The 288,358-nt window shown below is 39.2% G+C and overlaps 1 protein-coding gene across 5 annotated transcripts; it reads left to right on the top strand.

Annotated features, from left to right (window-relative positions):
• Positions 1-92,469: 92,469 nt before the first annotated feature.
• LOC136857954 (uncharacterized) lies at positions 92,470-277,458 on the top strand. Of its 5 annotated transcripts, none has more exons than XM_067137090.1 (7): positions 92,470-92,815; positions 93,603-94,897; positions 145,227-145,304; positions 181,922-182,025; positions 219,969-220,461; positions 236,162-236,262; positions 255,210-255,385. In XM_067137090.1, the coding sequence occupies exons 1-7, from the start codon at positions 92,755-92,757 to the stop codon at positions 255,250-255,252; spliced, it is 2,175 nt and encodes a 724-aa protein (XP_066993191.1). In that variant the 5' UTR covers positions 92,470-92,754; the 3' UTR covers positions 255,253-255,385. The 5 variants fall into 5 exon arrangements, with proteins under 5 accessions (XP_066993191.1, XP_066993189.1, XP_066993188.1 ...); XM_067137088.1 differs by having other exon boundaries at positions 236,162-236,277; XM_067137085.1 differs by lacking the exon at positions 236,162-236,262 and adding an exon at positions 276,937-277,458 and having other exon boundaries at positions 92,476-92,815; positions 255,210-255,391.
• Positions 277,459-288,358: the final 10,900 nt, after the last annotated feature.

Below are 288,358 nucleotides of genomic sequence, written 5' to 3'. Positions count from 1 at the left end.
TAATATCCCTGGCCTGGGGACTGAGTGTTTGTGTCGTCCTTAACGTTTCTATCCTCACATTCAACACTCTACACTTCCACAATTACATTTACACGCAGGTTCCTCTCAAGTGGTGAAAGTAGTGGCAAATGATGTGTAGAGGTCGACGCCACGAACAAATATCATTAAAAAAGAAAACATCCCACCTTCAACAATCTTCTGTAACATCACATTCCAAAGCTTTTATTCTCTTCCTTTCTGAGCTACTTATTACCCATGTTTCACTTCAGTCTAATGCCGCATTCCAGATGAAAGCCTTCAAAAACATCTTTTTAATCCCTATATCACCGTTTGAAGTGAACAAATTTCTTTTCATAAGAAAGGCCTTTCTTGCTTGCTTGTGCTAGTCTGCACTTTATGTCCTTACTTCTGCCACCGTTAGTTATAATATCACCGGGCGAGTTGGCCGTGCGCGTAGAGGCGCGTGGCTGTGAGCTTGCATCCGGGAGATAGTAGGTTCGAATCCCACTATCGGCAGCCCTGGAGATGGTTTTCCGTGGTTTCCCATTTTCACACCAGGCAAATGCTGGGGCTGTACCTTAATTAAGGCCACGGCCGCTTCCTTCCAACTCCTAGGCCTTTCCTATCCCATCGTCGCCATAAGACCTATCTGCGTCGGTGCGACGTAAAGCCCCTAGCAAAAAAAAGTTATAATATACATCTCCTTCTTTTAAGACTTCATTTCCTAATCTACTATTTCCTGCGTCACCTGGCTTCGTTCGACTGCACTTACTTACTTTTGTTTTTATAATTATTTATTTTCATCTTGTACTCCTTCTGCCGGCTCTTAAAGGAACTCATGCGGGAGAAAATTTCTATACCACGACGTTTCCGAAGTCCGTAAAAGTAATTAGTGAGACTAAAACAAATAACGTAATAAAATCGTGGTAGAGCGGGGAATCGATCCCAAGCCTATCTAACTGGAAACCAACATCGTAGCGGTATTTGTCTGAACGAATAGTCCCTCCGTTGACATTCATAAAAACGGGTTTGATAAACCTTGGTTCAGTGCGCCTGCTTTACATTTGAACCGGTAGAGTAATGCCAGGGGTTCCTGGCTTCGTTTGATTGCACTCTGTTACTTTTGTTTTTGTAATTATTTCCTGTAATGATTCATCTTTCCTGTCCAACCACCCTTGGACAACTCTTGTTCTCTTCTGACACCGACGTTATTACGTTTGCGAGACCTAGAAAGTTGTTTTTTATTTTCATGCCCTTTGCTCGTTTTTTTTTCTTGTGCTGATACTTTCATTCTTCCATTTTTCCTGTAATTAGTGTGAAGAGAATGGTTACCCAGTTGTACTTTCTCTTAAAAAAATAAGAATCACTATCACCTAATCAACAAAGTATCTCGATTTGTGGGCATACTGGCGACTTTTACAGCCGTTTCTGAACTTGGTTATGGGTTTAATTTTAGTTTCAGGTATATGTTGGGATTATTTTCTCAAAGGCCACGGAACTACCTTCTGACTTCCCGTATCATGCAGAATACGGACAGCACACCAAGACAGGCATCACAATAGAGCAGGGTATTATATCTCAGGCACATGGGGAATACACGAGACTGATGACCATGAAGTTGAGCTCATAAAATAAAGCAACAATGATACTGTTCCCTACTAGTAGGTACCTCATAACGGACAGTATCAACGGGGAGAGGGCAGGTTATCGATTGGCCGTTACAGTGCTCTGCAGCAAGGTAAGTCATGAAAGGGGGAGGGCTGGGGCTGAAGATATCGTTGCGCTGATCACGTGTCACTCCAGAATCTCCAGTCAATCGAGCTGGGCAGCAGTTACCTTGGCGGGCGAAGGCCCGATTGGGCTGTTGATTGTTCGTTTTTATGATATTGTGATTGATGAGAATATGAGATATTTCTCGGGGTGATGTTAAAAATGAAACTAAGACTAAATCTTTAAAACATTTCTGAAGATACTAAAAGCAAAGTTATCTCCCTTCAAGCCACAAAAGCCCTTGGAGTACTGGAAGGTGACGGCAGTTGATACCCGTTAGGGTGGCTAACTTCATTAACAAGTAATAAAATATATATAGTGGTGGGGGAAGTATCACCAGGCAACCCTTTCCTTTTCTCTCTAATCAGAGGAAAATATGGAAGGGTTTTGATCCTTCGAAGAATGAGGGTATCGATGAAAGAAAGAGAAGAGCCGCGAAGGGTATGAAGTGTACTAGGCCTCGCAAATCTAATGCCGTCGGGGGAGAAAACAACTTGAGTTGCTCGAGGCCTGAGAGAAGTCAGATAGGAAATATCAAAAGCGAGGAGGCTAGAACAAGTAGTGGAAGTGATATCATAGTTAGGGGTCCCGTGGTCGCTACCATACATTCTCAATTGTAGAACTACAGTGGGTCACCCCTTTTTGGTCACTTCTTTATGATGGACTGGGGATACCAAGGATTTATTTCATGCTTCGACCCACAAGGGTAAACAATCTCTGCGAACTTTACGAATTGATTATTGTTTCGGAGATGCAACATTCGGGTTGAGGATTATCAGGGAAGTAATTATGCACAATGAATGCCATCAGTCGTGACATGAAGGACCAAAATACATTGCTACACGCCTTTGCTTTGACCAAAGAAGTCTAGCAACCAGCAGAATAATGTACACCATGTAAACCAAATGCCAACGTCTAAACTCGTCAATTAATAAAGAGGTGGGGGAACCATTATATGGCGTTATTTGGAGTTGGGTGGTAGTAACCTATTGTAGTTCATTCTGCAATTTGCATTTATTAACCGGCCATCAAAATTTTTTAAATATCCATTTTATTGCGACATATGAAGAATTTAAAGAGTAGGCTGAGCTAGAAATATGTGGTGGTCTTCCGAAGAACTCCGCCTAATAGAGAACGTATTCATCACTTAAAGGGAAGCTTCGGAAGAACAGGCCCAATCAGAGCGGATTGAAGCTTACCGAAGTGTTTAGTTCGTTCACATAAGCTTGCAGACTGAACACCGAAAACCATAATACTCTGGGATTGAGACAAATGTATGTACGCATGTACGTCTGTACGTAGCATCCGAACCAAGGCGTTGGCTGAATGCGCGGGAGTCCTTTGTTTCTTTGCTTTGGGTATTGTGATCCTGTCGTGCGGGTAGACTGCATCGCCCCCGCTTATCTGTTGGCAACGCAGCTGGTAAGGGGAATACGGGGAAAAGGGAGGGTTTCGTCCATTACGGCTGCAGGTTTGGGGGGGGGGGAGAAAAGAGGGGAAGTAGGCTGTCACGCCCCTTCGTGCTTGCAACCTTGCTTTTGGTACCCTCTCTCTCTCTTTTCCTCTCGTTCTCTCTCTCTCCCTCAGCTCGTGCAACTGCTGTCGGCCAGTATCTGGTAGCTGCCAAGCTTGCAAGCCTGTGCCTGTGGAAGTACAGACTCGGCGACGACCAGAAAGTGATTTTGAAGTTCGTACTTGGCGTCTGCTGATGTAATTTACAAGACTCCGTAGTTGATTAGCCTACTGAGAATGAGCGGACTCGGTTGCTGGCCAGATCTGCATTAAAGTTCTCACAAACGAAGGATTGTACCACCAAAGAGGCATATTAATCCTAAAAATCTCGTTTCAAAAGATCCGCTGAGTAGCTCAGATGGTGGATCGCTGGTCTTCTGAAATCAAGTTGGCGGGTTCTATCCCGGGTCGGTCCGGTGATATTTGAAGGTGCTCAAATACGCCAGCTGCATGTAAGTATATTTACTGGCACGTAAGAGAAATCCACATGACAAAATTCCGGCACCTCGGAGTCTGCGAAAAACCGTAAAAGAAGTTGGCGGTTCGTAAAACGAAACCAGTTATTCTAGCGATCATATTTACATTCTCTTCAATTGTTCTAGTAAACGATATCCATGTACTTCTTGTTCGGCTACTTAGCTGAATAGTCAGCATAGGTGTTCATCTGGTAGGGGGCCCTAGAGTCGATAAGGGTCCGCGCAGGAATTTTAACTGCATATGGTTTATTTTTCCAGCTAGGGTACTGGATGCTTGTGGTTGTCCAAATACACGCCTCTTCGTCTACACACAACACACCTCATTTCCGAAAAAACACAAACACGCAATAGTGAATACATTCCTCCAAATAGGTCTGGCATCAGGAAGGGCATCCAGTCCTAAAACTAGGCCAAAACCACACCAAGTGCCGACCCTCACAAAAAAATTAATAATAATAATATTTGCTTAACGCCCTATTAACTACTTTAACGGTTTTCGGAGACGCCGAGGTGCCAGAATTTAGCCCCACGGGAGTTCTTTTACGTGCCAGTAAATTTACCGACACGAGACTGACGTATTTGAACACCTTCAAATACCACCGGACTGAGTCAGGATCGAATCTGCGAAGTTGGGGTCAGAAAGCCATCGCCTCACCCGTCTGAGCCAAGAAAGCCAGGAGGATCTACCTGACTTCTTCAGACAGTATACAACTCATTACTACTTCAAGTATCCTCTGTTGATAGCTCTTCTTACAAATTACCAACATTCACCTAACCGATAACTGATTTTCATGAAATCAGAATCAAAATAGGTCTTTTACGACATTTACGACACCAGTAGAGCAAGGGTAAACAAATAAATGACAGACATAGAAGGATGAAACTTCCAATTCTTACGAGGGACTTGATATTGAAAAATGAAAATGAAAATCCACAACCTGTTTCCAGTCATTCGACCGGGTCAGGAATGGAATGAATGAAGCCCCCATCTAGCGGCGAGGATAGGAATTGTGCCGGCTGCCGAAGTCTGTCGCATTCTTCTGGGGCAATGATTAATGAATGACAGATGAAATGAAATTATATTGGAGAGTGTTGCTGGAATGAATTATGATAGGGAAAACCGGAGTACCCGGAGAAAAACCTGTCCCGCCTCCATTTTGTCCAGCACAAATCTCACATGGAGTGACCGGGATTTGAACCACGGAACCCAGTGATGAGAGGCCGCCTGTGCCATGGAGGCTCAAGGACTTGATATTGATAGATTGTTGAAAAGACGTAGATCTCTGAAAGCGGAAAATTGCACTAGAAATCGGAAAGGTAACCATGCAAGCCAAACAGTACTGTATGAAGATGTTTGGAGTCGACCTAAGTAGATAACCCAAGCGCTGGTAACGGAAGTGTGCAAGCAAATGGGATTTCATAATACAAATAAGTGGAATTCAACTTCAGGGATTGACCGAGCTCGATAGCTGCAGTCGCTTATGTGCTTCGGGAGACAGGGGCAGCCCTGAAGATGGTTTTCCGTGGTCTCCCATTTTCACACACCGGGCGAGTTGGCCGTGCGGTTAGAGGCGCGCGGCTGTGAGCTTGCATCCGGGAGATAGTGGGTCCGAATCCCACTGTCGGCAGCCCTGAAGATGGTTTTCCGTGGTTTCCCATTTTCACACCAGGCAAATGCTGGGGCTGTACCTTAATTAAGGTCACGGCCGCTTCTTTCCAACTCATAGGCCTTTCCTATCCCATCGTGGCCATAAGACCTAAGTGTGTCGGTGCGACGTAAAGCCACTAGCAAAAAAAAAAAAAAACAAGAACATTTTCACACCAGGCAAATGCTGGGTCTGTACCTCACTTAAGGCCTCGGACGCTTCCCTTCCACTCCTAGCCCTTTCCTGTCCCACAGTCGCCATAAGACCTATCTGTGTCAGTGCGACGTAAAGCAACTTGTAAAATTAAAAATAAAATAATCGGGGATTTAAGTTGAGTAATTTGAATCTGGGCTTCGTTGTCTTGTGAGTCATTTTAAGTGTTTCAACGTGGTTTATTTAGGCAGTTACTGTGAAAGGATGTTTAATACAGACTCTGCCCATTTCTTTTCGTTCTTAGACCTGTTAACATGGATTAATGCACACTAAAACCGTTCTAAACATCCGTCGTGTACCGAGCAAGTTGGCCGTACGGTTTAGGATCGCGCAGCTGTGAGTTTCTTTTCCATGAACTTTGTGCCCATTCCCTTTCTTTTGCCGATACATTCATTTTTCGAAGGGTGGCCATTACGTTTTCCTCTGATTAGTATTAAGTGGGGGATGGTTGCCCACTTGTACTTCCTCAATAACCACCACACCACCAATGTATTTATCTCGTGCGTTGGCCGTTAGGGTGGAACCGGTTAACGCACCTATCCGGAGAACAAGGCATTTAGGATCGATTCCCGGAACACACATTTTCAGACCTTACACCTTAGAATCACGACCTCTCTAAAGTAATTTCTAGTTACAAATATATACATCAGTAGGTACATACTCTAGATTATAACCTAATATTATAATACTATAAATTATTATTATTATTATTATTAATAATAATTTAAGCCCACTAAGGGGCGCTGATGACTAGTACTTCCTCGATGCTCTTTTTCGTTCCCAATATCTCTTGAGCCCTGCTGATAATTTCTCCTTTCTCTCCTGTGAAAGGGGCTTCCGACTTCTAGGGACTCTAGGTGGTGGGGTCCAAGACTGTACCATAGCAACAAATTTGAAACAATCTTCTATATCAATGTCTGAACTCCCAGCCAAATCTAAATCCTTCTGTACTTCATTGAAATGAAATGTCGTATGGCTTTTAGTGCCGGGATATCCCAGGACGGGTTCGGCTCGCCAGATGCAGGTCTTTCTATTTGACTCCCGTAGGCGACCTGCACGTCGTGGTGAGGATGAAATGAAGATGAAAACAACACATAAACCCAGCCCCCGTGCCAGTGGAATTAACCAATTAGGGTTAAAATCCCCGACCCGGCCGGGAATCGAACCCGGGACCCTCTGAACCGAAGGCCAGTACGCTGACCGTTCAGCCAACGAGTCGGACTGTACTTCATTAAGCCACCAGCTTCCAGTCTTGTAGCTCTTAACTAAGGAGAAGATATTCTTGGTAAGCCTGTTGCTGTCCATTCGTTGTATGTGTCCGTAGAACTTAAGCCTCCTACGTCGCATGGTGGTATTGGCTGATTCTACTGTCGATACAGCTCAGAGTTCGATTTAAGTCTGTAGGTTCCATCTGGGAGCAATCTCGGTCCATGAGTTTTCCTGGGGATACGTCTTTCGGCTTTCTCTAGATCATCCACGGTGCCTTTTTTTTTTTCATCAGGAGGGTCTCTGAGGTGTACAAAAAAACTGAGGTCTGACAACAGTTTTTTAATGAAAGATCTTAGCATTTTTTGAAATGCACCTCTTATTATAATGACTGTGGGATAGTTGATACGCTGCACTGAGTTTGGTACATCTTTCTAAGATGGATGTAGCGTCTCTACCATTGGGGTGGACCCATTCACCAAGATAGCGGAAGCGATTGACTCTCCCAATCGTTCTATGTATGGTCGTCAAAGGGGGGTTTACGGAATGCCGAGTCTCAAAGTACTTGGTTTTGTCGTACGGTATCTGTAATCCTGCCTTCACCGCTATCTCGTGCAGGGCTTCGATAGCAATGACAGCATCCTTAGAGTTGTTGGTTAGGACTGCAATGTCATCTGCGAATGCTACGCACCTGATCTCAATCTTTCGAGTCCCGGCTCCAATGGCGACTGGTTTGATTTCTAGACTCCCCAGTGTACATTCCCAGTTCTTGACGAATTTATCAAGCACTAGATTAAATAGGATGGGTGAGAGACCATCACCCTGTCGTACTCCAGTTTTTATCTTGAAACTACGAGATAGTTCTCCCCTGAACTTCACCTTAGATGTTGTATCCGTAAGAGTCTGTTGGATGAGGGTGCGTGTATTGTAATCGACATCTCGTTCTTGCAGTACGGAGAAGAGTGTCTGGCGGTCGATGGAAACATAAGCTTTCTTAAAGTCAACGAAAACCACAGCGATGTTCATACTCCTTACTTGTTTTAAGTTGGAGAATGGTTTTTAGGTTGAAGGTCTGCTCGGTATAGGACCATCCATTCCGAAATCCTCCTTGATATTCACCAATCGTTCGATCACATTGGCTTTCCACATTGTCCAGGAAAATCCTTGATAGCACTTTGTATGCTAATGACAGCAGATATATCCCTCGGTAGTTGTTGACATCACTGCGGTCACCTTTCTTATGTAAAGGGTGTATGATAGCTGATTTCCAGTCATCAGGGATCCTGCTAGTCTCCCAGCAGTTGACCAAGATCTGGTGTATGGCTTCTGTGATCTTATTTCCACCTGCTTTTAGAGCTTCTGCATTGATGCCATCTTCCCCAGGTGCCTTGCAGCTCTTAAGATGTCCGATAGCATTAGCAACTTGCTGCATTGTTGGTGGGTTAGATGGAAGGTGTATCTCTGGAGGATCTTCAACAGGTAATCTTACCGAGCTCGATAGCTGCAGTAGCTTAAGTGCGGGCAGTATCCTTTATTCGGAAGAGAGTAGGTTCGTATACCACTGTCGGCAGCCCTGAATATGGTTTTCCACGGTTTCCCATTTTCACATCAGGCAAATGCTGGGGATGTACCTTAATTAAGGCCACGGCCAATTCCTTCCAACTCTTAGCCCTCTCCTATTCCTTCGTCGCCATAAGACCTATCTGTGTCGGTGCGACGTAACGCCACTAGAAAAAAACAGGTAATCTTTCCGTGGACTCTTCGCAATTGAGCAACTGCTCAAAGTAGTTTGCCAAAAATTCCACGTTCCGGCGGTTACAGATGACCAACTCCCCGTCTGTATTCTTAAAGTGAAGACAATGTGTTTTATACCCCGAGAGTTCCTCTTTGAAGGCACGATAAAAGTTTCTGGTGTTGTACATTTTGAATTTTTCATCTAACTTCTCCAGTCTTGACCGATCGTAAGATCTTTTCACACGTCTGACGGTTTTACTCGACAGTTTCCGCATCATTCTGAAATTCTCCCAGTCTTCGTTTCGTTTAGTCGAGTACCACTTCGTCCAGCCTGCGGCGCGCTCATCAACTGCAAGATCGCATTCAGTATTCCACCATCTATGCCGTCTCTTCCTTCGAGGTTGTCCGAGGTTATTGGTCGTTTCGCATATGGTGGACTTCAGTTGGTTCCAGTCTTTCACATCTTTTTGCAAGATGTCAGTTGCAAAACGTTCTTTATTCTCCGACAGGAATTTGGGACCAATCCTTGGTAGAATTGTGGTAAAAGGTATCTTTCGTTTGGACAGTAATGTGGTCTTTATTTGTGTGAAGAAATTGTCAGAATCAACATTCCAACCTTTACGAACTCCGACAGTAATGATCTCTTTCCTGCATTTCACACTGATTGCAACATGATCGATTTGAAATGATCCTATAGCTGCGTTCGGTGACTGCTAGGTGGTCTGGTATTTTGCCTTTCTGGGGTAAACTGTGGACGTAATCTTCAACTGATATAACCTACACAGTTCAATTAAGCGCTTGCCGTTGGTGTTTGTTCGTCTATGTGCTGTGTAAGACCCCAGTATATCTTGGTACCGTCGTTCTTTTCCCAGTTGAGCGTTGAAGTCACCTACAAGGATTTTGACTTGGTGACCGGGGATCTTACCAATCTCGTCTTCCAGCATCTGCCAGAAACTTTGGACCTTGTCAGGGTTCTTCTTATTGTCATCATTAACTGGAGTGTGTGCATTTACAATAGAGTATCCCTTGTTGCCACATCTTAGAGATAACACGGAGATGCTTTTGCTAGCTGATGTAAATCCGATGACAGAATCCAATATATCACGTCGTATTAAAAAGGCTGTACCAAAAACGCTGGAGCCATGTGTGTTCTTAGACGCTGGTTTCCCCTTAATTTATTCTATAACCTTCTGACTCAAAAGCTACATCATCATTAAATCGGGTTTCTTGGACTGCTGTTATTGCAATTTTGCGCTTATGCAGGATGTCGGTCAATTGCTTGAGTTTTCCGGTCATACAGAGGGTTTGAATATTTATGGTTCCAAAGTGTGTGGCAGTTTTGGGTCTCAATAGGTTGGTGATATTGGAACTCCGACTTTCCTCGCACGATGAAGTTAGGCTCCCCAGAATCCGAAGGCCTGAATGCGCCACCATTGGTGACGGGAGTTTGGATACTCCCTGGGTCAGTGACATCTGCGTCGTTGTTTAACATCGTATGCGAACTGGTAAAGAAATGTACTAGGGGTGAAGACTAAACGCCTTCAGAGTTGGCCACTCCGAATCTTATTCAGGAGCGTTGATTACAATGGGGTCGCCACTCCCAAAGGCATTTTAGAGCTACTGCCAGCAATTATTTAGGCCACCCCTTATATGGGGAACAGACGCTCTTGCAGCCGCCCCTGACATGGGAAACAGACGCTGTTCATGCCAAGCGTATTCATATTATTCCCTGAGTACTGGGCTGTCTCTTCCGCAATCTCCACCGTTCAGAAGTCCATCTTCTCCGGTGTAGATTCCGTTGAGGGCTTCACTCGTAACCCTGAGCTGGGACCCTTACCAGATGCTACACACCGGGTCAGTGTGCTCTGGGACTCACACAGGCAGCGGTGCCAATCCCTGGGCAGGGCTACCTCTGAAGAGGGTCCCTACCTGCTACCTGCATTATTATTATTATTATTATTATTATTATTATTATTATTATTATTATTATTATTATTATTATTATTATTATTATTATTATTATTATTACAGCCGGTAGCCTCCAGAAAGGCTTGGTGAAGGTCTTTCAAGTTGACGACCTATAGGCAACCAGCGCGTCTGTGAAGATGGGGCCCTACCTAAAGGAATTCTAATGCTGAAGGCGTCACAAACACCCAGCAGCCGGCCTAACTGGCTCAGACGGTTGAGGCGCTGGCCTTCTCACCAACTTGGCAGGTTCGATCCTGGCTCAGTCCGGTGGTATTTGAAGGTGTTCAAATACGTCAGCTTCGTGTCGGTAGATTTACTGGCACGTAAAAGAACTCCTGCGGGACTAAATTCCGGCACCTTGGCGTCTTTTAAAACCGTAAAAGTAGTTAATGGGACGTAAAGCTAATACCATTATTATTAAACATCCAGCTCCCGAGCCAGAGGAATTAACCAATGAAAGTTTAAATCCCCGACCCTACCGAAAATTGAACTCAGGGCACTGTAGAGAGGATGGTTATCTAGTTGTACTTCCTCTTAAAACAAAAACACCGGGCGAGTTGGCCGTGTGGTTAAGGGCGCTCAGATGTGAGCTTGCATTCGGGAGATAGTATGTTCGAACCCAACTGTCGGCAGCTCTGAAGATGGTTTTCCATCATTTCCCATTTTCACACCAGGCCAACCAAATCAATCACTACTGATCTGCATTTAGGGCAGTCGCCCAGGTGGCAGATTCCCTATCTGTTGTTTTCATAGCCTTTTCTTAAATGATTGCAAAGAAATTGGAAATTTATTGAACATCTCCCTTGGTAAGTTATTCCAATCCCTAACTCCCCTTCCTATTAACGAATATTTGCCCCAATTTGTCCTCTTGAATTCCAACTTTATCTTCATATTGTGATCTTTCCTACTTTTAAAGACACCATCCAAACTTATTCGTCTACTGATGTCCTCCTACGCCATCTCTCCACTGACAGCTCGGAACATACCACTTAGTCGAGCAGCTCGTCTCCTTTCTACCAAGTCTTCCCATCCCAAACTTTGCAACATTTTTGTAACGCTACTCTTTTGTCGGAAATCGCCCAGAACAAATCGAGCTGCTTTTCTTTGGATTTTTTCCAGTTCCTGAATCAAGTAATTCTGGTAAGGGTCCCATACACTGGAACCATATTCAAGTTGAGGTCTCACCAGAGACAAATATGCTCTCTCCTTTACATCCTTACTACACCCCTAAATACTCTCATAACCATGTGCAGACATCTGTACCCTTTATTTACAATAATATTTATGTGATTATCCCAATGAAGATCTTTCCTTATATTTATACCTAGGTATTTACAATGATCCCCAAAGGGAACTTTCACCCCATCAACGCAGTAATTTAAAACTGAGAGGACTTTTCCTATTTGTGAAACTCACAACGTGACTTTTATCCCCGTTTATCATCATACCATTGCCTACTGTCCATCTCTCAACACTATCGAGGTCATTTTACAGTTGCTCACAATGTTGTAACTTATTTATTACTCTTAACAGAATAACATCACCTGCGAAAAGCCTTATCTCTGATTCCACTTCTTTACACATATCATTGATATACATAAGAAAACATAAAGGTCCAATAATACTGCCTTGAGGAATTCCCCTCTTAATTTTTACAGGGACAGATAAAGCTTCACCTACTCTAATTCTCTGAGTTCTATTTTCTAGAAACAGAGCCACCCATTCAGTCACTCTTTTGTCAAGTCCAACTGCACTCATTTTTGCCAGTAGTTTCCATGATCTACCCTATCAAATGCCTTAGATAAGTCAATCGCAATACAGTCCAACTGACCTCCTGAATCCAGGATATCTGCTATATCGTGCTGGAATCCTACAAGTTGGGCTTCAGTGGAATAACCTTTCCTAAACCCAAACTGCCTTCTGTCAAACCAATTATTAATTTTGCAAACATGTCTTATATAATCAGAAAGAATGCTTTCCCAAAGCTTACATACAATGCATGTCAAACTGACTGGCCTGTAATTTTCAGCTTTATGCCTCTCACCCTTTCCTTTATATACAGGGGCTACTATAGAAACTCTCCATTCATTTGGTGAAGTTCCTTCATGCAAACAAAAATCAAACAAGTACTTCAGATATGGTACTATATCCCAACCCATTGTCTTTAGTATATCCCCTGAAACCTTATCAATTCCAGCTGCTTTTCTAGTGTTCAACTTTTTTTTTTCTAGGGGCTTTACGTCGCACCGACACAGATAGGTCTTATGGCGACGATGGGATAGGAAAGGTCTAGGAGTTGGAAGGAAGCGGCCGTGGCCTTAATTAAGGTACAGCCCCAGCATTTGCCTGGTGTGAAAATGGGAAACCACGTAAAACCATCTTCAGGGCTGCCGATAGTGGGATTCGAACCACTGTCATTGCTGTCATAGGTAAATTTTAATACTTCTTTAGTATTAGTCACCTCCCCTATCTGGACATTATCCTTGTAACCAACAATCTTTACATACTGCTGACTGAATACTTCTGCCTTTTGAAGATCCTCGCATACACATTCCCCTTGTTCATTAATTATTCCTGGAATGTCCTTCTTGGAACCTGTTTCTGCCTTAAAGTACCTATACGTACTCTTCCATTTTTCACTAAAATTAGTGTGGCCACCAATTATGCTTGCCATCATGTTTATCCTTAGCTGACTTCTTTGCTAGATTCAATTTCCTAATAAGTTCCTTCAATTTCTCCTTACTTCCACAGCCATTTCTAACTCTATTTCTTTCCAACCTGCACCTCCTTCTTAATCTCCTTACTTCCCTGTTATAATATAGTGGATCTTTATCATTCGTTACCACCTTTAAAGGTATAAACCTATTTTCACATTCCTCAAAAATTGCTTTAAACCCATCCCAGAGTCTGTTTACATTTTTATTTACCGTTTTCCACCGATCATATTTGCTTATTAAAAACTCCCTCATGCCTGTTTTATCAGCCCTATCGTACTGCCTGACAGTCCTAATTTTAATCTCTTCCTTTCTTTCACATTTATTTTTAATTACCACAAAAACAGCTTCGTGATCACTAATACCGTCTATTACTTCGGTTTCTATATAGAGCTCATCTGGTTTTACCAGCACCACATCCAGAATATTCTTCCCTCTATTTGGTTCCATCACTTTCTGAATCAGGTGCCCTTCCCATATTAACTTGTTTGCCATTTGTTGTTCATGCTTCCTGTCGTTCACATTACCTTCCCAATTGACATTTGGTAAATTGAGATCATCCGCTACGATCACGTTCCTTTCCTTATCGTTTCCCACATAGCTGATTATCTTATCAAATAATTCTGAATCAGCATGTGCGCTACCCTTTCCTGGTCTGTACACTCCAAAGACATCTAGTTGCCTATTATCTTTAGAAATGAGCCTTACTCCTAGAATTTCGTGCTTGTCATCTTTAACTTTTTCGTAGCTTACAAATTCTTCTTTCACGAGAATGAATACTCTCCCTCCTACCTTTCCTATCCTATCTCTACGATACACCCTCCAGTTCCGTGAGAAAATTTCTGCATCCATTATATCATTTCTCAGCCATGATTCAACTCCTATTACAATATCTGGTAAGTATATATCTATTAAATTACTTAATTCTATTCCTTTCTTTACAATACTTCTACAGTTGAGCACTAACAGTTTTATGTCATCCCTACTTGATTTCCAGTTCCCTGTTCTCTTAACAACGCTGAGGCTGGGGCTGTACCTTAATTAAGGCCACGGTCACTTCCTTCCCACTCCTTGGCCTTTCCTATCCCATCGTTGCCATAAGACCTATCTGTGTCGGTGCGACTTAAAGCAAGTTGTAAGGAGAAATGAAAACCGAAGGCCACGACGCTAACCATTAAGCCAAGATGTCAGCCTATAACCTGGTAAGAATAGATTATTATCAGACAGGCGTCTACCACCATAAATAGCAAACAAACCCGTAGCGTATAGAGACCATTAGGAGCCTTTATCTACCTAGACGACTGTGCCCAGCGAGGTGAGCTGCAGATATTTGCAGTGTCACAACATTTAGTCGTACTGCTTGGCTTTCTTGACCTGGTCTAGTGGACTCCAAAGACTAGATATGCTCGCTCTCCATTTTGGTTCTTACCTGCTCTCCCTTGGAAAGAACAGTAATTCTCTTGTCAGGACCGTCTTACATATTGCTCTTTTTTCCTATTGTCTACGCTGGCAGATAAGTGCAAAACAATTATAATTTCAAATTACCCATTTTCGGTTTTAATCAAAACTTGAACTTGTATTTTTTACATTATTATGTATTACTTTTACTTTCGACGGTGGTTGTAAAAGCAAGGACTTTGCCAATTCTCGCTGAAGAAATACAAGAAAAAAAATGCTTACAAATAAAGCAGTTATGGTTCATGGTGTGGGTAGTTCGTAGTTCACGACATGGATCGTGAACTATGGGCAATGGCTGAGTGGGCTAGTAAGTGGTTCTGAGAGTCGGGATCCCAGTTGCTATGGAATGGGAGTGGGCATCTCGGACATATTCTGAGTCATGACCCTGCTTGTGCTCAGGTGGCTAGGACTGTACAATCAACCGTTGGCCCCTAAGCCGTTAGAAGAGAGATCCTCACTTGGACTATGTGTAAGTAGGGTAGCATCCTGCTTGACAGAATTTTCATCGAACACGCTCAGAGCGTTTTAAGCAAGTCTCGGACCTATGGAAGTAACGGAGTCCCATTCCTATTTGACAGGTGAGGGACTCCTTCGAAACAATCTGGCGAACGAAATGGAATTCGATGGGGAGTTTTCAGTATTCATGGAAATTACGGAAGAAAGAAAGTAGAACTGGCTGAGTCAGCAAACAAGATGCATCTGGATGTGCTAGGAGTAAATGATATTCGGGTAAGGGGAGATAATGAGGAAGAGATAAGGATATTATAAAGTGTAATTGACGAGGGAGGGCAGAGAGTGGGGTAGGGCTGTTCATCAGGTATACTATTGCTCGCAACATGATGGTGTCACTTTACGTACGAACTTGCTCTACTTAAAGCTTAATGAAATATAATTATAACATTGTCCGCGACACTGGATGCCGGAGTTCACCAAAATGGGCCTCTCGAAGTTAGATAAATAGATAGAGATTCATGATTTTCTCTTCTCTTAGGGTACATCTTATGATCCTCTGAAAACGGTTGAAAAGGGTGGTATCCGTGTTAAGAGAAGACTCCTCCATACTACTCTGAGAAAAAAAAAAACTGTATGCAACAATCATATAATACACGTAGAAACGCTTCATCGACACTGATATAGAAAGAACTTGATAATCAACCCTTATAGCCTACACATAAAAAAGATATACTGGTATGTTCTCCCTAAACTTTTAACATAAAAACACAACTAGATCTGAAATAAAGTACATGAGAAGTACAGCTAAAGGATAAACTGCCATTTGTGGCGAACATCTGGAATAAGGGCGAACATTTGTCACTCTTTGATTCTACTCGCACCTCGCAAAGGCGTCAATTTAAATTCTTTGATTGTCCTTTTAATTCATCAAACTAATAATAATATTCTTTCCGAAAATGCAAGTAATTGTGCGCCAGAGGTCACCGAGTGACCCAGTTATAATGAAGACTGACGTAGTAATTAGCAGTACCTCACCACTCTGGCACGTTTAACGACCGTCGAAATAGTCTTGATCACCGATGAAAAATTAATAATCAATGACCATAGTCATGAAAAGCGTCCACTCTCAACTGGCACTCATGACGACCGAAGAAATAATCAAGACCTGTACTGAAAAGCGTCCAGCCACAACTGGCACGCGTAACGACTGACTCATAACCACCTCATTTCCTTGTACATTCGCATTTATATACCTTTCTTTAAATTCAGATTTATTTCCGTCTACCGAACTATTCCTGGAGTAACGAGTAAAATGTTGCTTCATTTGAAAACAATACAAACCTTCACTGCACATATTGTCCAAATACTTCCTCCTTACGTAACTTAAATATTTTCCGTTTGCAATTAACTTGTGGCTTCAGGTAACTTACCTTGAGAATTCAAACTCAACGGCTGCGTATCAAAATAACTAGGTTATTTAAGTAAGTCATAATGACTTACTTATACAGAATGTCTGATTCACATCGTATGTACAAAATATAAATATATGAGGACATCATTTATTAACAAAATGAAGCTGCTTGCTTCTACTACCTAAAAATACAGCATAACATTTACTTACGAGAAAAACCTTCACATATTTATGATTTGCTACGAGATTAAAGATAAAAATGCCTAAAATAGCAGTAAATTGAGACTGATAAATTTAATTCACCACACAGTTCCATAAAAAATTAGTCACGCACAGATGGATGGTTAAACCTGTACAGATGGCGCAGCGAACGAGTCCTGTGCTCAACCGCACGCGCACTTCATCTACGTGAGCATAAAGCAGTAGCGATCAGTGAGACATTGACGTTTCAAGCGGACAGTGTACGTGAACATGTGTAACGGATCAAACACCCTATATAGATAATTAACAACAATTGCACGCTGGACGCCAGGCTTCGAAATTAAATGTAATTTGAAACCGAATTTAGATATAAAAAGTACTAAATATAATTTAATGAGACTATCTCGGGCGTGAGGTATAGGGATACTAACCATTAAATACCACGTGGAAAAACATAGGGAACCTACTAAAAAGTAAATTATTTAACGACGTAAAAAGAAAAAAAGTTTTATTAAAAAAAGATGAAATTACGTAAAAACGAGTTTTTACCAAAATTAAAAATTACTGACTGAGATTACAATTCATTACTACACGCGCGGACTTGCGTTAACAGGGATTACTAATGCTCACCGCAGGTTGATCTTTTCGTCGTCTGCTTCCGTGGTTGATCGTTGTCGTCCCTCTTCCACCAGCATCATCCTTGGCATCTGCTTCATGGAATGGATTCCACCCTGAATATATCACTCCCTGTTGTGCTGAGTACCAAAAACATAGTACCAGCCTTACAATGTGAAATTACACATCGGAATTAATTGAATAGAGAGAACGGAAAACATCCAGTCCTTCTATATTATACGAAAAGTCTTTCTAAATAATCTGAGTAAGTCTCACACAGCCGATAAGAAATGTTGAGTATAAGCACATCGTAAGCGATGCACTTAGAAAGCAGAGTGACTCTAAAAGCCTGTGGACTACCTGAGAATGGAGACTCAAGAAAGCAGGATGCAGAATGCAGAATACAGAATGAAGAAGAATCAGAAATCAGAATCAGAATGATCTTCATCACGCCGTGTAGATCTATATAAATCCTCTTCATATTCCCACTTTCACCCTTGGTGTCACTTGACATCTCGTTCCAATGAGAGCCGATATACGTCACTACCCTGTCGATATATAGATGAAGTGTCTGTCCTTGACAGAAAAAGCCCTCCTGATAGGAGCACGTGATATGGGGTAATTTAGCGTCGCAACAACGATGTTAGGTATCTTCCTCTTGCTGTTGCGTACGTTTCCAAGAACCATCCAAAATTAACCTCCCTGGACTATTGCGAAACACCAAGTAGCCTGTTAGCGCAAGACCTGTCTTGACATTACCATGGAATATTCTAATATATTACAATTAAAAATTATATCTTGTTCTTACGTACAATTACATAAATGAGGATGATGGACGTTAATAACGAATAAAATTACATATGATACATGATACATATATATACAATTAATTCGGGTGGGCAATCAAATTATGTAAATGTCGTGGCGACCACGATTATTACACATGGGTAGATGTAAGGATGTGACAGAGTGGCAAAAAGGGGAATCGTGTTTGACCGTGCCCATGGCCGTACTGTGCGTGAATTTGCTGGATTTGTTGGTGTTTCGCAGCAGATGGATCAGCGTGAACTACCTGTGGCCACGGAAGACAACGTAAGAATTGTGGTCGGAAAAAGATCCTGACTGAGAAGGACCGGAGACGCGTTTAACGGTTTGTGAATCAAAATCGCTTCCAAACCTGACAGGAAATGCTGCAGTTAGTGAATGAAGGCTCATCCCAACCTGTTAGCGAGAGAACATTGCGACGGGAACTGCATGCAATGAACACTTGGAGTCGGTCACCTCGCAAGAAGCCATGCTCACACAGGCACATAAAGCTGCGAGTCTTCAATGGGCTAGAAACCATCAAACGTGGACAGTAGCTGGCTGACGGAACGTAATGTGGTCTGACGAATCACATTTTTGCCTATGTATTCCAATGACGCACGCTGTCGAGTGCACCGAAGGCCAAATGAAGCATTTCATCCTGGATGTGTGCAAGGTCAGGTTCAAGCCGGAGGTGAGTCTGTGATGTTATGGTTGGTCTTTTGTGTGTGTGCGTTTTTTCGTATCATGGATTGAGCCCGCTCACAGATGTGACCCTTCAGTCAACATCTGCAAATGATGATTATACTATTGATATACCGATTTTTCAAGATGACAACCGCAAAAGTTCATTGGACTGGACGCATATGAGACACTCCTCCACCCTATTACATCTTGATTGGCCTGAAAAATCACCTGACTTAAACCCCATTGTAAATATGTGTGGGATACGTGGAATAGCGGGTAAAACGCCGACATCAGCATCCCCACAATTTGGTGGAATTGTGCTATCAAATCCTTGGCGAGTGGCTTAACCCGAATGCGACGTACCTGCGCAACCTTGTGGACTCACTTCCTAACTGAATCCAGGCGGCTATCACATCCAGAGGCGGAGTTAGATGATGCTTGTAATTATTTCTCCAGGGGTGACTATTTTTTGTACCGTGAGTTTATGAATACAAAGGTGTAACATTTATAGTGACAACCTTCACTTTGTTTAAGTACCATCCGCAAATTCCTAGACCTACACCACCAACACATGGCTTCCTGATTCAAAGCACATGTTCCATACTGTACTGTACCTTTACAACTTTTCACTGAATTTACCATTAGAGTATCGTTTAAAGATATTTGTTCACTTTATCAAAACACACATAGTTATTTCATCTATACCTTCAAACCGGTAATGAAATGAAATGTCGTATGGCTTTTAGTGCCGGGAGTGTCCAAGGACATGTTCGGCTCGCCAGGTGCAGGTCTTTTTGATATGACGCCCGTATGAAGACAACACGTACACCGAGCCCCTGGGCCAGCGGAATTAATCAATGATGGTTACAATTCCCTACCCTGCCGGGAATCGACCCCGGGACCCCTGTGACCAAAGGCCAGCACGCTAACCATTTAGCCATGGAGCCGGACTTTCAAACCAGGTCAAACTTCGAAACACATCTTATCTTAACACATAACAGAAGTGATCACCGGGTAACAACTAGTGTACCACAGTAAGCAAGACATGGTCATATGAGCAAGACCTAATAGTAAGTGCGAAACCAGAGCATATGTCAGCCCAATTCAGTATAAGACACTTTTCCTTAAAACTCGATAGAGACACACTCTCCTCGTATGAAGCACTCAAGATTATACAAGATATCAATGACCAAAGAGAGAGACAGACAGAAAGACACGCTTTCCTCTCAAGCCCATCCTAAGGTAGCTCTCTTCTGCCTCCCCAACTCGTTCTTGGCGAATTCAAATCTCTGCTGCTTGGCTGAGGCTGTTCAGCCCCATGAGAGAGATTTCCTTTTCTGACAGCCGATCCTGTCTGAACAACCTCGAAATCGTCGATCGAACTTCCACACCTTGAAATGTTCCTGCGTTTGAGCCACGCATGCCGGCGACTCATCCAAACTTTCCAGTGTTTATGTTCACCGTTCCTAAATAGCTATGAATTCCTAAGCACTTACACAATATTTAACGGGCAATATCCTATATAGAGAGCTTTCCAGCTTAAACTTCAACATACGAAATGAATTAATATCGAAGCGTTATAATATAATACACTGTCGGATGGTGATATGCATTATCAATCAATCAATCAATCAATCAATCAATCAATCAATCAATCAATCAATCAATCAATCAATCAATCAATCAATCAATCAATCAATCAATCAATCAATCAATCAATCAATCAATCAATCAATCAATCAATCAATCAATCAATCAATCAATCAATCAATCAATCAATCACCACTGATCTGCATTTAGGGCAATCGCCCAGATGACAGGTTCCCTATCTGTTTTTACTAAGTTTTTTCATAAATAATTGCAAAGAATTTGGAAATTTATTGAACATCTTCCCTGGTAAATTATTCCAATTCCTAACTCCTCTTCGTATAAAGGAATATTTGCCTCAATTTGTCCTCTTGAATTCCAACTTTATCTTTCCTACTTTTAAAAACACCATGTGTGTACCATTACAATGGTAAATGTGACTTCAATGCTCAGTTTCCTAAACTATTATCAAAAATAGTCATTCTACTCCTGCAAGATGGTTCAAGACAATTTAAAAACTCAGGTTAAATGCAAAACGGATAAAGTCCACTGCGTTTTAAAAGCAAAATGAGTAAAGTATGCTTCAACCAATCAGAACTGGATTCCTACAAGACGTGACAACAACATACAACATGGTTACCAATATGCTAAAGCTGCATGTTTTCTATTAGTGCGTTATTCTTTATATAGAATTTTGTCTTGTTTTCCATTTCTGAAAATGGAAGTATCATGTTCTGTAGTGTCTCCATCAAAGACGAGAAAGAAAAGGGTCAATCTCACGGCGACTAAGAGAGCTGTTGCAAAAGATTTGAGGTAAGTAGCTAACTTGCTTTCGTACAAGAGAACACGCTAATGTTGTCACTACATTATTTCTGAAAATGTAAATGCTGTGAATATGTTCAGTTGGTACTTTCATAATTGATTCCCTGATTATGTCAAGTATAGAACTTGAACTGTCATTTTTTATTGTTTTCAGGTACTGTATGAAAGGGGACTTAGTTTTCCAGAATGTACACATAAGAAGAAGGCATTTCTCAAATGTGAGACGTTAACTGATCAAGTTATCACCAGATTTCGAGACGCTTTCTGTACTACAAAGAAGAAATGTGATCGAGACGGTTTCACCATGAAACATTGTGTGCTGATTCATTGCAGTGGCCGTAAGAAAAGAACATGCGGCAACCGCCAACAATAACAGTTTACAGGAAAGTACTTTGTGAGGAATTTTGATACAGGCGAGGACCTACAAGTTTGTGGACAGGCTTTTTGCCGAATTCTAGGGATAGGAAATTCCAGAATACAGAATATTCTCCGCAAGTACGCAACAACAGGAAATGTCGTCCGGGAGAAAAGAGGTGGCGATCACACTTCTCAGAAAGAACATCAACAAGAAGAAAACAGTTGTTGCGTATATTAGTTCACTAAAGTGCCTTGAATCCCACTACTGTAGTAGTAACACTCGTAGAAGTTACCTTAGTTCTAATCCGAATATTCAAAAGCTGGCTAACGCTTACAACTTCCAAGCTGATGGCAGTATGAAAGTGAAGAACTCCTATTTTCGTTACGTTTTTAATCGTAAGTTTAACCTAGGATTTGGATCACCCAGGCTCGGCGTGTGCTCCACTTGTCCTGAGCTTTCAGAGAGAATAAAACGGGAAACTGATTCTATTAAGTTGTCTTCACTGGAAGCCAGCAAGGCAATTCGCAAGAAAAGGGCACAAGCCTTGTTTTCTTTACTCAAAGAAAGTGAACCAGGTTTACTTACACTGTCTTTCGATTGTCAGAAGATTTTGCCACACCCCAAAATTCCTGATCAGGAAACTTACTACCGACGCCAACTCTACCTGTTCAATTTCTCCGTTGTTGTTGGAAATTCTAAGAGCACAATGACACCAGATAACTGTTTCAGCTACATATGGGCTGAGGGGACCTATCCGAAAGGTTCGAGTGAGGTGGCATCTTGCGTCTATCGTTGCTTGCAGAACTTGGACTTACCGAAAATTAAGAAGATAAAGCTTTCCGCCGACGGATGTGGGGGACAGAATAAAAATAGAACGATGATAACTATGCTCTAAAGGTGGCTCCTGCAAGCACCAATGGACGTAGAGGAGGTACACTTTTTGTTTCCAGTAAGAGGTCATTCCTTCATTCCTCCTGATCGGTTAGTCGGTCTGTGTGAACAAGAATTCAAGGAGAGAGAAGTAGTCGAAGATACACAAACCTACATTAACATCATTGACAGATTTTCAATGATTCGTCAACCAGGGATTGACATGGATGTATTTGACTGGAAACAAGAGGCAACAGAGCGCATGAAACCTTTTAAAAATGGCACTTTAAATTCGAACCCGGCAAGCGATACTTTTTCATATGATCAAAAATTTCTCATCTCATGGTCCTTGTGGATGGGGAGCCGTTTTACTTTCATAGAACTGGAACCTACAGATCCCTGATGAAAACTTAGAAGAATGTGTCAGCTATGAACCCTTCACCTGTTCAAAAGAACACTACTTCAGTCCACAGGAAGAAAGTGTCAGGTGTGAAGAGGCTCCTTGAATTGCCCTTTGGCTCTGATGGGAAGTTGAGCCCATCACTAAAATTCCACGTTGACTCTGATACTTGCGATAGTCATCAGTCAGATGTCAACGAAAACGTCGACAGTGAACTTTGCAGTGCAACAGAGGAAGCTCGTGAACTGTGGGTTTGAATGTCTACCCAGGGCACTCCCATAGTGCCAAAAAATGTTATCTCCTCTTGTATTTCTTGTGTTTTTAATAAATAGTAGCAAAACGAATAAAATCCATACTGCTTTTTTTTTGTTTTTTTTTGTTTTACAATTGGCTTTACGTCGCACCGACATAGATAGGTCTTATGGCGACGACGGGATAGGAACAGTCTAAGAGTGGGAAGGAAGAGGCCGTGGTCTTAATTAAGGTACAGCCCCAGCATTTGCCTGGGGTGCGAAAATGGGAAACCACGGAATACCTTTTTCAGGGCTGCCGACAGTGGGGTTCGAACCACTCGACACTGCTAAAATGCAAAATGAATAATGTACACTTCTTAGAAGCAAAATCAGTAACGTTCACTTTTTAAACAACAATAACATTTGAAATAATAATACTACAAGTATATTACTTTGTTCTAATAATCAGGGCATTCTTTTGTGATTTTATACGTATATTTCGCAAGCAACAGCCTTAATATAAGGTGGTAGTGGTTTTTTTTTTCATTTTCTCGAAATCTGCTGGAGTGGACTAACCGTTTTGCTTTTAGGCGACTCATACATAACTAAATTCTCTCGTACAAGAACAGTATTTTCTAGTATGGATGGCTCAGACGGTAGAGCACTGGCTTTCCGAGACAAAGTTGGTGGATTTGATCATAGCTCAGTTCAGTGGTATTTGAAGGTGCCCAAATATGCCTGCTTCATAAAAAGTAAAAGTAGTTAACGGGACGTAACGCCAAAGGACATTCTTGTATTTTTAAAATTCCGGCTTTTGGTTTTGTCCGACTATGCAGCCAGCCTCACTTTGTAATTTTTGAGATAGCTCGATGGAACTGACTTTTTAAAATCTTATTTTACTGTGGTTGAAATAGGACTGGATGTAATGTACTTATATTAAGATGAACACAAACTTTCAGTCCCCGATCTAGAGGAATTACCAAAGAGTGTCTGTTTTCCTGCCCCGGAAATCAAACCTGGGGCCCTGACCAAGGAGCCAGACGTTACTATAATCCATCCAAACTATTCTTATTCTCACAGCAATGATTACCGAAAACTAAAGACGTTCCACTCCTAACAAACAAGAGCCGCAGAGAAAACTGCAATTTATTTTTCAGAAACGGCAGCATTCATCTCTGGTTTATTACATAAACTAGCTGATGTACCCGTGCTTCGCTACGGAATTCTAAATTTTATACAGAATTCTAGGTTAGGTAGTGTAAACGTTGTGAGCAAGATTGTATTAAGTTGCATAGCTCTTAACGTTGCCGTAGAAGCACGACGGGCAAGTCACCAACGTCTTTTCTCATATCAAGACTGGGTTAGGGAATTTTCATTGTAATGGTAGGCCACCTTGCCTACCGTCAGTCACAATCAGGTTGGGGAGTTTTCATTGTAATGGCAGACACTCACTCTCCGCCTGCCTTTATAGATTCTCAGAAAGACTCTCTTAGTGGTTTTCCAACTGAAATGAACATGGGTCATTACAATGACGTCGGTAGGAATGGCGCAATTAAAAGCAATGCCTTCATATGAAATACTCGATCAAATGATAAACCACACATTTTTTTCACTTTTAACGAACAGTACTATGCTGCCGAACTAACAGTCCAAAGCTACAGAGCTGGAATGACCAAGACGCTAGACATCCGTGATCCATGAACAACCTTCGTCCTTGGCTGCGTGGTTCGCGCCATGTAGCTGGTAGCTTGCATTTGGGAGATGGTAGGTTCGAACCCCATCGTCAGTATCCCTGAAGATGGTTTTCCATTTTTCCATTTTCCTATTTTTTCCTATTTTCACACCAGGCACATGCTAGGGCTGTTCCTTAATTAAGGCCACGGTCGCTTCCATTGGAGTTCTACCCCTGTCCTATTCTGTCACATTAAGGCCTGCTTGAGACGGTGTGAAGTAAAATCAATAGCTGAACTAAAAATATTTTCAGCCATTGGTTACATTTAAGATATACAGTAGAACTCGCTTATAACGACATCCAAGGGACCTCGTTATAAACGAGTGTCGTAGTAAACGAGATTCGTAATATCAGTCTAGTGAGGTGGAAAATGAAAAATACAGTGAAATAAACTTAATTTGGCTTCATCCGCTCGCTCCGTTCAGGTTTTCGTAGCCGCTTAATTTTTGAACTATTTTGTTCAAATGCGGCAACAATTTTATCCTTGCTCTTCCAAATCGTTTGGACTGTGTAATTAACAAGGCCAAACACACGAGACACGTCAGCTTTTAAATTCTATTCTCAATTTGGTGAATCACTACCTTTTTCTTCCATAGTTAAAACTTTTACTTTAATAGTCATACTGCGTTAAAATGCGTGCACTTAGAGGAAACTTCCAGTCAAAACCGACCGCACGTAGGTACCGCTAATACCGCAAGAATTTGGGCGAGTTACAACGCGGTAGGGAATCGGCCGACATTCCAGATGTCTATGACGACAGGGGACAGGAAAGAATTTGCCGGGTTGCCAGATTTCAACAAAATAGTTCTTAAAATATTTTGGTTCTTAGAAAATCTTGTTCCAAACTGAGGTTGAAAATGATGTTATATGCGAGGTAGACGCATATATGTTTGTCATATTAAGCAAGGCTGAAAAACATATTTCTTATGAGGAATATGTCCGTGCCACAGAGAACATGACGTTGCAGGCGAGTTGTCGCTGAAACTGATGTCGTTATAACAAAGTTCAACTGTATCACAATACACGGGGTGTACCTACAAAAAATGTGAACAGTAACAGGCTGTGATAACAATGAGGATAGAAACCAACCCTGTAACACGCAATTTTTATCCAGTATGAAACGAGACAAGTGATGTTGTTTCCGACGCGGTCTGCGGCGGAAATGTCACACAAGGAACTGCTCCCATGACGTCTTAAACCACAGTTGTGTTGCGAAACCCATGTTTTCGGAGTCTATTGGTACCGAAACGTCAAGATTTGTCAAAAACTGGATGTCGAATTTGAGCTTGAATACAATACCTCCCTTCACTCATACCGTCGTAAAAATCACTCCCACCCGATAAAATATGGTTGTAAAACTTCATTACCTTACTTTCTCCATTTGACTCTGGAAGAAAATTGCGAGTTATTGTGTTCAGTGTTGCCAACTTAGCGGATTTTCCGCTAAATTTGGCGGAATTAGAAGACTGTCGGCGGAGAAATATATCATTTAGCGGACAGCGGATTTTTTGGTGGAATTCTAGATTTATTATAGCGGAATTTAGTGTTTTATCCATTTACGTTTTTTAAAATTTGTACTCCAGTCTGTCTCCGAGCTATTCCGTATTTCTTGTCAGGAGCTAGCAGTCACATGAGGAAAACATGTTATATGGATCTGATGTTATGAGATCATTGTATTGTAATGCGTATTTATCTCTTAGTTGACGAATGACGACAGATAATGAAAATGTGAGAGAGTAGCATTTATATTTATGCTACGATGGAAGACCGTTTAATGAACTGGCCTAATTTGTGTGTGGTCCTTGAGGTAGGGGATTCACCTAGTTTGCACCCGGCAGTGAAACGCCTACACGTTTTAGCTCGCCGGCTCGCAGGCAGGGGGTTAATCCCAGTGAAACTCACAGATCAGATGAGTGCAGACATTTACTTTTATTATTATTATTATTATTATTATTATTATTATTATTATTATTATTGCTCATATTTATTGCTCATTATTTGAGATCGAATTTCTTGGCGGATTTTTGGTAGTATTTAGCGGATCTTGAAAATATAAGTTGGCAACACTGATTGTGTTGGTTCCGACCTCATCGTAATTGTCCTCATCGCTTTATCACCGCCGCTGATTACTGGACGACATTTTTCTTGTACCTTGTATATCTATAGCAGGGCTGAGTGACTCACACGTTAACAGCGTCAATATTCTGAACGTGAAAGTGAAGGTGTTGCGTTAGAGGTTATTTTCGGTGACATCAACACGAGGAAGCCCTTGTTTTCTTTACCTTGACCTGACGGCACCACATTTTGTAATATTGAGGATTTTCATCCAGAATGAAATGACAAGTGCTGTCGTTTCCGACGAGGTTCACTTTGGCACTCCTTTTCACTTGTACCACATGTCTCTGTGTGAAAACAATTGCATCGCCGAATGTGGCTGTCCACGAAGAACTATGTATAAGACACAAATGAGTACAGTTACATTTAAAGAAAGAAACGTGGTATCCCTGCCTCGGTACCTATTAAAATCTTATGTGGGCTACCCTCTATAACAACACCCGGAGTCTCCATTAATATAATCATTATAAGGGGTACCGTAGACTGCCGACGAAAATGCTCAAAAGACCATCGACGATCTGCATGGCTGCAGAGATATCGTCCGTCCATTAGATCAGTATACGATGAAGTGTGTTGGAAGAGGATAGTACTTTTTCCTTCAGTCACTGATAAACACATGTCATCTAGTAGACATTTGCCTCTCTGGGAGATGGTATCGTGTGTCCCTAACGGTGAAGTGCGAGACAGAGGCTTACTATCTGTCCTTTGCAACTAACTCTTCGTCTTCTATATAATCATCTTTCTGTTTGAACTTTTTGAGCATTAACGTGATATTTATTTCTTTTGTATCCCATAGGATATGTCGGGTTCAGTTTATGTTTTGTCTGTTTGTCTGTTACAGCATCACGGGAAAATACATCGGTGGATTCTTATGAAACTTGGTATTTAAGTTTATGATAAGGGCGAGTTGGATCTTAAGCTATAACGTGTTAAGAAAATCAGCAGGTCTATTAGAGGTGTCTAAAATATAAAGCTCTACGTATCTCTCTTACGGTTGATTTTACACGAAAATTACACGTGAAAAAAATGAATTTTAAATGTCAGTTACAAACTTGTTCCATACCTTTTTCCGATACAGTGGAAAAATAAGGGAAATATCAGTGGCGGTATTTTCACAATTTATGTCCAAGAGCTGGTAACTAACTCTATAGGACAGCGGGTTTAAAAATGGCGGACTCCAGTCTGGATCAGGAACCCGGCGCCTTTTTTGCAGACCTGCACGTCTTATACGATGTCAAGAGTAAGGGAAAAAATTAGGGTTAAAAACAGTAAAGATACGTTTGAGAGTAATGTACTACTTAAACGTTCCCTGGCCGAAAACAATATTTACTCCAAAAATTGCGGTGCCAAATTTTGAAAATATGAGATTGAACAGGTTTTCTATTATTTTGCTACCTCAGAATAAGAGAAGGCAACACAGGCATCTTTATATCCTGGATTTTAGTTAGGGCAGAACATTCATTTGTCAGCTCAGAAACCGTGAAAGAATATCTTGTTGGAACGGTCAGAATATTGTTATTTCCAAGTGATGTGAAAGTGATTCGAGTCGTGAAGAGTTTGCCACTATATGCTGCTACAAATGTGTGCAAAGTAGAATTTTTATCAATGTATATTTATACTAAACTTAAGCAGGAAATGAGGTGATACTTCTGAGTAGGCCTACTCTGCGGCTCTGAGCAAATCTTTAGATTGACTGCGCTCAAATGTGGTATTTTTTTCTTTAATGGTGTGCAATTTATGGAAGAATTGCTTGGCTTCAAGACTATTGAACGAAGTCGTTCGGAAGACGTACATCGGACACTATGCACCATTATGTCCGAGTGTGATATGAAATAGGAAAATCTGTTATCGGTGGCAGCAGTGGTTTGCAGCATGGTAGGAGATAAGAGTGGCCTGGTACATCAAATTCGAGATCAAAATAGGAATTTGTTTTGCCATTGCATAATTCACCAAACCGCATTATGCAGTTAAGTTGTTTCCTGAGTTCTCTGACGTTATGATTACAGTCAATCTTGTGGTTAATTTTTTACGCGAGAGATAACCATTGACACACGAAGTTCTCAGAACCTCATCGAGAAACCCGGTGCCATGCACACGTATCTTCTGCGTCACAACGATGTTCGCTGGCTTAAGAAAACACGCTTTCCAGTTTTTTTGACGTGAAAGATGAAATCATAAGTTTTCTCAAGGGGTGTGACGTTAAAGACAGTAACCAGAAACGTCAATTTATGAACTTTCTCGACGACGAAGAATCAATCCAGTAGGTTGCTTTCTGGAGTGACGTGTATTACCGCCTAGATAATATTACTAGCATTATTCAGGGACCAAGAAAATTGGTCCATGAATGTGTGACTCGTTCCAGCTAACAAAAATCTACTTATTCAAGACTTGAAAGAGGATTTTTTCCCCCAAATTACGTTCGTTATCTTGTAACGAAGACTTTTCGTGATTATTGTCATATTTTTTGTACCAACTGAATAGAGAATTTAATAAAATCGTATCGACAAACTGGAAGACATTTTCAAGATATGATGAAACCCATTTTCATCGATCCTCGAGAGAAGAATTGTGTACCAATGCAACTGAACTGTGGAACTTTGACGAGGCAGAACAGATGGAAATGCTAAAGCTGCAGATAACACACAAAAAGTAAAAAAGTGGAAGTTGATGTGCCGTTTTGGCACATTCTTGATAGAGATTCATACCCTAAATTGCGCAAGGTCCCGAAATATGAACTGACAATAATGAGGTTGGCATACGTGTGTGCAAGTATGATTTCCAACATGAAAGTTGTGAAACAAAAAGTCAGATCCAGAATAACTAATGAAGAGACTATTTAACCATTGCTAGAAAATGGTACACACTAGACTTTGAAAAGATTTTACAAAATAAGACACGTCATATTTCTCACTGAATCGGTTGGACGGGTGACTTAAATGATGCAAACGTGCATATTGTTGATCTAAAATTTTGTTTCTATGTGAACGTATTGAATGTAAAATACTCTACTGCTTGAAAATGTTTAAAATGCTGGAATTGCATTGCTAATTGATACTAAAATGCACTATAGCGGTAATTATTAACTTTAATCCTGTAATTATTACTCGGAGTAACCAATCACCGTAAGCAAGACCGACACCTGTCTACTCAACCAAATATTTGGACCCCAGAGGCTCTTCTAATGCAATATCACTATCAATCCGGACCCCAGGGAAAAATAATTGAAGACCCCTTCTATAGGTGTTGTGGATAATATTCCGGTAATATAATAAAGGCTTTGGACATCTGTATGTACATTTTAATATTAACCTGATGCTTGGTTTGTATACTGGAAGGGAGAGGTCAAATCAAGATCAGCAATAATCTAGAAAAGATGAAACTGCAAAGGGCCATAGAGAGCCAGGAAGCGAGTACGTTTCTACTGTAACTTTAACAACCGCTTGCTACTATAAATGGGTGCTGTATACAACTTTATTTGACTTGAACATGAAAATAATAATAATAATAATAATAATAATAATAATAATAATAATAATAATAATAATAAATAATCGTATGGGCTCAGCTAATGTGTGCAAACATTTAAATTTGATGCCATCTGGCTGACTGCTCGTCAATTTCGACGTACCGTTTTACTCTGGGCCTATTAGATGGCAGACCGAGTAAACCGAAACTCTCTTGTGCGCCTTTGGCTGAGATTTAATGAATTTTGTCGGGTAAACGCCAAAAGTGTCACCAGAGATCTTTTACATGCCGACATCGTACGACATGGAGTGTCGAACTGACATTTTTCCGCCTTCAAAAATCCGACTACCTCTGCCGGGTTTGAACCCGCTATTTTGCAATCCGGAGGCCGACACTCTACCACTGATCCGAGATCTTGGAGCAAGCCGAAACCTAGTCTCAACAATGACGCATGCATTCCGAGGCGCCTGAATCAGTACTGGCCAATCTCCGGATTGTCCTGTGAAACCAACGCAGTGATATTAAATAATAATAATAATAATAATAATAATAATAATAATAATAATAATAATAATAATAATTTGAAAAGTCCGTAATTTTGGAGCCAAACTGGTTCCCTCGAATTTAAATAGAGCATGGTACATTCCAAGGTACTATGATGACTGGACGAAAAAGATAAAAAGAAGAAAGAAGAAGTAGAATTCTATCCTGCCTATACAGTACTTATTTATTCCTTGCTAACTTAGTTCAATCACCACAAACGGTAGCTGTATACGTGAACAAAATCTGGAGACACTGGGGGGTATCAAATAGACTTTATTATGATTAGGCAAAGATTCAGAAATCAGGTGATGGATTGCAGGATCTTTACAGGAGCAGACGAGGACTCTGATCACAACTTGGTGGTCACAAAATGCCGTCTTGAATGAAAGATATTGAAGAAAGGAAGAAGAACTAGGAGATAGGAATTTGACTGGTTGAAAGAGAAGAGTGTGAGGGGATAATTTCAAGGACCATGTAGCATAAAGACTAAATACAAAGGCCAGAGAAAACACAATAGATGAAGAGTGGTCAGTCATGAAGAATGATATCAGTGGAGCTCCTGATGAATGGTTAGCAAGAAAGGCAAGATTAAGTAAGAATCGGTGAATCGGAGAAAACACAATAGATGAAGAGTGATCAGTCAAGAAGAATGATGGTAGTGGGGCTCCTGATGAACGGTTAGCAAGAAAGGCAAGATCAAGTAAGAATCGGTGGACAACTCAGAAAATACTAGACCTGATTGACGAACGGCGAAAGAATGCAAAAAATAAAAATTGCAAAAAAGAATGAAGTAGACAGAAAGTGCGGGACAGCTACGGAAGAATGACTAAAAGGGTGTTTAAAACTGTATGGTTGTAGGAAAGGTATATGCTGCATATAAAAAATTAAGGAAAGCCTAGGAGAAAGGAAAATTATTTGAATGAACATTAAGAGCTCAGACGGAAAACTACTTCTAAGGAAATAAGACAAGATAGAAAGATGGCAGGAACATATTTAAGAAGTGTATGAAAGAAAATAAGTGGATGATAAGTCTACCCCACCTGCGTCCAAGTCGGAGTGAAGGTAATCCCGGTAGCATCTCAGGAAGAAATTTATTTCAGCAATAATCTATTTATTATTATCGTATGTTCCGAGAAAGATCGCCTTCCAGTCCTCTAGGTTCGGTCAATAAATCTTATTCCTGTCGGTGGACGTCTCCATTCGACATTCAGTAGCAATAAACCTCAATGCAAATGAATATGCGACCTTAACTCTACATATTTTATCCTACCCTACATAAATAATATATACAATTTATCATTTATACTAATTTATTAGCATGCTAATATGAAGAAAAGTTAAACAAATACTGATAAGTACGAGAAAAGAACAATGTGTTTTCTTTCAAAGTCAAAAAAGAATCTCTATTATTATTATTATTATTATTATTATTATTATTATTATTATTATTATTATTATTATTATTATTATTATTATTATTATTATTATTATTATTATTATTATTATTATTTCCGGCTCCGTGGCTAAATAGTTAGCGTTCTGGCCTTTGGTCACAGGGGTCCCGGGTTCGATTCTCGGCAGGGTGGGGAATTTTAATCATAATTGGTTAATTTCGCTGGCACGGGAGCTGGGTGTATGTGTCGTTTTCCTCATCATTTATCCTCATCACGACACGCAGGTCGCCAACGAGCGTCAAATCAAAAGACCTGCATCTGGCGAGCCGAACTTGTCTTCGGACACTCCCGGCACTAAAAGCCATACACCATTTCATTCATTTATTATTATTATTATTATTATTATTATTATTATTATTATTATTATTATCATCAACATCATCGTAACTCGTATCCAAATGCACGTGAAGAGAAGACCGAAATAGTGACTACATGTCGATAACAGTAAAACTCGAATCGAAAAATCGAATGAATGAGAGTAAGTGAAATGTTTGCCATGTAAATGCTCTTTCTCTTCCAGCGCATTACGACGAAATTCAAGCAATACTGATGGAAAATAAATTACATAGGCTATCCTTTGAATTTCTGAAACCTGGGTGACTCCTAGTATCCCGTCCTCCATGGTTGAAATCGATCGATATGATCTAATACTTTTCGATCGATCGGATGGAAGGCGTAGAGGCTATTTACTGTGGAAATGACCTAAAGAAGCGAGTGATGTGTACATCTTCCCAGGATGTACGATCACGGCCGGAATTTATGTTCGTTGAAGTAAATATTAATAGACAAAAGGGTGGTGATTTCTGTCATATACAAACCGCCTGGTGTAACAGATGTGACAGAATTCGAAACGTATTTACTGCACTTCCAGACCGTTTATGAACATATAATTATTATGGGTGACTTTAACCCTAACCTTAATACAATCCATGACAGTAATCAGTTAGTATACTACCTGTATCATGACTATTCTCCCGCTACATCCCATGAACCACGTGTATGCAACCAGCCGTTCATCACACATACTAAGTACATAGCTGGCTTAAGTACGAAGGACATAAAATTGGATTACTTGAATTATGACGCTTATCAACTACCGTGGGACGATATACGGAGTCTAAACGGTACTGATGCTAAAGTTAACTTGTTTAATACGATGGTAAAGAACATATATCAGACATGGCCCTAAACGACGAATAAAGGTGTCTCGCCTTTCCTGTCCATGGTTAGATGATGAAATCAAGAGAGCCATGGCCCATCGCGACTCATTATTTCGACATTATAAACAAAACCCATGGTGTCACAGACATCGAATCTTACCGCATCTTAAGAAATCGCACAAAGCAATTGATCAGAGATTTTAAATAATTATAGATATATCCGGACTTTAGCTAACAACTTGTGATAGTACATATATCATACCCTCGCGCTGTAATCAGCAGTAGGAAATATTATTGCCATTATTCGTATTATCATTATTAGTATTATTACTATTATTATTTCATTTGTATTTTAATATTTTAAGCTGGAAAGTTTCCATACGTGATATGAGTAATTTGTTTTGTACAAACGGATGGGAAAACAGTGATATTTACAACTCGGAAGCTTTGTATGAGTCATGTGGAACAGTCCAGAGTCCGTTGAAGTTGTTATTGTCTTGGGATCCGGACGCGGTTCGGGACGTGGTTTTGGAATGACAAGAGGATCTTCCACTAGTGATTGGACGGCCAACAGCAATCTAGACGTATCATGAAAGAGTAGAGAGAAGTTGAAGTCTATATAGGCATGTATGAAAACATCAGCATCAGTCACTACTGATCTGCATTAAGGACAGTCGCCCAGGTGGCAGATTCCCTATCTGTTGTTTTCCTACACTTTTCTTAAATTATTGCAAAGAAATTTGAAATGTATTGAACATCTCCCTTGGTAAATTATTCCAATCCCTAATTCCCCTTCCTATAAACGAATATTTGCCCCAAATTGTCGTCTTGAATTTCAGATTTATCTTCATATTGTGATCTTTCCTACTTTTAAAGACACCACACGAACTTATTCGTCTCCTGATGTCATTCCACGCCATCTCTCCACTGACAGATAGGAACATACTACTTAGCCGAGCAGCTCGTCTTCTTTCTCTCAAGTCTTCCCAGCCAAACTTTGCAACATTTATGTAACGCGTCTCTTTTATCGGAAATCACCAAATCGAGCTTCTTTTCTTTGGATTCTTTCCAGTTCTTGAATAATCCTGGTGAGGGTCTCATACATTGGAACCATACTCTAGTTGGGGTCTTACCAGAGACTTACATGCCCTCTCCTTCACATTCTTACTACAACCCCTAAATACCCTCATAACCATGTGCAGAAATCTGTACCCTTTATATACAATCATATTTATGTGATCACCCCAATGAAGATCACTCATTATATTAACACCTAGGTACTTACAATGATCCTCAAAAGGAACTTTCACGCCATCAACGCAGTAATTAAAACTGGGTGGACTTTTCCTATTTTTTGAAACTCACAACCTGACTTTTAAATCCGTTTATCGTCATACATTGCCTTCTGCCCATCTCACAACATTATCGAAGTCATTTTACAGTTGCTCACAATCTTGTAACTTATTTCTTACTCTGTACAGAATAACATCATCTGCAAAAATCCTTATCTCTGATTCCACTTCTTTACTCATATCTTTGATATATATAAGAAAACATAAAGGTCCAATAATACTGCCTTGAGGAATCCCCCCTCTTAATTATTTCAGGATCAGATAAAGATTCGCCTACTCTAATTTTCTGAGTTCTGTTTTCTAGAAATATAGCTACCCTTTCAATCACTCTTTTGTCAAGTCCAATTTCACTCATCTTTGCCTGTAGTCTCCCATGATCTACCCTGTCAAATGCCTTAGATAGGTCAATCGCGATACAGTCCCATTTGACCTTCTGAATCCAGGATGTCTGCTATATCTTGCTGGAATCCTACAAATTGAGCTTCAGTGGAACAACCTTTTCTAAAACCGAACTGCCTTCTATAGAACCAGTTATTAATTTAGCAAACATGTCTAATATGATCAGAAAGAATGCTTTCCCAAAGCTTACATGCAATGCATGCCAACTGACTGCCTGTAATTTTCAGCTTTATGTCTATCACCCTTTCCTTTGTACACAGAGTCTACTATAGCAACTCTTCATTTGGTATAGCTCCTTCATGCAAACAATAATCAAATAAGTACTTCAGATATGGTACTATATCCAAGTTGACTGCATTGTTACATGATGTTCTCTTACTCTCTCTTTTTCTTTATTTGAATGAAGTGTTTCATTGTCTTGTTTCGTTATGGTTGCTGTAGCGTTATCAAGTGTAAAGTGGTCAAGTATCACCAATTCCAACTTATTTTTCCATAGTAAAGATCAAAATTGTAACAATAACCTCTCACATCACGCAGAGCCCAAAATTTGTAGCCAAAGCGTACGGACTTCTCCTTAGTAAATTGTTTCAAACTATTGTGCCCAAAATACATTACTGTTATCTCACCCATGGCTAATTTGTCTTGAAACACACCTAACTGCGTAACATTACTATTTATTTATTTTTTATTTATTTATTTATTTATTTATTTATTTTATTTATTTATTTATTTATTTATTTATTTATTTATTTATTTATTTATTTATTTATTTATTTATTTATTTATTTATTTATTTATTTATTGAATTAGTGGCCTCAATTTGAATCCTTTGTCTGATTTTTCTGATGACAGTATCAGCCCAGGTACAAGGGTTATAGAGTCTCTACGTAGTTGATGATCCGCTGAGCCTTGAACTGTTTATAAATAACATTTTACTAGCCTCGAGTTGTTACAGGAGTTACAGGAAATGAGGTTCCGAGCCACTGCGGCAATGAGGGGAAATCATCGGAAGAACTGCCTCCTAAAACGTACCAAAGGTATAAAAAAGGAAGGTAAAGATTCGCATGAATGTTGTTCTGATGTAAAAAGCAATTTTCCTTTGGTGCGCTGGAACAGTAGCTATGTAACTGTGACTAGTTATGACTCAGTCAGGCCCGATACAACAACCAAAAAATTATAAAGAAATACAGCCAGTAAGTAGGACGTGTAGATTTATACGACTGGTTGGCATGAACATATCCCTTAAAAATCAGAGGGAAGAAGTGGAACTGGCCAATTTTTATCAGAAATTTTGACATCCTTACTGTTAATGCCTGACTGTTATATAAACAATTTCACGACCATAACCCAATGACACTGCCGGAATTTGGAAGGTATATCGCGGTATCATCCTTAAAATCTTCAACTATTAGGCAAGCAATTGGTCGTCCAAGTATAACGCCTCGAAGTCAAGCACAGAAGCCATTTGATGATATAATTTTGTCGCCATAAGACCTATCTGTGTCGGTGTGACGTAAAGCCACTAACAAAAAGAAGAGATATAATTTTGATGGAAAGGATCACTACATATACACAAGAGACAAACATAGAAGATGCAAGATGAAGAACTGTTCTTCAAAACCTTTGACATTCTGCAAATTGCGCAGTGTGATACTATGTTCGAAGTGATTTGGACCTAGCCATTCAAAGTAGACTTGGCTGTGTGTTTTCTGAAATGATATTGTCACCTCATCCAATGAAACCACTATTTTCTATTGCGGAGTTTTCCAGATCATAGATATTGTCAATAAAGGAAGTAAAGCAAAAAAAGAATGAATGAAACTGAACAGTAGTCTAAAAGACACTGCTATTTATCACTATTATTATTATTATTATTATTATTATTATCATTATTATTATTATTATTATTATTATTATTATTATTATTATTATTATTATTATTATTATTATTATTATTATTATTATTATCACTGTCATATTTAAGGGACGGCATTTCATTATACTGAAATATAAAAATCGTGTTAATATTCACAAAAGTGACCTTATTTTGAGTAATAACTCCTATTTGTAATCACTTTCCTAAGGTAACATATTGGTAAATCAGGAGATAATAATACTAATAAAACTTTTGAGGGTTCGATAAATCAACTTTGGTTACTTTTCTTTGCATTTAACTTTCTTCGTTTCCAAACTTCCTTCATTTTCTGAGAATGTTGTTCCCTTTCCTCTTGAGTGCATTTTCTTCCAGTTGTTAATTTTTTCTGCCCTGAAATCCTGCCTTTCATGTTACTTCTCTGAAACGTGTTCTGTTTTTATGGTATCTATTTTAATGCCAGCGTTTCTCATATCCTTTTCAATTTCAATGAACCACGTTGGCTTGATTTGTAACTGTTCAATAAGTTGAAGATTTGTGTAGTTTGTTTATTGTTATTCATTTTATAAATGTGTCCAAAAAATTATAAATTCGGCATTGTTGTTTCTTATAGGTACCAGTATTTTTCTCAAAATTCTTCTTTCAACTTTTTCTCATTTTTCAAGATCCCAAATTCTTGTAAGGTTAAGAGTTTCTGCTGCATATAACATTTTGGCCGGTCCACTGTTTGATAATGTCTTAATTTCGAGTTCCAGGACAGAGATTTCTTATTGTATATATTTTTTTGTCATATGAAACGTCCTTTCCATTTTGTTTCCTCTTACATCAATAGCTACCTTTTCTTTTGTGTTATTTGTTATCCATTCTCCAAGCAATATGTCCGAGATATTATGTTATTGTTAACTGTGATATTTTGAGAGACATTATTGATGTTTGTCATTAACTTTGTTTTTCCAAATTATATTTGCAATCCTATTTTGGCCGCTTATTTCTTTAATCCTCGTATTTGTTCTTGAGCATTATCTAATTAGTCTGTAATTAGAGCCATGTCATCTGCGAAAGCTAAACAATCTGTTTTATTTGGATTTCTTCCTAGTTGAACACCTTTAGTATTGATGGTTTTCCTCCATACTCGAACTACCTTCTCTAATGCACAATTGAAGAGTATAGGCAACAGACCATCTCCCTGTCGTACACCTGATCTTATTTCAAATGGTTTTCAGAGTTTTCCCAAAAATTTTATTTTGGGTGTTGTGTTTATTAATGTTGCTTTAATTATTTCAATTGATTTATTATCAAGTCCAAATTCCCTTAAAAGATCAAATAGAGTATTTCTATCAATTGAATCATAGGCCTTTTAAAAGTCTACAAAAGTGATTACAAATTTAGAGTTTCTGATCCTCGTAGCTATTATGTTCTTTAGATTTTTTTTTCTGAATATAACCTTCCCTTTCTAAATCCAGTTTGATACTCTCCTAATTGTGGGTCTAGTATTTCTTCAGCACTTTTTAAGAGTGCCTTGGACAAAATCTTATATGTAATTAATAAAAGGGAAATTCCCCTATAGTTGTTGGGGTCTGATTTATTCCCCTTTTTGTGCAGTGGATGTATTAATGTTGATGTCCATCCTGCTGGTAATGTGCCTGTTGTCCAGATTTCTTCGAAGATTTCTGCTAAACATTCTATCATATTGTCACTAGAGTATTTCCACAATTCAGCAACTATATTATCTTCCCCAGATGCTTTATGATTTTTATGTTCTCTTATGATTTCTTTGATTTCCTCTTTTGTTGATGGTTTTGAGTCTGGTTGTATTGTTGTTGTATTATCAAAAATAAATATCTCTTTTTGTGGTTCGCTGTTATATAGGTCTTCGAAGTATTCTACAAGATCCTACAATTTTCTGTGTTATTATAACCAATTTTCTGTGATTTTGGAGCTCTGAAATGTAAACTCGGTGGTGTATAATTCCTTACGTTGCTTTTAAATGCTCTGTAAAAGTCTCTTGAGTTGTTCTGTTTGAAGTCCAATTCCATTGCTGTTAGTTGGTCTTTCATATGTTGTATTTTGATCTTTTTGAGGCCTTTTGATGCAAGCTTCCCGGCTTCTATGAAGCTGCTTCTATTTTTATCACTTTTATTTGCATTCCATATGTTCCAAGCTCGTTGTATTTTTAGTATTGCTTTTTTGCTATTTGTTTTACGTCGCGCCGACGGAGATACGTCTTGTGGCGACGATGGGATAGGAAAGGCCTAGGAAGTGGAAGGAAGCGGCCGTGGCCTTAATTAAGGTACAGCCCCGGCATTTGCCTGGTGTGAAAATGGGAAACCACGGAAAACCATCTTCAGGGCTGCCGACAGTGGGGCTCGAACCCACGATCTCCCGATTACTGGATACTGGCCGCACTTAAGCGACTGCAGCTATCGAGCTCGGTATTTTTAGTATTAACTGATCACATTCATCATTCCACCAAGCACGTTTTCTTTTCTTTTTAAGAAGAATAGTTTATTCTGCTGTCTGCAAAATATCCTTTTGATGTTGTACCCATGTTTTACGTGTCCTTTTCTTTTCAAGAGTATTTTGAAACTATTTTCTTTGGCTAGTTTTTGTACGATATTGATTCTTTTTTCTACTTATTGGTTTAATTTTGAGTTTAATGATTGGCAGATAATGGTTTGAATCGAAACTGGTACTCCTAGCAACCTTTACATTAAGTATCTCTAGTGCAGACTGTTTACTTATGGCAACATCGTCAAGTTGTTTCTCACCACAAATTGGATTTGGGGAGACCTATGTAGTCTGTTTTCTAGGAAGTTTTTTAAAGAATGTAGATTTTAGGACTATATTATGTTCTCTGTTCTATTAATGAGTCATTCTCCATTAGCATTTGTTCTTCGATGAGCAGGAAATTTATCTCATATACTGTAGATCGATGACAACATTGTTTGCCGATTTGATCATTAAAATTTCCAATCACTATTATTGTGTTTTTTGATAGAATTTAGTGTTTGAAATTTCTTGCCAAAATGTTTCTGTTTGTTCTTTCTAAGTTTATTTTTTCTTTTGTAGCTCCATGTACATTTACAATAGTGTAGATTTTATTCATTGATTTAAAGGTTAGCGTGGAAAGTCTTTCATTGGGAGATTTAAACTCTATTATAGAATCTAGTATATTCTTGACTACAATAAAACTTATTCCAAATTGGAGTACATAACTCTTCTCTCTGGTTTTCCCTTAAATATCCTGAATCCCTCTGAGTCAAAGTGACTTTCATCAGTTATCGAAATGTTTCTAACTCGTAGAAAATGTGTCAGTGTTTTAAGTTTCCCTGTCTTTAAAAGTGAGTTTATATTAAAAGTAACCAAATAATTTATGTTTCTGTGCCTAATTTTGTATGATTGTTGGTTAAGGCAGGTTTCAGGATGCTTAGACTCATCCTTTGCACAATGTTGTGGGCCTCCAGAATCCGAATGCCCACTTTTCATTTCCTTGGAAATGGGAGATTGGTTACTCCCTAGGGGTCTCTTACAAAGTGCATATCGTCGCTGCCGGGACAAAACCTCCTATGTGAAATATTTTAGCTTAGAACTTTGGTCGGTAATGTTCTGTTATCTAAGGTGCAATATTGTGTGACAGTTGTCAAGGCATTCTCGCTCTTCATAATGTATGTGCTGCGGGTCAGTATATCTCCAAAAATATTAACACATAGGAGGTTTCGTCCCGGCAACAACGATATCCATAGTTGATTGTTTGATGGGTTAAGGAAACAAGTCCCTTAAAAATTCTACTCGAGGTTGTTAGCTCCGAGGAAAGATTTTGAGCCGCACCTCTGGTGAATCAAACGCTGACCATTTAGGCGCTTGTTACAAGTCAGACGCGAAATGGATTTTGTTTTTAGCTGTCTCTTCCACTAGTTCCGCCGTATCCAGATCCATTCCCTCCGCCTTCACTACCGCTGATATTAGCGCCCTCCACATTTATAACCCTTGGAGGGAGGGTGTCTCAGTAGTTTTAAAGCCCCCAAGAATTGGGCTACCTGTTGGTCGGCGGGTCCTAAGACCATCCCAGCAGAAGTGTTAGGAACCCTCTATCCGCCATCTGGGGACGCGCTCTGAAGACTTATTGGAAGTTAACCCCACCCATAGAAGCTGGGGGTTATTTGCAGAGAATAATAACAATAATATTATAACAATATTATTCATGTTACGTCCTACTAAATACTTTTACGATTTTCGGGGGCGCTGAGGTGCCAGAATTTTGTTCCGTGGGAGTTTCTTCACCTGTCGGTATATATGCCGACACGAGGCTGGCGTATTTGAGCACATTCAAATACCAATAGATTGAGCTGGGATCGAACCCGCCAACTTGACCTCAGAAGGCCTGCACTCTACTGCCTGAGCTACTCAGCCCGGCTGTGTTATTATAGTTGTATTGTACTTCCTTTTAAAACAATAATGACCTCCACCATTAAATTTACAACTTAGAGTTTTTAATTTTAGCAAGCGCAAGCAGTTAATGAAATGCATATACCAATATTACAGTAATTCTATTAGAGACCAGCCATGTCAAATTGTATCCGCTGTGTGCATTTCCTTTGAGTAGATCAGCCTCGCTCGCAAGTACACCAGTACACTTCCATCTCTAGGCTGTAGTAGGGGAATGTAGCACGGAATAGATAAGTCAACTTTCACTCGTGGCCAGAAAATGAACACGGAAGGTAGTGCCACACCTTGTATTACCTGTGAGCGGTGCTGCTATATTCAGCACAAGTTTTCAGAATACGACTTTTGGCTTGGACACGATAGCGAAGCACAAGGAACATATAATTTATTATTTAACGTCACTGAGAAGTACAGGGTGGAGCACGAATAATTGATACGTTTAATCTTTGCATAACTACTTTATTTTGTGAGAGAAAAAATGTATGCTTAGCCCACTAGCACACTGGTTCTTGGAAATAAAGTTCACCTGTGGCCGCCATTGCGGCGTAAAATCTCTTCATGGCAAAGTCGATAGATGTATTCCTGATGACTCCCGGCACAGATCTTCATTAATCTCACTGTGCAACTGCACAATCCTGGCATATACGAGGTTTGGAACTTTAATAGTAGCAACTATTTAATTATAACTGATACAAAAGAGATACAAGTTTTACAGCCCTTCAAAGTATTCACCAGAAATGTGTACAACCCGTTGCCAGCGATGCGCGGATTGTCAGAATGAGAAACACATTCCTTGGCCCCCTATTTCACCGCATCTTACACCTCCAGCCATTTTCGTGTGGGGATAGATCAAGTCACACGTGTATGCCAAAAACCAATGGATCTACACACCAGAAAATTTCCATCCCACCTTTTCGGCAGGTGTGAAGTTTGCCGAGTCTGCCACGGTAGACATGTGAAGGATTAGACTGTTTCACGCAACTGTTGTGTCCTTTGCATGTAAGTATACCAAGTTACAAAGTCGTAAATATATTGATTTATGTTCTGCACATATTTCTGTGAACTCAAACGGATCACGCTGTAGTCTGTAGCCTAGAGAGACTACACAGAATTGTCGCTACTTGGTCGCTATAGGTAGGTGAACCCTGGCTATCTGGCACATATTTTCGTACAGTTTGCTTTACGTCGCACCGACACAGATAGGTCTTATGGCGACGATGGGATAGGAAAGTCCTAGGAGTGGGAAGGAATTGGCTATGGCCTTAATTAAGGTACAACCCCAGCATTTGCCTGGTATGAAAAAGGGAATCCACGGAAAACCATTTTCAGTGCTGCCGACAGTGGGGTTCGAACCCACTATCTCCCGGATGGGCATGTATTTTAACCCAGGATAAAATATAATATAAAATAGTGTGTACAGTAGGCTAGCTAAATATTTTCAATACATTCAATGCATTCACTTTAATCCTTACAGGACCAGCTGACGATACGTCACACCCTTGCAAAAAAGGCTAATGATATATCGCCAACGGTCGCACTAGCCAAAAAGACTAGATAGCGATATTTTGTGGATGGAGTAAATCTGAAACTTTAAAAATGCATGTTTATTCAAAGTGTCTGTTTCTCTTGCATTTTCTGTGGAAGAGCATAGTTATCTCGAAATTTTGGGAAAAAGATGATTTAGAAATGTTAATTACAACTATACTATTGATATATGTTCGTAGCTTCTTATCACCACACTACCTGAAAAACAACTAGATTTCTTTTAGTGCACTCTTCTTTAAGATGGTCAGTCCTAGTGCTAAAATCAGTTCAGCGGCCAAAAAGGTAGAGTATAACGAAGGATACCATGTGTCAGTGGAACAATCCCTGAAAATTGTGTGTGAAACACAAAGTATTGTGTTGCCGTTATCACTGTTCCCCGTTACCTACACGATTGCTACAAATAGATCGTAGTGCTTGATTTCTCATGAAATTATTTCAGCTGTAGACTTATGTATGTGTTAGGCGACAACTTTCTAGTCTTCCGTTTGTTTTTAAGTTTGTTGTTTTTTTTTTGTTGTTTTTTTTTTTTTTTTTTTTTGCTTTACGTCGCGCCGACACAGATAGGTCTTATGGCGACGATGGGACAGGGAAGGGCTGGGAGTGGGAAGGAAGCGGCTGTGGCCTTAATTAAGGTACAGCTCCAGCATTTGCCTGGTGTGAAAATGGGAAACCACGGAAAACAATTTTCAGGGCTGCCGGCAGTGGGGTTCGAACCTACTATCTCCCGAATACTGGATACTGGCCGCACTTAAGAGACTGCAGCTATCGAGCTCGGATTTTTTAAAGGGTTTTGTTATGTTTGAAACAAGGGTTAAATGAAACGGACCTCCGTGGATAATGCCATTTTAGAATATAACTCGTTTATTCCAAATCATTGTGGAAGTATTATTCAAGGTAGGTTACCTCGATGCAGTTCCCATCCGTTTAATCGTTCGTAGTGGATGTACCAGTACACACCCTCATGTACATGTCCTGGGAGAGAAGATGAGATTTATCATGTTCCATCTAAATTCGAGGAATCCATTGTGGTGAACTCTGGGAGCACAAATTACGGACCATCAAATTATTATAAATATTTATTTCAAGTAAATTCGAAATAAGTACAGATGTCAGAGTTACAAATGACGCCAACTGTGAAATAAGAAGAATTAGTAAAATTAAAACATGTGTCGAATGGACTTTGTTCTCCCCTTCAAAGATCCCACTACCTCTACCAGGTTTAAATCCGCGATCTTGGGATATGGAGGCAGACATTCTTCCACTGATCCACAGAGGGATATAATAATAATAATAATAATAATAATAATAATAATAATAATAATAATAATAATAATAATAATAAGGAGAAGAAGAAGAATTGAGGATCTTACGTGATGACATCTTGCAACGTGATCCTTTAAAGAAGAAACTTGTAGGTCTACAGAGTTTTCGAACAAAACTTGAAATGGAATGGAATGGCGTATGGCTTTTAGTGCCGGGAAATCCCAGGACAGGTTCGGCTCGCCAGGTGCAGGTCTTTTGATTTGACTCCCGTAGGCGACCTGCGCGTCGTGATGAGGATGAAATGATGATAAGACAATACATACACCCAGCCCCCGAAGCAGGGAAATTAACCAATGATGGTTAAAATTCCCTACCCCACCTGGAATCGAACCCGGGACCCCTGTGACCAAAGGCCAGCACGTTAACCATTTAGCCATGGAGTCGGACCTGAAATGAAGACAGGTAAAGACGTGGACCGAGGAAAGGAAGGAAGCTCACCGAAGAAGGATGCGGGAGTAGCCTACTGGGAGAGTGTTAAAGCTTAAGAGAGAAAACAGTTGAAATAGCGTAGTCCATAGCTGACCGAAACAAAACTATAATAAAAATAAATAAATAAATAAATAAATAAATAAATAAATAAATAAATAAATAAATAAATAAATGAATAAATAAATAAATAAATAAATAAATAAATACAAATAATAATAATAATAATAATAATAATAATAATAATAATAATAATAATAATAATAATGTTTCCTGCTTACCGTATATGACAGCAGGTGGTACTACCTGCGACTGTCTGGCCGAGGGTTGGGCGGCCAGTACCAAACCTGACACCCCATGAGAGAACCAGCGGCTTCGAGCGGAGGAGTTCTCTCATGGGAGGCTTAATGAATCCTTTGCGAAGGAAATGCCTCATAAATTCATTAAAAAGACCTCAACGGCAGCAAAGGCGGAGAAGATGGAGTTTGGTACGGTGGAACTGGCGAAGGAGGCAGCGTCTGTTCCACATGTTGTTAGTGGCGACTGATAAAACATACCTCAGGGCTAACAATCTTGAGAGTTAACAACCGTCACCCACTAGGGTGACCACACATATATACTCGTTGGACTCAACATGAAGAGAAATATCAACAAAAACATTACCCCAGGTGGTAACCAATCCACCCCCAGTCATAATGGGGCAAGCAGGTCATCGGATTCTGAGGAGCCTGCATCTTCATCTACTCCACACTACTGCCCTCACATAAACAGCAACAGAAAAATAAAGGGAACATTACTTACCTAGCTGCAGTGAATATAAACATAAGGTAAACTCAGACACACCCTTGATGTTTTGGACAAGTATAACATCAAGATAGCAGCATTACAAGAGACTCGGTTCACAGATGAAGACGCGCAATGGAAACCCAAAGATTCGGGATCTATAAAGAGAAACCGGGTAAGAGGGCGATGAAGATAGTTCCGCACCTGGGTATTGGCTTTGCTGTACACCATAGAATGATCGACCATATTGAACCCTTTGGTCCATACTGAAGGATACCTACCTTTCTTACCTATCAGCAAAAGTCTGTCTCTTGGGTCGTATCGGGTTCTTCGTCACTTGCTGAGGTAAAGGTAGGGTTCAGTAATTCTAATCTATCTACTCAAATGAAAGGTTTGTTTTTAAAAAAATGTTCCTATTTATTCAAGTAATTCCTAAAGCATTTATGATTTATCAACGGTATCATTGAACTCAATCGTGTCCACTGGACACCGCAATTATTTTTTTAATAGAGGGTCAGAACACTGGTGTGAGCCTTTGACGTAACTGCTGATGGGCATCCTTACAAGAAACCATTGTCTCAATTATTCATTAAAGAAAGGAAAGTCTGGAAATCCTTAAATTCGGCTTCCATGTGAGACTACATGTACCATCATAGTGATTCTTTATGGTCCAGCCCTCGTAACACGAACTCTGGACTCTGGGTATAATTAAGGCAGTCCAATCGGTGTGTGCCACACAGTGGTTATACGGCATGGGCCCTTAATTGAATCGATGTGACCTGCGACTAGGTCATGGACCGACATCTAAACTTCTAAGTTACTTTAAAGTCATTGTGGATGATGACCGCAAGAAAAATGATTCTACGGTGGCATATGGCCCTACTCTAAGTCACTGAGGTTGATGACCCCCTGACCATCCAAGTTTCTAAGCTGAAGGCTAAACACAATTAAGTTACATCGGTTGATGACCAAAGTTTCCACTTTACTATCCCCAGCACATTTACTGCTCCGTCAATCAAAGTAAAATAATGCAACAACAACAATGCTCACAATACTTTGTGGCAGTAAAATCCATTACCTTCGGATATGTCCCCTTAATCGTTACGTTAACATTTACATACACCCCAGAAAATAAACTACGATTTCCAGAATGTATCTTCAAGTTATTCGCTTGATTTTAAAGTTATTTCAAAATACGGTTTTCACTGAATTTAATAATTAAATAAATTTTAATCATTTAACGAAATCTTCAAGGACAACAAATTCTATTTCCAGGAACGAATGGTTTCTTCACATATCCCTACACAATTTGACGTAATTTGTTATCATGTTTGATGTTTATCTGTTGATTCCTGTAGCTGGAAAACAAATATTACATCATTCATGTCCAGTTTTATATCTTGTTTCATGACCTCACACTTTCAATCTAATCTAACCCTAGCCATTATTAACACTTGGATAACCCTAATAATTACGTACAAACCAAAAGCAACTCGCCGTATAATTACGATGTCATATCTCGTCATAACATTTTCTAAAGTTATGCGCACCCCTCACAGACAAAACAATCATCACGACCACCGCTCTATATTTTGGACAACCCTGAATTTGGCTAACCTTGCTCATTATACTCTAAGTTCGTGGTCTCAAATGTACATTACGTTCTCAATTACACAAATTCACAGTATCCAACTACTCGCACGTTATTCTCGGATGGAAATTTCAACTAGATTCCGTAATTATTTATCTCCGTCGCCACGAATGCAATCTCAATCCTACACGTAAACCACTACAAGTTCCATTATACAAACTGTTCCCCCTCGATCAGCTCCCGGTCTCGATACAAACAACCCTTCTCTGTCTGTCAGTCTCGATATGAAACATTTGTTCATCATGCCTGACTGACCTCAAAGAATGAAACGTTTAACTTCGCAAAAAGACTAATTACGAAATACGATATATTCTGACCAACCAAATATGCACATAGATTTATTTTAAAAGTTCCACAATAATTGTACACACCGCAAATTAATACCGGCGCGGATTCTCGTATTCTGCTTTCCATTCCCAACATTATAAAATCTTCCTCGGGCTTCCACAAGTCCCGGCTTCATTGACAGGTCTCCAACACCTGATTCACAAATCTCATCTCGATTCACACGGCAAAACTAACCTGTTTCCCAAACTCACGACTGTCACTGACAAAAAAACTGGAATAAAAATCCTTACTAGAATCCACGACGTCTAATAACGCACAATGCTTTAATAATGAATAACTTCGCCTAAAATGATGTATTTTAATAACTGGATTTTCACGAAAATGACTTAAAAATTTCCTGATATTATCGTCACTCAGACACGGCTTAAACGGACATAGAATATACTACACTCACGACAAATTCGACATGCGTTACTCAACACTACGTACAGCGCTTCCATCCTATTGAAAATGGGTAACCACGGATCCCTTTTGCACCAACTCCATCAAAATTCCAATTGAAATTTTTACATCGAATGAACTTAATTTGACATCACAAAATATCGGCAATAAACACACGGAAATGACGATCTACATTGGACGTGATATTACTTCGAAACCCTATTTAATAACTTTTTATAACATCATACGGCACTCGCAAGACTTCAAAATTTTATCCAAGTGAAAATAAAACAAATGACCCTTTTTCCTTGTATTCTGACATTTACAAAAATCACATAGGAGCGACCAACTGCGTCGTATATGCCCCATAAAATAAACTACGAGTTAGACATCATGAAACAAGATATAGTAGGTGGTAAGATGGTAAGTCACATACCTTAAGTCACGCCAGCATTCATCTTAGGGCTCACCTGTGACCCTGGCATTTTTATTTAGCCATTTTTTACATTTCTGGATGTACAGATCATCATATTCTTCCGGTTTCCTGGAAATAAAGCATAAAAAAAGAAAATGCCCTTCACTTGTCCTTGTTGATCGCACACGACGGACTGTAATTATTTCCCGCACACGAATTACTTTCTTTACCACACACAATTAATACAAATTTATTCGGTACCTTGACCGTCCTTTTTCTACAATTATTTTCAGTCAAGAAAAACTATCTCCACATGGAGTCAAGACCCCAGCCACATTTTTGCTCAAATCTATTGGTTGGACTTAGTCTACTTTTGTCGTTCGATTTTACTGAGCAGTTCAACCCTCCGTCTTCAGCCTCGTGATACAAAATGCAGGGGCTTCGTCATGGCGTCCCTCCTTATTTATAGAAACTACCCCCTCTCTCCGGGCATTTTACTTTGCCGCCAAGAAAATTTTCGTAACTTTTCTGACTTAACTGAACTGTAATTACAAGAGTTTTGAAGGTAACCACATACTTGCTACATCACCGGCGGTAGTGTTCGTGGACATTTAAAATGTATACGTATTCAATTAGCTGGATAAATGACCTCATTTGATAGGCACTATATTTTTGTCGCCTTGGCGTGGGTAAGCGAGACACCGAAATGACTTAGATACTTTCGCGGTCAACACGTGCGAATGACGTGACGTATCCCAGAGCGTGGGACAGAAGGTAGCCACCCCCATGCCACGTTTCACTCCCTGATATCGAGAAATCGAACTTCTTATTCCAATTGAGAATTTAATACATAATATTCTTAGGGCACAAAGGTCATGGGTTCAATATATTAGAATTATTCTCGCCCAATGGCAGAACCCCCTCAGTATCCTTCAAGTCCCACAACAGAGCGTACACCATAGTGAACTTCCATGCAGCTACAAACGACACTAATAGGAAAGATCTGGGGGCAGTAGAGTACTACTGAAACACCTTTGAAGGGACCCTAGATAAGATCCCAAACCACCACACCACCATACGCATGGGCGACTTCAACGCACAAGTCGGCAAAGAGAAGAAATACCGTAGGATAGTAGGCAGTTACCCAGCCCACAAACGAACCAATAGAAATGGCGAGCGACTCGTAGACCTTTGTGACAAATACAACCTGGTCCTAAAATCAACCGCGTTTAAGCGATCGCCTAGGAAGTGCATGACCTGGAAGAGTCCAAATTACATTCTGGATGAATTTCAGTTAGACCATGAGGCTATTGACAGGAGATGCCACAGGGAAATACAGACCTTCAAGGTCTTGAGAGGAGCCAACCTCGACTCTCCCCACTATCTCTCCCCACTATCTCTCCCTACAACCTACAACCCTTGAGGAGAGCACCCAAAACCCCAAAGGTCTCGAAGATACCTAGGTTCAACACCCATCGGCTGAGCGATGAGGAATGTGACTTCCATACCACCCTTGAGAAGAATGTACAGAAACAAGGGTGGCCTACTCTACAAAAGGCTATACTGGATGCTGCTCAAGAAACCAACCCTGCTTCATCCAACAAAGGCAAGCACCCCTGGTGGACCATAGAGTGCGATCAGGCTATAGAGGAAAGGCGCAGAGCCTGGATCAAGTGGAACCAGCGCAAGGATGAGCCCAACCACCAGGCTTTCATTGTGCGCAAAAAAAAAAAAAAAAAAAAAAAAAAAACAGTGGACATCTTCCGTAAATCTAAGAGGGACTACAATAGGTCTCAAATACAACAGGCAGAAGAAGACTTCAAGAGAAACAATTCAAGAGATCCCTACAAGGGACTAAAAAAACAGTCTACCTCATACACGGCCCCCACCCTACATCTCCTAGGGCCAGATGGGAAGTTCCAAATTAACAACAGAGTCTGCACCAACACCTTGCAGAGTACTTCCAGAAACTCCTGAACGCAGAAGAACCTAAAGAGAGACTGACCTCTGTCAGGAACCAGGACTTTGTACCATTCAACAGGGAAGAAATAGAGAAAATAATCAAATTCCTCAAGAACAACAAGGCACCAGGTGAAGATGGTATAGTTGTAGAGATGTGGAAGCATGTAGATGAACAGCCCCTGCAGAGTATCACCCAGATCATCCAAGATGTATGGAGAACAGAGGTCTTGTCAGAGGGATGGACCTCAGCCATGATTCATCCACTACACAAGAAGGGAAGTAAGACCGACCTCAGCAATTACAGAGGCATCTCCCTGTTGCTTGTAACATAAAAGATCATCTCTACAGCCCTGCTAACCGAAGAGCTGGACTCCCAACTAGGTGAATACCAGGCTGGTTTCCATGTCAGTAGGTCCTGCACAGTGCAGATAAAAAATCTCAAGACCATCCTCACATATAGGAGCCGAGGGGGACACCCCTGGGTAGCTATTATGGTGGATTTGCAAAAGGCATACGATTCAATAGATAGACAGACATACCCTCTTCTCTACCCTGCGGGAACTAGGTCTAGATGAGAAGACCGCCAGACTGATCCAAGCTGCCTTGACGAACACAACCTCCAAAGTCAAGTTCAGGGGTGAGCTCTCTGAGAGATTTCCCATCCAGACAGGAGTCAGACAGGGAGATGGTCTCTCTTACAACCTCTTCAACTGTGTACTAGAGAAGATCATCAGGGAATGGATTGCCACACACAGTTGTTCCTAGTCATTCCCTTGCTGTTTCTACTACAGCATCCTTGTATGCCACCCATTCTCTTTCTATATCCTGTATACTGTTCGAAACTTACCACTGATCATATCCATGTACTTCTGTTTTTTCTCGCCCTGGAGATTTTCTACCCTTATTCGAAAAATTCCAGGAAAACTCGTACATTCCTAACAGACTTCCTGAATTCGAAGTCGGTTAAGATATAGTCTATTATGGACCTGGTACCCCTAACCTCCCATGTGTAGCGGTGAATAGCCTTATGCTTGAAGAATGTATTCGTAACTTACTGCTAAACCCATACTAGCACAGAAGTCCAGCAAATGCTTCCCAGTCCCATTAGGCTCCATATCTTCCCCACATTTACCTATCACCCTTTCGTATCCTTCAGTTCTCTTTCCAACTCTCGCATTGAAATCGCCCATTAGAACTACCCTCTCCTTGTTGTTGACCCTGACTATGATGTCACTCAGTGCTTCATAAAATGTGTCAACTTCGTCCTCATCTGCACCCTAACATGGTGAATACACTAAGACTATTCTCGTCCTAATTCCTCCAACTGCCAAATCTCCCCCCTTCATTCGCTCATTTACGTGCGTAAGAAAAACTATGTTGCGTGCTAAAGTATTCATGATAAACAGCCCTACCCCATACTCTGCCCTTCCCTTTTTAACACCTGCCGGGCTGAGTGGCTCAGACGGTTAAGGCGCTGCCTTTCTAACCCCAACTTGGCAGGTTTGATCCTGGCTCAGTCCGGTGGTATTTGAAGGTGCTCAAATACGACAGCCCCGTGTCGGTAGATTTACTGGCACGTAAAAGAACTCCTGCGGGACTAAATTTCGGCACCTCGGCGTCTCCGAAGACCTTAAAAAGTAGTTAGTGGGACGTAAAACAAATAACATTATTATTATTATTATTATTATTATTATTATTATTATTATTATTATTATTATTATTATTATTATTATTAACACCTGTCAAGTAAACTTTATAATCTCCTATCTCTTCCTCGTTATCTCCCTTTACTCGAATATCACTCCTAGCACATTCAAATGCATCCTCTTTGCTGACTCAGCCAGTATTACTTTCTTTCTTCCATAAGCCCCATTAATATTGATAGCTCCCCATCGAATTCCATTTCGTTCGCCAAGTTGTTTCCAAGGAGTCCCTCGCCTGTCAAATGGGAGCGGGACTCCGTTACTCCGATAGGTCCGATTCTTGCTTAAAATGTTCTGAGCTCGGTAAATTCATGAAGCATGATGCTACCCTACTTGCACATAGTCCAAGTGAGGATCTCTCGACTAACGGGTTATGGACCACCGGTGGATTGTATAGTCCTAGCTGTCTGAGCACAAAGAGGGCCATGACTCAGAATATGTCCGAGATGCTCACTCCCATTCCATAGCAAGTGGTACCCCGGCTCTCAGGACCATGTACTAGGCCACTCAGCCGTTGCCCATGGTTTACGATCTAGGACGTGACTACAGTAACTCACACCTTGAACCACTGATAATAATAATCTACAGTAGCTCCTTGAGTGGGCTTCGGCTCAGAGGATTCCGAGTTCGATACCCAGCCGGACCGGGGATCTTGATTGCGTATGGTTAAATCCTTTGGCGTGGTGAATGGATGTTCATGTTCGTCTTAATACACATCTATTCATTTACACACAAGACACCACACTACCAACCACCACAGAGAAACGCAGTATTGAATACATCCGTCAACATTGGATTGGCGTCAAGAAAGGTATCTGGCCGTTAAACTGGTGCATGTCCACATAAAGAACCTACCCCAATAAAATTGGAAAAAGGCCAGGAATAATAATAATAATAATAATAATAATAATAATACCAAGCTCGATACTGCAGTCGCTTAAGTGCGGCCAGTATCCAGTACTCGGGAGATAGTGGGTTAGAACCCAACTGTCGGCAGCCCTGAAGATGGTTTCCGTGGTTTCCCCATTTTCACACCAAACAAATGCAGGGGCTGTACCTTAAGTAAGGCCACGGACGCTAACTTCCCACACCTAGCCCTTTCCTGTCCCATCGTCGCCATAAGACCTGTCTGTGTCGGTGCGACGTAAAGTAACTAGCAAAATAATAATAATAATAATAATAATAATAATAATAATAATAATAATAATAATAATGATAATAATAATAATAATAATAATAATAATAATAATAATAATAATAATAATAATAATAATAATAATAATAATAATAAGCAATTTTTAATCAACAGAAGTTTGTTAGTGTACTTCAAACTTTAACTAGCTGAAGTAGAAGCCAGCAACTTGCCTGCTAGCAGGCAGTCCGCTAGGACTGGGGGGTACTGAACGCAGCTGCTCTGGTGTGGAAGCCTGTAAATGCCCCATGTGCATTCACTTGGGCGCATTAGCACATGGAATGTCGACAACAGCTGATGGGTGTTTGTGGCTGAATTTTGCAAATTCAAGCATGTCTAGAGAATAAGGTTTTAATTTTCCGTCCACTTTTCTCGTCTTGTGTATTCAGTAAGAGACTACCGATCGAGAGACTCCGAGCTGAGTTCCTGGGGGTTGCTAAAAATGTATAACTATGTACGGTATGATTACTGGCTCAGCCTCGCGAGGACAATTGGGAACCTACCGGATGCTAAGGCAGATGGATTAGTGGAAGGGAATAACTATCTTACCGCAATAAAGTAGCCTATACAGTATTGCGTACAATACACGGTAACAATAGCTATTTTGCCGCAAGAAGTTCTAAGTCAAGTAAGTATACTGCATTGTGTAAGGTACTGCACGATGTTTGCATAACAATCTCATTGATTTTCCTTCGTACTACTTTAACGGGGTCCGCCTCTGTGGTGTAGTGGTCAGTGTGATTAGCTGCCACCCCCAGAGGCCCGGGTTCGATTCCCGGCTCTGCCACGAAAGTTGAAAAGTGGTACGAGGGCTGGAACGGGGTGCACTCAGCCTCGGGATGTCAACTGAGTGGAGGGGGGGGGGGGTTCGATTCCCTCCTCAGCCATTCTGGAAGTGGTTTTCCGTAGTTTCCCACTTCTCCTCCAGGCAAATGCCGGGATGGTACCTAACTTAAGGCCACGGCCGTTTCCTTCCCTCTTCCTTGTCTATCCCTTCCAAACTTCCCATACCCCCACAAGGCCCCTGTTCAGCATAGCAGGTGAGGCCGCCTGGGCGAGGTACTGGTCATCCTCCTCAGTTGTATCCCCCAACCCAGAGTCTGATGTTCCAGGACACTGCTCTTTAGGCGGTAGAGGTGGGATCCCTCGCTGAGTCCGAGGGAAAAAACTACCCTGGAGGGTAAACAGATTACGAACGAACTACTATAACGGTTTTTTGAGATGCCAAGTTGCCAGAATTTTGTCTCGCACGAGTTCTTTTACGAATCAATCAATCAATCAATCAATCAATCAATCAATCAGTCAATCAATCAATCAATCAATCAATCAATCTATCTATCTATCTATCTATCTATCTATCTATCTATCTATCTATCTACCTATCTATCTATCTATCTATCTATTTAGCGTATGGCTTTTAAGTGTCGGTAGTGTCCGAGGAGATATTTGGCTCGCCTGGTGCAGGTCTACGGGCTGCCTGGTTGAGGCGGTAAAGCCGTGCTCGGTTCGCCCGGAGACATGTGGGCTCGAATCCCCGTCAGGTGGTCGAAAAATTTAAGAAACGAGATTTCCACTTCCGGAGGTGCACATGGCCCTGAGGTTCACTCAGCCTGCACCAAAAATGAGTACCAGGTTAATTCCTGGGGGCAAGGGCGGCCGGGCGTAAAGCTAACCATTCTACCCCATCAAGTGCCGAGGTTACGGATAGTGGAATCCTGTACCTTGCACCGCTCCAAGGGCCTCCATGGCCTGTACGGAGATGACTTTGCTTTTTTTGAGTAGGTCTATCTATTTGACGTCCAGGGCAAACTGAGCGTCAAATGGGGATAATGTGCTAAGGAGAGGGTGAAACCTGTGTCGGTACATAGTCTACTTTTGTCGAATAATAACAAAGGATCTGCACAAGGCTTAACGTCTCCATCGGATGGGCGAATCACCATTAACAGCGTCATGCGCTCTCACTCCATATGAACGCTGGTGGAGAGGTTTAGAATTGAATCCAGGATTTTGGCACGCAGTCTGGTGATTGGACATTGTATACCACCACCTCTCCTACCCCGAAGACAAACATTCTGGTGGTGAATAGTTTTTCTATCAACGGGACTCGAACCGGCTACTCACGGTGTCAGACCAAGCAGACTACACGCCTTAACGATTATGACCACGAGGTGGTCCTGCGACGCAGTAGTGGGATTGGTAAGTGCAAGGACTAGGGAAATAGCGCCTGTAACATTACGACTCATTCTCGGCATTTTCCTGGCGAGGAATTGGGAAATTATGAAAATCATCTTCAGGGCTGCCAATGGTGAGGTTTTAACCCGCCATCTCTCCCCTAGTAAACTTTACCTCTGTGGATGTTGTCCGGCGGGGTAGGAGAGGTGGTGGTACACAATCTCTAATCGTCTGATTGTGTGCCAAAAGCCTGGATTAAATTCCAAACCTCTCCGCAGTGTTTATGTGGAGTGACGGCATATGACACTGTTGATGGCGATTCTGTAGGGGCATATAATATATCCACCGTATCTTCTACCTGTCGTAAGAGATGACTAAAAGTGGGCCCCAGGGGGTCTCAACTTGAGTACATGGGTTAGCAACTACATAGCCCCAGCTGATTCTGGCAGTTCATTCCCTTAATGTGCCAACCTTCTCGCTTTAATCTTTCTATTCCAACCCCCCTTAGCCTTTTTCATACCCGACGATATTTCGTTAACGTAGTCCCAGGGACTGTTAACTTGTGAGCATAGATTGGCAACCATGGGGCCCTTAGCTGAGTCCTGACATTACTTGCACTTACTTGTACCAGGCTCTACACTTTCATCTAATCTATCCTACCACCCGTGATCAACTCTTGTTCTTTTCCTGCCCCGACTGTATTAGAACATTCGAGGCCTAGGAAGTCTTTGATTTTCATGCCGTTCGTGCCTCTTGTCTTTCTTTCGCCGATATCTTCGTTCTTCAAAGGCCGTGCGGTTAGCTCGCATCGGGGAGATAGTGGGTTCGAACCCCACTGTCGGCAGCCCTGAAGATGATTTTCCGTGATTTCCCATGTTTACACCAGGAAAACACTGGGGCTGTACCTTAATTAAGTCCATGGCCTCTTCCTTCGCCTTTCCTGTCCCATTGTCCCCATAAGACCTATCTTTGTCGGTGCGACGTAAAGCAAATAGCAAACAAAAAAGTAGCATTCTTCAAAGGTTCGGACTCTGCCATTTCGTATGATGTTTGTCTAGTTATACCTCCCATTAAAACAATAATCGCAACCTGCAAGTAAATTAACAGTTATACGACTCGTTCCTCGCTCACAAGTAGTCACTGTATGACTTAAATACAGGTTCATCGGTTGAATGTTTGGACCATTTAAATATTACTTGCGGGTATGTACGCACGTTTGTCCCTTATATTACTCACGAGTATCATTTTGCTAAATCAAGATAAACTCTAGACTAGATTCATTATACTACATGTCTCATTCATAACAATGGTGACCATATGGATGAAGCCCGACTGATGGCCACGATCGCATTAAGGCGCCAGGTCTTGTATGGTCTAACATAGTGGTTAGCCGGTTCGAGTCTGGAAAAAAATTGCCACCATCAGAATAATGGCCTGAAGAGTAGGAGAAGTGGTGGTATACAACTCTTAATCACTAGATTGCGTGCCAAAAGGCTGAGTTCAATTCAAAATCTCTCCGCAGTGCTCATGTGGAGAGAGGACATGTGACGCTGTTGATGGTGATTTTTTTGTCCGTTGCCTCCGATGGGACGTTAAGCCTTGAGCAGACCCCTTAGTGTTTTTCGACAGGAGTAGGCAATGCGCCGCGTTTCACCCTCTCCTTACCACATTATCATAATCTTAATCACCATCACATATTACACAGGACATAGCATGCATTCATCATACCGGACACAGAAACATACACTCGTGTGATGAGCTTCGCCTCTGAGGCAAGGACCCAAGATGATTCGCTCAAATAAATTAAATTCTCCAAATTTTGCTCCGTGGTGGTGGTGGTGGTGGTAGTAATTATGTTTTTAAAGGACAATTTAAACAACATCCCCTGGCGCTATCTGCCTCGAGGGGCCATTGGCCTACCACGCAACCACTGTTTAACTCGAAGGTCTACATTTACGAGGTGCCGCGTGGTCACATGACGAATCATCTCGCCAAATAAACAAACCTGTGGCCCCATAAGGGACGTGGCCTGCCAAAATGACTGCTGCCCAACCAAATGACTTTTAAAGTATGGCTCGAGTGTCCGCGATGACAGCGCAGTCAGTTCGCTAAACCTAATAACTACAATGTATCGGCAGAAAATGTTGGGTAGCCCATAGTTTCCGAAAGAATGCCCGACTCGTTGGCTGAACGGTCAGCGTACTGGCCTTCGGTTCAGATGGTCCCGGGTTCGATTCCAGGCCGAGTCGGGGATTTTAACCTTAATTGGTTAATTCCAATGGCACGGGGGCTGGGTGTATGTGTTGTCTTCATCATCATTTCATCCTCATCACGACGCGCAGGTCGCCTACGGGAGTCAAATAGAAAGACCTGCCCCTGGCGAGCCGAACCCGTCTTGGGATATCCCGGCACTAAAAGCCATACGGCATTTCATTTCATTTCCGAAATGATATATGTACCGAGCGAGCTGGCAACGCGATGCCGATCTTGAGGCTGTAAGCTTGTCTTTAGGAGGTTGTGGGTTGGAACTCCACTGTCGTCAACCCTGAAGATGGTTTTCATATACGGCCATGCTTGTTCCCAGGAATTAACCTAGTACTCATTTCAGTTGTAGGCTGAGTGAACCCCAGGGCCATATGCCTCTCCAGAAGGAAAAGTCTCACCTATAACACTTTCAACTTCCTGATGAGGAATGAAACTAACACTGTTCGAAATGAAACGAGTCCGCTTCTCACGCATTTAGAGCTAAGCGTCACTCTGTATGTTGTGGAATTTTGTCTTCTACCAGCAAGTGCGGTACGACCTGTAAAACACGATAAATAATATCAACAGCCACATAACACTACAAACTTGCTTGTTTAAAACATGATCAAGGACATGCGACAATATAATGCTCCGTACGTGACCTGTCTCGGCAAAATACTGATTGCGGAATGTGATTTGATAAACCTGATGCACCCACCATAGAGTTTTGTCCATAAACTTATCACCTGTTCGTGCTCTCCCATAAACTCATTTTGCTTCATGTAATGGATTCGGGATACGCACTTAATGTGAATCCCGTTCAATTAAATGTAAGGGTGTGCTGCCTATTCTAATCTATACTGTATGTAATACACTGGGAAGATAGCGGCCGTGTTAGGTACCATCACGACTCTCGAAGAGATAATTCATGAAATATTATATCGGTATGATGAGAGAGTTAACTTAAGGCTGAGTGCACCTCGTTCCTCTTACTCAAACGAGCCATAAATTCATGGTAGAACTGCCCTTCCAACGCGGGTCATTTGGACAGAAAACTACTGCAGTATAATAATCCCGACTATGTTCGACTTGAGAAGTTCCTTTAAGGTTCCGGCCACATGAGCAACTTTTACTGCAGGAAATTTGCAACAAATGAAGCAGCTGCAGTTGCAGCAACTGTCGCAAATGAGGCGACGACACTAGATTCATAATTACTACTCTTCAGAGCGTCAAATGCTGCGGCTATATGGTAGCCACTAGAGTCCTGTAGAAATTGGTTTAGGTTCGATTAGACTTGGACCGGCCAGCGAACATGATGCGACAGTTGTACTCAGCCGAATATTTCATTATTGACCAATCTTGACCATGCCAATACCGTAGCTTAGAGCCAAACGCGACAGTTCAATATCGTGCAACTAACATGGGCAAATACGTACAGGAAGGACGTTTTCCTCTTCTGGACCATTTTATTTTATATATCGTTTCCTTCTGGTATAAAATTTGCTTTTTGTCTTCACGTGGTACTGGTTTTTAAGCGACGATATTGATGTGTTCACAGCAGTTTGCAATTCGTGACTCATAACTTTTAAGATTAATGCTACAGGCATTCTTGTTCTAAATGATTTAAATATTGCACAACTTATATTCTTCCAGTAATCTCATTGTGTTAACAACGAATATAATTATCTTAATTAATGACTAGTGTATCATAAATTGGAATAAAATGTTCTGTCATAATGGCAACTAAAGCAGAAAAAGCACCATGCCGTACGACTTTCTTGTTGTTGTTGCTGTGGTGGTGGAAGTAAGATTCTACGACAAACAAGGGAAACCAGAAGGGATACATTTCACACAGAGGACCGAATATAGACAGATTCGGTCGAATATTTCGTACTCGACCGAGCGAGTGGTTGCGTGGGTGGGGCACGTAGCGGCCAGCTTGCATTCGGGAGATAGTTGGTTCGAACCCCACTGTCAGCAGCTCTGAATATGGTTTTCCGTGGTTTGCTATTTTCATACCAGGCAAAACGCTGGGGCTGTACCTTAATTAAGGCCCGGCCGCTTCCTTCCTACTCCTAGAACTTTCCTCTCCCACGTCGTCATAAGACATATCTGTATCGGTAAGACGTAACGATCGGACGAGTTGGTCGTGCGGTTAGGGGCACGCAGCTATGCGCTTGCATTCGGGAGATAGTGGATTCGAACCCCACTGTCGGCAGCCCTGAAGAGGGTTTTCCGTGGTTTTCCATTTTCACAGCAAGGCCACGACCGCTTTCTTCCCACTCCTTGGTCATTCCTATCCCATCTTCTCCATAAGACCTAACTGTGTTGGTGCGAATAAAAAAAAAAAGAGAGACGTAAAGGAAAATGTAAAATATTTCATACTTCGTTATAGTATACAGTAGACCTACTGCTTCACAGAAACGTTTGGCGGTTTGCCGATATACCCAGGCGTCAGATTATTTCCTTTAATCTATGGTCTTCGTACAGTGCGTACACTATTAACTCTGCCTCTATGTAACGTCACTGGTTCTCGGAAAAGAATGAAGAGATAATGAAATTCTACTAGCCTCTACAGAAACGTTTCTCAGATCCGCAGAATGGCATCAAAACATTACTCTCTTGCGCCACTAGCAAGGTAGACCGTATTTTTTTTTTTCCGAGCCCCAGCTGCGCAGGAAATGCCATTCGAATTGGAATAGCAAGGATGCCCGTCGCTCGACCCTTCGAATTCTTAGAAAGGTCACGGCTACTCATAGGCACAGTGGCTATAATTACTCTATCAATATAGTGACTATAATATAAGTACTATATCAATATAGTCGCTGTACTGTACTGGACGACAGGCTATAGGCAGAGTTACTTCGTATAACGCGTCGAATGTACCCTGTCGTGCAGGACTCAAGTGGCCACATCGAGCCGTCCGCGCTATGTGCATCGAAAACCATTCCTGTTGCAGCAACTACCATGTCACAGTGTGTACGAGACATGGTGAATAGTAGGCTACTAAAGACGAGCAGTATCACCAATACATTTACTCCTAATCTATCGTGACGCAAATTACGTACGTATATCGCTTTCTTCCAGCTCCAGCTCCTCCCATTCTACTCCAACGAGCAGTGTAGAAAAAAAAAAAACAATTCGCGTTTAATTTCATACGACGAACTTTGCAAGGTTCACTCTTCATGCCGTAAATGCATTAGATTTGTGGAACTCCAGAATTAGAAGTCCAGTATCCAGTATTCGGGAGATAGTAGGTTCGAACCCCACTGTCGGCAGCCCTGAAAATGCTTTCCCGAGGTTTCCCATTTTCACACCAGTCAAATGCTGGGGATGTACCTTAATTAAGGCCACGGCCGCTTCCTTCCCACTCCTAGCCCTTTCCTGTCCCATCGTCGCCGTAAGACCTATCTGTGTCGGTGCGACCGATCGGAAACAAGATCCAAGTATCAAATAAAAGGCATGGCAAATGAAGCTCAAGAGGCCAGTTGAAACACCTACAGCCTGTTTTCCAGTCAGTGACCGGGTCAGGAATGGAATGAATGAAGCCCCCATCTTGTCACACTCCTCCGGGGCAATGATTAATGACTGACAGATGAAATGAAATGATATTGGAGAGTGTTGCTGGAATGAAAGATGACAGGGAAAACCGGAGTACGCGGAGAAAAACCTGTCCTGCCTCCGCTTTGTCCAGCACAAATCTCACATGGAATGACCCGGGATTTGAACTACTGCATCCAACAGTGAGAGGCTGGCGCGCTGCCGCCTGAGCCACGGAGAGGCCGGATGAACTAGCGACAAATACTGTTAGACAATGGGCAGAGACGCTTCCGGCTGCAACACAACCTTGAAATTTCTCCTTTCTATCCCACCCACCAAAAGAAACCAGCATTATTTACTACTCTGCCGCATTTAACTCCATGGTACGTACAGTATTTCTCGACCTTCATTTGTCGCTGATTTCGAGCAGTAAACGTTGCTCGTGTGGCCGACGCTAGGGACGACCAGCAACATGGACTGTTCAACATCTCCAGTGCTATGGTGAGAAATCTTTGAAATTAGTCAATGGGTAATAATAATGATAATAATAATAATACTAATAATACTAATAATAATAATAATAATAATAATAATAATAATAATAATAATAATAATAATTTTTTTTTTTTTTTTTTTTTTTTTTTTTTTTTTTTTTGGCGAGGGAGTGTGGAAAATCTTTCATAAGACGCTTGTGAGGGTCCGCACTCAACAAGTGTGTGGAGATTCTTACCCACTAAAAACCACACTCCCTTTTCCCACGACGTTTATCTCCGCCCCGGAACCGCTCTCGCATTACTTCAGGGCGGATGTCGTGCTTAATGCATCTTGTGCTTCATCTTCCTTCTTCTGCTTTACTATCTGTCGTAATCGTCCAGGTCCTTCTTCTTCTGACGCAGAATATTTTCTACGTAGACTGCCACCTGGTCCCAAGATTCTCGACTTCGTAGCATTACTGACACGACCCCTTCTGGCGTCAATTCTCCGTGCATAACTTCTAAGCATCTTCTTTGTGGCAGCCAATGAACACACACAAAGAAAGTATGTGATACGTCATCGATATCGCCGCAGTATATACACACCGGACTAGTTGCTAGCCCTAGCCTATGAAGAAATTTTCGGAAGTATCCATGACCTGTCAGGAACTGTGTGAGATAGTAGTTCACTTCACCATGATTTCGGGCAACCCATACGCCCAGAGAAGGTATCAGTCTTTTCGTCCATTTCCCTCTGGAATCATCTTCCCATCTTGTTTGCCATCGTTGCATTCTGCGACTATGAGCCAAAGCCTTTGCCCTTTTCCTTCCTAGCTCTTCTTGTGTGAGCCAAATTTCTTGTCTTTCGAAGGCCAACAAGTCAATGGGAGCTACTGCTGCTACTACTAGAATCGCGGGTTCTGATACTGTGCGATATGCGCAAGCAATTCGTAAAGCTGCTCTCCGTTGTACAGCCGCAATTCTTCTCCGATATTTCACAATTTTTAACGATTCAGCCCAAATTTCCGAACCGTATAGCAGTATCGATTGAACAATTGACATGAGAAGCCGCCTTTTACTAGATATCGGTCCCTTGATATTTCCCATGAGTCTGCTCAGTGCAGTCATGGTTTTCGCTGCCTTATCTGTTACCTGTTGGATGTGGTCCCAATATGTAAGCTTAGTATCAAGCGTTACACCAAGATATTTTGTGCTCCTAGTTGTTTCGATGGCTATCTGTCCGATCTGCATCGGTACAACAGTATTAATCCTTTTCCTCGTCAGGAGGACAATTTCCGTTTTGTGATCTGCGAGTTCTAACTTGTGATTTATCATCCATTCTTTGACACGTCGCATCACCTGATTCAATTTAAATTGAGCCAGCTCTAGGTTTCGGGTTACTATCACAGCAGCCACATCATCAGCATAACCCACAAGTTTTACATCTTCTGGCATCTCCAGCCGTAATAAATCATCATACATGATGTTCCAAAGGTGTGGTCCGAGAATTGAGCCTTGCGCTGCACCAGCTGTGAGCCGTTTTCTTCTCTGACCGTCTTCCGTGTCGTATAACAATGTACGGTCTTTCAAATAGTCTCGCAGTATATACATGAGATATTCTGGTACCTTGAAAGTTTCTTCTAGAGCTTCCAAAATATCACTCCATCTTGCCGAGTTGAAGGCATTTTTAACATCTAGAGTCACAAGAAGCGTCAGTTTCCTAGAATAATGATTACCCGTTTGAGCTCGTTCTGCTGTCTTCACCACTTCCTTCACAGCATCTAGCGTTGAGTGACCTCTGCGAAATCCATGTTGTTGGTCGGATAGGTCGCCAGCTAATCGGACTGCTGCTAGTATTCTCGGTTGTAGAAGCTTCTCTAAACCTTTCCCGGCAGTGTCCAGCATACATAGAGGTCTGTAACCCCCAGTTTTCCCTTTACTGATCAGAACCAATCTAGCTATCTTCCAACGAAAGCTAAAAATTCCCGCTTTCAAACAATGATTATACATTCTCAACAGCAGTTGAGGACATAATTCGGCTGCCACCTTTAGTACTTCTGCTGGAATACCATCTGGACCAGGGGCTTTCTTATTTCTAAGGGAATTAATTGCTGTTATCAATTCTTCAATTGTAAAAGGTGGTACATTGTCTAGTTCTTTCTCGGCCTCATCATCAATCCTCTCTGCATGATCAGGGAATAGTGTGTGTACTATTTCTTCCATGGTGCGTGGATCCATGATAGGGCTTGGTATCATCCCGAATTTCTTCATGACAATTTTATACCCTAATCCCCATGGATTTTCATCCACTTCCTTGGACATTTCCCACCACTTGTCGGCTTTACTCTTTTTAATTGTATTTCGCAGTCTTTTCTTCATAGTCTTATACTCTACTGAGAGAGCTGGGTCGTTATGTCGTGCTCTTTGTGTCCTTCGTCTGAGTCGCAGGCATTGTTTCCTCAACTCAGCAATTTCTTCATTCCACCAATATGCTGGACGCTTGCCTCTCCGTTGTTTGATTCTGGTCATTGATGCGTCGCATGCTTGCTGTAGGAGTCTCATGGTGTGTTCCACGCATTTATTAGCAATAATGCTTCTTTTGCCTCCGTGACATGTATCCGTCATACAATCCATTCCATTCTGTATTACTTCATGAAATTTTTCTCTGTCCATAGTGGCTATGTTCCATCTTTCTGACTTGGGCGTGGTAATCCTTAGATTCGGAGTCTCTTGAAGTACACGAAAAGTGATATACTGATGATCGCTTCCAGTATATTCTTCAATTACTCGCCATTCAGTTATCCTAGACGCAATGTCTTCAGAAGCAAAGGTTACATCTGGTATGGTTCCCTGACACCCTGGTCGCCGAAAGGTTGTCACATTACCAACGTTGATAACCATTAATCCCAATCTCGCGACCATCTCCATTGTACGCCGCCCTCTAGAATCTGTTTGAGGCATGTTCCATTCAACTGCTTGGGCATTAAAATCACCAGCAACAACTAGGTTAGTGTTCATCCCTTGCAGAGTATCTTCAAGCCCATCTAGTTTTGTCTGGAAGTCAGAAATAGCCTCGTTCGGGGTAAAATAACAGCTGACAAAAATTACCTTCTCAACTTGGACCCAGACGAACCCATCTCCGCATCCTTGATTTGTAACTGAGTATTTTCCAAGGTCTGGTACCCATATCGCAGCTGTCCCTAGATTGTCTGAAAACCAGCCTGGTTGTTCTCTGTCTTGATATTGTTCGCTGAGAATCAAGATGTCTGCTCCTATCTCATAGATTATCTGCGTCAATAGATCATTGGCAGTTAGACTCCTGTGTATATTGGCTTGAAGGATCTGTACCATTCACCACTGCTTTTTGGCCTTTTCTAGTGCTTCACGAAACACAATACACTTGCCTGAGCCAAGAGCATGATGTCGTTTTGGCTCTTCAACGCCCATATCTGTGCAAATTATGCATCGTGGATTCGTTTTGCATCCTACTGCCTTGTGACCAGCTTCTCCGCACTTAAAGCAGAGCTTACTTCTGTCCAATCCTTTACAGTTTCGTGCTTGATGCCCATATGACAGACATCTAAAGCACCGAGGAACTACGGCCCACCGTCTTACTCTGCAGTATAGCCAGCCTAGTTTAATTTTGCCTGTGTCTAACAGCTTTCGTGCCTCGCTATCTTCTATCTCCACGATGGCGAGTTTTTGTCCCCTGCTGTTCGGATTTGTGATTGAGACCTTCAATTCTTGATTAAGATTTTCTAATTCACGTCTTACAGCCTCCTCTACGTCGGAAATAGTGGTGGCACTGTCCATATCCCGAATTTCCAATGTAGTTCTAGGCGTTAAAACCTTTACTTCGCCATCATGTCCAAGAGCGCCTTTAAGTGATTTATTAAAATTGTCTCTATTCTCCTTTTCCGTGGCCTTATTAAATTCAAGAAGAACTGCTCCAGACATAGTTTTCCTGATCGATCTAACACTGGCGCCACTGTCTTCTGGGTTCACCTTGCTGCGGATATCCTTCACAACATCTGCAAAAGTCTTGCCATTCATCGGTTTAATAAGTACGGCTTCTGGGCGGCTTCTTATAGTTGAACGTTTCCGTTGCTCGTTCTTTTTAACAGTTTCACATACCGGTACTGGTTCAGGTTGAGTACCTTCATCTTCATCTGCCTTCTTCTGCCTCTGTTCCCTCTTCTTCTTCTTCTTGGATAAAGCTATTTCCCAGTTATCCTGTTCTACGTTTCTGTTTGCGGTGCTCTGTTCTACTTTCTCTTGATCGGTCAAATCCTTTTGCATTAATGCTCTAGTTGCTTTCCAGGCTTTTCTGTGCGTAGATCCCGCATCCAGGGCTTCCTCCAATTTCCTTAAACCTTGCTGAATTTCAATCTTCATATTTTTCTGCTGAATTGCAAGAATACTTTTCAACAGGCCCCTGGCGATTTCCAGTTGTTCTTCCTCTTTTAGCATATCCTCCATAATTTGTTGAGTGATATCAAGCCTCAGATTCGTTTCCGCATTCTGCTCAATACTTCTATTGCATGTATCATGCGTGCGCTCCACGTCCATGATATTGTGGCCATGTTCCATAGATGCTGGATTCAAATCCACAGAATCGCACTGTATTCCAGCTCCCGACATCGTGCCGTGAGTAGGGAGTCCAGCTGGCCGTGATTCAGGTCGCAGAGATATATCTATTCTCTGTTATTTTCTATGACGAAACTAGGTAACCTTTAAACGCATTTTCACTAACACACAATGTCAATGTCTTGAACTTTTCACCCACTACCGTAGTTTATCCTATTAAATATTGAAAGCACGGATATTAAATATTACTTACACTCACTTTCCATGTCAATATCCGGGTGATTACCAACGAAATCTTCGATCATTTCATTTTCTATGATGAAACTAGAACTAGGTAACCTAAAAACGCATTTTCACTAACACACAATGTCAATATCTTGAACTTTTCACCCACTACCGTAGTTTATCCTATTAAATGTTGAAAGCGCGGATATTAAATATTACTTATACTCACTTTCCATGTCAATATACGGGTGATTACCAACGAAATCTTCGATCATTTCATGCACAACAGACTTACTGATCTTGTCACTGCCAATGTATCAATAATATTGATAATAATAATAATAATAATAATAATAATAATTTTACGATTTTACGGTCATCTGAAAAGAATGGACGGAAGAAAGTTAACTAAAGAGATCTTTTACTTTTTTGATCAAACCCCGAAACCACAATTCCCTGGTTTAGAAATACCTAAGAAGACCTGCAAATGCTACATATCTCAGCTGAAGACGCCCTTAACAGAGATCGCTTCCGCAAGAAAATATTGACGAACGGGCTAAATCGAGACGAGCAACCGAAGAGAAGACACAGTGCCCCTTGGACAGAGGAGCGTAAGCAGGCCCACTCACAAAGATTGAGGGAAATTTGGGCTCTAAAGAAGGCCAAGTTCAGTGTCAAATGCAGCAATACTTAACGTGGTCCTTGATGGCCCCAGCGAATCATATAATAATAATAATAATTATAATAATAATAATAATAATAATAATAATAATAATAATAATAATAATAATAATAATAATAATGCTTTTCGCACACCGGTGGGGTCGCGGGTGTCGCACAAGTTGATTTGTCCCTGTTTTACGACCGGATGCCCTTCCTGATGCCAACCCTATGTGAAGGGTTGTAATCACTACTGCGTGTTTCTGTGGTGCTTGCCAGTAGTGTGGTGTGCTGTCTGAATATGAAGATGAGAGTGTTGGGACAAACACTAACTCCCGTCCCCGAACCAGAATAAATTAGACGCGATTAAAATCCTCGATCCGGCCGGGAATCGAACCCGGTACCTTCTGAACAGTAGAGGTGAAAGAGTGGAATAAAAGTGCATTTGGTACTCTATGTCGTAGGATACCGGCCATAGATACTCAGCCATAGATCTGTTGATCCGCTATCTTGTAGAGCAGAGGCGCTCACGCTAATCATTCCGTCCCGCGGGCGTCTGGCACAGTAAGTGGACGGACTGGCAGGCGATGAGCGCAGCGTATGCTATTCAACCACAGTGACTTCTCTACGTTACAGGCCGTGGAGGCTGGGCGAAGTTCTCCCAGTCACTCTCGATCACTGCTGCGATACCCGAGTTTGAAATGGAGGCAGAAAATAACGAAAGAAAGAGGGCAGAAATCCACCTCATTTTCAATTTACGTAGTAAGAACTACAGTGGTCCGCCTCTGTGGTGTAGTGGTTAGTGTGATTAGCTGCCACCACCGAAGGCCCGTGTTCCATTCCCGGCTCTGTCACGTAATTTGAAAAATGGTACGAGGGCTGGAACGGGGTCCACTCAGCCTCAGGAGGTCAACTGAGTAGAGGTGGGTTCGATTCCCACCTCAGCCATCCTGGAAGTTGTTTTCCGTGGGTTTCCACTTCTCCTCCACGCAAATGTCGGGATGGTACCTATCTTAAGGCCACGGCTGCTTCCTTCCATCTTCCTTGTCTATTCCTTCCAATCTTCCCGTCCCCCGCAAGGCCCCTCTTCAGCATAGCAAGTGAGGCTGCCTGGGCGAGGTACTAGTCCTCCTCCTCAGTTGTTTACCCCGACCCAATGTCTTTCGCTCCAGCGCACTGCCCTTGAGGCGGTAGAGGTGGGATCCCTCGCTGAGTCCGAGGGAAAAACCAACCCTGGAGGGTAAGCAGATAAAGAAAAAAAGAAGAAATACAGTGGCTCAAAGTGAAATTTGTACACTGAAGTATAACCTTGTATTGATCATGGCAATAAGGTAACTATGATGAAAAGTGAAACGAAATCTTGATTATCTAATGTCACAGACATTACAGATTATGTATTGAAAATACCGATCACGTGGAACTATTAATTATAAAATAAATAGTTTGTGTGAGTTGTCTGCATAACAGGTCAAAATGAAACTCATAGAGTACATTGTTGATGTCAATGTAAACAGTACACAGCCTATTCACTCCCTCATTCCTACTCAGACTTGTGCCCAGGTTAGACGTGCTTCATTCCGAGATCTGCTTACAGTGCATATGGTACAGTACAAATGCAATGGGACGTCAGAATGGGCAAACTTCACTGGAGGAACGTCAACGTACTATCCATCATCATAGACAAGGTAAATTTCTAAGAGAAATTGTCAAAGTCATAAATAGATCGCAATCCCCTGCACAGAATATCATAAAACGATTCAATGAACGAAAAGTGTTAGTCAACAAGGCAAGAGAGAGCTCGAGAAAAATCTTTAGTCAAAGGGATGAACGCTGGTTACTTAATGAAGTGAAAAAGAATCCAAAGTTATGCTTCTAAGTTGACATTAGAGGCTGAAAAGTGGTTAGGAAAGACATGTAATCCTGAAACAGTGAGAAATGTGTTATGGAAACATAATTATAACGGCCGAGTAGCTAGGAAGAAACCTTTCATTAGTAAAGGCAGAGAGTCACATTTGCTAAGGAACACCAAAATAAGGATTTTGAATATTGGAAAACAGTTTCTTCACCGACGAGTGTAAGATCAACCTTTTTGGATCCGATGGGAGAGGGGCTTGTGTGCGGCGTAAGCCAAATACCGAACTTCAAGAGAAGAATCTACGACCATCTATGCAACATAGTGGTGGGTCTGTCATGATACGGGGCTGTATGGCTGCTAGTGGGATGGGCAATTTAGAGTTCATGTTTTTTTTTTTTTTTTTTTTGCTAGGGGGCTTTACGTCGCACCGACACAGATAGGTCTTATGGCGACGATGGGATAGGAAAGCCCTAGGAGTTGGAAGGAAGCGGCCGTGGCCTTAATTAAGGTACAGCCCCAGCATTTGCCTGGTGTGAAAATGGGAAACCACGGAAAACCATCTTCAGGGCTGCCGATAGTGGGATTCGAACCTACTATCTCCCGGATGCAAGCTCACAGCCGCACGCCTCTACGCGCACGGCCAACTCGCCCGGTAGAGTTCATGTTATCGACCAACATGTATATTTCATTATCTTACAGAAGAATGTGGATACCCAGTGTTAAAAACCTGGGGTTGGTAGTACATTCACAGTTTATAAATGATCCGAAACACCAGGCTCTGAAAGTTCGCACCTGGCTTCTTTGCAAGTGCCGAAAGGTATTAAAAACTCCGCCCCAACCACCAGATATTAATTTAATAGAACATCTATGGTCTCACCTCCAAATTAAGGTACAGCAGCACTCTACCAAAAACAAGAATGGCTTCAAAAAAGCAATTTTAGAAGAATGGAACAAGATTCCTGTGTCTTACTGTGACAATCTGCTGAAATCAATACCCAGAAGATTGAGGGACGTTATAAACAACGAAGGGTTTCCTACAAAGTATTAATTATTTCGATTCGCATTATATTTCCAACATCTACTGTGGCAAAAGACAGTTCTTGTGTTATAATAAGAAAGTGTACGAGTTTTATTTTGAGACAGAAATTGTTCTATTGTGATAAAATGTAAATTTATGTTGCATTGTTCCAAATTATGAATTGCTAAGTATGGATTGTATGAAGGTTATACTCTGTAGTATTATCAAATATTCATTTCGTTAATGTACTGCATGTCGTTTTTCTTTATTTACTATTATGTTTGTCCAACCCTTGTCCCGTTTCCCTACGGGGTCGGGTATGAGGTGAGATGAATTTGTCTTGGCGGTTTTTTATGACCGGATGCCCTTCCTGACGTCAACCTCATCAGAGGAGTTAATGAGAGATGAAATGAATGACGTGATATATGATAGTAGGGAGAGGGTGAAACCCGGTGCCGGCACATAGCCTACTCCTGTCGAATAGCACCAAGGGGTCTGCTCAAGGCTTAACGTCCCCATCCGACGGACGAATCACCATCAACAGCGTCATATGCCCTCACTCCATATGAGCACTGCGGAGAGGTTTGGAATTTAATCCAGGCTTTTGGCACGCAATCTAGTGATTAGAAATTGTATACCACCACCTCCCCTACCCTGCCGGCCAACATTCTGATGGTGAAAATTTACTATTATACATGTCATTATATCACTGTACGAGTTTCACTTTGAGGAACTGTAAGTTATTTGTGTTCATTGCAGTTAATGTATTTTGACGGAATACAGTAAAGAGTTAGACCTACAACCTTAATTTTTTTGTAATGTACGTAATGAATTACAATTTTCACTATTACATTTTAAGAGGTGCTTTAGAAACAGTTCTAATATAATATAATACGGAGTTAAGGTGGATAAGCTGTGGCTTCTTGTTGTTTGGGTTTAAATTATCTGATAAACTTAAAAACAATCCAAACAAGCTTACCGGGAGTAAAATTCGGGAGGCTATTTATTCGAAGGCATATTGTACATCTGTCTGGTAGATATATTTACGTTGTTGTTGTTCTTTAATCTTGGATAGTAAATATCTATGTCCTCACTCGTGATGAAACTTCCTCTCACCATTTAGAGGCTAGCTATTATCGCCGGATGCCTGCTGAATTTTAAATACTATTTTCAGAAATTCATTGAACAGGTAAAGTCAAACAACACTACAACACTGTGCAAAATCATTGTTGCATTGTGTAATTATATGTCCTTTATTAAAAGGAAATGCTGTCATTCCCATCCATGGAATTGTAAATCGTAGCTTGTCCTCTAAAACCCTGTACCTTTGTAGTTAACGACGCGAAAATAATAACGTGTCAGTTTTCTTTGAATAAATATAAGAAAATAAAACGACTGTTTATATCGAGCGGAGTATAAATCAAACTGGAATATCTTGAAAAGGTCGGTTTTTTTTGTTGCGATTATAAAGTTTTTTTTAATAATGCACCCTAATCAACACTTCACCGAGTAGTGGAGAGCTTCCAAATCACAGTCGAACGCCAATGTCCCTCGCTTCCCTGCAAAGCGTGTCCGCCATCTTGCTTCACTGTGACGTATGCTCCCTACTTAAGCTGCCCGCATTTACGTCACGTTAGCCCGTCCGCACTGGGCTAGCCTCAACGGGTGCCCAGCTGAGCATCTCTGTGGTAAATTAAAACGGAACGTCATTTTTTTAATTTATTGTTTGCTATTTGCTTTACGTCGCACCGACACAGATAGGTCTTATGGCGACGATGGGATAGGAAAGGCCTAGGAATTGGAAGCGAAGCGACCGTGGCCGTAATTAAGGTACAGTCCCAGCATTTGCCTGGTGTGAATACGGGAAACCACGGAAAACCATCTTCAGGGCTGCCAACAGTGGGGCTCGAACTCACTACCTCCCGATTACTGGATACTGGTCGCACTTAAGTGACTGCAGCTATCGAGCTCGGTGAACGTCAAAATTGACATGCAGATAGACTAAATGGCGTCAATCAGAATGTCTGCATATGGTAGCTGAGGTATTATTATTATTATTATTATTAATAATATTATTTACAACTTGATTTACGTCGCACCGACACAGATAGGTCTTATGCCGACGATATTATTATTATTATTATTATTATTATTATTATTATTATTATTATTATTATTATACTCTGCTTCATTTCGGCCGGCTGTGGACTACGTTATTTCAACCGTTTGCATCCTTGAGCTTTAATTCTTTCCCAGTATTTCCGCATTCGCTTTCTGTGAGCTCCTTTCTTTCATCAGTCCAGTTCTTGTCTGTTTTCAGCTTCGGCCTTTCTTGGAATCGCTGGTATGCTCGAACTTTCTTCTGGAGAGGAACACGTTTTTGGATGTCTTCATGTGTGATCCCTATTTCTTTAAGGTCTTTTTCAACTTCAGTGAACCAGGATCCCTTGGTTTTCTTGTTTACAAAGAAGGAAAAGATGGTTAATTTCTGCGAGCTCATACGTGTTATTTCGCCATCAAAATTAAATTTCCGTTTCCGAATGGTGCCGTTATCCTTTCGACATGCAGGCACAGTTTTGTTATGCCATCTCCTGTACTCACCATTTTCTCTTCAGGATTTTTCTTTATTTGGCTTCTAACTTTTCAATTAGACCCTTCTTATTCAATGCAAGGCATTCTGCTGCATACAGTGCCTCTGGACGAATGACTGAACAATAATGCCTAAGTTTGGCGTTAATGGACACTGATCTTTTGTTGCAGATACTTGCAATTACTTGTATGCCACTTCTATCTTTTTGATCCTAGATATGAATGCTACTTTCGTAGAGTTGTTAGGTACTATCCATTCGCCTAAGTACTTAAACATTTCTGCTCGTTTGATTTCCCCCTCTTCTACAATTAACTCCCTAGGAGCTGGCTTGATATTGGCTATAAACTCCGTTTATTCAGAGGAGATCTGGAGACCAACCTTTGCCGCTTGGGTTTTAAGTTGGTTGATTTATTTTGCAGCAGTATGTAGGGAATCAGAGAATATCGCAAGATCATCTGCAAAAGCTAGGTAATTTATTATCATGCCAGTTCTCTTGTATCCGATTCGAAGTCCAATCTCGAACACTTCCTAGCACATCTCTTTGCACCATTCGCGAATTATTTTCTCCAGTACGTAGTTGAAAAGTAGAAATGATAATCCATCTCCCTGCCTTACACCTGTCTTGATTTCGAAAATACCCTCCGCAATCTCTCCCCTGAATTTCACTCTAGAGTTTGTGTTAGAGTCTGTTGGATAATTGCTGTCGTTTTGTTGTTCAAACCTATCTCCTTTAGAATTTGGAGGAGTGTATGTCGATCTATAGAATCATAGGCTTTTTTTTTTTTTTTTTTTGAAGTCGACGAAGGTAACCACAAACAGCTGTCCGCCTCCGTAGCGTAACGGTTATACTGAAATTCAACTCAAGAGCTTAGGAAAAGTATCCTTCCGCACGTCCCCTGTCCCTCCTTCCCGCCTGCGTTCTTCATCACCCCACAACCAGCGCATCATTAACTCCGTGCGTGTATCTGGCAAGTACTTCATTCTGAAATAGTGAAGCATCAAACGAAATCACTTCCTTTCACATAGCTGTACTTTGATTACGTGCCATACCTATTTATTCCTTTATTGACCATGTAAAACCTACAGATTACTGACAAATACAGAGGCAAGAGAAGCAAGGTTTATTTTTATTTCATAAAGCAATTTGTGTGAGGCACATGGAGACTTACAACATAAGTATACGATTTCGCTCTCGTGCAACGACTGTCAGTGGCAGTTTCTCACAGTTCAAAAAGCTGAAAAACCCGCCCGTGAGTGGGATTGCTAAATACAATGTTTCCAGGCATGTAAATATTGTAGTCTCGTCATTCGGAAGGTAAAAACGAACTCATGATCCCCTCATGACAACATTTCTGCAGGTAGAGGGCGGCAAAAATTATTATTATTATTATTATTATTATTATTATTATTATTATTATTATTATTATTATTATTATTATTATTAACGAATACGCCAAGGATCCTATTCCCACACCGTGTTAAGGTCCTTCCTGTTTTATTTACGGCGAGTGCATAGTTTGAACTGAGCTGACACATCGACCTTTCGCTGGAGACTTGGATTTTCCATGGAGTTTAAATTCCAAGCGAGCGGCGTAAACACTGTACACAGATACGCCGGTCAGCTGCGCGGTCTTTTTCACGTCTTCCACAGTCCATAGCGGATTCTAATCTCGTAGGCTACTGTAAACGTTTAAAACAATTTGGTTTAGATTTCCTACTTAATTTTTCTCCACTTTTGTTAGCTTTAAAGTATTTTACAGGGGACTCAAGCGTCACAGCATCACACACGTCTCGCTCACAGCTGGCAGCCAGTATTGCCAACAGTTTTATTGGATCCATCTTCAACGTCGCACATATTATGCGAACTTATCAGCAATGGAATGAACTCGAACAAAGCTTACTAAGTACACAGTGCAATAAGATATCAGTATCATATTAAATTATTATTATTTTGCTACATACACCACCGAGAACAATAAATATTCATAGCCATCTACGTATGAAATATAAGAGTTGGTAACGAACCCGAATAACAAACAACCCGTTATATATTTTCCATATTTGTACAGGGCAAAAAAATTTAATTCGTCAAGTCAGTTCACCAGAATATCGAACCAAACTGAAGAAAGCTCCTGACTTCAGGAACAAGTAACAAACCTAGAGAACTATTTGGCGCTGCGGAAGCCTTTTCACCGACAAGGTCTGATTAACATCAAAGGGACCGCTAAGGTCCTGAGTTGACTCTCAGTATAGTGTTATTAGCTGCTGTCCTCGGGGGCCCGGGTTCGATTTCCGGTACTGCAAGAAATTTAAGAATGGCAGGAGGGCTGGTATGTGGTTCAAATGGTACACGAAGCTCACCTCCAATGGGGGTGTGCCTGAAAAGAGCTGCACCACCTCGGGATGAGGACACGAGTTTACTTTATTATTATTATTATGTATTCGCGGCACTAATATCCACACAACTTAAAACTGCCGGCATATTTGTAAGTTGTGATGACATATTAACTGTGCTATTTTAACAAATATTTTTATAAAAATACTGACTTCCAACGAAGGTAGCCAGTAAGACTCGGTATATACTCATAAGTTTGTTTGTACCGAGCTCGATAGCTGCAGTCGCTTAAGTGCGGCCAGTATCCAGTAATCGGGAGATAGTGGGTTCGAGCCCCACTGTCGGCAGCCTTGAAGATGGTTTTCCGTGGTTTCCCATTTTCACACCAGGCAAATGCCGGGGCTGTACCTTAATTAAGGCCACGGCCGCTTCCTTCCAATTCCTAGGCCTTTCCTATCCCATCGTCGCCATAAGACCTATCTGTGTCGGTGCGACGTAAAGCAAATAGCAGAAAAAAACAACATTTGTTTGTTAAAGAATACATAAATGTACAATTTATAGCTATGCTACAATCAACTAAGATTAAAGATGAATAGAATTTAACATTTAAAAAATGCATGTAGATTTTCGAAAACCTTCTATTGTTACTAGAAAATCCGCCAGAAAGTCCACAGTGTATTGGAAGCATTCCTATAAAAACAGGTGTAAGCTTTACATTCTGGTGATCGAGCCCAACCATCGGCAGCCTGAATAGGGTTTACCATGGTATCCCATTTTCACACCAGGCAAATCCTGAGACTGTTGCTTAAGTTCACGGCTACTTTCTTTCCAGTCGTAGGCCTTCTCTTCATCATTACCACCAACATAATTAATTAATTAATTAATTAATTTTTATTTATTTATTTATTTATTTATTTATTTATTTATTTATTTATTTATTTATTTATTTATTCATTTACTGAATGTCCTAAATAGTTGAACCCCTATTTTACAAGATTATATTAGGATTGTAGTTTAACAACCAATAAATACGAATTCTGCCCAGATATTGATGTTTAGATACAGTGTCTCCTCGTACGGGCTAGAGTAAGTTTGTTATTTTCATTGTCTTTTTATTATTTCTATTTTTAAACTTAATTTTTGGATTTGTGCCCCAAGGAGCCATGCAACCTGCAATCCGCATTCATATACATTGACATAACAGATATAAAAAACTGAAAAACACTTAAATAAACAGAAAAGAAAACAATACCTTTGAAAAACGATTGTGAACCATTGCTCAAATTAAAGTGTTCTGTCAAAAATAGTCCTTGCAACGTTCTGCCAACATTAAATAAGAATAAACATTTCTCACAAAATTGATTTACGTCTGTAAATTAAAGCAACCCCATATAAAATTACTTACTGCAACAGACTTAACAATATTCAACAAACGAGATTTTAAAAGACGTGTAAATTAAACTGTATTAGGAAAGAAGCAATGGCATTGTAAACCTGAAGATGTTTCGAGGAAAGTAAACACTGAACGTTTACTGAGAACTGGAATCCAATCACATCCAAGCAATTAAACAACGACCGCTGTTGTTCTCGATAGAGGTCACACGCAAAGAAAATGTGATTTTAAGTTTGAATTGACAGATTATCGCTTGAACAGTAGGGAGAGTCAGTAACTCCAATGTGACGTAAGTGGCTTCTAAAGCTTCCATGATTGAGTCGCATACGTGTAACGAGTGTTATAATATTATTATATCTTCTATCGGCGTTCCATTTGGAGAATCAATGTTTCGTTGGCAGGGCTGGTTGACTTGAAGCATAAAACTGTCCTTTATCTCTTTGAATTTTTCTCCAAATTTGAGATTATTCTTTTCAATTGCGATGATGAAGCAGTGGAAAGAAGTCTCTGTATGGAAGAGCAACAGCATCAAAAGTTGCACCAGTTACTGCCTGTTTTGCCAGTTGGTATCACTGTGGATAATGCCAGCATGTCGTTTAATCCAAATGAAATGAACGTCAGTACTTGAAGATCGCGCCTTCCCGCACCATTTGCCGAATTTCTTAAATGTATCTGTGAAAATGTGGGGTTTGTAAAGATTGTGAAGCACTTTGTGAATCTGAGAGAATAAGACTTTTTCGAATTGGCATGAATGACCGTATGAAACAGCGGCCCTGATAGCCAGAATCTGAGCAGTGTACATTGATGTTTCCCCAGATAAGGAGAATTTGGCGGATATATCCAGAAGAGGACAGTAATATGCATATCCCACTTAATCTAATGATCTGGATCCATCGGTATGGATGTGGACAAATTGTAGCCACGTGGATTGTAGATATGACAACACTCTTTTTTAGATTAGTTTCTTTGCCTACAAAGTTGGGTAAATAATGCACTGGTATTTAACAGAGAGACGGTTCATAATGGAAGCAGAACCCGGGACTGATATATCACACAGCAAAATCTCTACAAATATATGCCAGCAGTGGAATCCTGTGTTTGCGTACTTTGCGCCATATGTCACAGTCTTGTAGTTGCTTCAGTATATTTAAAAGCGGAAACAGTGTTACCGTAGCATTTTTCAGTATAATCTTATTAGCCAGTAATTGGAATCGTAAATAGAGAGGCATTTCTTGCGATTTGATTAATAAGGCAGTAGTCGGTGTTAATGACATGGCTCCTAAACACACTCTTATTGCGCGATACTGTAGCACATTAAGTTTGCGAAGGACATACTGAGGTTCATTGCCATAAAATATATTACCATAATCCAGGACGGATTGTAGCAGAGCTATATACATATAAGTTATTGCAGGATCCACTCCCCATCACGTACGGAGATGCGCAGAAAACTGTCCCCCCTGCGCTTTGTCCGGCGACCGAGGTTTGAAACTGGGATACAACGTTGAGGGAACGTTGAAAGGCCGATGTCTAACCGTCTGATCAGCCCCTTCATCCTCAGCTCAGTGGGGAGCTTTTTTTTATATTTCACTTTCTCCCTCAACACTCCGCATAGTGAAAAGCTTTTGTTTTTGTTCCTAGTTATTCTTCATTGAACCCTGCTTGACAGGTAACGTAACACTCGTCTTCAAACATATTTCCACAGCGGTGCTGATTTTCAAAATGACTTAGTCCTTCGAATCAATCAATCAATCAATCAATCAATCAATCAATCAATCAATCAATCAATCAATCAATCAATCAATCAATCAATCAATCAATCAATCAACCACAATTGCTAGGTAGACTACACAGTACTCCCTGTCGAAATATCCCAGTCCTTTATGTGAGGTTGCAACAACAACAGCAGCAATATCTTTACGTAGGGATTTTCTAAGGGGACAGCGCTATTCTCATATCAGCTGATTACCTCCCCTCCTCATTCCTGCCAACAAGCGAAGTCATGCTTGGAGTACGCAACAGTTTCACATCATCGACCTTCCCTCACCTCAACTCACACTGGCTACTGCAAACGTACAATAGTTTGATGCTGCTGCCTGAAGAGTCTGAAAAGTAAAAGCATTCTTTTATAACTTAATTTTAAATTTATTGACAAAAATGTTTAGGATGAAATTTGCTTAGAACGAGCTAATCTACCACCAGTTTAAAGGACTTCATTTATTTCTATTACTCGTAGGGAGAGATAGCGGTGTTTATAATGTTCAAGACTTCCGAGCGAGATAGGTACACGGTATGGATCGTGCAGCTGTGAGCTTGGATTCAGGAGATGATGCATTCGACCCCCACCGTCACCAACCCAGAAGATCATTTTCCGTATTTTCCCATTTTCAAACATGCCAGGGCTATATTTTAATTAAGGCCGCGGTCGCTTACTTCGCCGAAAACCTAAATAGGATAGTACCCACGTTAAACAACTAGCAAAGAAAAAGAAAACAAGTTCAAGGTGTTAAGGGCTTGTTTCTTAGGATAAAAGTGGGAATCTTCATACTTGTGTTGATATGCTTTGTGTCCCTGTGTGTGACATCGGAATCCCGAGTATGTGTGTAGTGCTAGGTGGTCTAATGTGCTGTGAATCAAGGTCTCAGACACGATGAGCGTTCTCTTCTTTTTCTTCTTCTTCGACCGCTCTTCCTACACCTGTAGGGTTGCGGGTGCGAACTGTATAGAACATATTGATATTGATTTTGGCCCTATTTTCGGCCGGATGCCCTTCCTAACGCCAACCCTGTTGCGTGTTCCTGTAGTGGTTGGTAGCGTGATGTGTTGTCTGAATATGAAGAGGAGATTGTTGAAATAAACACAAACACCCAGTCTCCGAGCCAGAAGAATTAATCAGACGCGATTAAAATCCCTTACTCGGCCAGGAATCGAAGCCCGGGATCCCCTGAACCGAAGGCTTCAGCCACGGATTTTGAATTTATATTTCTGGTTGTTGTCTTCTATAAATTATTAAGTCAAGGAAGTTGGTAGATCTATTGGACTCACATTCCGCTGAGCATTGAAGGCTTTTGTGTTGCTTGTTGATAATATTAAATATCGTACCGGTGCTCCTAAATTGTCGTGTGAGCATATTTGTTGTATTGATGCTGTTGTTAAAGCCTTTTTATTGTGCAACATTTTCTTGTACTAGCTGTGTTGTAGAAATATGTTGGCAAATATTACTGAAATAGGTTGAAAGTAGTGCTATTGTCATAAATGAAATAACTAGCAAGATACCCGTGCTTCGCTACGGCTTTAAAATGAAAGTTATTATTCAAAGTTTTACATTTTGGAGAGTCCACTGTCAGCTGATCTTGTAAATTACGTCCTCAGAACGTCCGTCAAACGGTTTTGGGGGAATGATTATTTATTTTATAATCTACCACTCACTTGAACCACCTACGGAAGAATTTGAATGTTTAAAACCATATCTGATTTAACATCTAGGACATAATAGCGACCAATCTGTGAAATTTTGATTTTTTACGTCGAACAGTAATGGAGGAATGAATACATTTTTTTCTTTTTCTTTATCTTTCTTTCTTAATCTGTTTACCCTCCAGGGTTGGTTTTCCCCTTGGACTCAGCGAGGGATCCCACCTCTACCGCCTCAAGGGCAGTGTCCTGGAGTTTCAGACTCTGGGTCGGGATACAACTGGGGTCTTATGGCGACGATGTGACAGGAAAGGCCAAGGAATGGGAAGGAACCTGGTGTGAAAATGGGAAACCACGGAAAAATATCTTCAGGGCTGCCGACAGTGGGGTTCGAACCCATCTCCCGGATGCGAGCTCACAGCTGCACGCTCCTAACCGCACGGCCAACTCGCCCGGTAATTTAGTTTAGGGAGCTAACCTCATTTGACACTTTAGCGATGGAACGTTTAAAAATATTTTCTTTTTCACACATAGGATTTAAAATATATACCGCTATTTGGATTTTTTCTTCGTGCGTTAAACCGTTTCGGAGGAAGGAATTAATATATTTATTTTCGGATATCAACCCTCATTTAACTGTCTGAGAGGTTAAATTTGTTTCAAACCTTCTGTTATTTAACATATAGGATGCCGCTTGACATTTTAACTTCGTAATTCGAACGGTTCCTTATAAACGTATGTTTTGTCATCATACCTCATCCCCCAAACAATACCCCTTAGGGGTGTATTGTTTTAAATCCACTTCTTATTTGCATCTTCATAAAAAGAATTCAACTCCTAAATGCCCCCTTAAGTTGATCCCCCCCCCCCCCACAAACATGCATGTTTCTTTATTTTTAAACGAGATTCCAAATACCAATGTTCACGTCCATAACATCCTTCGTTTTTTATTTATTTATTTATTTATTTATTTATTTATTTATTTATTTATTTATTTATTTATTTATTTATTTATTTATTTATTTATTTATTTATTTATTTATTTATTTGGGAAACCAAAACAGCGAGAAGCCGAATTACAGAGTTCCGCAATGAAATACATATTTACAATAGAGTAGCACAAGGCAAGCATAAAGAAAAGTGGAAGAATAATGACGAAAAAACATCTAACGATAAATATAGAGGAAAAAATTAAAAACTAACATAATTAGACACAACATAACAAAAACAAAAAATAAAGGCTAAAGAAACGAGACAAATTGTTGAACGTAAAACGAAGAGAAGAACTTATAGCTAGGCACAGTAAGATAAATACAGACATAACACTTAAGTAATGGTATAGCACAGTAAAAAATAAATATTATATTATGTACAAAAGAGAGGACAGCAATGAGAAGAGAAAAAAGGAATATGAAGAAAATGAACTAGGTTAAGTTAAGGAAGAATCGATTAAAGGAGGCATACGAAGAAAAAACGTCCAAGTTCCTGTCAGAAGATAAAGAGTTAAGGAGGGTTGGTATGCGGATAAATAAACTTCTTTGAACGAGAGAGAGGCGGGAATACGGAATATGAAGGGGCGTATTAATCCTGGTTTTGCGAGTTGGAACATGTATGGAAAAGAAGGATGCAGGTTCAGGAGAACGAAATAAACCATTAACAGCGTTATATAGGAATCTAAGGTCGGCTACTTTCCTGCGACTAGATAACGGGTGAAGGTTTAACTTGTCTAGTATCTGATTACTGCTCAAGTTTAGACAATCAGATACTCTGGCTCTAACAATGGCACAGAAGAATGACTGCACGCGGTCAATATGATTCAGATTAGTGGGTGAAGAGGTAGACCAAATGGGAGACGCGAATTCAATAATCGGTAGGATGCAAGATACATAGTAGGCTCGGAGGGCGTGGATATCGGTGATGTCAGAAAATCTATACAACAAACCGAGAAGTGACATTGCTCGCGCGGTTATCTTTTGTAATAACAATTTACTGTCAAACATCACTCCTAAGTCATTTTGTTCTGCTAGAGTTGGGAACGGGTTACCGTGGAGGGAGTATTTACTGAGAATAGGGGATTTACGAAGCGTGATCGAAATAGAGGAACACTTGGCAGGATTAGGCTTAAGACGCCATGTGGAGCACCATTCAGAGAGTGAATTAAGCCCACTCTGTAATGTGATGTAAGTATCCTCATACAAAGAATTCGACTCATTTTTCAATTCATTTACCCACCCTTAATTGGATTTTCCGAAAACAAAAGATTGCGTGTTTCTTTATTTTTAAAGATGATTCCACAAACAAATTTTCAAATCTGTAACAATTTCAGTTTTTGAGATATAAGTATCCTCATAAAAAGAATTCAACCCCTTTTCAGTCCTTTTTACATCCCCTTTAAGTGTATTTTACGAAAACAAAAAGTACGTATTTCTTTATTTTTAAAGGAGATTCTAAATACCCATTTTTACGTCTGTAATATCTAAGATACCAATATCCTAATGAAAATAATTCAACCCCTCCTTCAGTCGTTAGGTGTGTATTGTTTTAAATCCACTTCTTATTTGTACCTTCATACTCAGAATTCAACTCCTTTTACACCCCCCAACAAAAATGCGTGTTTCTTTATTTTATACAGCCCCCACCAAATGATTTCCGAAAATGAAAAGGCATGCGTTACTTTATATTTTTAAAATTAAAAGTACTAATTTTCACGTCTGTAACATGTTACGTTTTTGAGATATACTCCATTTTAAAAATGTACCCCCTTTGTTAGTCTCGTTCACGCCCCCCTTTTAATAGGTTTTCAAAAAACAAAAGAATACGTGTTTATTTATTTTTAAAGGAGATTCCAAATAAAACTTTTCATGAATGTAACATCTTTAGTTTTTGATATATAAGTAAACTCAAAAAGGTATTCATCCATTTTCTCATCTTTTTTCACCCCTTAAGAAGATTTTTCCGAAAAAAAATTATACGTGTTTCCTTATTTTTAAAGGAGATTTCAAATACCAATTTTCACGTCTGTAATATCTTCAGTATTTCATGTATAAGTATCCCCCTAAAAAGAATTTAACTAAGTTCAGTTCTCTTCACTTTATGAAGAGAACCCCCTTAAGTAGATTATACGAAAAAAATAAATATGTGTTTATTTTTAAAGAAGATTTCAAATACCAATTTTCATGTTATTATTTATTAGACTGTTTATGTTGAATGTTGCCAAAAAAAGTCTTACAGTAGATATGGGTTTCAGCTTTCGTGACTGTTCAGGATTTCCAAGACGCTCCAACTCGTCTTTAGCATGATGTTGCATCCCCCCCAGAATCCGAACGGGATGCATGCGGCGGTGGATTTCTTTGAATAGTTGCCACCTGGGGTATTAACTTCATGTCTTTGTTTTACCATCAAGCTTGAGAAGTTTTAGCTTAGCTTGGAGCAAATTGCTCATTCTGAATACAACCAAGGTTGCTAGCCCTGGAGGGCCTCAAGATGTTCTCCGGCTGTGGGCAGGCATTTCCTTCTTACCCGAATAGTTACGGTTTTCCCGCCAATACTCGGGTGGCTGATTGCAGTTATTATTATTATTATTATTATTATTATTATTATTATTATTATTATTATTATTATTCACAATATTTCACGAATTACAATACCGAGTGGAGTGGTCGCGCGTTATTAACGCGCTACGGCTTGGAGCCATGCTCTGAATTCGAGTGGCGCGTGGATTTGAACCCCACCGTCGCACAGTGCGTCGAGGGTATGGGAGCAGTGGAGAAAATCAAAATTAAGCGTTGATTACGCGTTTTTTTTTCTCTTAAGACGCTCGCTAGCCTGTCAAATTTCACGACTGTAAATATACAGAAACTACTATTTCGTCCGATAGTCCAGTAATGTAAAATAAATTGCGTTATAAATTTAAAATTTTCCCAACACTAGCAAATATAAACACAAACGAAATAAAAGTACATAATACTAATACAATAGTAAAAATCAATAAAAAATAGGACTTCAATATTTCTAGATTTTTCTCGGATCTCCATCACAGTTTAAGAAATGGAGCTGACCAGCATAATTTGTAAAATAATTTTCCAGATCCACATTTTTGTTTTTTGTTTTACAATTGGCTTTACTTCGCACCGACACAGATAGGTCTTAGGTCGTCGTTGGGATGGGAGAGGCCTAGGAGTAGTAAGGAAGCGGCCGTGGCCTTAATTAATGTATAGCCCCAGCACTTGCCTGATGTGAAAATGGGGAAACCACAGAAAACCAACTTCAGGACTTCCGATATTGGGGCATCTCCCGGATGCCAGTTCACAGCTGCGCACCCGTAACCGCACGGCCATGCTTTTTTTTTTTTGAGGATACAATAGGGTCAGATACCATAAGCATGTGCGTTATCACGTTATCACTCTAAACAGGTGTTGGATCAAGAAGTTTTCCGTGTATGATTGAGCCTAGTGTGTCGGAAGGCTTTGTGGAGGGCTCCTAAAGCCTCCTCTGAAAACATTCCAACGGGTAATCCACTCTATGGACTAGCAAATTGTGTATTCTGCTTGACATGTAACACCTCTTGTTACAATTCTTTGGTACCGCAAAAAATAAGGGTTAAATAAATGCCTGCTAAGAAGGGTTTAATAAATGCCTGTTATTTCAAAAGACTTCTTACGATCAGCGAAGAATCTTGGGAGGACCACCCTTGTTTGGGTTTATCAACAATCATGCCCTTTTTCTCTTTAAACTCTGTTTGGATCGTCTTCTTTTTCTTTCTCAAAAACTTCCCTTTTTCTGGACACCTAACTTGCCAGGATTTGAAGGACAGACGACAGGGCCTACGCAATATGTAATATATATTCGAAAGTTCTTATCGTGGCGTGAAGGGGAGATACCGGTATATCAAATGAAAAGAGGGCTTCATTTGCAGGATTATCACAAGGTTTCGTTGATTTTATTTCCATGGTCCGCCTTTGTGTTTAGTGTGATTAGCTGCCACCCCCGGAGGCCCGGGTTCGATTCCCGGCTCTGTCACGAAATTTGAAAAGTGGTATGAGGGCTGGACGGGGTCCACTCAGCCTCGGGAGGTCAACTGAGTAGAGGGGGTTCGATTCTTCCAAAGCCATCCTCGAAGTGGTTTTCCATGGTTTCCCACGTCTTCAGGCAGTTGCCGGGATGGTAACTAAAGGCCACGGCCGCTTCCCCGCTTCCTTGTCTATCCCTTCCGATCTTCCCATTTCACAAAACCCCTGTTTAGCATAGCAGCTGAGGCAGCCTGGGTGAGACACTGGTCCTCTACCCCAGTTGTATCCCCGACCCAAAGTCTCACGCTCCAGGACACTGCCCTTAAGGCGGTAGAGATGGGATCCCTCGCTGAGTCCGAGGGATAAACCAACCCTGCAGGGTAAAGAAAGATTTTATTTCCATTCGTTTCGCACCACAAATGAAACAATTTGAGGTTGCGTTGGTTCCTCTTAGAATGTTACACACGGAGCCAATTATCATAGTTAACTGCAAATCGAAGGTTACGTCTAATGTTCAGTCGCCAAGGGTCAAGGTACAGTTCACAAGATTCTCTATACGAGTTTTCTTGTCAGATATTTCTCGTACAACCAACTCCCGCGATTCTTTAGAGGAAGCGAATCTAATAGATCTACAGTACGATGTTGATCCTGGACGATCGTTATACCATAGAACTGTTCTGAATATTGTATCAGTCAATTGAATAGGGACGATGGCAATAAAAAAACCTGTATTCATCTACATATTCGACATCAGAATCATTACATTTCTGCTTGTAAATTTTGTGGCTTCCACTGCCATCAAATCCCCACTTTCGCTCGGTCTTAAGATTGTTAATGCGAACGTTAAATATTTACTGATTTGTATACGCAGCTTGCGTATGTGGCTGAGTTGTCACTCTGCGCTCTATCAACAATTTCACGTACATGCAGAGGTGTTGGGAACTGGGTTCATACTCTTGCAGGCAGTGCTGGATTAAGGTGTTTGGGGGCCCTGGGCTATTTAAAAATGTGGGGCCCCTTCTTCGTAACATCACGTAAGACTAACGTACTGAAGTCATTATAGAACTACTTCCACTTAAATTGATGAATAGCGAAGTGTTGAAATAGACTACAATTTTTCTCTATTTTTCAGGTTAATATTTCATATTGCCAAAACATATTTTACATTTGTCTCATCATCACTATCAAATCGACATACGAAACAGAACTTACGTTTTTTGGCACCACTAGGATATTTTCTATCCATTTTACAAGAACATTACAGTTGTAACTTACGAATGGTTCAATAATAAGAGGTGAACTGGAAGTTCTCTTCCTGATGCAAAGATATAGTATAGCATGCGCATTCCACCGTGCTCGCCCAGTCCCCTCCCGCTCACTTTCTAGACCTCTTCCCTCCTTCCCCCTCTGCCCGTACTCGCAAGCTGCCAGATTTAAATTTTCGTCAACAATAACCTATACAATAATTACAGTGCGTAAGTAGCGAGGATTCGTGTCTCCGGGCGGTAATTGATTCTAGCAGTGACGAAATACTAACGCGGACAGCTGATAAGAAGGAAGGTAGAGTGCATGTTTGATATTTTGCGAGCGTAAATATTCATAGACATGCACGGAGGTGGAGCAGCAGGGCTTTTTGTACAATTTTAGGTCTGGCCAAGGGCCGGGGCCCCTTGGCACGCGGGGCCTGGGGCTGCAGCCCCTTTAGCCCCCTCCTTAATTCGGCCCTGCTTGCAGGCCAGGATCTTATAGGAGAAGGTCAACTTCTGCAAGGCAATAATAATAATAATAATAATAATAATAATAATAATAATAATAATAATGTTTTACGTCCCACTAACTACTTTTAACAGTTTTCGGTGACGCCGAGGTGCCGGAATGTTGTCCCGCAGGAGTTCTTTTACGTGCCAATAAATCTACCGACAAGAGGCACCTTCAAATACCGCCCGACTGAGCCAAGACCGAACCTGCCAAGGTGAGGTCAGAAGGCCAGCGCCTCGACCGTCTGAGCCACTCAGCCCGGTACTTCTGTAAGAGATGACCTGTTCTTGCACCTTCAAATTCTGCGTAACCGGTACAGTACTGCGGTTCCAGCCACAAGTCGGCTTTAACAGGTACGAGGTGTGAATATCAACCAGTGGACAGTAAATGGGAGGTTACGTGATGCTGAACTCTACTGCAGAAGACCTGCTACTGGCCCAGATCTGACGCGTCAACATCGACAGAGTCGCTTACGTTTGGCGGGAGATCAACGGGACTGGGTTGATGAATGGTGGGGAACAGTTCTATTCACGGACGAATCTCGGTTTAGTCTCAGATCCCCAGATGGACGAGAAAGAGTGAGGAGATGTGGATAAAGGTATTTGCCATGCAACTTTTCTTCACGGATAACTTTCAATGGCGGTTCTGTAATAGTTTTGGCAGGCTGTCCGAACAGAGCTCGTCTTTGAGGAAGGTTGGTGACTTACGGGCCATTGTTACACTGAAGAAATTCTGGAAGAACATGTTCTTCCGTTTGCAGCATTTATTCGTGGAGGTATCCCGCTAACGTAGGACAGCGCGCGCCCTCATGTAGCAAGATGCATTCTTCAGTACCTCGACGATGTAGAAATCTAACTGATGCAATGTCCTGCATCCGGATCTCAACCCACTTGAGTATCTATAGGGCATTTTGGGAAGAAAAGTGCGTAATCATAGTCCAGAAACTATGCAGGTGCCGCGGGAAGTCCTTCAAGAAAAATGTGAGTTCATTCCACAAGAGACATTGCGGCACTCATCAGGAGTGATTTTCCGTCGGATGGGGACGTTAAAATTCTTGAGCAGACCCCTTGATGATATTCACAGGAGTCAGCTTGCACTGGGTTTCACCCTTAACTCATCAGCACCATTGTCTCACACCCAGACGCGTAGGTCACGTCAAACAGAAAGACCTGCAACAGGTCTCTCCGAAGGTCACACACAATCAGCTACCGTGTGCAGACATTTTCATTTAAAGCAATTTAGGCTGCTTGAGTGTCAATTTCGACGTTTCGTTTTACTCTAACAGATTGCAGAGAAACGGATCATTGTTGGGCGACCTGTGCTAAGTGTTAATAAATTATGTCGGGTAAACTCTAAATGTGTCCCCAGAGATTGTTTACATACTGTACAGACATGGAGTATCGTAAGGATTTATCCGTCCTTCAAATATTCAGCTACCTCTGCTGAATTTGAATCCGCGATATTGAGAATTAATTGGCCGCTATGACTATAAAGTTGTCCCAAGACTTGAAATTGAGACAACATACTAGCATTTTTCTGGAATGGAGTTCGACAAACGCAGGAAACACATGTTCAGAATAAATATCGAAAATTTCAAGGCTGAGATCGAACCACGAAACTTAGACGTACGGGTCCTTTCATGCTAAATGAAATAACGCACGAGGCTAAAGAGGTCGCTTCTTATTGTAAATTCGTAAGAGACGATTGAAAGAGATGTCTCCAGAGGCATGGGTTGGCAACAATGGGCTCCTAGGTGAATTTGACACTACTTCCGTTTACGTGTTCTAAACTCCTCAACATTTGTTCTCTTTTTACCCTGATTGAATTGACTTTGTGAGGCCTAAATTGTGGTGGTGATTAATATTAAGAAGGGAAAAGTATCTAGGTAACACAGAGCGAGTTGGCCGTGAGGTTAGGGGCGCGCAGCTGTGAGCTTGCACCCGGCAGATAGTGGGTTCGAACCCCACTGTCGGCAGCACTGAAGATGGTTTTCCGCGGTTTCCCATTTTCACACCAGGCAAGTACTGGGGCTGTACCTTAATTAAGGCCACGGCCGCTTCCTTCCCACTCATAAGCCTTTCCTATCCCATCGTCGCCATAAGACCTATATGTGTCGGTGCGACGTAAAACAAATTGCTTGTAACAAGGTAACCATCCCCTTTTAACACTAACCAGGAGAAGAAGAGGTCCGACACTTCGAAGAAAGAAGGTATCGGTGAAAGTAAAAAGAGAGAGAAAGAGGTCTCGATCCATTTTTCAGACGTCTCCGCCTAACTGCAACTGAGTCACCTCCTTAAAAAACCAAAGAAAATAATTCAAGCAACTTATTTGGGTTAATCATATGCTAGTAGCAATGAAGATAATAATTTTTTACATCGGTACTAATCTTGACAGTAAAATTTACAGTCTCATATTCTTTTACTCATCCTCATTATTATTATTATTATTATTATTATTATTATTATTATTATTATTTGAACTTAGATTTCCTGGTTGTAACTTCTGCTTGCGAACGTCCTTCCCACCTGAACCATCCAGGCATCGGCTCAGTTTACGAAGGGGCTGCTGGTTACGGTCTCTCCTCACCACCCTCTTGTGGGTGGGGGTGGTAGAATACATCCACGGAATCCCCTGCCTATCGCAAGAGGCGACAATAAGGGGCCCCAGGTGCATAGATTCTACTTACATGTGCCAGGCTCCTCACTATACTATCCGACCTCCCTTGATTAACCCTTGTTCTTTACCAACCCCGACGGTATTCGAGAGCATTCGAGGCCTGAGTCTTTCATTTTCACACCCTTCGTTGCTCGTTTTTTTTCTTTGGACGATATCTTCATTTTTCGAAGTGTCGGACCACTTCATTTTTTCCCCTCTGGTTGCCCAGTTGTACTTCCTCTTACCAAGCTCGATAGCTGCAGTCGCTTAAGTGCGGCCAGTATCCAGTAATCGGGAGATAGTGGGTTCGAGCCCCACTGTCGGCAGCCCTGAAGATGGTTTTCCGTGGTTTCCCATTTTCACATCAGGCAAATGCCGGGGCTGTACCTTAATTAAGGCAACGGCCGCTTCCTTCCACTTCCTAGGACTTTCCTATCCCATCGTCGCCACAAGACATATGTGTCGGTGCGACGTAAAGCAAAAAAAAAAGTACTTCCTCTTGAAGCAATAATCACCACCACCACTACTTTCCTCTCCATCATTAGATGACAGCAATAACAACTAGGCCATCTACTGTAGCACTAATTGCGACAATATCCAATCTTAACCGTAAATCTCGTGAACTCGGTGATTAATCACGTCTAGTAGTGGCGCCAACTTTGGAGAAGGGGGGCAAGGCATTGTCTGCCCCCCTCCCCCCAAAATGATCTTAGGGGACAGAGTGTCATCCCCCTCCCCAAATTCTTCTCCTAGATCTGCAGTTCCCTTAAAATGTGGAATTTGGTAGTCTTCAGGAGCTGCTAAGGCGTTACATCTGGAGAAGGTGGTAGATGGTTTGTATCAAGAAATGAGATAAGAAAGAGGGAACTACATTTCCCAATGGAGACTGTTCGGGTGGAACAACTGGTGTTAAAGAGCTCTTCACATTTCTTATCATGAAATGCATAACATACATTACGGTAATAGGATATTTATTAAGAAAATATATTTATGAAGCAAGTTCTGTTTTTTTTAATACTTGTGATTATTTTTTATAGTTTCGAACGTTAAACATTCCTTCAAAATATTTGCTGTACTTATGAATCAAGTTCTATTTTTCTGTTTACTTGTGAATATTATGGAAAACTCCGTACATAACACTCGTTCAAAAATGTATTTTAAAAACAGGCTCTATATTGTTCTGTTTTTTTTCTGGTTGTTTGTGAAAATTGTTATTATATAGGAATGTTTGCATTAATAGTTGTTCCTCATTTCACATGCCTGTGTTCATGTTAATCATGCCCCCCCCCCCCTCCAATAATTACCCGAATTCGGTGGGCCTGACGGTAGTTATTTTGTTGCGGAATGGTCTTGATGGCGAAAAAAAAAAAAAATCCCGTAAACCCATCCGCTGTGACCTAAAAGTGAATACTTACTTACCTGACTTACTTATCTTGATTTTAAAACAATTGAAAGTCTTAGATTCCTTACACTCGTGTATGCGAAGTGCGAACCCAGACTAGAATAAATGGTAAACAAATGGGGTATTAAAGATTTTATAACGATAAAATCATGTGAAATGTTTATATAATCTGTACTTACCGTACAAGTTATTTGAGGAAGGCTTGCCATGCGGTGGTGACTACGGGAAACTGTAGCGCTAGAGACGTGATTAGCGTCGAAAGTGAAATCAAAATATATTGCGCGCGTCTTTCAGAAGACGTTCGGAAAATTTTATAAGTGCACGGGCAAGAATGGTACTTATCCTTCGACAAGCAAAAATCTTCAAACTTTTGGTACCGCTATTGTTAAACTTAAGATATGTTTCTTTTTTACGGTGGGAATGAAAAAACAAAAACAAAAAAAAAACAGGTGAATGCAAGTGTATCTTGAAAGTTCTAAGGGGTAGGGCTTGTGGAATGGAGTACACCACTCTCCTCCGCTCTTCGTAATTTTGCCACTTATAATCGCTTTGGCCACAGAATATTATTACTGCGGCAGTTAACGGCCATGATTAGAATCCAGCAGTGTTGCCAGCTGCCGTACGCGCTAGCGTCTGCAGCGGACATTTTGGTATCGACCTCTATTATAAGCCACACTGCAAGACATGATTCCCTATTTTAAGACTTCATTGTTAATGTCAGAATTAATATAATCAGGTAACGAAATATCTGGAATATTTCACTTGCAAAATTTATTTGGAATGTATAAAATGAGAAAATAAACCCTACACTTTTTCATCATTATGCGAAAGACGTCACAACAGCGCAATTTGCCCAGCGTACAGCATGGTAAAGCAATACATACGCTGTGGAAGAACTCAAGGTCGAATTGCAGGAGAGAGTGCTTGATAACGATGATAACGCGTTGTTATGTTGATGAGAGTTCTGTCAGCATAGTATATTATGGTCAAAAATAAGTTTTCGAACTTTCGCTATTCTTAAAATGTAGCGTTGTATTTGGCATGTTGAATATCAAGGGAAGGGGTCGTCCTTGAAGGTTGATATTAAGGTTCAAAGTGTTTATAAAGCGGCGGACCATTTTCACCCTTATGCACATGGGATATTAGGTCGAGAGTTGAAAATTTTGGCAACCTTCCCAAAGCTCTTATGTACATATACGCTTTTTCCGCTGAGTTGCGCTCGCTGTTGACGCTGCCAGTCGTGCCGTTCTAAAATCTATCCGAGACTGTTGGTATAGTACGGTCAACAATTATATACACTAATTGCTTCCAGGATGGTCACTTACCAACTTTAAGAAATAAGATACCTAAACAATAAACTAACATCTGAGGATGTTTGTTATGCACGTTATTTTTGCTTTAAGGAACAAAAGTTAATTGTTGACATATTACATAATAATTGCTAAAAATAGCTCCACAATAATGTATTAACTAGTCCATTGTTGTCTAGGCAACAATATCTTATCTATAACCTTGTCAATCTTTTGTTATAGAAAGCGAAATCTGTTTCAGTAATCTCCTATACTTCGAAAGACCTTGGAAATTTAAGCCCTAGCCTTCATCAGGGTAGGCAGAAAATATTGTGACGTCACAGAAATGAAGTTCTAGTCTTTTATTTGTATCCACATGGCATGCTGTGATTGGCTGGCTGGTCGCAATGACCGCCATTTGACGAGAATGACTCACAGGTGGAGAAAAACTGGCACCAGAAAATGGATGCCCTGTGTGCGAGGCTAGACGGGGCATTTCCCTTTGGCTTTGAAATCGACGAGAAGAAATGTGTGACGTTCTGTACATGAACGCAAAAAGAGTACGAAACACCAGTAGACTATCTACCATGTTCTGTGTTCAAAGAAACTTGAAGTTATTAGAAATGTAATTTAGTAAGTGTACACTGAAAGTTTAGTGCCAGGCTAGACTGTAGGGTTATACGCGCTCTTCTCATTTCAATTGTTACATGGCTGAAGCAACGTGAAAGTATAATGGCGTTATCCTCGGTTGCCGCCTTATCGAGCAATGCGAAGGGAGCCACAACAAAAGAAGGTAAGTCTAATACTACTAAAGACGACGTGGATATTCTAAAAACACTAGACAGAGAATATCTAGAAGATGTATGTTTTGTTTACTCACATCCTTTATAACCTCTGTACCAAGTGTTTGTTCGACTGGGGGACCGCTTGTAGCTCCAGTCTTTGCCACCGCGAAAATTAATGTTGTAGTCCTTATTTTATACGCGGCTGAGCAGTGTTTTTACAGTAGTGTATTTTGTTTTTCTCTTCCACCGAGAGATATGACGTCTATAGGCGGTGGTACGTATGTGTTTAATATTAGAGTAAAGTTGTATCGATAAATTAACAGAACACTGACCTCATTATAGCTTATAGGTTTTTGCCTACGATATTGATAAAAGTATGCTAAAATCGACGGAAAATGACTTGGAAGTTCACTTATGTGTTATCATTTGGATTTACTTTTTATGGGTCTTGTTGGAGATTTTGACAGTTGACAAATGTGTACAGCAGTGGCAAACGCACCTGTGTTTTGATGTGAAGTGACAGGAACCTAACCTAGAAGATTCTGTATTATCAGTGATTTACTTCATTTATCTGTAGAATCATTTTCTTCTTATTTTGTATTTTCTCATATATACATTTTTGGTACATCAATGTAGGCTTTATCTATATGGTGTTATTCAATTTAATATTGTAAATTATAGTAAATTAAATTATTAAATTGTTTAACAAGTTAGTGTTGAACTGTGTTAATCAATTCATTCATTCCTTCTTGTTTTAGGGAAGCAAACATGTCTAAATATAATCTTTTTGTTCAGTCATTCCAGGGTTTGAAAACATACGAGTGAAGCAGGAACATCCTGATGAAGCTGAAATCCGAGAATTGGCAGCAAAAATGGTGGAAGCGAACAAGGCGAAGATGGCAACTACAACACGGACCCCCAGTCAAGGTCCAGGGTCAACGCAACTTGTGCAGCCTGGTCAGCCAGGCATATTAAATTATTTCTCTCGAGGAAATGGTCAACAAAATAAGTCTGCTGGTGGGGATAAGAAACCTGGGCTAGCTGTGGATTCTGACAAAAAACCGCCTTGTGATGAGGAAAGTGTGAGAGGAAGGTTTGGATGGGTTACTCTCGGCAAGTGTCATGTTCCTTTTATATTTCGATATAGTGAGAAATATTGTGCAGTGCGTATGGTAGAATCGAAACTTTTAAGTAAGTACCTGAACTATCTACATTCAGATATTTATAGTTGTACTTGTATCCGAAGCTATTATATAACGGATGCTGAAGCAAGACTGCTTAATGAAGTTAACGTGAAGCATTGTGAAGGGCAGTTCGGTCGTGAACCTTTCACTACGAAGGATTTAGTAGTACGGTTGCAGGATGCGGGGGAGTTTTATAATTTTCTGGATGTTTGTTATAATAAGCTGTTACTCAGCTCAAATAATCCGAAAGATAAATGTGGCTTTATTCGTATTAATGGAGAATCGGTTGTGCCGTATACTGTACGTGATGGGTATAAATATGTCCCACTATTCTATTTTGAGGGTGAAACAGATAATTTAAAACTTAAAGCAGAAAAGTTGGAAGGTTGGGATCTGGCTTATCTCAAATTTTGCTGTAAAGTACAAGGAATTCGTAACGAGTTGTTTGCCAGTGAAACGTGTTCAGTTATAAGTTTAAATGATATCAAGAGTTACTTTCCTCCTGGAACTGAATTTGAGGAGTATTGGCCGAGTAAGGTGGTAGATTCTCAGCTCCTTTTGGCGAGTAATAAAGGGAGTGTGACTAGTGCGGGAATGTGGACGAAACAACCAGGTGTGCCTCCAGCCCAACAGCATTCCACGACAAACGCTGTTTCTCTTCATCAGACAGCAACAACCAACAAAGTAGTGACTTCTACCCCAGCAACTGCTCAGCCACGGACTGCTCCCATTCCACCAACAGCCCCTGTTGCTCCGCCAGTTAATATGAATCCAGTGGGTGTTCAGCCTGTATGTAATGGGTGGCCTGGCCTAGTGGGTGGCCAACCGACATTCCAGCCTGGCATCGTTCCACAGTCTGGTCAAGTCATCCGAATGACTCAGGCGGCTCCAATTTCAATGCATAATGTAAGTTGTATTGTATTGGTAATATCGTGTAAAATATTGCAAGTTAATTTGTTTTTCTTTCTTTGAGTTGTGAATGTGAGCACATAAAACAAGTACGGAATGTATTACTATAGATTTAATAGGCATCCATAAAATGACGGATTAAATTATACTGAACTGTGCTAAGACACCAAAAGGAAATTACAATACAAATTAGAGCGAGTTTAGGGTCACGTAGCTGTCAGCGTATAGTGGGTTTGAACCCCACAGTCAGCAGCCTTAAAAATGGTTTCTCATAGTTTCCTATTTTTTACCGGGCAAATCCATTTTAATGGATTTGAAATAGTACAGATCTTATGTGGAATACCTTGTAGAGAATAGAGGGGTTCACTGCGACGCCAGGGACCCACCCTCCAGCCCCCAGAAGTACGTTTACTATTATAACCTAATGTAATTTAGCATTCGCTATTCGGTTACATGAATGATGTTGATCCACGAAATATCACTGTAATATTTGTCACAAATGGAAGATAGTAATTTCTTTTACTCACATAAAGTCTTAAATCGAAGGTTGATTAAGAAATAATACAATATATTTTATTTTAGAGAATACATACTTTACTGCCTTACAACAACTATTTCTGCTACGTCGTAGCACTCCGTAAGTGTTTTGTTTGTCCAGCACTGTCGTCCAAAGAGAATGGGCTATCGTCTGTGATGTTGTCTTTGCTCACTGAAGTTTTTTGGTGTCGTTTTATTGATTTTTCTCATTCGATGTAATTTGATGGGCTGTCACTTCAAGTGCACTAACGGATTCATTAAACGATTTATTGGAATGCAAGACATATGGACAAAGATAACAAAAATCGCAGACATAGCACTCCCATTCATCGGTGCCAGCCCTGGACCTCAAGAAAGAAACATAAGATGGCGCAAGCAGCGGAATGTAACACCATGGACTTCTATTTACAGCCAGTAAATACGTATACGTATTTCTATTTTTTGCTAGTTATGACGGTATTTCTTAATCAACCTGGGATTTGAGACTTTATTTGAGTAAATCAGTGCCTTTCATTTGTGACAAATATTACAGTGATATTTCTGGATCAACATCATTCACATAACCGGCCATTCTTTATCGCTCATTCATGCAGTAGCATTTCCATTGGCTGAGATACAATTGGTTATGACGTCATTTCCACCAATCAAGTCAAATGCATTCTGTTACCAACCCGTGCATAATAAAAACACAACTAAATACAATCTGTAACTGAACAATGTACAATACAGAACAACAATAATTTTCTGTTACCTTAATGTAGAGGAGAATATAGCACGCTTGCAATCGACAGTTGTTGGTGGGCACATGTCACATCAAATGCATTGCGCTCTCAATCCTGAGACCCTTTCTACCCAGAACATATTATTAGTTTGACATCTGCTGCACGTAACAAACTGCTTTTCGCTACTGTCCAACACAGAATGCGCTTGTACCACTCCACGGAATTCTAGAGGCCTAATTGTATCACTAGTTCGTAAGTTCAGAAGTAGCACTGTCGCATTTAAGAATTTACCACTGTACCACTAGTTCGCAAGTTTAAAAGTAGCGCTGCTGCACCTAAGAGTTGGCAGCCATGTGCACTGCACAATCACGTCGTCGACCACGAGAAGTCAGCGAGAAAGAAACAAAGGGACAGTGCAATCATGCCTAGGTGTCTGTAAAATGCTGCGCTAACTGAACGTATGCCGCTCTTTCCTATTCCATCATCATCATAAGACTGTCTCCGTGCTATTTAAAACAAATTGCAAAAAAGAAAACTGTACAAATCTGCAGTTCTGGCTTTGTGTGTAAGGGGTGATATACTTCTAATTGGTGTTGCTTCGATACCCAGCTCCCATAGCAGGAAAGAAAAAGCATAGAAAAATGATGTGTAGTGAGACCCTGAGTACCAAGTTAATTATTGGGAAGAAACTTGATTGGGCATAGAGCTAATCAGTAAAACTTCCGTACCAGGTTTGTGAAGTATAGGTTATAGATCCAACATGGCGAAAGCTCTGGTGGTGGCTCCGACCACTGCCTTTGTAATGTACAGGCTGTACTGTAGAAAGTGCGCCAAGCCCATCAGCTGATCGATTAGGGCTGCTAAACGAATGTTATGAGTTATATTTGCGAATGTAATACACAGTGAGTGAGAGCATTCTTTGGATAATTGTTGCTGTTGAAAGACAGACCTTTAGTTTTAAGTATATTGCATGTGTCTTCTCTATATGTCTTTTCACGAGAGTTTAATCCTGATGTAAACATGGTATGTCAACATCTCCGCCAAAGAAAGAGTTGTGATTCGCTGAGCGTGTAGTACCGACCTCCACCCCGTCAACATTTGGTGTTATGACGTACAGGGCTGCGCATCGCATACGACGACAGTGCGAAGATATGATCTTCTGAATAAACGACTAAATCTGGATTTTTTTCACTTATTTTATTGAACACATTCACTTCTGAGTGGTTTTCCTCTTTTGTGCTTCACTACACGCGATATTCCTACCTCTTGCTCTATTTCTCTCACTATGAATACTCTCTGACTGCTGCTGCAAGATGTAACACCTTATCTCCACACTGTACAGCTTGGGACTTTCCCCCACTACGAGAAGTCTTCCTGTATTACACCACGCCTCGTGCCTTCATTTCTCGTTATTTAATCACTATTTTATATTTAAAAAAGCATATATATATATATATACATATATACACCGGTATATATGACAACCATATTTTAATTTGATTACGTACTCTTCCAAACTCTCTAAATGTAATAAACTAAAATTAATGCGACGTACTACTTTTCTTCGAGCTTGCATACAGTAGAGTGAGTGCGACTGTTGCTTCTCCAATCAACTACGTGTATGTCCACGTGCAAAGGCTAGGTGCTCCACCTATTTGTTTACATCAGGATTAAACTCTCGTGAAAAGTGGTACATATTTTTCACTTCAGCATTTACATAAACGGCTCTTATTGAGACAATGAGACCTCATAGTTTAGGTTAGGTATGTTGTTTTCACTTTGTGAGTAATGAAAATTCAAGGGACATAATGCTTCTCATCAGATTTATTCATTAAATTGTTATTGTTAAGCACGTTTTTGTGGAAATATAATGTGTTGCAAATTTAAATAAATTGTTACAATGCCAAGAAGTTATGTGCACCACGACATAAATCCAACTATACAAGTGACTATACACCATTATTCTCATTTTCGAATGAGGGCAAGAGACATAAATGGAAGACGAAAATCCTAACCGAAAATGTAACTATTAGGAGTTTCACTCATTTTTCCGAGCTGATAGTGAGTTCTACTTTTGACTTTCTTCTTATAGGTATAGATTTATAGCAGTGCTTTTTATTGTTGATACACAGCGAGTCTAAAAGTAGCCCAGATGATTAGTAACCAAATGAACCTATATTTGTGTTATTTCTGGAATTAGGTAATATTGAGAACGTGCAAAGTAAAAGCAAAATCCAATCTAAAATGTAGAACTAAATGCAATTTATAAAACCCAATCTTCTAATAAATGATTTTGGTATTATTATACATATGCTTTAAACAATTCAAATTAAACTATTGCTAGTAGACAGTATTTAGGTGTAACGAGCAATGCAACTTAATTCCTTGAAGGATACTGTCAGACATTTTTATTAATGCACAATAATTATGAATTGTTAGGTACATGGTGGAGTAAATCAATTGTTATGCATTGATCAATTTGATCACATTTTAAGTCTACTCCTGAAATTACCTACACCTAACTTACGAGATATGAAACAATTACAGGGGTTAATGATCTCATCTGTTATGTTAATATGGCATATGGGAATATTTCTTAACTATAAGGCACAGTCGTATTATATGCTTGCATTGCGCAGGTCGGATGGAGGAAACTGTTCACCTTTTTGTGTGATGTCATTGGAGTTACAGTACGGCCTGTACATCACGAAGGCATTGCTCCGATGAGCTCACAGGCTGGCCAATGCCTGCATTATATACAGCTACTGTCTGGCTCTATGGCTAAATGGTTAGCGTGCTGGCCTTTGGTCACAGGGGACCCAGGTTTGATTCTCGGCAGGGTCAGGAATTTTAACCACAATTGGTTAATTCCGCTGGCTCGGGGGCTGAGTATATGTGTCATCTTTATCATTTCATCCTCGTCACGACACGCAGGTTGCCTAGGGTCACCTACGGGCGTCATATCGAAAGACCTGCATCTGGCGACCCGAACTTGTCCTCGGACACTCCCAGCTCTTAAAAGCCATACGCCACTGTCGGCAGCCCTGAAAATGGTTTTCCGTGGTTTCTCATTTTCACACCAGGCAAATGCTGGGGCTGTACCTTAATTAAGGCCATGGCCGCTTCCTTCCCACTCCTAGCCCTTTCCTGTCCCACCGTCGCCATAAGACCTATCTGTGTCGGTGCGACGTAAAGCAACTAGCAAAAAAAAAAAAAAACTAAGCCATACGCCATTTCAATTTACAGTTACTGGATAACATGAGAGATTGGTTACAGCTTCAACATATTGATCTGGACAAGACCATTCGTTTGGATAGGTTAGGATATGGTCTGTAGAAAACCATAGGTCTGGCTAGTGACAAGGCCATTATAGAGGATGGTTGTCTAGTTGTACTTCCTCTTAAAACAACAGTCACCACCACCACCATCACCATCTAACAAGACCATTAGACGGGATTGGTTAGATCAGGCTAGTGACAAGACCATTGGGCTGGAGGCACGCAAATACGCTTCCAAATTGGGGCTGCAAAGCAGCCAGTAGGCTTCTAGCACCCCCTGGAGTCCAGCCAAAATGTGCGGTTATGGGCGCATGACATTACAATTTGAAACTGCACAGTTTTCCTTATTTTCAATGAAAGTGGCAGCCTTGTGGGAACACGTGATGCGAGTTCTGTCCGAGACAATAGACAACTTGTCCTCATAACATCTGACCAAAGTCAGCCAGTAGCAACATAGAAAATGGTTGCAAATATCAGATGTACACAGTCTCCATTTTAATTTCCTCTGTATTAGCGAAAATACTTCAAGGGACAGTTTGGTGGGTCTCTGGCAAGCATCGAGAAAAATCTCCCCACTTTGCTACTTCAGGTATTGTAAAATATTATTTTTCTGTGCTTCCAGCATCTGAACCTGGTATCGAAGTACCACCACCTTGAGTACTAGATAGGAGAGATCCTTTTTATGTTTGCCAGGGACCCACGACACCATCATCCACCACCCACTCAAGAAGTATTCTTGGTGATTTAGAAGGATTAAAAAGTGACCCAATGTTAATCTGCCAAATGCAATCATTTTCTGTATTTCTGTTGGCTGACTGATGAAAGCAATTTTCATATTGTCTATGATGGAGCTCACATTGTATGTGGCCACTCAGCTGCTACATATGGTGAAAAGGAAGCAGTGAAGTTTAAAATTGTTATGGTGTGTGGTAGATGTGATCGTTCTAACCTCCCTTTGCTTGCCTTGCAAATGTGGTCTGTCCAGATCAGTGGTCTAAGGCAGGGTCTTGAAATTCTAAAATATGTCCTTCTGTAGAAGGAAGAGATCTAGTAGCTCTAGATAGAAATACCATTTGCTGGAGCGGGGGTACTTAGTACCCACCACCTGCTATTTCTTCCTTTATTTCATTTAATATTTGAAATAAAAGGATGTGAAATTTATTTATTGTTACTAACAAGACACCGAGTGGTTTAGTTGGTCTGGTAATTGTCAATCTGAAGGTGGTACAGAGACATTCAAGCACAAGTGGGCACGAAGTCTGTATTTGACGTAACAAATTTCTTATTTTGTATTGGCAGCCATTTTCTTTACTTACAGTAGGCCTATTGTTGGCACATAGAGTAAAATTTAAAGTTTCATTGTTGACTGTTGCGAGGCAACTACAAATACCATGTGTATGCCAATCAACTCGGTGAAAGGGGACGACCATCAGGAGGGGTGTCAGTACTCGTCAAACCTCATCTAACCCCGTGTAAACAGCTGTTGAGAGTTGAAAACCTATTGATTTTACAAACAAAAATTTAAGTGATCATGGCAGTATACTTCAGCCCTGAACGCACTGCAGTAGACATTGTTGATACGCTTGGGAATGCGTTGAATGTGATAAATAAAGAAGAAAAGGTGTTAATTGCTGGTGACTTGAACTGTTCAGTAGATAAACACAGCTGGAAAACTGAAGGAGTTATGGATTTGTGCTGTTAAACAAGAAACAGGAATGGACATACGCAAGACCAAATGGTGGTAGCACAATAAATTTAATGCTTTCAAGGGTACTCAAAACATCGGGAACAACAAAGCTGATCCTCAAAGAAGGTGCCGTTGTAAGAAAGCACGTACCAGTGAGCGCAGACCATCATCACGAAGAAAGAAGCAGCAGCTGAACCAAGAGAAGGTAGTCAAAATCAGAAAGTGAAAGCAAAGACAAGCCAGATCGACCAGGTGAAGAAAATGATAGATGAAGGTGAAATAGATCCCTCAGCATGGTTGATAGCAAATTGCTATGAAAAAGCAGCCCCTGTAAGCCTGGGGACAACAAGGTCAAAACCTTGATTCGACAAACAATGTTATGAGGCAAGAAGAAGCACCTTAGAAAAACTGAACAGAGCAAGAGAAAGAAGGAACATGGAAAACCTGCAAGAGTACTGGCAGCAGAGAGCACAGTACAAAGAGCTCCTGAAGAGGAGAAAGATTCAGTACATGGATGAACAACAGAAAAGGATCATAGATGAAGCAAAATTGGACCCATACAAGACTCTACGACCGAAAATAAGCAAAATACATTCTATTATCGACATGGAAACATGGAAATCACATCTCAGCAAAACAATTGCTTCGAGAGACACGAGACAAACACTCAAGTATCCAGAACACAGAAAACCATCAGATATCATAACGGAAGATGAAATTGTTTAGGCCATCAACGAAGGAAGAAGCAATAGAACACCAGGACCAGATGGAGTCAGAAATGAGCATCTAAAAGAGACAGTGAGGGAAATGTTACTGGTGTGGAGTGCCTTACTAAACAAATGTCTTGAAAATGGAAGGGTCCCAACAGACTGGAGGAAGGCAACTATCCGAATGCTGTATAAGTGGAAAGGAGACTCAAATGACGAGTGCTTACAGAGGGATCGCGATGGAACAAACAGGTTTGAAACTCCTGAGGAGGGTCCTAATGAAGAGAGTGAGAAATAAATTGGATCCACCGTTACCAGCGGAGCAATTTGGGTTCAGACTGAAAAGACCTGCAACGATGGCACTGGAGAATTTACTGAATCACATTCGTCTTGCCCTAGAAATGCCAAGAAGTGAATTATTTGTGGCATTCATTGACTATTCCAGGGCATTTGATTGGGTAAACAGAAGGCTGCTTGTAGATAAGCTGGAGATGTTAATCGGAACATCTAATGTCACAACACACATATCAACCTGTTGGCTGAGAATTATATACAGATGGATGATGACACTGGGTCATCAGACTGGATGCCACAGACTGTAGTAGTTCTTCGAGGTGATCCACTCAGCCCTGTATTGTTTAACGCTTTCACCTCAGATGTAGTGTCAGATAAAAGAAAAGACCGACACAGTAATGTACTTGTATGCTGATGACATGGCAACAACGGCTAAAGTCAACAGAACTACAACGTGCGATGAACGTGCTAGCCGACTGGGCAAACAGGAATGAAATGAATATTAATGAGGAGAAGACTGAACTAGTCGTATTTAAGAAAGGAGGTAAACTAAATGAAGTAGAGCCAATATCGTGTAATAACGTCCGCCTTCACAGTGTTAGCAGTTTCAGATACCTAGGTGTAACCTTGCAGACCACATGCAGCAGTTTCAGGATCCATATAAAAGCTAGAATGATTGCAGCTCTGAAAGCGATGAATGACATTGAGAACATCACACAAATTGCAGTGGAGACAGCTATGGTCTTCTTTTGAGTAAAAGTGCTACCAGTGTTAACCTACGGGCTTGAGATCATAGGAGAATTTCTTAGTGTGTAGCAATTAGAAGATCTGGAAAAGATAAATTCAGGTACCTGAAGCGAGTCCTGAGTGTATCAAAGAATGTAAAATCTCTACTTGTATATGAGCTCGTGAGAGAGAGACTTTCCCGATTGAGGACCTGAGATGCAATGTTCTTTTATCAGGAGGCACAGCATATGATAAACTGATGCATAACCTAAGAGAAAAGAAGAGGGACATATAAGAAGACTTCTACTCAACGGAGGCCATGACGGATCGGAAAATGGATGGAAACGGGCTACCAACTGAGACATATAGTTATGAGATTGGCTGTTCACGAATTCCACTTCAAGATGTGTATTTCATGAGCCAAACATAAACTATGTGTGTAGGCTATGTGGCAAAGAATGTTAAAGATATATCCAGAAGTGTTCCTCGAGGTCCTGTTCGATTAGTGAGTTTATCAAGGACTAGTATTTATGCAGAGCTCATTAGTTGTCACGTTATTATATCTAGTTGTGATCGTTTATGCACATTGTGCACAATAAAATGATGATTATTATTAACTGGACAAAGTGCATAGTTGTGTGTCTACTCCAAGAGCATTCACAATGAGTGATTTGCACCTGACGGATGCTGAAATATTCTCCGAGCCAGCTAACTGGTTTGAATGTGATGACTGATATTACTGTAAGTGAAAATGGGACTGATTATATCAATTGCGTGAATGAAGATAAAAGTGATTGTTCCTCCTCGGAAAGTGAAGATACTTTTTCAGACAAGAATAACTGTTCTACAGACAGTGACGTTTCTAGGCTCAGGTATGTGACGAAAATTGTACAGAACCACCTTGAGTGACTAGACTGAAAGTAGAAAATTTGCAAATATTTGCATTTTAACAATAGACTAGTCAGCTGTTTATTTGTATTGAAAGTTTGACAGCTGATAACGTGATCAAGTTAAAATAAGCTCTCTCATTGTTGTAAGATCTCTTTAGTTGCTTGTAAGGAATGTTAAATGTTGACATTAAGTAACCCTCCCCCTGCCGTTAGTGCACAATGAAATAAAAAATAGTTTGGCATTCCTAGGGTTAAACTGTGTGGAGGAATCCTACTAAGTGGCATTTCTGTAAATGTTTATTATATGTTTAGAAACAAAAAAACTGGTTATGATACTCGGTTTTGTCACGGGAGTAGGTCTTGTCCAGGGGATATTACAGGCCTGCATGCTGTTTCATAGCATAACACACCGTTTACTTGCCATGCAAGTGTGGGTTCAGTGTTCTTTTTATTCAAGTTTGGTCCACTCTGATTGTGGAATGCTTGCTGTACTGTGAAGGTTAATGTGACTATGTTGGCAAGTCTACTTATGTCTTGTGACATCGGACAAGGGTATTAGCTTCCTCTGTGCATCCATGGCAGAGTGTTGGCCTCTGGGTCCCAAGATAATGGGTTTTAACCTGGTAGAGGTAGTCTCATTTTTGAAAGGTGGAAATGACTCCATTTTACACTTCATGCAGTATGATGCCAGCGTGTGAAATATCTCTGGTGACGCATTTTGTGTTAACAAAATTAACTAAAACTCTGCCATAGACGCCCAAGAGAGATTCGGTTTACTCTGCCATCTAGCAGGCCTAGAATAAAACAGATCATCAAAATTGGACACTAACTGAAGCCATACAATTATTATTATTATTATTATTATTATTATTATTATTATTATTGAAACCGACTTTCAACCTATTAGGTCGTGTTACGTACATTTAGTACGTATTGAAGAGATGTTAAGTACAGAACAAAAATGGCCAACCAGACACCAGTGGGATCCGAACCCACAACCTCCCGATTTCGCGTCGGTTGCTCTACCAATTGAGCTATGGTGGCCTAGGCCATCTTTGTTCTGTTGGAAAGGATCTAAGCTGCAGGTCTGGTACTACTACCATCTCACTGTAGAGTGCATTTAAGTTGCCCGTTGAGGGCCAAGTCAATGAATATTGAATTTTCACGACCGCATTGTAATCGAAACCGACTTTCAACCTATTAGGTCGTGTTACGTACATTTAGTACGTATTGAAGAGATGTTAAGTACAGAATGGTTGGCCATTTTTGTTCTGTACTTAACATCTCTTCAATACGTACTGTACTTAACATCTCTTCAATACGTACTAAATGTACGTAACATGACCTAATAGGTTGAAAGTCGCTTTCGATTACAATGCGGTCGTGAAAATTCAATATTCATTATTGTTATTATTTTTATTTTAAATATATTTCACTGAAGGCCCCCCATAGTTTCTAATATAGCTATAGGTAAATGAAGCTAATCTTATCTTGGATTGCATGTATAGGAGATGTGTTCATTATGAATGATAGGGACTCGCCAATCCACCCTAATGCAATGAAGCATGTGTCATTTTCCATGTGGCTACTGACACAATCATCGACTGAAACATATTGCTTGTGCTTATTGAAATTCACGCCATCGCATCTAGTCGATATCCTGGCAGGAGAACTTCCATTTGCCGAAGAGATGAGGCTACAGCTGTTACTGCCATCTAGACCTGGATATGAAGAACTGTTTCGGGATATGAAAAAGAAGAGGAATAGAGTTCTTTGCCACTGACACGATTTTTAAGGACTTGGCAAGAGGATCATACAAATTGGGACGTGGTCACAAGACTGGTTATGCACAGCTTTCATTATAAAATATGCATAAATAAGAAATACCATCAGTGCGTGTGTATCCTGTGTAATAGTGACATATGCCACATCTTGTAGTGCAAACAAAGAAAAACTTTCCTAGCGCAATTCTGTAAAGAGTGAATCTCTGAATTCTTAATAGAATGTAAACCAATTAAGGACAGAATCGCTAAGGTTTCTCTGCAGAGAAGTTTAATACTTTGTATCCATACACATTGTGTGGAATTAAATATTTATTATTAATAATAAATCCTAAGCAATGTTGGCCAATGGTTGACACGAAACAGAGCCATGAGGGCTCACTCTCATTGAGAGGCTTTCTGCTAAACAACCCTGACATGTTAGACCAGCATGTTGTGTGATTAGTCAGGATATGCAGACCAACGAAAAGCCCTAAAGAAAACTAGTGAATACCACTCGTCCAAACCATAGTTCTGGGGGTTGTATGGTTGGTAACATTTTGTTGAAGTAAAGTACGCTGCGGGTGCAGAGCTAAAAATAAAAATTAACTAAACACTTACATGCTGATACAACTGTTTGCTTTTAATATTATGAACACCAGCACTATTTTAACATGATTGCTTTGATAATTTATGATGAATACATGAAATAAAAGATAGTCATGCCGTGGTTAGATACATGTGCTGCAGGTGGAACATCGAGGTATTACTGTAATTTTGTAGGTCCTAGAGTGAACTAATGCCCATGTGAGCCCGACCATGTTGGATCTCTATTCTTTCTTGCGCTCACTGGGTATGGAAGCTGTACCTCACAAATTACAAAATAGTGTATTGTTATTTGAGCTTTGTGTGTTTGTAATTGTACCATGGACACCATCAAATTTCAAGTTAACAAGGACTTGTCCCCATAATTTGTTTCCAGGGATACTTTTTATAATAACTTGTTAGAGAATGCTTATTTATTGCCTGCCCTTAGTTGTTTACAGCAGATGTATACATTATTTTTCCAATCAGAAGGGTCATAGAATTTCTTTTGTGTGGTAGTTGAAATTTATTTTTCTGCCATTGGAGTAATAGGGTTGCAATTGTTCTCAGCATTGCATGAATATTACCTTGTTCTTAATTATTGTTGTAATTATGAACTTGTCAGATTTATTAATGTTTTTATCCTTTTGTGAATGATTAAAATTCTAAACTGCATCCTGTCTGTAGAAGGAATAAAACTATGTGGAGGAATTCTACCAAGAGGCATTTTTGTGCCACTTTAATCATAAATGTTAATTATACTGTCAGAAACATCAATACTGATAACGATACTGGGTGCTTACGTACAGGGCTTGGGGAGTGTTAAGTAATTTCAATGCTTTGTGGATGGCTATCATGAAATAGATTGTTTTTTGATTTGATAAGATACATTTAATTTTGGTGGAATTTTATTCAAATTTTTCTTTACGAAGGATTCACATGAACATTGCCCGAGAATGTGCTGTAGAATCCCACATAACTTCAAAAAAAATTTCTACCAGACTCGTGTAGCAGATAGACCTACCCTGCAGTTCAATCTTTTAAAAATGAGAGAAAAAAAAATTGGATTTGAAATATATCAACTAAACTAACATCGATGCTACTGTAGTCATTTTAAATACTACAGACTTGTCAACTAAACAAAATCAATAGGGAAGTGACTGAAGCAATCACTACCTAATTTGTTTGATTGGTAAATATCTATCTGTGAGTTTGTGTAGTCTTACCTCAACAAAGAACCCCATTTGGGTGGTAGAATACATCCACGTATCCTGTGTCCTTCGTAACGCGTCCAGGCGCTCTCAACTTGGGAGTGTGGGTTGGCAATCACTGTTCTCCTAGGGGATTCTGTCATTGCTTTCACTTGTGCCATTCTCCTCGCTTTCATTTTTCGTTTCTGACTTCACTTGGTAAGCTTTAGTTTTATTCTTACTCTGGTTATAGGTTTGCGAGCGTATGGAGACTTTAGCGCCCTTCGTGGTCCTTCCCTTTCTTTTGCGGTTACCTTTAATTTTTGGTGTCAGACCTCTCCCATTTTCCTTATGATCAGTTTCACGAGAGGTTGGTTGCCTACTTGTACTTCTCTTAATAATCACTACCACTACCTAAACAAAGATTGACCCAGATGGATATCTATAGAGCAGGGCTGGCCACAACGAGGCTCGCAAGCCGCATGCGGCTCTTGAGTCAGGCTCGTGCAGCTCTTGACACCAACCTTAGAGTAAAATTAAATGATATAATTAATGGAATGTAATGACATCTCGCGGCCGGCGGCAGTCAGTAGCTGCGATGTGCGGCCTAGTGTTTATTAGCGCTGTAGGTCAGTGGTGAGAGATGGAAGGTGAAGATAGTTCCGGGGCCTTCCATTAGATAGTGCTTTGAGCGGGAGAGTGTCAGTGAGTCAGTGTCGTGAGGTGAAGCCAGTCGCGTTCACGTACAGGCAGTAGCGAGTGCCGATACTTTTCTATGTGCAGTTGTGTGCTGTTTGAGTTCAGTTGTGGCCTGGTGTCCGAACAGTTGCGATCCTGTCTAAGAAGCATAAATATGAAGAGGAGAATCAAGCTTTTAATACCAACTGGGAGGAAAAATTCATTTTTGTAGAAAGAAATGGTACTGGTAAGCTAATATGTTTTTTGTGTCTAAACAACTTTGTCACAGTTCAAGGCCAGTAATCTAAAACGCCATCATGTCACTAACCACAGCAGTTTCAACAGAGTTTTTCCTGTTGGTTCTCAGTTAAGGAAAAGCAAACTGAAATCGCTAAAGGAAAAGCTTCATGGTCAGAGTAGGGTTATGTCAGTTTTTACCAAGGAAGCAGATTTGACAACCGAAGCTGGCTTCATCTTGGCTTTTTATATTGCAAAAGCAAAAAAGCCTTACACAGACGGGGAGTTTATTAAGAAGAACATGACACAAGTTATTTCTGTTTTAGAACCCGAAAATAAGAAACTACAGAAACTGATCAATGAAATACCCGCTGCTAGACACACAATAGAGAGGCGAGTTTCTGTTATTAGATGACAGAGATGTTGATTCCCTATGGGAATCAACATCTCTGTCATCTAATAGCCAAGCAGGCATCAATTTTTTATAATGAGACAAAGTCTCTTAGTGCATTGGCACTGCCGGTGGCTGCAGTTAGCCTACGCAGTGGCCTCCACGGTATGCACTAGCCAGCGTATTGGTAGGTGTGCTAGGTACCAGCTGATGAGCCCACCCTAGCACACGAGGGCGAAACGCTGGCAACCAAGAATGAGTTAGCTGGAAAAATTTATAATGTCCAATGACGGACCATTTATATTGGTATTATTTCTGTTATTAGTGCGGATATTTTAAATAATTTACAATAAAAGCTAAGCGAGTGCTCAGCATTAAGTCTGGCTCTGGACGAGTCTACTGATATCAAAGATAAACCACAACTAGCCATATTTTTGAGGTATTGAGGTATGTGTCAAAGGACTTGCAGGTGGTGGAAGAACTTTTGGACCTGGTTACTTTGAAGGATACTTCTGGTGGTTGTGACATTAAAGAAGACCTGGATGGTGTTTTACAGGAAAACTCAGTGCCTATCAGTAATATTATCAGCATTGCTACCAATGGTGCGCCATCTATGACTGGCACAAAACAAGTGCTTACCGTATTGGGCTTTTAAATACTGACACACCATTTCCTGATTTCCTACCTGTACATTGTATTATTCACAGAGAACATTTAGCAGCAAAATATTTTCAGTACCCACATATTATGCAGGTAGTTCTAAAAATTGTGAACTGTATTCACTCATGTGCCAAACAACACCTACAGTTCAAATCTTTTATAGAAGATATGAACAATGATGAGCTTCCTGATGATGTATCTTGGTACTGTTTAGTAAGATGGCTATCAGTAAGCAATGTTCTTGGCAGATTTTTTGAATTACTTCATCCAATCAAAAATTTATGGAAGAAAAAGGAAAATCATTCCCTGAACTTAATGACCCCCAGTGGTTGCTAGATTTGGCTTTTTTTACAGATATGGTCCAGCATTTAAAAACGCTAAAATTATCTTTACAAGGAAGAGAAAAACTTATTTCTGATTTGGCCCAGACTGTATTTAGCTTTCACAGCAAGATAAAGCCTTTTGGGAAAGATCTTCGGAGTAAAATATTTTCTCACTTCAAATGATTGAAGAAAATTACTGAAAGCCTTCCTGACGTTCAGGTGGAAACTGAAGATTACAGGAGTAAAATGTCTGGCCTTGCCGAAGAAATCAATGGCAGATTTAATGATTTGAGATCAATTAAACCTTCATTTCAATTCCTAGAAAATCCTTTTTCTGTTGATGTTGTTGGCGATGGCTGTCCTGTTTCCTCACCAATAACAAAGGATACAACAGCTGTAGAGTTGGAGCTACTAGAACTGCAAAAGGACAAACTTAAAGGACTCACAAAGTGGCGTTTCTACCATAGAATTTTGGAAGAATGTTCCAGAAGAAAAATACCCACTAACAAAACAGTGTGCCAAGAGACGTATCTCAATCTTTGGGACTACTTATGTGTGTGAATCACTGTACTCAACGTTTAAATTCATGAAATCTAAATATCGATCTGAACTAATCGATGAACATTTAAGTGAACTTGTGAGGACTGCACTTACCAATTATTAGCCAGATTTAAAAAAAAAAAAAACGAAGAGCAAAAATGAACACTCGAAAAATCAATTCTCAAAAGTAAAATCATGTTCCTTCATTTGTTATAAAATGAAAAACGTGTCTTCATTTTATAAACTCTTTTCTTAACATGCTCCCAATTTTGTCTCCTAAATTTGCGGCTCCCAGAATTAAGGTTTAGTGGCCACCCCTGCTATAGAGGCATCTTGTTGTTGGTGAAAAGTTTTGCCTAATTTTGTCATTTTCAGAAATTTATTTTGGTATATTTTTTTGCTATTTTCATTTTATTTTGTTAATAATTTAGCTAAGATTTTATTTCCACATTTTTCAGCAATAAATGTTGAACCAAAAGGTAGTTGTTAGCATATTTTTAGTAATACATTTTATTTTTACATATGTGCAGGAAACATGAGAGTTCAGCTTCTGTTGAAAACACATGTTATATAGGCCTATTATCAAAGCATGGATGTTTGAAAATAAACTATCCTGCCATTTTAACAATTAGGGCATTGCCTATGTACACAATTTACATATTGGTTTGAAAAAGACATTGATACCATGAGTTCCATATTACTGGAAGTGAGAGCTGTTCTATTGTGAGACATATTACAATACATTGAAAAATGATCTCTCACTATCAACGTTACTGACTGGGATCCATAAAGCTTTCACTTCAGCTTCAACAACATGCCCATATTCTGATTTTTCTGAAAAGAAGAATGACAAACTCGTCAATACTTTCGTCCAGCTCCATGGCTAAAGGGTTAGCATGCTGGCCTTTGGTCACGGGTCCCGGGTTCGATTCCCGGCAGGGTTGGGAATTTTAACCATCATTGGTTAATTTCGCTGGCGCGGGGACTGGGTGTGTGTGTTGTCTTCATCATCATTTCATCCTCATCACGATGCGCAGGTCGTCTATGGGCATCAAATCGAAAGACCTGCACCTGGCGAGCAGAACATGTCCTCTGATACTTCCGGCACTAAAAGCTGTATGCCATTTCATCAGTACCTTCAACTTCTCGATATGAACTACCAACTAGATTCCTAAACACTGTATATAGTTCTAAATATTCTTATATTGAAAGTTATCGTAGAATGGGAATTTGATTTAGATGAGAAAGACTTCCATCATTTTCTAAATTAACTTTCATTGTGCTGCTTGGATCACAGAGTGATTCACATAATTTTGCCATATTTCGCAATTTTGCTTAAAGATAAATAGTTTTATGTTTTGCACCAAATTATAGATGATTTTTCAGTAAATGGTGCAGAAGAGATTGCCAGTGCAACACACATTTTGCATAACAAGAAATTTGTCAAAGGAACCACAACATCCCTTGAATGTTTAACCGCCAGGTTGAGTGGCTCATGCGCTTGAGGCACTGGCCTTCTGATCTCAACTTGGAAGGTTTGATCCTGGCTCAGTCCGGTGGTATTTGAAGGTGCTCAGATACGTCAGCCTCATGTCAGTAGATTTAATGACACAAAAAGAACTCCTGCGGGACTAAACTCCGGCACCTCAGCGTCTGCGAAAATTGAAAAAAATAATTGATGGGATATATATTATTTATTGTTAATGTTTAACTATTTAGTTGGCTAATGGTCCATCGTGCATGATACTTCTTCAGCAGTCATGTGAACAGTTCTTGGTGGTGTCCATATGCTCCTCATTTAAGTTTTGTGGTGTGATGCCAATCCTGTTATTACCAGATAAGGATGAAATTAATAAATTATACACTGCTGAGCAATTGCATTAGGGATACAGTAGAACCCCTATTTAACATTTTGACAGGAACCTGATTCTTTTAACCTTAAGTGGGGGTTTACCTTGAATCGAGGTTTCGGTAGGAAGTACACCTTTTCCAGAGATCTTTGCCTATATTAACATAAATTGTTCCATCTTATATTATTTACACAATGACAGCAATAAACAAGGAGATATCCACCCTACACACTGTACTGTAGTTACGGTTTGTGCTTTATTTGACAAATTTTTGTTGATGAATGCAAAACTGCTTCAGTTTAAGGTTGTTCTTATAATGTTATATAGGATTTTCCATAAAAGTTGGGAAAGCTACCAAACTTGCACAAAAGCACATTAAAATCAGTATGAAATAGCAATCGGTTTGTTCAAACGTTTTTGCGGAAGTTTTCCAAGCAGCGGCTTACTCATTAACACTTATTTTCTAATTCCAGTGGTCTGAAAACACATATTCCGTTACATTTTTAAGAATTGTAATAGCATCAGTCCAGAGGATGTGGCAAATATTTCCATTTTTTATTTCAAACGGCATCACCTAACCTAGGTTTACCGCGCACGTATTATGAAAACATATTTCAAGCTCCCTGTAGAATAATGATAACATTTTCACTATAAATTTACATGAGAGCAGCCTTGCTGAAATTTATCAAGACGCGAAAGAACATAACCTAACCTCTGAAATTAGTTATGCACACCGCACACCACAACTGCTGGCATTGCACTTATTGCGAAGACATACTATCCCAATATTTGTTTACACGAGTCAGAGACTCGGAGTTGTCAGGAGACCTCAGGCTCGCTTAAGCTGTACACCGTACTTTCACATATTAAGCATAATATACGGCAGAATTAAGAGCACCACTTACAAAAAAGGATAGACATTTCCATATCATACTGAAGAAAATCAACGAATGCAAGACCGGACACTTATTCCAAAAAATTGTTTCCTATTTATTGTAACGGATCTTACATGAACTGCATATTTTAAGATGACATTCTACATGTACTATATATATTTTTAAAAGTGTTTATGTAACTGTACTTTTAATAATAGTCCATTTACACGATTTTCACATCATATTGAAGAAAATCAACGTACGCAAGACGAAAACTTATTCCAACAAAAATGTTTCCTATTTATTTATTATAATGGATTTTACATGAACTGTATATTTTAAGACAACATTTACATGTATCACATATAATTAAAAAAATGTGTTTATGTAATTGTACTTTTAATAACAGCCCATTTACATGATTTTAGGCCTAAAAGATTCACCCACACATTTTAGATTGTACATAGTCAAATTTACACTGAAGTATGCTCAATTAGAAGTAAGATATATCCTATCATTATGACTATTATTATGGACAAGGCAAATCAACTAATTTGATTTATGTGAAGGTAACGGTGTACAGCTGAGGGTGACTACATGTAAAGAGTTGAAACCGGTACTGTAGATACTTATATAAATAAATTTGTATTGATAAGGTGGAACCTTTCTCGTCTATAACTTATGATAACTGTCAATACAGAAAATGAAACTGATAAATCAAGATATGATTGACTTGCTCGCGCGTAGCAAGGAATCGATACGGAAGATGATCGATTGCCTTTAATATATAAATGCTGGAGTAGTCAAATATCACCGCCCTCTCAATCTCTATATACTGCCTGCTCTACGCAACGAGATTTGCGTTTACAGCGACATTGCAGATGGCAGCACTTACCGCACCAAGAACATACGTAAGTTGAATGAAAGTTCATCTGTAACCACCAATATAAAATGAGAAATAATCCTTAACATGCTACTAATTGAGAAGATAATGCACATACATAAACTAACATTTCACTTTTGAGCCTGATTTAAGATAAAGAAATGTAAAATATATAAAATATCTTAAATTACAGTAGGTAGGCCTATGTAGGGATCACCCCACGGTGGTGTTTCACAATTTCAGAATTTTTCTCGACAGTGACTTGGAGTGACACAAGTTTGGAGTGCCTTTTCAGCCCTTTTCTTACCGATATTTACTAGCAGTGGACGTACAAATTTTCTATCACAATTTCGCTGACCATTTGCTCGTGACCTGGAACATTACATTTCAGCAAAGCGCACTGTGAGAGGGATGGTATCACAGTTTTGTATTGTTTTCAAAACAGGACTTGATTCTTTAAAATACGGAAAAGCAGCTTCAACAAAGTCTTGCAAACACCTCACAAGTCCCACATAACATTGTTTAGGGTCTTGATTTCTAATGACCTGCATTAGCGCTGATGATGAGACGGGCGTGGATATGTTGCTTACGCACGTCATATCCTAGCCTTTCTTCAACCACGCATTAAATACCCACAAACCAAAGCTTGGGAGGCTGTTTTTAAATTTATGTCTACCATGGCATCTCACACACAGTTTTTCCAGAAGGACGGTGACGACATCGGGAAGAGCAATTTCGTCTTGGAGTTTGATTTGTTTGTCGTGAGGTTGATTGAACTATTCAGTCAGCAAGGTGTCACCGCAGGCACTAACATCTGCACTAGCAACATTCGCACTACGAGAAGGTATCATAAGCCCAGATTTCAGGATATGTTTTATAGCACATACTCAGTCCATGCGTCCGTCATGTCATTAGATCACTGCACTAAACAGAGCTTCGACTGCATCCCCAGAAAATCTTCTAGTGAGAACATAAAAGAACCCATTCTGTAACAGGTAAGTCGAACATTCCACTGTAAATTTCACAGTTAGCAAGAGAGCATCTGTCATCTCATTAGTTAGACCCTTCAGCTTTGCATGTTTTGATTCCAACTGAATTGTTTTAATGTACTCGATGAAGCCATTGTAGTCTTTTATCTGCTGGTGAATAGAAATGCATACAGTCTGGACAAGAAAATGTTCCACAGTTAACCGAAGAAGATAAGATGAAAAGCACTGAGAGTAAGGAACAAATATATGCGAGGCCATAAAGAAAAATTCCTGGCTTACACAGATAAAGGTTATTGAGCATATTAACTGTTTTCCTGCATTATCCAGTCATTACAGCAGAGCTAAAGGTCTGCACAGAAAGTACTTGGCATCCGATTTAACTATTTCAAGAAAATATGAATTTTACTGTGAGTTACTGACTTGCTCTGTATTTTGAGGAACATGTTGTATTTGTGTTAAATATGAGTGACAGAGAGAGAAACTTGTGAACTGCACAAGCTTGTTCCTTCATAGTTAGTCGTGATAGTGATTATAATTAAACTTAAACCTTCCTGTGTCTTTTCCAGAATATTCCGTGCCAACACTTCCCTTGCATGTCTTTTACGGTATATTCCACAATATAATTTATTGACTATTCCGCAGGCTAGCATAAGTTTACAGATACAGTAATTACGGTAGGTTGCAGGAAGGTATTAGATAGCAGAAATGACTAGATAAATAGTATCTTCCATCTCTTCATATATTCTTTCTGATTTCTTCCTCATCGGATGAGGTAGTAGGCATGTAGTCCTGTAATATTGTAGTGGGCATTATCTTGGTATCAGATAATGGACAACAATAATCCGTTCACTATGGTGGTCATAGTAACTGGCCCATTGCCGTGTTTTCTAATTCATTTTAACCCAACTCCCGCATTTCCCTTATTTGATGTTATGTTGACTGTAATTGCATGACCAATAATCCTGCTCTTCCTGCCAATGTCCACGAACCTACTACGCTGGCGTAGCAGGGGGAGAGGTGATACTCCCACGTGGTGCGTCCCAGGTGGCAGATTGGCTTGCCGGTGGACTTGAGGGTAATAAAATACCTCTCGCGGACCAAACACACTACCCCCTGCTGGCTAACTCATTCCTGGCTGCCAGCGTTTCGCCAAGACGCTGGCTAGTGCATACCGTGGAGGCCACTGCCTAGGCTACTTGGAACCACCGGCAGTGCCAATGCACTATGAGGGACTTTGTCTCTTTACCAAAAATTGATACCTGCTTGGCCATCAGATGATATAGATGTTGATTCCCAAGGGAATCTGAAAAAATTTACTCATTCGGGACAAATATTTCAGATTCCCTTGGGAATCAACATATATATCAACAGCTGTCTATAGTCACGGTCTAGCCCACACTGTAGCAACTTTGCACAGGGAGTTGGTTGCCATCCTACACAGGCACAGCTGGGAATACAGTATAATCATGATAAATTGAAGATCCAGCTACTTATACTTCAAAACAGTTATGAATTATTGCTGACCTACATCACAGTCAATTGCACTGTCAATATTTAAGAAGTTCATTCAATGGAACAAACTTTTTTAAATTTCAACTGTTAGTTTCTTCAGTCTGTCGAAACAACATAGGCCATCCAGAAATTAAGTTTCCCTATTTCTTTCCTGTAAACGTATTTAGCTGGGAAAAATGAGCATGTGCGACAGATCTATGACGTACGAATCATATACCGCCTGGACAAGTCCCTCCTGGTGTCAGTAGCCCAGCAGCAGTGGCTCGAAATGGCGGCTCATATTATTTTTTCTGCCACCTGCAAGGTTTGATCTGTGATAAGGTTTCGTAATGCACAAAACAGCGCGAATCTAAATTTGTTAGCTGTGTTACGTCTACAGGCCGAAGGTCACAAGCAAACAGATGGCGTGTCGCTGGAGTAGGCACTTTGCTGAAATTCATAAAAATGTCCGTGGTGAAGAGGGCCATGGGGGACCGTCCCTCATAAATGATGTGGAGCTGGTGCGGCAGCGAATTATGGAGAACTGTCGCTTCAGGATTATGGAACTCAGCAGCCATTTTCCACAGATATCGCGATCCTTGTTCTACGAAAATGTCACTAAGCACCTACTGTTCAAAAAAGTGTGTGGCAGGTAGGTGCAGAAACACCTGACACCCGACCACAAAGGGTAGAGAAGGGTCTACCTATTCAATACCATTAGCTTGTATAGTGTCTTAATATAATTGGAGCTAGTTTCGACCCCATATACACTGGGTCATCTTCAGCTACGATCCAGTAGGAAAAATGTACTATCACATACAAAACACAATAAATTAAATGATCTGGTATGTTTCAATATACAATCCAAATTTTAAAATATTGATGAAGTCCAAACAACACATCCAAAATTGAAATCAAATGACACTTCAAAACGGCTGTTGTTGGTTCCGAACTATGTCGTCGCACCTACAGCAACTAGTCTAAACTAGTCCCAAATTATATAAGACACTATACAAGCTAATGGTATTGAATAAGTGGGACCTTCTCTACCCTTTGATAATGATGACAATGACGAGTTCCTCGACATGATCGTCATGGGCAATGGGACGTGGGTTGCACACACTACCCTGGAAACCAAACAGCAGTCAATGTATTGCAGTGGATGTCTGGTCAGGCGAGAGTGAAACAGACTTTAGGTGCAGAATGTGGTGTTCTGGTACAGGAAGGGCATACATTCTGCTTATTGATTTCCTGCCCGTAGGTGAAACAGTGACTGCGGACCATTAGTGTGAAACACTATGGAAATTGCCATGGGCCATTCAAAACAAGAGGCGTAGAATGCTTAGTGCAGGTGTTGTGCTGATCCATGACAATGTTCTGCCCACATATGCCTCGGTGCTCAGCAACTGTTCTTCTGGAGTTTGGCTGGGAGGTGTTTGATCATCCACTGCACAATCCTGATCTTACTCCCAGTGATTTTCAGCTTTTCTTGCACCTCAAGAAATTCCTGTCCTCTGGTGAGCATGTTCACATGGATGAAGAGCTGAAGACAAATGTCACATGCTGGTTCCATTCCCAGGCAGCAGACTTCTACCGCAGCGGCATACAAAAGTTGATCCCACGATATGACAAGTGTCTTGATCCTAGTGGTGATTATGTCGAAAAGTAGCTCCAACATTGCTGTATCAGGTGCCAATAAAGTTTTTTTTTAAATAGGGGAATTTAATTTCTGGATTTTCCTTGTAATTTTGATTAATAAATTAATTATAAACTATCTGAAAAAGAAAACATGGTAACAGTATTATACTAGTTTCTTTTTCAAAATTAGTTTTGACAGACTGAAGAAAATAACAGTTTTAACTGAGTTGAAACTGAACGGCTTCAGATATTGAAAAAAAATTAACCGCATAAAATGTTATTAAATACTACTATATTTATAATACAGTGTATTACTTCCTGAATCTTTATTAAACTCGTGAAACGTAACACGATTCACTCTTATTTTCAGTTATGACACACAATGTTTTTGTTCCACATAAATGTGTTTCTTGTAAGACATTTTTACACATTGTTTGCGAAATCTAACCCTCTAAGCTGTTTAACCAGAATAAGACTTATTACCTTCTTGAAATGACCAAAGACAAAAGAAACTAAATATCACGTTTTGCAAGATCATTTGTTTTATTAATGGCCCTTTACATCAACTTGAAGGTTCACGATTTTTTCACTAATAGAAATTCTTAACAACTTGCTGAAAGAAATGTGCATTCTCATTTTCTAATGAAGGTGATACTTCAAAAGAAGCTGATAATTCTCTCAGATATTCAGGGTGCAGGAAGGACAAAACATTGTTTCATCTGATGACTTCATAGCACTTCTCACTCTGCATGTGATTTCTTCTTCTTTTATCGATTTTGGCCAGCTGTGGACCACGTAAATAACTCGACATGATTTAAATTTTCTTTGGCGCCAGTACTCCTTCATCCTCCTGCTTGCTGCTTCTTTCCTTTCAGCCGTCCATTGTTGTTTCATCTTGGTCGCTGTTTCTGGTTCTAGGAAACCCTTAAATGTGTGTAACTTTTTTCTGAAAGTAGTTCTATTGTGGATGTCTTGATGTGTGATGTTCATTTCCTGCAAATCCTTCTTCATGTTAACAAACCATTTTTCATAAGAGTTGCCTTTCCTATTGGGCTTATTGAAGTGGTTAAAGATTTTCTTAGCAAGCTGTCATCAGGCATTCTTGAAATATGTCCAAAAAATTTTACTCTTCGCTTTCGAATGGCATTTGAAATCCTACTGCAGGTTTTATATGTTTCTTTGTTACTGCATAATCGATGTGTGTCAGTGCATTTCTTTGGACTGAGGATTTTTCTTAAAATCTTTCTTTCCTTCTCAATTTCTTCAATGTCTTTCCTGGTTCTTAATCCCAGGCATTCTGAAGCATACAAGCACTCTGGTTGGGTTACTGCCTGATAGTGGTGTAGTTTTGTCTTAATAGAGATCGCTTTCTTGTTGTATTTGTTTTTTGTAAGGTGGAATGCAAGCTCCAGTTTTCTGGCTCTCTCGCGGTTTGCTTCTTTATCAAGCCCGTTAGGTTGTATTAACTCACCAAGGTATTTGAATTTAACAACTTTATTTATCATTGTTTGTTGTTACTATGTATCTTGGGGCTTCTTTAATGTTGGTCATGAAACGTGTCTTTTCAAATGATATCTGCAGGCCGGTTTTCATTGCTACCTCTTTTAAAGTGTTAACTTGTATTATTGCCGATTCAATATTTTCTGATAACAGTACAAGATCGTCAGCAAATGCTAAGCAGTTGATAGTGATGTTCTCTTTCTTGTATCCTATACTTATTTGGTCTTTTATGCCTTTTTCTGCAGGTTCTTTTTTCCCATTCTTTGATGGCCTTATCCAGGACACAATTGAACAGCAGTGGGGATAGGCAATATCCTTGCCTTACGCCTGTCTTGATTTCAAAAGGTTCAGATATCTTTCCCATAACCTTAACCTTTGAGTATGTGTTTGTTAAGGTCTCTGTTATTAGCTGTAACATCTTGTTATCTGTACCCATTTCTCTAAGGATGTTAAACAATGTGCTCTTATCAACTGAATCATATGCTTTTCGAAAGTCAACAAAAACTGCTACATACTTCTTGCCCCTGGCAACTCTGTCCTTCATTATTGTCTTGAGGTTCCAAATTTGTTCCACACATGATTGTCCCTTCCGAAAGCCTCCCTGGTATTCACCGATTTTGTGTTCAACTTGTTCTAATCTTGATAGCAGTGCTGTAGATAGTATCTTGTATGTCTCTTGAAGGAGTGAGATGTCTCTGTAATTGCCGACATCTGTTCTGTCTCCTTTCTTGTGTAGTGGGTATATTAAGGCTAATTTCCAATCATCGGGAATCTTTCAAGTGTTCCAGATTTCTTGCATTAACTGGCATGGGTTCTTGATCATTTGGGGGCTCACATGTTTCCATAGTTCGCTCGTTATTGATCTGCATGTGATTTAAGAATGAACTTGTTATTTTTAATATTTGCTTTACATCGCACAGACACAGCTAAGTCTGATGGCGAGGAAGCAGCCTTGGCCTTAATTAAGGTACAACTCCAGCATTTGCCTGGCGTGAAAATAGGGAGCCCACTATCTCCTGAATGCAAGCTGATAGCTACGTGACCCAAACCGCGCAGCTACTCGTTAATGAACTTGCAATAGTTGGCACAGTCTTACTTAGGTTTTTCAAGAATATGAGACCAATACTTCATTCGGTACACATCCGCTGTTCACATGCACTTCAACACCAAAATCACTGTTTATTCTAACACTGAAAGTTATTTTGGAGGCATTGGTTATGTCTTGTTTATACACTAAGCAGTAAGATACATTTTTAAATACTGACCAGTTTCTCAGATATTTTCTTTGATAAATTTTCTGAGAAATGAGAAAAATCTTTTGACACTATTTTCTTTGTTTGCCTGCCTTTCTTTTTAGGGTGAATGGTCGACTTCTCTTTTGGGGATATTTGTGTTTGGTTCGACTTGTACTACTTTGATATGAAGGCAAATTTGGAAACAATTTTGGAATTGCACGACCCATAAACAGAAAATCAATACATATTACACATAACTTCACACCCAACAGGAAGGAATTTGAAACTCAAAACTGCATGGATGCAAGAAAGAAGATAGGCCCAAAGTGAAAGGATGAGGAAGTTTTGGGAAGATAAGAGGGATAAGAAGAATAAGAAAACCAGTGCTAAGTAATGTTTCTATGTGCTTTTTAGAGGGCAAAACGCAATATATATGAAATAATCAGGAAAGAAAGAAATGCTTATGTAGCAAATTGTATAACATATGCGTTAACTTATGGGTAGATGTACAATAAAACTGAAGCGAGTATTATCAAGACAGGAAAAAGGAAATAATAATAATAATGTTATTTTGCTTTATGTCCCACTAACTGCTTTTACGGTTTTCGGAGACACTGAGGTGGCGGAATTTAGTCCCGCAGGAGTTCTTTTACATGGCAGTAAATCTACCGACACGAGACTGACTTATTTTAACACCTTCAAATACCAGCGGACTGAGCCAGGATCGAACCTCCCAAGTTGGGGTCAGAAGGCCAGTGCGTCAACAGTCTGGCCACTCAGCCCGGTTAAGATGTGAAATAATCATACAATCGATTAATATTTACAAGTATAGACGTGGTAAATTTGCACTAGTATCTTTTACAGGCAACAAGTGAATAAGACCTCTGGCTGGTGGATGTTCTCAGCTTAATAGATCAGAAGCTTTCAGATTTTACTAGGTATCAATTAGACATATAGAGCAGGGGTTTCCAATTTGTAAGGTTCGAGGGCCACATTGGAAACCATAGGTGGGCAGTATCGATTTCTGTGTGGTCACTTTGGGTGTCTACCAGCCAGCGTATTTTGGATTGTTGGGTTCCCTTGATGATGCAGAAGATTCTCGTGGTCAAGAGATAGTCGTCCGTTCATGCTATATGACTGTAGAATTTCATACATCTTTTCCGTGCAAGTGAGATGAATCGTTCAGTCAGTGAATGCAGTTCTTCTGAGCTTTTGTACATCCAGATACCATCTTGAATCTCGGGTCCAAATATTTTCCTCAGTACCTGTCGTTCTATTTTTTTGAGTCTTTGACGTTGGTCGTTAATGATGTCTCCATTGTGTAGAGTGCTTCTGTAAGAACGGCTGTGTGGTAGTGATAAAGTTTGGCTTTGGTGGAAAGCAATTTCTTGTTGTACATATTCCAGGTGATTGTGTAGGCTTTACACAATTTTGCTGTACATGTTTAGTTAGCTATTCTTTCTCCTACGTACTTGAAATGTTTAACTTGTGTGATGATGTATACTAGGTTGCAATTGATGGCAAGTTTGGGTTCTTGGAGTCTTATGTACTGTGTTTTTCGTAAAAGATTTGGAGTCCAGTCTTGATGGTGGTCTCATGAAGCTTTTCGATGGCATGACTGGCTTCCTTGGGTGTCCGGGTAATTATTACTAGGTCGTCAGTGAAAAGAAGGCACTGTATGTTGATTCGTTTATTTTTTGTTCCCATACTTATTTCAGGTATTTCGTTCTCATGTTTTGATGATCTTAACAAGTACTGGGTTGAACGGGTGTGGGGACAGTCCATCACCCTGTCTTATTCCAGTTGTAATTTGTAAAGGTTCGGAGGTTTCACCAATATATTTTACTTTAGAGAATGTATCTGTCAATGTCTATTCGATTAACATAGTTGTTTTGTTATCCACACTGTATTCACGAAGTATATTAAACAGGGTGGTGCGGTCAGTCGAGTCGTAGACTTCTTTGAAATTGGAAGTGACAACTGTGCGTTTCAACTGGCAGTGTTGCAGTATTGTCTTGAGGTTCCAGATCTGTTCCGCACATGATCGGCCTGGTCAGAGGCCTGCCTGGTAATCGCCGATCAAATGTTCTGTTTGTTGTTCCAGTTTGGTAAGCAGGGCATGTGAGATCACTTTGTAGGCAATTGGTAGAAGTGAAATACCTCAGTAATTGTTCGAATCCATCTTGTCCCCATTTTTGTGTATTGGGTGGATCAATGCATGTTTCCAATTTGCTGGTATGATGCTGACTTCCCATACATTTGCGATGATGGCAATCAAATGTTCACCTCCGATCTCAAGCATTTCTGCGATTATATCATCTTCCACTGACGCTTTGTTGTTTTTGAGGTGTAAAATTATGTTTAGTATTTCCTCATATATAGGCCTAGGTGGAACGAAGTTCCGGTTTGGTGAGGTTAAATGGAATTAGTCTATCTGCAAGTGGTTCACAGTTGTTTAATTTCTCGAAGTACTGCTTCAGGATTTTACAGTTGGCCTGTGTGTTTCATCAGGGTTCATCAGTTCTTCCCTAAATGTGCTGTTAAAGTTTTGTGTTGTTTTTGTTGCTTTTAAATTGTTATAGATTTCCTCTAATCTTTCGAGGTGGTATATCCGTTTAATACGTCTGATTGTTTTAGATGTTTTCCTCAGCATTTTAATAAAGTTCTGCCAATTCTCTGGAGTTTTGTAGCTATGCCAAGTATTCCGGGCTTGGATATGGGCTTCTAGGGCACTGTCGCAGTCTGAGGTCCGCCATCTGTGTTTCCGTTTCCGTGGCGCTTGAGCGAGTTTTCTTGCTGATTGTTGGATGGTTTCAAGGAGTTCATTCCGTGTTTGTGTGTTGGTCTGTAGCGATTGTGTGAACTCCTGTATGTTCTTTTAAGTATTCTTGATCTGTACGTGGGAGTTTAGACTTTCGGCACTTCTTTCTGTTTGTTACAAAGCAGATTTTGATCTGTGAGAGATGATGATCGGACTCCACAACCCCTGCGTACCCTTATTTTCATGATTTCTGGAGATAATTTTCTGGATATCGTTACATGATCAATTTGCTATTCCCCAATGTGGTTGATAGGTGATTTCCAAGTTCCTTGGTAGTTTATTAACTTCCTGAGACCCCCTGTCCATTTGATTGGACATCGTCATATTCCTTCTAATACCGGGCGACTTGGCCGTGCGTGTAGAGGCGCGCGGCTGTGAGCTTGCATCCGGGAGATAGTAGGTTCGAATCCCACTATCGGCAGCCCTGAATATGGTTTTCCGTGGTTTCCCATTTTCACACCAGGCAAATGCTGGGGCTGTACCTTAATTAAGGCCACGGCCGCTTCCTTCCATTTCCTAGGCCTCTCCTATCCCATCGTCGCCATAAGACCTATCTGTGTCGGTGCAACGTAAAACCCCTAGCAAAAAAATAAAAATTCCTTCTAATATTCATAATATTCGTTTATTGGCACAGAGACCCAGTGTCCAGCCAAATGAACTCTATGGTCCTGCTATCTGTTGAAGAAAATTTGAGGTATGAAGCAATACAAACTAGGAATAATGTGTTTCCATGGAGCATCATCATTATAGAAAGTGTTCTACATTCTCTATGGAATTAAGAGTAAATTAATGGTTGTAAAATATGTGTATTGGCATAAAATGTAATTAATAACTATATATTTTAGTAATTACTATTAGATATTAATGCAGTAAAGGGCAAAAGATCTCTATAGATCGATGCCCCGAACAAATAGGATTTAAAAAAAAAGTCCATTTTATTGGACATGGGGACATGGTGCGGTTATTTGTTGTTTTGCCATAACCTCAACTTTTATACTGTACACTGATGGTTGAGTAGCCATTGTAACATTTTAACCCATTAAATAGATGATAAACAAAAGTAATGTGCCGGAGATGTGAAAAGTATTTCTGCATCACTACAAAAAAAACCAACTATTTCTCAGCGTTCGATGAAAAGTGATGATTGGAGAAATCAAGTCAGAAACCTCATATTATCATGTGCTCTATGTAATATTTGTTCTTTTCCTTGGCCAGTATGTATATTTACATTGAAAATGAAAACCTACAACCTGTTTTCCAGTCATTGACTGGGTCAGGGATGGAATGAATGAAGCCCCATCTTGCGGGAAGGGTAGGAATTGTGCCGGCTGCCGAGGCCTGTCGCACTCCTCTGGGGCAATGATTAATGACTGACAAATGAAATGATAAAAGAGAGTGTTGCTGGAATGAAATATGACAGGGAAAACCGGAGTACCCGGAGGAAAACCTGTCCCACCTCTGCTTTGTCCAGCACAAATTTCACATGGAGTGACCAAGATTTGAACTGCGGAACCCAGCAGTGAGAGGCCGACGCGCAGCCACCTGAGCCACGGAGGCTTTACATTTATATTCTAATGGATTATTTTAAAATATCCATTATAATAGCAAGTATTTGTAGCAACTTTGTAAGTGACTAATGTCTTTTTTCCAATTTTTTTATTTAATTTTAGACAAATGTCTTGTATCACATTTTGTGTTTGATGTTTATGTGCCTGTATGGTATATTTACTCCATTTCCCTTTATTTTCTGTAAATTGACTGATATCTATTCAAATTCAATAAAAAGGTGGAATATTAAAAACTGATAAATAAGTTCACTTACATTTTTACGAAAAGAAGACTCAATGTCCATTTAAATGGACAGTCCTCATTTAAGCCCTTGGGCATCAATATCAAAAAATTACTCCATAACACTTCTTAACCTATTTCAATATGTATAAGCAAGTTTCATGAAAATCTCTCAACCTGTACTACGTTGGGTCTTAGGAGGTTAAAGTGTATGGACACAAGTTGGAGGTTGGCCATTTCACATATATTGATTAGGCAGTGTCCATAGGCATTTGTCTTTTTGTGTGCCAAGAATTCCCAATGATATGTCTGTGCTTTTGTTCCGCTGATTTGTGCATTGAAATTTCCAAGAAAGATCTCGACATGTGTTGAGGGATCTTGGTGAGTTCCCGTTCAAGTTGTGACCAGAACTTCTCAACTTCATTCTTGTCAGGGTGATTATTAACTGGGGCATATGCGTTTACAGATGTACAGGCTTTGATGGCGCATTTAACTGTGAGTAGGGAGAGGCATTCCGAGGGTGATGTGAAATCGATCTCAGAATTCTTGAGACTGTTGTGTAATAGAAATGTGGTTCCCAAGATGTGTAAATTACTATTTCTAAGCTTAGTTGTAGGTTTTCTGTTGTAGATGCGATATCTATCAGAGTAAAAAAGATCACAATCACAATTATTAATTAATTAATTTATTTATTATTTTGATTTTATTTTTCTGCTATTTTGGTCAGTAATACCTTTTAAACCCACAGTGATCTTCAAATGATCGACCAAGTTGGCCGTGCGGTTAGAGTTGCGCAGCTGTGAGCTTTCATCCAAGAGATAGTGGGTTTGAATCTCACTGTCGGCAGCCCTGAAGATGGTTTTCCATGGTTTCCCATTTTTACACCAGGCAAATGCTGGGGCTGTACCTTAATTAAGGCCATGGCCGCTTCCTTCCCACTCCTAGGCCTTCCCTATCCCATCGTCACCATAAGACCTATCTGTGTCGGTGCGATGTAAGGCAAAAAAAAATTAAGATCACTGCTGCTTCCTTCCCACTCCTAGTCCTTTACTATCCTAGCGTTGTCATAAGACCTATCTGTGTTGGTGCAATGTAAAGCAAATTGTATTAAAAAAAAAAATAAGAATATAAAAAGCTCTTCCAATGATGTGTAAAATTGTCTTTGATCATTCTGGACAAAAGATGACCTTTTAGACATATGTATATTTGACTTAAAATTTATCCCAAATAGTCATGTAGTTCACATTGTGTTGTGATGTTTACAAAATTTTAGGCAACTACTGCACACTGTAGCCTATTTCAGTAAGACTATATTCAACCATCAAACAGAAAATCCAGGAATGAAATGGAACTGAATTGCTAGGTTATCCAGCATACAGTGAGGATGCAAGGTCTTTCTGTCCATGGGTTATTCTATTCCATGGCATCATCTCTCTTAGGAAGACAGATTGATAATCTTGAAGAGTATGGAAAATGCACATACAGAGTCCTTTGTCTCAAATCTAAAGGTTGATATTGGTAACAAAATTTGGATGTTTGTTAGCAGATGGGTGTATATCGAGAAACAAAGAGCTGTGTGCAAGACAAAATTGATACCGGGACACTTCAGGAAAACTGTATTGGAGTGAGCAGTCTATGGAGGCCAGGCGTGGTTTTGGTTTCTTAGTCAGAAAATATGTTGATGCTGTAGCTGAAGTTTTGTGTAAGAACGATTGAATCATAACACTTTCTGTGCAGATGGAGACCATTAAATACAGAGTCATACAAGTGTATGCCCCATAGATGGTTGCAATGAAGAAGACAAGGAAACATTTCGTGAAGACCTGCAAGATATAATTGGTGAGGAAAATGCTATTATTTTTGGGGACCTGAATGCACAAGTTGAAGTAGACAGACTTGGCTGTGAGAACAATGGGACACATGGCTCTGCAGGCAGAAACTTGGAAGGAGTACAACTGTCAGTTATATAGGAGAAATAGTTTTAACATTCAAAATATTTTCTTCAGAATGAAGGACAGCCACAAAGTAACATAGTAGGGTTGAGATGGCAGGTACAGGATATTGATAGACTCTTATCTTCTCAAACAAGGAAGGAGGCTGATAAATCAACATCAAAAGTCATCCCAAGTGAACGTATGGCCAATGGCCATAGATTGCTGGTTGTGAACTTAAATTCTTTGAGCACCAAGCATTGATTTTTCATTCCTCTGTGAACTCACCGAAAGTGCCAGGAATATTTCATCCCTCGTGCAGGCTCATTTAGAAACCGTCGTAGATGTTCCTTTTCCATTAGATGGTAGCACATATCAGTATATTCTTATCAAGGAAGGTGTGTAGTCTCCAAATTTACCACTAGGAGCCACATAAAATTATTTGTTTTGGTGTGATATTTTAAAACGTGAAGGTCGTGTCCGCACATCATGTGCACATATCAACAGTGATGGTGGACTTAATGGGGTGATGTATTTAAAAACGATGATGATCTGATTGCATACATAGTTTAGGGAATGACGATGATTACGTCGAGTCAGAAACTGAATTGGACTTCAGAATAGTGTTGAAAACGCTTCTAGTAAGGTTATAGTCAGTGAGAGTGATTCTGAAAACGATTTTGTAAGTGGAACACCGCCAACTGCTGTGGTTAGAGATAATTCGGAAAATAAAGATTTCCACGGTAATATTGGTTTCAACCATATCACACATTGCCATTATTCAGCAAAGTTACCTCTGATAGTGATTTTCCATACCCTTTCCTCGAGTTAGCTGGACTGAGACATGCCCCCCCCCTCATGATATTGGATCTATAGCTTATATTTTGATTTTTATGACATATTGTCACTCCAAATAACATAATTTTATCCATTTTGTTATTTTCAAAATTTTTCTCCACTTGGAGGCTGCCAAAGACAAAGAATACACAAGCAGTTTCATTCATAAATAAATAATGTCTCAGTCTGGTGAATATAAATGGTTTCTGAGTATCAAAAGAGAACCCCTGAGTGCTTTCAGCACCCTGTCGATGAACTCCTTGGTACTGATGTTAAAGGTCTTCATCAGTTCTATCGTCTTCTTAATAATGCTTGTTGTTTTACGTCGCACCGACACAGATAGGTCTTACGGCGACGATGGGACAGGAAAGGGCTAGGAGTGGGAAGGAAGCGGCCGTGGCCTTAATTAAGGTACAGCCCCAGCATTTGCCTGGTGTGAAAATGGGAAACCACGGAAAACCATTTTCAGGGCTGCCGACTGTGGGGTTCGAACCTACTATCTCCCGAAATACTGGATACTGGCCGCATTTAAGCGACTGCAGCTATCGAGCTCGGTTATCGTCTTCTTAGGGACTGTCCCTCTCGCACCGATCATGAGACCCCTCACTCTGTGTCGTAGGCAGGTAGCTAGACATCTTTTCTCGGTCCACTTTGTCTGGTTGGTCAGAGTGTGTTTCATGTCTTACTGTGGGTTGTAATATAATATATTAGATATATTATATCCTTTCTTCCCTTTAATTGCAATCATATCAATCCTTCTCGTGCTGCCATTTACTTCAATGCCATGGACTTTCTCATGCACTTGAAATTTGCTATGGATGACCTGATGCGATGTCTGTTGTTTCAAAGAGCTTCACCGAAGGCATAGGAATCCAAGATGTGAGGTAATGTTTCAGTCTCACTACATCTTCTGCAGCAGTTACCATCAAGGGACCTTCCTGGTACAACTCTTACAGGTGCAACATTACATGCCATTTTTAGCGCATCTCTCCACTCTGTACTAGAAAGGCCATCGTGGTTTCTAACCCAGCGGTTTGCAGGAGGGAACTCCTTGTACACACACACTTCCTGCTGACCATTACTTTGCAACTGGCACCATTTCTCAAATTCAGATTCTCGTAATTTATTCCTGAGTTTCTTGGTGTCATACCATGCCTGTTCTTCATATCCTCTGTTTTACCATTTACATTTAACTCACTTAAGCATCTGTTAATTTCTTCATCTAGGTTTCTGGTGGCTTCAATATATTGGTTCCCCCTCCCGTTTCAGAATGTTGCAGCTGCTTATATTCTGAATCAAGGCTTCCCAGCTTGCCCTAAAAACACCTAAACCTTTGTACTGTTTATCTGAGTAGGCCTAAATCATAGAATCCAGAGTGTCAGTAGGAAGGGATAAGATCTCCTTTAGTGTACTCTTAATAAGCTTATCAGCATCTTCCAGAAATCGTGATATTTTACCTGCAGGAACGCAGAGGAACTGGTAAGTCAACGTAGGGCAGACAGCAATATAGAATTGAAAATTTCTGATCCGGATGAAGCCAGGGACAGGATGATAAGGAGGTGAGTTTCTGTTGGAGTGTCATTGATTTCTTGGAATCAAATAACATAGTATCTGCATTGTTAGACCAAGTTCATGAAACCTTTGTAAGGCTAGTTTTGTCAGTTCTACTGCAGAGTCTCGGGTTTTTCGTACAATAACCGTATCATCTGCGAAGCCTAATATTGTTAAAGGTTGCAGTCCGCTGGCAAGAGAATAACCATACATGTCACATATTTCTTTTTCACCAAATTCTCGAAAAATGTGATCTGTTGTGAGATTGTATAAAACTGGCAACAATGGAGATCGTTGCATTGCGCCACGGCGTAATTTAATGGGATTCGTTTTCTTGAAATTGGTCTGGATCTGAGTTGTATTATTCTCCTGAAGCTTGCAAATTGTATTGCTCAGCTTGCTTGGCGCAGTTGACGTAGCTGACGTTTCACTGTCACCTGGTTTTCAATTACAAACACCCTCCATAGTGAATTTAAAACTTTAATTGGGCCAACTAGTCATAGTGGGAGAACTTTCATCTTTATTTCATTATTCTCACTCATTTTATTTAATAATTTTCTAGGATTGTTTCCTTATATTTTCACAAGTTCTAGTCCTTAAGTGTAAATGGCCCACGTTGTCGAAAGCCTTGGTTATGTCTAGGAAGACCAGAGTAAGATCTTGTTTCTTGTGTTCTGCTAAATTTAACACAGATCTGAGTAAAGCAGTGTTTATGATGGTGCCAGGTGATTTGATGAATCCTCTTTGATGTTTGCTAAATTGGATGTAACTCCTTAATCTTGCATCAAAGACCTTCTCGATGACACGACGAAGGACTGAACATATAGTGAATGGCCTCCAGTCTGACAATTCTGTCGGATCTCCATTTTTAGCTTAAAAAAAAGGTGCGCACCTTTGTGAACAGTAATGGAACATGCCCTGTCTGTAACACTATCGTAGCAATGTTAGCTATGATAGTTGATGCCATATCATTTTTGATAGCTCTGACTAGAACTCTGTCGGGTCCGGCTGACGTGTCCACAGCCATTCGTTTCATAGCCAGGATTACCTCGTCCTTGTGCACCGTTACATCGAAGGTTGTGTTTTGTACAGCATGTTCCCTTTCAGTCAGCAGGTCGTAGTAATGTTCACGTTCACAGTTGTTAGGTGTGGCAAAAATAGATGAAAAATGATTCTCAGTATCCTTGATATCAGCCTACGGTGAGTCGTTTGGTCGTTCAGAGCGTTTCTGATGGCTTTTCTTCGCTGGTTGTAATAGAAACACTGCACTTCTTGATATCGGTACTTATTACGTCTCTTTTCTTTATCTCTATTTGTTGCCCTCTGCAGATTTGATTGTTGCTTGCAAGTTCTCTGTAGCTTTGCATCTCTCTTCATTTTTCTTACCTCAAAAGTAATATTTTTTATTATTTATTTTATTTATTTATCATAAGTCTGTACAGAGTTCTCCTCCATTTTCACAGACACTATACATAGGTGTACATAAATGCATGAATGAGGTTTTTTTTTTTAATGATTCCATGACCGAATAATATTGTCATGCATGCATGAATAAATGAATGAACACTTCCCTTCCCGTCACGGATAGCCACCAACTGAGGAGAGAGCATTCGGTTGGCAGGATAAATGCATGGATGGGATTATGTATGACTACTGCCCGGTCGTGTTATCCACCCCTGGTGAGAAAAAGGAGCCACCTTCCCAAGGATAACACGTCCGGCCCTTTCCCTTGAGGCCCAAACAGAAGACGCCACCTGATCTAATAGCTGTCAAACACTAATTTCTCACCATTCCCTAATTTCTGCGAGGCACACGTAAGCGGAAATCCCGCACCTCATGTGCCCCCTCCCTATTCTTCTTTCTCTGTTGCATTTAGATCACTCTACATATTCGATTGGGATAGGCCCGTCCTATCCCGTCCTACTTCGGTTATAGCCTTACATAAGTGTATGAATTAATGAATTAATTAATTAATTGGCTATGATTTCCTATCTAAAATAGTGCCCTTTGCACAGGCGGATCGCCATTCCACATGCAAGGGCCACGCCTACGATTATCTACATGAGTGTATGAATAAATGAATTAATTAATTAATTACCAATTCCCTAACTGTATTGAGAAAACACGTATGGATGGATTTATGAATGGGTATATGGATATTCATGCATGCATGTTAGGAAAAAATACTCATCCCTCCCAGTACGGATAACCAGTAACTGGGGAGAGAGCCCTTGTTATGAATTAAGTAAATGATTGAATGAATAATATGTGGAATGAGTAGTGAATGAATGAGTGAATGTTATCAACCTACAGCCACGGATCGCCAGCAGCTGAGGATGAAACATTATATCCATTGGGCCCTGTCTCATTACAAACAGTTTGACAGTTAATTACGTTATGGCTTACTAACATATCGACTTTACAGTGCTACATATACTAATATTCCTTTTACTACATAGCCCTATTGGCAATTTCTTAACTAATCGGTTCGCAACACAATCATCCATCCGTAATATGACCTACCCTCATTGTAGGCTCTTTCAACACTCTTCTACATGAATTTCTAATTACAATTAACAGTTTACTGAGATTACCAGGTTTATACCATTCTTTGCTTATCATCTTAATAATCCTATAGCCATTCTCATCCTCATTTATCATATATTGTTCCTTGTTATTCAAAAATTTCCTTCTCACCGCTATGGTTTCTTTACATGATTCAAAAGTAATATTTTGCCGGGTGTTTAGGACCCGGTAGGAGATCTATGGCTTCGGCTAAGAAAACAGCGAATTTGTCGACAGACTTGTCGAACTGATCTGTGCTCATTTCATAAGAAAACTTACAATTCCACTGGTTCAAGCTCTTTTTATATTTGTCTATTGGTCCCACCGGTTTTCTACTCTCATTTTGGGAGCGAAATTCTTCGTTATTGTATGTTTCATCACCTTGTGAAGCGGCAGAATGGTTTATAGTAGGCTGTCTCTGTATTATTATTTTGCGATGGATATCAGGATGGGATCACCTTATATGCGTATTGAGTTTTATGTAGTGTTTGCCGCAGTGGGGACAGAGTAATCGTGGTTTTCCATTCAAACTTAAATTATTTTGGGAGCTTGCAATATGATCTACAACACTCGAAGAATCTGCTGTTTCATTATTGGCTTTCACGAATTCCGTCTCCATGTCACAAAATGTAATACGATGTTTTTAACAAGCTTTGCAATTTGTTAATTTGATTTTCCTTATCAGCTCTTATAATTTATTAACTACAAAGTCTGTACAATTAAACTGAGATTAATATAACACTATACGTAGACTGTAATACAACTACTGGACATGCAGACAATGCGCGTTCCCTAACCTTAAGATTTGTTACTATAAAATGCTATCAACACTTCTGTGTAATGTCACAGATTACAAAAAAGACCCGAAGACACTTCGACTTTTAATTTAATAACAATGAATGAATGCCAAAAACTGATCAGAAATGCTCTTAGGGAAAACTTCACATAGAAAAGGTCAATATCTCGTTACTCACTCCGTAGCAATCATATAAACAAATATCATAAGCACCAAGTAAAAGATAGTACCACAGATTATCGTAGACATCCTAAAGTAGCAGAAAGAACCTTAAAAAAATATAAACTACAAACCAACCGTACAAATGAATCCGTAACACAGAATAGCATTGACTATATATTAATAACATAAACTTTTAGCACACGGTCACACGTAGTAACGCAGGATATGGTTGCCATGCTTGTAAACAAAATACCAAAAACGTAACTTAAAATATCGCTCTACAGTCCTCTGCAACGGATATCATTAACAAACTCTATTAAAATTTCCATTAGTAATCATATAAATAATCCAGGAATAATGAAAATGAAATATAAACCATATAAAACATCAAAATAACAGGATCAAGTTTGTCTCCAGGCTTAGCCAAGTCACAGTCAAGAGGCTGTACTACAATAAATACCATCAGTTAGTGTGTCATATTGATTTTTAGAACTTACATATTTGCCGTAAAGTGTGGATTTTCATTAATTGAATTTTAAATTTGAAATTAATAATTTATTTTAATTTTAACTAAAAATGTTCTTAGGTATAAAGTGCCATTAATTCGTAGGGACATTCCTTTTATGTAATAGAAAAACGTTTCACTGATAATGGGTATAAATTGACAGTGTGATGAATTTTTTTCTAGATAGTTGCAAATATTTCAAAAAGTGGGTGGCACTCTTGGCTAGTACCTAACAAATGCACGCACGGCACTAAGAGGGCTAAAAACATTGAACAATAAAACTGAGAAGAATATCAAGGAAATGCCAAAAGTCAAGACGTGGAAATTGGAAGAGGTTCAAGTAAAGAAAGAATAGAAGATAAAATCCAACAAAGCCTGATGAAGGGTGAAGTTATTAATCTAGAGGGAGAGTGGAATACTATGGGGGAAGCTAAAAACCTACATATGTGGGGTTGAAAGTTCAGTAAAGGGGGAAAAAATGGACACCATGGTATGTATAGAGTTAAAAGTTAATTGAAGAGGGGGAAAATGGACACAATGGTGGAATGATATCTAAACAACTGTGAAGGGCAGAAACCAAATAAAGAAGACTAGATAAAGAAAACTGAAAGGGGGGCAGGAATGCAGTGACCAAGAAATCCTGAAACTCCAAGAAATATACAGGGCCGAGAAACTTGCATTTAAGAACATAGTAAGGACCGGTACTACGAATATCTGATAAACAGCCAGATACGTAGGCTGCAGTTTTGCAAACTCGAAGTTAAATATTTTCTTGCGTACAAAATGGTATTGTTATGCAGAAGTTGTAGTAACATTTTTATTGAGTTGTCAATAAGGTTACTTAAAATGTAGTGAAATTTAGCACAGTGGTATATGTATTCCCTGATGCTTTCAATTGTTTAGTTTATTCCTTTTGTAATTGTATTACTAGAGTCCAATATTAGAGTCTTATTAGACTATAATGTGGAAGTTCAGGCGAAGAAAAGAATTAGGACTGATATCTGCGCATACGAAGAAATTTTAAAATTACTTAAATATGTAACGAAACTCAGAAATTGTTGTAGAAAATAAAAAGATTGAAAATGTTACCTGGATGCAAACGGTAAGATTCATGTTATGTATCCTACCACACGATATAATTTGGTTTTTTGTGAAATATTAATTACAAGGATGCGCATTACGGCGAAAGTAAAGTTTATATTTTTAATCAATGCCACTGTATTCATCAATCCTAATATTCAATTTATTGTTAATTTAATAGGTAGTTTATTTTTCCAACACTGTTAGAATAGTAACTGGCAAGCGTTTGTCTCACTTTAGTGTAAATACTTGGTGGTAAGTTGTTATGAAGTCAAAGAAATATAACCTTCATAATGTCCTCATTTGACGGACAAATCACTATGAACGTCATATACCCTTACTCCGTATGAGTACCGTGGAAAGATTTGGAATATTAACCAAGCTTGTGGCATGCACTCTAGTTATTAGGAAATGTGTACTATCATTTCTAGTGCCCTGCTGACTAACATTTAAAAGGTACAAAATATGTTTGCTATTGGGACTCGAACTGATAAATAACAGTATGACGTCAAGCCATGATGCTGTAATGACCATGGCTACCTAGGAAGCTTATCGTTGATATGCTTGCATGCAACTTATGTAGTTAGGTGCAAGAACTTGTTTGTTTGGGAAGTTTATAAAAATTCTATGATAGTTGTGATATTTTGTAAATATATTACATTATAACAACTTATTTTTCGTATAGCATCATGCAGATGTAGATTCATCATGGTGATTGATTCTTACGGCAGCGTCCCCGATACGAGCAAAGTCTCAGTTACGAGCGTTAACTGCCTGTCCAACTTTGGCATAGCTAAACTACGAATATTCTCCCGAGGTTATAAAAGGAGTGGAAATGAAGGATCAGGCAACAAATGCACTTGTATTTGCTGATGAATTCATGCTATGGGGTGAGACAGAATCAGAAGTTTAAGCTAAACTATATCTTTGGCAAGAAGAAATTGAAAAAATGAGAATGATCATCAGCCGAACTAAAACTGTTGGTTTAGTGAGTCGAAATCCTGAAGCAGTCTACCTGCGGGTGCAAAATGGAGAAGTAGACATTGTCAATAACTTCAAATACGTAGGGAGCTTTGTTTCTTCTGACAATACCATAAAACAAGAAATAGGCAAAAGAATAGAAGCTGCATCAAAATTCTACCACTCCGTTTGTCAATTACTTTGGGATGACTCATTTTCTCAAGCTTGCAAGCTCACGCTGTACAAAACATATCTTGTACAAATTCTAACATACAGACTGGAAGCAGCAACGTTGACTAGATCTGCACAAACTTGCCTACAGGCCACTGAAATTAAGTTCTTCGGTCATGTCTCCAAAAGACAAGGAGGGACAAAATAAGGAATTAAATTATTCGGCAACAACTTGGATTGGACAGAAGCCTGTTGGAAACCTTAGAATTAAACAGATTATGATGGTATGGACATATGAGAAGGATGACTCCAATTAGGACCCCAAGAGCATACTATGAAAGGAATTTTGCTATGAAGGGAATGTTGTTGGTAGGAAGCCCAGAGGGAGGCCTCGTGATAGTTGGGAAAAGCAAATTTTCTAAGACCTTGCCAAATGTGATGTAAATTGGCAGCAAAAGGTAGAACATCAGCTGTGGATGGACAGGACGAACTGGAAGAGGCTCGTAAACACCCGCACCCGGCTTGCTGAAGCAGAAAATTGATAATGATGATTGCATATAAACTAAAGGCGCACGCGTTTTCAACCAAACTTCCAGATAAATGTGCAACTGCCGCATACATGTAAACCACACTTTTATCTGCCTGTCTAATATAGGCCCTATGAGAAGAAATGGAATGAATTTACAAACTGGAAGATGGTGGTAGAGGAAACAAAAAATTGCTGTATAGAGTTGTGAAGAACATGAGAAGGTGATAAAATGGGACAATGGAACTCCAGCACGAGATGAGGGATAAATAAGGGAAAAACTCGGTACCTACTTAGACAAGCTGCTGAATGGAGATACAGAAACTAACAATGGACAGAGAAGAGCCGAGTTGAGACACTGGGCCAGGAGTTACATGGCTGGAGAAGGCACTCAAGAACACGAGGAAAGGAAAGGTAGTAGGTGAGACGACCTGGATGCAGATATGCTGTGAGCAGCTGGTATTCTGGCAACCCAATGGCTGTACAGACTGCTCAACATATGTCGAGAAAACAACACATCCCAGAGGAATTGAAGAAGGCTCTAATTGTACCTCTGTTCAAGGAAGGAAGCAGACGTAAATGGACCAAGTATAGCTGAATTACACTGCTATGTGATGGTCCGAAAATACTGGAAAAAATAATAGAAAACTGAATCAGTGACACTGTGAAACAATTTCTAGGGAAAGAATAGTGTGGCTTTAGACCAGGAAGGGCAATTAGATTTAGATTAGTTAAGATGCTGGTGGACAAATGCTGGGAAAAGGAAAAGCCTTATATTTTTAGTATTTTTGGATCTTGAGGAGGCCTATGCGGCGTACCAAGGAAAGAATTTGGCAATGCATGTACTGCAGGTGCGAAGCAGCCTTGTAGACAAAGTGAAGTACTTGCTTAGTGGAAACAGAAGCTGTGTTCTAGTAGATGGAAATTTTTCGGACTGGTTTGAAATGAAGAGAGGAGTACAGCAAGGCAGTTCGTTGTCACCTCTTCTATTCATCATAATGATGGATGTTGTAATGAAGTCGCTTAATCTTTTAAGTGCTGAGTTATCAGTTGACTGCTACCTCAGTGCCGAGTTTTTTCATTTGTATGTTAAATAAATTTGTAGAAGCCTCTATTTCTAACTTATTAGTGGGCTGATTAGCTTAAAATGTTTATAAATGTTAGTTCTTTATAAATCTAAATGCAAATGTAAAATCCTACACTTATGTTCAATATTATTTTGAGAGAAAACAGAATTACACTTTTTGTGCCCACGCGTACATCATTTATTTATTTATTATTTATTTATTTATTTATTTAATTATTAGATACAGCCTATGGAGGGCCATTTTACACTAATAATAATAATAATAATAATAGTAATAAGTTTAAATAAGTATGAAAGATAACAAAGGTATAAACAACAATATTAAGTAACAATCATCTACAATATATACAAAGTAAAGAGCCCAATATAAAATGATTTCCTAAAATCTGCAGGCAAACTAATACTTGTAACTCCTTGTCTAATTCATAAGTAAATATCTTAAAATACATTCTAAACCTGGAATGTGGTGACAGCCCAAAGTTTTCCGCTAGTTGTTTGTGATACCAATTTGTTTCGTCAACAACCAGCTGCACCCACTCTAATGGCACGATTTTTTTTTTTAAATCAGTGATTTTGGGGTTGTCATCAGACACTACTTCGCTCCTAGAGTCTGTCACAGTTACTTGAAAGTCTGGTGGAGAAAAGTCATCCGTCCGCCACAAAAATAGTGATGAAATAGCTTTTGAACTCGCTGTGTTTTTCTTCTTTCGTTTAGAAGGAGGCTCTGTTTCTTTCTCACATACAGTATTTTGAGCACACTCTGTATAACTCTTACTTTCAAAATCGCTTAAACCTCTTGGAGCCAGGCGGTAGTGCGAGCACCCACACTTTAAATTGCCAAAGCCGATCAGGTCGGCCTTTAAAAATCCAGTCGGAAGTTGCCAGGGCCGATGTACTTAAAATTCTGTGATATACATAATTTTGTGGCATCCTATAGTGACGTGCATACTTTTGTGACAACCTATACTAAAGGGGCTACAAGTTATTGTGTGCCTGACCTTGCTTTGGCAGTTCTAAGAGGGTGTTTAGCTTTCACAAGAGTCGTTTCCTGTGTTTACAAATACCGCTAACCAGTCAGTAAGAGATTGCTCCTTGCAGTGAGTGGATTTATGACAGCTTAATGGCAAGTGGTTCACGTGATATTTTTTTCAGCAGGTATTGATGACGATAAATTAATGCAGTGTTTGGAACAATGCGAAGTAAATGCGGATGATTTATTGGATAGCGATAGTGAATTTAGTTCAGAGATTAGCAACAAAATTATACCAGACACGTCCCCGGAATCACCGCAGCTAAAGAAGAGACGTTTATTTGTTTCTAACGGCACTAAAGCTACTGTGAATATGGTGGTAGATGAAACTAGTGATAACGAAAATGATGGTGATGCTAATGTCTCTGGAGAACATTTCGTGGAAATTTCTACCACTTCTTGGACCTAAACCTGCCCCTCCGTCTGTTTCTCCACCCGTATCATACTTCAGTTTACTTTTCACTTTCTCTCTCCTAAATCTTATAGTCACATATAGTTCTTTATCATTACGTAAATGCCGGTCCCAGTGGGCTAAGTGTAGCGTGCCTGTCTCTCACCTGGAGGTCATGGATTTGATTCCCAGCCAGGTCGAGAATTTTTACGTGGGCCTGAGGGTTGGTTCGAGGTCCACTGGACCTAAGTGACCGTAAGTGATTGCAACTGAGGAGATATCTTGAGGGTGAGAGGGGGAGCCCGGTCTAGAAAACCTAATGACCGAGAGGATTCGTCCCACTGACCATGCGTCACCTCGTAAACTGCAACTGAGCAGGGGTCGCTTGGTAGGCCAAAGAAAATCAGGGCTTTAGTGCCATAGATTTTTTTAATTACATATATTCTGTTGTATTGTAAAATTTATTATTATTATTATTATTATTATTATTTATTATTATTATTATTATTATTATTATTATTATTATTATTTATTTTCCACTAATTGTAGGTACAATGTATGGATGGTGAATGGGGAAAGGGCATAGCCCCACATACACGAAAGTGGCTCCACCACTTAAAATTACAATATTCAAATATACAATTACATTCTACATAGTGTGCTTATATACAGTTACCATATTAACAAGGCATATTTACATAATACAAGACCTGTTCAACATTCAAGTAATTCAACACACACGCACACACTCACTCTCTCTCTCTCTCTCTCTCTCTCTCTCTCTCAGTCTCTATCTCTCTAGAATCCCCACATATACTTTAGTTAGGCCGACTCACTCATACTCACATACAGTCTCACTCACTCGGGATCTCATAAACTTTCATCCGTCCTCTCACTCATACTGAAGAACCGAATACGAGAACAGGTTTTCCAGAAAACAAAAACTATAATATCAACTATTATTTCTTTTAATAATTCAGAATTATTTTTTATACTATGTAGTCCGCACGTAGAAAACGTTTTGTCAGTATTTGCAATACATCGAAAACATATACGCAAATTTTATCGGCGAGTAAGTTGTCTTGTTTTTACTAGTGACATATGTTTGAAATTTAATTTTTTGTTTTTATTTTTCTCGTTCAGAGTAATTATTCTGTAGAAATTGTACTCAGAAATATATTCTACATAATTATGTATATTTTTTGTCTTGTAAATGAGTTTTTCAAAGTAGATATTGAGAAAGTGCGAAAATGTTTATCTCTTCCTAAAAATAAACGTTATCGACAATTATAATATCAACAATAAAAAGTTTTTTATTCTTTATATCACTCTAAATCAATTGTTTATTCTATGTAGTCGATATGTAGAAAATTTCTTGCCGGTTTTTGCCATACACCGGTAGAAATACACGAATTTTAAAATATATGTATTTCCAATAAAAATGGCCTGGCACTTTACAGTAGTAGAGTGGAGGCGGAGCTCTGGCCTCTTCCAGTTGATGGCGAGCGGCCGACCAGATCGGCTCCTGGCTCCAAGAGGGTAACAATTCATTAAAATCATTTGATTCAAAGTAACATCGTTGCAGGAGCAACTAGCTTGTTGTTCTGCCATGCTTGTTTACATCACAGATGAGCTCCACAGACGTCTAAAAAAGCTCTGTAAGTTACTTCCCTAAGCTATAAGCTGTGTTCAATTAGTTCTACATAATGCCCAACAGATGGCAGAACATGCGAGAGATCAAATCAGCACTCAAGAGTGAACCGGGAAACTGAAAGAAATTAAAGTTCTCTTGCACCGTCTATGGACGGGCGTAGCCTTGCTGGACCAGCTGCGCCAGCTCGTCTATAGGCGGGCATAGCACTTGTCGGATTAGAAAGGAAAGGACAGGACCTAAAAGCACTCGCATTCACCAATGACATTGCCATCTGGAGTGAATTAGAAAAGAACTGAGAAATATCTAAGCTTAAGTGATGAGTTTGAGGTATGGCTTAAACTTCAGCAACACAAAGATAGCAGTGCAGATACTCATGAAATAAAGCTGGATAGTTTTCCATATTTATAGTACTTGAACAGCATTGTCTCAAAAGACAACCTGGCAAAACATGAGGTGAACAGCTGAATCACCGAGCAAGTGGCCGTGTGGTTAGTGTCATGTAGCTATCAGCTTGCATTCGGGAGATAGTGGGTTCGAACCCCACTGTCGGCAGCCGTGAAGATGGTTTTCTATGGATTCCCATTTTCGTATAAAGTTGTACCTTAATTAAAGCCACAATCGCTTCCTTCCCCTTCCTAGCCTTTTCCTATCCGATCATCGCCGAAAGACCTATTTGTTGATGATATAGATGTTGATTCCCATAGGGAATCTGAAATATTTGTTCCGAATGAGTAAATTTAGGCTATAATACCAATATAAATGGTTCGTTATTGGACATTATAAATTTTCCAGCTAACTCATTCTTGGCTGCCAGCGTTTCGCCCCCGTGTGCTAGGCTGGGTTCATCAGTTGGTACCTAGCACACCTACCAAGATGCATGGCATCAATTTTTGGTAATGGGACAAAGTCTCTCAAAGTGCATTGGCACTGCCAGTGGCTACAATTAGCCTACTCAGTAGCCTCCACGGTGTGCACTAGCCATGCGTCTTGGTAGGTGTGCTAGGTACCAACTGATGAACCCAGCCTAGCACACGGGGGCGAAACGCTGGTAGCCAGGAATGAGTTAGCTGGAAAATTTATAATGTCCAATAACGGACCATTTATATTGGTATTAGACCTATCTGTGTCGGTGCGATGTAAAGCAGATTCTAAAAAAAAAAGAAGAAGAAGAAAAAGGACAGTTGAATCTACAAAGCAACTCAATTCTACCATCAATGAAGGTGGCTGCTGTGGAATAAAGAGGTACCTTAGAAAACACAACAAAGACGATACTCTATAACTCTTATTATACACCAATTTTTACATGGAGCCTCAAAACCAGCACAAAATGGGCATCATTTTAAACTCCAAGCAGCTGAAATGAAATTCCTTCATACCTTGGTGCAGAAAACCAGGAAGAACAAGATCAAGAATGAGAAGATTAGAGAAGAAGGGAGATTCTCTCTTCAACAAGATTCAGGAATCGAGACTGAAGCATACAAAGAGGATACCAGTGAACAGAACTGCAAGGAGGGACTTTGAAAGGGAGGTGGAAGGAAGTCGACATGTGGGAAGACCAATAAGAAAGTGGATTGATTTAATGCAGAAGGATGTACTTCAGAGTGGACATGATTGGCACAAGTTAATGGAAGAAGGGTGGTACAAGCACAGGGCGAATTGGAGGGAGCTCGTATACCACATCCGGGCAACCGGAGATAGTTTATCACATTCACTGTTGGTGATCTTATAGGCCTAAGCATTCTTGCATTTGTAACTTTTTGGTGTTAAAAAATTGTAAGTATTCTTGCATTTATAACTCTGGCATTAAGAAATCTTAGAAGTAAATATATATTTAGTAATTGCTAAACTCTATCCTCAAGATTGTAGCTACGTAATTACGATTTTAACTCCTTGGTGATGCAAGGATCTAAGGGACCAGCAGCGAATGTGTTATGATGGTGAAGTATACAAAAGTCGAAAATAGGTTTAGTTCAGGTTTTGTTTGTTATGACATTGGAGGAAAATGGCTTAACAGATATTATGTAGTTTCTTAGCAATGCTAAAGGGACGAATACAGAAACCCTCAAAATATTTCTTACATATGGTGAAATTTGCTAAATATCTTTGCATGACCAAGCACACTGACCAGTAGTTGTTGGTGTCTAAGAAAGGGTAAGGAAAGAATTTAGACCTGTGAGTCTTGTGTTCCCAAGATATGTGCAGGAGCACAAACTCTGATAATTAGGAGAAAGTATTTCCTAACGTGTGTCAAATGCAAGGAATGCACCAGCCTTCACACCCGCCCCAACAGCCAGTCATTCACTCTCGCATACCTCAAGGGAAACAAGAAGGGATTGGAAACAACAGCTTTATAACTTTCTGTTTCAGTACAGAACTACCCCCACCCCCACCGAGTAGTTTTGTGCAAAAAAATGCCAAAAGAGAAACCCATAAGTATGTGCTTTTTAATTCAGATAGGGAATGAATTTGGAAAAGACTTGTTTACAGCAGATGAACGTGTTTTATTTCGTTAATTGTACAGTGTGTTAAGGTGAGTGCGGAAAGGAGGTTTGTTGTATATTCAACATATTAAACGAGCAAAACATTTGAAAGCTGTAAACGAGTGCGAAGAACAAAAAGTGTTCCCAGGTTCTTCGTGTGCAAAGTGTATCCAGCAAATCATCATGTCCATATTTATATACACTTCCAAGTAAATTGTCTGTAAAAACAAGAGCTATGCAATGAATAGAACTGAGATATATTACACTCACCAAAAGTCAGTTTGGTCAAATATATTAGCATTTTTAAAAACTTGTTTTATAACATTTTTCATAAATGTAAGGGCCTTTTCTTCATCATTTTCAGTTATTTTTTAGGCGATTATCAATATTAGAGAGTCTGAGAGCATTTTGTGTGTGGGTGAGTGTCCTGGGTTCTCATATTTCCTTTGTTTTCCAGTTTAAAGTAAGATATTTTAGATCCTCACACCGCAGGAGATGGTGTTCTTGGATTTTTCTGCCAGTCAGTAATCCGCTACTTCGGTAGGAACCGATCCCACAGACTTGGGAACCATAGGCAAACACAGTACTTTGGAACCACCGTAGCAGCTATAGCAATAGTAATAAAAAAAACATTGTAAAAAAACCATCACAAGTAATATACTGTACTGGTCACCTTTGTTGGATTGTACAGAATTGAGGTTACTGGTATGTACCCACAAATTTTGTTACATTTGGTAAGTGGTAATAAATATGAACCTCTGAACAATTGCAACTTTGTTTCTAATGCTCTTAGATGAACCTATAAATATCACATGTTGATATCATGGATAATTTTATTACTACAAGCAACAATAGCAAGCCATATACGTGGGGGGGATACTATTTTAGTACTATTCTGGTCTAGAAAGCCAAGAATAATGCCCGCGAGGATTTGCTGTGACACCTTGTAATCTGCAGACCCTCGGGCTGAGTAGCGGCTGCTTGGTAGACCGTGGCCCTTCAGGGCTGTTGCGCCATGGGATTTGGTTTGTTTATTTTTGTACTGTTGTTTTGTAAAAATCTGTGACATAATATGCAGTGTATCACATTTGGGAGATGACTAGATACATATAGACTGGTACTAATCTTATGTAAAGGAATTGTCAGCAACTGTGTGTTAGAATTTCACTGATATCTATACCCATGCATGTATCACAACAAAGCACCCACACAGAATGGGCAGTGGTAGATTTATTTTACCACTAGGCTACAGTTCATTAGCTATCTGCCGTATTACTAGAAAGACAGTTTTGTGACAGCGGCTGCGTAATTATCCATTTTAGCTCTGCTATTACATCATATTAAAAAAAAAATGTTCACTCAAGCATAAAACTGAAATTAGAGGGGTGGTAATTAATTATACCTGTAACCTATAAAGGGTTAACAAAGGGAATTTATTGCAACATCCAAGTTATGTCGAGTGTTCGCCTTCACTTCTGAGAAGGATTTACAGCTCATGATCTTTCAAAGTATCTGGATGTAATAATTTTTCGACCATTTCCCCAGTCCATTTGTCATCCTCATTAAAATTATTTTTTTGCAGTTCTGTTGTGGGAGTGTTGATGACGTAGGTAACAAATGTGTGATCATGAGCCATTTCTGTGGTTCTAAGAAAGGTATGAAACCTCGAAAAATTTTCGTGTACTGGTAATTGGAATTTATAAAACTTTCTTTTTTTTTTGTTAGAGAGAAAAAACACACATCTCAGTATAATATGATCTAATATTTAGGAACTCTGTACGTGTAGAGCCTTTTTTGACCAAATAAATTTTTTCAACATAATTGACGAACTTCTCTTGTCAGTGGTGGTGTTTCTCAGTAATAATATGCTGGTTTAAATAAATGCGTTTGGCTTCATGAAGCTTTGTTGCAGGTAAGTTTGAAGAGATGAGTTTTTACTTTAGTAAAGAACATGCTGTTAACATAGTTCATTTTAGAGAATGCTAGTGCATGTGTTGGAAAGAACTTGCCAGTGAAATAATTATCTTCTTGGAACAGTGTGTTGGCCACCAAGGTCAAAGAAGAACAGAGATTTTCATTTAGTTTTTCGTTCCCGATCAAGATGAGGACTTCTTCTTGACACAGAATAGAAGGTGCATTTGTATAGACTATTTTGTGAACAGGTAAATGAAGTATGTACTTCGACATTTAACATTCCTATGTACTTAATTAATTTCTATCTTACTTTCATTCTCTATATTGCCATTTGATAAGAACTAAATATTGTGTATGTTTTTTCATGTTGGCATTTAATAGTGTTGTTATTGACATTAACTTTTTTTGCAGCTCAGTCCAACTGGAACTACTGCTGCTCGATCTTACAATCCCGTTCGCCCAAGACCTGGTCATCAGTATTTCCCACAGGTTGGATTATTATTTAAATACTTGCTTGTTGTAATGGTGTATTGGGAAGGGTGCATGTGCAGTCAGATAAATTCTGCCTGTGTAGATCAAGTTAATCACTTTATAACTAGTTCTATGTATCATCTCTGATCAGCAGGATAGGTCTTGGATGGAAATCTTTCATTTTGATTTTTTTTTTTCAAATTATAACCTATTTGAGATCTTACAAGTATTATTCTGTTTAGTGTGCTCTGCTGTTTGTCTTTTAATTTTATGAGGTGTAACAAATGCAATAAAGCTCTGTAAAGGAGGAGAAGTTCTCTTTATAATTCAAAATACCATACCAGCCAGTGTTCTTTCTTTCCCCTCCCAAGGATAGTATTACAAGTTGAAATTAATTCAAAACAGTGTCAGTATTAGGTTGAAATCTCTAAAACAAAAATAAATCTTGAAAGAAAAATGTTTGTAAATATAACTTAATATCTAGTGAAATCACCACTCGCTTTTTACTGTAAAATATTTGGATTACAGTACTTGTTTGCAGTGGGAATGGTTAATTTTCCATCACTTTTTCATATTACTGTAATTGGGGTAACAAGTGCCCTCTTTTGATTTTGTGTGTTTCCTTTCAAGAAATTTGAAATATACTCACTCCTGCTTAATGATTACATTTCACGTTGTAGCACGTCACAAAATATATAGACTTTTAATACTTTTTCCTATCTTCGTTTGCTCTCGTAGATTTTCAATGATCATATATTTTGCTCCTGTCTTATAGTGCATTATAATGTCTGTACTTCCTAGCTGTCATCTCAGTTTGTGGTGTCTTTTTAGTAGAACAATTTGGATTTCATCCTTGATTTTTCACCTGAGATTCTGAGAAAGAAACATAGTCTTGGATTCAGAGAAATATGGTATCATTCCAGAGGCTTCTGTGCCAAACATTGCTGTTTTCTTCTCCAAACGGCATCACCTAACCTAACTATGTATGTATCATGAAAACATATTTCAAATGCATGTAGAGAAATGATAACCTCCTCCGCTAAAAATTTGCATCACAGTAGCCTTTTCGAAATTTAATTAGATGCGAGAAAATATGAACTATTCTCTGAAGTCAGTGATGTACTCTGCCATATCTTGAGGTGTATCACATTCTTACTTAATTTCAGAATATAACATAAAAATTAAGAGGACGTTTACTTCAGCCTTTATTTTTAATGAGTTAGCAACTGCTGTCAGCCACGTTATTTACACATTTAGTACGAAAACGTGTTATCCTCTTCCATTTCGAACTTTCTTTAGAGAACAGCAATTGACTCAAACATTGCTCTCGAATGTCCACGATAGAGCTCGCAAATGTAGATAGTGAGAAAACTATACCGTACCAAAGATGATCGATCGCATTTTGTGGCAAACGTTTCAGTTTTCTTATTCAAACAGCATCACTTATCCTAACTTACCCGTACTATACGTATGATGAAAACATACTTCAAGCGCCAGTAGAGAAATCATAACCTTCTCACTATAAATTTACAAGGTACTAGCCTTTCCGTAATTTAACCAGATGCGAGAAAATGTAAACTAACCTCTGAAATCAATTGAAGCACGCCACCGAACAACGCTGTGTAGCACTTTTTGGGTCAAGTCGAGTTTATGGGCGAATGCTGGTGTATAGAGCATTCTGCATACGCTGATGCATGAAACAAGGTAGGATGTGATTTACAAGTTTGGAACCAGGTGGAACAACGCTGTATGGCACAGAGGAGTCTACAACATCGCGAGCACGAAAGATGCTGTGTTGTGTTCTAGTAGTGCAAATTGACTGAACAGATCGTAAAATCATAAAGTGAGTTGAAGGATATTATGTGCAAAACATTGATGGATAACGGGAAGGCATATATAAGTCGACATGGGAGGAATATCCCTGCTAAACAGGCCGCAAACCAAGTAAGTGGAACAGTGCTGAATGGTTTCTGAAGTGATGGTTCCTATGCGGTGAAATATGTGATGAGGGAAGCATCTCTGAACAAACCATTCAGTGACTGATCTCCAACAAACTGATTTTAAGGATGTAAGTGGGATAGAAGCATCCATAAACACAGACTGTGGCCTAAAAATTACGAAGGTTATATGGTTAAAATTGTCCAGTGATGACCCCAACTGCGCTGAGTGCTCGTGATTCCCATAACATTCTTCTTTCATGGATAAGATACGCTATATTAAGCAAGAACAAGGTGACATGAATTTTTTTTTTTTTTAACAGGTACTCTCACAGAATCTTCCTACCTTATATGCAAGTCCACTTCCCGTCACCAAAGAAAAGAAAAAGGGTTTACTAGGCATGTGCAATTATCTGAACACAAAATAAAGGAATTTTTACAAAAATCTCCTTAAGACAAGCACTGCTATTTTGACTTCGTGGAGTATTGTATAACTTCACATGGTTGCATATATACACTGACTGACAGAGCAAATGCAACACCAAGAAGGAGTGGTCAGAACTTTATGCCAATTGCAGGGTAGACTGACGTCACTGAGGTATGCTCATGATGTGAAATGCGCCGCTGTGCTGCGCACGTAGCGAACGATAAATGTGACACGGCGTTGGCGAATGGCCCACTTCGTACCGTGATTTCTCAGCCGACAGTCATTGTAGAACGTGTTGTCGTGTGCCACAGGACACGTGTATAGGTAAGAATGCCAGGCCGCCGTCAACGGAGGCATTTCCAGCAGACAGACGACTTTACGAGGGGTATGGTGATCGGGCTGAGAAGGGCAGGTTGGTCGCTTCGTCAAATCGCAGCCGATACCCATAGGGATGTGTCCACGGTGCAGCGCCTGTGGCGAAGATGGTTGGCGCAGGGACGTGGCACGTGCGAGGGGTCCAGGCGCAGCCCGAGTGAAGTCAGCACGCGGGGATCGGCGCATCCGCCGCCAAGCGGTGGCAGCCCCGCACGCCACGTCAACCGCCATTCTTCAGCATGTGCAAGACACCCTGGCTGTTCCAATATCGACCAGAACAATTTCCCGTCGATTGGTTGAAGGAGGCCTGCACTCCCGGCGTCCGCTCAGAAGACTACCATTGACTCCACAGCATAGACGTGCACGCCTGGCATGGTGCCGGGCTAGAGCGACTTGGATGAGGGAATGGCGGAACGTCGTGTTCTCCGATGAGTCACGCTTCTGTTCTGTCAGTGATAGTCACCGCAGACGAGTGTGGCGTCGGCGTGGAGAAAGGTCAAATCCGGCAGTAACTGTGGAGCGCCCTACCGCTAGACAACGCGGCATCATGGTTTGGGGCGCTATTGCGTATGATTCCACGTCACCTCTAGTGCGTATTCAAGGCACGTTAAATGCCCACCGCTACGTGCAGCATGTGCTGCGGCCGGTGGCACTCCCGTACCTTCAGGGGCTGCCCAATGCTCTGTTTCAGCAGGATAATGCCCGCCCACACACTGCTCGCATCTCCCAACAGGCTCTACGAGGTGTACAGATGCTTCCGTGGGAAGCGTACTTTCCGGATCTCTCACCAATCGAACACGTGTGGGATCTCATTGGACGCCGTTTGCAAACTCTGCCCCAGCCTCGTACGGACGACCAACTGTGGCAAATGGTTGACAGAGAATGGAGAACCATCCCTCAGGACACCATCTGCACTCTTATTGACTCTGTACCTCGACGTGTTTCTGCGTGCATCGCCACTCGCGGTGGTCCTACATCCTACTGAGTCGATGCCGTGCGCATTGTGTAACCTGCATATCGGTTTGAAATAAACATCAATTATTCGTCCGTGCCGTCTCTGTTTTTTCCCCAACTTTCATCCCTTTCGAACCACTCCTCCTTGGTGTTGCATTATCACTGTCATTCAGTGTATAATATTAACCAATAAATACAGTGCAATGTGTGTTATGTTCTTGTAATAAATGTATTTTCTGTGTGATGAAGTACATTAGAAAATGAATTCTGATATTATATTCACCTATGATGTGTGTGCTATGGAACAACGCTGTACGGACAGTCGTATACAGCATTATTCCACTATATTGCGATCAGACAGGTGTTGCACTGTCATTGGAGCTGCATTATGGCAACTGGTGGTTCAGCATGATTTGTTATTCAACAATAATTACGTTTAATTGTTGGAAAGTCGAAAATAAATATATGTGTGATGGTTGTTTGGTAGTGTGCTTCAATTATGCACTCTGCCATATCTTGAGGTGTATCCCATTGTTACTTAATTGCAGTATATAGCATTAAAATTAAACGATCGTTAAATCAGCCTTTATTTTTAGCGAGTTAGCATCTGTTATCGGAGATGTTATTTACGCACTTATTATGAAAACATTTTCTCTTTCATATTGAATTTTCTTTACGAAACAGAAGTCGGCGGGTATTACTAATCGACTCCGACGTTGCCTTCCAATGTCAACGAGAGAATTCGCTAGTGGACATAGCGAGGAAACTATACCAAAGGTGATCGATCGCTTGCAACGTAATCGCTGGGGTACATAAATATTGGTAACGGAAAAATCGCGCACACTTAATAGCTCGTAATAACGGATGCGTCAGTGATAGGAGTCACTGTATCCGAAGGAGAATACACTGTTTAATATAGGAATTTTGAAGGGACTGGCAAAAATTGTCATTATAACGGGGTTCTCGTTGTATGCCGTACTCACTTTAACGGACTTCTACTATTTAAAATATCAGGCGTCCAAAGATGATAGCTAGCCTCTAAACGGTGAGTGAGTTTCATTGTGAGTGAAAACACATAATTTTACTATCAAGGATTAAAGTTCAACAACAGTGTAAATGCATCTACCAAGTAGATCTACAGTATGCCTTCAAATAAAACCTAACTGATGTTATTCCTGGTAAGCGTGATTGGATTGTTAATGAGCTTATCAGATAATTTAAACCCAGGCAACCACAAGCCACAGCTTATCCACCTTAACTCCATACTATATTAGATATATTTCTAAAGCACCTGTCCGACTCCTTGGCTTAATGGTCAGCATTGTGGCCTTTAGTTAAGAGTGTCCCGGGTTAGATTCCCAGCCGGGTTGGAGGATTTTAATTGTGTCTGATTAATTCTTCTGGCTCGGGAATTGGGCGTTGGTGTGTGTTCCAACATTCTCCTCTTCGTATTCAGACACGCCACACTACAAACCACCACAGAAACGTGCAGTAGTGGTTACATCCCTCCACATAGGGTTGGCATCAGGAAGGGCAACCATCTGTAAAACTGGACTAAATTGTTGTGACCCCACATGTGTGGGAAAAGCAGCTGAAGAATAATAATTTCTAAAGCACCTCCTGAAATATACAAGTGAAAATTGTAAATCATTCTGAACAGTACAAACATATTTATTGGATCTGGTCAAAATACATTAACCTTTCAGCGATGGGGAACATTTGAGTGGCTCTTTACCCAGCGGACAGAGGTGATTCAGATGTGAGCACTAAGAAAATGCAGCAGTCTCTTTTAGAATTCACTGTTACAACAGTTCAGCTCAGATTATTTTCAAATGTTTGCAGTACAGACTCGAAAGAATGTAGTTTACATTAATTAATTTGATATTTACCTTGTAGTGTGGTAACGGAGAAGAGACCTTCCACATTTTGTACGGAATAAAAGTGACGTTCTTGTATGTGTCTGTGTTGTTTCTCAATGCAAGCAATTCAATGAAAACTAATCGTTGACTCGGGAACTTTGAGTGGATAAACCGGGAACGATAGTTCAAAGATTCATATGGCACAAATCCCTGGTTAATGGGATGATTAGTTCATGAGAAAGACGGCGTATAATTTGGCGTGTTTTGTTGTCCATTACTTGGCCACGCTCACCATGCCCTCCCATTCCTTATGTTATGCGCCCACTCTCACTTTGCTCAGTTCGGTCTGGTGTAGTGCTGTTATCTGATTTATAAAAACGTAATTACTTCTCTTTCATTCAAACTGCACTGTGCCATGCTTCTGCACCATGCAATATCATATTTCAAAGTGACAGCGGGCCAAGTAATTGAGTCGTAGGACGTTTTAAGGTGTTGAAAGAACTATGTGAATTCTCATTAGATGATGTCAACATTCATATCAGTGAAGAGATGGTGATTTATAGTATCAGTCTGCACAAAGAAACATCCTGTAATGAAATATACATCCGCTACACTGCAGCAGAAATTTAAGCCTACATGTTCTCAAGTGGAAAGAGAGCAGACTATTTCAAATGCTAAACCACCGTTTATTTTACGTGGGCCCTCCCCATCACATTACCTCTGGCTTCAGGAGTACCTCTGGCTCAACCTTGAAGACATTACTGAACTATGGTCGTGCAAGCTGTACTTGCGCCTTGCAGTACGTACGCATGGCCAGTTGGCAGTAATGTTCGGTCTTTGAATGTTAAAAGCTTAGCATGAAATCGTGAAAAATCGTATATATACCCCGTTATGGCAATCCACATCACATACGAGTGTTAAGCTATTAGCCCAGTTAAGAATTGCTGGTAAATCTAAAACACTGAACATAAGTTGAATATTGAAGCTTGAAATTTTCTTCACCAAACGAAAACGAAAAATAATTCATGCAAATGTAATTTCCAAATTTCCCCTTTCAATTAGAAATGTGTATCTTTTGTTTCTGCGCTATAAGACGCTGAATTAAACGGTTTAAGTGAGAAAATCTGTTCATTCGCTATTCTAGCTGCTTGCCAATATAGATGTGAAAATCGATCTTGCTGAACAAATGAATAAAAATCAACTACATTAAGGGCCACACTCCACTTCTCTAGGAGAAAGCTGTCACACTGTAGGTCGATTTAACTCGAGTTGGATATTGGAGGGTGCTAAGTTAATGTCAGTTTGGAAATGACTAAGCAAATATCTGGAAAAGAGATTGAAGGTGACCAATTTCATGATATCTTTCATTAAATGCATCAAGTTATTTGTGGAACAAATTAAAATTTGCCAGTGATCATCATCAGTGTCAGCTGCAACAGCGCTTAAATTCAGAAAAATGGTATTGTGCTTCTTCAAATGTTTTCTCCACAGTTTGACTTTCAACTTGAAAGACTGCACTTCATCAAACATTGTAATAACCAGCTGATTTCTACCCTGCAATGATGTATTAAGAGCGTCCAGATGGCTAGTGATATCTGTAAAAAAAAAAAGCTAAAGTCCACGATCCAGGCAGGATCAGAAAATTCAAGGACAGGTTTTCCCTTCCTATCTATGAATATCCGTATCTCTTCAGTCAGCTGAATGGATCTCTCTAACATGACAAAAATAAGAAATACCCTGCTATTCTGTTTTCAGTGAAGTCAGACATTCACAAAACTGCTTATGTTGAGACCAGTATGCCTTACATTCACTAAATTAACCTCGACATTCATAATATGGATAAATTTTATTGTCTTGACACAAAGTGCCTCTTCGTGAGTAACACAGTGTATGGACAGAAGTCCATGACTTGAAGGTAATTTTGACCTTAAATGTGCCAAGAATTCGAATTTATTGCCTATCGTTGCTGGAGCGCTATCGGTAGCTACTGACACCAGTTTATTCCATGGTAATTCAACCTTTCGTATAGCTTCCTGAACATTACGAAAAACGTCCTGCTTGGTAGTGGTACCCTTCATGCAACTGAAGATCTTTGTCCACTCGAATAAATATTGCAAGATGTGCTGTGTCAGTGACGTCAGTATAGAATAAGCAATACATTTCTTAGCTTTTAATGCTGTTCAATATTTTCTCCATGTTCTATGTGTCAAGCAATAGTTGCTCAAGACAGGCTAATTTGACTGAATTTGATCCTTTCAGTAGGGCATACACATTATCCAGCTATGTTGAATTCTTTCACGAATGGTCGCATAGCAAAAGGTTTCAAATGCTGTGCAATTAAGAATGAGATTCTGTAGCTGGCCCTTAAAATTGCACCACTATTTGACAAGAGTTCTCTCCATCCTGTAAAGAGGAATACAACATATAACTCCTTTTTATTACCTACTACCAGTGTGAAAACATGATTAATATTATTTGAGAACGTTAATATTATTTGAGAACGTGATTCATATTATTTTCGTAACTTTGGTAATAATACATAAATAATACGTCGTCGAAATGTTTCTTCAGATCTTCAACCATTTTAATTTGATTATCCCATTCAACAGTCTCATGTGAATGAGCCTGATCCATTTTATAGTGGCGTTCTACACTATATTTTTCACAGTCTCCTGCATGCACAAAGAAAAAAAAGAAAGTTCTTCCCACTGGCTCTCTGCAGTCAGGTTTATTTTTCTGCCTTCATTTCAAACCCGGGTGTTGCCGCAGTAATCGAGAGTGACTGGGGGAACTTCGCCCTACCTTCACTGTCTGTGACATAACCACATCACTGTGGCTGAATAGCATACGCTCATCACCTGCCTGCCCGCCCTTTTACAATGCTGTGCGCCTGCAGGACGAAATGCCCAGCACGAACACCTCTTCTCTAGATATTGGTGCCTTCAGTATAGAATTGCAGGTTCTATTATCCCAATCTTTCTTTAAGACATCATGGGTATTGAACCAGATCTCATCTAAGAAAACAATTCTGCACCCCTTAGAACTGAATAAAAAGAAACCGGTTTGATCAATTTTGCCTTCTTAGTACCCATCTTTATTGATGTTACAGGGCCTCATTTTATGATTTTTCTACAGTTCCTAGTTCCTTGTGAATTAATTGGAATATGACAGTACCATACACATCTTTTTGGGGCATATATTCACCTAATACTTACCTTTAATTTTTGCTAATAACAAATATGTTCTTTCTGTTTTATAAGTTGCTTTACACGATGTGGTGTGGATTCCACAAACTTTGCGTATACATTTTTAGATAAGCCATCATTTAACTGCGTTGTAACTTGAGATGCTTATCGTGCATATTTTTGTGAAACAGTCAAGTTTTGAGTCTCCTTTTGCAAATAGTCCCTATGTTTTGTATTTGATTAAGGTCAGGGCAGTTTCATGGCTCAGAGTAATAAATTCATGACAAAGAAGTAGGCCTATTGAAATATTACCTTCATGCTGCTAATGTATCTTTCTGTAAAGAAAGTAAGAGTAAAATCATGCACTGAGGACTGGGATGATGGTGACAATGATAATTGTTCTGTTGTATCTATGGAATGCAGAGGTGAAAGAAGGTGCTGGGATGAGGGGTCTAACTACAAGGTCAAAGTTAATTTTAAAATTTTAACAAAGGTTATATTTTCAGAAGAAACAACAAGATTATAACAACTTTTCACTGAGTGAAATAACAATTTGGAAACAAGACTTAGAAGGATTCAAGATTGCAGAATTTTAACACTCTTGCGCTACAAGCCCCTAGTTTTACAATTTTGAGCTCCTAGCTCGACATTACAACACACTAATTTGTTCAAAGGGCAGAAATCCCCTAAAACATGGAACACTTGCTCCTAATTACAATATCAAGCCTCCCAGAGGCACGTTTACAACACTAGAAAAGAGCTGACCCGCTCTCAGTTTTTCAAGCTTATTCAAGGCAATATCAGAACCTTACAGTTACTTGCCATCAAGGCATAACTTACAAAAATGAAACAGGGGTATCTTGTACCCAACCTACTGGGCCTTAGCAGAAACAGAACAGGTTAAGTAAATGGCCCGAAACACCAAATTGAATGGAGGCGTGTATGTGCACTCCTAGATATGCATTCTAAAACCTAAAGGGCACTAGGCCGATGAAACAGGGGCTATTCCCAGACTATTGAGGCCGGCAGAAACTTACATTTTAGAGAAGTAGGTTACGTATTAAAGTTTCGGTTAAACTGTGTAGCGAGCAAGGAAAAAAGATGTTAAACGGCCATTACCTTGCTGAAGGACTGCTGCCTGATGAAAGAGGCTCCTCCCGCGTCCTGCTTCACATACTCACTCTTAGTTAGATGTTGATCAAGTGGCCAAGAGACGTGAAAATCTTCAGTTTATAAACCCTCGGGAAAGTTTGAGACCTTTCATGAATAATCAAGCCACACCCTCTTACTTTTATTGGCTAGCGTAAAGTTACACACCAAATCGAAGAAGAAGCCTGTGATAGGCCGAAAATTAATTACAGAAATTAGGGATTGGCTGAATTCAAAACTGGCGGAAAGAAAAGATCAATATTGCCAATATTGCCAACCCAAAAATGAATGAACATAATTTAGTAAAGAACAAACTTATGAATACAAAATTTCTTAAAAAAGGTTCCTTCACTTCGCACCAGCGTGCATGATCATAGTTTTTGTAGTGACATCTGTTGCAGAAAGTCCAAACTTCTTGATAAATGGTAAACAAAACACGTAGAATTTTATACAGTACTGGAAACTTCACAATCACAAAATTAAGGTGGTGACATCTTCTGAGGAAAAGTTTAAGTAGGTCTAGTTTCAAGTTCAGTGTTTCTCCTGTAGAGGAGCTTTTAGGCGCAACATTTAAATGTGTGGCGTAGAGGTGTACCTCCCGGTACAATAATAATAATAATAAATTATAATCATATTTATTATTATTATTATTATTATTATTCTGTGGGATTTACGTCCCTTTTAGCTGCTGAAGCTTTAGAGACCCAGGTGTGCCCTGATGAGGATCTACATGACTAAATCTACTGACATGGCTCTCTCCCATTTATCCCCCGCCCCGCATTGGCACTACAGCCCTTGAAGGGCCTTGGCCTACCAAGTGACCGCTGCTCAGCCCTCAGGTCCAGGTAAAATCCCTGACCTGACCGCGAATCGAACCCGGGGCCTCTGGGTAAGAGGCAGGCATGCTACCCCTACACCACGGGACCGGCACTCTCCCATTTATGCACCCTCAAATGTCAACTGACTGCACTGGGATTCAGTCCCACAACCTTGGGCACAACATGTGACAACATTAACACTGCACCTTGCTGCCACTAGTGACTAGAGATCGCATTTCATTTTCTTTCTCTCTATCCCTATTCTGCTATTAAGTTTCATTACTTAACCTTTTAAGTATACTTTGGACTGAAAGGGTGTGTAAAAATCTACTGCGTGATCATTCCACTTACAATAAAATTTCACTTCACAGTGGTGTGCGGAATGGGGAGAGGATATCAAGATAATGGCGAATGTGTGTGCGCGTGGGCCGTTTGCTCCATGCTGGGAAGGTCCCACGACAGCACCCTCTGTTGGCATTGCCACAGAAAGCACGAAACCTTTCCGCATGTCCTGGCTGCCTGTCTTCACAGGAAGGTATTGAGACATTCCCGCCATATTTCGATACGGCACATGATCGCGAACTCTCTGAGAGATAGCGGTTTCACAGTGCACGAAGAGTTTTCTGGCCTAACTGAGCTTTCAACCATCTAGCAAGCAAGGACTGGTCTTAGATCCCCAGTACGCTTCAAGTTGCACATTGGCTAGCCTGAAGACTTGGACGCCAAGAAGATGCCGATTTAGCAGCCAACTGTGAACTATTTCAAATACCACCTAGACAACATCTTTGTCCGTGGACTCATGATCGGTGCTGGAGACACAATCCCTAAATTTCTTGTACAGCAGTGGGATTCTCTTTGTCTCGACCTGACATGACTTCACGACATCACTATTGCCGCAATACGAAGTTCAATAACCATACTCTGCAGTCATCTATATAGCATCTGATGAGTTATACATCATGCTGTGTTCCAAATTTATTTCTGAGCGTTGTGATTGTTGTTATTTCTATCTGGCACATTCTAGCAAATTCACCAGCGACTTGGAAGACATAATTATTTTGTATACTTTGTCCTTGTGGCAGCCTCCTCTTGGGGGAAGTTGTATTAATAATATATGTTTGGGAAATTTTTACTTTATCTTGTAATGTTGGTACATATATCCAACAGTTGATTGTTAATAAATATGGTGTTTGAAGATACATTCCCATTATTGGTCCTCCGGTCTGGATATGGATTTCAACGGCAAACTCCATGAACCTGGCAAGTTTTGGTATTTGCAAGATAACAAAGGATATAATCTACTGAAATACTGTTACCGCATCAGTTTTGTGAAACATGTTGATTTTTTTGTGTTTTCAATGCATTGCCTTGGATATTTCGATGATGACATCTACCGTAGCATTTACAAACTAACCTGTACCAAAGAGAATAAATGACCTGTACAAAACAACGGATCACACATCGGTATAATGGCAAGTAACGTCATCTAGTGTGACGTATGAGAACTAATATTCCTGGCACGGAAATTCCAACACAGTTACATTTGTGCCGCATAATTCAGAAGGCGTGAATTAGACGGAATTGAAATGTAAAGACGACACCAGTCATTCGTAAATATTAATCTCTACAAATGTAACGTGGATCCCAATACAAAGAGAGCTCTAATGAAGAAAAGATCGGTACTTAAAGCCAGTTTAACACGCATACAAAGCTTTGTGAGCTCTGAACTTGATACTGCAGATACAACTTTAATCAAATTAAAACTGAATAGGCTACTTTCAGTTAAGGAAGATTTCAAACACATTCAAACTGAACTCGAGCTAAATGATGATGAAAATATAAATTCACATATCGATTACCACCAGGAATTCGAAAATAATAGCGATCTTCTCGAAGCTAAGCTTAGAAAGGCTATCATTTCCCAGAATTCACATTTAGCTGACGAAGTACGTTCTCTTTCATCCAATGATGTAGGAAGGCAAATAAAATTGCCACGAATCAATCATTTGACGGCACATTAACAACCTGGCTTCACTTCAGGGACACCTTTTAGAACCTGATAGTTAATAATGATGTGTCAAATGTTGAGAGAAGTCTCATATGTTATTCTCGCTTAAAGGTGAAGCCAAGGATGCTAGTAGGAATATTGGCATTTCAGACTCCAATTTTACTGTAGCTTATGACCTTCTCGTGAGCAGGTACCACTCGCCCAAATTAACAGTTGCTGAATATATTAAACAGATCCTAGAATCACCAGGTAAAATATGTTCAACCGAAAGAGATACGCCAACTCATAAATAAATGCCGATGACGATTCCACTTTGAAGCGGCTGCAAGCCTTCTGGAAACAATGGCTCAGGGAATATATTAACACGGCGCCTCAAGTGTACTGAAATACATCCTAATATTTGAATTGGATATCTTGTGTTCATCAAAGTTGATGAATAAAGGTAAGGTAAACAACACTTTTTTTTTTTTTTTAAACAGCCAAGTTTGTTGGCTATTTTGTGTCTGAACTACAAAATTTAGACTTTATTATGATAATTATGTTTATTATTATAATTTTATTAGTATTATGTCCGGTTCCATGACTACATAGTTAGCAACCTGGCCTTCGGTCCAGGGTGTCCCAGGTTCAATTCCCGGCTGAGTTTTGGATTTTAAACTTCAGAGGTTAATTCCGATTGCTCGGGGGTTGGAGTGTGTGTGCCGTTTTCAGCATTACAATTGACCATAGATAAGGCCCCCACCCTCACAGATGTGCAGGTCGCCTATAAGGCGTCAACTCAAAAGACTTGCACCAGGCCTCTCCAGACTTACTTGACTTAATTCCTCTCATTCCCACTGGAGCATAGGGCATTCGTGAAACGTCTCCATTGTGGTCGTCGACTTGCCAATGCTTTAACTTCCTTCCTAGTCTTTCCTGTTTCTAGAGCCTCCTCTACAGTCCTCTTCCAAGTCTTCCTAGGACGACCTCTCCTCCATGCCCCTTGCGGATTCCATTCCAATGCTGTGCGTTCTGTAGATTCCGCTGCCTTCCTCAAAGTATGACCTATCCATTTCCATTTCCTCCTGCGACTGGAACTTGGTTTGTTGTTCTCCATAGCTTGTCATTGGATATAATTTCAGGCCGTCTGACGTTTATGATGCGCCGTAAGCAACGGTTTATAAATGTCTGCAGCTCTGATATCACACAAATTTGTAAATAGTTCCGTCCGTACGACCCACGCAATGAAAATACATGTTGAAGTCGTGCGCGGTACATCTGTGTTTCCTAGTTAAGAAATGTCCACGTCCGTAGCGTAGGCCTAGAATGTCCGCCAGCGTAATGGTTAGCACAATTAACTGCCGTTCTCAGGAGCCCCGAGTTCGATTCCTGGTACTGTATTGCCAGGGATTTACGAATTGCAGGAAGGTTGATTTGCAGTAAAAATGGTACATGCAACTCTCTTCCACTCCCACTGGGGGTCTGTCTAAAAAAGAGCTGCACCACCTCGGGTTGAGGAAACTATTTTACTTTAGTTAAGAAATATTCACGGTTGTTGTTAGGCCTATTAATATAGGCAGCAAGATCATTAACAAAGTGATCGTTTAATATCTCATAACTCGGGCCAATATAGGATATTTTGGGAGAGAAGTAGGTTTAAAACATGATAAAAACAATCCAATCACAATTGTTTTACTCGCCAATGTACCTAACGAATGATATTAATATTGATTTTTTATGTTCCCACTTACTTTCAACGATATTAATATTGATTTTTTATGTTCCCACTTACTTTCAACAATTTTTGGAGACGCCAAACAAAACATACTAGCGTACGCGTTAATAAAAAGTGGGAGACTACGAACGTACAAAATTAATCATTATGATAATAAAACGCATTAACGCCACAGCTGTAGATATTAATAAATGCAGCAAACTTTCCTGTTATTTATTTTTATTCTTTCTGTCGTGGAACTTTTGGCATATCCAGGCGATACCATACTTAAACAATGCGGTCACTCTTACCTCATTTACAGCTGTTTAGGTAAATCCTGATGTGGTAAATGTAGAGAACAAGCATGAAATATACTTAAGGGTCTGTCTTTCAACAGCTGCAGTTATCAAAAGAATGCTTCCAGTCACTATGTATTATATTCGGAAATACTGTACAACTCTTAACATAGGCTTGTTATCAGCTGGTAGTTTGGCATGCTTTCAACAACCTGCTTTTTTCAGGAGTGGCTTCTGCTATACATACACCAGCTGGGAATATTAGTGACCATCTCCAGAAACCATTTGGGAATAGCTTCACACAGTTTGGACTCTATAGTTGGGAAGGAAGCTGTTTTTAAAAGGTTCAAAAAGACGGGATCTCGAATGCTCTCGGTCTATTGCAGTGCGTGGCTGACGAGATGGCAGTGAAGATGACGTCACTTGGAACGACGACACACCAGTAGCAGGGAAGTTAGCGGCGCAAAACAATGAAAATTAAAGCAGTGATCAGGTTTACTGTGTTGTAGGCCTACTGCTCAACTGACAGAGACAAATGACTGGCCATTGAGTTATTTTGTATCAATATTGCATAATATGATAATACGGTACCCTTATCTCTTTTATCTACTGGGTCGAGTATGAAGTGAGACGAATCTTCTTCCTGATCTCATCAGAGGAATTAATGAGATTAATCTAATGACGTGATATGAGTAAATAAAACAGATTATATTTACTTTATATGTAGGCCTAAAAGTCGTGTTCTCCATTTATTGACTTTTTACATTTAGAAATACTGCCTTCCAATGAAAATAGCTAGTATAACTAAAATACATTCATAGGTTTGTCAAAGAACAGTGTAGAATGTTTACATGTGCAATTTATGGCTCTCTATAGCCTAGAAGTCATGTGTTCACTGCACAAAATTTGAGGTTATCGCAAAGGTGAACAACCGATTGATCTTTGTAGAAGAAATGGCATGATCATTAAGATCATCACCTTTAAAAAATGGGAGAGCCACAAAATAACAAGGTATACCGTACTTAAGTATTAGAACCCTTTTTTCCCCCCACTTTTACAGCGAAGAAAGTTCTTTTCTACAAAGATCAATCGGTTGTTCACCTTCTGCATTTCTGTTTCGAAACCCATGTGGCCCAACGATATCCTCACAGCTTTGTCTGTTTGCTCCAATTTTTGCATTTAGGTTTCCAATAATGATGTTTTCATCATCTATTACATCATCTAAGTCTTCAAAAAAAATTTCTTTATCATCAGCACTACATCCAGTCTGTGGACCGTACATTTGTACAATCACGTAATTTGTTGACTCTAATGGTGTAGATAATTTTATGATCCTGTCGTTCTTGTAGGAAACTTCTGACATGGCATCCATATCTTTTGTCAGTAAAAATCCCACACCATTTTTGGCCTCCTTTTCCAGTCCGCACCAATATAATTTATAGCCACCTTTGAGAACCTTGCTACCTGTCTTTCTCCATTTTGTTTCACTCGGACCCAATATAGATATGTTTCTCCTTTGCATCATATCTATGAGTTCTTCCTTCTTACCAGTTAGGGTCAAGATATTCATGATCCCAATTTATACTTTTCTCTTCTTGCAAATCAGTCTATCATCGGAACCATGTTGGCCGTCATACCTGATAGATCTTCTCAAAGATGGTATCACATTGGGTAATAACTTCGATCCGAGGCTTTTTTTACATTTAAAAGCGATAAAAAGGCGCTAACCATTGGCTTGCTGGGTCTATAGTGGATCTTCGCGCAAGTGTTCGGTTTTGCACTAGATGATCAGTGCCTGACAAGCATTTCCTCATGTCGGCTAGATCTATGGTTTACCCACCAATACTCGGGAGGCTGACTGCAGTGGTTGTCCACTGCGCGATGGGGTCGCCACATCCCTACACCTATTTGTATACACAAAGTGAAACACGTTATTTATGCAAAAATGAACCTTTTGGTTTTTCAGGGCAGGTTTCCCTCTTGTTTTTGCCAATATGCAGAATTGCTTGTAATAGATGGAGTGCCATTCTTTCAAATCCAAAATATCATTAGGACTGACTTTGTGCAATTCAGATTTATCCGTTCCAGAGCCACTTACATACTGTAATTTCATGAACACTGTACAGGCAATCCTGTTTGCTTAAAGCTCTAGATAATTTTCCAAAGTTATTGTCGTAAGGTAGAAAATTCTGACCAAGCCCTGGGAAAAACTGTTCGGTCTTTTTATATCTTCCACCATCAATTAAGTAAAGATCCAGTCTGAAGAGAGTCTGAATTTTATTTTGCCAGGCATGGTAGAAAGGAAATCTGAGCTTGCATCCGGGAGAAAGTGGGTTCGAACCCCACTGGCGGCAGCCCTGAAGATGGTTTTCCGTGGTTTCCCATTTTCACACCAGGCAAATGCTGGGGCTATACCTTAATTAAGGCCACGGCAGCTTCCTTCCCAATCCTAGGCCTTTCCTGTCCCATCGTCGCCATAAGACCTATCTGTGTCGGTGCGACATAAAGCAACTAGCAAAAAAAAAAGACACACCTTATTAGGTCCTTGATGACCCAGATCTTCAAGATAAATATAAATGTTACTTTTGCTGTTCTTAATGCTATTTACTGAGAATATTTTCACTGGGTAGTAAAATAACTAATGATGGCAGAAGTACGGGGGACATAAAATTCAGATTAGCACCCATTGGTGCAGAGTCACAGAACCTTTCTGTTGCTCCGCTACTATGGACATGAGGCAGAACCATGGAACTGTTCCGTGTTCATTCATTACGATGCAATTAACTGTTTTCACAATAGAGGAGATAGTTGTGACTCCGTACATGTATGAGTGGCGTCTCTTTTCATATTCTTTGGATACATATATTGATAATCGACGATAGTTTGGTGTCATTTGATATTTTCAAGTCTTCGACTTTGATACAAGTAAAGGAACATGGCAGCTCATTGGCGTCTGAAAGAAAAAGAAATCAAATCTTTGTTTGAAAGTGATGATAATTAAATTCTTTCGATGAAAATAACAGTGAAGTGAGTAGTATCAGTTCAATTTCTGATAATGACAAATTGAATAGTGAAGAGAAGAGAAGATAAATGTGGCGTACATGTGCCTACCGACTGGATATAGGTGCAGAACGATAACAAAATAAAATATATTCAATGCTGTGCAGTTTGTGGAGTGAATGCTGGTGTGTTACGAAGGCTAGGAAATAATCCTACTGTTATTGACCTATCATCATTTCTAGATGATCACTTTTTTTTTTTTTTCATATAAAGCTTTAGACAGAAGTGTCCTTTAAAATAATTCCCACTCCAGGGCATATTCATCATGCCAACAATGTCTGACTTAATGGGTTAAGAAAATAAATTTGCTCACTTCAAACATTGACATAGAAATTGGAAAGATGTTTTTGAAGACTTTTGTATGGAGCATGACATTGTATGGAAGTGAAACATGGATGATAGCTACCTCAGCTTTTGAAATGTGGTGATACAGAAGAATACTGAAGATGAGATGGATAGATTGAACCGCTAATGAAAAGATTCTGAATCAAATTGGTGACAGGAGATCTATTTAGCTAAATTTGATGAGAAGATAGAATAATAGGACACATCTTAAGGCACCCAGGACTTGTTCAGTTTGTTTTTGAGGGAAGGGTGGGTGGCAAGAACGATTGGGGTAGACCAAGTTATGTATATGACCAGCAGATTAGAGCAGATGTGAGATGTAGAAGTTACGTAGAAATGTAGAGGTTAGCACAGGATGGGGTGGCTTGGAAAGCTGTATCAAACCAGTGTATGGACTGATGACTCAAACACCACGTGCTCACTGAAAGTTGCCTCAAGTAATGCAATTCGGGACTCTCAGAAGACAAACTATTTTGATAAAGACAAATGCAATTGAGGAGCTTAGTAAAAGAAGGGGCTGTCCCAACCAGACTTAAGTTTTCGAGGAAAATGTTTTTGTTAGATTTTACACAATTTTAAATGTGAAGGGCACATGTAAATGAAATTTGGCATGTATATTTTTCATAAAGTTAGCTTGAAACTGACAGCAGATGGCTCCAAGGTACCTATGCTTTCATCATTATTTTCCTACTCCAGTTTCCTGCGTGTGGTGATAACTTTGCTGTACTGAATTGAAATTCAACTGTCGATCAGGATGGGCCCTTATTCCACTGAGCTCCTCAATTGATAATGCTTTTTTTTTTGGTTCACGCCATCTTGTGACCTTTCATATTTTAGAGGATTGTAAAATTTTCTACTTCTACATCTGTGAACTAATAATTCAGCTAATGCTCTTCGTTTTACTACTTCATATGTGGCAATTTGATATTTTGATTCAACTCTTTGCGCGTACAATACATGTTAATCTGTGGATGAACAAAAGGGTATTTGCTGTTATCTCTGAAGTGTCTCCATTAAAATGATAGACTTGCTTTCATATCTGGACATTTTCCGCAAAATAATTTCCACATTGTTTTGATGGTAAAGTCTGCTCTCAGGCAGTATATTTTTCTACCTCAATAATGTTATCCATTCAGAAGGAACGATCTGATATGTTCACTAACATTAAATTGAGTGTGTGTTTCCACATGTTCAGTACATTATCATGAAGTTCTTGGGGTAGTTGGTGACTTCTTTCCTTTTGTCTTCTGTTTTTTCCATTATTTTAACTCTCATACTCTGAGTATTCTTTTTTTTTTCCCCACTAATATCAAGTACTGATTTTAGAGCAAGCAAGCGTACCCTTGTTTTGTAGTTCCTGACAGCAAATGATACAAAAATGAATGTGATATGCTTGGAGTTTCTTTTCCTTGTTGGTCCAATCATCATCTTCTAACTTCATTTACATCAATCAGTCCTTGAAGGTCGATATCCTGCTCATCCCTGCCTTTAATGTTTTGAAAATTAGTAAAAATATCCATGCAATTGCCTTCACCAAGATGAAGTAGACATTGTTTCTCACTTCTGAAATAAAACTAAATAAATAGTAATTTTCAGATATAAAGATTGGTACTTTGGGTTAGATACAAGAAATATCATTTAACAGTTTTGTAGTATTTTGAAGTTTTTAATCTTATAAACCAGCTTGCTGTCATTGAATGTAACTCTATTATACATTTTTTAAGCCTTACCTGCAAGTAAATGCAGGATGTTTGGGTGGAAATTCATTTCCTCTGTATTTAATGTATGATCCTTCTGTTTTACGAGCTTCTTTAATCTGGTTACCCTTATGAGAGGAAGGATCACATATTTTCCTCTTGTGGGGACTAGGAATAATAATCTAATGTTCTGCATTATTTGATTTAATCGTAATTTTAATTTATTTTTATTTTTTATTTAATTTTATTTTTAATTATTTGATTTAAAACTAAAAATTTGAGGTTTATCTTTTAAGTAAAGGCAGATTGGCTGCAGCTGTGTAAATTTTGTGTGCCTGTAGAAATGTGCATGCGCGCCAGCTCCCAGTATGCCTCTTGTACAAGCAGACTTCATTTACAGTCGTGGCATCTTGCTGTTTATACTGTGAGGTTAAAATGTTATAAGACAATAGCATGGACCGCTGACTGTGAAATACTGCCTGTGATTCAGTTTTTGCCAGCAAGGAATGTGTCAGCAGTGGACATTCTCCACCAGATATGTGAGATCCCAGTGCAATGAGTGACAGCAAAATGCATAATAGGGTAAGGTCGTTCAAGGATGGGCAAGACAATGTTCATGATGAACTGCGATTGGAGCAACCTTCTGTTATCACAGACAAGTTGCTATTCTCTGTTGATGCAAAAATTCATGAAGACGGGCAGTTCACGTTTTCCACTTTGAAATTTGTGGAACTTACAGTGACAAAGTCAGTACTTGCATCGTTCCTGAAAACTTGTAGTTCAGAAAATTGTTTGTAATGAGTTCTGGGGCTGCTTTCTGAGGAGCACCAAAACAAATGAGAGTGGCCAGTGCTTTGAAATTTCTGAACGGATACAGTGAGGAAGGAGATGAACGTTAAGACCACATTGCCACAGGGAATGAGACATGGGTGTCTCACGTGACTCTAGAAAAAAAAATAGCAATCAGTGGAATGGCGACACACAAATTCTCCAACCAAAATGAAGGCCAAACACTCAATTTCAACTCCCAAGATTATGGCAAATATGTTTTAGGATAGGTGTGGTGTTCGGTTAGTCGAATTTATGCCACAACAAACAAATAACTAGAGCTGCATGCTGCTCGACTTGCAGGAAACTTCGGTGCACCATGCAGAATAAGCAACGTGACCTACTGTCACGTTGAGTTTTGTTTCTGCATGACGATGCATGACCTCATTCTGCTGCTCAAACTTGAGGGTTAATAAGATTCTTTGGATGGGAGCAAATGGACCACTCACCATATAGTCTGGCCTTACACTGAGCGATTACCACCTGTTCTGCTACCTGAAAGGGTTTCTTCCTGGTCAGTGGTTGACACTAGTGAAGAAGTGATAACAACAGTTCAAGAGTGGTTTTCTTCACGGCAGCAGCCGAGTTCCATGATGTGGGCATAAATTAGCAGAAGGCTATGATAAATGTATAAAACAGGAGGAAACTATGTAGGAAACTGGAGTGAAATAATGTATTTGACAATATTTTTACTAGTTTTGATTTTATTGAAGAAAAGTAGACCTTCCTTAAAAATTAACCTTCTTACAGACACTCAGACAGCACAGTAATAATAACAATGAAATGTTATTACGGCATGCAGGTTATGTTTCTTTTCTTTTTTTCTAACAGTTGAATATCGAAAACATTCATCTGATTGACATTGTAACCACTTGACTCACTTTATGTGCAGGGTCTCTCATATAAACCCAGACCGAACACACGGTGTTTGTACTCTGCGCTAAGGCAGCTGCAGTATGGGAGGCGCGCGTATAGTTCTTGACCTTGAAAGAGCGTGCATGTGTTCGACCTAGCATCAGTGTACTAGGGAAATGAGGAGTGAGGTAGTCTCCTTTTCTTTTCTTCACCGAGCCAGAAGTTGGTATTACATATCAGTTTGCCAAGCCCACTGAAATGCATGCAACAACTGACCCTATGAGCAACATTTTCACTCCATTCATAACAGGGACTGGCAACATAAGGAATGGCATTACTAGCATCACTCGTACCTCAGTCACTTTCATATTGTCAAAGCCAAGGATAAGACAGAATCAGATCAATGAAAGTAACAAAATTGCTCTAGCCTATACCAGAAGACTTGGTGCACTGTAAACACTAGGTCCTGCCAGCAAAAGCCCCTATTGCCAGTCTGAATCTCAGCAGTTAACATAGTGAGACAGTTATCATTGCAACACCATATTTTCACATGTAAAAGTTATTTTAACTACGAGGCGGCTCGATGGGTGCGCGATGCAATTTGTTTAGCAACTTTCTGTTGAAGTGCCACCTTCACAAGCACAGATTCACGTAATTGTAAATAAATTTGAAACTACTGGCTCACTGCTCAATGAGAAACATGCGCACACATGAAAAAGTTTTAACAGAGGAGAGGCTAGATGACATTGGTGCAAATCTTCATGACCTTAAATATGAGGTCGAAACCGGTCCTGTAGTTTAATATATACAATAAATAAGTATTGATTGGTGGAAATCCTCTCCTATTTTTAATCATGGAAGCTCATCGACCAACATTTCCCACAGTCAGTAGCATTGTAAAACATAAAATTAAGTGAGGACTGTGTAGAAATGTGTGCATTAGATCTGCGGCCATTCGGTGTCATCATATTGTGTTTTTCGTAAGATGGCACAAGAACTAATTAACTTGGGTTATGAATTAGGAAAAGTTGACATTTTCGATATATTACCTCATTTCACCGATGTCATGAGCTAGCCAACGACACTCCTCGCTCATTTGTCCCAGAAGTTGTAGAGGCAATGAGAGATAATTGTTCAGCTACTACGGATGTATGGATTGACAATTATAAGAAGAATCCTTTCCTGTCGTTCACTGTGCATTACATCCATCATTGTGTTCTGAAAGGTAGAGTAATATTCACATGCCTCTTCCCTGAAGTACCAAAATCTGGCGACAATATAATTTGAGAGTTTATGCAACCGATCGGCTTGCTGGGAGTTCAGTTGTCAGAGCTACGGAAGGTTACTTTGATAACTGATCAGAGTTCGCATGGAAGTGTCTAGAACCCGGGTATTATCTACCCTTATTTCTCCTAAAGTATTGAAGTATAATTTCAATGAAGAATTCCTACTCCTGAAGGACAGGAAGTACTCGTTGTGCTTAAAATAACTCAGAAAATGTGGAATACTTTCAACGAACTGATATGGTGACATTACTTGAAGAAAAAAAACAACAAAAAAACAAACAAAAAACCCACTATATCAGTATGAGATTTAAAGTTACAAATGGTCAAATCGTTTTTTTTTTTTTTTTTGTAAGTTTGACAAAACTCTGGAAATGCTGTCTTGTGCTAATGCTGGTGATAGGCAAAAGCAATCAAAACTAAAGAAGTAAAATATAGTCAATGGACAAGGATGTTATGAAGGTTTTAATTGATTTCTTGGGACAGTTCAAGGATGCCACAGATGAATGTGCAAGAAAGGTACCATCCAGAAAATACTGCTGTGGTTTCACAGCCTCAGAAATTACTGTGAGCAGAGACCTGGTGACAAGGAAGCCATGGTGACCATAAAAGGTTGATGTTCTACATTTATATCTATACAAGATAAATTCCTGTTGCACATATACCACAAGATGGCGACATTTTTCTCTCCTTGTTTTCATGGACTGAATTCTTTCAGACGTTGATAAGAATGAAGTACATTGCAAGGGGAGACACTTGTGCACACAGTTTGGCAAAGGTATGTATTATTGTTTTTATATATATATACACACACATGCATGAGCAATATTATTGAAAGATTTCACCTTGTGATTGTAATATGATTTCAGATTTTAGGGACGGTGAAGCTAAGAAAGACTTACTGGGTTCACCGATGAAACAACAAAGAAACTCAGCAGATTTGAAAAGTGGAAAAACCTTTTAGGGCGCAAACTTGTAGATAAACTGATGCTGTATATCACTACAGCACAGTGAGACCGGTGAGAAAACGAATGTTCTAGATTGGTGGAAATGTTATTAACGTGACTATCTCAAGCTGTCCAAATTAGCTTTAAAGTTGTTACATATACCAGCCACAATTGCTCGAGCGGAGAACATTTAGCAGTGCCGGGTTCATTTTAAACGAGATATGCACTGACCTAGATGATAACATAAAATTCAGGTAATTACTGTACTGCTCAGATTAAAACCGTAGTATTGCACGATTAATGAAATAAATTCACCAAGATTTAAAACTGTAAATATTTTTATTTCCAATGAATGACCATCAGCTTGTATGGCAGGTCAAGATATTCTGAAAGGTTTTTTTTTTTTTTTTTTTATGTGCCTCTCTTCTTTGATCGTTGTAAGTTACAGTATATTTTTCAAGAGGAAGAGTTGCCGTAATCGCTGTTGGCGGTGTTATTTCCCTTAGATTTGTTTAAAGTATTGCATTTTTTTTTTTTTTCCTGTAACATTTGTATTTGTTCCTTTGATTCAAATTTTTGCATTTCATTTTCAGATTGTTAATTTAAGTGCTATTGAATTACATAACTGATAAATATATCCTTCTAGAGGTACCTTTTTTATAAATATATGGTAGAACAAATCATATTTGTCAGTTTATATCAAGTTTGACGTTTTCTTTAGTTATGCTATAGATGGGCACTAGCTTTTAACGAGCCAGTTCATGAGCTTTGAGGCTTGGACCGTACTTCAGGTGGTCTCGGTCTTTCAGTCCCTGTGCCATAGCGAGCTGAGCATGAAAAGTTTAACATTAAAAACTTCAATCAAATTTCCCTTCATTGTATGAGCTTGAAAAGCTTGCGCAGCGATGAGCCGGTGCAGTCTAAGCTGAAGACGTAAACACACATCTCTAAAAAATCTCTAAATAACACATTGATCATTCCGATATACTTAATGTGCAGGGTTTTTCTCGTAAAAAAGCTACCAAGTGCTTGATAATTCTAATACAATTTTGGAATTGTGCCGTGTGAACCAAAGAAAGAGGTCAATTATTTTTATGCAGTTTAGATGGTATTTGTCTAAAAGTATGGTGTCATAGGTTCATACATCTCCTTGTTGGCCTTTTTTCCTTCATATTTGTATTGTTGTAGTGTATCTGAAGAATTTGTCGAGTATTATTATTATTATTATTATTATTATTATTATTATTATTATTATTATTATTATTATTATTATTATTATTATTACCATAATGTACCCTCCACTTAACTTTTGCTTAAAACAATCATTGCAGTATATTTCTCAGTTTGTGATTAGAGCAGCTGATCTTTGTCACGTAAGCAGGTGACTGATAAGATATTTCCTTCCAAGGCTGTACTTTTTTTTTTTTCCTTCTTTACTATTAACAATTGACTAATATGATTTGTCAACAAGTGCTGATCATTCAAATATATCCTTATTGGTGAATGGGATGATGCTCACTGGTGAGTTCAAGAAATGAGTAGTGTAGTACTTGTCAGCTTAATGTGTTTCTCTTATGTACGTAAGATCTTAATATTTGATCATTCTAATACAATGTTTGTAACCTCTTTTCCAATTTATAAGTTCTATCATTGAGGGGATTTTCAAGTTATTGTTCTGCACTTGATAAAACATCTAAATAACTTCTCAGCCTCCTTTTAATCCTCAGACCGGGCGAGTTGGCCATGCGGTTAGAGGCGTGCTGCTGTGAGCTTGCATCCGGGAGATACTGGGTTCAAATCGCACTGTCAGCAGCCATGAAGATGGTTTTGCGTGGTTTCCCATTTTCACATCAGGCAAATGCTGGGGCTGTACCTTAATTAAGGCCACGGCCACTTCTTTCCAACTCCTAAGCCTTTCCTATCCCATCATCATAGCCATAAGACCTATCTGTGTTGGTGCGACGTAAAGCCCCTAGCAAAAAAAAATTAATCCTCAGTTCACAAAATACCTGCTGTCATAAACTTTACTGTATGCTAGACACCTCGTCAACAGTCGTTTGCAATGAGTTTTTAATCACTTGTTAATTATCCCCCTCGTCTCAAATGCTAACTGACATCTGACAGTATTCTTATTTAATTTGGGTTAGTAGTATTTAAGAAGATCCATTATACGTGATGAACTTCAGATTAAAATATAGCATGTTACAATACAGTAGAACCTTGGTTATCTATATTATTGAATGGAATTAAATGAACAGTTAAACAAAATAAATTCTTCCTATGCTGGCATCCAGCCCTGTGGTGTAAGTATAGTGTCCTTACCTCTGGGTTCAATTTTTGGTTAGTTCAGTGGTTTTAATGATGGTTAAAGGACTAGAATGGGCCTTCACTCAGCCTCATACAGTAAGCTCCACTTGAACAGAGTAGTAGTCTGATATGAGAGACAGCAGACTTCGTTAAAGCCATAATTGCTGGCTGTGTTGCAGGGCATCAGTTCAGGACCTTTATGGGATATATTATCCACAGTGGAGGTGGTCGTCTAGGGATGGGAATTCTTCTCGCTCGAGGGTCTTGAAGCCGGCAGCCAAAATTTCAAGCCTCATAAAACCTTGAGTCAGAGTGAATAATGCTGCACTCTCTACACACATGTGCAAATTATGTCTTTCGAAAATTTCTCTCGCAAAGCACGGGACTCGCTGTTTTTATCAAAATGGTCATAATTCGTTAGTGTAGTGACTTCAGAATCAGTTAACTGTCTACTTCCATCTACCATTATTACAAATACTGTACCATATAATACGTTCTAAGAATGAAGTACAGTAGTGACCCAACATAGTGCTATGTGAAGTCCATGAAAGTACAAAGAACAAGAATCACATTTTCAATTAATCTATCATGACACATGCCCAGTATCTTTTTAGAATTTCTTGGCTCCAGGGTACTGTATATTATTAAAATATTACATTCAATAAACTTTGAGCAGTGGGGCACAGATCTTTCACATTCACCATAAATTGAAACGAATTATGTTATCCATGTCGTGGGTTGACTGGGGTAAATCGGACCTTGCACCCCTCTTTCTCCCCCCCCCCCACTTGCACATACGTTTTTGCTATGAATGGAAGAGCAATCTGCCCCTTGAATTGTCTGATTTACTGTGATGTTGTAGCATGTTACTGCTCGCAGTGTGTAGTGACATCAGAAGCATACTTATACGCTCAAGAGTTTTGTGAGAAGTGTCTCATCAGCAATATACCGAGATGTTCTCGAACCTCCTTACATTGAACATTGCTGAAGATGGCTGAATATAGTTGCTTGAAAGTACTCCAGTGAGGCAACTTGTTTACCATAAAAACGGAAATTAAATAGGTACGTTTCTATGTTCAAACAAATTCCTCCATAATTCATATAATGAATTTTAATAGACTAAAATACACTGTATCATTGAAGTGCTTACTTCTTCTTTTTCTTCTTCGTGTTTATAATCAAATGCCTCTGCTTGATCGGGTCATTAACAGATTGTCTTCCGTCTTTTATTGTGTACTTCTACCTTTGAATTATTCTTTGTTCTAGTTGTTTAAAACTTTCTTTCACCTGTCTTTCCTTCAGTCGTCTTTCTTATTCTATTTCTTGGTTCTTTTGGCACCTTTCCTTCTCCCAACTCCCTTTACATTTTGCATTTGAGTGATGGGTTCACATCCCATCATCGGCAGTCCTGAAGGTGGTTTTCTATGGTGTCCCATTTTCACACTAGACAAATGGTGGGACTGTGCCTTAATAAGGGCCACAGTTACTTCCTTCCCAATCCTAGTCCTTTTCTATCCCATGTTCTATCTCATGTTATAAATTGCCTAACGACTTCCCTGCAAGACTCTGATTTCACATAATTATCGTACATAAATAACCATTCCTCTGCCGTGTATGCATGTGGAGGCATTATGAGAATTATAACCCAAAGTAATGCTTCACAACTCAAGAACAATTGGAGTGACAGATCAACACTTAATACACGTTTTAAACGCGGACCTGAAGTGCAAAGTGCATGCATTCCCGCGCTGTCGCTGTGTTGTGTAATGAGAAGTGATGACTCAACGGGGGGCAGATAAGCTGGGCACGCCTGCTGGCCAGCTGATGGGAGAAATTCACTGTAGCTTTGAATATTAATTTTATTTGTTAATTATTTATTTAAATTAATTTTAAAATATATTTACTGTATTTTAATTAGTTATATTATTTTATTTTAGGTTGTAAACATAATGTGGTTGTGTGTAAGAGAGGACCTAGAGCCATAACTTCACCACTAAACAAGACACTTATAAATAAATAGTATTTGTGATGGCTGCAAGTGCATTTATTTTTGGAGATACATTGTCAGATGTGGTGTAGTGATATTATAAATGGAGATATTAGCGCATTTGGTTCTCTTTGTGTTCAGGCCTTGATCTCTGCCCTCCTTCTCTTTCATACGGATCTCAAAATACCAGTATAAATACCAAGTATCATGTTAATATGCAAAAAAGTATGGGTAGGTGTACAAAGCCTTTAAAACATTGTCAGGGCGATATCCAATACAATTCTCCATATAGCTAGTTACTGTTTCTTGGACAAATTTTCAAAGGGCTACCGCTGATGTTTTCCTTATTTTTTGCTGTGAAAAATGTTATACAACTAAAACCTTTGTAAGTTTCCAAAAGTTTCGCTATGAGCAGTTTTCCTCTAAAACCACCCTAGAAGAGAGAAATTGAGTTTTATGTTTTAGGCCCCCTTTGAAACCACCTGTTCAATTACACTGACTGACAGTGACAATGCAACACCAAGGAGGAGTGGTTCGAAAGGGATGAAAGTTGGGGAAAAAACAGAGACGGCACGGACGAATAATTGATGTTTATTTCAAACCGATATGCAGGTTACACAATGCGCACGGCATCGACTCAGTAGGATGTAGGACCACCGCGAGCGGCGATGCACGCAGAAACACGTCGAGGTACAGAGTCAATAAGAGTGCGGATGGTGTCCTGAGGGATGGTTCTCCATTCTCTGTCAACCATTTGCCACAGTTGGTCGTCCGTACGAGGCTGGGGCAGAGTTTGCAAACGGCGTCCAATGAGATCCCACACGTGTTCGATTGGTGAGAGATCCGGAGAGTACGCTGGCCACGGAAGCATCTGTACACCTCGTAGAGCCTGTTGGGAGATGCGAGCAGTGTGTGGGCGGGCATTATCCTGCTGAAACAGAGCATTGGGCAGCCCCTGAAGGTACGGGAGTGCCACCGGCCGCAGCACATGCTGCACGTAGCGGTGGGCATTTAACGTGCCTTGAATACGCACTAGAGGTGACGTGGAATCATACGCAATAGCGCCCCAAACCATGATGCCGTGTTGTCTAGCGGTAGGGCGCTCCACAGTTACTGCCGGATTTGACCTTTCTCCACGCCGACGCCACACTCGTCTGCGGTGACTATCACTGACAGAACAGAAGCGTGACTCATCGGAGAACACGGCGTTCCGCCATTCCCTCATCCAAGTCGCTCTAGCCCGGCACAATGCCAGGCGTGCACGTCTATGCTGTGGAGTCAATGGTAGTCTTCTGAGCGGACGCCGGGAGTGCAGGCCTCCTTCAACCAATCGACGGGAAATTGTTCTGGTCGATATTGGAACAGCCAGGGTGTCTTGCACATGCTGAAGAATGGCGGTTGACGTGGCGTGCGGGGCTGCCACCGCTTGGCGGCGGATGCGCCGATCCTCGCGTGCTGACGTCACTCGAGCTGCGCCTGGATCCCTCGCACGTGCCACATGTCCCTGCGCCAACCATCTTCGCCACAGGCGCTGCACCGTGGACACATCCCTATGGGTATCGGCTGCGATTTGACGAAGCGACCAACCTGCCCTTCTCAGCCCGAGCACCATACCCCTCGTAAAGTCGTCTGTCTGCTGGAAATGCCTCCGTTGACGGCGGCCTGGCATTCTTAGCTATACACGTGTCCTGTGGCACACGACAACACGTTCTACAATGACTGTCGGCTGAGAAATCACGGTACGAAGTGGGCCATTCGCCAACGCCGTGTCCCATTTATCGTTCGCTACGTGCGCAGCACAGCGGCGCATTTCACATCATGAGCATACCTCAGTGACGTCAGTCTACCCTGCAATTGGCATAAAGTTCTGACCACTCCTTCTTGGTGTTGCATTTGCTCTGTCAGTCAGTGTATTTTGAATGGCGTATAGTTAAAATCCTACTTTGCCTTATCTTAAATACCCTCTCTGTTTTCCTGTGATTCTGTTACAGACAGACATTGGCTATTATTTGTCGTATCCAGTATAAAATCGAAGTATCTGGTTGATATTGAGGTAATACGGACAGAAATATGATTATTTTATATATATGGTATGGCATAAACAAATGATTACCATTATGGTTAATTCCATGGGACACTCATTGAAAAAAATATTTTTGACATTATACCGACTAGTGCTACTTCTTGAGAGCTGTTGTTATAGTGCTATTAAAACAACGTGCGTGTTCTGTCAGTTTGCAGCACGTGGCGCCGAGCAAAGGAGTGCCACATCATCCGGCAGGAGTTAATACATCCCAATCAACAACTCTCATTCTGCGCTAGGCTCTGCGGAAAAAAATATTCATATCCAGGGACCATGAGAATGTTAGAAAAACGCTAAATATCGTTGCTATTATTCCAAGGTGGCTCAGCAGTAATTTTATCAGCTCAAATATCGTAAGACAAATTCCTCATTCCCCTTCCTCATAGGGTTTTATCAATCTATCTCAGGAAGATGGATTTTAATTTTAGGTAGATTTCAGTAGCAGAATAGCATTTTGACCATCCTACTCAACATTCTGGGTTCATATCCAGGTGAGGATGAGAGAAATATCTTTTGTACAAAGAGGAGAAATCGGCCAGACCCTGTCATAGGCAACGGCACAATTTAAGATGCCAGCTATAATTGGAATTGGAGTTGTGAAAAGTAAAAGTTCGTCTTTCACCTTGTCATTTTCAGTGCCTTTAAAATTGCAGTCATTAGTGATGGGACCGCTTATTTTTGAAATCCGAAGCAAAACAAAAAAAACCCTTACATATATTCTAACCATAAGTCGTGATTCTTAATTTCTAAAATCTCACACGCTTTGTCTAAAATTCCAAAAATCGAAGCCCGTCCACCTTAATGAGAAGGAAGCACAGAAGAAGAAGAAGAAGAATTTATAATTATTTTTCAGAAACACCTCTTATACTTCAAATATTAGCTTTTCAAGACAATTTTGTGGACTTCATACTAAAACTGGAAAATTTGCATTACCAATTTTCGAGAAAAATCCGAAATTACATTTTATGAATATCATACTAATTATCAGAAAGCAGAATCCCATACTTGTTACTCAGCTTTAAAATGCTCTGTGGAGAAGTTCATCACAGTAGAAAATTACTCACCTTCACGGTGTGAGTGGAGCCACTCCCAGAAAGGAATCACTTTCTTCACCTGCAGAGTTGGAGCTGGAACCGAGAGAGATGATCATTTCTTCCACACAGTATTCCATAACTTTCCTTTCTCCACTGCTTCTGCGTCTGTTCCCATGAGTGGTTCACTACAGATGCCCATTTTTCTGCAGTGACATTCTTAATACCCTATCTGGTCAGTCTGGGTATGGTAAGGAGGCAGCCTGATCACCTGACGGCCATTCATTTTTGCTGTCTCATCGATGACATAAACTGGCTTCGGTTTGTAAGTTGTCACAAGCTCCATTAGCTCTGACTTTGTAGTACCAGCTTCAGTTGTAATGTCTCTGGTTCTGAGGTAAAACATTTCTTTCTACCCAAGCTAGCAAGTCAGCTTTTCTCGTCTGCATAGTTGGGGCTCTGTCCGCTATTACAGAATGGTATGGAGCATTATCCATAACAAAGGTGGACTTGGGAGGAATGTTCTTAAGGAGGGAATTTTCAAACCATGCCGTGAAGGAAGCAGCATTCATTTCTTCATGGTAGTCCCCAGTTTTTCGTGATCGGAACATGAGGAAACTACTTGGAATGAAGCCTCGGGCAGTACCAGCACGCAGGACAATGATCCTACCTCCCATAACGGGGCTTACATTGTGCCTTCTGGAGTTCTGTCTGATCACCTCTTGGTTAAGGTGTGGCCAGTGTTTACAGATGTTTCATCAAGCCGCATAATGCTTTTGTAATCTGCATTCCTAACAGCCCCCAAGTAGCGACAGCGCCAAGTCACGATATGATGTCTCTCAATCAACACAGTTCAGTTTGAGTATTTTTCAAAGTGAAATCCTAACTCATGAAGGGAGATTCGAAGGGAAGACGCACTACCAAAAAACAGTTCAGTTTATCTTCTCTAAGACCCTTATGTAGTTTCCGTAGTGTTGGGTGTTCCTGTCTCTTGTAATAGGCAAATTTATGCCGTCGAATTGCTCCTTCCTGGAAACTATCCATACTGGTCATACATCTGCCATAGTGCCGGGTTTTGCCCGGTGTTGATAACCCGTTAGGTGATGGTCCAGATGCTTCCACCCCCTCCCTTTTCCCTTCACCTTCTTCCCAAGGCTCCTTTCCTTTCTTTTCTTTTTCTTTCCCTATTCTAATGACTGTAGCTTGAGATATTTTTAATGCTGCTGCTGTTTTTTCTACAACCTTGTTAACATCTATCAGTGGGCCTCCATTTTCCCTTTCAGCCGCAAAATATTCCCGTAAGGTACACGCCATACCGCGAGCTTGACCACGATTAACTAAGCCATGCCCTCTCCATTACGCTTGCCTTTTTTCAAGGTGAATGAATTTTTGGTCTCCCTCGTTGTTAAACAGCGCTCTGAACGGGTTGCAACATTTTGAGTTCAGTAAATGACAAGGTGTTAAAAATGACACTATACTACACAATACTAAAATTTACACTATGCTAAAATGTCAGTTTTGGTAACGATACACTTATTAACACAAACAGAGTAGCACTATAAATATTTAGCTTATTTCAAAGAAAAACTATGCAGATGATACCACTCAAAGTAGACACTGTTATATAGCCCAGCCACATGTGCTGCGGTATACTATATTGGTAACGTGGAACTCGGACCGACCGCCTCTTGAAGCTTGAAGGCAGAGGGGGTAGGAAAAGGGCGAGTGCGTGTTGAGCTGGGATTGGCTTAAACAGGAGGTGTATACTTGTTGCCATAGTAACTGTCACCTCTTACTACCTCGCTGAGAGCTGTCAGCACTTTGTTTTAATAGCACTATAGTATACTTATTTTTAGGAGTTTAAATATATTCACAACTTTGTGCTACCTGCATTCATTCAACACCTTAAGGTATGTTATGTTTATATGTCCAACCCTTGTCCTGTTTCTCTATGGGTCGAGTATGAAGCGAGATGACTCTTCGTAGTGAGTTTTTGTGACCGGATACCCGTCATGACGTCAAGCTCATCAGAGGAGTTAATGAAATTAGTTGAAGTGAATGATTATACAGCCAGCAAGGGCAGTTAGTAGTAACTTTGCTAATGCCGCAGGTATCTGCTGCCTGTCTTAAGAAGCGACTAAAAGGGGCCTCAGGAGCTCTCAGCTTGAAGCGTTGGTTGGCTATCACGACGCTCTTAGTTGAGTCCTGGCATTGCTTCCACTTACTTGTGCCAGGCTCCTCACTTTCATCTATCCTATCCGACCTCCCTGGATTAACTGTTGTTCTTTTCAACCCTGACAGTATTAGAGCACTCGAGGCCTAGGGAGTCTTTTATTTTCACACCCTTTGTGGCTCTTTCGTTCTTTGGCCGATACCTTCATTTTTTGAATTGTTAGATGCCTTCAATTCTTTCTCTTTGATTAGTGTTATATAGAGGATGGTTGCCTATTTGTACTTCCTCTTTAAACAATAATCACCACCACCACGTGACGTGATATATGATAAGCAGGAAGGGAAAGGGTGAAACCTGGTGCCGGCACATAGCCAACTCCTGTCAAATAGCACCAAGGGGTCTGCTCATGGCTTTCCATATCCATCCAACGGATGAATTGCCATCAACAGCATCATATGCGCTCACTCCATATGAGCACCATGGAGAGGTTTGGAATTTAATCTAGGCTTTTGGCACGCAGTTTAGTTATTAGAAATTGTATACCACCCCCCACCCCTACCCTGCTGGCCAGCATTCTGATGGTGAGCATTTTTTCTATTACACAACATAATTCATCAGTCGGAAAATAAATACAATGCAGAAATGAAGTACTCATTGCAGGATGTTAAGTTTGTGACAAGAAACTAGTATTTGTATGAATAGAATATCTTAGATATCCTTGAAGCTTTTTTTTTTACTTCAGTTCTCAGCTGTGACAATAACATCAGAAATGCTTGATTTTTAAATAGTTTTTTATGTCACTGACATAACCTATAATTCATCATTGATGTAACATTTACAGTATACTGTGTTTATGTCCACGATTTCTCAAGTGATTTTATATTAGATGTTACTTTTCAGAATTAAACATTGGCAAGACCAGCAAAGAAGAAATATGCAAGTACAGAGAAAAAATGAGTGCTGAACAAAAAGGGAAGTTGTTTAGGAGAAGAACAAACAAGAACAAACAAAAATAAAGATGTCTAGAAGGAAATGAACAGCAGCAAGCAACAAGAAGGAAGCAGATAACAGCAAGCATAGAATGAGAGTTATGGAATACAAGAAAATTGGCAAAGAATGGCCCTTTGCCTGAAGATATGAGACAGACTCCTTATAAAAATGAACAGTTCTTCAGTAAAGCAGTAAACAGAGTGAAGAAAGTCCTTTCCCATAGCCCACAGAAGAAAAACTGTCATAAAAAAATTAGCTAATAGTATGAATCTTCTTTTGCTTCCTCAACCTAGTTTGAGGAAAGAAACCAAAGTGTCATAGGCTGAAGAATTATAAAACAAGTGTATGACAGTAATATAAGATTATGTAATTGTTGTAGGCAGTGATGGAAGCAAATAAATATATATATATTATTCACAGTAATGGAAGCTTTTCAGATTTTTAATTTGGAACATCTTGACATCAAAGTAGGAAAATTTTAAATTTGCCTCCCTTTAACCACCTCGTGTTTTATATATATATCAGGAGGAGATCCTTCATTGTCCTGCTGCATATATCATGTGAACTTCGATACGTTGATTGCAGCTGTGATAATGTTCCATCCTAATTTGCCTCTTAGTAGTCAAATTATTTTAGATTCTGTTTATTTATTTAGTGTATGGCTTTACAGATACAATATATAAGTACATGATTTTGGAAAACAAACTATATCTTTATGTCCAGATTCTGTATGTAGCTTTAACATGATTTATTGTTTTGGAAATTGCAACAGATGTCCTAATATTTAAAAAAATTCAAGAAAAAGAGTTGAAAAGGAAGAGGCGTAACATTACAAACCTGGTGCTTGTATTGTGAAAGGTGATTTCGTTGTCGTCAGATATAAAGATAACTATCCAGGAATAGTTACAGATATCTGTAGAGATAAATTCTTGATGAATGTTTTACATCTTTGTCTAAGAGGTTGGTGGTGGCCAAAAGATAACGATGAAATACAGTATCCTTTCTGTCGGTTAGGTTATCAGCCCAGAGGTTGGTTGGATCCTCAAATTGCACCACCAAAGGTTATGCGGTTATAGGAAAACTGCAAAAACCAACGGCGGCATCAAAATGAGGCATACTAGGCAAGGTGAGGAGTGCGGTAGTTTGCCATTACTTTCCTCTCTGAGTCAGAATTGCAACATGACTGACGCTATGAGCAACACCTTTTATAACAATAAGATGAATGTCGTTACTCAACACCACCCATACCCCAGCAGCTTCCATATTGTCACAGCCAAGAATGAGACTAGGACTTCGGTAGAAGCTACATTCTTGCTCTAGCTTGTGCCAAGAGAGAGATGCAAAAGTATTGCATCCATCAAGAGATTGATCAGCCTTTCCTCATTAATTACAGAGGATTGTTCCAGTACAGTGGTAGATTGAGAGATGATGACGATGGTGCTTGTTGTTTAAAGGGGCCTAACATTGAAGGTCATCAGCCCAGAATGAGATGAGTTTGAAGTGTGTTATGTCAGTGACTTCCAGAAATCCCAGAGCTGTTAAATGATCTTAATATCAAAGTTATGAAGATTTTCACATGCCATTCATGTGGATTTAATTTGATAATGTTTCATCCTCATTCCTTCAGAAATGCTTGGACATTTTCTATTTCTTCATTTCTGTGTTCTGTTCTTCAATCTTTTAATCATCCATTTTTTGTCAGAATTTACTCTTGAAGCTTTTATTACTTGTTGAATGTAGGTGCTGATTTGTGCCTTTGTTGTTGCAGCTAATATATAATCTGTATTTTATTGTTGACAGAAAATAAACTGAAATTCACTTCCAAGAGTTTTAAAAATGTTCTAAGCTAAAGATGTTACTATCACTGTGCCCGAAATTTTGTAACTCCACAGATATACAAATTCGAAGTTTATAGTGGTAAATACATGTTTAAATATTCAGTAATAATATAATACTAGTCTCCCATAATCTCGGAAATTACAAATCAATGAGAGGGCATTGTATTTTCTTATTTTTGATACATGAAGTATATAAAAGTTATATCCTATAGCATAATTACAAAACACAAAGAAATTACAAATAAAGAAGTGGCTGGAAAAACATCATAAACCAATTTTAACATGTGTGAAATTTACCCTTGTTTCCTTTCTCTTCCCTTATTATCATCATCATCATCGACTTCTTCTCACACTCTCTCTTCTCTTTTGGTTGAGGATGTTGAAGGCTCTATCCTACAGTTCTTATGTTAGAATTTGCCATAAAATGAAATGCATATTGTCTCTACATGGAAATGAAACCACATCTGTCTAAATATTGGTTCACATTTTTTCCATTTTGTATCTTTTTAGGTGTCGTTACCTATCGCTTCAGCACAGTCCCCTAGCCACATGGCTGTGGCTCAACCTCCACCACTAGTCAGAGTAACTGGAGCACCAACACCTCAATCTTTGGGGTAAGTAAAATAACACAAAAAAATAATATATAAATATGCATGCAGGTACTGTGGCAAAGGTGGTGTGCACATGCACTGAGCACCAGTTTGGTGAAGCTTATTAGTGATTCACTCCCAACATTTACATTGAGGGCGTCCAGAAAACCAGGTAGAGGACAGTGGAGAAAATAATTGATAAATGTGAGTGAACCTTATAGTATGCAACCGGGCGAGTTGGCCGTGCGCGTAGAGGCGCGCGGCTGTGAGCTTGCATCCGGGAGATAGTAGGTTCGAATCCCACTATCGGCAGCCCTGAAGATGGTTTTCCGTGGTTTCCCATTTTCACACCAGGCAAATGCTGGGGCTGTACCTTAATTCCTTCCAACTCCTAGGCCATTCCTATCCCATTGTTGCCATAAGACCTATCTGTGTCGGTGCGACGTAAAGCCCCTAGCAAAAAAAAAAAAAAGTATGCAATACTCGTATTATTTCAACATTCCCACTTTTATTCGGAGTCATGCACATATTTTGTTCTTCTGTAGTATTGTATGAGGGACTGCTGGTAATAGTTCCTTCAAATAGTTTATTCACCTGTATTCAGGTAGTTGAATAAGTAACAGTCTTGTGTGAAAATCTTTGGGCCTAATTAATCCTGTGCAGACGATGGTAATTCCTGGCCGTAGGTGGTAAAAAAAAAAAAAAAAAAAAAAAAAAAAATGCAAAGTTTTGAAAAAATTAACCACATACTCTTGTTTAAGAGAATAAACCCAACTTTGAAGAGGTCTGAAAAAATAAATATTGTCTCATTTTTTTCACTGGAAGAATGACACAAGGGACACTCCATGGTATGATCAGACAATAGTTTACTTTAAGTACACATTAGTTCTCTGTATCTCTGGCTGTTAGTCTCATTTCCTGGTACGGTGTCGGGGATGAGGTGAATTTACAGTATATGACACGTTTGAACAGCTGGATGCCCTTCCTGATGTCACCTCAGATGAGGAGTTGATGAAGATGAAATGAATGATGGTGAATGAAATTGGGTAAGTAGGTGAAAGAAAACGGCTGTGGCTTATGGATCGGAACTGTCCTGGCATTTGCCTGGAAGTAAAAAATGGGAAATTAAAAAAAAACTCAGGCCAGCCGATGGTGGGGATTGAATTTACTCGTCTTCCGAATGAAGAGCTTGGTTCCATAGCCGTAGCACGGCTATGGTTGTGAATGAAATTGAGTAAATAGGAGGAAGGAAACGGCTGTGGCATACGAGTAGGAGCTGTTCCGGCATTTGCCCGGAAGCGACAATGGAAAATCACACAAGACCCTTCTCACGACAGCTAACGTAGGGTGATCGAACTCTCAAGTCTTCTGAATGAAGAGCTTGGCTCCAGAGCTGCAGCGCGTCTATTCTGCTCAGTACACATTAGTCCTCTGTTTTGAAATATATGTACTAAAAGCTACTTCCAGTGATGTTTTGGTTTCATTTTATGTCTTTGTAAAAAAGTGGAAAAATTAGTCACAGCAGTTGAAACCACGCTCCTCACAAATAACGTAAATAAATATTCTACAGGATGTGTTTATCGAAGTTTGACAGCAATATTAACTCTTGATCAATATTACAAACAAGAATAATAATCATGATTCCAGGACTGTGATTACTTATGTTCCGTCTACTCTGTCACTGTCAGTGTCTCTTGTGTGGTTTTTGCTCTCAGATGAGCAGCAGAAAGAACTTTCGTCTTCAGAGTCACATACACTTTGTATAATCCAATATTGACACTATATTGGTATTACTAACGTTTTTTTTGCGACACCATTTCACCCAAAAACCGTGAAAATACGTAGTAAGTGCCCGCACTAAAAAACTGTCACGCAACATATGTATTTCTAACTAACAGGAGAAAAAATTTGAAAGATACTGAGGGGATTTCCCTCATCAGAACAGAAGAGTTGAAGGAACAGCTTTTGCCATCTAGGAGCATATTTTGTGTGCTTCCTCGGTTTGCAAAGCCACGAAATTCAAACTGAATATATATGTTTCCTTCCTTGGAGAATGAAAAGTAGACTGGGCGAGTTGGCTTTGTGGCCAGGGGCGTGTGGCTGTGAACTTGCATTCAGGAGATAGTGGGTTCGAACCCCACTGTCGGCAGCCCTGAAGTTGGTTTTCCGTGGTTTCCCATTTTCAGACCAGGTAAATGCTGTTGCTGTACCGTAATTAAGGCCATGGCTGCTTCCTTTCCACTCCTAGGCCTACCCTATCGTTGCCATAAGACCTATCTGTGTCTGTGCAACGTTAAGCCAATATTAAAAAAATAAAAAAAAAAGGGAGAGAAAAGTAGAGCATATATATCATCGTTGCCGGGACAAAACCTATGTGTTAATATTTTTGGAGATATACTGATCCGCAGCACATACATTCTGAAGAGCGAGAATGCTTTGACCATATTCACACCATATTGCACCTTAGATGACAGAACCTTACCGGCCAAAGTTCTAAGCTAAAATATTTCACATAGGAGGTTTTGCCCCGGCAGCGACGATATGTTGTTGTTCGTGTCGTCAATCCATAGACTGGTTTGATGCAGCCTTCATGCCACCCTATCCTGTGCTAACGTTTTCATTTCTACGTAACGATTGCATCCTACATCTGCTCTAATCTGCTTGTCATATTCACACCCTGGTCTACCCCTACCGTTCTTACCACCTACATTTCCCTCAAAAACTAACTAAACAAGTCCTGGGTGTCTTAAGATGTATCCTATCAGTCTATATCTTCTTCTTGTCAAATTTAGCCAAATCAATCTTCTCTCACCAGTTTGATTCAGTATCTCTTCATTTGTGATTCGATCTATCCATCTCACCTTCAGCATTCTTTTGTAACACCACATGTCAAAAGCTTCTATTCTTCTTTCTTTCTGAGCTAGTTATCGACAATGTTTCACTTCGATACTATGCTATGCTCCAGACGAAAGTCTTCAGAAACATCTTTCTCACTGGCATATACTGAGGGCTACCATGGCTATTGGTGAAGCCCAAACCTCAAATGAGAACGATTGAAATCTAAAGCATAATTATTATAATGTAAGCATCTGACACATTGCTCCACTTACAAAACTTCAAAGCAATGAGAAGAAACGTCGCATGTATCTCTGAGAGCAAGGCATCGGAGACAGATCTTGCAGCCCTGGCTCTGCGTCCCTCTTCCCTCGACCCACCTCGCGCGGCTTTGCTGATGTATACTCGGTAGGTGCGAGGTCCGAGGGGGGGATAAATATGCTAGGCTTCGGTCTATCAGATCGCCACTGCTTACTAACAGCCATGTGTTCCTCATCGTATATACTTCCACACCTCATACTCATAGATAAGAGTGTTGACATTTCACTCCCGTAACTCCTATAGTACCTCCTTGTAGGAAGACACTGCATTGCTACCATTATAGGACTAATACAGTTTTCTTCTTATAGGTAGGTCTGCTAAAATGAAATGTAATCTTTCAGGTGTAGTATTCTCTTTTGTTGGTTGGAATCGAACCCGTGATCTTGGGTCGACACCACCACTGATCTCCCGAGGAAGCTAATAAACCAGTGAACGGTACGTACGACCACTGGTAATGCTGCAGAATTTAAAATTTATATGTAATAATAGTAATAATAATAATAATAATAATGGTGCATGGCATCTGTATAGGCTTGGTGGTAACCTAATGAGGATGAAATGAATGGCGAAGACATCATTAACACCCAGTCCCCAAGCCAGCAGAAATTACGGTACGAGGGGGTTGATTCTGAGAACTGAACTGCGGCCATCAGACCAAAGGCAAGCATTCTATGCATTTAGCCACAAAGTCGGATTTTAATTTGCTAAACCTTAGGTTTCCATCTCCACTGATCAGGTGTTGAGTGTTGACAGTAGCAGAGGCCAGGATGACAGTAGCTTCTGAAACAGCCTTGACAACGCAGCAGGCTACTCCGTTGGCTATTGGCTGCTGCTCAAAACTCTTTAAAAGACTTGACATTCACAAAACCAACCATCGAAAAGGGGTAACCTAAGTCTAGTGGTAGCCTACATGTTGGACTCAGCATATGCCACTGATCTTTCTTATTCCTATATCAGTGTTGGAAGTGAGCAAATTTCTTTTCTTAAGAAAGCTCTTCCTTGCTTTGCTAGTCTGCATTGTATGTCCTCCTTACCTCTGCCATCGTTAGTTATTTTACTATCGAAGTAACAATATTCATGTACTTCCTTTAAGACTTCATTTCCTAATCTGATATTACCTGGCATCACTTGCCTTCATTGACTGCACTCTGTTACTTTTGTTTTTGACTTTTTAATTTTTATCTGTACTCGTTACGCAAGACTCCATCCATACTATTCAGCAACTTCTCGATCTTCTGCAGTCTCAGACAAAACATCATCGGCAAATCTCAGGGTTTTGATTTCCTCTCCTTGGAATGTGATTCCCTTTCCAAATTCCTCTTTGATTTCCTATACTGCCTGTTCTATGTAAATATTGAAAAAGAGCAGGGACAAACTGCAGCCTTGCCTCACTCCTTTCGGGATTGTTGCTTCTTTTACAAAGCCCTCGATTCTTATTACTGCAGACTGATTTTTATACAGGTTGTAGATAATTCTTTGTTCTCGGTATCTGACCTCTATTACCTTCAGAATCTCAAATAACTTGGTCCAAGGTCCAATCAACATTATCGAATGCGTTTTCTAGATTTACGAATACCATGTATGTGGGCTTGTCCTTCTTAATTCGATCCTCTCAGATCAGATGTAAAGTCAGGATTGCTTCACGTGTTTCTACATTTCTTCTGAAGCCAAATTGATCTTCTCCCAACTCAGCTTCAAGTTATCTTTCCATTCTTCTGTAAACAATACGTATTGACATTTTTCAGGCATGAGATACTAAACTAATGGTGCGGTAGTTTTTGCACTTTTCAGCACCAGTTTTCTTGGGAATAAGTATAACAACATTCTGGCAAAAATCGGACGGTACTTCTCCTGTGTCTCATTCTTCTTACACATTAGATGGAATAACTTCGCCATGCTTATTTCTCCTAAGGCAGTCAGTAATTCAGAGGGAACGTCGTCATTTCCAGGTGCCTTGTTCCTATTTAGATCTCTCACAGCTCTGTCGAACTCTGTTCCAATTTGGGTCTCCCATTTCATCAGCATCAACAACCTCTTGTCCCAGAACCAAATCATCTATGTCTTTACCTTGATACAACTCTTGGATATGTTCCTGCCATCTTTGTGCTCTGTCTTCTTTCTCTAGAAGTGGTTTTCCATCTGAACTCTTTAATATTAATGCACCTCAATATCCTTTCTCTAAAGATTTCCTTGATTTTCCTTTATGCAGCATCTACCTTTCCTACAACCATACAACCTTCAACTTCCTTACACTTCTCCTTCAAACATTCTTCCTTAGCTATCTTGTACTTTCTATCCACTTCGTTCTTTAATCGCCTGTATTCTGCCCTCTTCATTTCTTGCATTCTTCTATTTTCATCATTCATCAGTCAGGTCTAACATCTCATAAGTTGTCCATTAATTCTTAGTTGATCTTTCCTTCCTTCCTTCCTAACATTTCTTCAGCTGCCCTACTGACCTCATTTATCATGACAGTCCATTCTTCCTCTATTGTGTTTCCTTCAGCCTTTTCATTTAGTCCTTGCACAATTTTTTCCTTGAAACGATCCCTCACTCTCTTTTCTTTCAACTTTTCTAGATCCCATATCCTTGCATTTCTTTTTTCAATTTCTTCAACTACATGGCATTTTGTGACCAGCAAGTTGTGGTCAGAGTCCACATCTGCTCCTGGGAAAGTTTTGCAATCCAGCACCTGATTTCTGAATCTCTGCCTAATCATAATGAAGCCTATATGACACCTTCCAGTGTATCCAGGTCTCGTCCACATATACAGTCATCGTTTGTGGTATTCGAACGAAGTATTATGAAGGACTAAATTATGATCAGTGCAGAATTCAACCAGCCAACTTCCTCTTTCATTCCTTTGTCCCAATCCAAATTCTCCTACTGTATTACCTTCTCTTCCTTAACCTACCACTGCATTCCAGTCTCCATCACAATCAGATTCTCGTCACCTTTTACATATTGTATTAAATCTTCTATCTCTTCATATATTCTTTCAATTTCTTCATCATCTGCTGAACTAGTAGGCATATAGACCTGCACTATTGTGGTGGGCATAGGTTTGGTGTCTATCTTGACAGCAATAATCCTTTCACTATGCTGGTCGTAGTAGCATACCCGCTGCCGTATTGTCTTATTCATTATTAAATCTACTCCTGCATTTCCCCCGTTTGATTTTGTGTTGATAATTCTGTAGTCCTCTGACCAAAAATCCTGTTCTTCCTGCCAATGTACTTCTCTTATACCAACTACATCTAACTTTAGTCTATGCGTCTCCCTTTTCAGATTCTCTAACCTACCAAAATGATTCAAATTTCTAACATTCCTCGCTCTGACTCGCAGAATGTCGGTATCCATCTTCCTTATAATCGCCCCCTCTCATGTAGTCCCCACGCGGAGATCCAAATGGGGGGACTATTTTACCTCTGGAATATTTTACTCTTGAGGAAGCCATCATCAGTACATCATTCATACAGAGAGAGCTGCATGTCCTCGGGAGTTAGTTACGGCTGTAGTTTCCCGTTGCTTTCAGCCGTGTAGCAGTATCAACACAGCTAAGCCATGTTGAGTATTATTGCAAGGGGATATCAGTCTGTCATCTTGACTGCCGCCCTTGCAACTTCCGAAAAGCTGCTACTTTCCTTTCGATGTCTAAGCCCAAAGGCCGGTTGGATCCTCAAATAGCACCACCAAAGGCTATGCAGTTATAGGGAAAGTGCAAAAACCAATGGCAGAGCCCAAATCTGGTGTACTAGGCAAGATGAGGAGTGAGGTAGTTTGCCATTGCTTTCCTCACTGGTCCAGAATGTGCCACTGCAGCACGACTGACCCTATGAGCAACACCTTTCATAACACTCAGGCACCATTTGTACTCCAAATGTCATTATTCAGCACCACCCATACCCCAGCAACTTCCATATTGTCACAGCCATGGATGAGACTGGGACTTCAGTGGAAGCTACACTTTGCTCTGGCCTGTGCCAAGAGACGGATACAAAAGTACTGCATCCATTAAGAAATGACAACAGGCAGACCCCTTTCGATATGTTTCCACCCGCGAAGAGTTGCAGGTATACTTCTTGAATTTTTTAACCATATTATTTCTAGTACAAATCCATACAACATGTTCAGAATCAAAGTTTAAAATTGCTGTATACATGTTATAGAAACTGACAGAGAAATGCCACCTGTGGTAATAGAATGTAATATTATGTCAAGAAAACACTTAAAAATACATCACACAAAGAAATTGAATTAAACGTTCCTTCGAACAACACTACCTGCCGAACTGTTAAAAAGTCCTTCAAAGATAGTCATGGAGACAAATGTACTCATAACTTTTCTCAAATTCTACCAATTTAAGCAGTTCATACCGCAATTAGAATGAAAGATATGATTGCTTCAATGAGAAAAAATGTTGAAGGAATGAGACGTCAAATTGAATGTGCACTCATAACTTTCCTCAGAATCAACCAATTTGAATAGTTGAGAGCTGAAACAAAAGAGCTTGATCCAATGAGTGTTCTTAGGCTAAAACAAACTCCGTACCTCAATTAGAACCAAAGATATGATTGCTTCAAAGAGACAAAACATTAAAAAATCAATAAGGCTTCAGACCTTGGAGAAGCTGTGCAGAACAAATCGTCACTTTAAAATTAGCCATAGCATATTACAAGAAACAAAACAAACCTCTTGCAATAACCTTCGTGGACTTTAAAAAAGCTTACGACTGCATCCATAGACCTTCAATGTTGAAAATTTTAAGAAATTTCAGGCTCCATCCCAAATTAATCAAATTGATAGAACTCGCCTTAACCAACACTAAATCAAAAGTCAAGTTCAGAGGGGAATTCTCTGAGCCATTCATCATAAAAACAGGCTTAAGACAAGGAGATTGCTTGTCACCACTGCTGTTCAACTGTGTCTTCTAATATATAATGAGGGAATGGTACAAGAGTAACCCAAAGAACATCCAAATTGGGAGACCCGAAGACAACATACGTTTAAATTGCCTAGGATTTACTGATGACCTTACTCTCTTGTCCAACAATATTGAGGAAACCAGACAACAAGTTATATCACTACAGGAGATAGCACAGAAAATTGGTCTTGGAATATCTTTTGAAAAGACAGTAATCATGTTTACTGACCCACCACTCATAAACAAAATTGCCATAGGAAACCAAGAAATCAAAGTTGTAGATATAGTTCCGTTTTTATGAGTTTCGACTTGACAGTTAGCCGGCAGTCAGCCGGTGGTGCCAAATTGCCACGAATACAAACAGCTGATTTACGATACACAACATGAACAGAAATGTAAATACTGGAATATAAGTCCATAATCGGTTATTCTTTGTAGCAACATACATGATTCACGTAAGATCAATAATGCACAACACATTTAGGATAAGGCTACAAGATAAAAATATGTCAATGCTCGAACAGATAAACCGTGAGAAAATTAAATTAAATTTCTACTCACCATGTAGAAGATCTCGCGTTGCTGTTAGATTCAGTTTCCCGTAACGAAGGAAATAATCCTACAAAGCGAATATACCACTCATTTCTCAGTCACTCGGCATTGTCATCGTCTGTTGAGGTTTCACTCTCGCTTGACCCTAAAGAGATAATAGTCTTCAACATAATCATCTGAACTACTTTATGCCCATTCCTTCTGGCTATCCACCACATAAACTGGGTACTGGGGCTTGTTTTGTTTCAAGAGATGCATAAGATCCCACTTCCCCATGTCATCGCGAACCGAAATATTGTGCTCCTTCAACCACTTAATCAACTCGTTCTTTCTAGCCGGCATTGTTGGTGCTTTGTCAAGAATGACTCTCTAACTCTAACATTACAAACAATTTCCCGGGCCTGGGTCCTTAGTGGAGTACCTCGTCCGAAGGGCTTTCTTTTCTTGGGAGCTTCATCCTTAAACGTAGGCGTCGACATGACAAAACATCAAATTCGCACACGGGCCTAAAATTAACTTACTATGTAACTACCGAACGAAATGTTAAACTAAGCTACTATATAAAATAGATCACCCGTAACACACTATTTACTACAATATAACGCGCTATACTATTAAAAATACTAAACAATAAATTTATAAACTCTACACTGTGAAATATAAACGAACAACAACTTAGCACAAAGACCGTGAAAAGAACTGAGCACAATACAACACACAGCTGATAGCACGTGGTTACAGTAAACAACAAATCGACAACACTGCTAACCACAACTGGAGTCTAACGCGCTCTATCGGAGCGATCGGCTGTCTATGATTGGCTGTCGATTAATTCACTTACCATCCGCCAAAAGGCAGCGCTGAAACGTCAAGTCGAAACTCATAATAACTGAACTATAAATTTAAATATCTGGGAGAAATCATAACATACAACCTCAATGAAAAGCCAGCATGGCATAACAGAATAAATAAATTGACCAGAGCACAATATGTTACCAAGAATACCTACAACAAAAAGGGCCTGTCAATAGCAACAAAATTAAAACATTACAAAACAGTCACTCAACCAGAAATAACATACGCAAGTGAAACCATCTTCAAAACAACTAACACTGCACAAATAGACAAAATACTCAAGATAGAGAGAAGAATCATTAGAACATGCATCAACAAATCATACCAAAAAGATGGACACTGGAGAGTAGCTTCTAATGAAACAGTCTACAAGGAAATAGAACCAGTAATGAGCACAATCAGGAAGAAACGCATTTCATTTTTGGACATCTAATCAGGACACAAAACCGACAAAATCAGGAAACTCACAGACAAGCAAACCAGACTGCAAACCAGAATCAACAAACAGACAATAGGAAGGGTGATATCTGATGAAGAAAGAAGGTTAAGATCAGAGAGAATGAAGAAGTACCGGGCTGACAGGAAGCTGAAAAATTATTGGTATAAAGTTGGCTAGAGTGGTCCAATGAAGGCCATAAAATGTAAATAAGGAAGGCGGAAGTTAAGTGATTTATAGTACCTGATGACAAATCTGTGCATGAATGCCTTTCAGTTAAAAAAGAAAATGAAGGAAATCACCTGGATAGAATGGCCGGACCGACTGACTTTAGTTTACATAAAAATTTTTAACATATGGATTTGTACTGTAATCAGAACATTCACAAATGCAGTCTCCGAAGTCCTTCCAGTGGAAACATACCACAGTACTACAGATGAACCGCTTTCTTGTAGTGGTCATTTTTATGGTCCCCAACTTGGCAGGTTTGATCCTGGCTCAGTCCGGTAGTATTTGAAGTTGCTCAAATACGCCAGCCTTGTGTCTGTAAATTTACTGGCACATAAAAGAACTCCTGCGGAACTAAATTTCGACACCTCTGCGTCTCCGAAAACTGTATAAGTAGTTAGCGGGCCATAAAGCAAATAACATAACTATTATTGTTATCGTGGTTTGGTGGATCAGCAGAGGTGAAAGGTGCCGGGGTGAATGGGTCTAACTACCAAAATCAAAGTTAATTTAAAACTGTAACAAGGTTATATTTTTTTCTTTTGCTCTTCCTGTCTTTTGAACACCAAGAAACAATGCAATAGGTACAACTAGCAAAAATTATTTCTAGGAAAGATAAGATTGGTGATATAAACAGAACTTGGGCTTCAAGCCCTCCCTTTACATTTTCTGAGCTCTCAGCTCACAAACACATATTTACCAAAGGGCAGAAAACCCCTGATACCTGGAGGACTTGCTCCCAACTTTTAACCTTAAGCCTTCCAGAGGCACTTTTATACACTGGAAAAGAGCTAACACGCTCTCAGTTTTTCACGCCTATTCAAGGCAATACCAGACTTTACCATTGATTGCCATCAAGGCACAACTTACATCACTGACACGGGGGTATCTTGTACCCAATCTACTGGGCCTTAGCAAGAAAAGAACAGGTTAAGTAAATGGCCCGGAATAGCAAAAAGAATGGAGGCGTATACTTGCACTCCTAAATACACATTTTAAAACCTAAAAGGCACTAGGCCGATGAAACAGGGGCTATTCCCAAACTATGGAGGTGACTCGTATAAGGAAAAAATTTGAAACATTAAGGAAAAGAAGAAAATCAGTTACCAAAACGTAGTCACCTCAAACCAATATGAAGATGGGTTACATGGTAAAGGTTTCGGACCTTTCCCGTGGGTTAAACTGCTGAGCTAGCAAGAAATAAAGATGTTAAGCGGCCATTACCTTACTGAAGAACAGCTGCCTGATGCAAGAGGCGCTTCCCACCTTCTGCTACACGTCCATACACTAGGTTAGATGTTGATGAAGTGGCCGAGAGACAAGAAAATCAGCAGTTTTTATACCCTCAGGGAAGGTTTGAGTGAGACCTTTCATGAAAAATTAAGACACACGCACAGGCTTTTATTGGGTAGCTTAAAGTTACACATCAAAATTATGAAGGACTAAATTATGATCAGTGCAGAATTCAACCAGCTGACTTCCTCTTTCATTCCTTTGTCCCAATCCAAATTCTCCTACTGTATTACCTTCTCTTCCTTAACCTACCACTGCATTCTAGTCTCCATCACAATCAGAAAGACACGATTGGTCAAAAATTAATTACAGAAATTCTGGATTGGTAAGTTCAAAACTGGCGTAAAGAAAGATTAATATTGCCAACCCACAAATGAAAGAACGAAATTTAGTGAGGACAAAAACTTACGAGTACAAAATTTCTTTAAGAAAATTCCTTCACTTCACACCAGGGTGCATGATCATAGTTTTTAGGCAATGACCTCTATGAGAGAATGTCCAAACTTCTTGATAAATAGTAAACAAAAACAAGTGGAAATTCACACAGTGACATCTTCAGAGGAAATGTTTAAGTAGGTCCAGTTTTAAGTTCAGAGTTTCTCCTGTAGAGGAGTACTTTAAGGAGGGAAAATTCGAATGTGCGGTGTAGAGGTGTACCACCCGGTACAATTATGATTATTGATATGGATTCTGCCGTTCACTGAGGTGTAAGGAGGTGCTGGGGTGAATGGGTGGACAGGGAAATGACCAGAGCATAAGTTAAACCACTAAGTTTTGAAATTTTATTTCTTTCCTTTTTTGTGATACCGGTAGATAATCTGAATATACAACAACAGTATAATTATGATGAGCTATTCGGCTCGGGTAAAAACAGCGGACTATGAGTCCAGAAATTAGGTACAATGGAGAAAATTATCGACACAATAGTTTACAAGGGATGAGCATTGTAGCTCTGAAGGTACACTATTTTACAAGAGCATATTTGCTCCACTCCCTTATATTCTAGGAGGCAGAGCTCCAAAAGGTTACTGTAGTCCAGCCTCTAAGAGGGACAAGCTTCTTACAAAATTATTTCTTACAACCTTCAAAAACGGTATTTGCCGTCCCTTCTGATAAACAGTCTGTTACACACTCGTTTGTCGATAGTTACACTTCTAAACGGACAAGTGCCCATACTAAATGGCCTTAATGTAAAATTAAAAGGTTTAAGACGATCAGCCATAAACAAAAGACTAGGAGGCGAAACACTTGCACTCCTTTTATAAAAACGCTTAAAATCCTAAATGGGCTTATGGCCCGAAGTTGCAGAGGCTAAGCCTATACTGCAAAGGGGTGACTAGATACGAAACATTTAGCACCAAATCAGTGTGAAGAATTTAGAGGTTTAGAAAATCTTAGTCACCCCATTCCAAGTTGAATGGGAATTAACAGTGGGTGAACACGCTTTGTTCCCTTAACTTGCATGTTTCCCAGCAGGGATTTGAACAAAGTCCTCAGACTTGCTGAAAATGTACATTTAAACAGTGATTTTAGAACTTTACATTAATCAAAAGGTTTGAAACCTTCCCCTCAAGTTATCTGCTAGGATCTATCACATGTTAAGAAATTTCTGCCATTACCTTAAGTAGTTGGGCCTTGCGAATGACGGCTGGCTGCCCCTGCCTCCTTATTACGCTGCACACACATTAGACCAGAGCGATAAAGATGACAGTACAGCTTTTATAGCATCTTAGAGGGGAAGATTCCAGAACTCTTGAGCTAGGCAGAATGCCTGTAAACACCCCCAATTTTAATTGGCTAGAGAAATATACACAAAATTTCTGGTTGGTAAATAACTAAGGAAGAAGGAAGCCGTAGGAGTGTTGACAACCTTAGCACATGAAAAGAAATAATCTACAAAAACTTAAGGTTTACAAACATTGAAAATTGAAAATTCCCTCAAAATTTCATTGTCCGTAATGCTGCATACAGGGGTCGGGTAGGCCGATAGTAGAGACATCTAATGGTTAAAGGTCCAAATAACTTGACATACATTAGTTCCGGATTCACCACACAGATGGCCTTCCAGAAGGCGTGCAGTTCAACGGGATGGAGAAGGTGTACTCCCGGTATTATTATTATTATTATTATTATTATTATTATTATTATTATTATTATTATTGTGGGAGAATTAAGGAAAGATAGGTATTGTGATTGTTGGGCTACAGGTCCACCACTTGAGACTCCAGTTTTTGGTAAGTTGACGAGTAGGAATCCGTGGGAGTTTCATTTTAGGGATAACACTTATGCAAATAAACAAACCAAGAATTGCACAAGATTAGACTTATTTTTATTTTTTGCTAGTGGCTTTACGTCGCACCGACACAGATAGGTCTTATGGCGACAATGGGATAGGAAAGGCTTAGGAGTTGGAAGGAAGCGGCCGTGGCCTTAATTAAGGTACAGCCCCAGCATTTGCCTGGTGTGAAAATGGGAAACCACGGAAAACCATCTTCAGGGCTGCCGATAGTGGGGCTCGAACCTACTATCTCCCGGATGCAAGCTCACAGCCGCACGCCTCTACGCGCACGGCCAACTCACCCGGTAAGATTAGACCAGTATTAATAATAATAATAATAATAATGGTGTATGGCCTTCAAAAAGGCCTGGTGCGGGTCTTTTTTTCGTAGACGGCCTATTGGGCGACCTGCATGTCTGTGAAGATGAGGGCCCTACCTAGAATGATTTCTAATGCTGAATACGTCACACACACCCAGCCTCTGAGTAATTGAAATTAACCAATTAAGGTTAAAATCCCCAACCCGGCCGGGAATCAAACCCAGGACCCTCTGAACCGAAGGCCAATATGCTGACCATTCAGCCAACGAGTCAGACCAGTATTGAATCACTCGCTAAGAAATTCCAGGAAATCTACAGACTCATACAAGACCTGTCATTGGATGAAGCAATGATCCCATATAGGGGTAGATTGCACTTTAGAACATAAAATTCATGTAAACTTGTTAGGTACATAATTCGTGTTCGAAAAGAGAAAGAGAGACAGAGAGAGTGTGCGTGTGCAGGCGTGCATCCACATATCATGATAGTATGTATGTAATATTGAGAAGCACTCTGCAGAAAGTGAAAAGTTGGCAGAAATAATTTTTTCTGTACATGAACCCTATCTTGACCTTTAGGCACCATATCTACCAAGACAATGATTATAACAGTGGTGGTATCACTGAATGCTTACTGCAAAGGAAGACAAGGGTCTGTGGCACCATAAGAGCCAATAGGGGGCTGCCAAGAAGTTTCCAAGAAGCCTTTAAGAAAAGAGAAAAAAGACTGAAAACAGGTAAGGGCATTTTTATTTGCAAAAATAATGTACTACTCCAGACATGGAAGAAGTGCAGTATGATTAGTACCCTTCATCAAACCTGTCAGCTGGTATTCGGGAGATAGTGGGTTTGAACCCCACTGTCGGTAGACCTGAAGATGGTTTCCCGTGGTTTCCCATTATCACACCAGGCAAATGCTGGGTCTGTACCTTAAAGCCACGACCGCTTCCCACTCCTAGCCCTCTCCTAACCCATTGTCGCCATAAGACCTATCTGTGTTGGTGCAACATAAAGCCAATTTTAAAAAAACTTAAAAGAGCTGATTAAAGTGGAATAAGAAAGTTGTTGTGCGACTCATAAACACCCTGTGGATGGGGTGGTAGAATAACATTCACGGTATCCCGTGCCTGTCATAAGAGGTGACTGAAAGGGGTCCTAGGGGCCCTCAACTAGGGAGTTTGGATTGGTGACCACAGGACCCATAGCAGAGTCCCAGCATTGCTTCCACTTACTTGTGCCGGGCTCCTCACTTTCACATATCCTATCCGATCTCCCGTGGTCAAGCTTGTTCTTACCGGGCGAGTTAGCTGTGCGGTCAGGGGCACGCGGCTGTGAGCTTGGATCCGGGCGATAGTGGGTTCGAATCCCACTGTCGGTAGCCCTGAAGATGGTTTTCCGTGGTTTCCCATTTTCACACCAGGCAAATGCTGGGGCTGTACCTTAATTCCTTCCAACTCCTAGGCCATTCCTATCCCATCGTTGCCATAAGACCTATCTGTGTCGCAGTGAGACGTAAAGCAAAAAAAAAAAAAAAAAAAACTTGTCCTTTTCCAACGGTATTAGGTTGTGAGGCATAGGGAGTCTTTCATTTTCACACCCTTCATGACCCTTGTCTTTCTTTGGCAGATACCTTCATTTTTCTAAGTGTCAGTCCCCTTCTGTTTTTTGTTTTTTTTGTGTTACCCCACTTGTTTCTATTTCTTTTTGCCGCGAAGTCAACCATGCCCATTGGTTTCTGGTGCTCCATGGTAATCTCTAACAAAGGTGACCTGAGTAAGGCCAGCAGTGTTCTGCTGGTATACATAGTTGAAGTAAAGGGTGTGGTGAGGTGACCAGCAACCCCAGCAAGCATTTATGAGTATAGGATTTTGTTCAGTTTATTAGTAGCCTTGACAGCAATGGTATTTTGAGTGACTGATAAGAACTTTGCTGCTGTGGTTCACACCATCTTAGGTGAAGAGAGGGATGATGAAAATGACAAAAGACAGCATTTTGATTCTGATTATCCACCTGCTGCTGTGGTTCACACCATCTTAGGTGAAGAGAGGGATGATGAAAATGACAAAAGACAGCATTTTGATTCTGATTATCCACCTGAAGTCAGTGCTTCAAAGGAGTTCAATGGCGATGCTGATCCTCCTTCAGGAGCCACTATAAAAGGCAGAAAATTGGTCCTAGTTGGTCTTCTACTCCACCAATTCAAACCTGAACTCCTGCTATAAATATTGATTATGTAATACTTGGCAGACTGATTTAAAGATATGAACCATAACATTTTATGGACTATGATTTAAGTCTTTGGTATATAAATTTATTTATAAAAAGTTACTTTGCCCCTATATTTACCACTGTCATTATTTACATTTATGAAAGATTTTGAAAAACTATCATCAAGGTTTGGATATTACGTTATTTCAGTTTTAATAAATGACATCAATTTCATTTATTGTCTAAAATATGTTTCTGAGCTTGTTTTAACTTCAAAATATGTACAACACACTTGCATTACCTCTATTTAACTGATGTTTATGTCAGCAAATATGTAATTCCACCCAAACTTTCATAAAGGAGAAAACTTTTGCAGTGACACATCATCTCTGGTAAGTTTTGTATGGGTGGGGAAAAGGGGTAAGCATTCTAGGGTTAATAGAGGATTGCTGCCTAGTTGTACTTCCTCTTAAAACAATCTCCACCATTTTGGCTCATCCGCTGTGCGTTCTTCAGTGCATTTAGGGTTTGCAACATGCAGACCTATCAGGAAAATTACAAGAATTTTCTCAAAAACACAAGAACTTGAGCATCTGACAATACCTGAAGACCACAGGACTAAGTACAGCCAACAACCTCCAAGACACCCAGCTGGAAGGAAACTTAAATTTCATCTTCCAGGACGACTGTGGTGACATGAAGAAGCTTCACAATCCAATTTACATAATTAATTCTACATACATGATCACCCAGTTGAAGTTCATGCTTTCACAGTAACATTATGGGGCTTTAGTCCAGATAACTTAGTAGCCCTCTGAACAGGACCATAAGAAATTCTTGTTTTCCAAAAATAATTTTTAGAGGAATTTTTCATGCTTAGGTATTGTCATCAAGCTTTTTTTTTATGAGCGCTGTACATCATTTCTGCTTCTTATCGTGAACACTTCCAGCTGCATGAAATTTATTAACTAATTTATGAATCACATTTTGTCTAATCTTCGGAATTTCACTTCAAGTTGTATTACAGCATGATCAAACTTTGTAAGGACATATGGATTAATGAACACTCGTTGAATAGAATAATCAGGCCTGTTATTTATCATTTTGTATTTTTACGTGCCATTTCTTTCACTTTTCAAACTCCACTGATTGAGAGGCATGAGGCCAACAGAGGAATTTGATGAAAACTTACCACTCCACATCTGGTCATGAGTGAAGGTAATTCTCATGGCTACCTGGTCAACAGATAATTGGATAATTGGTACTTCAAACATGTTTTTTTGTTATACTCTGTTGGGTTATATACCAGTCAGAATGATTGATGTGATAATTGTGTTGTAAACATAAGTTTTGTATTCCTTGTAGAATGCTTGGGGCTCAGTAATGATTTAAAAACACTTTGTTTACTTCCTTAATTCTTGCTTTAAGCTTCAGTTTTGTTCATCAAATAAGACCAAAAATAATTGAAGGGTTTTTTTCAAAATTCATATTTGCTTTCACGGGGAACTCTCTAACCTGTATACAAATGAGTCTGTGTACATTTATGTACTAGTGTTCTTCTCATCATACACTTTTCAATTGGTCTAATTCTGATTATAAATGCATTTGATCTCAGTCATTTTATCTAATCCAGGGGTTCTCAAACATTTTTCATTCGCGGCACAGTTTTGCTACATTGAGTATAGCGGCACACCCCAATGTAAGAGTAACTGTGCCTGCTTTAGAGGAATTTTGAACGCTACAGAGCAGTCCCGAAGGATTTATAACCATAGCGGAGGGTGCATGAACAACTGGAACGTTAGTAGAGAAACATGTCGATCACTCCCAAACCTTAGTGCAGCGTATATAAACCAATCAGTTGTCACCTGCAGTCAGTTCAGTACTTCAGTTGGATTCGGAGAGATATTTAAATGTAGTGCAATTGATTGCTGAATAAGTTGCAATATTTGGTGTCATAAAACTGAAGTAAATATACAGATATTGTGTTGTAATATGAAGAGGTTTTTAATTAAATGCCAACGATTAAACAGCAGTGGAGAACATCAGAGTGAAAATAGAACAAGTGAATCACTCAGATCAAGTGTCACTGAGAAGCTACATCTGCATTGTTTGGTGCTGTGCACAGGTATCAGGATTCTTATTTATGCTTCTGGTTTACATTTACTGAATCTGGAAATCGTGAACTTCCTGAGTGTGTTGTATGTGGCGAAAAATTAAGCAATGTGGTTTCCCATTTTCACACCAGGCAAATGCTGGAGCTGTACCTTAATTAAGGCCACGGCCGTTTCCTTCCAACTCCTAGGCCTTTCCTGTCCTATCATCGCCATAAGACCTATCTATGTCGGTGCGACGTAAATCAACTAGAAAAAAAAAATTAAGCAATGAATGTATGGTTCCAAGCAAAATAAAGAAACACTTGAAAATGAAACGCAGTCACTTGGAAAATAAATATAAAGCTTATTTAAATCGTTTACTCTCTTCTCAAATTAAAGAAGGCAAGGCAAAGAATAAAATAACTACAACTTCATTAAAAGCGCTAGTAGCTACGTATGAAGTAGCAGAAATAATTGCCAGGAATATGCAGTCACATACAGCAGCAGAAAATTTGATTTTTCCTGCTTGGAAAGAAATAGTTACTCCATGTTAGGAGAGGCTGTCGAGAAGCAGATATCAAAAGTACCTTTGTCAATCGATACAATTGCTCGCCGCAGAGAAGACGTCGGCTGATATTAAAACAGTAGCGGAAAAATTACGTGTTGGTAAAAAATGTGCACTTTAACTGGATGAATCAACAGACAAATGTCAATGAGCTACATAAGATTTTTAAACGAAGAATCACTAACTGAACAGTTCCTATCCTGCAAAGAATTGCCTCTGACGTAAACAGGATCAGACATATACAACTATAATTCTATGACAGCGACAGTGGAAGAAAATGGACTTAGTTGGAACAATTGTATTTCAGTGAGCCCCAGCAAAGACTGGTCGAATGGGAGGTTTTACTTCATGGTTGAAGCAAGATTTTCCGCACATTGGATCTACACATTTTTTTTTACATCGGGAAGTTTTCATGGCAAAAATCATTCCTTCAGATCTAAGGAACGTAATGAGCTCGGCTGTTGAAGTGGTTAATTACATTAAAAGGAGAGCTCTAAAACTAGACTTCTCAAAGAAATGTGTGAGGAAGCAGGAGCTGTTCATGAAACTCTGGTTCTTCACACCTAAATTTGATGGTTGTCCAAAGGAAGTGTACTTTCCAGATTTTGTGAACTTAGAAATGAGTTGTTACAAATATTTGCCACAGAAAAACCTGAGTTTGCCGACCTCATTAGCGTCTAAACTTGGTGTTCCAAAGTTGCATACCTAGCTGATATTTTTGGACATTTGAATAATCTCATTGCCAATATGCAAGGAAAGAAGGAGAATATTCTTACATCAACTGACAAACTGAATGGATTCTTAAGAAAAACTCAACTGGGGAAGTTAAAATTTGAAAAATTGATATTGAAATGCTTCCTCTCACGACTAATTCCAACATCTATTCCAGTCTGATTTTAGAACATCTTTCCGTTTTGGAGAATAAACTGCAAGAATATTTTCCTTCCCTCAACGTGAACAAATGTGACTGGGTTCGCAATCACTTTGCTGTTACTGCTTAGGACACAAAACATCTACCATTAGAAGAGGCCAGAAGAATTAGCTGAACTTGAAGCCGATCGAATTTTGAAGCTGAAATTTAGGGAAGAAACACTGAAACACTATTTCAGTGAAAGGAGAGTTCTCAGTGTTATCAAAGCATGCTATATCTATATTAATACAGGTTTCAACAACATATCTGTGCGAGCAGGGATTTTCGGCACTGACCTTCATTGAAAATAAGAGGCGTGAGCGATTTCTTTCTGTAGACCAAGAATTACAGGTGTGTTTTTCTGGGATTCCTCCCCGCATTGAACAGTTGTGCAAAAGTAAACCAGGCTGCATTTCCCACTAAATTGCAACAATCTATATATATAAAAGAACATGTCCTGATTGACTGATTCATCATCGCCGAGCCAAAACTACTGGACATAAAGAAATGAAATTTTGAGGATACATTTATATTACAATGTAGGTGCTCGCCAAGGGGGTTAAAAGGGGGGGGGTGTGTATCTATATCTCAAAACTTTAAAATTTTACAGATGTAAAAATTGGTATTTAGAATCTCGTTTAAAAATAAAGAAACACGTATTTTTTTGTTTTCGGAAAATCCCAATAGGAAGGGTGAAAAAGGGGTTGAATGCCTCTAATGAGGATACTTATATTTCAGAAACTGAAGATATTACAGACCTGAAAATTGCTATTTGGGATCTCCTTCAAAAAGAGAGAAACATGTATTTTTTTGTTTTTGGAAAATCCAATTAATAGGGGTTAAACAGGCGTGACAAATTGGGGTGAATTTGTAGAAAAACTATCTACAGTACATCTCAGAGACGTAAAATGTTACAGGCATAAAAATTGGTATTTGGAATCTCCTGTGAGAGTAAGGAAACATAGGTGATTTGTTTTTGGAAACTCCACTTAAGGGGAACTAAAAAGGGGGTGAAATTTTAAAATGAGCATTTCTACAGTATATCTAAAAAACTTAACATGTTACAGAAGTGAAAAACGGTATTTTGTATCTCTATTAAAAATAAAGAAACTTGGGTGGGAAGTAAAAGTGACTGAGAATTCTTTTAATTAAGATACTGATATCTCAAAAACTGAAGATGTTACAGACTGAAATTTGGTGTTTTTTATCTCTATTAAAAATAAAGAAACTTGGGTGGGAAGTAAAAGTGACTGAGAATTCTTTTAATTAAGATACTGATATCTCAAAAACTGAAGGTAACAGACATGAACATTGGTATTTGGAATCTTCTTTAAACAAAGAAAGATGCCTTCTTTTTTGGGGGAGGGGAGGAGGTAAATCAACTTAATGGCGGTGGGTTTAAAAGGAGTTGAGACCAATTGATTTTACTGTTCATAATGTACTTATTCTGATCATAAACTGATCATTTTTAATCTTTCCTGGGTTCGTTTTCAAGAGCCATATTTTCCTTTGGAGAACTTGTAGTTAGATTACAGTAGATTCTCCTGGCATATAAATAAAAATTTAAAATTTGAAATAAGCAATAGGAATGATATTGACCGTGCAATTTTTCACCTCTCTAATAAGGTCAATAATGCACAAAAGTATATCATTCGTATCGCCAGAAATTCTGCGCATTTACCTATGCGTGACAATGGTGCTGGTCACATTGTCAGCAATGGCAATGGCAGCAGATGTAATTTACTGCCAAGGAGCGGTCTTGCATCCTGCTGTGGGGTCCAGAACAATAATAATAATAATAATAATAATAATAATAATAATAATAATAATAATAATAATCTAAATTCAACTAATATCACCCACACTAATAATAATGTTCTGGATCATCGTCAAAATGTGCGGACCACGCTGGAAACGGGTCCTGGCTGGGTAATGACTACGAATGCAGTCCGGCCGCGGGTTCAGTACCGCCAAAGCAGCCAAGATGACACCACGCCGCATCTTCTCAAGTATTTGATCCATATTAAAAATGCTTATAGGAAAACATGGCAAAGATTTTGGCACCCAACTGACCGGGTGGAATACCTGGACCTAGCCCGGGAAGTATGAAATCGATTGCTGGAAAGAAAGATTGAAAAATGGGAGTAACTTTGCCGTAATCTCTCAGAAAAATGAGTCAGATCACGAATTTCGGTGGATTATATATAAAACGTTAAGCATTCAATTATAAATTTCAGTGTAATACCGTAGCGAAGCACGGGTATCTTGCTAGTAGAGTAATATTATTGACAGAGCATGTTATTTTTTAAGTTCTTACTGCATGTAGGCTTACGCCGATCTGTAATTTTCATAAATGGTATTACTAAAATATTGCAACACAAGCAATTTTTTCGTGGCGCAGTCCAACAATTTCACACCGTTTAGAGAACCCCTGATCCCTGCTATAGTATTACCATCCTTACATAATTCACACATAATAGGCTAGTTTTACCTGGATTCAAAGGCTCTCTCTTCTATTATGTACTTAAGTTGAGAAAGTTGCATATATAATAGGGGTTTTAAAGGTTTCAGGACATTTTGTGCAAGGTCTACCCACAGAGAAGATGTTCAGTGCTCATTGAAAATTTAGTACAGAATCCATTTTCATTCATTGCACATAGTAATGTCTGGGGTCATTGGACCGAGGCTCATTTTTGTTTCGATCAGAGGTTTAAGGTCAAATGCCCTTCCTGATGCCACATGATGATTGAGATGAAAATCTCAACCCAGGATCAACCAGGATTTGAACCACAGTTCTCTGCGTGGAAAGCCAGCTGCTAAGCCACTCGGCTAATGATGCCTCACTGGGTTTCATCCTAGAAATAACAGGAAATCAGGCATTTCATATGCAATTAACAAAACAAGGTTGTATGAAAAGACAATATATATTTATAATAATATAATCTTCCAGAAAATACATTCATATTACATACATTTATTAAATCTAGAACAGTAATGTCCTGGCAGGTATTTTAAGGCAGCTAATGGATGCTTGAGAAGGAATTTATTGATATGATGATCACTATCACATCAATTACTATTCACTTACCTCAGTAGCATCACAAAATGGCAGTGTAGATGTCGTCTACCGGATTGGCAAAGTCTTTCAGTGCTTGCAGTCTTTCTGGTCCGCTTCAGCGGCCGATAAAGGAACGAAACTCAAACTTCGTAAAACACTCATCTTGCCAATAGCAATCTATGCCAGTGAGACATGAAAAATTACAGCGCAGACAGCACGGAAGCTCAGATTATTCGACCTGTGTTGTTTACGCAGAATTTTGAGCATCATTGACACGACCAAGTCAGCAGTGAGGAAATTTTGTGACAGTGTGGCTGCAGGAAATTAACAAGATATTGTGGTGGAACATCAAACGTGGCTAGCCAGCCATATTCTTTGCTTACCAGACAGCCTATAATCAAAGAGTGCTGTGCTGTGAGAGCCATCAGGAGGCAGGGGAAGGCCGGGCAAGCATGGCACCAAACGTTCAAAGAAAATCTACTATAAATACTTATCAGGTGAGATGATATCAAGAAGATCGCTTCAAACAGGACTTGTTGGAGGAAGCCTGCTGCCCTATTTGCTTCACACAGAAGGAACTGATAATGATAGCTTTCATTTTTTGAATTACTTCAGTATCACATTGTTCTATCAGTTCTATCAAATTGATTCTTATTACATATTAATATAAGTTACTCTATACCGAACGGAGTGGTCATCACGTGCTACGGCTATGTAGCCAAGCTCTACATTCAGGAGGCGAGTGGGTTTGAACCCTGAGAATGGTTTTCTGTGGTTTTGCATTTTCACTTCCTGGCAAATGTTGGGGCATTTCCTATTCATGGGCCACAGCCGAATCCTTCCACCTCACCCAGTTACATTCACCCTTCACCTTCATTAGCTTCTCAACTGGCATTATCAGGAAGGGCATCCAGTTGTAAAAATATACCATAAAATATCATCTTGTCCCATCCCAGACACTGTATCAGGAAATGGGACTTAGGGGAACGTACTGCAAAATATTTCAATTTTGAACCTGGAGTTTATCACTTATTATTAAGAAATACTAACAGTGTTGTTGATGACATTTTGTGTGTGAAGTGTGCACTGGCATCAAAAAAGTTTAAACTTGCTTTAAGAAAACTCCAGTTCTAGTTATTTATTAGCAGGTTAGTGATGTTTCAAAATTATATATTTATTTAAATCAAAATACAAAAATAGGGTCTCATTATACACAAACTGACACACTATAAAATCATTTAGGTTTCAATTGATGCTAAACAATGTCTTCTAGAGCTACACTCTTCAAACTCATCTTGTGTCTCCCTATTCTCTGACCACTGCTCGACAAATAAAGGACATTTTCCAATATATCTGCGGTTATAGTTCCCAGGCTAGCCAAATGCATTGCCAGAGATCATCACAACTGTTGCTAGAAGATTGTTTTGCCTTAAGGTAGAGTTCATCCCACAAAAACTTGAAGAATGAGGTGACTGAGGTGGCCAAGTACTTGAAGAACTCCTTATGGGTGTTTCTTAATTCTTAAACTAAAAACTTTGCAACAAAAACAAAGAAGGAAAGAATGAAGAGATTTTTGGGAGAGGAGGAAGATGATGAAAACTAAATTCCCAATTAGTTCTTTGAAGACTTAGATGTATATGGTTTGATTCAAGTGCTCCAATGTGGGCAAAAATTTTGTAAATAAATAAGAAATAGTATACTTCTTGCACTGCTTTGACATGTGTTTTGGGTCGTCCTGCTGAAAAACAGACCCTCCTCCAATAAGTTGAGTTCCATATGGTACTACATTTCTTGACAGAATGCAGTGGTACTCTTCCTTCCTCGAGGTACCTTCCATTCTTGCCAGGCCTACCACCTTATTGTTAATGAAACAACTTGAAACCATAATGCTACTAACCCCATGTTTCACAGTTGGTGTTTGGCAGCCTTCTGGCATTCTTTTTCCTGGATGATGTTGGATATACTGTTGCCGATTTGACCCAAATTTCTCATATTTTGACTCGTCATTTCATAGCACATTTCCACTGGTTATTGGTCCAATCCTTATGTTGGCTGGCCTGTTGGAGTCTCTGAGATTGATCTTGCTGTGTTAAAAGAGACTTTTTGGCTGGTAAACATTCACACAGCCCAACATCACATAAACAATATTTTACAGTTCATGCTGACACTGGTTCTCTAGTTCTGTTGGTTTCAGTGCAGATAGCAGCTGGAAGCCTTCTCTTAGGCTTGCTTAAGATTACAATATGTTTTTCTTGAACAGCAGGTGTTCTTCTAGGACGATCGCTACGTACTTGATCATTGTGAGTGCATTTCTCATGTCTACTTTAAGCAGAGCGAATGCCTAATTCAGAAATCTCTAATTTTGCCAGGTTGACCTACGGTCTTGTAGGCACATGCCATAGCATACTTTTCTTCACTTATGGTAGCGTCTTTTTTGCATTTCTGTAGTTAGTGGTAGCTTCTTTTTAACATTTCTGTAGTTAGTCTCTATCCTGCAAAAGTTGGAACAGTACTTGAACAGAAGTCAGTGTTGCATAACGTTCTAAAGCAATTCAAAAAGGAGGGAAAGTAATTTGTGTTATAGATAACAATAGAGTAACCCCAACAATAGTCTTCAGTATAGGAGTGTAACACAATCCAGGCTGTTTAGAGCACACAAGCCTCACTCTCCAGATATGTACATAATTCTGAATAATTAAATATATTTCATTGAAATGGGTAAATATCTGCTGCAGGAAGTAGATCACCAAATCAAATAAATCTCAATTTAATAATGGTTTCAAGAATATACTGTATATAGAATTTCAGAGGTGAGTTTGAACTTTTTGATGCTAGTGTGCATGTACAGTGTCAGTTTTGAAGCCCAAGATATTTAATACCTTCCCTTTATGTATATAAAGAAATTTGTTACTGTATTGGCATTATTTTTATTCAAGTGAAATAGATTTATTTACATATAACCTGTAATGTGAAGGTAGGAATGCTTATGGATTGCATGGTTTCATAGCCATAAATATATATTGTGATATTTCTTTTAGTTATCCTACTTATGGGAAGGATGACTGGTGAGTTTCAGTGCACGTAGCTCAGCTATCTTTATGTGTGCATCAAGTCTGAAATAGTAAGCAAGTAATGTATCCAAAGAATAGCATGTATTGTGGGACACAGAGAGAGAGATTAAATACTTTAGTTGCTTCTTTCAGTGAAGGGTCCGTTATAAAAATTCAAGAAATATTGTAGTTAAAAGAATACTTCACTGGAAGAAAGTAAAATGTAAGCTTGCAGTTCTAGGTGGCTATTGACATGCTGATAACTACAGGACCTCTAATTTCACATGAAATCAAAACTACAGGGATGTGAATTTTAATTTTTAAAAAAAAAACCCATATGAATTTTCTGGGATTCCGAACCATGAGTGCCTTGATGAGAAAGCAGTAACAGTGTTGCTCACTTAATCACATGTCAGGAGTAAAATAGGTTCTATGTCTTCATAGAGAAGTTCTAATTCCTTTCCAGTCATGTGAAATTTTTGTAAACAATTGCATTGCAAATGTTGCAAATTCATGTGGCAAATTGACTTTCCTGTTAAATTGTACTCTCAGATCTTGCTGCCAAATGGTAGTAATAAGTAATCCTCTACCAATTGTACTGTTAATATTTCTCTATTTTGAATTTGAATTTTTTCAAAAGAACACTTTGCTGGGCTGGATAAAAGCTGTGCATGTATTGAACTGTGATGTTAGCTCCACTGGCCTCTGTACTGTTAATGAAATATATCCTTCCTTTGTTCCTCTCCTTTAAATGAAGATTTAAAATGATGACATTCTTTTTAGCATGGCTATTTGCATGTGATGCATTTTGGAAGTTTACATTTGAGTGAGATGATGTACACTCTTCTTTAGTGTGATAGTTATGTAATTCATTGTACTGAAATATTAGAGAAAATGTCTACTATACAATATATGTCTATTTCTACTATAATAAGATATACTTCTATTGTTGAATTTCTGGATAGGTTGTGAAGTCCTGATGATATCTGTGTGTGAATGAGTGGTTGAAGCTTTCCATTATTTCCATATTTCCCTTTTGTATCTTTTATTGAAATTTGAGTTCAGGCACTGGACTAATGCTAGTTATCTTTTATATTTCAAACTTGTTATCTACAACAATTTGTTTAAATCAATTTAAGAATGCCTGTTAATAGAGACCTTTTCTAGTCTCCTGTGTGATAATCTTTTAAATAAAAGTTGAAGAGGTTTTGTTATATGACCTTTTTGTTTGAAAAATATTGACATGTGATCTTGTTTTGAATATAAGCCTACTGTCATTTGTTTGGTATTTTAGAATGTTATTCACTATTAAAGATGATCTGAAAGAGTGATGATTACATTACATCTTTGAAATAAATGTTGACACAAGACATAAACCCTGTTTCGTCACTATTGGTCTCCTTTATCATTAATTTAAATTTTACCCTAAACCGGGATAAACTTTTCTCCTTATTAATTGGGGAAGGACCGTTAATGTAGAAGAAATGTATCCTTTTGAACAGTTTGTAGAAAGTAGAATGATTCATTCAGAAAGCCGCGGTATGTATTTTACTCCATTAAATTTTTTTTTACAATTTTGCTTTACTTTGAGCCGACGCAGATAGGTCTTATGGCGATGATGGGCTGGGAGTGGAGCTTTAAGGAAATTGAAGAGTATGTGTCTTGACAACAGGAAATTGACTAGGAAAGACCTGAGCATGAAAATGCATGAATTGGGAGTTGTGATATTACCCCACAGCGTTCGGAGATCCTTGGTGAGTGTAGGTCTTAAAAAGCCTGTAAGTCTCACAAGAAGGCAAAGAGCACCATCAGTGGCCCAGAACTGCCTTCAGTGGGCCAAACGACTTCAGCATTTGAGTTTTGCAGACTGGAAGAAGGTATCTTTGTCTTTTATAACTATTCCATTATAGTTTTACTTGAGTCCACTTCAGTACAACCATGATTGCATAATACATTGTGTTGCATCAACATTTCAGTGAGATCTCAATTTCTTTTACTCAGTTTTATAGCTCAGTATTTTTACATCTGCCTCATCAAAAGCAGCAAATATTGTTGGTTTGTCTTTCAGACAGTCTTCAGTCATGAGTCCACATCTGTGTGCTAGAGGAATCCAGTCAGTATGTGTGGAGAAGGCCCGATGAAGAATTTAAACTAGAATGTATGCATTAATCCGTAAAGCATCCTACTTCTGTCATGGTTTGGGGGATGGTGTCTGTACGTGGTACAGGGTCTTTTTACTTTGTAGAAGGCACCATGAGGCAGGACCAGTATTTATCGGTGCTCCAAAATCAACGATTGCCTCAGACCCATCAGTGGTTTGGAAACATGGAGTTCATCTTCATGTATGATGGGGCACCGTGTCACAAAGCAAAGACTGTTTTCAAAGTTTCTTCTAGATAATGAAGTCGGTATGCTCCCATGGCCAGATAATTCTCCAGACATTACCCCATAGAAAACTTATCGACAATTATGAAGAAAAAACTGAAACAGAAAAATGTTAAAAGTGAAGAACAGCTGAAACGTGAACTTATCGAAATGTGGGATAACGGCACTGATCACGTATCAATCAATCAATACTGATCTGCATTTAGGGCAGTTGCCCAGGTGGCAGATTTCCTATCTGTTGTTTTCCTAGCCTTTTCTTAAACGATTTCAAAGAAATTGGAAATTTATTGGACATCTCCCTTGTTAAGTTATTCCATCCCTAACTCCCCTTCCTATAAATGAATATTTGCCCCAGTTTGTCCTCTTGAATTCCAACTTTATCTTCATATTGTGATCTTTCCTAAGTTTATAAACGCCACTCAAACTTATTCATCTACTAATGTCATACCACGCCATCTCTCTGCTGACAGCTAGGAATATACCACTTAGTCGAGCAGCTCGTCTTCTTTCTCCCAATTCTTCCCAGCCCAAACTTTGCAACATTTTTGTAACGCTACTCTTTTGTCGGAAATCACCCAGAACAAATCGAGTTGCTTTTCTTTGGATTTTTCCCAGTTCTAGAATCAGGTAATCCTGGTGAGGGTCCCATACACTGGAACCATACTCTAGTTGGGGTCTTACCAGAGATTTATATGCCCTCTCCTTTGCATCCTTACTACAACCCCTAAACACCCTCATAACCATGTGCAGAGATCTGTACCCTCTATTTACAATTACCCCAATGAAGATCTTTCCTTATATTAATCCCTAGGTATTTACAATGATCCCCAAAGGGAACTCTCACCCCATCAATGCAGTAAAAATGAAATGTCGTATGGCTTTTAGTGCCGGGATATCCCAGGACGGGTTCGGCTCGCCAGGTGCAGGTCTTTCTATTTGACACCCGTAGGCGACCTGCACGTCGTGATGAGGATGAAATGATGATGAAGACAACACATACACCCAGCCCCCGTGCCATTGGAATTAACCAATTAAGGTTAAAATCCCCGACCCAGCCGGGAATCAAACCCGGGACCCTCTTGAGCCGAAGGCCAGTACGCTGACCGTTCAGCCAACGAGTTGGACATCAATGCAGTAATTAAAACTGAGAGGACTTTTCCTATTTGTGAAATGCACAACCTGACTTTCAACCCCATTTATCATCATACTATTGCCTGCTGTCCATCTCACAACTTTATCGAGGTCACGTTGCAGTTGCTCACAATCTTGTAACTTATTTATTACTCTATACAGAATAACATCATCCGCAAAAAGCCTTATCTCCGATTCCACTTGTTTACTCATATCATTCATATATATGTAAGAAAACATAAAGGTCCAATAATACTGTCTTGAGGAATTCCCCTCTTAATTATTACAGGATCAGATAAAGCTTCGCCTACTCTAGTTCACTGAGATATATTTTCTAGAAATATAGCAACCCATTCAGTCACTCTTTTGTCTAGTCCAGTTGCACTCATTTTTGCCAGTAGTCTCCCATGATCCACCCTATCAAATATGTTAGACAGGTCAATCGCGATACAGTCCATTTGACCTGAATCCAAGTTATTTGCTATATCTTGCTAGAATCCTACAGATATCTTGGATTATTCTAAATAATGAAGTCAGTGTGCTCCCATGGCTAGATAATTCTCCAGACATTAACCCCATAGAAAACCTATGGACAATTATGACAAAAAAAAACAAAAAAAACAGAAAAACATGCCTGCATGCAGGCCATTTCATCAATTGGATTCCTACTTCGTCGAGGTACTGAAGCACACATCTTGGTACATGAGGTCGTGCCTTGTCCTGCATTAGCAGGTAATCTTCACTACTCCGGACCACCTTTTGAACAAACTAAAGCGGAAGTAACGTCATTGCCTCGTCACACTCGCCGTGGTTGCGAAAATAAACCAGTGCACGATTCAAGGTTGTCCTCCAGCACTATAATACAGCACAGCTCACGGATTGTACCTCGTGCATTTAAAAGTGAATACATTAGCGTATACATGTTAGAATCCCATGCAGTATTTTAACGGCTTACATCTTTAAACAAGGCATGGAAGGCATGCCTGAAAGGCTGGAAATGTTGATTAAGAAGAAGGGGATGGATGCGAGGTTCTAAAATTCTTCATGTTCAAATTCAGTGTGTGATAAGCGTAGGTAAAGTAAAATACATAAAGAAAGTCATGATGAGTATAATAATTTGCCCACCTCTGTATGCATGGTGACATGAAAGATGCTGACGTACATGGTAGCAATTACTATTGATGCCATTGGAGTTCGTTAAATTATGTGCTGTAACTACCTACAGAGTATTATGCATATAATAATGAGTTAGTAGAAGAATGGTGAAGCTAAACTAAACTGGAATTTTGTGAGGAATTCTGCTCAGTTTTATTGTATTTGTACCCAATGGCAGACATTATACTGTGAAGACAAACCTCAATAGAATTATGACCGGGCGAATTGGCCATGCGGTTAGGAGTGCGCAGCTGTGAGTTCGCATCTGGGAGATAGTGGGTTCGAACCCCATTGTCGGCAGCCCTGAAGAGGGTTTTCCGTGGTTTCTCATTTTCACACCAGGCAAATGCTGGGACTGTACCTTAATTAAGGCCACGGCCGCTTCCTTCCAACTCCTAGGCCTTTCCTATCCCATCGTCGCCATAAGACCTATCTGTGTCGGTGCGACGTAAAGCCCCTAGCAAAAAAAAAAAAAAAAGACCTATCTGTGTCGGTGCGACGTAAAGCAAGTAGCAACAAAAAAAAATATATATATATGCATACTATTATAATCTGTCTCATTCTAAACAAAACTTGGTCCCATATATTTATTTAAATGTTCCTAGATTTTTGATGTAATTTATCATGCAGAAGTTGGAGCAAATCACAGTCATACAGTAGCAAAGTTGTCCAAAATGCTAGAGGAAATCTTTGTTTCTTGAAGAAGAAATATTAGCCATTTATATTGCTAAGCTTTTGTTATCAGTGCGACGAAACAAGAAAATGATAAACAAATCTGATACATTCAGTACAACAAAAGAATTTCATGTAAAGTAGTAATTGTTCTGAGTACATGTTTCTGTAATGAATTAATATTCTCCTACAGTGAATGTCCTTTTAAAGGAAATAAACTGAAACGCGTAACTAGTGATGTTATTTGTGCTAGTTTTTATAGAGTAATTACGTTTAGTTTGTCTTCATGTGTGTTGGTTTTTAGACAATTAATTTAGAGATTAGTTTTTGTCTCATATACAGTGCTTTAAGAACTATTCCATTAGAAGTACCTAGCAAGTTGGCTCTGCAATACGGGTCATGTAAGCTTGGATTGGGGAGATAGTGGATCCTGTTGTCGGTAGCCATGAAAATGGCTTTCCATTGTTTATCATTTTCACAAACAAATGCGGGGGCTGTACCTTAAGTAAGGCCATGGCCACTAGCTTCCTAGTCCTAACTCTTTCTTGTTACATTATCACCAAAAACCTCTTTGAGTTAGTGCAATGTTAACACACATTATCAGAAATATTATAGCTTATCTACAGAATTGTGAATATTTGGACCTAAAAATCTTCTGGAGTTTATTGCAAAGTTGTAAGTTGTAAGAAGAATTTTTTTAGCTTTATAGATACAACATTTTACATTTCATCTGCATGTTTTCTTCTTGTTTCTCAACATTACTTAGCTAAAAAAAAAAGACATCAGTAGTTACTAAATTACATATTTTTTTCTTCTCATTAGGTAATTAGGCATGTGTTTGTTTACTGCCACACACTGCATCTTTTGGTAGTATATGGTGTTAAATGAAATGCATTAAAATGATTTCATTAGTCTGATGTATTCTAAGGATAAGATTTATAATGATTTTATTTCTAAATATTATTGGTATTTAAGTGTAGTGTAACCATCAAATTATTGCTCATCACTCTTATAATTCATCATATAAAAAGTTTGTGTCATTACATGTTTTTTATACAGTATTGTTAAGATGACATTTGGGCTTGAACATGGATACAGGCTGAACTATTACTAATACTATAGCAAATATTTAATGTGATTTTTTTTCTCCCCCTGATGCAAATAGATGTTACATTATTATCTTGTTGAACTTAAAAGTAAGCTCCAGGGAAGTAGTTTCAACTTTGGGCAGTCACGAATGTGAGGATACTTTTTTTCTCCTTTATCACTTCACAATCAAACCATTGTTGCTTTGATCCTTTGACAGCAGTTATTTGCTGATAAGTGCTTTAGCAGTTCCGGTACTACACTGATGAAAGGGAAAAAAAGAGCACTACTTCAGATTTTACAAAAAAAGTTATTCACTTTATAATAATAATAATAATAATAATAATAATAATCGTATGGCCTCAGCTACCGTGTGCAGACATTTCAATTTGACGCCATCTGGCTGTCTGCTCGTCAATTTCGACGTTCCGTTTTACTCTAGGCCCCCACTAGGTGGCAGACCGAGTAAACCGAAACTCTCTTGGGCGTCTACGGCTGAGATTTAATGAATTTTGTCGGGTAAACACCAAATGTGTCACCAGAGATCTTTTACATGCCGACATCGTACGACATGGAGTGTCGAATGGACTTTTTTCCGCCCTTCAAAAATACTATAGCAAATATTTAATGTGATTTTTTTTCTCCCCCTGATGCAAATAGATGTTACATTATTATCTTGTTGAACTTAAAAGTAAGCTCCAGGGAAGTAGTGACTAACTTGTGTGTGTTTGTGTTGTCTTTATGATTGTCAATTAACTTGCTACTAATGAGATATCCAGAGCCATTTTCATTGAGTAAATTGAGAGTTTACAGAGATAGACTTGCTGCTAAATTCACCCATATTTCCATCAAAATTTAACATTGTTTAGGGACAGTTCATTTTCATTTCCTTTCCCTCAAATGTTAGTTATTTTTGCACTGCATCAAAGTGTGTGTGAACACATTTGGCATGAATCACAGCTTCGAGCTGTGAGGCATTCTCCTGATAAATGCTACTATGTCCTCTGGAGGAATAGCTCCCATTCTTCTTGAAGGACTTTCCAGAGGTCCTACGTAGTCTCTGGACTATGATTTTTCTTCCCAAATGTCCTATAGAGATCGAGTGGGTTAAGATCCTGACTGCATGGAGGTCATTTCATCAGTTGGATTCCTACTTTGTCGAGGTACTGAAGCACACATCTTGGTACATGAGAACGTGCCTTGTCCTGCATTAGCAGGTAATCTTCACTGTTCTCCGGACCACCTTTTGAACAGACTAAAGCGGAAGTAACGTCATTGCCTCGTCACACTTGCCGTGATTGCCAAATGAACCGGCGCGTGATTCAAAGTTGTACTCCAGCACTATAATATAGCACAGCTCATGGATTTTACCTTGAGTGCATTTAAGAGAATGAATACATTAGCAGATGCGTGTTGGAATCCCATACAGTCTTTTAATGGCTTACATCATTAAACAATTAATTTACTGAATTACATTTTTAATGTATTAACTACAATTTCACGCTTAAAGCATTGTGAACAAATTCTTTTGACATACACAGTAAGTATTACATTCATTAGATTATTATGACATTATTATTATTATTATTATTATTATTATTATTATTATTATTATTATTTATCATTCACTGTTATTATCTAACTATCTGGCATGATTTCATTCGAAGATCGGACCAGGAATGGAATGATGCCCTATCTAGCTCCAAGTATTTGAAATGAGCCTGCCGGAGAGGTCTGTCATGCTACTCACAGGTAATTGATGAATTAGCGAGAGAAGTGATGATTATGTACTCAAACTGGAATTGAAACTGACAGGGGAAGTTGGGGATCCAGGCAAAAACCTGTCCCACCTCAGTTTTGTCTACCAAATTACAATAAATTATTACAAATATATTTTTATAAAAAATATTACATATTAACATGCAGGGGGTTCTCAGCATCAGCTTACTTTGTGCCAGAGAAATTAATCTGTATCTCTATCTAGTGGCTGCACACCCAAGGCGGAATCAGAGTCGGGGTCAGCACACGAGGTATCATAGCTGGAGCTGTCATCATCGAGGTTGATCACAATCTTGTCGTGAAGACGTTCTATGAGGCCATCAGCTTCCTGCATGCGATTCTCCGTCTGTTTCACACGTTCTACATAAATTTGTCATTGTTCCGAAGTCACTTTACATATTCCCTCTTGCATTAATTGTTCCACTTCTGGGGGCTTGTAACATTTGTTGTTACCTGCAATGTGTCCCTTCACTTGGCTCCACACAAGTTCTATGGGATTTAGCAGTGATATGGAGGGAGACGTAACACCTCGTTACCTACAGCTGCTGCCAGATTGTCAGTGCGATAGTCGGCATCATAATTTGCTCAAATTTTATTGAGTATTTCCACAATTTCAAGTTTATTCATAGAGGGTTCGCAAGTAATATTATTCTCTGTCAACCAAGCCGGAATAACAGGTTTCGTGGCACTTTTTGTGGGCACACTCAATTTTCACAGAGTGATATCAAGCATTATCTAGGAAAATAACTAGGTGGTATGTTTGGTAATAGTTGCTTCGTGAACTGTTCCTCGTATTGCTCACCGTCCCTTTCCCCATGATAGTCGCCTGTCTTCTTGCCCACGAATATAAGTTCTGCTCTCTCAACGAACTCACATTCAGTCCCTGCATGAATCGGCAGTACATGCCTGCGTGGCTGTCTTAGTAGATGTATCAACCCAAACCCTGGACTTGGTGTGGCCGGCGTTTGTCCTTGTCTCATCTGTGTACCCTATGGCTTTTCCCATGGCCCTTACTTCACGAATACTGCTTAAATATCTATGACGCTAAGCAACAATGTCTTCCCTGTCAATTAACAATGATTCTCTCCTTCGCTTTATATACTGAAACCCCATATATAAAAGTAGCCTCCGCATGGTTGTTTTAATGAACTTTGAAAGTTCCTTGTCCTCATTAACAGTATATTGATACCACTTTGTTTAATGTTGGTAGATCGTTCTCCCTGTACAAGACTTGTATTTTTCTACTTATTGCCGCTCGAGTAAAGGAATCGTACTTCTGAGGACGAGTTGCTTTCCTTTCTGTTCCTCTGTGCTTTCGAGGTGTCTCCAACCCTTTTCCGGTTTTATAATCAGCTTTTACCTTGAGCATGGTTGTATATGAAGCTCCCACTGCCTCTGCTGTCATTCTGTCTCGCTGCTTCATGAATAGAAGTAATCCCGCCGTCAATAGTTTTCACTCGGAAATACTTATAAACAGATTGAATCAGGTTTCCCTCGCCGGACGTAAAGATCTTGCGTTTCTTCAATTGATAACAGTCTAGTGAATTTTTGTTCGGATCCATTGCACAATAATATCCAATAACGAGTAAGAAGAAAGTTACAAACGTACAAGAGACTACTAGAATTATGAATTAGCACACAATATCCACATCCACTGTTTTTGTAAAAGCGAAACACACTGATAAAATTCTCTCACTGCTGTTTTAAACAAATTATGATTGGAACTGCACCCATGTGTTCAAGACATCCACTGAGTGAGTAAGTATGGCAGCTCCGCATTGACGGCACCATTGCCAAAACTCGTGCTGAGTAGCGCGACCCTTTTCCCCCTCACCTACCATGTGATAACACCGTAGGCGCTGCCCCTGTCGCCCGCGCCATCTCCTGGTTCATACACTCACTTCCGCTTTAGTCTGCTCAAAAGGTGGTCCGGAGAGTAATGAATGGTGCAAAAGGGAGAACATGTTCTTCCAGGATTTCTTCAATATAGTGATGGGCCATAAGTGATCCGCCTTCCACAAAGACAAGCTTGTTTGGGTAGCCGAGGAGATGTCTGCCCTAATCATTTTGGAACCACCGTTGAAAGCTATCTGTGAAGAAAGCATGCAGAATACCTTTCTCCACATTTACTCCACACTCTTTCTTGTCCATCTGGGAATCTGAGGCTAAACCGAGATTCATCTGTGAAGAGAATTGTTCCCCACTGTTCATCAATCCAGTCCCAATGATCTCTCACTTAACATAAGCAACCCTGTCGTCGATGTTGTGTTAGATTTAGGACAGTAGCAGGTCCTCTAGAGTAGAGTTCAGTATCATGTAACCTCCTCCTCACAGCTCATTGCTTGACATTGACACCTCATACATGTTCAAGCTAACTTCTAACTTAAACCACAGTGCTCTGCCGGCCATGCAGAATTTGAAGGCATAAGAATTGGTCATCCCTTGCAGAAGTTGACCACCACCTACCAGTTCGTGACCTGTGAGAGTATGAACTCAGTTCCTGTTACCTCTGCATGGTATGTGAAATTGTTGACTGAGCACAGTGTAATAGCTCAACAGCATCTTCACTTCCATAAGTACTGTGTAACACTGAATAGGTCAGAGAATTTCCTCCCACACACATGGAGGTAACATTATTTACCTATGGCTTTGCACACATGGAATTCTTTCCAGTTTGATATGAATTTCATCCAAAAGTAGCTCGTGCCTGCTTTTCCTGTAAAACAGCAGTGCTTCAGCAGTTTATGTGATTTATGTGTGAAGCTTGTCAATATGAATATAGGTGGCAGAAGTGATATACATGACAGTCCTTCAACCAGTCTCAAAGAAATTCAAGTAAGTCCAGATCTTGCTGTAGTAGGGGATCCTTTTATCTTGCCCCCCTTACAAACATGCAAGCAAGCCGAATCTGCCTTAGAAGAAGCATATGCATTTCCTAAAGACTTACCTAAAGCAATGCTATTGATTGAAAATACATATTGTAGCATGTATTATTGATCATTATTAATTACTTAATTTAACATGTAAGAAAGCTCAATCTTCTTTCGAATGTTAGGGTTATGAAGGAATTTCCTATGAGCATTTGTTTAAGAAATTTAATTCTGAATCCTATATGTATGTTCCTTTTATTTGTATGACTTAACTGTGTACTCACTATTTTGGTTTTCATCATGTAAAGTATTTCCCAGAACACAGAAAAGCTCTTTTCTGGTAAATTTCATTCTGAGTACACTCGATTGGCTCCGTTTTTTAATAGGCCTAATTGTTTAGGCAGCACATTCACTGTTAAGGGACCTGGGCATACATTTTCCTCCAACAGACATCACATTTTCTTTTACTGCATGACCCCATTAAGAAGATAATAGCTATAAGTTTGTCAAATTTGAACTTGATCAGTCAAGTAGTTTTTACGTGAAAGAAAGGCTGAAAGATAAAAAGACCAACATTCAGATGTAAGTTGGGAAGGATGCTTTAGTTAGCCAAACTTTCAAATTTAAGTGGCTAGTTTTTCCATGAGGTTGCTCTTTGGAAATTCAGTGGAATAATGTGTTTGAGACAAATCTCCCATTCTTAGCATTTATTCTACAATGTAGCAAAGCCTGCATTGTCTAATAAAGTTACTAACATACGTAATAATGAGAAAAGTATTTAAGGTCAGAGCAGACCCCCATTTAATTCTATTGAGATTGCGGTATAATAGTTTGTAAATTATGTAATTATGTACTTGCACATATTTAATTTTATTGTTGAATACTTTTACCCTTAACGTCCAAACCAATAGAAATGTACTAACATTTGTATTCATCCTGTAATTGGCTACTTTTTGTTTCTCAGGACGGCAACTACGTACACATCTTCAGCTGGCCTCAGCTTGCCAAACGTTACTGGCAATTCTCTACATTTGATGGGGCTTGCTGATCCTTCACATCATCAAATGATGCCGCCACCTCCACACACCAGTTCTCTCCTCCATCCACATTCGACTTCGCATTCCCCCCACTATACACCAGCGGTAATGGGTTCTCCACAAACTCAACAAAGGCAAACCCCTCCTAGTAATAAATTCCCTCCACCACTAATACCTGTCAATGGCACTGCGAGGTACCCATCAAACGTATACAGTTCCAGCTCTGATGTCATTGACTTATCATCCCCACCTCAGTCACCTCATAGACAAGCCATGGGAAATGGGCGTGTCACCACCACCACCACCACCAACAACAACAACAACACTAATAGTAACAACAACAGCGATCCCATGGGCTCTTCTCGTAAGCTGATTCAGATAAGCGAGACCACCACTTCAGGAAATCATAATCCTTATCAGGTAAGCATTTATTAAAACCTTCCTTTTTAATCAGATCCTTTTATCTTTCCAGCCTTCTTCCATATAAGTATGACATAACTATATTTGAGTAGTTGGTGGTGCTTTTTCCCTTTCAATCAGAACTTTCAAACACAATTGTACATATATGTAGTTTTACAGTATGCTTGTCAGTAAATTAGAAATATCCATAAATGTTTTGTTTAATGTGGAACATAACTGAATTTTAAAGATAAAGGTGTATAGAGACCTCTAAACCGTGTTATGGTAGAAATATCATATTGGCTTAAAATTTCTACATATTGAATACTGCTAGTCGTTTATTAATACCAAATTATTGTTGGATAGTGAACATTTTTTCAAAAAATCAGCTGCCCAAGGGCTTTCTATTCAAGGTAAGAAAACTCAAGTCACTTGGAAGCAGTGTTGAAATCTAATTAAAAATTGGTAGAGAAGTATGAATAGCAATGTTGTTAATGGTACTGTGGTTATATAATCTGCTTAGTTCATGTTGGGCTGTGATATATTGGAATTGGAGTAGGCATCTTGGACATACTCTGAGGCACCTAATGTGGGGAGGCATGCTCATTGACAGAAGAGAAAATAGTTGGAAGAAACTGCAGTTTTAAACTATGAAAGACTGTCAAATCTTGATATATTTTTTTTTTGGTGTATATTTAGTAAATGAAAATTTGACAGTCTTTACTTTGTTTTGAGGAGGCATATGAACAAATACAATTAATTTGGAAGAATGTTGATGCCCCAATTGGACTGTAACAACTAGGAAAGGTTATTTCATTTGATTAACAGGACCTAATAGCCGGATGGTTTAATCACTGTCTTCTCACCAAGGCATCAGTAGTTCAAATTCCTGTCAAAGAATGAGGAATTTTTTAATATGAAAAGTGACATCCTTTTGATTCGGATTGCACATAAAACTGGAGGTCCTGTGGCTATGATCACGATATTAAGTCACATGAAATTATAAGTTTGTTTGTATTAGATCAACAATTTCTTTGTTGATAAGGTTGTAATGAATTTTTTACATTTTAGTACATTTTTGGTTCAATTTATTGATAGAAGTAATTACACTGTAAACTTTATGCATGAGATAATACCAGGTCTTGATTCAAGTAATACAGAAATAATTACATTTCTTATATTTCGAGATCTCAGCCTTCTCTTTGGACTTTGCTATTGTGTGTGTGTTTTATATTGACTTACGCTCTTTTTTTTGGTGTTTGAAAGATGAAATCTGCCACTATTATGATATTAGGCAGTTGTTTACTTAACTTATACATGGTTGAATATTTATTAATAACTGGCATCCATTTCTGACATCGATTCTGCTGAAATGAATCTCGTATGATCTCGTTACATGGTTGGCAGGTGTGTAGCCACTAGTCAGTGAAGTGATTTGTGGAACTGTCTGAAAGTTACAGGTTTTTGAATGACCTAACATAGTAAATTAATTGTCTTACAGATCTATGTGTTCCAAATGTTCAATACCCATCTTAACCTTTATTTGACTCAGTTATATTTTTTTTTTTTAATTTAATATTTTTCCTTTGTGAGAGAAATGGAATGATTGTGGGCAGCACTTGGTTTAGAAAGAATGGTCGATTACTAGATATGGCTGGATTGAAAGAAAGACAAAAACTGTTATTGATAATATATAGACTATATATATATATATCTCTCTCTCTACTTCCTACTAATTGAAAATATAAATGTTAAACAAGTGTATTATTTTTATTTGCAATAAGCGAGGAAACTGGACAAGTGTGCTTCGGATGAGCAAATACTGAGCTACTGGACTCTAAAGAACAATGTTTGCAAAACGGATCGTCATTTCCCGCAAACTCTTCCGTCAAGTGACTTGCCTCCCTCTGTCCGAGAGATGTAACATTTTTATATATATATGTGGGAAAAATAAGGAATACTCTAATTATATTACTAATAATGTGCAAAAGCATCATGTTAGTACATTTCTTCCAAACTATGTAAATTGAGCGACGTTGATTTTTGTGTAGATGTTCATATAGGGAGTGCGTTCCTAAAACCAAACTTCGCACAGATTGCATACTCCGACTCTCAAACATGGTGAGACAGACCGTAGAATGGATAACGATAGAATCTTGTTTGCTACTGGGAGTAATGAAATACTGTACCATGGTAGTTAATTAGATCTTTAATATTTCCTTTCTTATAAAGAATGGATTAAAGCTACCTTCCAGTTCTCTGGTAGTTGCCCTTTCTTCCATATATCATTGATAGTCTGCTACAAGATGACCGTTGTTTCTTCTGGGGTGTTTTTCCATAGTTCTGCTATCGTGGAGTCTTTACCAGAGGCCTTGTTGTTGTTAAGTCTCCTTATGTGGTGTTGGATCGCATCGCGATCCTGGGGAGAGAATGACAGGTTTTGGCATGTTGGTTCTGATAGGGTTAGCTGGTTTTGGACAATTTAGAAGTTTGTCGAAGTATTCAGGGAGGACCTCGCAGTTTTATTTGCTTGATGTTGCCAAAGTTATATTTTTCCTTTAAAAGCAGAGGCAGGAAGACTTGTAACATTGAATTTTCTTTGTAACAGTACAGAAAGGCAGATACTTCAAGCTGCAAAGTTCTCTGGGAAGATGAAGAATTTGTGTGGACATCATCTGGAGGTTTTGATTCTCGCATAATTCAACAAAACATTGTCCATTCTTGTTAGTTCTTTTGTGAGTCAAGTATCGCTTAATCATATGTTTGTATTTCTGTTCCCATCCTAGTTGTGCGTTGAAATCAACCGTTTAGATCTGAACGTGGTGTTTTGGAATTTTTGCAATTCTGGTGTCGAGGGTGTTCCAAAATCTACGCGAACTCTCAGAATCTCTTTGGTTGTGGCGTGGATGTTGATTAATTTATACAGTTTGTTTGTGCATCGCAGCGATAATAGTGACAGCCTATCGTCTATAGGTTCAAAATTTGAGACAGACCTAAAGATTGAGGTATTGACTGCAAAAGCTGTGCCGAACGGAAGCGGTCGGCCCATAAGGTCTTCCGGACAGTGTCCTCCCTAGAGAACGAAAAGGGTTTTTTCTTTTTCTGTTTTCTCTCAATATTTGAAGTAAAAAACTGGAATAATGCTCAGAAAATTACATTTTGGTAAAACTTCATACCCGGCGTGCAAAATTGAGGTTAGAGATACAACATGGCGCCAGTGTTGCCAACTTATATTTTCAAGATCCGCTAAATACTACTAAAAATCCACTAAAATTCTGCCAAGAAATCCGATCTCAAACAATGAGCAATAATAATAATAATAATAATAATAATAATAATTTCAGATGCCATTCGAAAGCGAAGAGTTAAATTTTTGGACATATTTCAAGAATGCCTGATGACAGACTTGCTAAGAAAATCTTTAACCACTTCAATAAGCCCAATAGGAAAGGCAGCTCTTGTGAAAAATGGTTTGTTAACACGAGGAAGGATTTGCAAGAAATTAACATCAAACATCAAGACATCCACAATAGAACCACCTTCAGAAAAAAGTTACACACATTTAAGGGTTTCCTAGAACCAGAAACAGCGACCAAGAAGAAACAACAATGGACGGCTGAAAGGAAAGAAGCAGCAAGCAGGAGGATGAAGGAGTACTGGCGCCAAAGAAGATTTAAATCAAGAGGAGTTATTTACGTGGTCCACAGCTGGCAAAAATCGATAAAAGAATAATAATAACAATAATAATAATAACAATAATAATAAAAATAAACGTCTGCACTCACCTGATCTGTGAGTTTCACTGGGATTAACCCCCTGCCTGCGAGTCGGCGAGCTAAAACTTATAGGCGTTTTAGTGCCGGGTGCAAACTAGGCGAATCCCCTACCTCAAGAGCCACACACAGAACACGCCAGTTCATAAACGGTCTTCCTTCATAGCATAAATATAAATGCTACTCTCTCACAGTTTCATTATCTGTCGTCATTCGTCAGCTAAGGGATAAGTACCCTTTCCCCACGCATTACAAATTTATGATACCACGATCTCATAACATCAAATCAAATAACATGTTTTCCTTATGTGACTGCTAGCTCCTGACAAGAAATATGGTATAGCTCAGAGACAGACTGGAGTACAAATTAAAAAAAGTAAAATGGATAAAACGCTAAATTCCGCTATAATAAATATAGAATTCCTCCAAAAAATCCGCTGTCCGCTAAATGGTATGTTTCTCCGCCGACAGTCTTCTAATTTCGCCAAATTTAGCGGAAAATCCGCTAAGTTGGCAACGCTGCATGGCGCGGCTCGATGACATGCAATACTCGACAGGCTTACCAACTTACGCATTCTTAGTGACAAGACCATTGGTCTGGATTGGTTAGGTCCGGCAAGTAACTAGACCATTGGCGAGGAGGGCAAGCAAAGGAGGTCTGGGGGCATAAGCCCACAGGTAAGAGCCATGATGCGGCTCTTAGGTCTCATAGTATCCCGCGTGACACCACCATTGTTCTGGATAGGTTGGGGTAGGCTAGTGACAAAACGATTGGTTCTGGTTAGATTAGACAGAAAATTACAAGTGACAGCAGCGCATTCTATGCAATACAGTATTCAACACTTGAATTAATGAACAATGACCTACTTTAACGCAGGGGATACAGAGTGCTCGCTGCCGAAAGAAACTTGTGGATCCATTCTCCCTGAGGGAAGGAGTATTTGAATAGATGTTTCGATAAATGCTCAAGGAAATGCTCCTTTTTTTCATACAGATATGGGTAGGGGTTTGTGGACATGTTCACTCTTCTCAGTGTCCACATATTCCACTGAATGATTAACTGTTAAGTGGAGAAATCCCTCGTCCTGGAGGCAGTTGTAGGCCCTCTAGCAGTCTGAGATTACTGTAGTCCGGGGCAAAATGCATTCTTTAATAATGGCCAGTAACGTAGCATTGTCCCGAGATTCCAGTGGTCCAACGAAGAATTTCTTGTTATTCTCACATTTCAACCCCACCTAAAACCCACTGACCTTCCACATGACGACCGTGGTTATGTTTTCTCTTGCCAGACTTTGCCCTGTCTATTTCAACTACTATACCTACTCCTCCAAATCTTGTAGAATTTCGAATGGCTAATTCTTATCATAAGTTATGAATTTCATTATGGTCCGTATTGACAATTGATCACTATCAAAGGGTAGGAAGGGTCCACCTATTCAATACTATTAGTTTGTATATTGTCTTATAAAACTGCGACTAGTTTCGACCCCATAATTGGGTCATCTTCAGCCACACTCCAATTGGAAGACATAAGCAACACATACTGTATAACCAATAATGATATAAATACTGATATGACACAATTTATAGTCTTAATTTAAACCATTGATGAAGTCTGAATAACATATCTACACTTTTAAACTAAATAACACATCAAAAATATTGTGGTTGATGGCGAACTATTTTGTCGTCTCTACAGCAGCTAATGTTTTTTAGTTTTTAACACAGTTTTAAACTGTAGATATGTTATTCGGACTTCATCAGTGGTTTAAATTATATCAGTGTTTACACAAAAAAGGATACCAACTCCCAGATCAACTCAAAAAACAATAGCTGCTGTAGAAACGACAAAATAGTTCGCCATCAACCACAACATTTTTGATGTATTATTTAGTTTAAAGTGTAGATATGCTATTCAGACTTAACCAATGGTTTAAATTAAGACTATAAATTGTCATATCAGTGTTTATGTCATTATTGGTTATAAGTGTTGCTTATGTCTTCCAATTGGAGGGAGGCTGAAGATATGGGGTCGAAACTAGTCCCACTTTTATAAGACAATATACAAACTAATAGTATTGAATAGGTGGACCCTTCCTACCCTTTGATAGTGGCTAATTCTTCACAAAGTTCCTGACAGTAGAAGGACCAAACGCACACCGTTTCCGAACTCTTTCAGCTTGGACTCCATTAACCTTTTAAGTGCTGAGTTACCAGTTGACTGTTTGGTAGCTCAATGCTGAGTTTTTTCATTTGTATGTTAAAATTTTTTGTACAAGCCTCCATTTTTAACTTATCAGTGGGGTGATTAGTTTAAAATCTTTATAAATGTTTGTTCTTTATAAAACTTTATAAATGAAAAATCCTACACTTATGATCAATAATATTCTTGAGAGAAAACAAAATTACACTTTTTGTGCCCATGCGTACATCATCTTACAAAATAAAATTATTTCCTAAAATCTGTGGCACATGTAACTCCTTACAAGTACATCATTTGATATTTTAAAATACTTTCTAAACCTGGAATGAGGTGACAGCTCAATGTTTTCCACCAGTTGTTCGTGATACAGATTTGTTTCAACAATAACCTGCTGCACGAACTCCACTGGCACAAAAGTTTTTTAAATCAGTGATTTTGGGGTTGTCATGGAGCACTACTTGGCTCCCAGAGTCTGTCATAGTTACTTGAAAGTTTGGTGGAGAAAAGTCATCCGTCTGCCACGAAAATAGTGATGAAATAGCTTTTGAACTCGCTCTGTTTTTCTTCTTTCATTTAGAAGGAGGCTCTGTTTCTTTCTCACTTACAATATTTTCAACACTCTCTGTATCACTCTTACTTTCAGAATTGCGTGACAATTCATTAAAATCATCTTCATCATCACTTTCTGCTGTGGTTAATAACTGAAAGATTATTTGACCCGAAATATCATCGCTGCGACAACAAATAACTTGTTTCGCCATGCTTGTTTACATCACAGATAAACTCCACAGGCGTCTACAAAAAACTCCTAAGTTACTTCCCGAAGCTATAACCCGTGATCATTTTAGTTCTACATAATGCTTAACAGATGGCAGAACTTGCCAGAGATCGAACTGGCTCTTGAGAATGAACCAGGAAGAAAAAAAAAAAGAAAAAAAAATTGAAGTTCTTGTGCCCCGTCTAGACGGGCATAGCAGTGCTGGACCAGCCACGTCAGCCCGTCTATTGGCGAGCGTAGCTCTCATCGGGTTAATGGATATTGGGGCCTATTTCCCAGTAGCCAGTAAGCAACAAAGAATATTACTTTGTGCGGAGAAAGTTGTGCCTCCAAAAAGGTATCCATCTTCGCTGACTGTTTAAACCTGTACTTGCTTTTCTCACATGAGAAGAAATACCTGCTTCCAGATACTTTTAATTCTTGATCCTTACCACAGAGTCCACAGAGTCCACAGGGAATAACTCCGTTTATGATGCCGTATCTTACTAAAAAATCTGTGAAGTTTACTTCGTCGATATACAGGGTTATGATATCGCGGAGAGAACACTCACATCCAGCACATGCCATGACAACTTTTAAAGTGGCGGTCATCTTACTTTAAGTGATTGGCAGTTTTCTTTATTTTACCGAACTTTGAAATTCGTGGTTCTCTTACTTTTAGCTAATATGGCAGCCCTGTATTTACACATAATGTGAGCTCTATTGGAGACAATATGAAGCTTGGCCGGCGATTAGAAACACATCATGAACATCGGCCGGCGAGTAGGAACACAACACATGGTCGCATTCAGCTGATTTACACAGTCTCGGTTTTAATTCTTATATGTAAGTAAGAATATTTCTGGAGGAGGCATGGTGGGTTTCGGGCAAGCGCAAAGGAAAGATCTCTCTTTTTTTTTCTACTTAAGGTATCGTTGCACATCATTTTTATATGATTTTTTATCATCCCTAAGTCTGTACACGGGGTACGGAAGTGGTACCTACATTTCATCGTAAAACTGTAAATTCTCATCAACAAGGAAGACTGTTAGGCAATATCAAACTTAGGTGACTGACTTTTAGCACGCAGTTCGCTGGTAAATGTTTTCAGGTTGAAGATACAGTGTTACGGACTCTAGAGCTTCTGTCCGAAGATGTAGTGTTGGTGAGAGGTGAGAGATGTAAGAGGGAAGCACGCTGGTTGACAGTTTTGGTGAGAGATGTAAGAGGGAAGCATGCTGGTTGACAGTTTTGGGGGATGAAGGGTGTGGGAAGAGGTTTTAAGCTCAGCAGAGTCTGTAGGAGTAAAGGCATCTACAGGAATATCTCTCTGAGCATGCGCCAGCCGTATCTCCATGGCTGCATATTATAACGACATGAAATAATAATTCATGACCTTGTTTGTCCTAAAAATAATCACGAATGGAAATGAAATTTAATATTTGAGACCAGGAATGTTAATTCAAATTGCAAAGATGAAGTAACGCGGGCCTCTGGCTTGCTTCCTACATTTTGTGATGGTTGGCAGCAGTGAGCAAATTTGTATTTGCGCGAAAAACTTGATTGAGTGTGGTGGTATTGGTCCGTAGTTATACTATTGTTGCTATCTAGCTGCTGTGCTCTAGAGTTGAAACTGTGAGTTGTGCTCACAATGCGTAAGTCTTAAATGTATTTCCTTTTTTAATTTTCTTACTTATTTTAACCATGCTTACATCCTGGGTGGTTACTTATTCATGCTTTTGAAAATGAATTCTGTGGACGCTCTTTTAAAGAGCGGACGTTTTTCTTTTGACGGATTAGAACTGAAAAGGCTACGACCTCTGAAACCTGATTTAAATATTACACAGGTTCAGAATCCTTGCAAAAGTAAAGCTGGCTATTCCAGAAAATTCAATCACACATTATACAAGCATGCAGACTTGTTGTGTGGATGTGAGGTAAGAAATGTGTTGTTTTGCTACACGGATTTGGCTGTGAATTCTGGTGATCTTGAATGAGCCGGAAAAAAAAAAATCTAGTGGAGATTACATAAACATTACTGCGAAGCTTGGTAAGGTAGACATCAGTTGCCAGTTAGATAGTGGGTATAGGTTGCAAATGAAACAGTCCAATGAGGATGTATCGAAAAACAGTGACATACTCAGTAAACTGAATGTATTAAGTATTTTGGAAAAAAATTGAGTTCACACTGCAAGGACCGATGAAACGGATTCCTCTGATAATCCTAGAATTTTTCCTGGGTTGGGTAATTTAAAGGTCAAGCTAGACTCTACTTTAAAGGAGCACATTGAAAAAGCTAACAGTCGTGTTTTTATGGGACTATCTAAGACTATATAGAACGGGCTTTTAGACTCAATCTATTCCAAAAATGGCTTTCACGGCCGCAGATCTTAAAATCACATGAATAGAACGAGCTGGTTCTATTCATGTGATTTCAATCTATTCCGCGTGCCTGCAGTTGATATGTGACTAGATTTCTCTGAGACAACCATTACAGTCATCCAGAATCTTTACTCGGTTCATTTTAGTAGACAAAAACAGTTCTCACACATCCTGTCCTAAACAGGAAACAGATTCTTTTAGCATGGACCATATGGAAGCATCTGGGGGTGTAGATCCAGGGAGTGGGGCAGATATAGGAAATTATGCAATCTCCAACATGTTGTCGCAGAAAGGCAAGTGACCCCCTGGGCTGCAGTTCCACCTTGCTGCATTAATTGTCATTACAAAGGCAGGTTTCTGGTGACAGTCAGTACTATTTGATGTCCATGCTAAAAGAATCTGTTTCCTGGTCAGATAACCCACTTAGAAATGTTCCCAAACTACAAGAGATTTTTTGGGAGGGGGGCTTATGTTCCATCAACATGTTTGACAATGTACAAGACTGTTCTGAACAGTGCATGAGACATGTGGGCGCACATTTTGAACACATGCTGTACCAAAGCAGTTAGGTACATGATGCCATTGCCACCTTTAGTGTTGTTATGATATATCTTGATTTTCAGAGCATGTTCGTAATTTCAGTACCTTGATTGTTTTATTGCACATGTACTGTATGTATTTCATAGGAGGAAACATTTTGAAATGTATTTCATTTTAATTGAGTGGATAATGCTTAAATTCTATAAAAGTATACCATTTTAATTGATTTTAGCTGCTTTTATCAAAATTTTTAAATATTGATAACAGACAGATTAGACATGCACCATCATGATAGATGGGAAGTCTTTTCTTTCATGCAGCACTAAACTCTCTTCCAAGTCTGTTTTGTTTCAGAATTGAGAACTTCCCTACACTCAGCTGCAATACTTTCCTGTAAAAATGTACACAAGACCTTGTAGTACAGTAAAACCTGTCTTAACGGACACCTCTCACCAGCGGACACCCCTCATTGGCGGACGATTTTCTAGGTCCGTAATTAAATGCATGTTGTGTATGAGTAATTTACCCCTCTTATACGGACACCCTTTATTACGGACACGGACACACCATAGCCACGAGAAACTCCAATTAAACCTCTCCTGACGGACACTTTCTTTTTCAAAAAATTCTGTATTTGTGTCCTGTACAGTATGTATTCGCTTACTTTTTACACAGCCGGTACTTCCAAGAATCACAGACACCGTAACTTTTGATCCTGGCTGTACACATTCTTGGAAGGCAACACTAAGCTACGCTATCACTTCCGGAAGTTGTGTGATCTGACATGCTCGACAGCGCTGGAATTCGTACCTTCACTGTCAGGTTACTTTTCATTGACTCGTGGGCTTTTGATGTGTTCAATTTTACGTTAGTAAGTTGGTGTTAACATGGCTCCGAGGAAGTTTTTAACTTTAAAAGAAAAGGTAGGCATAATAGACTATCATAAACGTGAGAAGTGTGGTGTGCGTAAACTGTCCGAAGTGTTTAAGATTGGAAAGACACAGGCAGCTGAAATTGAAAAAGCAAGAGGAACTAGTGAAAGAATGCTATTTAAATGGCAACGAACAGCGCATTAAACTGTTTCAAAGTGGTAGTGGAGCTCTCATTGACAAGGCAACGCTAGAGTGGTTCGCTAAAATAAGAAGTCAGAATGTCCCTGTGTCAGGACCAATGATACAAGCAAAAGCGTTAGAATTCGCGACAGAATTAGGTATTGGAGATTTCAAAGCCTCGAATGGCTGGCTAGAAAGATTCAGAAAGTGACATGGTATCAACTTCAGAGTGGTTTGCAGAGAATCATCCAGTGTTAATATGGAGATTGTTGACAACTGGCAAGAAAAAATACCTTCAATCATAGACGGGTATGCTCCGGAAAATATTTTGAATGCCGATGAAACTGGATTATTTTTCAGTGCTTTACCCAACAAAACTTTGTGTTTCAAAGGAAATCGTTGTACTGATGGAAAAGTTGCGAAAGAACGTCTTACGGTCTTGTTATGTGCAAGTATGAGTGGAGAACGTGAGGAGCCCCTTGTGACAGGAAAAGCTGCAAAACCAAGGTGTTTTAAAAATATGGACGTTACGAAGTTTGGCATTGAATGGAAAGCGAATAGGAAAGCATGGATGACCAGAGAAATAATGACAGAGTGGCTAGGACAATTGGACAGAAGAATGATATGCCAGGAGCGAAAAGTGTTATTATTCCTCGATAATGCAGCATCGCATCCGGATACATTTAAGTTGCAAAATGTGAAGATCGTCTTTCTCCCACCAAATGTAACATCAGTTTCTCAGCCGCTTGGCCAAGGAGTGATCCAGAACTTCAAGGTTATGTACAGACAGATAGTGATGAACCACATAGTATCAAAACTTAACGGGAATGAAGTAACCCTTCAAACAGTGACAAAGGGGCTGAATGTTCTCCAAGCAATTTCATGGATAACCAATGCATGGAAAAACGTCACGGCCTCAACAATTCGTAACTACTTTCTGAAAGCTGGGTTTCCCGCTGGTGGTGGACATTCCGAAATAGAATCGGATACCCTTCCTGACAGCATGGAAACAACACAAGAGTTGATTAATGCAGCAGGTTACAGTGTACAAGTGAACACCTATATCGAAATTGATTCAGATATTCCAACAGAGTGTGATAGTGGAGACACGAAAACGATTCTTCAGTCAATCCAAGGGAAGAAGGACAAAAATGAAGATTCTGACGAAAGCAGGAGTGAAGGTGATGCTAATGACGACTTTGAAGAAAATACGGAAATGAATGTGCTGCCAATAACCTCGTACAGTGAGGCTCTTGGCTTTCTTAAGCGACTGAAAGAATTTTATTATAAACAAAACGATGAAAAAGGTGTAAATTTGACCCAGGATTTAATTGCACATAGTCAAAACATCATTGCTAAACCGAAGTGGACAAAACAAATGAACATTAAGGATTTTTTCAAGTGCTAATGTTTTACTGTACTGTGCTAGAGATTACTACATCTACATACTGATTTGAAGTTTCAAAAACTCATACGTTCTTCTTAATTTTAACATGGTGAACAGTAATAGTGTACAATATGCTCAATAGAGGTTTCCATAGAAGTGTTTTTGTCTCTTTAATACAGTGCTTCGCAGCTGCAGCAGCCCATCTACAACTTTCTCATGTGAGTACAGTGCAGTATATTGTACAATACTGTATACAGTATACAATTAAAGGTACATTTGCGAGAATTGTTAACACATACAATACATGGGTTATTGTGTTCCAACTTATGTTTAATGGTACCGGTTTCATAACCTCTCGCGGGCGGACACCCATTCATAACGGACATTTTGTCGGTCCCGAAGGTGTCCGTTAAAGGGAGGTTTTACTGTACATGAAAACAAAAGTGAAGCTTTTACAGCGCAGCATCAACTATCCTCCTGCAGAACTGCTAGCCATTCAATATGCAATACAGTGGTGTCATGACAACAATTTAAGGGTCCAAATACTCAGTGACTCGCAAGCTGTGTTGAAGGAAGATGGGAGAGTCCAACTATATTTAACAAAGTGCCTGGAAGTTTATAAACTTTCTCTGTTTAAATAATGCTTCAGTTAAAAAGATGTTTGTTGCCTCCAGCTTTGTTCATCTCATTGCCAAACATACAAACAGCATTGTTGAACCAGTGATAGTGATTATCTGTAAACTGGTGATGGTGATTATTGTTTTATGAAGAAGTACAACTGAGCATCCATCCACACTGCTAGATCTGTGTTTCAGCTCAGAAGATAATTATCTCATATTAGGCCTTTACACATCAATGGCGTGTATTCGTGTGAGGGTCGTTTCTTCCACAGTCGTTGCTTTCTGTCTACAGAGCACTCCCCCTACATCTTGTCATAGGACATATTACGTTCTCTCAGACTAGTTTGTGCATAGTTGCTAGTTAACAAACTGAGATTTACTGCAAAAAATATTGTATCGAGGCCTTAGATATAGAGGGTCTTGGGTTTGATTCTTGTCAGGGTCAGGTATATTTGCCATGTTTTGGTTCATTCCTCTGACTCATGGACTAGGTATTTGTTTGTCCCAATGCACTGCTCCTCACATACACCCTCCTACCCTCCCACCCACTGACCCCCACATTACCAACCATTACAGAAACGAACACTATAGCGATTATCTTCTCCTTTTTATAGGGTTGGCATTGGGAAGAAGAACATCTGGCCAAGTTCATATGAAAGTTCAGACTGCATGCAGTCATTAACTTACAAACAGCTTATGCTTTACAAGTTATTCACAATTCTATCGGAGAAGAATGGTTTCAAGAAAATTGTTTCATAGGACTTGCTCCCATACACAGTTATGTCCAGTTACTTGTTATTTACATTTTTAATTCATGCACCACGATATAAATTGCAATGCCTCAGCTTCAATAGTCTGCTGCATGGTCATATCACTACTTGCAAATACTCCAAACAAACAAAAAATGTCTTTATTCAAGAAGAGAATATTTAGTGGCAAATCAGGAGTACAGATGTCGATTCCCATAGGGGATGTGTAATATTTGTTCCGAATGAGTAAATTTATAATACCAATATAAACGGTCCGTTATTGGACATTATAAATTTTCCAGCTAACTCATTCCAGGTTGCCAGCGTTTCGCCCCCGTGTGCTAGGCTGGGCTCATCAGTTGGTACCTAGCACACCTACCAAGACGCATGGCCAGTGCATACCGTGGAGGCCACTGCGTAGGCTAATTGTAGCCACCGGCAGTGCCAATGCACTATGAGACACTGTCTCACTACTAAAAATTGATGCCTGCTTGGCCATCAGATGATACAGATGTCGATTCCCATAGGGGATGTGTAATATTTGTTCCGAATGAGTAAATTTATAATACCAATATAAACGGTCCGTTATTGGACATTATAAATTTTCCAGCTAACTCATTCCAGGTTTCCAGCGTTTCGCCCCCGTGTGCTAGGCTGGGCTCATCAGTTGGTACCTAGCACACCTACCAAGACGCATGGCCAGTGCATACCGTGGAGGCCACTGCGTAGGCTAATTGTAGCCACCGGCAGTGCCAATGCACTATGAGACACTGTCTCACTACTAAAAATTGATGCCTGCTTGGCCATCAGATGATACAGATGTCGATTCCCATAGGGGATGTGTAATATTTGTTCCGAATGAGTAAATTTATAATACCAATATAAACGGTCCGTTATTGGACATTATAAATTTTCCAGCTAACTCATTCCAGGTTGCCAGCGTTTCGCCCCCGTGTGCTAGGCTGGGCTCATCAGTTGGTACCTAGCACACCTACCAAGACGCATGGCCAGTGCATACCGTGGAGGCCTCTGCGTAGGCTAATTGTAGCCACCGGCAGTGCCAATGCACTATGAGACACTGTCTCACTACTAAAAATTGATGCCTGCTTGGCCATCAGATGATACATCCCCTATGGGAATCGACATCTGTATCATCTGATGGCCAAGCAGGCATCAATTTTTAGTAGTGAGACAGTGTCTCATAGTGCATTGGCACTGCCGGTGGCTACAATTAGCCTACGCAGTGGCCTCCACGGTATGCACTGGCCATGCGTCTTGGTAGGTGTGCTAGGTACCAACTGATGAGCCCAGCCTAGCACAAGGGGGCGAAATGCTGGCAACCTGGGATGAGTTAGCTGGAAAATTTATTATGTCCAATAACGGACCGTTTATATTGGTATTATAAATTTACTCATTCGGAACAAATATTACACATCCCCTATGGGAATCGACATCTGTATCATCTGATGGCCAAGCAGGCATCAATTTTTAGTAGTGAGACAGTGTCTCATAGTGCATTGGCACTGCCGGTGGCTACAATTAGCCTACGCAGTGGCCTCCACGGTATGCACTGGCCATGCGTCTTGGTAGGTGTGCTAGGTACCAACTGATGAGCCCAGCCTAGCACACGGGGGCGAAACGCTGGCAACCTGGAATGAGTTAGCTGGAAAATTTATAATGTCCAATAACGGACCGTTTATATTGGTATTATAAATCAGGAGTAAGTCGAATTTGTTTCTTTGATGTAGCATCACCTTCAGTTGGAAATATATACTCTGTAAATTTAGTGTTATTTAAAATGTGGAAACTGATGGTTGGAAAAGAAAACCAAAGATGGTACTAATAGAAAATGCCTAAGTACAGAGTGTTATCCTTCAATTATTTTTGAGAGTGGCATTTAGAAGTCACTCTCATTTTTAACAAGTACAGTGATGAGAAGTATAGTTTGCTTAATAGGTATTGCTCCCATCCATTTCTCTCTTGAATATGCCCAGTTTCTTGCTGTGCCTATTCCGACCGCATGCATGCAGTAGATGTAAACAACACCACTTATGATGCTCGAGATTCAGTATTCTGGTGATGATAAAATCTTCTTTATTGCTGTATATTATTACAGGAAGTGATGTTTCATTTATTTATTATGGACGGTATTCAGAACTATTCAACTTCTGTGTAAAAATATTTACACCTAATTGTATCCTATTTAGTGAAATCGAGACAAGCAGTGTTAAGAATTCACTAATTTTCGTTTGTTTTAGTTTTGGGACATTCTTCAAGGCAGTGCACTGTACAATGCTGTCAACCAATGGGCATGTCCAGCATTCCAGATGACGTCTCTGAGGAATGTCCACCACTTTAAGTACATTGCTGGAAAGTAATTAATAAATCGCCTTTATCGGACTATACAAGGCTTGATTATCTCTGAGATAATTAAATTACCTGTACTGGTACAATCATAACTTCCAAATGTTTACAGTGGCTTATATTCCCACAGCCATTGATATTTATATGGTCTTTCAGGTATCTGAATTGTATGCAGCTGCCATACATGAAAATATTATAATTAGTAGTATTCCCTACTGGCTGTTCTTGGTATTCAAACTCTGAGGAATATAAGCTGTAGTTTTAATGCTAAATGTGGGATAATTTCAGTTGAAACTTAGAAAAATCTTGCCTATGGTTAAACATAAAATAAAAAATTGGAATGTGGTACAAGCATACATTGTAATATAATAACAGTAAGCAGAAAGTTAACCTTTGAGGCACAGAACTTTTTTTTTTTTTCAAATTTTGAAAGAAAAATTGGCAATTACACATGCAGGTCATCAAAACAAAGTCATATTTGTAAATAATAATAATTTTTAAAAAATCAGTAAAATGTACAAAATTATGTGATGGTTTCATTTGAGAGACCACTGTGCCTGTAGGTCACTGCTTAACAGCATGAGTCTTTTACTCAAATTACACAGACTTTTACATAAGACAGAAAGTATTGTTCAGTCATCACTAAATAAACAATCACTGGTGGAAAGGGAGAAACAGTTCCTGTTGGATGAAAGGCACAAACCGACCCCACATTTCGTACATGACCATCTTGTCCTGTGAGGTGCCTTCTTCGTACTGCAGCATCTGCAGCGTTTTAAGGAACCATATATTGGCATGTTTTTTGTTTCAGACTTTCTTTTCTCTGCTGCCACTTGAGGTTTAAAATTCATTAGTCTAGGAGTGGTAGATGGGCCAGGGAAAGTCTTTGAAACTCTTAACAGCGAGCTCGATAGCTGCAGTCGCTTAAGTGCGGCCAGTATTCGGGAGATAGTGGGACAAACCCCACTGTCGGCAGCCCTGGAGATGGTTTTCCGTGGTTTCCCATTTTCACACCTTAAGGCCATGCTTCCTTCCCATTCCTAGGCCTTTCCTGTCCCATCGTCGCCATAAGACCTATCTGTGTCGGTGCAACGTAAAGCAAATAGCAAGAAACTCTTACTTCCTACTAGGCCAGAGGTAACATTTCTACGAAAATCCTTCAGGTGCATATTCTTATTTGCATTACCTAAGCGGTACAATATATAACCATTCATAACTGAAACGTCAACGAAATACCAAAATAATCACAACCATGATCTTTTTGACTTTCTATCAATAGCATAGAAAGATTTCAGCATGTCTGTCATGTGTACACATCCCATATTTGCTGTGTAAGATTGTGCAATTTTCGGGCATGTTACTTCTGTAACACTACCATCTGTGTTTTTTCTGTTTACTGTGGTTACTTATGTATGTGATTCAATAGTTGACGAGAACATCGCTGTACGCTTGTCCTTCCATTTCATACAAGCTATACCATCAGATCTAACTTGCCAATCACAGTCACCCCTCTCGAGTTCTTTGTCATGTTTCAGAGCTGGAATCCCTTTCTGATTTCTCCTTACTGTTCCACAGGAAAGGAGTCCCTTTGACTTCAGTTTCTCGACTAGTGCTAAGTAACCTTGTGAAATAATTGTCGAAATAGATGTGTTGACCCTTGTTTTCTAAGCCTTCACATAAATCAAGCACAACTCTTTCTCCCAAATTATGTTCTATTTTATGTTCTGTTTTTCCAGTATAGATCTGGAAGTTACATACATAACTCATTTTATCTGCTCTAACCCATATTTTATAACCTCTTTTTATAGGTTTTTGAGGCATATATTGTTTGTAGCCAATCCGACCCTTAAATTTAACCATGCACTCATCAACTGCCTGATTTTGTGTAATTAACATAAGAAATTTCATTTTTCCGTATTGAACCAAGAATTACAATAAATAAACTTGATATTTCCACCTATTCAATACAATTTTAATGCTGTTATTCAATTACAACATATTAAATTTCACAGGACTAGTTTCGATGCGGACTTGCGTCATCTTCAGCTTTTTCGGAAAATAGGCAACCTTAAAATTCATGACATGTCTTAAAATGTATGGCATGAAATCCAGTTAAATCTATAATTAAAACCTTAACTCATTAAAAACTATTATGACAAGTAAAAGACTTGCAAGTCAGTCGTATGATAAAAGTTCATTGGTTAAATAATATTCTTATGATCAAGCAGTTGTGGAGTCCTTAAATTTGTTGAGCGATAGATAAAATATTGTGTTCCATTTCACTACAACTTGTATGCTGCTGAACCATCTTGAAAAACGTGAAGGTAGGTCATATGGAATTTTCTGCATAAAATCTTCTATGTCTTAGGCCTATGAGGTGGAAACATTAAAGTAGTTTCTTGTGATGTTTGTGAAACCAATGTTTCCTGGTTCAATGCGAAACATGTAAATATATTAAAACGCGGTTAATAATCCAGTGTTGTGGCTCTAATCAGCAAAATGATAAAGTGATTGTATGTAGGACTAAGACATAGAAGATTTTATGACGTGTGGGCGTACACAATTAGAGTTAAATTACTTTAAAAAAGGATGGTACATTTTTAAACTAATAAAAGTAATGCTTCAATGCTTACGTTCATTTTATAGTGATAACAAGAAATGAAATGCAATTAGGCCTACTTTACTACAGGTTTTATGGTAAACAGGTTACTGCATTGGAGTACTTACAACTGACTGTATTCTGTCATCTTCAGCAACTGATTCCTAGGATGGAAATCAATAATATCAAATATCCATTACAAATATTACAGTTAGAAAGGCAATTTTTTTAAATAGTGTTTTTATGTATTGTTTGGCTTACGTCTGTGCTGTAGAAATGCTGATGCTTTGAGTCTGGTGTGAATGCGTGCACGTGTACACTCTTTTTCCTTTTCGTTCTGGGTGTCCCTTACTAGTAATTTGGAGAATTTCCTACTTATGTTGATGGTTGATATGCAGATTCTTTGTTTGAGTGGTCTGTTTATTATAAATGTTGTGTGTTACCTGTTTTGAAATTTAGACCTGTTTGTCCATTGTGAAATTTGAGGTATTCACTGCATTTGAGTTACAAATAATGAACTTTGTTTTGGTTCCGTATTGATTTTAAATATCTAGGATAAAATTCTTCAAAAGAATTTATACGTATTATGTCCACCTATTCAATACAAGGGCACTAGGAAAGTTTTGCAATGTGAGTGAACACTTTAGACTTTTTCAAAATGATTTCCACCACACTCAATACACTTCTCCATACGTCGAAACCAGTCACTGAACCAACTCTGCCACTTTTCTTTGGTTACATATTCACACTCTTGATCCCATGCTACCAGAAGCTTCTCGTCGGATGAAAAACGCCGCCCTTTCAGCTTCATCTTCACTTCTGGGAAGAGTGCGAAGTCACATGGGGCAAGATCAGGACTGTATGGAGGGTGATCAAGCACAATCAACCCTGATCTGGCAAGAAAATCCATTGTTACCTTTGCACGATGTGCTGGAGCATTGTCGTGATGCAAGAGCCAAGTGTTGAGCCATGACCTTGGACGGAGCTGTTTGAGAACCTGGATAACCTGAGGCAGACAAGTCTCACTGTACCACTTCGCAGTAACGGTCCTTTGTATTTCTAACACAACCCGAGTCAGGATGTCCCGTTTAGTGAAGAATACTGCAATCATCCTTTTCTTCACTGACCTTGACTTTTGCACAGTCACAGGAGTACCCTCATATTCAAACAGCCACACCTTGTTCTGGGGTTTTGTTGGGACATCATAATAATAAAGCCAAGTTTCGTCACCTGTAACGATGCTATTGACGTTACGTGAAGTCCCATTTTCAAAATTTTTTAGCATTTTCCTGCACCATTTCACTTTATGTGCCCTTTGTTCCTCTGAAAGTGAATGGGGCACCCAAAGGGAACAAACCTTTCTAACATGGAGATGGTCATGTAGAATTGAATGAATAGCTGGTACAGGGATGTGGAGGGTCTCTTCTACTGCCGATATGTCAACCGCCTCTCTTGCTGCAACATTTTCCTCATAGCTTCAATGTTTTCCTCAGTCACTGATTCAGACGGTCGCCCAGAACCAGGATCGTCTTCAACCCCCAAATTTCCTCTCTGGAATTCTTTGTACCAGCGAAAAATTGTTGTCCGATGTGGACAGTCTCTCCCCAGCACTGGAGTCATTTCCTCCAGGCACTGGTCAACAGTTAATCCGTGAGCAAAATTGTAGTGGATAATTGCGCGATATTCAAATTTAGACCACACTAACATCTTCACTTGCTTTCAGTCCCACTGCTTGGTAACAACTGGTGTGAAGTCGTGCCTTGCTGTCTTCTAGACCGGTTTTCATCCCTCACCATAACAGGGGTGTCCAGCCAACCGTTTTTGTGTATTGCAAAGCTTTCCTAGTGCCCCTTTGTACAAAATATTATTATGGTGTGTCTAAAATGCTACAAAGTATGTTTCGACCTTGCATAGAGGTAATCTTTAGCTTAACATATACAAGGAAGAAAAACATGTATAAAAACAGTGACACATAAAAAACTTAAATGAGATAAAATACAATCAGCAAAGGCATTGTAGACGTGCTCAACTACTTGCTGTTATCTGCAGACTTACAAAAACCACACTCCAGAACAGAAAGAAAAACTCAAGCACACATACAGTGTCTCAAAGCATAAACCTGCTCAGTGAACAGATACAATTCAAAACACACATTATAATGACTAGATCCCATCAAAATGTCTGTCTAACATTATTGTTGATAAGACACATGACATCAAGTGTTCCTGTACTGGGAATTCCTGGTAGTAGCTGAAGTTGGCAAAGTTTAGTCTGTTGTAAGTACTCCGAAGAGGTAACTTATTTACGAAGTAACCTGTAGTGAAGTCGTTAACTTAATTTGTTCAAAGTAATGCATCAACTGTCTAGGTAACACAATGTCATTATCAGGGAACGGATTTATATGTACTAATAATTATTGAAATATGTACATATATATTTAGTTCTTTTATTGAAATATGGAATTATGTATGGACTTAAAAATACACATATATCATTAATTTCTATCTAATATCAAAATTCAAAGAAGCTAAACAAAGTAGATCTACAGGCAACATAATGTTGCACTTCTCATTTATTTGTAGAACACACAATCTTTTATTCTCTGTTACCAAAACAATGGATTACAAAATGTTCTTTGAAGTGCTGGAAAGTGAATCTTCTCCTATTATCTCTAAGGACAGATTTATATTGACTGAAACCATGTTCAACATCGGAAGAAGTAATGGGGGCATAATTCAACTTCACAATATCTGTTGGGGTTAAATCCACTGTTAATTTTACACTTAAATCTCCACACAGCATTGCAGCAACCTTTGTCATTTCTTCATATCCAGGGTTCTTTGAAAGTACAGTGGCTATCTTCATGTTTGCTACATCTGCAACTTTACCTGTACCACGATTTATTTTTCCACAGTTTTATTCACAATTTCACAACTTTCAGAAAGTGAGAGATGCAAGTCTGTTCTCTCATCGATGGAAACCCAAATTGGACCGTCTTTCATCTCTTACCTTCTCTTCCGAACAGTTTCATCGTATATGGCTGAACAGTACGTTTTTCTGGACGTTGACTCATCCGGGATGAATCGTTTAGTATATTTCTCGAGGAATTCCCGAAAGCACTGATTATTCAGTTTGAAGAGAGGTGTGTCAGCAGAGATGAGAGCACGGCATAGATCGATGTTGAACTTGGACGTTACACTGGAAGTTGCTGGTTGTATCAGAAACAACTGTCTCTGCTTGGAATCTCGTTTGTTAGCCTGGTGTACTGGTTGAAACATGTTGTTGCACAAGGAACTTTTGAGTAGATGTCACTGTACAATGATACAAATTACATAATACTATCTTACTGTCAGTTGATAAACCATCTTCTTTAAATTCTGATATGTAACTTTTTAATTTTAAACTGGTTGACTGGGCTACTTTAAGCACATTGTAACAACGTTAATTTCTTCAATGAATATCGATATACAACTGCACACACTGAACGTACAAGAACACTATGATCCGTCTCACTGCTAATTCAAACTGTGAATGACTGGTAGTGAACTAGGCCTAGATGGAGTTATGAAGCAATCAAAGAGAATGCCCGAATTACAAACTAATCCAGAAACCAGTAGCACATCGTCGGTGAATGAGATTTCGCTGGTTACAAAATTATGGCACAGACACAGTCGATGTTATGTAATGCAGCTTATCAGTGCTGTAAGTGTGATTCAGATACTCATAGTACTGACCGGCTGATCTCCACCACTTCCGGGCTCAACTTCTCTCTTTCTTCACACCGCTTGTGAGCTTATTTTATCAGCCCAGACGTGGACAGGCATGATAATGACCTGCACACCAGTTAAAATATTAAATTTTCGAATATAGATTTTTTAATTTATTTCTCCGTTATTGAGAGGACTGCTAATTTAATATAATTTAATACTTTTTAGCCAAAATATGGACTATATTGATTTTAATGACAAAAAATATGGAACATATGTGCTAAACTCCAAAATATGGAAAAATATGGAAAATGAATACTCCATTTTTCAACTCCACACGTCATGATTCGTAAAGATAATGCAAAATATAATTCATTTTAGCTTCCTAAAGAGATATATGTATTTACATATAAATCTGTTCCCTGGTCATTATATACAACATTTGTGGAGTGGTATTGAAGAAATAAATGATTCATTTCAGTGTTAGTTGTTAATTGTATTTTAAGTGGTCTTTCAATTTCACATCTTAGTAACTTGTTATTCCACCTAGAGTGAAATCATATATCTCTGATGCCACCCTGTGATTGTCACTCAATCATTTTGTACCTGAAGCTCTATAAGTCCTAAATTTCATAATGATGGAAGCTGCTATCTTGGGCATCTCCACACTTGCTCAGCACAAATTGGGGATCTGGGTGGAGAGATTCACTATAGTAGAAGCATGCAAAGGACTTTCAAGTGATGTACAAGGTTGGATCAAAACGTTCCCAGACTAGTTCAGTAGTGTGCCGACAGGGTAGCACAGGCATTTAAAGATAAAAATTTCATTGTTCCGTATTGAAAGTATTAACTTTAAAATTGAATAATTGAAAAAGAGGTTCAACCTATTCAATACATAAGAGAAAGAAATGTAGTGATTACATTCTTATTTAATAGTAATTAGAATTGGGACCGCTTTCGACCATAGTCCAGGTCATTGTCAGCCGATCAAAACATAAAAAAACATGAAAAACAATGCATATGAAAAAGAAAAAGATTAAGTGAACTCTGGATCGGTATAAGAGGCAATATAAAATGATGATGGGGGTAGAAACTGTGAGTCACTTAAAAGAAAACAGTGTGTAATTTTATGAATGGTGGTATGGCACACACAATGATAGGTAAAGTCTCACAATGTTTATGAACAGCGGAGAACGGTCAAATGGGTCAATTTTTACACATCGTCAGGCACAAAGTCACAACACTATCGAACAACGTATGAAGATCTATCAATATGTTGAAGTCGAAGACGAATAGATTTATAGAAGCAAACTGCCAGTTCCCGGTGATCAGCGCGGCACACTCAAGGTCATGCGCTGTAGTCTCGAACGCCAAAGTAGAATGGAGAATATCCTGAAGATCCAGTATTTGCCTCGGTTGTGGGAAATTAAGTACGTATATATAGATACATACAACGCAATTCAGTATAATTGAATGAGTAATTGTGTTACTGCTGAATTCTTGGAAAACAGTTGACTTGAAAAAACAGTTGTAAAGAGAAAAAAAAAATAGTAAAGAGCGCAATATCGGAAAAACAAATGAAAACATATATGCACAGTGCGCTATTTTTAAAATGAAAAAATTCAGGTCATGATTGAAGTAGTCGAAGTCGGCGCAAGACAAGAGTTAAAATTTGAATGAGGAGAACCGAAATGAAGGCGGTGGATTTTTTCTTCTTTTTTTTTCCTACCCCCATCATCATTTTATATTGCCTCTTACACCGATCCAGAGTTCACTTAATCTTTTTCTTTTTCATATGCATTGTTTTTCATGTTTTTTATGTTTTGATCGGCTGACGATGACCTGGACTGGTCGAAACCGGTCCCAATTCTAATTACTATTAAATAAGAATGTAATCACTACATTTCTTTCTCTTATGTATTGAATAGGTTGAACCTCTTTTTCAATTATTCAATTTTAACGTAGGGTAGCACAGGGTTGCACTTAGCAGCTGGGTGATAGCCCTAAATGCAGATCTTTGGTGGCTGACTGATTGATAGTGACCTTCAACCTTGATAATGCAGTGTGCCAAGAGACTTCACTGTGTTAACATTGGAAGTTGTTATCGCGGTATTTTAGTGAACACTATGTGGTTGTCTGCAATTACATTGTGGACAGAAAAGTGGAACAATGAGCCAAAGTGAAATTTGGTGTGAAACTGGACAAACCGTACACAGAAACATTGAATACGCTTCAGCAAGCATATGCCAATGGAATGATGAGTCTTACACAATATTTCAAGTGAGACAGACACTTCACAGGTGGAAAAAGCATCTCTTGAAGATGAGAGCCCTCTGGAAGTTCATCCACGAGCATCACCCTTGAAAATTTGGAATTAATTCGGGAACTTGCGCGTGAGGATTGTCAATGAACGATCAGCAACATCGCAGACATTGTCGGTGATGCACACAGTCCTAATATCGAAATAACCTTGCCTTGTTCATCGTGAATTTCCTCCCTAGGGTCAAAACATCAGCAGAATGTTTTATTGTGTTGTTTAAAGGAGGAATTCAGCAAAAACGACTTGATCTCATGCAAAAAATTGGATTCTCCACAACTACAGTGTCACCAAGCACTCCTCATTCGTGAGTTTCTCACAAAGTGCACCCTCCCTGCTCCCCAGATTTAGCTCCCGCTGACTTCTTCCTTTTTCCAAAGATGAAGATACAGCTGAAAGGATGCTTTCATGCCATTGCCGAGATCCAGCACAAATCGAAAAAGGTTCTGGACTCACTGATGCAAAGTTACTTCCAGTCCATATTCTGCGGAAATTGTGGGACCAATGCATTGTGGCGTAAGGTGACTATTTCAAAGGAGATGATTTTCTAACTTAGGTACATGATGTACTGCCTCATCAACAGAGATAATCTGGGAATTTTTTTATCTGACGTATTCAAGGTGTTTCAGTAAAAGCACACAAAAATTAAAACTTAGACAGGTGATAGGGAATGCAGACATACCAGCTCCCCCAATTTAAGTAGGAGACTCCCATTTCTTCATCCTTCCATCCTCACTTTTCTTCGTTTTATCACTAGCTGAAGAAAAATTTATGTTTAATAGGCATTAATAGACTTGAAGATGGTGAATGCTATTTTATCAATACAAAGTGAGAGGCAATTTTTAGCAGGTCAGAAAAATAGGTTGTCTGAGAAAACCCTGGAAAATTTTTCGACCTTACTATCTGTTCAGTAATGTCAAGTGGTCGGAGCAAAATAGTTTAGAGCTGAAGAAGCTAAATCGGCTGAGGTGTTGAACAATGATGGTAACTAGTCATGTTATGTTCTGAAGCTCAAATATGTGTAGTGTTTTTAGTATTTACTAATAAACAAAAACAACATAGTAATTGAGTTATGTGTTAACATTCTCGAATTGATGCAAGTTAAATCATTAATGATGGGTCATAACACGTCGTAACATGTCATAAGGGTGTCCCCTAATTTTTGGATTTTGAAAGTTGGCATGTCAGGGAGTGCTCTACCAATCATTTTGAGACTGGAAACATAGGATCTGTAAACGTTGGCTGTAAGTAATCTGGAAAGCAGCTGTTATAATGATAGATATGGTACGTTTAAACCCATATCTCATCAAGGTGGCTTCTTACATACTAGGTTCCCTATCTCAAAATATTTAGTAGAGCATCTCCTATTTTGTGTTTAATTATTGCACACTTTTACTGGAACACCCTGTAGATGTGCATTATCTTGTCATCTTAATTGTGCCTACTCTGCTATCTGTTATTTTGAAAAGATTGTTCTGGGACGAATACCAATTGGACGCCCTAGAAAAATGTGGTTAGACCAGATAAGAGAAGACATAGAGAAGAGAGGAGAAACATGGGATGCCCTAGAGAGTAACAAAGCATACCAGGATCGTAAGAAATGGAGGCACATCGTTTTTAAACATCCTACCCGGCTCGCTAGAAGGAATTCATGATGACGATGATGATCCACTGCCAAGGATCTTTGCTCTCTTCGTGTTTCTTTCCTCTACCAGAAATTGATATTTAGACATTTCATCATGATCCGTATTGAAGTGGAATTACAATAATTGGCCGATATGGCACGATGTAAGTGCCGAAACTAGTACCTTATGTAAAAGACATGTGATTGATTAACATTAATAAATGTCATTGTATTGAATAGGCGGACCCTTAATAATTTCAATTTATTGTAATCCCACTTCAATACAGATCATGATGAAATTTCTAAATATCAATGAAACGGCCTACCAGGCAAGGAGAAAAGCCTATATGGGTTTAAAAATTAAAGTCGCCAAATTAGGCAAAGATATTAACTTTTTGAAGCAATTCATAATGCACAATTAACACCTAACTTTCTGAAAGAAACCATAAGAAAGCATCATTCCGCACCACATTCCGTCAGAACTCACCAAAAAATGAATAAAATTTGCTTGAAAAACAAAATCTGCTTTTTACACCAGAAGAAATCTTATTTTAATGTTAAACTTTGTGAGACTCGCCTTGAAGCAGCCAATCTGCTTCCTAGCATCCAATGGAATTTATTTCTAAACCAGATTAATATAAACGTTTTGATATACTCTCAGAAAAACAGCTTTCTTTAGAGAAGAAATTAAATGCATTAAAAATGAATAGAGTTTCACCAAAAAATCAGCCCAAAGAGACCAGTTTGCCAAAAAAATTAATTGAGAATTTCCACCCTCCTGTAATCAATCTAACGTAACTTTAAACAAGGAAGAAACCACCATCCTGGCGAAAGGCCCAAAGCAAAACTGGCCCAATATGAATAAAATAAACATAGTCACCAACTTGATTATTGAGTTGGAAGCTACAATCAGTAAAATGCCGCTGGAACATCATGATGAACTTAGATCTGAAGTAAAAAGAAAATTGGATAAGATGTTCAATTCTAATAATGTAAATAAAAGAACCCCCCTATCAATTCTAATGATAATAGTTTCATTTCTAAACACAAACAAATTGCCAAATTTGAAAATATTAAAAATAACGACCTAATAATCACAAAAGCAGATAAAGGCAATACTACAGTGATTATGGACAAAACCAATTATGTATCTAAAACCAAATAATCTTTTAACAACAGCACGTTTACAATAATCAAGAAAAATCCTACACAAAAATTCAGCGACAGTTAAAACAAACCTTAAAGAGTAACTTATATCCTTTCTTTTTATGGATCAAAAAAAATCTAAACTTTTAAACATGAATCCTGGTTTACCTTACAGTTAAAGCCCTCCCAAAAATCCATAAAGCTAATATTCCTATCCGGCCCATTATTAACTTTATATAAAGTTTCTCAATTTGTTCAACTTTTTCTAACCAAGAACTATCAATTTCTCTCCAAAAAGTCCATCAAAAACACCACCAAATTAATAAAAAAAATAAGGTCATTTAACTTACAACACAACCACTCTCTTCATTCTTTTGACATAGTAAATATGTATCCAAGCATACCTACATCAAGGCTTTTCTCCATGATTGAAAATAGCATAAACAAACATAGTTCTCTCAGCAAACTTGAAATACAAGATTTCATTTCTCTTCTGAAACTAGTCATTAATAATAATTTCTTTACATTTGATAAAACCATCCATCAACAAAATGGACTGGCTTTGGGATTAGCCGCTTTGGGAATTCTAGCGGACATTTACTTAGAATTTTTGGAATATACAAAAATAAATAACTCCTTTCCAGATATTCTTATATGGGCTAGATACATAGACAATACATTTGTCATTATGAATGAAGAAATCAAGGATGCGACCTCTACCCTGCAGGAACCAAACAACATCGACCCCCACATTAAATTTACGCTTCAGTCCGAAAATAATAAAGTAATTATTTCCCTAGATTTAACTATTCTTAGAAAACCTTTTGCTCTGTCGTATAAAATTTTCAGGAAACATACACAAACTGCCAATACCATTCGTTAAGACTCCATACATCCCCAAACGCATAAACATGCAGTGTATAATAGCATGGTTTACCGTGCCTTCACGATATTATGACAAAGAACGATCTCAACATTATAAGGGCAATCGCCAAATTTAATGGTTATAACAGATCCTTTATTGAACAGATAATCAATAAATTCAGGCACCGGCTTAAGACCACTCTCGCAAAAGAAAAACCTAAAGCTACCATTTCATCTACTTTTACTTTCAATAGCAATGTCTATAAAATTACCAATCTCTTTCGTAAACATAACGTACAGATTTTTAGAACTAATAACGGTACTTCTGAAATTTTACACAATTCATCATCTATCAATACCTCCAACAGATTTTCTGCATCCAGAATATATAGATTCAAGTGTAATGACTGCAGCTTTTCATACATGGGTCAAACAGGACACAGCTTAACGACCAGATATTTGGAGCATGTCAACGCAGTTAGATATAACAAGTTTTCTGTTATAGGCCAACATATTCACGACTCTAATCATAAGTTCACTGACATTGAACATGATTTAGAGATCATTCAAATAACAAACAAAGGGCCAATCATGAACATTATTGAAAATTGTTTTATTCATTGGGATCAGTATTTCAATCCTAATTATAATTTGAATGAAATCTCCGAGAGACCCAATATTCTTTTTGATCTCTTAATTAATTGGCTAAAAAATATTAGACTCTCAAAAAAGAACTAGTATCTTTCAAATCAAACACAAGATACATCCCCATCAGTTACCCCCACTACATCATCCTTTCGCTCCACCCTAGCTCCCCGACAGTTGCTGCTCCTCCTCCTCCTCCTCCACCCCTCCCCTCCCCTCTCCTCCCCTTCTCCATGTTCCTTAACCTTTCTAGAAGGAACCATAAAAAAGCATCATTCCGCACCACATTCCATCAAAACTAACCAAAAAGCTAATAAAATTTTGTTGAAAAATTAAATCTGCTTTTTACACAAGAAAAAATCCTTTTTTAATAATAAACTTTACGAGACTCGCCTTGAAGCAGCCAATCTGCTTCCTAGCATCCAATGGAATTTATTTCTAAACTAGATTATTAATGAACTTTTTGATACACTCTCACAAAAACCGCTTCCTTAACCTTGTGATCGCATCCATCAGTCCAGCTCCGTCTGCTGGTCAAACAGGCTGCTCAAGGTGAGTTTGTTTTTAGTCATTTCCTTTCATTCTTTCCTTCCTACCTTTTGCCTATTTCTGCTTTTAATTTCTTCTTCAGTTTCCAAACCACATATTGAAGTGGGAATCAATTTTTGGGTCAAACTAAGACCATCACATAACCGTTTATTCTTTCGGAACCACCTAAACAATAGATTAAACAAGTGTCAACCTCATGTGACGATAAAAAATTATGCAGCTTATATTCAACAAGGCTAAAGACATATACAAGCTGGACTATACACTACGTGTATAAAACAACGGAGTTATCATCGTTTTTAAAAGGATCTTTTATTAGAGTGCAACATCATCTTGTACCATAATTTTATTTAATATTCATCTATGCAAGTGTTATAATGTGTTTTAAATTGTTTTAAGATTGTGTGTGATTGTTTAATTTGACTCTATGGCTGATGATGGCACGATAGATATGTGCCGAAACTAGTACATGTGATTGATACTACGACATGTGATTGATTCACACTAATAGGTGGACCCCTAATAATTTCAATTTATTGTCTACCAGAAATCCTAATTTATGACAATTCTGTGAACACGTAAGTGAACTTTTGTCAGTTTGAAAAAGGAGTTAAAGAAGCATGAAAATGAACAGGTTTACTCTTGGGGTCGTGGGGACTTAGGAAGGAATAGGGAAAAGAAACTTTGATTATTAAGATTATCAAGTAGTGTCTCAGTATTAATCATAAGAAGAGTAATTGAATGCCTTAATGAACAAGAATTTCAGCAAAAAAAAAAAAAACATGAATGTTGGGTAAATGAAATACTCCAGCCAATGCAAACCTGATACTGAGTCAGAAGAGAATAAGAATTGACTGGAGGTCAGATAGGAAAGAGAAAGAGCAGCCCGATTCACTTAAGTCAAACCATTCCAACTCAGGTGCTCCCTTGGCCCTGTCAGCAGCCCCGGCGCTGTGCTGTAGCCCCGGCGAGGTGGTGGGAGAAGGAGGGGAAGTGGCAGAGGCAGAACCACAAACCACAGGTCGTCAAGTCAGCGCGCAGCTTACGAAAACAATATTATTTATGACAATTCTGTGAACACACAAACAAACAATTTATTCTGTATATACAGTACATTGTTGTCATCGTTTTGCGGCAGATAATTTACGGACATTGGGTACAGTCGATTTGGCATTAGAAATTCTAAGCACAGCCTCTAAGACAACATCAGACAGAGAAGTTCTAGTTCTACATTTATTTAAATTCGGAATTGAAAACATCTGTTCGCATGCGTAAGTTGTATACCGAACATTGACGTAAATTTTAATAATAATAATAATAATAATAATAATAATAATGTTATTTGTTTTACGTCCCACTAACTACTTTTATGGTTTTTCGGAGACGCCGAGGTGCCGGAATTTTGTTCCGCAGGAGTTCTTTTACATGCCAGTAATCTACCGACATGAGGCTGACATATTTGAGCACCTTCAAATACCGCTGGATTGAGCCAGGGTCGAACTTACCAAGTTGGGGTCGGAAGGCCAGCGCCTCAACCGTCTGAGCCACTCAGCCCGGCGATGTAAATTTTAAGGCAAGTGCATGAAGTCTGGTAAATTCTTGTGGATGAACACCTTTGTAAAAGGAAATTTAATTACCATTATAGTGGTAGTACCTGTCCTTGAGGATTGCGTTGCACTGTAGGTTTATCAGCCCTGTTTGGAAATATGATGGTGATTTTTCAGCACGCGCTGAAAATGGAGTCATAAATATTTCAAGTTGAGGTGTCATATCATTCATTTCTTTGAATTGGACATTGAATTCATGGTGCAAAGTCTGTAACGACATCTGATATTCTCTAAGGATTTCGTAAGTAGACAAATGTAATGATTTTAATGAATTAAAATTGTCAAAATTTCGGGTTTCAAGCTGACTTTTCAATAACAAACTGTGCATTTTGAAAGCCTTCATTCTATCATACTTGGTGCTAATCAATGTGTTTCTCCCTTCATTGAAATATTTAAAGCATTCAAATAAGACGTTATGTCCGCCAAGAAAGCGAAGTCAGCTACCCGCTGTTTATTCCGCAAAGTTGGTTGTGGACAACCTTTCATCTCCATGAACAGAGCAATTTCTTTAGTTATTGCTTAGAAGGTTGCTAGCACTTTTGTGCAACTTAACCAGCGCATAGTACAATAAAAGGGAATGTCGCTACATTCTGCCTCGAGATCTTTTAAAAATTCTTTGAACTCCCGATGGTTCAAACCTTGCTTTCTGCAGAAATTTAGACATTCTGACACAGTATCCATAAGAGATTTTAAAGTTGCGAAAGTTTTTTGCACGTAATTGTTCTTGATGTAAAATACAATGTACTGCTTTGAGTAGGTGTGGAAGGAGGGGAATGGTGCTGCTGAGTGCAGCGCTTGTGCGCCCCGGCTCTAAGTGCTCGAGTTGGAAAGGCCTGACTTAAGTAGAAGCAGTGCTAAACTCAAGTGACAGCACACACACACACACACACACACACACACACACACTCACTCAAAACCACCACCACCCTCGGTTTACCGTACATCCTGTCTCAAAAGTTTCGAGACCGAGCTCAATAGCTGCAGTCGCTTAAGTGCGGCTAGTATCCAGTAATCGGGAGATAGTGGGTTAGAACCCCACTGTTGGCAGCCCTGAAGATGGTTTTCCGTGGTTTCCCATTTTCACACCAGGCAAATGCCGAGGCTGTACCTTAATTAAGGCCACGGCCGCTTTCTTCCACTTCCTAGGCCTTTCCTATCCCATCATCGCCATAAGACATATCTATGTCGGTGCGACATAAAGCAAAAAAAAAGTTTTGATATACCAGTGGGAAGGGGATGTATCGGAATTGTCAGTTTTGGTTTTTCTCTTTCATATTCTGTGCATTTGTACATTAAAAAATTGTGTGTATGCGCCCTTATTATCCATATATACATTTTAAAAATTTAGCCAAAATACGACTACTTAGTCGGGTTTATGGAAGTTTTTCTTCTTGTCAGCCTATCCATATATATTGCAAAGCAAAGTTACCTCCGTACAGGCCATGAAGGCCCTTGGAGGAGTGGAAGGTAAAGTCTTCCACCATTGTTAACCTCGGCACCTGATGGGGTAGAGTGTTTAGCTGTACGCCCGGCCGTCTTTGCCCCCAGGCATTCATTTTTGGTGTAGGCTGAGTGAACCTCCGGAAGTTGAAATCTCGTTTCTTAAATTTTACGACTTCCTGGCGGGGATTCGAACCTACGTCCTTCCAAGCAAACCGAGCACGCCTTTACCGCCTCGGCCAGGCAGCCCCTTATCCATATATATAAAATAAAAATTTTGTATGTTACTCAGAATTTAAAAAGAATGGTATTTCTGTATCAGTAATGTTGACAGTAAAAAGGACATGCACTACTTAATTTTCCGTCGCCTGTCTGCCTGTCTGTACGTACGTACATATGCACATCATGTGAAAGTGGCTAAGAGAATTTAATGAAAATTTGTATGTAAAGTCAGGGAATAGGGCACTACAGTGTAGGGCCTAGATTCTAGGCTATAAATAATTCTATTCGTGCTGAGTAAAATGGTAGTTTGGGGGAAGGCCTAAAATGTAATTCTCAAATATCTTTGTTATTAGTGATCCTGTTAGTAAATTAGAAACATGACTCAAATTATGTAGAATTAAATTTCTAATCATTTATGTCTTATACATTTTACCGTACTCGCTATGATAACAGAGATAATGAATTTCGATTTTTGTTGATAAGTCCATGTCGATGTAAAACTACGATAAAATGGGAGAAGAGAATTTAATGAAAATCGGTAGTTAGTCAGGGAATAAGTTACTACATTCTAGGCTATAAATAATTTTATTCACGCTGGATGAAATGGTAGTTTAGGTGAAGGTGCCTAAAATTTAATTTTTAAATATCAATGTTATTGGTCCTATCGAAAAATACTACATAACAAAAGTTATAGAAATAAAATTTCCGATCATTATGTTTTATACAGTTTTACCATACCAACTATAAATAATAGAATTCATGAATTTAGATATTTATTGCTTAGTCCATATCAACGCCGAGCATTGCTAACGTGGAAATATTGTTCATTCGTGTTAACTGGCAATGTTTTTTGTCACGATTGTCTTAAGGTGTAAAACCACATGTTCATTAGTCCATATCGTCAAAGAAAATTGTTAAGGTGGTTATAAAAATTGAGAAGTAGGAAAGTAAGAATCCCTTGAAGAATAAGACAAGAGGAAGTTGTGAAAGGAGCCTACAATATTTAAAGCTTATAAAATTGATAAATGACAACATTACATTGATCATTGTTGTGATGTGCTTTGTCTCTCTTGCTGCCACTGATCTATAAATGGGATTGCTGCTGCATCCCACGTAAAACAGCATGCCTGAATATTGGCGAAAAGTAGCTGGGGAATTAGATAACTTTGCACATGCTATATGATTATCCTGTCAACGACGGGTGCTATAGCTAGTTTTGAGATATAACGCATCTCTCATATTAGTATCGGCAGTTTGCTTCTTCTTCTTCTTCTTCTTCTTCTTCTTCTTTTAAGTTCAATCTACAAACAACCAGTATACTGTGTAGAGCATTTTGTATCTCTCCCCCCACTGGACCCCAAAATCATTAAGGGTGAAAAGATGATTAAGATATGGCTCATTAGTGTGCGCACTCTCTCTCTCTCTCCCCCTCCCTCCCTTACTCACTCACACCCACCCCCACTCTCATACACGGTTTGAATCCAGCAGCTGTCAGCTTGCATTCGGGAGCTTGTGAGTTCAAACCCCACTGTCAGCAGCACTGAAGATGGTTTTCCATAGTTTCCCATTTCACACCAAGCAAATGCTATGGCTGAATCTTAATTAAGGCTACTGCCTTCAGACTCCTAGTTCTTTCCTATCCCATTGTCGTCATAAGACCTATCTGAGTCAGTGAGACATAAAGCAAATAGTTTTCTACTTACACGTGCTATTGCTAGTTTTTAATCAAGTTGCATGCAACTAACAATGATTACTTTCTTTTTTGCCAAATTTCACCTTCAGTATGGTCTGATATGAAAGAAAGTTTTCTACATGTTATTCCCTTAACCTCTTATTTAATTTTTACTACATTCCACTCACCTCCTTCTGTTCATCTACCCATTTTGTTAATATAGACCAAGTAATTTTATAGGGCAGTCACTATCCAAGTTTTCAGAAAGCAGATGGGTTTGTATTCCATCCATCCACCCACCCACCCACCCACCCACCCACCTTTGGAGTACTTTTTCATTTTAGTTTGATGTAAATGATAGGATGATTCTTTTTATTCTGGGCTTCTGGTATTCTATCTTCAGAGGTTAAGAGGTTTTTAATGAAGATTTTTTTTTTCATTAATAACCCCTTTAACACAACTAAAATGTGTGAACTTTTAAGTGAAACCTTCATCCTTTCCATATTTTGCTTCTGTAATAATAACTGTTTGATTATTTCTGTGTTGTTAGGTCCAGAAAGCTTTGGTTGAAGGCAAAATGGTTCCATGTATAAACTCGAAGCCATTTATCTACTCAGAGTTGCTGATGACACTGCCAGACTTAATAAGTCACTTCTTTCCATCAGTCCCTCTTGGAAGCTGCCGGCAAGTGCTTCAGGAAGTTTTGGGAATTGAACTATTTCGTGGAAACAGGTAACACCTTTCTTCTTTACTCGTTTCTAGCATTTTTCTTCCAGTATTGTTTTCAGTTATTCAGAGGTTATCATGGAGAAAATACTGCATATGTAGATATTGTGGTTTTTTAATATTTTTATAAAGAGAACCGATGAGAATAAATGCATAAGTTTTATGAAACACTGAATGAGTCAGTGTTGGGATCAATAGTAATCATAGTATAGTATAAAGTGTATAAGAACATGATAGAGATTGGTGAGGAAAATATGGAAACTATCAGGAATGCAAATTACTCTTAAGCCAGGCTGAGTGGCTTAGGCATGTTAAAAAACTCCTGCAAGACAAAATTCTGGTACCTTGGCATCTATGAAAACTGTAAAAGCAGTTTGTGGGACATTAAGCTAATAACATTATTATTAAATTCATCCGATTAGATTTGTGTTGTGTGGATCAACTATTGCATATTTAAACCTGAGGTGTGAGGCTATTCACTGTTATACTTAGAGAGTTGATGAGCTTGATTTATATTTGTTGTAACTGACATTGAATTCAAGGTATGTATGAGAGGTGTGCTGGTATTCTGCAGATTTTTTCCTTTCTTCAGGCACTATCTGACCGGAAGCATACTAGGTATTGTTATATGGTGATGATCAAATGTTTTAACAGGGTTGGTGGAGAACATGAATTGGTGGCAACTAATGTGCTTTTATATCACAAACAGGTCAGTTAAAAAAATGTTATGAGAATAATAGGCTTATGTTATCAATCAGGCTGGTGAGAGAGTTAATAGATAGTAGAATGAGTTCATTATTTAAAATAGTCGCAGACAGACAATGCTGTAATCTTTCACATGTATTATTCTTAGTTTATGTACAGGGTCTTTCACTCAGAGTGTGACTGGCCAGCGCAGCGGGTAGATGGGCGAGCTAAAGGTCAGATGAGCACATGGCAACTCGCTGAGCTTGGGGCCGGGAGAACGCTTGTATGAATCGCATGTAAATAACAAGCACACATAATAATGCATAATCAAGGAGTTTTTAAACTTAACGTTAGATAGATATTAAGGAGTTAATTATATCAATATGTTGTTTTATATTGTTATATCTCCAAGTTTTTCTTGACTTATTATGCAGCTGATGATGGTGCCTAAATGAGCGCCGAAACTAGTTCTGCAATAAAATATATGTTGTAAAAACCATCTAACAACAGTATATTTGTATTGAACAAGGTGGAACCTTCAAGATTTTTATCTCAATTGTAATCGAGGTAAAATATTTTCTCACCTTGTCACAGGAGATGTTGAAAATGTCCTCCACCTGCATCTACACATTTCTGGCTTCATCTAACGACATTTTCATGCATCCAAAGGCCACGTGCCATTATTATTATTATTATTATTATTATTATTATTATTATTATTATTATTATTATTCATACGCATTAGTTCATCTACCGAGATAGCCTCAATTTCTTTCGTGATATTTTGTTTGAATTCATCTAGATTGTGAGGGTTTGTTGCATAAACCTTATTTTTCAATTTTTCCATAAATAAAAATCGCAAACCGTAAGATCTGGAGCACAATGGTTTACTAATTACTCAATTCCTCAATTAAACTTAATGACTCTTTAGCCGTATGCGTGGTTGCCGAGTCTTGCTGGAAATATCCAAATTGGCATTCATTGTCCATCAATTGTTAAAGAATGGTACGAGAATGTCATTCCCATATCTCTGCCCGGTGATTGTGGTTTCAAAAACTGTAGGCCCTATCATGCTGTCTGCAGTTACTGCTACCAACACTCCCTATTACATACTCTGTATCTGTATATCTCTGCTCAGTGATTGTGGTTTCAGAAACTATAGGCCCTATAATGCTGTCTGCAGTTACTGCTACCAACACTCCCTTTTACACACTCTAGATGAACTCAAACAAAATATCACAAGAGAAAATGAGGTTATGTCGGCAGATGAACTAATGCATATGAATGAAAATTTCCTTAGATGAAGTCAGAAATGTGTAAATGCAGGTGGAGGACATGTTCAGCATCTTCTGTGACAAGGTGAGAAATTATTTTACTTTGATTATGAGTTATGTTTGCTTGTTATTTGCATGTGCATACGGGTGCTCTCCCGGCCTCACCCTCAGCAAGTTGCCATATGCTCGTCTGACCTTCAGCTCGCCCATCTACCCATTGCGCTGTGTTCGGCGACTGGCCCTACTTTGAGTGAAAGACCCTGTAGAACTCAGAAAGACTGCCTTTGTGGTTTTCCCAACTGAAGTCAACATAGGTTATTACAGTGACGTCAGTAGGAATATAATAGGATTAGTTATATGTCAACACAGAAATGAAAATCATAGCCTATGTCAGTAAGAATGTCGCAGTTGAAAGCAATGCTATCATGAAATACTCGATCAATAGAAAAACCGCAATTTTTTTCACTTTTAACGAACAGTACTATGCTGCTGATCTAACAGTCCAAAGTTCCAGAGCTGGAATGACCAGGCCGCAGACAGCCGTGAGCACTCCTCGGGCATTATTCCCTTAAGTATGTACTGTATGTATGTATATATTGTATTTGTAAAGCCATAAACTAAATAAATCCATTAAGTGTGCACACTGCTCATTCCAGTCAGTGCCTCAGTGTAGAGATTGAATTGCTACTTCTCGCCAATATTCAGGCAGGCTGTTACACTCAATGCGCAGCAGTAATCCCATCTATCGGAGATGAGTGACAGCAAGGCACCTTCCCCTAAACTACGATTTCAACCAGGATAAATAAAATTATTTTTTAGTGGAGACTGTAGTTCCTTATTCCTCAACTTTATATACCAATTTTCATTAAATCCTGTTTATCCACTTTCTCATGGCTCGGCGTTGATAGGGACTTGGCAACAAAAATCAAAATCCATGAATATGTCTGTTATTTATTTATTTATTTATTTATTTATTTATTTATTTATTTATTTATTTATTTATTTATTTATTTATTTATTTATTTATTTATTTATTTATTTATTCATTCATTTATTTATCTTTCTTTTGGCTAGTATATAACTCTACATACAAATATTCAAAAATATAACAAACAATATAACACCGTAAACAATCAACCTTGTGACTCTGGCTAATAAATGGGGGTGAGATGTGAATATAAGAACTCAATAAGAGAGTTCTCTTAGCCTCTCTCACCCCAATTCTCCACAATTCTACCTATACGTGGTGCCCCTGTTAAGCTGAGCAACCCAGCGGAAGGTTGGGTATCAACCCCAGCGGGAATCTGGGTCAGCGAGCCAACAGGATGTGGAGGGCAGTGGAAGGCAACGGGAAACCACCACTGGCAGTATCTTCCAAGACGTTCATGAGATGGACCTCTTTGTAAAAGATTCCGGAGGTAAAGATTCCCCCCATTCGGATCTCCGGGAGGGGTGTACAACGAGGTTTTTAAAATATGGAAGGAAGGAGAAGAAGAATTATTGCGGACAGGGACATGGAATGTTCTAACCCTTTTACAGGAAGGAAAATTAGAAAACGCTAAATATGAGATGAAGAGAAATAATTTGGATGTACTTGGAATGTGTGAAGTGAGATGGGGTGGATGTGGAGAACTAGGAAGCGGTGACTTCCGAATGTACTATTCGGGTGAAGATAAAAATGGATTGCATGGAGTGGGAATACTGATTGGAAAACGACTGAAGAACAAAGTTATGAAGGTTGAATATATCAATGGAAGGATTATGATGATAAGACTGAACGGGAAAAGAAAAGACTTAGTGATCATTCAAGTTTATATGCCGACCTGTAATCATTCTGATGAAGAGGTAGAAGAGTGTTATGAGAAGATAGATCAACTCATTGAGAAAGAGGAAAAGAATGCATGTATTGTTGTAATGGGTGATTGGAATGCGGTTGTTGGTGAAGGATCAGATGGTAAGACCATTGGTAAATTTGGATTGGGAGACAGAAATGAGAGGGGAGAAAGGTTGATTGAATTCTGTAATGAAAATTGCATGGTGGTTGGAAGCACTTTGTTTGACAACCACAAAAGGAGAAGGTATACTTGGATATCTCGATTAGATGACAAGAAATATCAAATTGATTATATAATGATACAACAACGGTACAGAAACTGCCTAAAGAATGCTAAATGTTACCCAGGAGCAGACATTTATTCTGACCATATATTAGTTGTAGCAGAGGTAATGATTAAATTGAAAATAGTTCGGAAAGGAAAGAAGAGAGAAGAAATTAATATTGAGAAATTGAAAGATAAAGACAAGTGTAGAGAACTAGAGGATGAGTATTGTAACAATAATACATTAGGAAATGAAACAGAAAATGTAGAAAGGAGATGGGAAACTTTTAAAGATGGGATAAAAGAAGCAGCTAAGGAAACGCTTGGAGTCAAGGAGAGGAAAAGGGCAAAGAAGGAATGGATAACATCAGAAATGATAAGTAAAATGGAGGAACGCAGGAAATGGAAAACAGTAAATACAGAAGAAGGAAAGCGTAACTACAGGAAGTTAAATAATGAATTAAGAAGAGAAACAGAAAAGGCAAAGAAGAAATGGTTGACAGAAAAGTGTGATGAGATAGAGCAACTGGAGAAAGAAGGGAAATATGACTTGATGTACAAAGAAGCAACAAATATAGTATTCAGAGAAAAGAGAAGGAACAACAGCAATAAGGAAATAGAGGCTACAGATGGCACAATGATATATGAACCCCAAGAAATAATGAAAAGATGGGAAGAATACATAGAATGGCTATATGATCGGGACAATCGACCAAATGAAGAAGAACTTGAATTAGAGGAGGAAGATATGGTTAAAGAGGATGATAAAGGGGAAACCATACTGAGAAGAGAGATCGAAGCATCACTGAACGAGATGAAAAATAGAAAAGCAATGGGAATAGATGAGATTCCTGTTGAACTGTTAAAAGCGTTAAATAATGAAGGGAGAAAGGAGTTGATTGGATTATGTAATCAAATATACATGACAGGAAAATGGCCAAAGGACGTCAGTGAAATCATCTTAATTCCTATGGAAAAGAAAAAGAACAGCAAAAAATGTGAAGAACATAGAACATTGAGTCTGATTTCACATGCAGTCAAAGTCTTACTGCGGACGCTCAACAGAAGGATATATGGAAAGCTGAATAACTTTATAGGTGAAGAACAGTTTGGTTTCAGGAGAGGAGTTGGAACAAGAGACGCCATTGGACTTCTGAGGGTGATAGGAGAGAGGTACATAGAGAAAAACAGGAAGGTTTATGCTGTATTTATTGACCTTGAGAAGGCTTTTGACTGTGTCAGATGGGACAAATTGATGACAATCCTGAAGAAACATGGAGTTGATTGGAGGGATAGAAGGCTAATAAAGAATTTGTATATAAACCAGAGAGCAAGAGTGAGAATAGGAGATGAGTTGAGTGAAGAAATTGAATTAGGAAGAGGTGTAAGACAGGGCTGCTCTTTATCACCGACACTGTTCAACATCTATCTTGAAGAAATAATCAATGAAAGTTTTAATGGAAATAGTGGAGTTTGTGTTGGAGGTAGGAGAGTAGAATGTATAAGATTTGCAGATGATATGGTTGTGATGGGAGAAAGCGAACGTGAAATGATACAAATGTTAGATAAACTCAACATGAAACTAGAAGAATATGGAATGAGAATTAATAAGAAGAAGACCAAAAGTATGATAATTGGAGGAAAAGGTAGAAGTTGTCATATTAGTATAGGAGGAGAAGAAATAGAGCAAGTCAGTAACTTCAAGTATTTGGGAAGTATGATCAGAGATGATATGTATTGCACAACAGAAATTAAGAAAAGAATTGCCATAGCAAAAGAAGGCTTTAGGAAAAAATCAAAATTATTTTGTGGACCACTAAACAAAGATTTGAGGAAAAGACTTGCTAAGTGTTACATTTGGGGCATAGCTCTGTATGGCGCAGAGACTTGGACATTGAGAAAGAAAGCTGAGAGAAGATTGGAGGCACTAGAGATGTGGGTATGGAGGAGAATAGAACGAGTGAAATGGGAAGACCGGGTAAGGGATGAGGAGGTATTACGAAGAGTTGGAGAAGAACGAAGTATGTTACAAACCATTAGAAGGAGAAAAATGAACTGGATCGGACATTGTTTGAGGAGGGACTGTTTACTGAAAGAAGGAATAGAAGGAATGGTGAAAGGCAAACGAGGAAGAGGAAGGAAAAAATATCAAATGTTGGACAATATCCAAGGAAATAAATATTCGGACATGAAAAACTTGGCGCAGGACAGGCAACAGTGGAAGAGGTTCATCCCATGACAAGACCTGCCATAAGGCAGAATACCTCGATAGATAATCTCAAAAACAGTTCATAAACTCAATTCCAAGCTGTCCAACCATTGTACAACCCCGTCAGAAGCACACACAAACTCCTTCAGTTGACCGGAGTATGACCTCCTAGGACATTCAGTGACAATATGACGGATGGTCTGTTTCTTCTCACCACAGTTGCACTCAGGGGAGGAGCGCATACCCCACATATGCAACAGTGACCCACATCGTCCATGATTGGTACGGACTCTGTTGAGAAGAACCCAAGTTGTTCTGGGGAGATTAAAACCAGGTGGTGGGTGTTGAAGACTAAAGAGGATCTGCCATTCATCTGGAGCTGTGTTGGTCCACTCCAATTGCCATTCATCAGAACCGTTAAAGTTCCGATTGATGAGTTCCCTTGCAGTCTGAATCTTGATTTCAGACGTCCATACCTAACAACCATGTCTTCATGAATGGGAAGACTTGGGTTCATTGTTATCTTCCTGAACTTGCGAATTAGGTTGTTTTGTCTATGTATCCTTGGAGGTATTATGTGGCTCAAGACTGGCAACCAGAAAAGAGGAGTAGATCTGTTATCATAGCCGGTATGGTAAAAATGTATAAGACAATAAATGATCAGAAATTTAATACTATGTTACTGTAGTTATGTGGTATTTATTGGTGGGATCAGTAATAACATAAATATTTGAGAATTAAATTTTAGACCTTCCCCTAAACTACCATTTCACTCAGCATGAATAAAATTATTTATGACCTAAATTGTAGACTTATTCTCCCGATTTTACATACTGATTTTCATTAAATTCTCTTCAGCCGTTTTCTCGTGATGAGCATACGTACAGACAGACAGAAATTAGGGACAAGTAAAAATTGCATTTTCTTGTTACTGTGGACACAACCGATACAGAAATACCATTTTTTAATTCTGAGCAATGTACAGACAAAACTCTTACTTTATTTATTTATAAACCAGCATGGCAAAATAGAATAGATAAACTGGTTATAGCACAGCATGTTATCAAATCTATATATATAAAAGAACATGTCCTGACTGACTGAGTGATTTATCATCGCCGAGCAAAAACTACTGGACATAATGAAATGAATTTTTGAGGATACATTTATAGTACAATGTAGGTGCTTGCTAAGGGAAGATTTTTGGATATTCCGTCACTAAGGGTGTGAAATTATAAAATGAGTGTATCTATATCTCAAAACTTGAAAAGTTTACAGATGTAAAAATTTTATTTAGAATATCTTTTAAAAATAAGGAAACGCGTATTTTTTTGTTTTCAGAAAATCCCAATAGGAGGGGTGAAAAAAGGGTTGAATGCCTTTAATGAGCATACTTATATCTCAGAAACTGAAGATATTACAGACCTGGGATCTCCTTTAAAAATAAAGAAAAACGTATTTTTTGTTTTGGGAAAATCCAATGAATGGGAGGGTGAAAAGGGGGGTGAAATTTTAAAATGAGTGTATTTATATCTCAAAACTTTTAAAGTTTACAGATGTAAAAATTGGTACTTAGAATCTCCTTTAAAAATAAAGAAACACAATTTTTTTTTGTTTTTGGAAAATCTCAATAGGAGGGATGAAAAAGGGGTTGAATGCCTTTGATGAGGATACAGTAGAGTCTCGCTCATCCGACCTTCGCTTATCCGACATTCCGCGTTATCCGACACTGGTAGACTTAACTGGAACTTTTGGTGGAGACTAAATTCAGGCAGACCCGGTGTGGAGGGTGCGTCCATGGGACAAGCACTGGCCTGACCGCTGGCGGTAGGACAGTTTTTTTTCTCTCAAGGACAGGTGCAGTGAGTCTTCAGTCATTGTTCATTGTAGTATTGGTTGGGTGCGGATGTTATAATTTTCATATCCTCTGTGAGTATAGCGAGTACATGGAAGAAACTGATTGTTTCTCTGGAAGACAAGTTGAGTGCATTTAAGTCACTGGGCAAAAATTCTTCAAAATGTTGCTTCAGATTATGGTGTTGGATGTGTTACAGTGGGAGAGTGGAAAAAAAAGGGAATAATTTCAAAAGTGGTGCTCTACCAGAGCAGAGAAAAACATTGAAAAAATGTGAATACGAAAAAGTAAGTGAAGCACTATTTCTTTGGTTATCTCAACACCGGGAAAAGGGCCTGCCAATATCTGACCCCATTCTGCAGGAAAAGGCTGTGTATTTCCAGAAGAAGTTTAATTAAGGGGACCCTAATTTTCCCGCCAATGCTGGGTGGCTTGATCGGTGGAAAAACTGTACGGCATTATGCAGCATAATATCTGTGGAGAAAAGTTTCTTTTCGTAAGACATCTGGAATGTTTTCGTTCAATACTGTACAATTGAATTTATAATTCAATAAATAGAGTACCGTAAAACATGTCATTGTTTTAGTACTAGAGTATAGCCTTCCTCTTTGTTTCAATTCATTTTCAAAGTAATTCTGTATTATCCGACATTTTCGGTGATCCGACGTACTCCAGGTCCCGTTTAGGTCGGATAATCGAGACTCTGCTGTACTTATATCTTAGAAATTGAAGATATTACAGACCCAAAAATTGGTATTTGGGATCTCCTAAAAAAAATTAAGAAGCACGTATTTTTTTGTTTTTGGAAAATCTAAATGGGGGTTAAACAGGAGTGACAAATTGGGGTAAATGTTTAGAAAGACTATATCTAAAGTATATCTCAGAAACATAAAATGTCACAGATGTACCAATTGGTATTTGGAATCTCCTGTAAAAGTAAAGAAACATGGGTGATTTGTTTCTGGAAAATCTACTTAAGGGAAACTAAAAAGGCGGTGAAATTTTAAAATGAGAATTTCTACAGTATATCTCAAAATCCTTAACATGTTACAGAAGTGAAAAATGGCACTCTTTATCTCTATTAAAAGTAAATTACGAGTATTTTTAGTTTTTGGAAAAACCACCTGGGTGGGGGGGGGGGGGGTAAAAGTGACTGAAAATGTGGTTGAATTATTTTAATTAGGATACTGATATCTCAAAAACTGAAGATGTTAGAGACGTGAAATTTGGTATTTGAAATCTGCTTTAAACGTAAAGAAACACGTATTCTCGGAAAATCCAATGGAGAGAGAATTGAATTGAATTGAATTTATTGATAATGATGATATACATGCCACTGAGGCTGAAAAGCCCCTTTATGTAGCGTCTACTTATAACACAATACAAGTTTATGAATATACTAACTACATTTTAGAATATTAAAGTATCAAATTAAACATTAAACTTAAAATTAAACTTAAAATTAAAATACAGATACCAATTCCAATAAAGTTAAAACATAAATCATATAAGAAGTAGAAAAGCATATCATTCGATTTTTTAATATTTTAGGCTACAAGAATCTCAGGAATATAAAAAACAGAAACAATTTTCTTAGAAATATACATATTTCTTATTATTGGACACAAGAATACCTGATCTCAGCCCCTTGCGTACTCCTCCAGGAAGATAGATGTTAAGGACTGCTTTAGTTGGGTGCAGTTCCTGTCATTTGCGAAACGGTGAAGGTTAAAGACATTGAAGATACGGGATGCAGTGCAAACAAAAGATTTGTTAAATTTAGTGGTACGATGAAGGGGAATTTGAAGGGTAGTTTTTGTAAACCTATTATCTCTGTTATGTACTGACTCCATAGATTTAAATGCATTATATAGGTAGGGTGGGGTCTTCAGTTTGAGAATTTTGTGCGTAGCAACGGCTACTGAGATTTCCCGTCGTTCATGGAGTTTCAACCATTGCAGCTGAATGTAATAGGGTGTTATGTGTTCATCACGCCTGGCATTTGTCACGTAACGAACACATGCGTTTTGCACCCTCTGTAGTTGTATGTTCAAAGTTTCGGATAAGTCGTTGTATACGACTGATCCATAGTCAATTATGGGGAATATAAGACTTTGAACAAGTAGTTTCCGCATAAAAGGTGGTGTACATGACACGTTACGTTTCAAAATATGCATGGATGACACAACTTTTCTGATCACATTTGACGTATGATCAGACCAGGATAGGGTTCTGTCGAAAATGAGTCCTAGATTGTTAACGGTGTCACTATAATGGATATCTGAATCTAGAATTTTTATTGGTGGGAGGGATTTGAGGTCAACAGTTTTCAGGAGTTTTGAGTAACCTATGCAAATAAGCTGGGTCTTAGCCACATTTAATTGGAGATTATGATTTGCGCTCCATTCGATCAATCGAGAGATATCATGGTTGAAATGCATTATACAAGAAGGTGCGTTAGTGGGACTGAAGTGGAAGTAAGCTTGTAAGTCATCAGCATACATATGGAAAGTACTACTTTTAAAGACTTCAGAAATGTCATTAATATAAATAGAAAAGCATAAAGGACCGAGGACTGATCCTTGTGGTACGCCACAGTTTACTGATTCCCAGATAGAGGATCGTCCGTCAACAAATGTAACTCTTTGTGATCTACTTGATAGATATGATTCAAACCAAGATAGAGCACTCTGCGAGAAACCAATTGACTTCAACTTTGCAAGAAACAACTCATGATTAACAGAGTCAAATGCCTTAGAGAAATCAAAGAGACATAAGATAGTAAGCTGTCTCTTATCAATGGCCGCGCGTATATCGTCCGTAACTCTCAGCAGAGCCGTAGTAGTACTATGGCCTTTCTTGAAGCCAGATTGGTAGGGATTTAGGATGTGAGAGAGAGAGTGTGTGTGCGTGCGCGCGCGCGCGCGCGTGTGTGTGTGTGTGTGTGTGTGTGTGTGTAAAAGAGTCTAAAAATTAATTGTGTGAGGATACTTACATCTAATAAAAACTGAAGTTGTTACAGGCGTGAAAATTGGTATTTGGATCTCCTTTAAAAACAAGAAAAACGCGTTATGGGGGGAAATCATCTTTGGGGGGCGGGAGTGAAATGAAGTTGAAATCCTTTTATGAGGACACATATCTCAAAAACTGAAGATGCTACAGTCATGATAATTGGTATTTAGAAGATGCTTATTATTAAAGAAACACGTATTTTTTGCCGTAAAATTCACTTGGGGGGGGGGGGGGGTTGTGAAAGGAAGTGGAAAAAAGTGAATTTTTTTATTGGGATACTTATATCCCAAGAATGAATGTAACAGACGTGAACATTGGTATTTAGAATCTTGTTTAAACATAAAGAAACGCCTTCTTTTTTGGGGGGAGGGGTGAATCAACTTAATGGCAGTGGGGTGAAAAAGGAGTTGAGACCAATTGATTTTACTGTTCATAATGTACCTACTAGGAGCCTCCATGGCTCAGGTGGCAGCGCGCCGGCCTCTCACCGCTGGGTTCCGTGGTTCAAATCCCGGTCACTCCATGTGAGATTTGTGCTGGACAAAGTGGAGGTGGGACAGGTTTTTCTCCGGGTACTCCGGTTTTCCCTGTCATCAGTTATTTCCAGCAACACTCTACAATATCATTTCATTTCATTTGTCATTCATTAATCATTGCCCCAGAGGAGTGCGTCAGGCTTCGGCAGCCGGCACAATTCCTATCCTCGCCGCTAGGTGCGGGCTTCATTCCATTCCATTCCTGACCCGGTCGAATGACTGTAAACAGGCTGTGGATATTCAGTGTACTTATTCTGATCATAAACCGATCATTTTTAATCTTTCCTGGATTCGTTTTCAAGAGCCATCTTTTCCTTTGAAGAATGTTCTTAGATTACAGTAGATTCTCCTGGCATATAAATAAAAATGTAAGCACGTTTGAAATAAACGATAGGAATGAAATTGCCTGTGCAATTGTTCACCTCTATAATAAGTTAGTTAATGCATGGAAGTATATCATTCGTGTCGCCAGAATTCCTGCGCACATGCCTGCGCGCGACAATGGTGCTGGTCACATTGTCAGCAATGACAATGGCAGCAGATGTAATTTACCGCCAAGTAGCGGTCTTGCATCTTGCTGTGGGGTCCAGAACAACAACAACAATGATGATAATAATAATAACCTAAATTCAACTAATATCGCCTACCCTAATAATAATAATAATAATAATAATAATAATAATGTTCTGGCCCTGCAATGACCATGAATGCAGTCCGGCCGCGGGTTCAGTACCGTCAAGGCCCCCGAAGACGACACCACACCGGATCTCCTCATGGATTTGATCCATATTAAGAATGCTTATAGAAAAAGATGACAAAGATTTAGGGACCTAACTGACCGGGTGGAATACTTGGACCTAGCCCGGGAAGTACGAACTCGATTGTTGAAAAGAAGGATTGAAAATGGGAGAAACTTTGCCATAATCTCTCAGAAAACGAGTCAGATCGGAAATTTTGGCGGATTCTCTCAGAAAACGAGTCAGATCACGAATTTCGGTAGATTATGTATAAAACGTTAAGCATTCAATTATAAATTTCAGTATAATACCGTAGCGAAGCATGGGTATCTTGCTAGTAATACATATAATAAAAAGTATTTCTCAATAGCAACCAAATTGAAACACTACAAAAGTCACCCAGCCACAAATTACATATGCATGTGAAACATTATTTAAAACAACAAACACAGTTGCAATAGATAAGAGTACGCAAGTTAGAAAGGAGAATAATGAGAACCTGTTTAAATAAAAATTATCAAGTAAACGGAGTTTGGAGAGGAGCTTCCAATGAAACAGTTTATAAAGAAATGGAACCTGTGACTAGCACAATGAAAAAGAAATGAATATCATTCTTAGGGTATCTAATATGGTCATCAGAAAATGGAATCAGTAGAAAAATAATAGAAAAATTATGTAAGAGTAAGAATGATATTAGATGGATCACAGAATTAAAAGGAGACATGAGAGAGTTGCTTATTACAATAGAAGATTTAAAATACAAAACAAATACACTCAACAAATTGAAAGATAAACACACTAGACTACAGACAAAAATCAACAAGCAAAGAATAGGAAGAGTGATTCCAAAAGAAGAAGAACCTTCATAAACCTAAACCTGACTAAGTAGTCCTTTGTTGGCTAAAAAATTAAAAAGTATTTATTTATTTATTTATTTATTTATTTATTTATTTATTTATTCATTTATTTATTTATTTATTTATTTATTTATTTATTTATTTATTTATTTACTTACATACATACATACATACATACATACATACATACATACATACATACATACATACATGGTTTACGCCCACATTGGGGCACTTCAATCAAACCCAAATACATGTATGTTAACAAAGAATTAGCTGAAGATTTAGCTTGCATCATCTTCTTCCTTTCCCAAAACCTCTTCATTCTGTGGCCTACCTGGCTGCCCTTTCTTCATCAGATATGACATATTGTTTGTGTTGTACAGTTTTTAATGACACTTATTTGTTTGTTCTTGAGAATCATTTTTCTTCTCTATTTTCAATTTCTATTTCACACACACACACACACACACAGAGTAAATCATAAAATGGCCCGGTGGGATTCAGTTTATACAAAGTAGTGGTTAGGAAAATTTTGGGTTTCTTTATGCTAATACCTTGGCTAAATGGTATACAGTGTTGAAAACTAATAATCTACATCTTGGAATTTAAAAAGTGTGATTAGTAATATTGAAGCAGTGCTCGTAAGTAAAAAGTTGAATGTAAGGAAAGGAACGTTAAGGATGACACAAACACCCAGTCCCCAGGCCAGGGATATTAATCATTTGCAATTAAAAACCCCTGACCCGGCCGGTAATCGAACCCGGGGCCGCCGGTTGACAGGCGGACACGTTCCCCCCACACCGCAGGGCCGGACGAAGCAGTGCTTAGTGTTTTCCTAGGATGGTTGAGTCAAATCGAAGTTTAGCAAAGCTAACACTGTGATTTCATAATTGTGATCAACAATATTTGTAAGAAGCAGTTAAGTTGTTGACCAAATTATTTTTACACTAGCTGTAGTACCCGGCGTTGCGCGGATAGTTTCTGAATATTTACCTTTAAGATTTGCATTACCAGTTAGTTATGTATGATGTGAATTTTTATAGAATTCCTTTTTGACTTGCAGATTGATATATTACGATCTGTTACGTAGTTTTAGACTTATTTAGATGTGTTTGATTTCAAGTTTTAGATTATTTAATTTTCGAGTAAAACTACGTCCTTATGGAAGCTTGAATCGACGGGGAAGTATTTGATCCTGCCAAAAATCAGTAAGTGATAACTATATGTATTTAGCCGTTGCACTATATAAACGATGTACAGGATTTCAACTGTCAATGAGACTGTCCCCTCTCGCCCCCAAGAGATAAAAAATCTGGGTGGTCACCATTCATCTCAGTGACCCAGAAAACTGTTGATTCGACACTGTTTTCGATTATTTTTATATCTCACTCCCTCCCCCCCTCACCCACACCCCAAAGGGGGCTGAACATGAACTTTAAAAAATCGAAGTGTCACTATTCATTTCAGCAACCACGAAAACTATGGATTCGATAATATTCTAGAATATTTTTATACCACCCTCCTCGCCCCCTGCCCATAAGGGTGCTAGGGGTGTCTTACCCCCACACGATTGTCTCCTGATACTAATTGATAAGTGTACCAAGTTTGGTGAAATTGCTCCAGTGGTTTAGGAGGAGATGTGTCATTTACATACACACACATACATCAATTTTTATATATAGTAGGAAGAAGAAGAAGATAAGATTTGTATATATAGTTTTTCGATTATTTTTATCTCTCACCCCGTTCACCCCCCCCCCCCCCCCCCTCACTTGGACTTGAAAAGTTTCCGGAGTATTACTATTCATCTCAGAGACCCTGAAATCTATGGATTCAAAACTGTTTTTAATTATTTCTATATCTCACACCCCCGCCCCCTTCGCTCCCTACCTGAAAGGGGGCTGAACTTGGACTTTAAAAAATTCTGGAGTATTATTTTTCAACTCGGTGACCCCGAAAACTATGAATTCGGCACTATTCTCGATTATTTTTATAACTACCCCCCTTACCCCCTCCCTTAAGGGCGCTAGGGATGGCTCACCCCCACAGTGCTCGTCTCCCGATAGTAAGTAATACGTGTACCAAGTTTGGTTGAAATTGCTCCAGTGGTTTAGGAGGAGATGTGTCATTTACACACACATTCATCCATTTTTATATATAGTAAATAAAATAATTCCCCGCCCAAAGGAGTCCTATGCCTTACACAACAGTATATATTTCCAAATATTAAGTCTTATTTGTACCAGTTTTGGTTGGCAGTTATGCCCAAACGTACATACATAATCTCGATGCTCTAGAATCCTGGAGCTGACGTTGCCATGGTTACGGCAGTTCATTTCTTTTATCCGATTCCTAGAGCAGGGGTAGTGCAGTGCCAATATCTCCGTAACGGTTGGTTTTAGGGCCTTAAAACATGGTTTTCGCACGCGTAGGGCTTATCGAGTTTTGTTCTTTGCATCAACAGGATTAAATTGAGCTTTGTCTCGTCCTTATACGACAGATTCAATATTTTGCCTATGTTAGCCTATTATTTTTATATCTTCCCCCACCTCGAATTGTTTTGAAGATAAAATACAGCCCATGTTACTCACTGGCAATGTAGCTTTCTATAGGTGAAGAAATTTTGAAATTGGTTCAATAGTTTTTGAGTCTATTCGTTACAAACAAATTTTTCCTCTTTATAATATTAGTATAGATTCAGGCTGACTTTAATGTAGAGAAGTGAAAGAAACTATGAACATTTGATGTGTAAGTAAGCAGTGGAAGTAAAAGAAGTACAAAGAATAATTACAGGTACAAATGGGTGGAAATATAGGCTAAAGGGCATTTAAAGTCAATTAAAGGCTAAGTTAGGATTGAACACATTGGATAAAGGTGGTGGGATGATAGGGAAAAATGGAAGAGGGTAAATAGATAATCCGTGAAACTAACAGATTCCACTGTGGAAGGTAAGAGAAACAGAGAAAAATCTAGGATACCCAGCATCATTATATACAATTCACACACAACTGAAGTATTTCCAGTACTTAACACTGCGGCTTACAATGCTATAGGTTGAACTTATTACTAGCTTAACACCGCAAGTGATATTAACCCATTGCCATACTTTGACGGAACCTTTCATCCTGTGATCATAAGGCGGTAACATACTTTGACGGACACTTCCGTCCTGGTGCAGAGAACATTTATAAGTTCATTATCCCGGTTTGCTGGTCAGAGAGATTTATTCTGTTTGTTTTGCAGCCTACCCGATTGATGTCAGATGATACCTGAAGCTATTTTCTCTGTGTAAATAGCAACTCTGAGCTGAAATGCAGAAAATAAAAAGCACCTCAGTTTGCTGCTTGTTGTAAACAATCATGGCGGCGTGGATGAGGTTATTCGTAACTGGCTTGAAAATAGTGATGTTGAAAGTGGAAATGATTCTCTGGTGAGTGAAAATACTTTTTCTTCAACTGACAGTGATGAAAGTGATTCCGATTTCAGTTCCGAGGTGATAATGCCAATTGAAACTACGTGACAAAACCAGAATGCAACAAGAGCGGGTGAGAAGTCTAGTAAAATGATACTTGCATTTGTGATCTTGTTGACAATTAGCTTGTTTCTGTAACATGCAAACCAGTCTCTGAAATTCACTCTATAGTGAGGGGGGGGGAATAATCCGAATGAAATGGACGCAGTGAATGAATTTCTAACCTCACAGTTCTGGGATCGTGTTACTAAGGAAACCAATGTCTATGCCTCTACATTTCTTAATAATTTATCTGCTTCCCTTGAAACCAGTAATACTTACGAACAAATACATTGGTTTCTAGTTACTATAGACGAGCTAAGAGCCCACTTTGCTCTGTGTATTCTTATGTATATCATTAGTCAAATTTATGTTAAAGTGACTAAAAAATAAATGGTATGTAAGGGAATATTTCCTTTCACAAGTAATGGTATGCCAAAGGGTTAAAGTTAAAGCATAACTACCCAGCAACTACAACAAGAGTGCAAAAAGCAATTCTATGGAAAAATAATTACAAGAAATACTAGTAGTTTAACATTCTAAGTCCAGCATCATGATATACAATTTCATACACAACTTAATTAGTTCCAGTACTTAACACTACAGCTGACAATACTATTGGTTGAGCTTACTACTAGTTTAACATTACAAGTTATAATAAAGTAAGGTTAAAACATAATTACCCAACAACAACAACAGGAGTTCTTCTTCTTCTCTCCCTTTGTGCCGTTAGGCGTCGGGACATTTCAGCCGTTTACTAAAGTTTCTTCTGTCGTTTGCCATTCTCTGAACCTCACCCAGGGTATTCCCTCGCTTCCTAATCAGTCCCAAGATGTACTCCTCCCATTCATTCCGTGGCGCCCCTCGTGTTCTTCCTGTTGGTCTGGCTCGCCACACCTGCTTTGCTTTCCTTTCATCTTCCGTTCTTTCTGGGTGACCAATCCAGCCCAATCCTCTTCTCTCAATGACATCCATTATTGGCTCCTGCTGAAGCTCATCTCTCACGGTGGTGTTTCTAATATGGTCTCTTCAAATTTTCTGGCAACTTTTTGCAAATATCTCATCTCAGCGGCAACCAAACGGCTCTCCAGTTTTTTATGCACTATCCAACTCTCTGCACCATACAGGAGGGTTGGCAGGTACACGGCATGATATACCCGCATTTTTGTGTTTCTAATAATTTCTTTCTTCCCTATGATTGTGTTGTTTATACCATAGTAAACTGGATTAGCTTTTCTAATTCTGTTGTTTATTTCTGCCTCTAATTTTCCATCCTATCTGAAAATAGTGCCCAGATACTCAATTTTACTTGCTCAATATCCTCATTGCTCCACTTGATCTGAAGCTGTACGTTATCTCCTTTGGTGAACTGCTTGACCTTGGTTTTGCTCGCATTCATTTCCATCCCACGGTCCTGGAAGGCATAAGCCCAATCAGTAAGAGCTTGTTGGAGATTCTCCTCTTTCCCAGCCAAAATCAGAATGTCGTCTGCATAGACCAGGGATTGGGCATATATTGGTCTCATGTTCCAGTGTCCAACCTTAATTCTTTTAGTTCTTCTTTTACACTGCTTAATGACTTGGTTCATGAAGATCACAAAGAGAAGAGAACTCAAGTTGTCACCCTGCTTTACTCCCTTTGCCATTTTGAATTCCCTAGAGTATTCACCAGCTATTCTCACAACTCCTTGGACTCTTTTGTACATGCTCCTATTGCGATATAAGAGAGTCTTGGTTACCTTTTCGTCTTCAAGTACTGCCCAAAGCTGTTCCCTGGGGACCGAGTCAAATGTGGCCTTTAGGTCGACAAATGCAGCTAGAACATCCTTCCCTCGACTAAGTCGTTTCTCTATAACAGTTCTTAGTGTGTGTATATGGTCGTGTGTTTGTCGACTTGGCCTGAAAGCACACTGTTCTTCTTCCAACTGTTCCTCTACTTCTTGTCTCAGCCTCCTCTCCAACATGCGAGAGTATATCTTTCCAGCCACACTGGAAAGACAAATTGCTCGATAGTTTGCACAGTCCAGAGTACTGCCCTTCTTATGGATAGGAACAATAATGTTCTTCTCCCAATCCTTTGGAATCTTCTGAATGCTCCATGCTTGTTGGCATATCCTTGTCGTCCATTTCACCACAGCCTCTCCTCCATACTTCATCAATTCTGGTAAAATTCCATCCCAACCAGCTGTCTTGCCCACTTTCATTTCAGTGACAGCCTCTCTTACTTCACTCTGCATAATTGTTTCCCCTTCTTCTAGTTCTTCTTCTGCCCCTTTACCGGCGTCGTCTTGTGAATTCTGGTCTGCGCGGAACACATCCTCATAGTACGTGCTCCGTGTATCAAGGATGTCCCATGGCCTCGTTTGGATCTTCTCGTTCCTGTCTTTAATGTTTCTGATTCTCTTTCGAGTTTTGCCTTGGAGGGATCTTAGTATCTTCCAAAACTACTTCTGATTATTTCTGTATTCTGATTTCATTTCCTCACCAAATTCCTTCCAGATCCTTTCTTTTGCCTCTTGTACTTGCCGCTTTGCTTCATTACGTGCTTCAACATAATTCCTCCAGTCCTCTAACCTTCTTGTTATCATGTACTCCTTCCAAGCTACCTTTTTCCTCCTTACACTTTCCTTGACTTCCTCAGTCCACCACTTTGTTCGTTTCCTTCGTGTGTTTACTGTAGTTTTCCCACAGACCTCTTCTGCTACTTTGATAATATTTGTCTTAAATTCCCTCCATCTCTCTTCTAATTTCCAACCTCTCTCAGGTTCTTCTCTGTCTATTTGCTGAAGTTTTTCTCCCAACTTCTGGACATAATTCTGCCTTACCTCTTCCTCTATAAATGCAGAAATTCTTATTTTCTCAAATCGAAGATGAGAGGGTGTGGGTGGGGTGTAGCCTTGAACCTTGTTTTCATAACCAGAAGCCGATGTTCTTTACTCATTTCTGCACTGCGGAAGACTCTTACATCTAGTGCTGCATAAGTCATGTTCTTAGTGTAACGAAAGTGGTCAAAGCAACTCTTTGCTCCTCGGCCTATTGCCTCAAAAGTTATTTTATGGATACTTTTTGGGGGGGGAAAGGTGTTGCCAATCCTTAGCTCATTATCAATACAGAATTCCAGCATTCTTTCACCATTGGTATTGATGGTACGTTCTGCTCCATGTTGGCCCATACATCCATGTCCTCGACGTAACCTATTTCCGATCCTAGCATTCCAGTCCCCCATCACAATAACATGTCTACTTCTTTCCCTGGCTTTATCTATAGCTTTTTACATTTGAACATAAAATTGCTCCTTATCTATTTCTTGCATATCTTCAGTGGGGGCATAGATCTGTACTAGCATAATCGTTTCTTCTAGTTCCACATCCACTGTGATAAGTCTGGAGTTAATAGGTTCCCATCCTGTCACTTTGTTTTCCACTGCTTCGGACATAATGATGGCCACTCCTTCTTTTGCCCGTTCATTCCTGCTGACTCCTGAATATCTCATTACATGTCCCTAATTGATAATATTAACTGCATATAATAAATAATATTGTATAATCAAACTATTTCATGTTAAACGATGCATTTCCTTCTCTATTTGAAAGGTTGCACGCATCACGCATAAAGGCCATGCGCGCCTGATGCATCACTAAGGAAACAGTAGCAAGTATAAAATCACATTTGATATCTTCCTGTATGGGGAAAACTGCAGGATACAAATCGAACTTCAAAAGTAAAATATACCTATTCAGGACTAGGTCTTGGGGCACATTTATGTTAGTTGAGATCCCAACAGATCTACCAGCTGATTCAAATGTCAAGGCAAGAAATCCATACCAGTAGTGAAAAGAGCCTCTTCACAGAGCAGCATTCTGATTGTTCTAGTATCTCTGAAGGCTGGTAGCATTTTCATGGATTTAAGAACATAGCCATTTTATTACTACATACACTATATCATTATTTCAGTTGGAATTCATTGTAATGCTTCCATACTTTTTCTTGTATTTTACATTAGCTAATTTATTTACCTTACTGGCAGCTAGAATTGAAGGGACAATGGTGTCGAAGGAGACTAGTATAATTAGTCGTGCTTGCATTTTATGGTCAGAATAATGGACTTGTATTATGTAACAATTTTTTTAAATGAAAGTGACAACTCTGTAGCTATAGTTGGGTTAAGGAAATCCCCAAATATTTGAAAGTGAAAATCTTGTATTCTCAGATGGCCATGCACATATAATATGAAACACAGCAATAATGTGTCTGCTGGGGTTGTACCTTAATTAAGACCATGGTTGCTTCCTTTCCAATCTTAGCCCATTACCATGCTTGTGTCGCCAAAAACTTTCAATGTGTTAGTGCAACGTTAAACCACTAGAAAAAATTATATGGTGTAGTATTCTTAGTACGTTCATATATGAACGTTATTTCTACGTATGATATTAGTATCCAAATAAAATATTAAAGTAATAAATTTCAGTTTTTCACTAATCTGTCAATATAGTGTATTATGTATGTTTTTGTGGCCCCAAATACAGGACACAGAAACTAGTTAACTGTTTAGATATGCCTTTAAATCAAAATAGTTTCAGTATTAGTCAGTTATTTATAGCTTCATAATTTAGAGCCGATAGTTTCTACAATAGGTGTATTTCATGTACAGTTTGGTTAGGACTTACAATCTTATTTCACATATTCCATCAATTCACTGAATGACCTATTTAAGCAATATTTTTTTCTTGTATTCATATTTCTTATGGTACTTTTATTGATGTGTCCTACAGGCAGCAAATGACAATCCTCTGTGACTCAGGCAAATGCGAATCAACACACGATCCATTACCTCTGGTGCAAGTGCGTGATGTAATGCAATACATGCCCCAGATGAAGTACATGTTCAACCGCATGAGTGCTGAGGAGAACCCATCAAAACGCCAGAGAACCAGCTAGGACATGGCTTGGCCCGGTGTGACGCCGTGGCACGGCGCTGGTTTTGGCTGGCCCCAACATTATGGTCTTTAGGTCTGTTCATAACAGATTTTTTTAATGTAACACGCTTCTAAGTTGAAAGGATCTGGAGGATGGAAAAACCAGCTGTAAATGTATGTATATACTGTAGCTATAAATACGAAATTTGATCACACAAGTTGATGCAAAATAAATGGCAAATAATGACTTCATTGTGTTATATTAGTTAATGAGATATCTTACTGTTCCATGAGACTTATGTTCTCCTCAAAAGTGAGAGGAAAGAGATGCTTTAAAACAGACTAAAATACAAAACTTTCTGTGAATAAACAACTAGTACAATCTTTAATTAGGGAGAGTACAGTTTATTAACACCATATGCTCCTGTTTGTCTATTTTTTTTCCTGGAAGTTTTTATTTTGCTGATAAGATTTAGTTATAAGGAGGTTTATTCCAATCATTACACTGATCAGTTTTTCGTTCCTAGTGGTATTCTTCTTGAAGGTTTCAGTGCTGATTGTCTTAAGGATAGTACTTGTACTCCCAGCTGTTACTTACTGTGGTGAATGTGTTGCAGAGTCCAAAACCCTGACCTCCCTTCTTTCATTTCTAGCCCTTAGCCAGATATACAAATATTTTTAAAAATAGATTTTAATTGAAGTTCTTTTTTTTTTACATATTTTTCAAAGTACTTGACAATTTTGGCTGATTTTTTTTTCTCTCTCTACTGTAGTTTCTGCAAGTTCTTGACATTCATATTTTGACTCAATTTTAGATTGAGTGCAAGAATGCACTATTTTCATATAATTGGGAGAAATTATAAATCCACTGATAAAATATTACCTCATAAATGATCAGCTTGGTTGATATTTCAGCGTTATAAAGGAATTGTGCATTCAAACAATGGCTCTTGTGTGTCGTTTTTCAAATTCCAAAATGTCTCTTTGCCATCTGAATATAATACCAGTATAGTTGATCCGTTATTGGACATTATGAATTTTCCAGCGAACTCATTCCTGGTTGCCAGCGTTTCACCCCAGCGTGCTAACCAGAAATTTACTCATTCGGAACAAATATTTCAGGTTCCCTGTGGGAATTGACATCTTTCACTATCTGAATATATCGAGTGGAATTTATAATTTTCGATGACAGTTCGGAGAGGAAGTATTTGTCAGTTATAGGAGATGTGGCATATTTACAAGCTATTCATGCAAATATTTATATGGAAATATCCCCTCTGGTATATCTGATATATTTAATGATGATTCCTGTGATAACAGTCAGGTTTTTTAAAAAGAAAGGTTACTACTCCTTGGTAATAGTAGAAGATGATGTACCATATTTACTCACATATTAGACCCCATGTTTTACCATTCTTACAGCAGAAAAAAGAGAGGAGGGTCGAAAAGGTGAGAATCCCATTTTTTATGCTGAACTCTTACACCTACATAACGGTAAAGGGTGAACACATGACTCTTAGGCCTACATACCACATTTACTCTCATAATGGATGGACCCCAGCTTTCCTCTTTTGGAAAAACTTTCTTACTTTATGGACACATCTCATTTTCAACAAAAATGGTCTTGGTAGGTAATGTTAAAAACTTATAATTGGATGAATTGCTTTAAGCAATACGACTAGTAAACATTTGCGTTGAACACTTGCCGCGAATCCTATCATACTGGCATGCATGAAGGGGATGACAGTGTGCAGTACAGTAGAAGTCCGCGATAAAGAGAACCCCGTTATAACAACAGATTTTCTCTGTCCCTTCAAAATTCCTATATTAAATTGTGCACTATCCTTCGGCTACAACGAGAGCCCTATCACTGACGCGTCTGTTACGAGCGATTAAGCTTGCACGATTTTTTCCGTTACATTTATGCACCCAGCGATATTGCGTGCTATTGATCATCTTCAGTATCTTTTCCTCGCTATGTCCACTAGCGAGCTCTCTTGTCGATAAGATTTAGTTATAAGGAGGTTTATTCCAATCATTACACTGATCAGTTTTTCGTTCTTAGTGGTATTCTTCTTGAAGGTTTCACTGCTGATTGTCTTAAGGATAGTACTTGTACATCCAGTTGTTACTTACTGTGGTGAATGTGTTGCAGAGCCCAAATCGCTAACTTCCCTTCTTTCATTTCTAGCTTTTAGCCAGATATATAAATATTTTTAAAAACAGATTTTTAATTGAAGTCCATTCTTTTTTCTTTACATATTTTTCAAAGGACTTGACAATTTTGGCTTCTTTTTTTTTCTTCACTCTACTGAAGTTTCTGCAAGTTCTTGACATTCAAATTTTGACTCAGTTTTAGATTGAGTGCAAGAATGCATTATTTTCATATAATTGGGAGAAATTATAAATGCACTGATAAAATATTACCTTGTTAATGATTAGCTCGGTTGATATTTCAGCTGTTCCGTTAAGAAAATTAGAAATGAAAGAGGAGAACATGTTTCTACGTAAATAACGTGATCGATCGCAGTTGTTAACTCGTTAAAAATAAAGGCCAAGTAAGTGATTATATAATTTTAATATTCTACACTGAAATTAAGTAAGAACGGGATACACCTCAAGATATGGCACGGGCATCATTAATTTCAGAGGTTAGTTTATATTTTCTCACATCTAGTTAAATTTCGGAAAGGCTTTTATCATGTGAATTTATAGTGAGAATGTTATCACTTAACTGGTGCTTGGAGTATGTTTTCATGATACATGAAGTACGGTTAAATTGAATAAGAAAACTGAAACGTTTGCAACGAAATGTGATCGATAATCTTCACTACCTTATCGTTTTCTTGCTATGTGCACTTGCAAGCTCTCTCGTTGACATTTGAAGGCGATGTTGGAGTCCATTAGTAATACCCGCCAATTGCTGTTCCACAAAGAAAATCAAAAATAAAAGAGGAGAACATGTTTTCGTAATAAATACGTAAATAACGTGGTCGATGGCAGATGTTAACTCGTTAGAAATAAAGGCTAAGTAAACAATCACTTAATTGTAATACTCTACACTGAAATTAACTAAGAATGCAATACACCTTAAGATATGGCCGAGTGCATCACTGATTCAGAGGATAGCTCGGGTGTAGTTTACTTTTCAGAAAGGCTGTTCCCATGTAATTTTGTAGCCAGGGAGTCATCATTTCTCTACATGTACTTGAAATACGTTTTCATTATACATATACGGTTAGGTTAGGTGACTCTGTTTGAAGAAGAAAACTGGAACGTTTGACACAGAGGCTTCTGGAGTGATACTATAATTTTGTCAGAATGAAATTAGACATACACTTTCGCATAGTATTGGATTTCGAAAAATAAACGAGGAAGCTGTAGTGTGTATTTCATCTGCAGAAACGCAAGTTTTGAACAAACTGATTGCCGTTTCATACCAATTTTAATGTGTATGGGGTTTTTCTGACTTTTATGAAAAATCTGATATAACGACAATCTGTTATAGTGATTAAATGTTTCGCCGCTATGAATTCTTGCTGTAACGGACTTCCACTGTATTTTCAGAAGGTTTGTAGTAATTATTAGTGGTGACGAGAAAAGGACAGAAGATTTAAAAGAAGAGTACATGGAAAACTCCAATTATAGACTGATTCATTTTAAAGCACACAGAATAACACATTATTGTTGGAATGCCCACAGTAATCCGTTCTGTTAATTAACATTTCTTTTGCAGTGGATAGGAATGGGTCAAAATGATTAGTTTTTACCAATAATTACTCCTCTACTTTATTGCCAAGTTTAAGTTACAGTACACCGTGTACCATCTGTGTTTCCTTACATTAACTGCTCACCTTATGCTAGTTGTCGATCGATAGACCGATCCTATACTCGTTTGTAACGAAAGCATCTACTGGTTTGCTATATCACCATTCATGTTGTTAATTTTATTTCATATTACAGATGGTGCTTGTATTAATATATATGATCTCTTCGTTATAAATTCTTCCTTTTGTAAAAGAGGCTCTATTAGAAAAGAAAAGTGCATTTATTTTTGCCAACCGAGATTCAATATTTTTTTCCACTCCAATGCTCTTCGTTGAATTATATCATGAGTTATGGCAAAACCATCATTTCTCAACTAAGTTATGTACTGTAGCACTTCAGTACAGTAGAACCTTGATAATTCAAAATCGCGGCTAATTCGAAGAAGCTCTTATTCCCGGAAACATGAGGTGCGGTTTTGCACATTATTTAAATTGTTTAATTAGAAATACAGATAATTTGTAATTCGAGGAACATTGTCGGTCCAATTACCGAAATTTAGACTTTTAATTCGAAACTGCCTTTACCTTGTAAAAAGAAATTAGTATTTTACAGAGTAATTTATCTGCGTAATGATAGAACGCGTCTTCCGGAACGTGCAGGGATAGCTTTCCGCACTTTCACTCCGGTGTGTCTACGGTGTGCTTTATATTTCCTAAGTTCGAGTGTAATCGTAATTCTTTTGTATTCAGCGTTTTAAGGAACGCCACAATATCACGTAGCAGACAGTGTGCGGGAAAGCAAAATCCGTGAACACTGGCGATGCCGACAGTTGGCGTAAAAGCGTGGCTCATATCATCAGTTCGTATGCACCAAACAATATTATCGATGCCGATGAAACTGCATTTTTAAAATTTTTTTTATGCTGAGACCAAACAGACTTATGAGTTTAAAGGAGAGAAGTCCCAGCTGGGAAATTGTACAAGGGTGAGGGGTCATTGTACAGTGTTGTAATACACACGGAAACGAAAGACTTTCTCCCTTCATGATAGGAAAGTTCGATATGCCATGATGTTTTAAGGGCATCAAACACTTTCCGTGCAAGTACAAGGCATCTAAGAAATGCGAACAGTACAGTAATCCAACAAATAAAGCATTTGCATAATAATACTTTATTAATCGTAATACCATTTTACACACAATAGAGAAAAATAAACAAAGCAAAACACACTAAAAAGAAAGGTTAGGGGAGTGTAAGAAGAAAATGATGTACAAATATATACACAGATTGTAGTACAAGTAAGCACAGGAAAGTAATAATCACTTATGGAGATTGTGAAAGTGATTTGTAAATTTTGACAATGAGTAGTTAAATATATCAATATCCACTTTGTTTAGAATAGAGGAGTCAGAATAATTTGTCCTCTTGTTTGAATCGTGTGATTTTTTTTTCTTTTTTTCTTTTGCCAGTGACTTATCCAAGTGTATTATTTGAATAATATAAATGCACCTTGTTGGATACATTTCAGAAATAATTTTTTCCATGGCATTTGAAAGGCAGCTGTGAATCAACGTGGTCGCATGCATTACTGGGCCTTACGCGGCAAGAGTTGGTTGGCATTTCTGAATTACGATGTAGACAGAAGCGAGAGATTTCCTCCCCTCATCATAGGAAAGTTCAATAAGCCACGATGTTCTAAGGGCATCGGGTACTTTCCGTGCAAGTCCAGGACATCTAAAATGTGTACAGTACATTAATCCAATGAATAAAGCATTTACACAGACCAGTCGGCGTAGATTTCTCCTGGTCTTTGAATCATGAATTTTTTTTTTTTTTTTCATTGCGTGAGGTTATGTTTTTCAGTGAGTTATCCAGTTGCATTATTTGAATAATGTAAAAACACCTTGTTGGATACATTATGGAAATAGCTTTTTACCTTGGCATTTGAAAAGTTTAAACTGTGAATCAAGGTTAACTGCATGCAGTAACAGGTCTTAGAATATTTTTAGACGTGGCAAGGGTTGGCATTTCTGAATTATGAGTTTGCAGTTCATTCGAAATCACGTCATTCGAAGTGGGATTATTGCTTCCCAACGACTGTTAGTCTTCTCTGCTGTAAGTTGTTAGGTTTTTTGTTCTTTTATGACACAGTTCTAAATTATATTTTCCACAGCCACATAGCGTGCTGATGCAATCTTCTTCCATCCTGTGGAAATTTTGCTTTAGATGGATTTTTTAATGATAGCCATGTCACGACTACATGCCATTGAGGCTTATCTGCATTATTCCAGTTACCATGGAAGGTTTGGGGAATTTCTCTTCTTTTCTTTATTCTTTCTGCTAACAGGTCAGTGTAGCTGGATGTTGATGATAGATTTTGTGTTGTTCGTAGTTCTTCTATCAGGAAGGCTCTTTGGCTAGCTTGGACTTGTCTGAACTTTGTTGTTTTATCCACTCGGTGGGCTAGTTTCAATAAAGTAGCCTTAGCCAAGATCTGTTTTTTGATCCCAAATAATCTCAATTTCATAGGTCAAGATAGGTATGATCTTTGCTGTAAAGACTTGTATTGCAGTTTTGTAGCATTTATTATTGGTTTTTCTTTTACTTGTATGCTGAAACATTTGCCTGCGCTTTGAGAGGTTATTCTGAAATATTTATATTCGTTTTAGAACTGAAGTGGGTATTGGCCTAGATTCACTTGATCCTGAGTCGATAGTCTTCCTCCTTTCCTGAATAAAAGTATTGGTTTGTCTCTGTTCATTAACACGTTGGGTGCCACGTGCCGCCATATGGCGTCACGGTGGTCTACAAATTTGAGATGGCGTGACGCCATATGGCGGCACACCGTTCTTGAAATCAGAGTTGGCGTGACGCCATACGGCGGCACAGTTGAGTTTCAGGCGATGCGCCGTAGATAATCAGCTGTGACATCTATGGGCGTAAAATTGGTACTACGTGAAGGGCGAACTTCAGGGTCTATTCCAGCGATGTATTTTTACTGTATGCCACCATGTGGCGCCGCAGTATTCTTCCGAAGCCACTGACTGGCCAGTGGTCTTTGTCACAGGTGAAAGCGCGCCAGGCTTTGTTTATTCCTCGTTTACGTACGTATTATCACTCAGTTTATATAGTTGTGCAAAAATATAAAAGAAATGGAAGATATTGGTAATAATCTTACTAGGGAGCACATACATGTGTTACACTCGGATTCGGTTGAAATTTGGTAGGAATATTCGTGGGAGGCAGTAGAATGCCAAGGTGAAAACTGCATGTACCCATCGCAAGTTTAAACGCCAAAATTGAGCAAATAAATAGTCATAAAATTAGAAGTACCACGGGAGTATCGGGGTGTGGCGGAGAGGTAGGGAGGAGCGAAGCATCGGACGTGAACCAACCGGGCTGCGTCGAGCTGCGCCAGCAGCCAGGTAGCGTACGGTTAGCGCGTTTCCCTTAACTTCCCGATCAGATGTGCAAAACGTAAATATGAAAACAGCACATGAAACAAGTGTACAAAGGACGATGTTTGAACAACGATGCCAATAAGGTTTGAAAAATTACGAGTAACAAGAACTCGGGCATGCCGAGACGCATATTTTCATTGTTTAGAGTTATCAGAAAACTGTTCACAACAATATGTAATGCAATATAAGTACTTGTTTTGCATTTTACTAGGTTTTCATAAATATTGCGTTAATTTGAATTAGGAAATAAATATCCCGTATTGGAAATTCGTATTGAACATTCCATGTCAAAAAATTCTGTGACACCATATGGCGTCACGCTAAATTTTATCTTTCCTAAAAATTGATGTGACACCATATGGCGTCACGCATGACCATCGTATGGTGAGATAAAATTTACTTAGTACATCATATAAATACATCCCAAGATTATATAAACAGTCTACAACGCGTACAATTGCTTTGGCACCAGCGGAATGCAATTCGAAAACATGCCTGGCACCAGTGGAATAGTGTGCTACAATCGGCTCGGCACTCAACGTGTTAATTGACCATTTTCCTCTGCCCAAGTAGTTAAGTTGTTAAAGGTGGTTTGGAGCATTCTGAAGATCTTTTGCACATATAGCCATGTCGTCGGCATACATGAATAGTGTTGGACTGTGTAAAGGCACTTTGGTATTGATTTCAGGATATTGACTTTTTTGTTACCAAGACAAAACAGTGCACTTCTATTCGCGTCTTTCAGTTTCTCTTTTTGGGTGTGTTAATATCTGATCAACTAAGGTTGAAAGAAAAATCCCACCTTCCAATACTTATCAAGTATTAACCTTAGTTGAGTTAGGTTAGGTTGAATATTAAATTCTTTCTTCACACCTTGTTTTTTGCTGCGAAAGACTCAGCTTTGAATTTGAAAAGCTGTGAGTAAACTACGTTTCTTGTTTTCCGTGTTACTCGTCTTTGTAATTCACAAAAAAAAAAAGGAAAGCTTGCTTAGTAGCAGACTGTTGCACAAACACATGCGTCTATCAAAAGGAAATTGTTATGGCAGTGTTATGCTGTTATTGTAGTGCTGCAAAGCGGAATCCTTGTTCTTTGATGAATTATGTTGGTGGTTCTTATATGTGTGTTTTAATTTTTTTTCTTGCCTGGAAAAGCCAGGAGGGTCCAATATGTGAGTAAATACAGTAATTAAAGCATTCAGAATATAATTTTTCTTTTATCTATCTTGATTTTGCATAAATTGAAATAAGCAACATAACCATTGTTCCCAATGTTTAGGTGCCCTATAGATTACTGGGGTGTTAGAGAAGTCAAACCATTTTTAACAAATTTTCATTGAGTCTCTCTTTACTTTTATAGAGAATGCCATGCAAAGGTAGTACTATTAAATTTATTTATACTTCTAATTTTTTTGTTTTAAATTCTACTATACACTCCTTGTACAAATAATGCAATTACAGACCCACATAATCATGTACAAAAGTGGATATAGGGTGTTATAAAAAATGTTCAGTTAAAATTTCCTTGCCTTAAGATTTGAAACCTATTACACATTTATCACCAAGGTAAAAAAGTATTTTTAATATCATGTTCTTATAATATATAGGATGATTTATCTTGATGTCATATCTTTAAAACAACAATAATTTGTCAAGACCATTGAGGTGTTTGTTTTTGCCATGTATATTTTTATTCATTTTACAAGAGAACTTTATAGATAATTGTGGGAATTACTATTTAAAAGCAGTAACTGCTAAGCTTTCAGTGAAGTACCAGATCAGATTCCTCACACTGGTTTCACTCAGCTATGTCAGGCTTGTGTTTACTGGGGTTAGAGCATTTCCTTCTGTTTATCCTCTTGCTAACAGCATGGAGTTTCCTGTCCAAGTACAGACAATATCCAGTGTTTTACTTCAGAGATCTCACAGGAGCCAGTGTTTTCAACACAGCTATGGGACTTACAGAAACAAATCAATTAAATTATGATACACATATTTGGCAATAGGTTGGTTATATTTTTAATGAAGTGATAGAAATATTTTTCTAAATTTATTTATTTATTTATTTATTAAAGACCTAATATCTCCTTTATCTTATGGAAACTTCCCTCAAACTTCAGCACTAATGTATGATATATGATGATACCTCTCAGTCAGCAAAGTGAGATATGGCAACAAGGTCCTGCCACTGATGAGTGACAAAACATGATTAATATTAAATTTTTAAAATAAAAATTTTAGTTAAGGAAATATTAACTAAAATTTTGACTGCGGGTAAGAATTAAAAATTGAATTAAAAGAGAACAATAATTGTTCATTCTACCTTAAAAAAAGTAATCTTGTTTTACCCTTTTTAGGGCAGTTTGTATGATCATTGCCTTCGTTTGTATCTTTTCATTCGTCATCTTTTGGACATGTCTTGAAAATTTTGAAGAGATTTGGAGCTCTTGTTTTATTTGTAATAAATAACACTCTGTTTTGTGAATTACTTTTATGACTTACGGAGTTCTTAACCCATTTTCAATCAACTGCTGCTGAAACGTTTCACTTAACAGCATTGCATAAAATCGGGTATGCTGCTCTAGTAGGAACTGAAGCATTACGGTTAATGGCCATAATACAACAGCTGCGGAGTGTGCTGTTCTCTTTCATATTTTTATAAATTGCACCTGCTTGCAATATTTATCCTATCTTTTTTCATTTACTTTGCTATTTAGTGCCTAGTACATTACAAGATTTATCATGCTAATTAATTATAAAACATTTGGAGAAACACATATATATCTGTGCTAGAAAATATTCTTCTTTAGAATTGTAATCCACTTATCCAGTTTGCAGAGGCTGTAGTTTAATGCCCTCCAATTTTCCATTATTATCTTAATCCTCACAGACTTGTTTGTCAGATCAGTTGTTGGATGTAGATAGTTACTTGCAATATTGTCTTTTGATTCTGAGGATATCACATCTCTGTATAAGCTACCTAGCACTGTATTTACAGTCAGGGATTGTGAATCTATGAAATGAAATGAAATGGCATATGGCTTTTAGTTCCGGGAGATCCCAGGACGGGATCGGCTCACCAGGTGTAGGTCTTTTGATTTGACTCCCGTAGGCGACCTGTGCATTGTGATGAGAATGGTATTGCATAGCGAGAATGGGCGGAAGTAAGTCAAAATTTTGTACATTATCCTATCTCTCGTATGGCTTTTAGTATCGGAAGTGTCCAAGGACATGTTTGGCTCGCCTGGTGCAGGTCTTTCTATTTGATGCCCATAGGCGACCTACATGTCTGGATGTGGCATGATGATGATGATGATGATGATGATGAGGTAGGGAGAGGGTGAAACCCAGTCCCAGCACAGAGCCTACTCCTGTCGAAGAGCACCAAGGGGTCTATTCAAAGCTTTACGTCGCCATCCAACGGACGAATCTCAATCAACAGCGTCATATTCCCTCACTATATGAACACTGCGGAGAGGTTTGGAATTTAATCCAGGCTTTTGGTATGCAATCTAGTGATTAGAAATTGTATACCATCACCTCCTCCACCCTGCTGACCAACATTCTGATGGTGAACATTTTTTTCAACCAACTGGACTCGAACCGGCTGACCACGGTGTCAGACCATATAGACTTCAACGCCTTAACGATCATGGCCAATGGGTGGGCTTCTACATTATCCTAAACTACCAGCATCTTTAAACAGCAGGAGATGGATGATCTTGTACTGTATTTAGCAGTAATGTCAGTCAGCAACATGTGAAGTCCATGTGCTGCCCAATACCGAACACACAGTACAGACCAATCATGTGCAAAGCATTCAGTAAGACACCAGACAATTCCTTTCCACAAGAGGTATAATTTCAAGCGAGCTAACTGGTCAAAGTTGACGGAAATGTTGGATGCTGCAGTGTCTACCATAGATAGATCCAACACCAGAATATTATAATACATTCGTTGAAGCTGTGGAAAAGTTCTCCAGAATTTCTATACCCTGTGGCTGTCAGTCGTCATATATCCCCGGTCTTAGCTCAGATCTTGCTGCCCAGTTC

This window comes from Anabrus simplex, chromosome 1, assembly GCF_040414725.1.
Source record: "Anabrus simplex isolate iqAnaSimp1 chromosome 1, ASM4041472v1, whole genome shotgun sequence".
NCBI classification, from domain to species: domain Eukaryota; kingdom Metazoa; phylum Arthropoda; class Insecta; order Orthoptera; family Tettigoniidae; genus Anabrus; species Anabrus simplex.
This window is presented reverse-complemented; position numbering and strand designations above follow the sequence as displayed.

What these genes read in the sequence shown, in the direction of transcription:
- LOC136857954 (XM_067137085.1), top strand. Translation starts at nt 92,755, where the DNA reads ATGGCGTTATCCTCGGTTGCCGCCTTATCGAGCAATGCGAAGGGAGCC. An exon ending in CCAACACCTCAATCTTTGGG is followed by an intron (nt 182,026 to 219,968) that starts GTAAGTAAAATA and finishes TTTGTTTCTCAG; the next exon opens with GACGGCAACTACGTACACAT. An exon ending in GAAATCATAATCCTTATCAG is followed by an intron (nt 220,462 to 255,209) that starts GTAAGCATTTAT and finishes CTGTGTTGTTAG; the next exon opens with GTCCAGAAAGCTTTGGTTGA.